Genomic DNA, 288358 nt, shown 5'->3' on the forward strand with positions numbered 1-288358 from the left:
ATAATAGTACTAAAATTGATATAGGTAACTCTGCTTTGGAATCTCCTATACATGCTAAAACTAATTCAGATGAAGAAAAGGTAGGAATAATTTATTTGAAATCAATACTATACAGCTCTTTATAAATTTTTAAAAAATCCAGCCCCAGTCAAAAATCAAAAGGTGTTTTATAAATATCTCCACAAGCTCATTAAGTAAAAAAATTGGATTATTTAAATTTAAATAAGTCAAAGGAAAATATTGGGAATTAGCATGTAATGCTCTCATCATTATTGTTTTGACATCTTGGTTGGAAAATTCTCCCCAAAATAGCTATTTTCTATTCAACATAGTACTGGAAGTGCTAGCCAGAGCAATCAGACAAGAGAAAGAAAGAAAAAAAAGGCATCTACATAGGAAAAGAATTCAAACTATCTCTCTTCAAGGATAATATGACCCTATACATAGAAAACCCTACAGACTCTGCCAAAAGGGTCCTGGAATTGATAAACAACTTTGGTAAAGTTTCAGGATACAAAATCAATGTACAAAAAATCAGTAACATTTCTATACACCAACAACATTCAAGCTAAGAGCCAAATTGAGAATGCAATCCAATGTACAATAGCCACATACACAAAGACATACACAAAAACTCCTAGGAATATATCTAACCAAGGAGGTGAAAGATCTCTATAAGGAGAACTATAAAACACCACCAAAAGAAATCAGACAACATAAACAAATGGAAAAACATTCCATGTTCATGGGGTGGAAGAATCAATATTGTTAAAATAGTCATACTGCCCAAAGCAATCTACAGATTCAATGCTATTCCTATCAAACTACTAACATCATTTTTCACAGAACTAGAAAAACTATTCTAAAATTCATGTGGAAGTAAAAAAGAGCCCGAATAGCCAGAACAATCTTAATCAAAAAGGAAAAAGCCAGTGGCAACACATTACCAGACTTCAAACTATACTGTAAAGCTACAGTAATCAAAACAGCATGGTACTGGCACAAAAACAGACACATAGACCAATGGAACAGAATAAAGAACCCAGGGAAAAAAAGCCACATACCTACAGCCATCTGATCTTCAACAAAGTCAACAAAAATAGGCAATAAGGAAAGGACTCCCTATTCAACAAATGGTGCTGGAATAGCTGGCTAGCCATATACAGAAGGATGAAACTGGACCCCTACCTTTCACCATATGCAAAAATTACCTCAAGATGAATTAAAGATTTAAATGTAAGCCCTCAAACTATAAGAATCCTAGAAGAAAACCTAGGAAACACTTTTTTTTTTTTTTTTGAGACAGGGTTTCATTCAGTTGCCTAGCCTGAAGGGTAGTGGCATGATCACAGCTCACTGCAGCCTTGACTTGCCAGGCTCAAGTGATCCTCCCACCTCAGCCTCCCAAGCAGCTGAGACCATAGGCATGCACCACCATGCCTGGCTAATTTTTTACTTTTTGTAGAGATGGCAGTCTCACTATGTTGCCCAGGCTGGTCTCAAACTCCTGGGCTCAAGCAATCCTCATGCCTTGGCCTTCCAAAGTGTTGGGATTACAGGCATGAACTACTAGGTCTGGCCCCTGGAAACACCATTCTGGATGTTGGCCTTGCAAAAGAATTTATGAGTAAGTCTCAAAAGCAATTGCAACCAAAACAAACTGACAAATGGGACCTAATTAAAGAGCTTATGCACAGCAAAAGAAACTAGCGACGGAGTAAACAGAAAACCTACAGAATGGGAGAAAATATCCATGAACTATGCATCTGACAAAGGTCTAATATCCAGAAACTATAAGAAACTGAAACAACTCAGCAAGCAAAAAATAACCCCATTTAAAAAAATGGGCAAAAGACACGAACAGACACTTATCAAAAGAAGACATACAAGTGGCCAAGAAACATGAAAAAAATGCTCTACATCACTAATCATCAGAGAAATGCAAATCAAAACCACCATAAGATATCATCTAACACCAGTCTGAATGGCTATTATTGAAAAGTCAAAAAGCAACAGATGCTGGTGAGACTGTGGAGAAAAGGGAACACTTAGACACTGTTGGTGGGAATGTGAATTAGTTCAGCCACTGTGGAAAGCAGTCTGAAGATTTCTTAAAGAACTTAAAACTACCATTTGACCCAGCAATCTTATTACTGGGTATATATCCAAAAAAACACAAATCTTTCTACTAAAAAGACAGATGCACTTGCATGTTCATCGCAGCACTATTCACAATAGTAAAGACACAGAATCAGCCTAGGTGCCCATCAACAGTGGACTGAATAAGGAAAATGTGCTACATACACACCAGCAGTTCCCAACCCTTTTGACACCAAGGGCTGGTTTCATGGAAAACAATTTTTCCACGGACTGTATTTTGGGGAGGGGATGGTTTTGGGATGAAACTGTTTCAGATTAATCATTAGTTAAATTCTCATCTGGCATTAGAGTCTCATAAGGAGTATGCAACCTAGATCCTCCACATGCACAATTCACAAGAGTTCGTGCTCCTGTGAGGATTTAATGCTGCTGCTGATCTGACAGGAGGTGGAGTTCAGGTGGTAATGCTTGCTCACCTGCAGCTCACCTCCTGCTGGGCAGCCCAATTCCTAACAGGCCATGGATGGGTAACAGTCCACGGCCAGAGGCTGGGGACTCCTGATACACACCATGGAATACTACACAGTCATAAAAGAAATGAAATCATGTCCTTTGTAACAATATGGATGCAGCTGGAGGCCATTTTCCTATGCAAATTAACACAGAAGCAGGAAACCAAATACTGCATGTTCTCGCTTACAAGTGATAGCCAAACACTGGGTACTCATGGACATAAAGACAGCAACAATAGACACTGGGGACCACTAGAGGGTGGAGGAAGAAAGGAAAGCAAACATTGACAAATAACTGTCAGCTACTATGCTCAGTCCCTGGGTGATGGGATTATTTGTGCCCCAAATCTCAGCATTATACAATATACCAGGATAGCAAACCTGCACAGGTACCCCCGAATCTAAAATAAAAATTGAAATAAATAACGATGAAGAAAAAATAAAATCCTTATCTCTCACTGTAAAAAAGTAAAAATAAAAAGACCAAGGTGAAGTCAGCTTGAGGAGAGTTGGAAGAAGTTTCATTCAGTTTGAGAGATGAAGCCACACTAAACCAGCAGAGTGGGTCCCAATCTTTTCTGCACAATTTCCTGGGGGAGGCTTAAAGAAATACATGTGAGATCACAATCCTGGGGGTGGTGCACATGTCTGAGTATTTTACTTTTAGCTCTTCCGGTGAGTCTGACACACAGCCAAGGTTGAGGACCCATGTAAGCAGGCGGGCCAGAGTGCTTTTTGTCCGAGGCATGTCCTATTCTCTGGTCCAGCCGCACCTGCAGCACTGAAACCCAATGTCTCCAAGCAGCCGACCTCTAAAGGGTCCAATTCTTCTTTTAAGAGGAGGCTGTTTGAAGAGATGTGAATAGAACATGAATAAGGACAGCGAAGGTACAAATATGCTAATAAAGCAGATATTCCAACCAGTTTATTGTATTTTTACACACACACACACACATATACACAAAAATAAATAAATAAAAGTAAGCTCTATACCCAGTGATAGCACTAGTGATGATGCACTTTTGTATTTTTAGGATCATATTTTTGAGAAAGATCAAATAATATTTCATTAACATTTATCTACTAATTAATATTAAAATGTTAATGTATATTTAACATTTTTACAACAACTTTACTGAGGTATAAATCACAAAACATACAATTAACCCACTTAGAGTATACAATAGTTTTCATTAGTTTCACAGAGTTGTGCAACTGTCACTGCAATCAATTTTAGAACATTTTCATCACCCAAAAAAAGAATCCTGTACCTATTAGCAGTCATTCTCCATCACCAACCTTCCCCCAACCCTCAGCAACTATTGATCTATTTTCTGTCTCTATGGATTTGCCTATTTGGGACATTTCATATAAATGGAATTATGCAATATATGGTCTTTTGTTATTCCATTATTTCACTTAGGATAATGTTTCCAAGGTTTACCCATGTTGTAGCCTATATCAGCATTTCATTCCTTTCTACTGCCAAATAATATCCATTGTTGGAATATACTACATTTTATTTACCCAATCATCAGCTGATGAACATTTGAGTTGTTTCGACTTCTTGACTATTTGAATAATGGTGCCACAAACCTTCCTGTACATGTTTTTACGTGGACGTAGGTTTCCATTTTTCTTGGGCATATACCGAAGAGACTTGCTGTGTCATATAGTAACTCTATGTTTAACCTTTTGAGGAACTGACAGTTTTCCAAAGTGGCTGTATCACTTTATATCCCCACCAGCAACATATGAGGGTTCCAGGTTTTTCACACTCATGTCAATACTCATGATCTGTCTTTTTTATTATGGCAATATTTGTTTTTAAAAATGGTATGTCTTGATATTTTGTAATACATTTAGATATCTTAAGTTTTTTAATATATATTGTTTTACTGATGGTTTTGCTTTATGAATTCTGAACTTTCCAATGAAAGAAAACAACTACTGAAGTCAATACATATTTGAGTATCAAAGACCCTAAACTGTCATTTTTGCTGTGATTATTGCAACAAATAATTAGATTTTTTTTTCTTTTTCTTTGAGAAAGGGTCTTACTCTGTTGCCCATGCTGGAGTGCAGTGGCTCATTGCAGCCTCAACCTCCTGGCCTGGCTCAAGTGATCCTCCCACCTCAGCCTTCTGAGTACTAGGCTACAGGCACATGTCACCACAACTGGTTAATTTTTGTATTTTTTGTAGAGATGGGGTTTTGCCATGTTGCTCAGGCTGGTCTGGAACTCCTGAGCTCAAGCAATTCACCCGCCTCACCCTCCCAAAGTGACAGGCGGTGTGAGCCACCATGTCCAGCCAGTAATTGCATTTTCTTTATGACAAAATTATTTTCAGAGCTTAGAACTGGATAAAACTTTTTCTCTACTTGTATATTCCTTCTACAAAGGAAAGCAGTCATTGCTTCTTTGCACTGACTGGTAGAAAGCTTAAAACTAAAACTTTTCTTGGTTGGAAATTCTTGCTAAATTTTAGTTTTTATTTTCGTCTTTTATCTTGTAGGTATTTTTTGATACCTCTATATTAGTAAAAGCTAATTCACATCCCTTCTAGTGGGAAAGAGACTGTAAAGAAGTAAAGAAATAAATATGTGGTAAGTACCCTTGATCTGCATAGCAATCTCAAGGCAGTAATTATAAAGGATAAAACTGAGGATATGAAAAGTTATTTACCAAAGTCAGAAGCTTATAAGTGGCAAAACTGGCATTAGAATACAGATCTTGGAGTCCCTCATTTCAGTTCTTTATACTCTCTCAACATTCCATCATTCTGTTTAATACAGACATTTTATGGTATCTGAAAAGTATCCCAAAGTAGCTCCTGCAGAACCAACACTTAAATGTAATAGAGTTCCTGTGATAAGATGTTCAACTGATATTTTATCCCAGTGATTGAGATAACTTTAAATGTTCCTCAACAGTCCCCACAATAGCTTAGATCTGTAAGGAAAAAATGTGTTTATTTTTCATTGATAATTATAATTATTATAATAATTTTTTTTTTTTTTGAGACAGAGTCTTGCTCTGTCTCCCAAGCTGGAGTGCAGTGGCATGATCTCAGTTCACTGCAACCTCTGCCTCCCGGGTTCAACTGATTCTCGTGCCTCAGCCTCCTGAGTAGCTGGGATTACAGGCATGCACAACCACTCCAGGCTAACTGTATTTTTTGTATTTTTAGTAGAGACAAGTTTTGCCATGTTGGCCAGGCTGGTCTCAAACTCCTGGACTCAAGTGATCTGCCTGCCTTGGCCTCCCAAAGTACTAGGATTACAGGTGTGAGCCACCACACCTGGCCTATAATTATTATTTAAATTATTAATTTTCTACTAATGCTGAGAAAGATGGTACAAGACATAAAAATCTAATGTTTGTCTAATGATGTGGGTCAAGGCACCTAATATTAATAGTTAGCTAAAGAATAGGGGAAAATATTTACAAATAATTCCAATGTAGAATGATTTATAGAAAGTTACTTTATATTTTTCCACATTACATTTTAAAGTAACTTAAAATATTTTTGGTTACATGAAATTTATATATTCTTCCTTAAAGAAAGAAAATAAACTTTTATAGAAGAAGTTACAGAAATGCACTTGGTATTCATTACTGGTGATACAGAATAGAATTTAGGTTTAGTGCCAGATATAGGGTGAGAACACCATTAGCTGGAAACTATACTTACCTCTAGGTGATTTCTATAAATCTGAAGTCCAATGATTTCACTTATTAAAGTGGACAAATAAGTTATATGTTCCGGACCCAGGTGACAGTTACAAAAACTATCTAAAAGACAAAAACAGTCTAACCATGAATGAGAGGATTCAATACATTTTATAAATGCCTCAAAAGAACTCTTTTCTTATCCTCATTCTATCTCCACATCTGGACTTGAGTATTGTGAACAATTGCAGTTTGGTCTAAAGAATTAGTCCATCACTATGAATTACCACACGTCACAAAATGACTTAAATCACCAGTGTTAAGTAAGTGGTAGGAACTTATGATTGAATAAATATTAGTTTTCTAGAATTGTAAAAACCTCAGAAAGTGTACAGTTTTGCCTCAATCATTTTACAGGTGTGGGAAATAAACATGAGGTGAAGGGACTTGCCCAAGATCTCCTAAGTTCATGGCAGAGTGGAGACTACAAACAAGTTTATTTATGATTGAAGGTTGTTCTACGATACCATAATATTTCAAGTCAAAACTTAAAATGGACTTGATTTTCGGCTTTGTTTAAACCTGCAATTTAAAAAACTGAGCAAGTTCCAGCCCAAAATGGCAAAAAGGTTTTATGAATACACACTTTTTGCTAACAGTCAACTAGAAACCAAACAGAATAGCAATGTTACTATCAGAGCAGATCATGGGTATATTATTGAAAGCAAGTGTAATGATGCCAGCCTTCAGATTCCCTAGGATATTTTAAAACTCTCAAGCACTTCTATTACATAGTTTAGGGTCACTGGAGAAAATTACTTTTATGCAGACAAAGGAACACACGTTTGGAAAAGGAGCTAAAGAAAAATTTGGCAGTTCTTATCTATTTTATTCCCTGAAGAAATGTGCTGACCATTAACTTCATAACTTGAATATTATAAATGAAAAAAAAAGGAAGAAATAGAAATCCATCCAGTTCTGGAATCATGGATGGAGTTCTGGAAGATGGTTTGGTCTTGTAATCTTTTTTACTGGTCCTCTCTTGGCACTCACTGTCTTCTGCTTAGCTGGATTATATCTTCCACTGAAATAAATAAGTGTTAATCATAATTTTTCAGTCACCATTATGTACAACAAAAACATTATAGGCCACACAGGGAGAAATATATATTGCACCTTGTTCCCCCCAACAGACCTTCACATGGAAACCTTCCTGTGAATAGTTTCTGCTTACAGTGCAAATCTTAGGCAGCCTTCTGTTATAGCACATCATCTCCACAGCTACAGAGGCATATAGCTTAAGGGCAGATAATTCAAAGGCTGGAAGCAGCATGTCAGGTGCCCTAATGTGGAAAGTTCTGTCTAATGAGGATAAGACAGATCCGTGAATTCCTTTTCTTAGATTTCCATGAGATCCTTTTTCCATTAATGACTTATGTGGCATTAAAAAGCCAACCTTCCTTACACTCTGACTTGAGAGAGTAAAAGGCCACTTCAATTTCCTAAAAACTTTCTTAGGGGGTGATGGCAGCAAAATGACAGAGTCATTTAAAGTCTTTCTCTATTAAGTCTAACATCTGGACTTCCTCAGGGAAAGTGTTTATTTGTTGCTTTTTTTCTTGTATAAGAGCCATGTTTTCTTGTCTCTTCTCATATATTGTAATTTTTTTTTGAAAACTGGATGTTTTAAAATATGTAACATGTAAGAACTTGTCATTTTCTCCTCATTAAAATGAAGGATAAAATTCTCTCCTCCATAAAAGTGATGACAAATTGGCAAATATGGTTAGAAGCAACTTTATCAAAACCCTGGAAATTAACAGAAGTGTTGCAACAATCCTGGAGAATTTATAAAATAACAACAACAGCAACAAACGGCTGAAACTTCGAACACTGAGCTTTGTAGCATTTTAACTTGCCCTATGCCTATCCACTGTTCCCCTGACTTTCATCCCCAGCTCCATGGTAGCCTTGAAAACCAACAGCGCACAATTGCAGTGAAAACTCAGTAGCCTGGTGGACACCATAAGAGGCGGAATAGGGTTGGAGCTCCTTTAACACCTATTTCATTCCAAGAGGAATTTCATTATTTAAACAGTCTGGTGATTACTTGAAGGACCTCTTACAAAGCTATCTTTATTTGACCTGACATGGAGATGGTCCAGTGTAAATAGCCTTTTCCCTAGGGGCATTTGCTGGAACAATAAGAAACCACTGTTTAATTTCAGAGCTGCCAGAGGTAGTAGATAACAGTTGAGGCAAAAAATAGGCTAAACAGGAAGCTTAAAAGGAAAAGCTGAGAGGCCAGGCTCAGTGGCTCTCACCTGTAATCCCAGCACTTTGGGAGGCTAAGGGAGGCAGGTGGATCACTTGAGGCCAGGAGTTTGAGACCAGCCTGGCCAGTATGATGAAACCCCACTTGTACTAAGAATACAAAAAAAGAAAAAAAAATTAGCTAGGCATGGTGCTGCATGCCTATAATCTCAGCTAGTTGGGAGGCTGAGACATGAGAATCACTTGAGCCTGAGGCAGAGGTTGCAGTGAGCCGAGATCAGCCTAGGCAACAGAGTGAGACTCTGTCTCTAAAAAAAAGGAAAAGCTGAGAAATGAGTGTTAATAAGCTCCATTATATTTCTTGGAATCTAGAAGCCCATACACATGTGTAACTGTGGGTATGCATAGGACTGTGTGCATACTCAGGAAAGGCCTGAAAAGGCCCTAAGCTCTTGCCTCTGGCTGACCTTGAGGCTCTGCACAAGCAGGAAGTAAAGAATAAGGTAGAGTTGTAATTTGCCTGGCCGACTGTTGAAGGCATGCTCCAACACACACACACAGAGCCCATCAACAAAGGCTAGGAGATTTATTGATGCTAGGCATTTAAATAAATCTGTTCAATCATTAGCTGACCCCTAAGCTAACTCAGCAGAGACTTCAGTGTCTACCCCAACAAAGAATACAGATTTTACATAATTATTTTAGAAAAGTCACTAAACAAGCAGCTGCAAAAACAGTGACAACAACAAACCCTGGGGAGGGGAAAGAAACTAATATACAGAGTGGCCATGTTACATATTTTAAAACATCCAGTTTTCAAAAACAAATTACAACATATGAGAAGAGACAAGAAAACATGGCTCTTATACAAGAAAAAAAGCAACAAATAAACACTTTCCCTGAGGAAGTCCAGATGTTAGACCTAATAGAGAAAGACTTTAAATCTACTATTTTAAATACTTTTAAAGAACTAAAGGAAATCATATCTATAGAGGAAATTATGAGAATGATGTCTCACCAAATCAAGAATACTAATAAGAGATAGAAATTATTTAAAAAGAACCAAATAGGCATTCTGGAGTTGAAAAAGAATATAAATGCAATGAAGAATTCACTAGAAGAGCTCAACAGCAGCTTGGAGCAGACACAAGAGTCAATGAAGTTAAAGATTTGTCAATTAAGATCGTCTGGTTTGAGCAAGAGATAACAAAGAATAAAGTGAAGGAAATTAAAATATTTTCCCCCAAAATATATTTCTTTGACATATTTTAAAATGTTAGTCTCTTGGCCAGCAGGCAGAAATGGCCTTACAAAGCTGTCTTAAGTGGGGAAAGTTTGCATTAATGTGGAGAATCTCCACTAATGCAGCTGTGCCACCTCCCCTTTCTATGCTTTTCCCCAGATCTAGGAGAGACTGAAAGTCTGATACATTTAAAAGTCTGAGAAGAAACATTTACCATCTATTCTCTCTGAGGGTGGCTTCATCTACATAAAAAGTCCACCTTTGTTAGCCAAACCTTTTCTCCCTGCTCCCAAAACCTTTTTTAAAATCAGAATCTAAGCCCCCACTCTTTCTGTAACCTCAAAATGGTATATAAGTTTCTATAACTCATTGGGAAGTTGGGTCTTCATTCTGAAGACTCCCATGTATACATAATATTAAATAAATCTGTGTGCCTTTTCTCCTATTAATAAATCTGATTCACGTCTGTGATTTTTAGCAAACTTCAGGGGCGAAGAGCCTATGGCGGCCCCCACTAAAGAAAACTGAACAGTCTCAGAGACCTGTAAAACACTATCAACTATACCAACATTATGTATAACGAGTGTCCCAGAAGGAGAGGGGAAAGAAAAGGACAGATAGAATATTTGAAAAATAACAGCTAAAAATTTCCCAAAATTCATTAAAAATATTGATCTACAAATTCAAGAAGCCTAACAAATTCCAAGATGAATATCCAGACACATCATAATCAAACTATCAAAAGCCAATACAAACAGGGAATCTTGAAAGCAGCTAGAATGAAGCAACTCACTCTGTAAAAGGGATCTTCAATAGGAGTAACAACTGATTTCTCATCAGAAACTATGAAGGCCTGAAGACAGGGAGATGAAATATTTAAAGTGCTATAAGGAAAAAGACTTTCAACTAAGAATTCTATATGCAACAAAACTATCCTTCTAAAATAAAAGAAAAATTAAACATTTCCAGATAAGCAAAAACAGAAGGAATTAATCATCAGCAAACCTGCCCTATAAAAAAATAGTAGAGACTTTTGTGTTGAAATAAAAGGACATTTGATAGAAGTGTAAATTCACATGAAGAAATAAAGAAAACTGGCAAAGATAACTACATAGGTAAACATAAAAATAGGATAAATGTAGTTTTTGTTTGTAATTCTTCTTTTTAAATCTCCTAACTGATTAAGAAAATAACTGCATGAGCAATAATTGTAAATCTGTTGATGGAAACAAAATGTATAAACTTGTAATTTGTATGACAATAACAGCACAAAGAACGTGAAGGGAATGGAGCTACATAGGAAAGAACTTTTGGTACACTATTGAAATTAAGTTGTTTTGAACCTAAAGTAGATTGTTATAAATTAATATCTTAATTGTAATTCCCAGGCAACCACTGAGACCAAGACCAGATGGCTTCGCTGGTAAATTCTACCACATATTAAATCATACATATATAAAACCAATCCTTCACACGCACTTCATAAAAATGAAATAGGAGAGAACACCTTCCAACTTATTTTATGAGGCAAATATTACTCTTATTTTCTTCTTTCTGCTTATTTGGGGTTTAGTTTGCTCCTCTTTTTCAAGTTTCTTAAGGTAAAAGATTTGATTTTTTATTTGAAATGATTTATTTAAAAATATATTTACAGCCATAAATTTCTCTCTAAGCACTAAACCTGATAAAGAAAATCTATGAACAAAATTTACAGCTAACATTATATTTAATGTAAAAACCAAAAGCTTTCTCTCTAAGATAAGGAACAAGTTAAGGATGTTCACTATTACCACTTCTATTCAACATTGTATAGGAGGTTCCAGCCAGGGCAATTAGGCAAGAAAAATAGATAAAAGGCATCCAAATTAGAAGAAAAAAAAAAGAAGTAAAACAATCTCTATTTAGGTGACATGTTCTTATATATAGAAAATACTAAGGCATACACATACACATACAGACACAGACACATACATGCATTTATGAGATCTAATAAGTTCCTCAGGGTTTCTGGATTTAAGATCAATATGCAAAAATCAACTGTATTTCTAGACACCAGCAATATACAGTCCTAAAATGAAATTTAAAACTTAATTCTGTTTCAAACTGCATCAAAAAGAATACAGTATTAGGAATAAATTTAGCCAAAGAATTGCAAGATTTGTACACTAAAATCTATAAAATATCTATGAAAGAAATTAAAGAAGATCTAAATGAATAGAAAGAAATTCATGTTCTTGGATTAGAAGACTTAATATTGTTAAGATGGCAACACTACCCAAAGTGATCTACAGATTCAACATACTTTCTCCATCAAAACACCAGCTATATTTTGTGAAGAAATTGACAAGTGGATCCTAAATCCACATGGAAATAAAAGGGACTCTGAATAACCAAAACAATCTTGAAAAAGAACAATAAAATTGGAGTACTCACACTTCTTGATTTTAAACTCACTAAAAAGTTAGTCATCCAGACAGTATGGTATTGGCATAAGGATAGAGTTATAGATCAGTGAAATACAACTGGGAGTCTAAGAGTAAACCCATATGTTACGGTCGATTGTTTTTTTACAAGAGTGCCAAGAGCATTTAATTGGCAAAGGATAGTGTCTTCAACCTATGGTGTTAGGACAACTGAATAAATACAGGCAAAAGAGTGAAATTGGACGCCAACCTCACATGATATACAAAAATGAACTCAAAATGGGTGAAAAGGGAGCTAAAACTATAAAACTCTTAGAAGAAAACATAGGTTAGGCAATGACTTCTTATGTATGACACCTAACACACAAGCAAGCAAGAAAAAGTAGATGATGGTCTTTATCAAAATTGAGAACTTTTGTGTTTCTAAAGATATCATCAAGAAAATAAAAATACCATCCATAGAATGGGAAAAAATTATAAATCTTTTATCTGATAAGGTCTCATACTCAGAATATAAAATGCTCTCAATGCAACATAATAGAGACAAATAAACCAATTTAATAATAGGCAAAGGACTTGAATAGACATTTCTCCAAAGAAGATACAATTGTCCCTCTACATCCAAGGGTGATTGGTTCCAGGACCCCCATGGATACCAAAATTCACAGATGCTCAAGTCCCTTACATAAAATGGTGTCATATTTCCATATAATGTACACACATAATCCAGTATACTTTAAATCATCTCTAGATTACTTAACATTAGATTACATTAACACAAAAGTAAATGCTACATAAATAGATGTCATACTTTGTTGGGTTTTTAAAAATTATTTATTATTGTATTATTATTATTATTATTTTCCCCAATTTTTTTTGATCCACAGTTGGTTGAATTCATGGATGCAGAATTTGTGGATATGGAAGGCTATCTGTATAGAAATGGCCAACAAGTACAAGAAAAGATGTTCAACATCATTAGTCATTAGGAAAGTGCAAATCAAAACCACAGTAAGATATCACTTCACATCCACTAGGATGGTTAAATTTTTTTAAATAAAGGACAACATGTGTTGATAAGGATGTGGAGAAATTGGAACCCTGATACACAGCTAATGGGAATATAAAATGGTACAGCCACTATAGAAAATAGCTTGGCAGTTCCTCAAAAAGATAAACAAAATGGAATTAACCCAGCAATTCCACTTCTAGGCATGCACCAAAGAGAATTAAAAATATTTGCACACAAAACTTGTACAGGGATGTTCATAGTAGCATTATTCATAATAGTGAAGAGGTGTAAACATGTAAATGTTCATCAGCTGATGATTCGGTAAATAAAATGTGGCATATCCAAAAACTGGAATATTACTCCGTCACAGAAAGGAATAAGGAATTCGTATATGTTCCAACATGGATGAACCATGAAAATGTTATATTAAGCAGCAGAAGGTAAACACCCAAGTTCACATATTGTATGCTCCCACTTACAGTTGGAAATGTGCCACATAACATTTCAGTCAGCAATGGACTGCATATATGACAGTATTCCTGTAAGATTATAATACTGTATTTGTACTGTACCTTTTCTATGTTTAGATACACAAATACTTACCATTGTGTTACAATTGTCAGAGTGTTCCCTACAGTAATATGCTGTACAGGTTTGTAACTTAGGAGCAAGAGGCTATACCATATAGCTAGGTATATGGTATACCTAGCTATACCATCTAGGCTCTAGGCATCTAGGCATCTAGGTGAAGTAGGCTCTACCATCTAGGTTTTTGTAAGCACACTCTATGATGTTTGCACAATGACAAAATTGCCTTATGACATACTTCTCACAAGATGTCCCCATCATTAAGGGACACATGACTGACTGTATATGAAATAACAAGACCAGAGAAAACCATAAAGACAGAAAGCAGATTAGTAATTGCCAGGAGTTTAGTGGAAGGGGGTTTGGGAACTAACTGCTCATTCATATAGGCTTTCTTTTTGGGGTGATTAAAATGTTCTGGAATCAGCTGGTGGTGATGCTTGCATGACCCCATGAACATACGAAAAATCATTGAGTTGTACACTTTATTATTTTTATTTTAAAAAAGTTTTTAAATGGGGTCTGGCTCTGTTGCCCAAGCTGCAATGCAGTGGCACGAACATAGCTCACTGCAGCCTTCAACTCCTGGGCTCAAGTGATTGTCCTGCCTTGGCCTTCCAAAGTGCTAAGGATACAGAGCTGTAGGCTAAAAGGATAATTTTTTTGGTATGTGAATAATATCTCAATTAAAAAATTTTTTTAAATGTGCTTTGGGAATAATCCACTTCCTGTTAAAATTTTCTTTAGTTTATTAATCATGTTTAAAAATGATTTCTTCTGGTGAAATATGGAATTAACCACAATCATTCAATTATTATGTCTAATTAATATAGCTCATTATAGATATTTATTATTTATAGTACTAAATGATTTTCTATTACATTAAGGATGTTTTGAGTAGCTTCCAAAATATGGCCCATTTCTAAAAGATCTAACTAACATGATGACACACATGTCTGAATAATAACTAACTAATGACCCTAATGATGAAGCTGAGGTACTTCACTGGTAAAAGATATTTAATCACTGTCTTTTAGAGCAGTGTTTTCCAAACTGCAGAATGCAACTCATTAGTGGATTGATTTACTGAATTACAATAGCAATATAAAAATAACAGAAAAGGAAACAGAACAGAAGAGGAAAAAGAACATATATTAATAAAAAGAACAGAAAAGGGGCCAGGTGCAGTGATTCATGCCTGTAATCCCAGCACTTTAGCAGGCCAAGGTGGGAGATTGCTTGAGCCCAGGAGATTAATACCAGCCTGAAAAAACATGGCAAGACCCTGTCCATATTCTCTACAGAAAATCAAAAAATTAGCTGGACATGGTGGCTCATGCCTATAGTCCTAGCTACTCAGGAAGCTGAGGCAGGGGGATCTCTTGAGCCTGGGAGTTTAGGGTTACAGTGAGCAATCATTGTACCACTGCATTCTAGCTGGGGCAACAGCACAAGACCTGTCTCTTTAAAAAAAAGAAAAAAAAACAGAAAAAGAAGTATCAATATGCATCACACATAGTAAGAGAAAATATTCTTTCATAAACTGTAAAATATGTAAATATATATGTGGGTATAGGGATCACAATATGGTGTCAGTCATGGTCAACAAAGTTTGGAAACCATTCTATGCTCCTGAGTATTATGATTTTTAAATAAATAATAGTGGTTAAGCCTCCTGCAAGTTTATGTTATTAATAGCAAAACAGTCACTTGCAGTTCCAAATTATTGTCATACGTATTTTTCTGTCCTCACAAATCAATACATTGTTACTCTGCTGATTCTTTATATTCAGCAAAGCACTATAGTAATGATAATAGTTAATGTTTATTGAATTAGGGATTTTTTTTAAATAATCTCTAATTTTCATATCAATCATTCATTTTGGGTTTCATCTCTTCATCTTATGGGGGAGAAAATGGAATCTGAGAGTGGCTACTTATATAAAGTCACATTAAATAATAAGAAATAGAGGCAAAAATTGATTGGTCTATCTGCTCCAAAGTCAGTGCCGATTTTCATTTACACTTGTCCCCCCTTTATCCATGGTTTTACTTTCCACAGTTTCAGTTTCCTGTGGTCAGCCATGGTCCCAAAATAGTTGATTACGGTACAATAAGCTATTTTGAGAGAGAGAGAGACCACATTCATATAACTTTTATTACAGTATGCTGTTATAATTAAGTTGTATTATTAGTTACTGCTAATCTCTTCCTATGCCTAAATTGTAAATTTAATTTTATCATAGATATCTATGTATGCAAAAAAACTTAGCATACACAGGGTGCAGTACTATCCATGGTTTTGGTATCCACTGGTGGTCTTTGGAATGTATCTCTCTTGGGTAAGAGAGGACTACTGTACCACCTTGCTTCTCACTATATTTTTAAACACAGTACCGTATTAGTTATACAGTATTTATACTGCTATTATGACTTAAGAATTTCCATAGTCTATCTGGACTATCTCTTGACTTTTCTCTTTTAATATAAAATTATTTAAAATGATTATAAAGTATACATATTCTTATATAAAACCTAAGAGGCATAAATATAAATCATCCACAATTTCACTAACCTATTTTGTACTATAATTTTTGTTTACTATTATAGGTAAGCGTTTTTCTATGTCAGCTATGTACTCTCCCAGAATGTAATTTTTGCAACTTCCTAATATCAACAGAGTTATTGACTTACTCTTTTAATGTTGGATATTTTGGTTGTGTTATCTCTACTGTAGCTGCTTTTTTAAAAAATCAGAATCAGAAGGATGCGCCCCTAACAATCTGTCTCTTACCAAGTCCTAGTATCAATTTCCCTCAGGTTCTTTTGCTCCAGGGTACCAATGGCTCCTTGGTTATTTTCTTCCTTTAGGGCTTTTAGTCACTTTAAAACTGTTCATAAGCAGAAAAAAATGAGGTTTCACACTAAAGAAAAAAATAAACTTTAGTTTTCTATTTTTAGGAACTATTCCTGTGGTATCAGTTTTGAGCTCCTTGCTTTCGGGAATATGATTTTTCATAGTTAATACACACCATGGGCGACAGTCAATAAAGTTACCTATTGACTTGTCTAGACTTTTTTGGCAACTTACAAAACTTATACTAAAAAGACTGTTTCTCCTATTTAATCTTAAAGAGACTTTTGTCCAATTGATATATGTAAAGATCTCTAGAATACATCCTTCAACAGCAGTATAGATATCTTGTTCATTTGTGGTCATAATACATAGTATTATGTCTACACAGTAGGACTATAATAGCTAATATTAAATCTACATAGTCTACATAGTAGGACTATAATAGTTAATATTAAATCAGGCACTATCCCTTTCTGCTAGATTTTTAAAAGAGAATTACACATTCATATGGGTATTTTCTAATGTTCTGATTTGTTCTGAATGTTAGGAAAAATGGGTAAGTCAATATTTTAATATTAGTACATATGAGAATATCAACCAAAGCAAACATTAAAAGCCATGGAGACTTGATTAAAAGTTCACAAATCATAAATGTACCAATCCATAAATTATAATAAAGCAAATACTGATGTAACCACCACTTAGGTCAAGCACTAGAATATTATCATCATACTGGAAGATGCCATCATGTCGCTCACAATTATTATTCACTTCTTCCTTTCCATTGGTATTAATAATTACTAGCCTGTGTTCTGACATCACAGTTTACTTTTGTCTGTCTTTGAACTTTAAATGAATGGGATCACATTGTACATATTCTTTTATTTCTGACCTACTTCACTCAATACTGAGAATTATCCATAATGTTGTATGAGTTATAGTTTGTTTTTATTGCTGTTATTTTCATATATGTATATATAATTTTCATCCATTCCATTACTGATGGACATTTAAGCTGTATTCAGTTTTGAACTGTCAAGAATAAAGCTGCTACGAACATTCTTGTTCTTTTGGTGTAAATGTATGCACCATTCTATTTGATATATTACTGGAATTGTTGGGTTATAGAGAAGGTATATGATCAGCTAAATATAGAAAATAATGCTAAAATGTATTTGATATGGTTTGGCCCTTTGTCCCCAACCCAAATCTCATGTTGAATTGTAATCCCTGGTGCTGGGGGAGTGACCCAGTGGGAGATAATTTGATCCTGGGGGCGGACCTCCCCCTTAGTGTCCTGGTGATAGTGGGTTCTCATGAAATCTGGTTGTTTGAAAATGTGGAGCACTTCCCCATTCACTCTTTCTTCTGCTCTGCCATGTGAAGAAGGCGCTTGCTTCCCCTTCGCCCTTCCACCATGGTTGTAAGTTTCCTGAGGCCTCCCCAAACATGTTTCCTACACAGCTTGCGGGACTGTGATTCAATTAAACTTCTTTTCTTCATAAATTACCCAGTCTCAGGTAGCTCTTTATAGCAGTGTGAAAACAAACTAACACAATATTCCAAAGTGGTTATATAAATGTATACTCCTACTAGCAATGTATGAGAATCCCCTATTCCTCCACATCCTTGACAACACTTGGAATCATCAATCTTCAAAATTTGTGGCTGCATCTTGTAATTTTAATTTGCATTCTGCTGATGAGTAATGGTGTTGAGTCTCTCTTCACATGTCCTTTGGCCATTTGGATATCCCATTCTGTGAGGTGCCTAATACCGTGACTTCCTTTAAAGACTCAAATTTGAGTCATCAACAAAAGGAGGATACTAACTTCCAGAGTTAAGCCAGTAAGAAAAACAATATTTTGAGGTAGTACCAATTATATATACCTAATCTGGATGATTAGAGAGATATTTCTATGTTTCTATTAGATGAGTGATTTGCATTGTTTATAGTTTCAGAGAGTGAATGGGGATTTTTTTTCCATTTGACCATTTATTTAGTCATAAATTCATTCAAAAATTATTAAACACCAATTTATGCCAGGCACTCTATTCAACATTAAGTTTCATCAGAGATGGAAGTGATTGATCTGGGATTAAGCACAAGCAGTGCTGGAGGGCACAAAGCAGCTGAATGGGCAGGTATACCAGACCATGCCACCCACCTTGATGCACCAGCACCTTAAGCTCAGTTCAGACCTGTGGTGTGGAGGGCCTCACAGACAACCTGATCTCAGCCTGATTCATAGCTGCTGCTACATAAGGGGGTGGGGAGGAATGAGTTTGGCACCCAGGTGATCTACTTGGCTGTCCTTTGGTAGTAACTTGCCCAATTCTGACAGTAAGTGGACAAGTATCTTAGCCATGACTTGGAAAGGACATGATAAACAGAAGTTCAGATTCCCCAGAGATAAGAGTCTGGGTCATCCTGCAAGAGGAAGAAAAGGCCCATACTTGAGTCATGGATAAATCAGCTTGGTACATGAGACTGCAGCTGCGCTATAGCCCTACTCCCTCTGCCCAAACCTGGTTCCTAGCCTTCCCCCACAGGTGTTGATCCTAAGAACCCTCGCTAATAAACTTCCTGGCCAGGTGCAGTGGCTCATGCCTGTAATCTCAGCACCTTGGGAGGCCAAGGCGGGAGGATCTTTTGAGGTCAGGAGTTCGAGACCAGCCTGGCCAACATGGTGAAACCCTGTCTCTACTAAAAGTACAAAAATTAGCCAGGAATGGTGGCACACACCTGTAATCTCAGCTATTTGGGAGGCTGAGGCAGAATAATAATTTGAATCCAGGAGGCAGAAGTTGCAGTGAGCAGAGATTGCACCACTGCACTTCAACCTGGGTGACAGAGCAAGACTCCATCTCAAAATAAATACATAAATACATAAGGACAGGCGCGGTGGCCCATGCCTGTAATCCCAGCACCTTGGGAGGCCAAGGCAGGCAGATCACCTGAGGTCGGAAGTTCGAGACCAGCCTGACCAACATGAAGAAACCCCGTCTCTACTAAAAATACAAAATTAGCCGGGCACGGTGGCATGTGTCTGTAATCCCAGCTACTTGGGAGGCTGAGGCAGGAGAATCACTTGAACCCAGGAGGCAGAGGTTGCAGTGAGCCAAGATCGTGCCATGGCACTACAGCCTGGGCAACAAGAGCTAAACTCCATCTTAATAAATAAATAAATAAGTAAAATAAACTTCCTACATGCTGATTCCTATTTCAGAGTCTACTCCCTGAGAGATCAACTCCCAGTAATATTCAATGGAAAACCAAACTGCCCTCGTAGACCTACATTCTGGTGACATACATATGTGTATGTGCTAACATATGATTAGAATAAAGAAGTTTAACTTTCATTTTCGAAATATTCCCCTCTTCACTATTTAAGCAAATTTGAATAACAGAGGTAATATATTTTTAGAACAGATATGAATTGGAAAATAAACCTGAACTGCAAGATATTAATAAAAATATTTAGGGTGGTTGTGCAGAAAAGTCAACATAGCAGGCTTTAGGCTACTGTCTTTGGAAAAGCCCGCTTGCGAGGTTGGCCCTTGGCTGGTATCTGGAAACTTACTGGTAAACAGTTCCCTACACAGATATAAACCTTTTCCCAAATGAAAAGAATGATTCACTGTGCCTATGCTGTTTGTACAAACAATGTGGTTTATATTGAACACCTGTTTTCCTTCTGGGAGTCTGGAATTTTGGTGCATGCCAGGCAGAAGAAGCCTATGTGATCTGCTCCCAATAGAAACATTAGATGCTAAGTATCTAATGAGCTTCTCTGGTAGATAAAACTTCATGTACTGTCATACCTGTTGTTGCAATTTTTTGCTGGAGGAATTAAGTATTTCTTATGTGACCTTAATTTGGAGAAAACTTTCGGAAGCTTGAGCCTAGTTTTCTGAGAATTCATCCCATGTGCCTTATGCCTTTGTTGATTTTGCTTTGTATTCCTTAGCTATAAATTCCCTGTGAGGCACATGGATTAGAGAAAGAAAGAAAAAAAGAAAGAGAGAGAGAGAGAGGAAGGAAAGAAGGAAGGAAGGAAGGGAGGAAGGAAATATATATTAGCCATAAGTACAAATATATGCCAATCCTTATGAATTCTTCTAGTGCATCATTGAATATGGCAGTGGTCTTGGGGACTCTGACAGTATAGAATTCTTCTAGTGAACCACTGAATATGGATGGGAGTGGTCTTGGGGACTCTGACACAGTCGCGTAATAGTTTTTCCAGGGAAGTCCTTTGTCAGAATTTATTTTAATACTTAAACTACATTATATTTCCAATAATGAAAATGTATAAAGATAATAAATAATAATTTAAAGATTTTGACTATTCAAGAAAGAATATACTTTATCTAGCCAAATATTGGACAAAATGTTGCTACCTCATTAATCTCCACCAAGGAAATTTGCTATACTTGAGTGGCTCTTACCTTGACCTATATTTAAAAAGGATGCTGACTTATAGCTGATTCACATGTTGGCTTAATTTTTTATAGGGTTAAGTTATATATTAATGTTTTTCCCTACATGGGATAAAGTTACTCAGACAAGGATTACCTGAGTAATTCTTCTGTATTTAGTACAGGACCAGGGAAAATTGTGTGTAGACATAACCTTGTAAACTCACAAAACATTCCTGTGTTTTTGGCTTTTTTTTTCTTAAGAGACAGTGTCTTGCTCTGCTGACCAGGCTGGATTGCAGTGGTGCAATCGTGGCTCACTGCAGCCTTGAACTCCTGGGCTCAGGTGATCCTCCTGTCTCAGCCTCCCAAGCAGCTGGGACTACAGTGCACACCATCACACCCAGTCAATTTTTCTAATTTTTTGTAGAGACAGAGTCTTGCCATGTTTCCCAAGTTGGTCTTGAACTTGAGGCCTCAAGCAATCCTCCCACCTCAGCCTCCCAAAATGTTGTATGATAGGCATGAGCCACTGCAACAGGCCCTCTATTCTTTATCTATCTTAAATTGGTTTTATTTACATAGAAAAAACAGTTTAAACTGCACTGTCACCTACGTTTATTTTAGTGTCCACTCCAGTGAACATATTTCCTGACTAAAAAGGGTAGGGCTGATGCTGTAATTATTCAGGCATACCTTGTCTTATTATGCTTCACTTTATTGTGCTTCAAAGATACTGCATTTTTTACAAATTGAAGATTTGTGGCAACCCTGTGTTAGGCAAGTCTATCAGCACTATTTTTCCAATAGCATATGTTCATTTCCTATCTGCATCATATTTTGGTAATTCTCACAATATTTCAAACTTTTAAATTATTACTATATCTGTTAATGGTGATCAGTGATCTTTGATGTTACTACTGTAATTGTTTTGGGGAGCCATAAACCATGCCCATATAAAACAGCAAACTGTTTAATAAAGGTATGTTTGTTCTGACTGCTCTACCAACCAGCCATTCCTGGGTCTCTCTCCCTCTCTTTGGGCTTCTCTATTCATTGAGACACAACACTATTGAAATTAGGCCAATTAATAACCCTACTACGGTGTTGAAGTAGAAGGAAGAGTTGCACATCTCTCACTTTAATTTGGCTAGAAATGATAAGCTTAGTCATTTAGTGAGGAAGGTATGTTGAAAGCTGAGGTAGGCTGAAAGCCAGGCCTCTTGTGCCAAACAGTTAAGCCAAGGCGTAAATGCAAAGGGAAGATTCTTAAAAGAAATTAAAAGCACCACTCTAGTGAACACACAAATGATAAGGAAGCAAAACAGCTTTCTTGCTGATATGGAAAAAGTGTGAGTGGTCTGGATAGAAGACCGAAGAAACCACAATATTCTCTTAAGCCAAAACCTAATCAAGAGTAAGACCCTAAATCCTTTCAATTCTATGAAGGCTGAGAGAAGTGAGAAAGCTGCAGAAGAAAAGCTGGAAGCCAGCAGAGGATGGTTCATGAGGTTTAAGGAAAGAAGCCCCTTCATAACATAAAAATGCCAAGTGAAGCAGCAAGTGCTGATGTCACACCTGTTGCTGCAATTTTTTGCTGGAGGAATTAAATATGTCTTATGTGTTGCAGCAAGTTACCCAGAACTAGCTAAGATCATTGATGAAGGCGATTACACTAACCAACAGATTTTCAATGTACACAAAACAGCCTTCTGTTGGAAAAAGATGCCAGCTGAGAAAAGTGGGAAATCTGGCCTTCTCCATTATTATCAAGCCTCTAAAGATTCTGGAGATACCCCTATCTCAGCCCCACAGTCCATGTGACTTTTAAAAAAATATATATGGAGGAAACTGTGAAAGCCATATCACCCAGACATTCCTAGCTAGAGAGGAGAAGACAATGCCTGGCTTCAAAGCATCAAAAAACAGGTTGACTTGTCTAATGCAGCCAGTGACTTTATGTTGAAGCTAATGCTCAATTACCATTCTGAAAATCCTAGGAATTATGCTAAACCTACTCTTCCTGTACTCTATACAAGAAACAACAAAGCCCAGATGACAGCACAAGAGTTTAGAGTTTACAGCATGGTTTACTGAATATTTTAAGCCCAGTGTTGAGACCTACTGCTCAGAAAATAAGATTCCTTTCAAAATATTACTACTCTTTGAGAATGTACCTGGTTACATCCAAGAACTCTGTGGGAGATACACAAGAAGATAAATGCTGTTTAAATGCCTGCTAACATAACATCTATTCTGCTGCCCATGGATCAAGGAGTAATTTTAGCTTTCAAGTCTTATTATTTAAGAAATACATTTCATAAGTTTATACCTGCCATAGATAGTGATTCCTCCGATGGGTCTGGAAGAAAACCTTCTGGAAAGGATTCATCATTCTAGATGCCACTAAGAACATTTGTGATTTATGGGAAGAGGTAGAAAAATGTCAACATTAAAAGAAGTTTGGAAGAAGTTGATTCCAACCCTCACAGATGACTATGAGGGGTGCAAGACTTCAGTGGAGGAAGTACTGTAGATGTTTTGGAAACAGCAAGAGAACTAGAATTAGAAGTAGAGCCTGAAGAGGTGACTGACTTGCTGCAATCTCATGTTAAAATTTGAATGGATGAGGAGTTGCTTCTTACAGATGAGCAAAGAAAGTGGTCTTTTAGATGAAATCTGCTCCTGGTAAAGATGCTGTGATGTCATTTTTGAAATGACAGCAAAGGATTTAGAATATTCTATGGACTTGGTTGATAAATCAGCAGCAGAGTTTGAAAGGACTATGCCAATTTTGAAAGAATTTCTACTGTGGGTAAAATGCTATCAAACCACAACACATATGACAGAGACATCTTTCATAAAAGAGTCAATCGGTGCAGCAAACTTCGTTGTTGCCCTATTTTCAAAATTTGCCACAGGCACTTCAGCTTTCAGCAACCACCACCCTGATCCATCAGGAGCCATCAACATCGAGGCAAGACCCTCCACCAGCAAAAAGATTATAACTCACTGAAGGCTCAAATGATCAATAGCATTTTTCAGCATAAAATCTTTTAAAATTAAGGTATTTACATTGTTTTTAGACATAATGCTATTGCATACTTAATAGACTACAGTAATGGTATAAAAAAAACTTTTATATATACTAAGAAACCCCAAAATTTGTGTAACTCACTTCATTGTGATACTTGCTTCATTACAGTGATCCGGAACCAAACCCATAATATCTCCAAGGTATGCCTGTGTTTATGTCGTTGTTAATGGTGTAGTTTTAAGTTCTCCTAGGTACATATTATTTTAGTTTAAAAAATAATATAATAATATATTATCGTGCTTGAGGACCAAAAATGTATCTGGGACCTAAAAAAAATGTGTATAAATAGTGGAACAGATCACAACTTCTTTAAGTTCTCTTACCATATGCAATTTTATATTGTTGCTATAAAACCTAGAAGTTCAACTTCCAAAATATAGTGGACACCTGTTTTGTCAGTGGCATTTATGTGCAAATGTAACTAATTAGAAAGAAAATATATAGCTAGACTTACGTTTTCACTAGATTCTCTTGCATCCTAGGCAGTTGATCCATCTGTTGCCTTTTAGAAACTTGATGTAAACCAGAACCCTGAAATACAAAAATTTGAGTGTTTATCCTCTTGGTTCATAATTGATTTCAGAAATAAGAGAGATAGTCAATTCTCAATTAACTCTCCCATAACCAGGTTCTTTTGCAGCATGTGTAAGAGAAGCTGAGAAAAATGGGAAATTCTGGCCTTCTCCATTATTATCAAGCCTCTAAAGATTCTGGAAATCCCCCTATCTCAGCCCCACAGTCCATGTGACTTAAAAAAAAAAATACAGAGGAAACTGTGAAAACCATATCACCTATGTGGTATAGATCATTAAAACTTCATGTAGTAGACGCTAAATATAGATAATGCACGCACCCTGCCGTTACACTAGATAAGACAATAGAAGCTGTAGTATTTTGAGGCAGAAATAGAAAGACAAGATAATATTTTCATTTTTGCCTATCTTGAAATTCCTCTAGGATATAAAAGTGGAGATTTCTAGTGGTCAGTGTAAATGTAATCTGCAGTTCAGAAACAATTGAGAATGATGATCTTAGAGATGGCAAATGAAGCCAAGAGTGAATGAGATCATTCATTGAGGGTACACAGAGAAGTAAGAGAATCAATAATACAAACTTGAGAAAGCAACTTTTAAAGGATAGGACAATTACCAAAGATAGACAGGCCATCATTTAAACAATAAGAAAACCTAGGAAAAAATACCATCATGGAAGTCAAGTCAGGGAGGGTGGGGAGTATTCAAAGAAGTGAGCATGGTTGGCAGTGTAAAATGCCTCACAGATGCTTCGCCAAATTTGAAGAGGAGTTGCTGTATTTGGCTATTAAGAGATAAACTAGGCGAAAGCATGATGGCGGGGTCACAAGAGAAATGAAAAGAGATAGAGGACTAAAAAGCAATGGCAATGAGTATATTCATTTATTCATGAAGTTTGGCTGAGAAAAAGAAAGCTAAGGTGGTAGTTTTATGAGGACAGTTAATCGTAAAGTAAAAGTTTGTTTTTATTTTGTTTTGGTGGAAGAGTTGAGCATGTCACAAGCAAAGGATAAGCCAAAGGCAGTAAAAGAGAGATTAAAAATATGCGAAGGGATATTATTAAGTAAGTCCTAGAGACAGCAGATAAGACTGGGGAAGAGGTTTGGGATCATTTTCCTTTAAGACAGGAAGAACAGGATAGTAAATTTGAAAATAAAAAGGAGGAAAATTGGGTTTCACACCTGATAGATTCTCTTTTGGGTGTGAGCTAAGATATTAGATCATTTGATATGAGTGACAGGTTTGGGTATATTGGAACAGAAAATAGAATTCATTCATTCATTCAGCTAATGTTACTGAGCATCTACTATATGCCGCCACTACATTAAGCACTCAGGTACAAAGACAAATGGGTTATGGTTCTATCGGGGAAACAGCAAAATAAATAGGTGATTACAATTAAGTGCCTTGATGGAGATGTGCACAGGTGCTTTGCAAGCATACAGGAGATGTAGCTAATTGAGGGTATGGGGGACTCCACATGGAAGAGCAGCCAATTAAGAACTAAGGAAAGGATATTCTAGGTAAAAGTAACAGTAAGGACCTTAGGTATAAAGCAGCAGATATATCCAGGAATAGCACATAGTATTTGGTCTAATGGCAGTCTAGGATATTAGCAGGGATAAGGCTGCAGAGACAGGAACAGCCAAGTTGAAGAGGACCCTGCGGAGACCACACCAAAAGAGCTTTGCTGTGATCCTCTGGGTAATGCAAACTGAAGGTTTTTAACAGGAAAGAACACTATTGTATCTGTATTTCAGAATGATAGGCAGCAGAGAAGAAAAATGGGTGTGGCAGAGTTAGTTAAGACTTTGGTAACTATGCTGTTGACATTATATCTAAAGTACTAAATTTAAACCTAAGTACTACATTTAAACCTAGGCAGCCACATTTTTAAATGAACAATAACAGAATTGTCCAAAAAGGCAGCTGAAATACCTGGGCAGTCTGGAACCTATGTTATGAGGAATGGCTAATGTAACTTAATATTTTAGCTTAGAAAACAAAACAAAACAAAAAACTATGGGAAGACTGAGAGTCATTTACAAATCTTTGAAAAACTATCTTGCAGGAGTGTAGACTTGTTCATATTCATCAGAGGATGTAACTAAAACCAGTGGATTTTAAGGAAGTTTCAGGAAAAGAGAATAAGAGGCATCATATGATGTTTTAACAATTTTAGCAATTAGAACTTCCCGATAATGAAACAGAAAAGCCTCAGATTCCTTATCTGTGAGCTAAAAGCATTATATTCCTCAATCTCTCAGAGCCATTGCTAAAATCCTATGTTTACGAAGATAGAAGCTAAAACTTAAGTTTATTATGTGCTGCAAAAAGCTCTAATCGGTCTTTCTGCCTGACTTTTAAGTAATGCAACGTACCTATGTATTAAAAAGCAATGTCCGTATTGTACTTATGTTGTGCATATCAGAAGACTCCCAAGAGGGGGAAACTCAGTTTCATTCAAAACAGTGAATCAAGAGTGAGACAAAGCTACAGAGAGGACAGCAGCAGAAGGATAAACAGCACACTCAGCAAATAGCTCTAGTTATCTACCAATGAATCAATTATTTATGTATTCAGCATGGGAAGAACTGCAAATCATCCATTAACCTTTCCAATTACCGTAGTATCCACATGGTTAGAACTGTCCTTCACTATAAAGATTAACAATTCACTCTAGAGTGAAAATCTTTATTAACATTTATACTGGGGACAGGATTAACATCTTCCTGGGAAGCTGTTAAAATAGGCTTTTATCATATGTTCAGTGATCCTGCGGAGTCAGAGTAGCATTATTTCACATAAGTGAATTTTTCATATAAACAAAGGTAAATGAATGCTTTGGGGACAAAAGACTTTACTTTTAACCTTAAAAAAATCCTCCAACAATGTTTTATATATCACCTTTTTCTTAATAACTTGGGCTTATGATTATGAACATACATTTCCATTTTATGTTCAGTTCAGTAAATAATTTTGCATATTTGCTTTTTGCCACTCTTTGTGAAAGGGAATAGAAAGCATGAGTCACCCTGACTGACCTCAGGGAGGAACCTACAGCTGAGTGAAGCAAACAGATATATCAGCAATAAGGGACCAAGAGGAAGGCTAAGGCAAGTAGAAATTCTGGTGCCCCTGTCACAGACAGGGGCTAGGAAAATCAGAAAAGAAACACAGGAAAGTGATATTCACCATTTACTGGAATTTAAAACCTATTATGTGTCAGACACTTCACCCAGCACTTCGCATATATTATTTCTCTACATACTCACAAAACCCCTGCAAGATACTGATATTTCCTTTTCACAGGTGAGGAAGGAAATTAAGGCCCAGAAAGGTCACACGGTAGTAAGTGCAGAGCTGGGATTCAAATTCAGATTTGCAATGCCATTACAGTCTGGTCTTTTCATCATGTCATGGCCCCATAAAGAGGTAGTGTTTGTGCTAGACCTTGAAGGATGTGGAATTGGCATGTATGAGAAGGAGCACATTCCAAGCACATAGTCTGAGGAAAGGCATAAAGATGCCTGTGATCTAGGAGGAATCAGTGCCTTCAGCCCAGTATCAAGGAACATGAAGTTTGAGCTAATCATCCATTTACAGACAAGAGACTGCAAGAACTTATCCTATCTTGTCTCAATTTCTTACTTACCTTAGTCAACACTACAACACATACTTCCCTTTACCAACAATAGAACTGACTTTCTCAAAATTTTCTAAATGTCCCCCATTAGCTCTAAGCCCCAAACCTAATGCCCTTCCTCTCAATCCTTTCATTATCCCTCTAGATATTCTGGATCAGTGACTAGCAGATTATTCTGCATGCCACTCCCATCCTCAAAATCCTCTACCTCCTTGTCTGACCTAGCTACGTCTTCAGGACTCCAACCCTCTTTTCCGCTCTTCTTCCCTTGACTGTCACTGTTGAACTTCTTCAGAGCAATATCCTAGACTATTTTTTCTTTTCCCACTGTATATTCTCCCCAAAGCATTTCATTCATTCAATGACTTCACTTTTTATATAATAATTTTGAAATTTTATATAATAATTTGAAATTAATAATTTTCAAATCTTTATTTGTTTCCTGAGAGTCATATATCCAACTGCTCTTTGGACACTTCCATTTGGATAACACATATTGAAAACTGAGTTTACATCCTAATCTTAAAACATATGCCAAAATAAGATTAATATTGATTAAATATTTAAATGTCAGATATTATGCTATACAAATACTAAAATATGTGGTGAATGCTATGAAACATTGAGATGGTCTTTTTAACTGTAACATTAGAAATCATAAATAAAAGATAGCTCTGACAACCTCAAAACAAAAACTCTACAATACCAACAATATCATAAATAAAACTGAAAGGCAAATGAATAGCTTGAAAATAGATGCAACACCTTTCATAATTTACTGATCACCTCTTTGTCCTGTATTTATAAGTACGCACTTCTACCAACAGCAGTTCCATCTCTCGAGATCTTACCATGCATAATTATAAAGTGAAGTGCCTTGAATTTCATGATAGCCCAGAGATAGCAGCTACCTGTTTGAATTCTAGTGATTAGGGGTGAAACTAAAAGGATAATTAAGGAAGCAAATACAAAAAATAACCTCTTAATTTGGAAAACTGTTATGTCCTTTTTACTTTTTTTTTTTTCTGAGATGGAGTCTTGCTCTATCAGCCAGGCTGGAGTGCAGTGGTGTGATCTTGGCTCACTGCAACCTCTGCCTTCCGGGTTCAAGCTATTCTCCTGCCTCACCTCTGAGTAGTTGGGACTACAGGCGCCCACCACCACGCCCAGCTAATTTTTGTATTTCTAGTAGAGACAGGGTTTCGCTATGTTGACCAGGCTGGTCCCAAACGCCTGACCTGGTGATCCGACCACCTCAGCCTCCCAAAGTGCTGGGATTACAGGCTTGAGCCACAGTGCCCAGCCCTTTTTATTTTTTATACAAGTTGTATATTTTCCTGTCTACCCTCCATATTTAGAAACTTAATTCCAACATCTGCTTCTCTCCCAAACCAAAAACAAAACCTAGAAAAGTGAAAAACATAATTTATAGTAAGAAGAAACACTTAGAATTTGGAAATAAAAAAGAGTTACCTGAGACATTTCAGCTAGGTATGTACAGCGTTCATTGTTGATCTTCTGGTAAGCCTGTGTGAAGATACAAAAGCAAAGGGTCCAACATATGAGAAGATTAGCAATACTAGCAAGACTAAGTTAAGGTGTATGTCTCTATAGTGTAGGAAATAGTTTTGTAAGCATTTTGTGATAATTATAGAGTAGGTTTGTAGATAACATTAGAAATAATGGCAGTTTCAAAGGAATTGCTAAGTATAGAGTAAAAACAAACCTTTGATTCTTGTTCCAGTTTAAGTGCATAGTATTTCACTTGACTTTCAAGAGTCCTCTTTTCTTTTTCTAGCTGTTTAAGTAATGTGTTTAAGGATTCCTAAAAATATAAACAGTAAAATTTTATATGTACTCATGTTCTAAACAAAATAAGAAATGACCATCAATTTCTTCACTAGTAAATGCCTTGTATACCTAATATTTTGTGATTTCACAATTCTATGATGTGTACTTTTTTTTTTTTTTTTTTAGACAGAGTCTCACTCTGTCACCCAGACTGGAGTGCAATGGCATGATCTTGGCTCACTGCAACCTCCGCCTCCCAGGTCAATGCGATTCCCCTGCCTCAGGCTCCCAAGTAGCTGGGATTACAGGCACCTGCAATCATGCCAGGCTAATTTTTTGTGTTTTTAGTAGAGACGTGGTTTCACTATGTTGGCCAGGCTGGTCTCAAACTCCTGACCTCAGGTGATCCACCCACCTCAGCCCCCCAAAGTGCTGGGATTACAGGCGTGAGCCACTGCACCGGGCTGATGTGTACTTTTTAAGTAATAGTAATAATCACAATATTTATTGAACCCTAACAATATGTCATGTATTGTACTAAGTGTTTTTCTTTTTTTCATATTAAACTATCTTTATTTGAAAAACGGTATCGTACAAACCTAACACTCTCTATCAAACTTCAATAAGGGCAATTTCCACATTGACTAATGAATAGTAGCTAAACTAACAAGAGATCTATCAAAAGTGCTTTCAAAGGAGCAGCACTGGCTGATGTTCTGCTGAGGCTGTGGGCATTCAGGACCTGGCTACAGGGAAAACAGAATCAAACCAGCTGGTGCTTTGGACCCAAGCCCTCACACCGTGACCTGCCTCCCTCCTGGGGGCCCTGGCACTTCTGGGTTCCTTTGGCACTTCCTGGCCCCTGTGGGAGCAGGAACTTGGCCTCACAGTTAGCTGGCTTCTGCCTGTTGTGGTCATTTTTTTTTCCAGAGTGCCCAGAGTGCTCTCTCAGTGGACATGGCGGTCATCCAGCTTTCCTGAGGTGTTTTCTCAAGGAAGAGGGTCTTGCTATGAAAACTGGAAGTGTCTTTCTTCAATTCTTGGGCCAGTTCTTGGAACAACTTGTAGCAGTCTGATACAAGCAGTTCAAGTTTTCATGCACCTTGTGAAGTCTCTGGTCGGGGTCCAGGCAGTAGGTGTCCTCCTCCATGGACTGCTGCTGAGACCCCATCATGCGTTCTCCATGCAGTTCAGATACAGTGGGGAGGGTCAGCTACAGCTTCAGGAACTCTCCCACAGGCTGTGCCCTTGCACCCTGCAGAAAGCCCTGCTCCCTGGCGTGGTGGCTCACACCTGTAATCCCAGCACTTTGAGAGGCCGAGGCGGGTAGATCACTTGAGCTCAGGAGTTCGACACCAGCCTGGCCAACATGGCGAACCCTGTCTGCACTAAAAATACAAAAATTAGCTGGCATGGTGGCGCATGCCTGTAATCCCAGCTACTCGGGAGGCTGAGGAAGGAGAATCGCTTGGACAGAGGTTGCAGTGAGCCGAGATTGTGCCACTGCACTCCAAGCTGAGTGACAGAGCAAGGCTCCATTGAAAAAAAAAAAAAAAAAAAAAAAAGAAGAGGCCTGCTTGCCGATCAGGCTTTGGACTTGTCCTGTGAGTTCTTTCCTTCTTTGGATTTCTTCCCATAATTGCATTCTGCTTCTCCAACTTCCCCTCAAGAAATAAGAAGGATGCACCTAAGCTACCATTGTCATCCACAGTCTTCAGAGGAACTTGTGGCCGGGACGCTGAAGAGGACCCACTATGTCCTGCTTCCCCAATCCCCATTCACTGCCAAGTCCCCGTCCTCCACGTAGTCTCTTACCACCCTTGAGCAGATGCAGGGCGCTCAGCACGGTGTGGGCCAGGGAGGTCAGTTGTCCCATTCCAATATTCATGTGGGCTGTTTCATTCCTGTCTTGGCCTGCTCCAGCCTTTCCTTCTCCTTCTTTGCCTGCAAGCGTTGCTTCCATCTTGCAATTTCTTGGCTGGGCAGCTGTGCAGGTTGCTGATGGTCAGTGCTGTCATTCAGATCATCTGCAGTTTGCCCCTGAAGATCTCCAGCATGCTGTGAAGTGTGAGGGACGTGATTTGCATCAGTCACTTAGGGAAGTTCAGGAGGCCTGTTTTTTCACGCTTTTCTCAGAAGCTCACTGTTTTAGTTTGTTCTCATGCTGCTATGAAGAAATACCCGACACTAGGTAATTTATAAAGAAAAGAGGTTTAACTGACTCATGGTTCTGCATGGCTGGGGAGGCCTCAGGAAACTTACAATCATGGTGGAAGGCACCTCTTCACAGGACGGCAGGAGAGAAAATGAGAGCAAGCAGGTGAAATGCCAGACACTTATAAAGCCATCAGATCTTGTGAGAACTCACTATCACAAGAACAGCATGGAGGAAACAGCCCCCATAATCAATGACCTCCACCTGGTCTTGCCCTTGACGTGTGGGAATTATTACAATTCAAGATGAGATTTGGGTGGGAACACAGAGCCAAACCATATCACTCAGTCACATCTGAAGGGAAGGCCTACTCATTTCATTTAGAACCCCTCAAGCAGAGGTTTTCGAGTGATCAAGGACTGACCTCCAGCATGGGTGATATGAGGCCCCCACGGGCCTGGGGTGCTGGCCACATCTTGGCCCTGGCCTCTCTGTGGACCTCACCCTGGGCTGAACCCCTCTGGGCTGTCTCTTCCCTTCTTCTCACTGCATGTCATCTCCTGATCATAAAGGCCACCACAGCAGCACATGTCTGATCACCGAGAGTGTCCATAGGTTCCCTGGCACTAGTCCCAGGATTCTGCACATCACTAATTACTACTGCCCACAGGTGGGCCAGCAGCAGCTGGGTAGGCACTGTGTGGCAGGCAGAGGTGCTCTCTGGCTCCTGAGGGCTCTGCAGCTTTGCTTCCATTTGCCAGTGGCCTGGGGGCCACAGCTGACCACTAGTGTTCTGTCTTTAACACAAACAAGGGCCTAACGACCAGGTAGACCACCCATTGAGCTGGGGATAGGGGAGGTACCCGGTGTTATAGAAAACTGTGCTCTTGATTTGGCTGTACAAATAGAAAGTGACATTACTTATGCAATGCCTTGGGGGAGTGGAAAGAGCTCATGGCAGCCCCTAGCTCAGGCGATTTCAGGCCCCATCTAGCCCTACAGCACAGCTAGAAGGTCAAAGCAGGGCTATCTCATAGCCCTGTGTCCACACATAATCCTCTCAGGGCACTGTGGTGGCCCATCCCTGGTGAGGTTCATTACCCTAATTTCAAGTTTCCTTCTGCTTCAGGGAAGCCTGGTCCTGCCTACAAAGAGTCTGTCTACTGGCTGGGTGTGGTGGCTCATGCCTGTAATCCTAGCAATTTGGGAGGCCGAGGCAGGCAGATCACGAGGTCAAGAGATCGAGACCATCCTGGCCAACATGGTGAAACCCCGTCTCTACTAAAAACACAAAAATTAGCTGGGTGTGGTGGCAAACGCCTGTAGTCCCAGCTACTCGAGAGACTGAGGCAAGTGAGTCGCTTGAACCCGGGAGGCGGGGGTTGTAGTGAGCCAAGATCACACCACTGTACTCCACCCTGGCAACAGAGCAAGACTCCAACTAAAAAAAAAAAAAAAAAAGGAAAAAATCTTTCTACCTTACTAGATTGAGCTCCTTGTAAAAGGGACTATGTTTTCTTTATCTCCATATCCCCAGTAGCTAGCCAGTGACCAGTATACACTAACGGCTCAGTCATTGTCTTATTTTGTTGTCTACTCTGACTTTGGACATGTCACTTCCCCTCTTGACCTCCATATTCAGATCTGTGAATGAGTAAGTGGGTAAAGTCCCTCTAGCTTTAAAACCCCTCCAATATAGACAGAACTCAGAAACCAGAACCAGAAGCTGAGGAATGGCGAATGGAACATTTTCCCTGGTGTGATGGATGAGACCGCAGATCTGGCTACTAGGGTGATTTTTTTGCCACTTGAAAGCCTGTGCAGAATTTGACCCTAGTTTTCAAATCAGACTCTAGAATGATCTTCAGTGATGGTGGTTTTGCTTTTGAGACTGTTATTGACACAACAGTTTCTGGAAATCTTTTTCAAGGAGAGTATGGGGGCTTCTTTGGCCAAATTGGGTGGGTGCAGGCTCCATCAGCTCGGCAGCTGCTGTCTGGGCCACAGCCTGTCTGCTGAGTCCTGCTCCCCTACAGAGGTTTTTGTCAGAGGCATTTGAAACAGAGCAACTCCATCTTGAATAGAGGCTAGGTAAAATAAGGCTGAGACCCACTGGGCTGCATTCCCAGGAAGTTAGACATTCTTAATCACAGGATGAAATAGGAGGTTGGCACAAGGTACAGGTCAATAAAAGGATGCAGTAAAGAAATGGGGCAAAACCCACCAAAACCCTAGATGGCGACAAAAGTAACCTCTGGTTATCCTCACTGCTCATTATATGCTAATTATAATGTATTAGCATACTAAAAGACACTTCTATCAGCACCATGACAGTTTACAAATGCCATGGCAACATCAGGAAGTTACCTGTCTAAAAAGGGAAGGAACCCTCATTTCCAGGAGCTGCCCACCCCTTTCATGGAAAACTCATGAATAATCCACTCCTTTAGCATATAATCAAGAAATAAGCACAAAAATAGCCAACCAGCACCCCTGGGGGCTGCTCTGCTGATGGAGTGGCCATTCTTTTATTCCTTTACTTTCTTAATAAACTTGCTTTCACTTTACACTACGGATTTGCCTCTAATTCTTTTTTGTGCAAGATCCAAGAACCCTCTCTTGGAGTCTGGATCCGGACCCCTTTCCACTAACAATTTCTCCAGACATTACAGTGTGACTGGCCATGTCATCTGTCACAGGTGTGAAAACAATCAAAACCAAGAGCCTGAAGCTGCCGGGATGAGTGCCTGCAGAGGAATCCTGCTCCCTGCAGGCACATCTAAAATGTGTTCCTGTGCTGGGGCCCTGCTCTTTCCAAGAAGGCAGGCTCCAGGTACTCCCAGGATCCTGCTCCCTCGGATACTACAGTCTATGTAGGCAGCAGGACTAAAGTGATGAGAGCCGCCATGATAGTGAGGGCCGAGAGCAGGATGGCGGAATTAGAAGGCAGCGTCCTGCCCCCTGGCGATGAGCTGAGTCAATTGGTCCCTGTCTCCTCCTAAGAGCCACCATCTTGTCGTGGCTTCCCTCAGGAACATTATGAGCTCTCCCCCAGGAAGCGCTTCTTGGTTTCCCATTGTTACCGGATGGAAAGTCTTGACTGCCAGTTGTCCAGGTTCTTGGTGTATTGAACAAAGACTTGAACAAAATGCTCAAACAAGGCAATGGACGACAGCGACATACATTTGTTGAAGCAAAAGGACACTCCACAGAGTGAAGCAGGATTAAGTAAGTGGCTCAAGAGGTCTAAGTATGTTCCCTGGGGTTATTAACTAAAAGAACTTGATAACACCCTTTAGAGGTTTCCAATTGGTTACACACTATGCAAATGAAGACAGCCCACGACCAACCAGAGGCTGAAGACATGGCCTGCAATCAATCAGAGGCTGAAGTGGAGTTACACTCTATGCAAATGAAGGATAGGCTCACGACCAATCAGAGGCTGAAGTGAAGACTTGGCCCACGACCAATCAGAGGCTGAAGTGAAGACTTGGCTCGTGACCAGTCAAACGTTGAAGTTTTCCTTTAGGTTTAATTCCAAGAAGTCAGAGGCAGGTTGGCCTTAGGCTCCCTGTCTCCAGACCCTATTCTCCTGCCTCATCTTCTCCAGACTCCTACCAGGTGGTGGCCTCTCTGGCCCTGCCAGGGACTGGGCGCAGGGAGGGGAGGGGTGGCTGACAGGCCTGCCTGAGGCAGGTGGGCAGTTTGTGGCCTTCGGGCATGGCCTGCTCCAATGGAGATGCCTCCTTGGCCTGCCCCAGCTCAGTCCCTCTCCATGCCTCTGGGAGCCCTGGGCCTAAATGCTTTTCATAGGTTATTTCATTTAATCCTTATTACAGTTGAAATGGCTAATATATTTCTATTTAACTGTTGAGAAGATTGCAGCTTATAGAGATTACATAACTGGCTCAAAGACACGCAGCTAATAATGGTAGAGCTGGAATGTGAACCCAGGTAAAATGACTCCAAAGGCCACAGAGGGTAAACAATTATTATATGCATGTTCATTTTATTGTTACCATTGTAACAAAAGAGGTACAGGCAAAGACATTTAAAGAGGATGTCCTACTGTTAACTGTATACTCTAAGTCAATTTTTACTTCCTGGTGAAAACTAACTTAGAAATCTACAAAAACAGGATCAAACAGGCACCCAAATATAGGAAAAAGTGTATGGCACCTTTTTTATAAAAAGATGGAATGTAGTGAATTATCTTGATCCACATCAATAATACCATACACATACATGATTATAAATTGTTAGAGAAATATACAATTAAAATGTATAATTTTTATCTTCCAATATGAGTTAGACTAGTTTCCTGGTATTAGTGAAACAAATGTATGGAAACCCTTACGTAAAAAACTCCAGCTACTTGTGATGAGGAGTATCTAGGTTAAGGTCTTACAACTGGTCTACTCTGTAATATCCTCACAATTCTCCTTTAGTGCCTATTCTACCACTCTACTTCTTCCACTTCTTTGGCTTGATAAATAATCTCCTTTTCGTGATCATATTGTTTTTCGTTTTTTGTGTCAGTGCATCCCTCACAAACTCTAGAACTTTCTTTTCTGAATGCTACTTTTCATAAGAGCCTCCTACCCCCATCTGTTTTAGCTTTTCAGAGAGGACCTAGAAGTACACGGTTTCCTGAGTATCACATATAGAAATGTAGAAAAGCTTTCAAGAATCTAATAATCCTTCTACCTGGCCAACATTCACTGAGGGCAGAAATCTGTACTGACTTGATGACTGGGGATGAGGAAATCTGGGAAAGAGGTATGTGGATGGTCCTATAAAAGTGGGAACAGAGGGTGAAATCCCTGTATTGCACAGTAATTTTCACCAGAGAGCACCCACTATGTAAGAGGCATTAAACCATGTGGACCAAAGGCTTAACCAGGAGATAGCATCTGGTTTCTGTTCTTGGTCACCCCAGTGGGTGGACAATGAGCTCATGAACAGTAACCACAGTGGCTGAGATGGCGACTTTGCGTTGGCTCAACAGCATAGGTCCCTTCCCACCAAGACTAATCTAGTACTGCTGCTGCTCAATGTCTAGCCTGCCAACAAGAGACGACAACATAAGCCCCTGTTACTGTGCCATCCTTCAAGATCAATCAGCTGCTTGGTGGCAAGCTGATTATACAAGATGCCTTCCAACCTCAAAAGAGCAACAATTCATCCTGACAAGTGTTCCTGATAGTTTTACCTTTCCTACCACAGTGCCTCAGCCAGCAACATAATTTGGCAATCTATCAGTTCTGAGAAGGAAGTTTGTTTTTTCACTCAAAAGGGCTCCTTTAGGCCAAAAAAACAATCTTACCATCCTTTTCAGGTGGGACTGGCTGGACACTCAACTGGTTGATATCCAAGACTGGCAGCCTAGCATAATTAGGGGCTCAAAGCATATGAGTTGAAGGCAGAATGCTAGGCATAGAGCTAATTCATAGCAAAGAAAACCCACACTACCACTAGAAGGTAACATGTGCCTGTTCTGTAGGAAAGCTGTATTCTTTATGATTAGACTTGCTTCCAGAGCCTGCCCTGTGATCACAGAACTGAACATCAGAAACATGCCACTGGGAACTTGCTGGGTGGAATTTACTGCAGTGCATTTGTGAGTTCAGGTAAATTCGTCAGCTGATTTTAGCCCAATAGACCCAGATGCCAATTTACTCTAAATCTGCTTAGGTCTGGGTTGTTTAATCATCCCACACTTTTTAGTTTTGTCTTATACTCTGGGAAAACCATTAAGAGGTGCCCCTGCTGAGAGACTGTCACATGTCAGAAACTTTTTCAGGAAGTTCATATAGAGGAATAACTGTCTACCCCTCTAGTGCTGCCCAGAAATGCTTGGCCCCACCCAACTTGAATCTACCACCCAGAAATGACTTATGTTAACAATTAAACCTCGTCTGCCAACACTTCAGCACATAGTGTTCAGATTACCAAATACACAGCCCTTGGGGAGGTATGTGAGCTCATCCTTAGACAACAAGGAGATGAGTGGAAATAATTTTCTAAGGCCAGCCTGACCAACTCTCACATAATGCTATTTGAACTGTACCAGCATGACTGTGCCAGCACCTGATCAATGATGAACACCTCCATCTCCTTCTGGGTGTGAAAGTACATTATATATTGATTTACTGCTAGATCTAGTCTCCTACTGGCCCTGTCCTGGTAGTCTTGGACTCCTAACATGTGCCACAAAGATTAGTTCTAATACCTAAATAAATAGAAGTACTACTAGCTTTGAACTATACCTAGGAATTCAAGTCATGCTTCAAATATGCTTTTAATTGTGGCTCAAGCCTTCAATCATGAAAACCTGAAGATCCCCTGCCCCAACTGAAAGGATAAAGGTGGCTGGAGGGGTGAAGATTGGTATATACTGGATAGCCCAACATAGCATCTTTAAAGAATGATTTTTACCTAGGAAGTATGTTCTGGGCTCTGCTCTGTGCATAAAAGGGCCATCTAACTATAGGTCCAGAGCTAGTGGCCTTGCTTTCTTTAACTATGTCTCTGTGCCCAGCTCTGGATCAGTGATGGGGGTATCTCTTTTCTAAGAGATACTGTGGTTGGCCAGTCTATGTAAGGTCTCCACCTCTAGACTAATGAGCTCTGGGGACATATAAAGCAGTGAAAACTCTTTTGGTATAAAACATATGACTGAAAGAAGGAGAAAATACAATTTGCAGAAGGAGGTGAGTTCTGTCCTAGAAGAAGCCAAAGGGAATGCTGGTCAAACCAAACCAAAATGCCCTCTACAAAGGAGATGTTAAAGCCCAGGGTTTGGCCATGGTATCTGGGTTGCTGAAAAGGAGTAGGAGAGGAAGGGATTAATAGAATTAAGCAGTTCGAGGAATTGCAAGGCTATAGTATGCGTTGAATTTACAATCAAGTTCCCCAAAACATTGGTACGAAAGTAGAGAAAAAAAGGGTCAGATAGAGGTCAGAGCAATAATACACTCATTTGGTTTAAAATTTAATCCCCAACTGATAACTGATCATTTTCAGTAACTCCAATTAGTTCTCACATTCTTGCAAATTAAAGGGAAAAAATCTTCAAGTCAAATTCTCTCAATTATATTGGTCATGATCTAGGTCACTAAATCTATTAAAAGAATCATTCAAAGGAAAATGGAAGCAGCTGATTTAAATCTCCACAAAGCAAAACTGCAAAATATTTTAGAGCTCATACCTTCCTGAAACACAGCTACTTCTCTAAACACTTTATTCTCTCTTAGATACTTCTTAACAATTATTAGAATTTTAAAAATTATATTAAGAGAATAATTAGGTGAAACAGGACAAGTTCCAGTCTCTGAAAATAATTCTAGTGATAAAACAAGTCCCTCAGAAATGGCACATCCTCACTATATATGTTTGACTAACATCCCTGTTAAAACATAATTGGGTGATATTTCTCAGGTAGGTATTATTGTTCTTCAAAAATTAATTACACACTAGTATCATGAATGGTTTCCAGTTCCCTTCCCCCAAATACAAATTTGCTCCAGAAGAAAATCAATAAAAGGTAAACATATGCAAGAAGCTAAACTGAATCATTTTATAGAAAATTAAAGCCCTATGAAATAAACTGCTCAATATGAAGAGCTTTTGAAGGGATAATCAGGGGGTGAGGGAGGTAGTTCAAAATTCTGCCACATGGATGCTTGCTCCAAGAATTCCAAGTTTAGGCTACCATAGTAACATAGATCAGTTACATAATTTGTTAAATACATTTATAGATGTAAAATGAATCCAACCCTTTTAGTATAGTTTTAATGGAAAATGTATTCTAAGTTCTAAAAGAAGTTAGCTTACAAATAACTTTCTGGAACACAAATTATTTTGGCATTAAAGATGACCTGAATTAGATGGGATTCAAAACTTTAGAAATTCATACCCAAAAAAAGTACATTCAAAATAGCAGTTAAAAATACAGGCAATATATGATTAAAAGCCAAAATCTGAAACATACACAATAAATACTTCAGAAATTTTTAAAAGAAGTTGATCAACATGGGCTACAGAGTCCCTAAAATGAGAAGGATTTAGATGGAAAAAGTGAGATGAAAGAGCTATATACTGGTCACAGGCTTGAATCAGAAATGATTATTTAATGGGAGTGATACAGCTGAAGCAAAATATTTGAGCAATAAATAAAAAACAAAGTAGGATACCTAGGGAAGGACCTGGATAAAGAAAGCTTAACATGTTAGGCTCAGGAGTCTAAGAACTGGGAGCTATTCCAAGTTATTAAAGAAGAGACATGATGAAAATAGGGACTTCAGAATATTAGTCAAGTGGCAGTCTCTACGACAGAGGATGTTTTGTTACTTTCAGGTGTGAATTTGCAATTCTAACTCTCGAGGCTTAAAAATTTTTAATATACCTGTACTTCCTTTGTGACTTAGACTATATCTTGCTGCTATTCCCAACCTGACTAGATTCCTTGTCTCGTAGCCTAATTTTACAATTCATTCATTTATTCAAATACTACCAATGAAGCACCTCTTATGTGTCAGGCATTGTGCTAGGGATAGCACACTAAAAATTACAAACCCCGACCCTGTCCTCATGAAGCTGAGAATCTAATAGGGGATTCAGAATGTGGTCTATCTTGATGAATGTTACATGTGAGCTTGAGAAGAATCTGTGTTCTGGTGGTGTTGATTGGAATATTCAATAAATGTCAGTTAGATCAAGTTGATTGGTAGCACTGTTCAGGTCAAATGCCTGCTTGATTTATCAATCACTGACAGTGGGATGTTGAAGTCTCCAACTTTCATAATGGATTTGTCTATTCTTCCTCCAGTAATTTATCAAAATTACCATTTAGGTGCACCTACCAGTTTACAATTCTAGCAGCTCTCATTTTAGGTAAACAGATCTCAATTGTGACTGTCCACTTTTGTCTGTTTATCCAGATTTCAGGGTAGGAGTTTGCCCTGCAAATTCAATTTTCTAATGGGTCCAAGAAAAGTCATTGATTTTCAGTTTGATCACCATTTTCTTGTTGTGACAAGATTGACAACTTTCAAGATATATACATGTTCTAGTTGAAACAAGGAGTCACAAACTGATCACCTTTTCTAACTGAAATGAAAAGAATGTATTCTCCAAATCAAGGGCTGCACAGCCTGTAACTGAAACCTTATTAATCTACTCTGGCAGTGATATCACATCAGGCAAAGTAGCTGCAATTGAGGCTACTAATTGTTTAAGTCTGCAGTAGCCTACAGTTTTTCCCCATGAGACATCCAGTTTCTGCAGCCATTAGGCTGGCAAATTAAAGAGAGCTATGTTAGGCAGCAGTATATTTGCATCTTTTAGGTCTTTAATTATGGCACTAATCCCTACTGTCTTCTCTGGGATAAGAGATGTTTTTGATTTACAATTTTGATCTGATGAAGGGAGCAGTTTCAGAAGTTTTTATTTGGTCTTTTCCTTACCATGATAGCTTTTACTTCAGAAATTAGGGGCCCATAAGGGGGTAACTTTCAACTGTCAAGTATATCTATTTCAATTATGTACTTGGTGATGGAGATAGTTATCACTGCAGGTGTAGGGGAGTCTGTGGGCACATTGAGCCCACTGTGATTTGGAATTTGGTCATAGATTTCCACTCTAGGAATCAACGTCAACTCAGACCCTATGCTCAATCATCCTTGAGAGATCTAGTTATTTCCGTTTCCTCAGTGTACAGTCACCTGTGTTAATGGCCAGAGGTCCCTTTTGGGAGGACTGTGGATACTGTCATAATATAAACTTTGACTAGTATTGCAGGGCCCTTCTTAGGAATCCAGCCACTTCTTTGGTCAGTAGTTTCTGGTTCTGGAAATTAGTTCAGGTCTGGGAAATGAGTAAAGAATTATGCTTTCCACTGGGCTGACTGTCTTCAGCCTCCTGCTCCTCTGTTCTTGCTTTTCTTTCTTTAATTAGAGATGCTGAACAGCACCATTCTTAATTGGCTTGGCAACCAGGGGAGGAGGTGGGTACAGCTCCTGAGGGGGAAACCAGTTGTCTTGTTGGGAAGAGGCCTCCGCAGCATCTTCCAGGACAGTGGGTACTCTTCTAGCCCTTATTAGGGAAGGGTGGGCCACCTCTGCACACCCAGAGGGTTCAGGTAGACTTGTAGACTCCAGATCCTTAGGGGCACCTATCCAGATGTCCTGTCAGAGTTTTCAGGATCCCTGGTCATCCCTATCAGGGCCCTGTCCTTCACATAACAGACCTACCTGGGCTGAGCATTCAGATGCCTCTGGAGCTCTGCAACTCTCACAATTAGGTCTTTAGCCTGTTGTTTTACCCTGTCCACCCTTCCACTACTGGTATAGAGGGCCTCTTATGAGGCTACCACCAAGGCTTTCTCGTTTCACATACTTGTTAACAGTTCTCAGCCTCTCATTATCCTTATGTAGGGTGTCAATACAACTTAGCAGCAAATGCTTGCATCATGGCTTCTTCCACAGTATTCCACTCCAACAGGACATTTTCCAAGATCATCATCAGTGCAATCTTTATGAAGTGAACTGCCACATTGGGCCAGGATCTATTGCTGTCACACCTACCAATCAGAACAGATCCTGCTACATGGTGAGTGAGCCAGTTACAAATTACCTCCTATTTTCTCGTATCACTATCCATACTCCTAGTTTTAGACCTGGTCTTCTGAGAAGCAGACACTAAGATGGGATTACATGTACAAGGATCATGTTATCAGACATGCCCATGTAAAAGGAAATAGAGAGGGAGCAGGAGGAGGCCAGGAGAGCAGTCTGACAGTAATGCAAGTCTTAGCCCTAGTAAAGGACAGTGAGAGAAGGTTGGCTGAAAGCAAAAGCATCCTAGGCTGTAATGTAGTCTAGGAAAAGTTTGGCAAAGCCAACCAAGAGTACTCACTTCTGCAGCACATATACTAAAATTAGAATGACACAGAGAAGATTAGCATAGTCCCTGTGCAAGAATGACACACAAATTCATGAAGAATTTCATATTTTGAAAAGATAAGAGTCCTATCTTCAGCCTCCTTAAACAGAATAACTCTCAGCCAATAATTTTGTATCCAGCAAAACTAAGTTTCATAAATGAAGGAGAAATAAAGTCATTTTCAGACAAACAAATGCTGAGGGAATTTGTCACTACCAAACCAGCACTATAAGAAATGCTAAAAGGAGTTCTAGACCTTGAAACAAAAGCCCCATATGTACCAAAACAGAACCTCTTGAAACCTTAAAACTCACAGGGACTATAAACCAATAACACAATGAAAAAAAACTATCTAGGTAACAATTAATATGATGAAGAGAACAGTGCCTCATATCTCAATATTAACACTGAATGTAAATGGTCTAAATGCTCTGCTTAAAAAATACAGAATGAATTTTAAAAATCACAAACCAAATATCTGCTGTCTTCAAGAGACTCACCTAACATGGAAGTATTCATATAAACTCAAGGTAAAAGGGTGCAAAAAGATATTCCATGCAAATAGAAACCAAAAGCGAGCAGTAGTAGCTATTCTTATATCAGAAAAAACAGACTTCAAAGCAATAACACATTAAAAAAAAGCAAAGATGGTCACTATATAATGACAAAAGGATCAATTCAACAAGAAGATATTTCAATTCTAAATTTATATGCACCTAACACTGGAGATCCCAGATTTATAAAACATTTTGAAATGTTTAAATTTTAAAAATTACTACTAGATCTAAGAAATGAGACAGCAACACAATAATGGTGAAAGACTTCAATACACCACTGACAGCACTAGACAGATCTTTGAGACAGAAAGTCAACAAACAATAAACTTAAATGACACTCCAGAACAAATGCACTTAACAGATATTTACAGAACATTCTTCCCAACAACTGCAGAGTATACATTCTTCTCATGAGCACATGGAACATTCTCCAAGACAGACCATATGATAGGCCACAAAATAAATTTCAATAAATTTTTTAAAATTGAAATCATATCAAGTATATTCTCAGACAACAGAGGAATAAAACTAGAAATCAACTCCAAAAGGAACCCTCAGAACTATACAAATACATGCAAATTAAATAATCTGCTCCTGAATATCTGGGTTAACAATGAAATAAAGATGGAAATTTAGAAATTCTTTGAATTGAATGATAATAATGACACAAGCTATCAAAACCTCTAGTATACAGCAAAAGCAGTGCTAAGAGGAAAGTTAATAGCACTAAATGCCTGTATCAAAAAAGGTGAAAGAGTACAAATTGACAACCTAATGTCATACCTCAAGGAGCTAGAGAAACAACAACAAACCAAACCCAAAGCTACAAGAAGAAAAGAAATAACAAGATCAGAGTAGAACTAAATGAAATTCAAACAAAAAAACCCCAAAAGATCAATGATACAAAAATCTGGCTCTTTGAAAAAATAAGCAAAATAGAACATTAGTTAGATTAACCAAGAAAAGAAGAGAGAAGATCCAAATAAGCTCAATTAGAAATGATCCTGGAAACATTACAACCAACACCACAGAAATAACAAAAGATCATTCAAGCCAGGCATGGTGGCTCATGCCTGTAATCCCAGCACTTTGGGAGGCTGAAGTGGGCAGATCATTTGAGGTCAGGAGTTCAAGATCAGCCCGGCCAGCATGGTGAAACCCCATCTCTACTAAAAATACAAAAATTAGCTGGGCTTGGTGGTGAATGCCTATAATCCCAGCTACTCGGGAGGCTGAGGCAGGAGAATCACTTGAACCATCAGGTGGAGGTTGCAGTAAACTGAGATTGTGCCACTGCACACCAGCCGGGGTGAGAGAGCAAGACTCCAACTCAAATAAAAAAGAAAATCATTTGAGGCTGCTATGAATACCTTTATGTGCAGAAACTAGAAAACCTAGAGGAAATGGATAAGTTCTTGGAAACATACAACCCTCCTAAGTTAAATCAGGAAGAAATAGAAACCCTCAACAGATCAATAATAAGCAATGAGATTGAATCAGTAATTTAAAAGTTGCCAACAACAATAAGAACACCCAGGACCAGATGGATTCACAGCTAAATTCTACCAGGCATTCAAAGAATTGGTATCAATCCTACTGAAACTATTTCAAAAGACTGAGAAAGAGGGAATCCTCCCTAAATCATTCTATGAAGCTAGTATCACCCTGATACTAATATCTGGAAAGGATACAACAAAAAAAGAAAACTACAGACCAATTTCCCTGATGAACATAGAGGCAGAAATCCTCAACAAAATACTAGCTAACTGAATCCAACAGCACATCAAAAAGATAAGGTACCTTGATCAAGTGGGATTCATTCCAGGGATGCAGGGATGATTTAACATATGCAAGTTAATAAATGTGATATATCACAAAAAACAGAATTAAAAACAAAAACCATATGATCATCTCAACAGATGCAGAAAAAGCACTGGACAAAATCCAGCATCACTTTGTGATAAAAACTCTCAACAAACTAGACATAGAAGGGACTTACTTCAAAATAATAAAAACCACACATGACAAACCCACAGCCAACATCATACTGAACGGGGAGAAGTTGAAAGCATTCTCCCTGAGAACAGGAACAAGACAAGGCTGCCTACCTGCACCACTCCTATTGAATATAGTTCTGGAAGTCCTAGCCAGAGCATTCGGGCAAGAGAAAGAAATAAAGGGCATCCAAATTGGAAAAGAGGAATCCGAACTATTGCTGTTTTCAGACGACATGATCGTATACCTAGAAAATCCTAAAGACTCCTCCCAAAAGACTCCTAGATTTGATAAACAAATTGAGTAAAGTCTCAGGTTACAAAATCAATGTACACAAATCAGTAGCACTGTTGCACAACAAAATGACCAAGCTGAGAATCAAATCAAGAACTCAATCTCTTTTACAACAGCTGCAAAAACAAAACAACAACTAGGAATATACTTAACAAAGCAGGTGAAAGATCTCTACAAGGAGAACTACAAACCACTGCTGAAAGAAATCACCGATGAAACACACAAAAAAAGAAACAACATCCCATGCTCATGAATTGGAAGAATCATTGTGAAAAGGACCATATTGCCCAAAGCAATGTATACATTCAATGCAATTCCCATCAAAATACCAACATCATTTTTCACAGAATTAGAAAAAAAAATCCTAAAATTCATATTGAACCAAAAAAGAGCCCAAATAGCCAAAGCAATCCTAATCAAAAAGAACAACTCTGGAGGCATCATATTACCAGATTTCAAATTATACTACAACGATATAGTTACCAAAACAGCATGGTACTGGTATAAAAAACAGGCACATAGATTAATGGAACAGAATAGAGAACCCAGAAATAAAACCAAATACTTACAGCCAGCTGATCTTCGACAAAGCATACAAAAACATGACTTAGGGAATGGACCCTCTTTTTAATAAATGGTGCAGGGAAAACTAGCAATCCACATGTAGAAGAATAAAACTGGATCCCTATCTCTTACCTTCTATAAAAATCAACTCAAGATGGATCAAAGACTTACATATAAGATCTGAAAGTATAAAAATTCTAGAAGACAAGGTTGGAAAAATTCTCATAGACATTGGCCTAGGCAAAGAATTCATGACTAAGATGCAAAAAGCAAATGCAACAAAAACAAAAATAAATACATAAGACCTAATTAAACTAAAAAGCTTCTGCACAGCAAAAGACATAATAATCACAGCAAGCACACAACCCACAGAACGGGAGGAATTATTTGCAAACCACACATCTGATAAAGAATCTAGAATCTACAAGGAACTCAAACAAATCAGCAAGAAATAAACAATCTCATCAAAAAGTGGGCAAAGGACATGAGTAGATATTTCTCAAATGAAGATACACAAATGGCCAACAAACATGGAAAAATGCTCAACATCACTAATCCTCAGGGAAATGTAAACTAAAACCACAAAGATGCTACCTTACTTCTGCAAGAATGGCTATTAAAAAGTAAAAAAAAAAATAGATGTTGGCATGGATGTGGGGAAAAGGGAATGCTTACACACTGCTGATGGGAATGTAAATTAGTACAACCTCTATAGAAAACAGTATGGAGATTCCTTAAAGAGCTAAAAGTAGATCTACCATGTGATCCAGCAATCACACTGCTGGATATCTACCCAAAGAAAAAGAAGTCATTATACAAAAAAGACACTTGCACACATATGTTTATAGGAGCACAATTCATAATTGCAAAGATGTGGAACCAACCTAAGTGCCCATCAGCTAACAAGTAGATAAAGAAAATGTGGTTATATATACACCATGGAATACTACTCAGGCATTAAAAGGAATGAAATAATGTCTTTTGCAGTAACTTGGATGGAATAGAAGGGTAATATTCTAAGTGAAGTAACACAGGAGTAGAAAACCAAACACCGTATGTTCTGACTTATAAGTGGGAGCTTTACTGAGTATGCAGAAGCATACAGAGTGATATAACGAACTTTAGAGACCCAGAAGGGGGTGGCTGGGAGGGAAGGAAGGGATAAAAAAACTACACATTAGTGGCCGGGCATGGTGGCTCATACCTATAATCCCAGCACTTTGGGAGGCCAAAGCGGGCGGATCACGAGTTCAGGAGTTCGAGACCAACCTGACCAACATGGTGAAACCCCATCTCTACTAAAAATACAAAAAAATTAGCCTGGAGTGGCGGTGCATGTCTGTAATCCCAGCTACTCAGGAGGCTGAGGCAGAAGAATCGCCTGAACTCAGGAGGCAGAGGTTGCAGTGAGCCGAGACTGCACCACTGCACTCACGCCCAGGTGACAGAGTGAGACTCCGTCTCAAAAAAAAAAAAAAAAACTAAAAAAAAATAAAATTAAATTAAAAAAATAAAACTACACATTAGGGACAATGTACACTACTTGGGTGATGGGTGCACTAAAATCTGAGAATTCACCACTGTATAATTCATCCATGTGACAAAAAAAAAAATTTGCACCCCAAAATGTATTGAAATAAAAAATTTTTGAAAAAAGACATGAGGGAACTTTAAGTTGAAGTCGGCTAACAATGGAGTCCCATGTTTCGCAGGAATGGGTCTGCTTTAGTAGCTCCACTGCACTTAATCATAGGCAGAGAACAGCCCTTAGGAAGTATAAACCTGATACAAAAGTAGTAACACATGTAAAAATTTTTTGAAGCCCAGCACCTAGGGTCCTCAATTAACCTTCCCGTCCTGGGAAGTCTGTGAGGTTCATTGTTGGGTCACCACACTAACTTTTCTATTTTTTTAAATTATTTTTTCTCTCATTTCTTCTTCCTATTTCTTCCCAATCAACACACTAACTTTTCTAAAGGGCATTTCAGGTTTTTTGCTGAAGAATCCTCCAATCTCCTACCCCATAAGGTTTAATCCTAGCTGCTGGTTTATGGAGTAGGGCAGGAGAAGACAGCTGAGAGTTCCATTATTCAAACTGCATATTTTCATTTGATCCCATCATTCTTAGACCTCTATCTCACTCACACGTCTCTGTGTCTGAAACTCCAAAGTACAAGAGCTATTGCAGTTTAATTTATCCAGAAAATAGACTCCTAACTGAAGGAGAGTATCCCAGCTGTGTGGGATGGCAGAGGGGTCCCAGTGACCAACTGTTCCATGTGTTCATCTTCAACTGTCTCCCAGTTTTCAGCTCCTTTCTCACCCCCACCTTCTTCCATACCTGCCAAGTTCTAAAGCACTAAGCAGGTCAGAAGAGTAAATGCATTATTTTCACTGATATTCTTCTCTGCAGGCACTCTGTTGTTGTTTCCTCAACTTCTATCAAGTCAATTTGTATTCTTCCAGCTATGAGCCTTCCAAAATTTGTTTAAATCACTCACCTGCTGAGATTTCTTCTTATCCATTAATTTCAATGATCAGCTATCATGTCTTGTCTAATAAATATCATATCCAAATGTAAAAGTAGGCCCCTGGGTGCCTATTCTTAACATTTTCTTCACAATTCAAACTCAACTTCACCAAAATAAAAATTATGATTTTACTTACACCAATTATACCCACAGTTTTCAAATTTTACATTTGTTATTGGATTTTGTCAGGTGGGAGTACTTTAGGAGTTTTATACATGGGAAGAATATGGGTTTGTGAGATAGGAGCATGTAAGAATGAACACACCAAATGATGTAATAGTTATAAAAAAAAATCCTGAGGCCCCACACACATACTGCCTTACTTACTAGTTTCACAAGCAAAAAATGTTTTGACTAAAATGGGGAACATTCTAATTATGCGCATGTGCATTTTTTAAAGCACAATAATACTACGCTTCAATAATATTTCTACTATTCTACAAGATTTAAAAATAATAATTTTATACTCAAAAACTGTGAATTCTAAAATAGATCACATTTGAGATTGTTAACAACCCACCCTGGTATTTGAGTTAGAAATTCCATCAATGTTTTTATTTAAAATTTTTTTGTAATGTACTAATTTCTAAAGCTTTATAAGCACCATGTGGAAAATGTATTAAGAAGCAGCTTCATAGCAGTTGTGGTCTTTGTGCCTTGTCCTTCGTTCTTTCTTCACTATTATCTTTAAGCTTTAACACCTTGGTTTCTTCTTCCAGCCTCTAACACATGACTTTGTCTCCCAGCTCTGTGCGTGTTCATTCTCTCCAGGCTCAACAGAGAGACACAAAGTATTTTCTCTTCTGCAGTTAGCCTCAACATTGCCCCCACACACAGTTACAGCTGGTGTGGCCCACAATTCCCAGAATAACCCACTTCACTCTCCTTCTCTATACCTGCTTCCTATGAGTTGTGATTTAGGCATACTATGCTTTGAAATTATACTATAACTCAGGAAGTTAGGATGTTTCATTGTGGCAATCTCATGGGAATAAGGCCAGCATAAAAATAAATTATCCTGGGGAGACGACAAAAACACATTATAGATTTTGCAAAAACGACAGCAATCATGAAGTAACCTGGACCATTAACAAGAAGATATTTGTAATTATCCACTTATAAATATACATACCAGAGATCCCTGAAAAGTATAAAATTGTACTACAATAACTTTAAGGTTCCCTCTTATTTTACTGACTCCAAAATGAACTAGATATCTTTAAAACAGAAGAACGGATTCTCCCATTCCATCACTTCCAACTCACTGGACTACTCATAACTTAATGTTCTTGATCTTCCCAAGGAGCTGCTTTTATCTGATTATATAAATCAATGGTAATATACTAGAAAACTGCAGCCTAGAAAGACAAAGCAACGCCACAGTTAAACTGAAAATTCTACTAGATATTAACAACAACGAAAATCACATACATAAAGCTAATTCTATTATCATAAAAGAGTTGTTTTGTTTTGTTTCTGACACTAATAACTTCTTAGCATTCCAAGCAATAACATATTTCACCTACGATCTTGTTTTAATTTGCTTTTTAAAGGTCATTTTCCAAGAGTAGATTGAAACAACAGGGTAAGAATAAGAAATTTCAAGATACTGTTTACACATCTGAAATAAAGTATACTTAGGTTTTTAAAAAAGTCCCTCACCTCTATCCAAAGCAGAGAGAAAATTCCATTAGCTGCATTTTTTTTTTTTTGAGACAAAGTCTCCCTGTCGCCCAGGCTGGAGTGCAGTGGCGCCATCTCTGCTCACTGCAGGCTCCGCCCGCCAGGTTCACACCATTCTCCTGCCTCAGCCTCCCGAGCAGCTGGGACTACAGGCGCCCACCATCACGCCCGGCTAATTTTTTGTATTTTTAGTAGAGACGGGGTTTCACCGTGTTAGCCAGGATGGTCTCGATCTATGACCTCGTGATCCGCCCGCCTCGGCCTCCCAAAGTGCTGGGATTACAGGCGTGAGCCACCGCGCTCGGCCTGCATATTATTTTTAAACCAATGATTGCTAACAAACACACACAAAAAAAAAAAGTAAAAAAAAAAATCACTCCACTGAACGCTTACAAAAGAAAAAACAGGAGAATACAATGTAGTTAAGTACAGCTCCTATATATATAGTACTTTTCAATATAGGCAACTGCAACAGTGAAAGAACACAGCCTTCTACATACTTAAATACCAAATGCCCCCTTGTGGACAGCACTGTTACTAGATTTGCATATAAAATCTGTTTAAACTAACTTTTCTCTCTGTGATTTGAAGCTATGTACCTATCAATTGACCATTCTGATCTTGGAGAGAACACAAACCCAGTGAGGGCTGTCCACAGAACACCTCAGGAGGCAGTCTCAGAGATTACAGCATTTTAATAACCTCAATACTTTAAAAATATATACTTACATGTGTCAATAGTGCTCTAGTGTCACTAATTTTAATGACTGGTTATCAGGCATTAAAAACAACATTTCTAAGAATTTTCAAAAGGCATAAACTACCACAGTGAGCCCAGTGGGAGCATGACTAATTGGGTGTACAGTGAGGTAATGGGTCCCAGGAAGACCCAAATAGGGCTGGATGTCCATCAGGCAGCACAGCTAAAAGAAGAATCTGAATCATGGTAAAGAAATTAGTATCACAGTCAGGAAAATGGTGTGGGGCATCAGGATGAAGAAAAGATAAGTAGGTCAATGAGTAATAAGACTGGAAGTCAGAGAGTGGGACATGACATGGACCACAACAGAGAATAATAGAGGGGAGAGTCTTGCTTCTCTGAAGAGCCAGGTGTGTGATAAAACAATGGCCCGATGGTTTAAAAGAACTAAGACTTAAAACCATCTCTTTCTTCAGGCTTCTCTTGCTTTTGTAATATGTTCTTCTCCTGCTTGTCCTATGGCAAGCTGAAACATATGTCTGAAGGGAATATAGACAAACAGGCAAAGATTAATATTTCAAAGAGCCAATTCATCAAAGGATTAATTTGCAGGGAGACCAATCTACCTACGATTCCAAATTTACTAAAAATTCGCTTTAAGGAAAATCATTCATATATGTGAACTTATAACCTGAAATATACTCTTTTTCTAAGAATATTTTCAATAATAATACTAAATGCTAAATGATTTCCGTAAGTTTTGGGTTTTCAACAAACATTTCTTAAAATGTTACTAAATAAAATTATATTCATTAGAACATATTCAAGGATTTGGATTTCGGCAAATTGGCTTCCTGTGAATTGGTTTTCTACAAATTGATCAAGAGTCTTCCAGAGAATGTTTGAGATGAGATTAAGTATTTTCCTAAATAATGTTTCTCTGTTTCTACACCTTCTCCCCCATTCTTTTCACCACCAGCTAGTCTTGTTAGCTTTAGGAACAGGATCCATCTGACTGACAAAGCATATGCACTGGTGAGAGATTTCCCTGAAGGATCCAAGCTGCCTGGGTGTAGTGGAGGACAAGGGGGAGGGTATTGATAGTAAAACTAGAGAAAGAGAAAAATAGGGGTCATCACTTTTATGACTCTGAATGAGTCAAGGAATAGGACTTCCACTTTGCAATACAATTGACTACAGGGATATGGTGGGGCTTGCTGATAAGAGCCATTACAGTAACTTATCACAAGCAAGGCTGTATTCCACATCTTTCCCTGAGGGATATACATCCCCTATATCTGTTGATCTTAAGTTGTGCTCTGTAATAGAGCCTATTGTGATGTCTGCCAAAAAAATACAAATGTCCAGGCCTTATTCCAGACCTACCAAATTTCTGGGGAAATCCTCAGAACGTATACTTTTAATATACATTAGTATACATACATAATGTATACAAAAGTATACATTAAGCAGCACTATTCACAATAGCAAAGACATGGAATCAACCCAAATGCCCATCAATGATAGATTGGATAAAGGAAATGTGGTACATATACACCATGGAATAATATGCAGCCACAAAAAGGAAAGAGATCATATCCTTTGCAGGGATATGGATGGAGCTGAAAGCCATTTCCCTCAGTAAACTAATGCAGGAACAGAAAACCAAACACCCCATGTTCTCACTTATAAGTGGGGCCTGAACATTGAGAACACATGGACACAGAGAGGGGAACAACACACACTGGGGCCTGTCAGGGGGTAGGGTGGGGGAGTGGAGAGCATTAGGGAAAATAGGTAATGCATGCTGGACTTAATACCTAGGTGATGGGTTGATAGGTGCAGCAAACCACCATGGCACATGTTTACCTATGTAACAAATCTGCACATCCTGCACATGTACCCCAGAACTTAAACATTAAAATTAAAAAAGAATATACCTTTAATATATATCAATATGGCTACAGGTCTTTGCTGAACATACCTGGAAATTCTTGGAAGGAATTTCAGGTAGGCACTAAGTCCTGTTTTGGGGAATGCACATGTTAGAGACTAGAAAATGTACACCCAACTAGCTCAAGGGAAGTAAAGGTTCTGCACTTTTTATTAAGAGGGTTAAATATCAGCTGGGTGAGGTGGCTCACGCCTGTAATGGGAGGCTGAGGCAGGCGGATCACCTGAGGTCAGGAGTTCAGCCTGGCCAACATGGCAAAACCCCATCTCTACTAAAAATACAAAAATTGGCTGAGCGTGGTGGCAGGCACCTGTAATCCCAGCTACTCGGGAGGCTGAGGCAGGAGAATCGCTTGAACCCGGGAGGCGGAGGTTGCAGTGACCCAAGATCGTGCCATTGCACTCCAGCCTGGGCAACAGAGCAAGACTCTTGTCTCAAAAAAAAAAAAAAAAAAAGATGTTAAATATCTAATGAATTCTATTATAGTTTTGAGAAGGTACCAAAAGATTCAGAAGATTCACAACTTATATAACAGCACAGCTTAATAAGTGAAAACAGATTGCACATCTTTGGGCCTTATGCTTATCCCTTCCAAGTTGATTGGGGTTAATTTCACAACAGACTTGTTTTAATAAAATAGTACTTTTCCTTTATCAAGGGAAACTAGAACAGGAACTAACAGAGCTTACTATGTCAGGCACTATATTATTTGTTTTATCTATCTCTAATAATCTTCACAGTAACCCTGCATGACAGTTTAATTAACTCAATTTCACAGATGAGGAAGTTAAGCCTCAGAGAGATGAAATAACTTCCTCAGTGTCCCATAGTCTGAATTTGAGCCATGATGGTCTGATTCCAAAACCTACGTTTCTAGGGAAAATAGGTTATACTTAGTACATTTTCTCACCCCTACTCTTCCACTACACACCACATCACATTTTCTCCTAATGTCCTAGCCTCTAATTGGCACTTCTTTCTTCGCTTTTGAATAATTTGCCTGAACTCTGGACAACGTGTTTTATCCTCTCCTACAGCAGAAGTTTCTAGAACATTCTTTTCCTGAACATTCATAAAGCCTTCCCCTTCTTGACTTCTGTGATACCATTCTTCCAGTTGTCCCCCCATCCTTTCTCAATATTTTTTCTTCTCAGTAATATTCCCTAAATTGCCTCCTAACACTTTAAATGTCAGCATTCCCCAGGGTTTCAACCTCAATTCTATTTTTCAGACTGCATATTTTTCCTGAGCAATCCCTTGTAGTTTCATGACTTCATGTGACACTTATGACTTGGTGATCTCTGTTTTCAGAGAAGCAACTTTCCATAATCCAAAACTATTTTCAGTTGCTTCCAAACCACTATCACCTGTGTAATACACACAAACAAAACTAAACTTACCATTTCCTAACATTCTAACTAGTTTCAATTTCTATTATCCTGTTCATTGTAATCCATGAAGTTATTCAAGCCAAAACTCTCAATTGTCATTAAATTCTCTTGCAGTCTTACCCAATATCTAAGTATTCATGAAATCCTCATTCCTAAATAGATCTTTAATCTGTCTCCTCTGCTCCATCCCCATATAATACTGCCCAAGCTAAAAAAAAAAAAAACCCACCTTCCCTTACCTAGACTACGACAAAAGCATCCTAGCTGGTTTCTCTGATTCAATTCTAACCCACCCTGAGGAATCCTTTCTTCATGGTGGTTGGGGTGGGGGTGGGAGGATCTTTCAACCTCTATATAAAATATTTCAATAGCTTCTTATCATATATAAAAAAAATTCACACTCCCTAACATGAATACCAAACCCTTTATTATTTAGCCCCTGCATATTATTTCCAGCTTCATCGCTCATCATCCCTCTTATTTATTCCAGACATACTGAACTAACTGTAGAACTGGGGTGTCTTTAGACAGACTGACCCAGAAATACTTTATAATAATTTGAAAATCTACCTATCTTATGATTTTAAAATTCCACTTCTAAGAACATGTATACTTGAAGCAGTGGTTCTCAAACTTTTTTATTAGAATTACCTGAAGAGTTAATAAAAATATAGAGGTGGCAAGTAGGTTGAAGGACAGGACTTGGCCTTTGTATTTTTATGAAGTGCCCTAGGTGATTCCATAACCTACCAAAGTTTATGGATCACTGCCTTAAAGCAGGGGCTGGCAAACTATAACCTAAAGATCAAATTCAGCTTCTGCCTGTTTTTGTAAACCAAGATTTTTTAGAATACAGCCCACCAATTAGGTGTTGTCTATGGCTCCCTTTATACTACAGTAGCAGGGTTGAATAGCTACAACAAAGATCAGAGATCATACAGCTGCAATGCTGAAAATATTTACTATTTATCCATCTACAGAAAAGTTTGCTAAGCCTAGAGGAACACTTTGCACTGAAAGACACATATAAAGACATTCACTGTGGCAATGCTTGTCATAGTGAGATTTTGAAACATTCATGATGTACGTAAATAGGCTAATTTACGTAATTCATGATGTACGTAAATATACTAAGGATATACACATATAATGAAATACTACACAACTGATAAAATTTACTAGATCTTTATTAACATGAATGGAATTAAATAATGAGTAAAAGAATGATATGCACAGTATGATACCTTTTATATGCATTTTTATACATACAACATGTAGAGAGATATTAAAAATAAACTGAAATAATATATACCAAATTCATGGTAGTCCTTGCCTACGAAAAGGAAACAAAAAGAAGACAGGGAGGAGAATAAAAGGGATCTCAACTCTATAAATTGTTTTCATTAAAACATTTAAAGTCAAAAAGGGACACAGATCTGAAGATTTATAAATACTAGAATATGGAGTTGTTTGCCATAATACACTCTGTGGGTTTTAACTCAAAATTAAAACCAGAAACAACCTAAAATACCCAGTTATAGGGAAAAGTAATTGAACATTCACATTCCAACACAATGGAACATAATATATCCTTGAAAAATGCACATGAAGAGAACATAACATATGAAATAATTGACTTAATTACCCTGATTAGCATAGGATTCAAAACTGTCCATGCGGTAAGGTTATAATTATATTTTAAACAACAATAAAAACTAGCTGTAATGCTTTTTCACTTTGTTTGTTGGCTGACTTATTTATTTGGTTGTTCTTTTTAATCAATATGTATGCATACAAAAATTACTAAAAACAGAACTGTCTACAGTGGATATGTTTGATTTTATGATATTCTTTTTCTATACCTTTTATTTTCCAAATAATATCAGCTGAATACATGTTGAATGAATATGTATGAATGAATTGAATGAATACATAAAATGAAATGCCTTCACTTTAAATGACTTTGTGTGTGGCAGATACAGCCAACTGTACACTCACAATCCACTCTTCCCTTCTTCCTGTATATTCAGTAAAACACTATATTTCCTAGCCTGTCATGCAAATGAAGGTGCCCATATGATACAGTTCTAACTCCCAATGAAATGTCAAGGGGAATTACTGGGTGCAGCATCTTAGAAAGCTCTTTGAAGGGGAGTAGACCTGACTGGCTTTCACCTTTACCATTTCTCCTTCACCTACTTCTTTTTTTGAATGATAACGTGAAGCAGCTGAGAAGGTGAAGCAGCCATCTTTAAACACGAGGACAAAAGCCACTCACAGATGGATGGCAGAGTAGAAATTTAGGGGAAGCCTGGATTCCTGAAGGCATTATACAGCCACTGCACCACCCCTGGACTGCAAACCTCATACTTTCTGTCACATGAGGAAAAAAAGAAAAGAGAAAAAAAAAACTTTACTTGTTTAAACCTTCCTCTTATATTCTGCCAAATGCAACCCTTGATACATCATGCTAAAATAAAATTTTAATAAATTACCCCACTGAAAGACACTTAGAAGATAATATAATGTATCTTACCTTCAGAGGAGAAAAGTGAACCTCAAGAAAAAAAAAAGTTGGAGGCACCAACCTAATATCAGAACAAAGACTAAAGCTTCACTCTCACTTATGTGAATAATTTTTTCTAAAATATTAAAATCACACTGAACTTTACATTTCAAAATGGCTGAAACAGGCAGGGTGTGGTGACTTATACCTGTCATCCCAGCACTTTGGGAGGCGAGGCAGGTGGATTGCTTGAGCTCAGGAGTTCGAGACCAGCCTGGGACACATGGTGAAACCTCGTCTCTACTAAAAATGCAATAATTAGCCAGGCATGGTGGCATGAGCCTGTAGTCCCAGCTATTCAGGAGGCTGAGGTGAGAGGACTGCTTGAGCTCAGCAGGCAAAGGCTGTAGTGAGCCAAGATTGAACCACTACACTCCAGCCTGGGTGACAGAGTGAGACCCTCCCTCAAAAAAAAAAGAAATGCTGAATGGTAAATTTTAAGTTATGTATATTTACCACAATAAAAGAGAGATAAAATTATATTAAAATGAAGTCCACTTTAATGATCTAGTTTAAAGATAACATTTTATACATTTTTGTCAAATAACACATAAAATATTACACATATACTAGTCAACAACGAGTGCCTATCCTTTTGCTACTCATAAGCAAATCTGTAGTTTGAAATTATTCAAAATTAGTATTCAAACTAACACATCAATTTCATAAGTATGTCTGTACAGATTACTCCTAAACACTAAACAATCCACAACAAGGATAAAGAATCAGGAAATTTACAGATGGTGTTTGAATTCATACTCTATCCCACAAAAGCAACTAATTTAAGCCCTTTTCCCTAATTGTCAATTTAACAGGAAGCCAAAAATATGTCTGCATTACACAATTATATGTCTGAATTTCACAAATATTATTCTTTATATCAAAGAATAAGACTTAGTATATCTTTTGTCCTTAGCTAAGAGGGTCTCTTGACTGGATATAGGATTGTTGGATCCCAATGCTTTTTACTTAGTATTTGGACACTTCTATCGCTGACTCCTTGGTTAGATTTCTAATCTCTGCTGCTCAGACACACCCCTCTTGGATTCATGAGTACCAAACACTCATGAAAGCACCTGTCCAGAGAATAGAGAGGACCAGTTCTGTTTATACTGAACTTTCATTCTCTTTCCTTTCTGCTTGGTCTGTGGTCCCACTCTTCGTTGTGCTAATATTTCTTCAGTCCTTTACTGTGGAGAAATATAATTCTCTGTCTCTGGATCTAAATTATTAAATCTCTTAGAGAACCACATTTTCTTCAAAAATAACACAAATACATCAAGGAAAATAAATGTATTTTTTCCAACATGAATATGTTCCAGAGTCTCAGGTAGTAGTTAGAAAACCAATTAAATGCTCCTTAGATATGCCCTAAGGTATTTTACCAAGTCATACCAGCACTTGTTGCTACTCTCCACAAGGGTAGTGATACCCACTCTGTTGAGCTAGGACTGAGCCTCAGTTATCAAGAAGCAGGTAGATAGAATATTTTATGTCCAGTAGGTAGTAATAAAATTCTACCTGCAATTAAGAAAAGGCACTAAGCTTAACATAGCCCTAGCAACTATTTCTAAATGCCACAAGAGGGCGATATAACTCTATGACAGCACATGGGAAAACAATTTTTCGAATTAGAAAAATTCCTGACTTTCCAAGATATGGAAATAAAGGCATGTCTGGGTTGAAAATAACAAGCGTGCAAAAAGACTTATTTCTCCTCAATTCATTATTAGCAAAAACACAGTATTTGTCTATATCTTTCTCTGAAGGTTGGCGGTGATTCAAAAAGCAATATCCATACATGCTCTGCTCTTCAGGACACCTGTGAATATAGCTGGCAACTTACTGCTCCACCTATAGCTACTCAAAAATTATTTGTTGTTACTTCAAACAGGTCCCTTGAACAAAATAGTTTATTTGGACCTTGCGCTAGTCTTCAAACTTCTCTTTGAAATACGTCTGGAAAAAATAGACATAATTTCCTTCAATTATTCTTTGTGTTTAATCACATTTCTACTCACCACTGGCATTCGTTCATAGACACGAATAGAAGATAGTCTATCTACAATAAATCAAATATGAGCACTTAATGTTTTATCAGTTTTAACTCAAATTATAAAATGTACATATGATTGGTTTTGTACCTGAAGAGTTTCCACGGATTTTTTCCACCATCTTCTTGAGATAAACAATTTGCTTTCCTAGTTGATCATTTAATTCAAGTTGTGTCTCATAACGGGTTTTCCATTCACTACCTGAGTAAAAACAGGGAGAAACAATCAAGATCACCCCACCACCTCTCATTTATTCATTAAAATAACATTATGAGCTTGATCTTACTCTATTACTATATTTGACTTTATTGGCAATACAGATCAACTAGAAGGAAATAATTATTAAGTCTGTATTTCTGTTAGTAAGATTTTCCAGATTGCAAGAATTAGACTCACACTCAAGCTACCAAACAGCCAAACCTTATCACAACTACTGCAATTCCTCTTCTTCCCTACTTCCCACCCCCTTTTTTCTTTTACTTCTTGTGCATCCTTACAATGAATTCAATTAGAGGGAATATCATGACGTGTTTCTTTCCTTGGAACTTGAAATACCCATATATATAATATCCATATATTTCATATATGATATTTCATATACATATCCATAAATATATATATTTCAAGTTCCAAGGAAACTTGAAATACATATTTATATATTTATATATTTTATATATGTTTATGTGTATATAAAATATCCTAAACATTACTAACCTATCCAATGTCATGTTCATTTTTTTCCTTTGAAAGCAATTCTGAAGTCTGCTTAATAACTATCACTTATGTGTCTGCCGTGTGTAAAGCACACAATGCTTTACATACATTAAGTAATTTAATCCTCATTTTAGAAATGTAGTCACCTATTTTACAAAGATGAGGAAACCAAGGCTCAAAGATGTCAATGTCAAATAACATTCTTAAGATGACAGAGCTAATAAATAAGGGAACCGGGTTTTTAATCCAGTTTTATCTGCCTTTGAAATCATATCCTCTTAACTCCTAAGCTGAAGGAACAATGTACATTTAGCTATCTTCTCAGGCATTTTCTCTTAACCTTAAGCAGTTTTCTTTCACTAAACCCTTTTAGCTATTAAAGTCAAAGCATTTTTCTTATGTCTGGGGAAAAAAAAGAATACAGCCTAAAATTAAAAGGTCTTTGTTCAGATTCAAAGCCCAAAGCTAACTTTTTCGAGTCTTTAAAGTCAGGCTTTGTAGAGGGCAAAAAGATGGCTTCTTTTTCAAATTTAAATGCTCTTCACAGGTCTGAAATAACTGCTGCTACATAACAGTTAGTGGAAGAGTTAAGGAGAAAGAGTATTAGCACATACCACTACCAACCTCCTCAGCCCTGACACAGGTCTCCCTTACATCCTCATCTCTATGCAAATGCGGTCTACCAAAGGGGATGGAACACCCTCCCATACTGAAACTGAAAGTCATTAACCCAAAAGCTTTGGAAAGGTACAAGAAGAAAGGAGAAGCCCTGAAAGACTAAACATTTACCCAAAAGATACAGTAGAGCTCAACTGTATGGAATCATCTTTATAACTTGCTACCTAAAGTCTCCCTTTGTCATGGTATCCCCTTTCCTACCATGGTAACAGATTCTTCAGAGCAAGATGAGAATGGTTACCAAAAACTTAAAAATGCAATTTATTTTTGGCACATCTGAGTACAGTTTATAAATTTTGACACCATTTTATTTAAAAATATTATTGACTTTTAAGTCAATCATCAAATTTAATTATCAAATATAGACAAGCCAGCCAGGCACGGTGGCTCACACCTGTAATCCCACCATTTTGGGAGGCTGAGGCTGGCGGATCACTTGAGGTCAGGAGTTCAAGACTAGCCTGGCCAATGTGGTGAAACCCCGTCTCTACTAAAGAATACAAAAATTAGCTAGGCATGGTGGCAGGTGCCTGTAATCCCAGCTACTCAGGAGGCTGAGGCAGGAGAATTGCTTGAACCCGGGAGGCAGAGGTTGCAGTGAGCTGAGATTGCACCACTGCACTCTAACCTGGGTGACTTAGCGAGTCTGCATCTCAAAAAAATAAAAATTTTTCTCAAAAAAATAAAAATTTTTCTCAAAAAAATAAAATAAAATAAGATAGATAGATAGATAGATAGATAGATAGATAGATAGACTGACCTATTAGTATACAATCGTAACTAAATGGAATCCGGCTGCTTGCCACTTACAGAGTCCAATTAATAAGAGCAAGGTCTGGCATAAAGTGACTTTATTAACCCCAACATCAACATGGGACAACACAAAAGACCCAAGATAGACACCAAAACAAGACACACAGACCTTGTAACCAGCACAACTCCTGCATGCCTCCCATATTGTTTCCCTTTGAAAGCCCCCTGCCTTTTCCCTAGAAATTGGACATGGTTATTTTGGATGGGAATCTGGCCACTTGTCCATTATTAGTTTTGGTCAATGAAGTCACTTTCTCTCTACTGGACCTCGCTTTTGTTAATTGAACTATGCAATCAGCACTTACAATTGCTGGTTACAATTTTAGTGTCCCGTATGGTGAGTGCTGTATGCTCCAGGGCCTGAGCCTGCCAGTCTGGTTTCTATCAGATGGGGCATAGGGCCACCTGTGAATACTAGTTGCTGATGGCTAGCTGACCCATGGCTAGGATATTAGGGAATTTCCCAGCAGCTGCCAAGAATCTTTTGTCTTACGGATCCTCTCTTTTCTTCCTGCTATGGTGTCTGCTACCTTCAATGCTTCACTGGTGCAAAGAAAGTGACCTCTGGAGAAGCTGACAAACTATGGAACTAGGTGCATTAGTCAGAGTGTACCCAACCACCTTCTGCCTCTTTTGGGGTGTCACTGGGGCTCTGCTTTATTTAGACTTGGCTGCCAGTGACACTATATGAGCATTTTATGCATTGGTTTTGTTTGTATTTGCTGCACCCTTGGGCCTTTGCTCAGTTCTGACTCAGTCGCCTGGGGGAGCCATTTGAAACTGAAATGAGGGATTTCGGAGTCTACACAGCCCCTTAACCAGGGATTTGTTTGGAGGCACACCACCTGTTTGTCTGTGTGTGAGATCTTTGTGCACCCTGATCTCTTTCTCTCTCTTTCTCTCTCTCTTTCCCCTTTTTTCCAACTTCATCATCCTGATTATCTCAGAAGCCATCTACAGCCCTACTCTTCTCAGCCAAAACCACCCTTCTCTCCCTCTGGCTGGAAACAGTTTACCTTGACTGGTGACTTGAGGAAATGGGAGGGATTCATCCCACACCCTTCAGTTCTAGGGTGCTGAGGCTCTCCCTAAGAGGAGATAAACAAGAGAGGTAGGGGTACTGTGCAGTGGCTGGAAGGCTCATAAACCTCCCTTCCTTCTTTTCTCTTTCCTCTTCCTGCCCATAAAACCTGATCTCCTTTCTCCTCTCCACTCCTTTCTTTTTCTCTTTTCCTGTTCAAACCAGGAAACCAGTACTGAAGAGAAAAAACAATTTTCAACATCCTGGCCCCTGATTTTGTCATCCTCTTTGGGACTGCAGCTGATTACATATGGTGCATTTTTGTGTACATTTTAAACTGACGGGCAAATTACAGCAAGAAAAATTTAGAGCTCAAATAGTTAACCTGAAGCTATAGAGTTAAGTAGAGTCTTCTAAAGCTATCTTCCCCTCTTTTCTGCCTGCTTTAAATCTGCTGTTACTAAGCTGCTGGTGCTAGGACTCATTTATGATCTAACTAGAATGTAAACACTGGAAAGTTGTTTGAAACTGAAAATAAAAAAAACAAGGGTAAAAGCGGTTTAAAAAAACTGCCATAGAAACTCCTTTACCCAAAATTTTGGTTCACAAATTTCCTTGGATTATCTATTAGGGCAAATGAAGTTTGGCCATATGAACAGGTTCCAATTTTATCAGAAAAAGAACTTGAAGCCAGCTATCTTTTGTAGGTCTGTGAGTTTGTAATGCTGTCTCATGGCTGGAGTTCCAAGGTAAAAGCTACTGGTTATTTCTTTGTGCATGTATGTATACATGTTTAGATATATTTATGTAATATTCATGTATTATGTTCTGCGTTGTGTCTAGCATGTTATCAAACTGGCTTATAAGTAAATGAGTACTCAAAAATTAAGTCCAAATGCTTTTCAAGTGCATGTGAATTTTTAATAAATAAAAGTGGTTTTAAAATTATTGATAAAAATAGAAAGGTCTTCAGAATTGTCCCCATATATTTTTGTCTAAGTGGTTTTATATTTGTATTGGTGTGTATACAAAGGTGTCAAGGGTTGACATAAAGGTTCTAAGACTTTAAACTCAACCAAAAACAGAATAATCTTTGTGTTTTTTTTTTTTTGACAAATAAGACTAACTTGTTAGTTCAATGAAACAGCTAAATCTTCAGAGTCATAAGCAAATACATTTAATTTTAAGGTTCTTAATTAGGTGCTCACCATTTAGTGTTCAGATTTTAAAAATGGTTAATAGGGAAATAACTTTATTATTTATTTTTAATTTTTTTTTTTTTTTGAGATGGAGTCTCGCTCTGTCGCCCAGGCTGGAGTGCAGTGGCGCAATCTTGGCTCACTGCAAGCTCCACCTCCCTGATTCACGCCATTCTTCTGCCTCAGCCTCCCGAGTAGCTGGGACTACAGGCGCCCATCACCATGCCTGGCTAATTTTTCTGTATTTTTTTAGTAGAGACAGGGTTTCACCATGTTAGCCACCAGGATGGTCTCGATCTTCTGACCTCATTATCCGCCTGCCGCGGCCTCCCAAAGTGCTGGGATTACAGGCGTGAGCCACCGCGCCTGGCCCGGAAATAACTTTAAATAATGATTAGTTTTGTGTAATATCTCAGTTTTCAGAAGTAATCTAGATAAACTATTAAGAAATGGAAAAGGTGAATACATGTAAATGAGATAAATGCTTGTAAGTGGACTTTTTGTGTAATTTAAAATCTTAAAATTATTTTGACTTAAATAATAGATGCTCCAATCCAATAGATAATAATTTGATTTCTGGGACATTTCCAATTAAGAAAAGATTATGATATGGGAAAACATATTTCTAAAATTGTAGAATGGTTTCATCCAGAAAATGCTAACATCTGATAAACAGTTCAGGATTTCTTGCTTCCTAAGTTTTCACTAAAATTTAAGGTTACTAAGAAGTCTAATATATAATTCTGCAAGTTGTGTTCTCATTTTTTAAGAAAGAGTAATTTAAGTAATTCAAAGGTTATTTAAAAGTTATTTCTAAAAGAAGGTAAAAAAGAATCAGTGAGTAGGGGAGAGAGATATAAAGAAAGTTGTGGATACAAAAATGTATTTATAATAAAAAAGTTATAAAACAAGCAAATAATTTTACATGAGAAAGATTTTATATAGTAAATTCTTATCCTAAAATAAAATAGCTAGTTATTCAGAAAACAGAAAATTTTAGGACAAGTCAGAAAGTCCAAGCATGTAATAAATGGTCTATGTAAGTTATGATAAGGTTCATAAAAGGAAAATTACAAAAGCTATTTTATATATTAAGTTGGCTATAATTAGAAGAGAATTATTTTTAATAGTCTTTCTAAGATTGATCCCCTATCTTAAAACAAGGTTTTCTTAAGGTATTACTTTTCTCTTAATAAAATTACAAGAGATTTTTAAAATTTTAGAACCTGTTTCTTTTAAAAACTTCTCAGAATCATATCTCAGAAGTTCAACTATTGCTGTCTCACTGCTTTCAGCTTTTTCTCCCCCTGAGAAGGTCTGAGATGACAGCTCTCTCCTTCAGCTTTTAAATTAGCTTCTGTAACTTTTTTCCTCTGGTTCCATTGTTGTGGCCTGATGCTCAAATGTTTTATCTTAAAGGTCTAGAAAAGCAATATTTTCCTTCAGTATAATTTGATTCTGTACTCTTGGCTTTCTTGATAGATGTAAATTTTTCAATGTAATCAAGAAACTTCTCATGCAGTTACTAAGAACTATGTATTCCTCTGCTATACTCATAACCCTGAACACATTCTTCCTGTGTCTGATTAAATTCAATAATATTTTTCATCAGGTTTAACTTCCAGGTTGTCTAAATAGGCTTCCTATAAGGAAAAGTAGTCACACTGCAGGTTTTTCTTTGCCTTTCTGGTAACTGGCGTAAGAAACAACATTTTACTTTTTATCAAAATAATTCATATGTTGTCTTCATTAGATTTTTAACTGCTTAGAAAAACTGAGACCTAAAAGGCTGAAAGTTGTTATATGCATGTAACCTTCTGTATTGCCTTTAAGTCTTTCAATGATCATTTTGGTTAAATTAGTAACTATTGGTTTACAATGCCCTGTGGATCTGTTTTAATCAAATGTTTTGAGCCCTTTAACATTTTTGAGAAACATCTTCAAAACTGAAACAAAAATTAAGTCTCTGGCTTATTGCTGGTGTTTATCAAAGCTATAAAAGTTAATCACTGCAAGGTTATAGAATCTTTTTACAGCTTCCAGTCAAATCATGGACTCCAGTGTCACCACCTCCAGCCCCTTAAAAAAAAGGTCCTTATCAGGTGTTATTAACTAATCCTTGTGCTATGAAGTTACAGGGCTTTGACTCCTGGGTACACATATCTCATCTAAAGAACGCAGTGACTCCTGCCAGTATCTGACAGCAAATCTAAGTTAACCAAAGCCCCATTTTTAGATCTGGGCAAAGATGACAATCATAGTAAACTACTTTCATGAGACACAGGGACACACCTGTACCACAAAAAAATTAAGATTCTCTTAATAATTTTGCCTCTATCTAAAATAATATAATTTATTCTGTGCCTAAATAAATAGATACTAAATAATTTAAATGTTTAAATTTAGTGCCTAAATTGATACTAAATAATTTAAATGTTTAGCTACCTATAAGTTTCCTTTCCTGTAACTGTCAGAACTAGGCAGGGCTTATGACCTTTTTGTTTGAAACACTGCTAATACTTTACATTTCTTTTTACCTCCAGAATTTGAAACTATTCAATCCCTCCAGGCCCAGGGGCTATCGCAGAAGTGTATCATTGTAAGGGCCAGATTTTGAGGGATAAAATTAATTAAGACCCTCCAAATCAGGACAGACACACAGATGCCTAAACAGCTGAACAATATGCTTGTGTTTTGTACAGCTAATTGCTACAAGTCAAGATTACAGTATCTCAATGCAGAGAATTTATAGATAACTCAACTTTATAATCTTATTTTTTGACTTTTGGTTTTTGGCTCTTATGTTACCTAAAAGGGGTTTTAAAGATTACTGAATACCTGCTCACCTCCACTCCCATCTGGCCTAAAACGTTTAATTGGATTTAAGTCTTTGACTCTAAGTTCCTTGGCAATAGGGGTCCCACTGAGAGGCACAATGGACCAGGGGCAAGTAGCCACACCATCCCAGAACTTAAGTTAATAAAAGCTTAGCTATGGATACTACCTCTGCATACCTTGACCAAAAAAGGGGGAATATAAACTAAAAAAAAAAAAAATCCTAAGCCCCCTCAACAGACTGAATGTATCCACCTCTTGGCCAAAGGGAATCCCAAAGAAACCTGAAAAACTAGTTCAGGCCATTATGAGAAGTGGAGGGTTGGACATGCCACACTATACCTTCCCCCAATTTGGAGTTTAGGCACAAATGACCAGCATTAACATTAAAATAGAGATCACATAAGACTGACAAGACAGACTCTGTAGCAATAAGATACACACTGTTATGTTTCACTTACTAACAAAGTCTCTCAGAAGCTCAGCAAACATGTGTTAATGCTGCAAAGCTTTCCCAAATTCATTTTATTCTAGAGTTTCCTGTATGAAATCTCTTATGTTAAATAAGTAAGAATTTGGACTCAACAGTTATGCCCTTATAGTTATAGTCTTCTGTTATCTCTTCATACAGGTCCTCATATTTCTGGTCAGGAATATTGTCAGATCTTTTATGGTTTCGGTTGGAATTGTGGGTGGGATCATTTAAAAACCCTATTTTCTAACTGGTTATTGCTGGCATTTGTTTTTTTAAATAAATATTTATTTCATTATTGTATCCAACTATTTTCTAATTCTTTATTAATATACTAATCTTTATAATTGTATCACTTCCTCTCTAATAGCTATAACTCTTATTTCTATTTCATATTTTATTGCTTAATTAGAACTTTCAAAAACTATATTGCATTTTAATAATGGCAGCAGGCAGCTTTGGTATTTTTTCCCCCAAGAATGGAAATGCCTCTACTATTTCATTGTTAAGTATTATGCTAGTTTGAGATAAATAGAAGTATTCTTTTCCTTGTTTTGAAAAACAAATGGAATTTTATTTTTAAAATTTTAGCATTTACTGAGGTGATTTAAAAAAACATATTGGATTTATTAATATATTACCCACTAGCCAAAGGTATTTGGGCATAGAAACCAGCCTATAAAAGACTCAAAGGAGAAATCCAGGATGAAGATGTAAACTTGTGTGTTGTCAATAAGTCTTCTTTTTTTTTTTTTTTGGATGGAGTCTCGTTCTTGTCATCCAGGCTGGAGTGCAATGGTGCAATCTTTGCTCACTGCAACCTCCACCTCCCAGTTCAATCGATTCTCCTGCCTCAGCCTCCAGAGTAGCTGGGATTACAGGCACCCACCACCACACCTAATTTTTCTTTTGTTATTTTTAGTACAGACACAGTTTCACCATGTTGGCCAGGCTGGTCTCGAACTCCTGACCTCAGGTGATCTGCCTGCCTTGGCCTCCCAAAGTGCTGGGATTACAGGTGTGAACTGCCGCACCCGGCCTCCATTTTTCAATCTATAAAACGGAGGTAATGATATTATTTTCAAAGGGTAGTTGTGAGGTTTCAATTTTTTTAAAAAACGTACTTAAAGCCCTACACAAACACTAATTCTTCTTGCTTAAAAAAAAAAGTCACCTGAACATTTTCTTTACCATTTTCTTATTACTAAACTTTGTTGTGAAGTTCAAATTAAAACATAAAACCAAATTTTCTACATACAGTTTCCTATGAATCCTAAAAGGCTTCAAGAGGTGACTTTGAGAATATAAAGCTCTTTGGAGTTGGCTGTGTTTACCACCTGCCTAAAAATTAATCCAGTGACAAGCAAGATCAAACAATAAGCAGATGAGAAAGTAGAAATAAAAACTACTCTTTTGAAGGCTTTTGCTGTAAATGGGGCAGGGACAGGGGGTGCTAGCTGAAGGGGAAAAGTGGGGCCAAAAGAAGCCTATCATTTGTTGTTTAGATAAAATAAATTCAGCATGTTGGTCTGCTGTTGGGAATGATCCAGTAGAGCAGGGAAAACAGACAGTGTAGGGAAGAGAGGGCCATCACTACAGTGATATCCTTAAGTAGGTGCGAGTAGGTAGGATCTACTGCACAAAGGGAGGAGATAACCTGAGACAAGAATAAGGACAGATCATTCATAGAAACAAGAGGGAAGAGGATGTGCAAGGGTGCAGGTAGATGGGTAGCTCTGTTGGTAGAGACACGTAGAAGTCCTCTTCTGATTGCTTCTCTTTTTTCTTTGAAAGAAGAGGGTAAGCTCATTACCTGAGAGTGTGATTGAGTGGAGAGGTGGTAGAGGTTTGAGAAGAAAGCAGAAAGGGTGAAAAAATTATCTGAACAGTGAATGTACCCCTATTTGTCACATGTGCGCATATTTCCAATAATAAATTCCTTTTAAAACACCTTTAATATTGCCCCACTGCCTTCAGGATAAACGTAAATTCACTAGCATCATGCAATCTTCTTGATTTATCTCCTTCATAAACTTTAACCTCATCTCCTAACGCATTCTCATTATGACCTATGTTCCATTTTTATCAATTACTTAGCATATTCCCCAAATGGCTTTATGTTTAATGCTCCTGTGGCAGACTGTATTTTCCAAAGATGACTGCCAATAATATATCCCATCCCATGTGTTGCTCTGTAATGTGACCTTAAAAGCAGTCTACCTCTCCAGTCCCTTGAATCTGTGACTATTATGACCAACAGAATACAGTGGATATACCCCTGTGCCAGTTCTGGGAGTAGCCCTTGACTGGCCTGGCAGTCTCTACTTATGTCTTTTGGAATGCTTGCTCTTGGGATACATCCTCTTGGAACCTAACCACCATGCTGTGAGAAGAAAAAGGTACAAGAGGCATTTCTGACAGGCAGCCCTAGCTGAGCTTCCAGTCAAAAGCCAGTGTCAGATGTTAGCCATGTGAATGAGTCATCACGGAATGACCAGCTCACTTGAATCTTCAGTATACCTGACTGCAACCAAACAAGAGACCCCAATCAAGAACCATCCAGGTGAACCAACCCAGTTAATCCACAGAATTATAAGAGATAGTTTGTTGTTTTAAGCTCCTAAATTATAGGGTGATTTGCTATGTAGTAAAAGACAAGCAGAAGTGTTTTGAGTGTGATGTGGTAGATGGCAGTTGTATTATCATTTACTGAAGGCATGGTAAATAGATGATCTAGGATCAAGTCATGGCTCTGCCACTACCTGGCTATATTACCTTAGAAGTTATTTGAATTCCTGAATTTCATTCTTCCATATATGGGGATAATAATAACTACCTCACCTGACACAGTCCCTGGCTTTAAAGGAGTAAATGTTTCTGCCCTTTACCTTAGGCCTTAATTTTGGCCCACTAAGGAAAGAACTTTCTCTCCTATCATTCTGACGTTTTCTCTTTATACCCACATACTAGCTCCTTCTTTTGAGAACTGCTACAACTTGTTGAGCCACATTTTACTACTGGGCATAGTTATTGCATGTGTACCTGTGAGCATGCCTTCTGTTTTTCCTGTAACTGGGTACATGAGGAAGTTCCAGTCACCCTGCCAACGCAGCTACTTGATAAGTACACTTAGAGCCTGCCCCCAGAGACTGAGGTTATATCTAAGATATAGATATGGAGATAGAGGAAGCTACTTCAGCCTTGGGACAAAGTAGTATTCTGCAACCAAGCTTTAACAAAGCACTGGGTACTTACAGAAAGTGGCATTTTATTTCCCATATGGCCACTAATCCTTTTTGTTCATGGTTCCCCAATTGAGGAAGAGTATAAATGTAGCAGGACGAGACACAGATAAAACCCCTCAGACACCAAGTTAAAGAAGGTAAGGCTTTATTCGGCCGGGAGCATCAGCAAGACTCACATCTCAAAAAACTGAGCTCCCCGAGTAAGCAATTCTTGTCCCTCTTAAGGGCTTAGAACTCTAAGGGGGTCTGCATGAGAGGGTTGAGATTGATTGAGCAAGCAGGGGGTACATGACTGGGGGCTCCATGCACCGGTAATTAGAATGGAACAGAACAGGACAGGGATTTTCACAGTGCTTTTCCATACAATGTCTGTAATCTATAGATAACATAACCGATTAGGTTGGGGGTCAATCTTTAACTACCAGGCCCAGGGTGTGGTGCTGGGCTGTCTGCCTGTGGATTTCATTTCTGCCTTTTAGTTTTTATTTCTTCTTTCTCTGGAGGCAGAAATTGGGCATAAGACAATGTGAGGGGTGGTCTCCTCCCTTATAAATGCCCACCCTGATAATCCTAATAAACTCCTCCTGTTCTTTAGCATTCAGTTCAAGCAATGCCTGTTCTGGAAAGCCTGTCTTTATTAACTCACCCGAATTCTGTTAGGTTTCCCTTCCCTAAGTTTTCATTTATCCTTACATAGAACTTATATGACTTCTCATATCCATATTCCGGTTTGATACTTTCTCCCAATAGTCAATGAACCTCTTTAGAACAGGGAAAACAAAGGTCTTCCATTTAAAGTGTTGACATATGGCAGGGTCATATCTTGTATACATTACAAATTTTAAGGATATGAGTGTGTAGGTACACAACATCCTCTACACCAAACACACATTCTTCCAACAACAATAGCTAAAACCTAGATATGGACTTTAAACATATCCCAAATCTAGAAGTTAAGATATAAAGAGTGTAACGTGAGGTGAATAGAAAACTGGTGATATTTATTTAATAAAGAAATAATATATTGATGTCATGTAACAAAGGTTTTGCTAATTAATGAACATTTTGAACTTGAAAGGTAGAAAAATAATTAAATAGTAATAGGTTTGATATTCTGAAGTATCAGTTTTAAAGCCTCTATCATAAACTATCATTAATGTGGCCAAAAAGCAATACTGAAATGTTGGTACTATTATTCAATATATGGAATTTAATGCACCATAGATATCCTGGTAAAATAAACAATAATTATACAGGAGTCACGAATATAAGTATTTACTTATATACCTTCATTGTCAGTATTGAGTTTGGCTTCCAGTTCCGTAATCTTGTGTCTTAGTTCAAATATTGAGAGTTGCACTGCATCCCTGTTATTTAAAATATTTTTGTTGATTATAATTCAATTAAAAATAACATCAGAAAAATAATACATAGTAACCCACTACTACTTCAGGAACAATTTACTATGACACATTATTTACTGAAGGACTGGTTAAGAAATAAGACTCAGGCAAAGGAAGGCTTCCAATTAGTCAGTTCCAGGACTCAAATATGCACTAAAGCTCAAAGACCCCCAGGCAACCATTGGAAATCTTTTATCTATTTTTATTTTTTTTTTGAGACAGAATCTCGCTCTGTCGCCCAGGCTGGAGTGCAGTGGTGCAAACTTGGCTCACTGCAACCTCCGCCTCCCAGGTTCAAGCAATTCTCCTGCCTCAGCCTCCTGAGTAGCTGGAATTACAGGCATGCGCCACCAAGCCCTGCTAATTTTTTTGCATTTTTAGAAGAGACGGGGTTTCACCATATTGGCCAGGCTGGTCTCGAACTCCTAACCTTGTGATCCGCCCAGCCTCGGCCTCCCAAAGTGCTGGGATTACAGGCGTGAGCCACCAGGCCCGGCCCTTGGAAATCCTTTATTTTTAACTTAAATATCATCCTAAAGAAGTTAGTTATCTGGTTTTTCAGAACCAAGCAAATTAGGCACTGCACATTATTACAGAAAGGCATACCTAGGGCAATACATAACAGCTGACAAACTGAAACAAAGAGAAAAAAACAAACACTAATTTAAAAGGTTAGCTATTTAGGGCATCAGTAAATAGAATATTATCATATGACAGGGCCGTTTATTCAATAAATATTTTTGAGTGCCTTTTATGTTCAAGGCATTGTATTAAATACGGAAGAATTCAGTGAACAGTGAACAGAAAAATAGCAATAGCGGCAGCAAAGTTGCACTGGATGCGTATTACAAGCCAATGCTAAGTTCTTTATAGTGCATTTCATTCCAACCTGGGAACAACTGCAGGAGGTATGAGATGACTATTCGTATACCAGTCTTAGAGCTGAGAAAACTGAGGATTAAAGAGGTTAATTAACTTGTCTAAGATTGCATAATTACTGAGTGACAAGAGATGGGGTTTGCATTTAGGCAGGACTGTCCTCAAGTACTTGCTCTTGTTCTCTACTTCCTCAGAATACACAGAACCTGTCCTCAGAACGCGTGTAGTTTGGTAGCAAAACAAGAAATAGACAGGCAATTAAAATACTGTGACTGGAGCTACAATGGAGGAAAACCCAGAACCCTATCTAGGCACAAAGGAGAGTCCAATTCTCAAGGGACTTGTGGATGGAGTTGGGAGTATGTCCAAAAAATACTTTAAATGTTTCAAAAATTTAACACGAAGTAAGAATACTGTTTTTAAAAAGCATAAAGGAGGAGTAACAGTTTTACTAAATGTCATTTTATGAAGTTCCCCTTAAAGGGATGAAAGAAAAAAAAAACCCGTATAACTAAATAAAATCTTTGGAATTTTAAGCAGAAACCCTGGATTTATGGAGACATCAAAACCAAACACAACTTTTGGCATTACAGTATATGGGCAAAATACACGCCATATGATTGGATCCTTAAGGGCAGCACATCCTACCCCGAAAGCTGCCTACTTACAATACCAAAGGCTTACTCAAAGAGGCACGTGAATCTCTCGCATGGAACACTTTTGGAACCCAGACCGAAGTGCCCAGGGGTTAATCACGGCGCCGGTCTTACAGCACCCTCAGCGGCTTCAGCCCTGAGACTCCGCAGGTGAAGGCTCGGGGGGGTGTGGACGGGACCCCACACCGCGCCACCCCCCGACTCACTTCTTGCGGATTTCTTCCAGCAACTGCTGTTTCAGGCGGTTGGTGCTCACACCGTCGAAGTTGTAGTTTCTCTCTTCCTTCATAGTGTCAGGCCAGAGACCTCCCGCGTCTTTCCCCTCAGCACCTTAGAGCACAAGACATTAAGGGCCACCCAGAAACCAGCACGGCACGAGGCGCTGAACCCCAACCGCCCCCCCGTCGCACCTCCCGCGCCTGCCCGCAGAGGCACGTGGTGACGTCATAAAGCGATGCCCGCAGGCGGCAGGGGGTGGGGCGAGGGCAGCCGGGGAGACTGGAGAAACCTACTCTGTGCGGTGGAGCGACCCTGGATAACAGCTTGAGGGACACTCCTTGCTCAAGACGCTGGGGTTAGACGTGCTCCGGCTACACAGTGGAGTGTCAGGGGGCCAAGAATATCCCTCTCCTTTTTCTTCCCTCTTGCTGGCTTTGGTTGCTTTCCTAAACATTGCCCCGGGCGGCAAAGTCGGCTTCACTCTTAGCCCTTGCTAGGGAAATGCTGGATCCAAGAGTAGCTGCGCCCTTCTTTGCTTCAGTTGAACAAGCACCAGAGTCGCTGATTTGGCAGTGTCGGGGCGGGAGGAACTGGTCTTAAAAAGGTACCTCCTGAACTCGGGAAGACTGCTAACCCTCCAGATTATTGTTTTGCATCTGTGTGCTGTTCATGAACATACCTCAGAGCTGCTCACTGCAACTTGAAATTTCATTATATTTTTAATCACAAAGTTTGCATCCTACCCTTGATACATCTGTGTTTCCCTGACAAAAAGAGACAAACTCTGTAAAATATTTGAAGAGATTTATTCTGAGCCAAATGAGTGACCAATGGCTGGTGACAGCCCTCAGGAGATTCTGAGAACACGTGCCCAAGGTGGTCAGGGTACAGCTTAGTTCTATACATTTTAGGGAGACATGGGACATCAATCAAATGCATGTTAAGATATACACTGGTTCCATCGGGAAAGGCAGGGCAATTGGAAGGGATGGGGGACAGGGGGTGGCTTCCAGGTCACAGCTAGATTCAAAGATTTTCTGATTGGCAATTGGTTGAAAAGTTACTGACTGAAGACTTAGGAATGTCTTTAGAAAATAAAGGGGTTGTGGAGACCAAGGTTTTAGTGAGAATGGGATAATTGGTGTGGAAAACACAATTTGGTGTCAGAAGTGTTGTGAATACATAAATAGTTTTCCAATTGAGTTTCTGGATGAGATTAACATTTCAATTGGTAGACTGAGTATATAGTACATTGTCTTCCCCAATGTGGGTGGGCCTCAGCCAATCGACTAAAGACAGAATAGAACAAAAAGGCTGACCTCCCAGGAGTAAGAGGGAGCTCCTACAGCCAAACAGCTTGAGCTGGAACACTTTTCCAGCCTTGGGCTCAGACTGGGACTGCATATCAGTTTGCCTGCATCTCCAGCTTGTCAACTGCAGATCCTGAGACTTCTCAGCCTTCATAATTGTATGGGCAAATTCCTTATAATAAATCTTTTATACACACACTCCCTATTGGTTCTGTTTCTGTGAATTACCCTAATATAGGAGGTATGCTTATCAAAATTTTGTCTAGCTGTTAAGTCTGAAAGGGCAACTCACAACCAAGTAAACAGAATAGAATGAAGTGAAAAGGACTAGATTATCTGTTGACAAATCCAAATGTACAGAGGATTTCTTTTTTGAGACGGAGTCTCATCTGTCTCCCAGGCTGGAGTGCAGTGGCACAATCTCAGTTTACTGCAAACTCCACCTCCTGTGTTAAAGCGATTCTCCTGCCTCAGCCTCCCAAAGTAGCTGGGACTACAGGCACGCACCACCATGCCTGGCTAAATTTTTTTGTGTATTTTTAGTAGAGATGGGGTTTCACCATATTGCTCAGGCTGGTCTTGAACTGACCTCGTGATCCACCCACCTCTGCCTCCCAAAGTGCTGGGATTATAGGCATGAGCCACTGCACCTGACCCAGAGGATTTCTTAAAAAGATCTGTTAGCAGGATCTCACTGTGGGAAATTAAGAGCAAAGGCAAGCAGAAAACAGGTTTGTCAACAACTACAGAAACCACAGATTTGTGTTTCTGGCAGAGATAAAGGACCTGAATTTACCCTCCTGCCTGAAACAACTAAAAAACTAAGAGGAACAAAAAAAGAACATTGAACATCAGGCAATAAGGGACAACGATCACCAAGAGATGAGACACAAATGAGGCAAGCTCCCAAATTGGCCTGGGCCTGCCAGGGTACAAAGCAGAAGGGGAGAAAACAGGCAGAGGCTGGTGGTTGCCCTAAGTTGAGGAAACTGAGTTTCTCTAAGAGTCTAGAGAGAACAAGGCAGCTAGACTTTGCAGGGCAGATATTGGAGGGGAGAGCTGCGCAGGGTGTTCCCAGACCAAACTGAGGGTTGGGCTGCTATTTCTTGTGACCCAGTAAGAACATGTAGATGAACTGGGGAGGAAAAGAGTTTTTATTTCTGGAACCAGTTACAGGGAGAAGGCCTGGAAATTATAACCAGACCAACTCAAAATTACAGTTTTCCAGAACTTCTAAGCTATATGTCTATGTGTAAGTGTGCATTCATCTATAGACATAAGTGGTTAACTTCTTATAGTCTACAACTAAGGTCTTGAGTCCTGAAGACCTTCCTCTGGAGCCTCAGTAAAGTTACTTAATCTAAATGGGTCCAGGTGCTAGGGTGATTACCCTTGTCTCCTGCTAAATCAGGGAGGTTTGGGGATTCCTTCAGATCCCCGAAAAACTTGTTTAATCCTAAATGGGTCCAGCCAAGAATTCCTTTTTTTTGTCATGCTTTAAGACCTAGTTCTTGGTGGGCTTTTGTTACATTCCAGCTTTTGTATAAGGGCTTTGGTTTTTTTAGCTTTTAGTATTTAACTTAGCCACTCAAGTCAGTACTGAAACAGTTGTTATGGAGGCCTGTGTTAATGAGACCTGGCCTGCCACAAGGTACACTCTGCAGCAGAATACTGATGAATGCACACACATGGTGGGGCAAGTACTCAGGCTGGGGAAAGAACCATCACAAAGGATTAGAGGGGAAATCCTTACAGTTTACAGAGGTAGGAATAATACCTGCTACCACCCACCAGAATGGAAAACCTCTGAATTCACAGGGCATCAGGTACACAGAGGATTTTGATTTAGCAGTCGGAAAAAACACTAGCCTTAACAAGTTGAAAAGAAAGATCCAAAAGTATCCAACTGGTTCTAAGTAACTTAATCCCCTCCCAAGACAAAACTCGAGAATATTTATAGGAACACAAAACATCCAGTACCCAATAAGGTAAAATTCACAATGTCCAACAATATCTTTAGTCTCGTTATGTTGCCCAGGCTGGTCTCAAACTCCTGGACTCGAGAGATCCACCCAACCTCAGCCTCCCAAAGTGTTGGGATTACAGGTGTGCACCTCTGCACCCAAGGTAACATTATTTTCTTAGGGTATGTTAGAACTCACCTGTAAGTCCATCTGGGGCTGATGTTTCTTTGTGGGAAGATTTTAAACTCCTTATGGAACTTGTTTAATCAGCCAAAATACTCTTAAAGGATTTGGTCGAGGGAATTGAGCCTCTTGCCCTAACAATCAGTAGGGCTTACTAATTTACAATGATGACAGTGTGGGACTGGCACAGGAACAAAAGAAATGACAGATGGAACAAACGTCTGAGCCCAGAAACACTCATACTTGATATATAGAGAAAGATCTGTGGGAAATTACTGAAGAAAAGAACTATTCAATAAATGGGGGTTAAATAACTGATTATCTATGGGGTGGGGGAGGAGGGGAGGAATTAGATACATCTTGCACACATATACACAATTCTCAGTAAACACCTAAACATGAGAAGCAAAATTGTCAGCAGTGACAACAGGCAAATTTTACAGTAGAGGGAAATGAATGGCAAATGAACATGAAAAATTACTGATCTAAGGTCAGGAAAGGAGGTCAAGAAAACACAAAATTATGAGATACTTTTTTATATATGCTACATTAACAATAAAAACATTGCAAAGGGAAGTACTACTCAAGAGAATATCATCATTTTGGAAAATGGCATTATTTTGCAAAACTTGACAAGCCAACAACTCCACTCTTACGTATAAAGTCTCTTGCATATGTGTTCCAGAGGACAGTCAAGGATGTTTTGAGTGTACTGTTTCTACCAACAAAAACTAAAAACAAATGTCAACTGATAGGAAAATGAACACTTAAATTGTGGTATACTCACACAGAATACTATAGAGCAAGTAAACCATCCATGCATATAAGCGCAAGAATGAATTTTAAACATAAACTCAAAAAAGCAAGTTGAGTAAGACTTCACATTCAGACACTATATGTAGAAAGCTTCAAAAAATGAAACAGTATGTTTGGAGAACATACACGTGTGATTAAAAAACGGCAAGGAACAATAAAAAATGACGTGGGGAAAGAGGTAAGAAAATAGGAAGAACATACATATATGTAATTGGCAGCTTTCCATGTCTTTAGGTGTGATGAGTTTTTAAGTGTTGTTATTCATCATACCTTACAAGTAATATATAATTTTATCTATGTATCAATCATTACACAATATAAAAAAAATCTTTAGAAGATGCCTATCTCCTAATGATTCAGTGAATGGTGGGAAAAGTCCATTTTCTATAGTCTAAGGCAGCACACTTTTTCTGCAAAGGGCCAGAGAGTGAATAAGTTAGGCTTGTGGACCATATACTCTCTGATGCAACTATTCAACTCTCACGTTGAACTAGACAGCAGCCATAGCCAATATGTAAACAAATGGGTAACAGCTATGCTCCAATAAAACTTTATTTATGAAAACAGGTGGACATCTGGATTTAGCCCATGGAGGATATTTGCTGACCTCTGGTCAAAGCTAACTGTTTAAAGTTTACGTTCCATTATTTGCCATTCCATTTCTTTTTAAATTTTTATGGGTACATGGTAGGTGTATATATTTATGGGATACATGAGATATTTTGATACAGGTATGCGATTTGTAATAATTACATCAGGGTGTATCTACTGCTTCAAGCATTCATTTGTGTTACAAACATCCCAATTACACTCTTTTATTTTTAAATGTATAAAAAGTTATTGTTGACTGTAGTCACCCTGTTGGGCTATCAAATACTACAACTAATTCGTTCTAACTAACTATATTTTCGTACCCATTAATCAACCTCACTTCCCTCCCCATCCCTTCAATGCCTCCCAGCCTCTGGTAACCATCATTCTACTCTCTATCTCAAGTTCGATTATTGTAATTTTTAGCTCCCACAAATGAGAATATATGAAGTGCCATTCCATTTCTTAAACTTAAACAAAGCATAGACTGTCTGTAAGCTATTTACCACTTCATTTTTTATTTTTATTTCCATTTTAACAACTAGTACATTATCCTTGCCCTTAGGAAAAGCCTCCATCAGTTCTATGTGTTCCCAAAATATAAGCTCATGTGATAACGAGGTCAGGCAATTCAGAGTTTTTTAATTCATAAAGTGCATTCTTCAGACAGCTTCAAATAATGTCTAATTAAGTAGCCACTAGAAGATCAGAAATTATTAGAATGGACTACAGCTATGAAAACTAATACCAATCTCTTAAATTCAATAAACAAAAATTAAATACCATTAGGTATTTAGTTACATAGTTTTTTAGCCTATGTAAGTAAATAGGGCTGTGAATAGTCTGCCTTCTGCCAAAGTGGAAACCATAATGCCTATCCACCATAGATTACGTCTAAGGTTTTCATATTCTTTACCCTGATTACGAATAGAACCTTTCCTTTTTAATAACTTGTCTTTTAATATAAATTCCAATGACCGAATCCCAGAATAAAAATGTTTACCATTAGTAAACTCAATTGTTTATATATATTTTTTTTTTACAAGTTTTAACCTTTTGGAAAAACAGAAGCAGATATGATAAAATAATTTCTTGAAGTACTTTTTTAATCCAATTAAGCTGATAATAATCACTTCGAATTTTAATACAATACAATCATGTTCCCAAATTTCCTAGGCTCATAACAATACAGTCTCAATACAAAAGACGTAATAATCTATTTTTATTCATTTTAAATCAAAGAGACCATTCCATTTCCTAACAAACAGGTAAGTTACAAAAGTAGTCCATTTTACTTTTCATCAGTCTTTCCCTGTTTTGAACAAGTCTTTTTGAGAATTCTTAGTTTTAGTTTTTGTTTAGCTTACACACTGAAAATTTTGAGAAGCATCTAAAAAAATCCACAATTAGTGCAAAAAGAGGGGACAATACTTTAAGTCATTCCTTCTATAAAAAGAATTAAGGTTACTAAATGCCAATTTTTAAGCAAATATATAGTTTCCTATTTGCCTTCTGAAAGACAGCAGATATAAAAATAGTTCAATATTAGGTTTAACAAGGTTTGAACAACACATGTACTATTAGCTTTATTTTACCTGCAAAAATATTTTAGCTACACTTGGAAAAAAATAAACTTGAGAATATAACTTCACATTTCTAAGGCCAGATGCAAGAATACTTATTCTTTTCCTTTTAAATAGAAGACATGCCATAAAATTTATGAAAGTTAATTTGTAGGAATGAATACATTTAAAAAATACTGGTTAATCTGTGAGGAATTCCACATTTGCCTATTTAACAAAATTTCATCCATTTCATAAGGCTTTGGTATAGGTGATTCCCAGCACTTCATCATTTATCTTTCTTCTTTGCCTCCTTTACTTCCTTCGTCTGCTCATCCTTCTCCCCTCTCACGTTGACATTTGCTGCTCCTTCTTGATTTTCCCGCTGAGAATTATCAACTAACTGATAGTCCTCAAGGAGAGTGTGTCCTGTTTGTGTTGCAGTTTTCTTCACCATTGCTTTGATACCAATGTTGTTAATATTGTAGGCAGTTACGCCAACATTGACCGCAGAATCCACCGCATGGTGGGTAGCTTCTCCTGCATTATATCCGTATCTTTAAACGAAAGATTAGAGGACATACAATGAAACGATAAATATAAAATAAGGTCTTCTGAATTAGTATTAAATAAGTCAAATGATTACTGTGTTACCCCTGAAAGCAAAATTAAAGCTTAGGTTTCAATTTAATTAATAACTTAAAACACAGTAGAGAATGAAATCACACTCTGTGACAAAGCAGTATTTTCTCCTTTAGTAAAAACAGTGTGTGAAAATAAACTCAGACTAGCTGAGAATGATGTAATAAAGACTGTCAAGTAAAAATAAAAGTGTAAATTATAATACAGGTCATTAATCAGTCATTATTTCTTTTTTTAATCCTCCCTTTCTAGAAATATGAGGGAAAATATTCACAGAAGCAACTAATCTAGAGTCACGTAAGTAGTTTCAAGTTCTACCTTAACCAGACTTTGGCTACGTCTTTTAATTATGGGAATTTGAGTTAATCTTTAAACAGAGATTCTATGGCATTCTCCCCTGCATCCCACTCTACTGCACACTCACTGGCCTCCTTGCTGTTCCTTGAGCCCACCAAGCACTCAAAGGCCTTAGGACCTTTGTACTGGCTGCTCTCTGCTTGGACTTCCCAGAGCTCTCTGCCTCACCTTCTTCAAGTTGGCTCAACTATAATCTCATTATCTAACCTGTTTAAATTGCCTTTTTCCACACGCCCACCTCCACCTCTTGACAATCGATTCTCCTTTACACTCCTTTTTTTCTCCCATAACTTACCACTTTCTACATACTATAGAACTTATTAATTATCACTGTTCATGTCTTGCTTCTCTCACTAGAATGTAAACCCTATTGGAGAGGAGAATCTTAGCTTTGTCCTTTAACATATCCTAAACATTGAGAATAGTGCCTGATATTCAATGAATATTCACTGAATGAATGAAATCAGTAATTCCTGCCCTATCTGCCTCAGAGTTTTTTGAGCATCAAATGCATAGCAAGTGCTTGGGAAATTATAAAGCATATACAAAAGAAGTTATTATTGATAATAATAATATCTGCATTTAATACTATTTCTATGATAAAATACAATTTGAGGTCCTATATAAGCACACCAAAACACATTTCCCTACTGTTTTGTTTTACTCTTTACCCCATTTTGGTAACAGGCTTTTAAAGCTTTTCTTGTCCACAGATTTCCCCAAATAGAGGACTGTTTAAACAACAAACAAAACAGAGAGGCAAAAGTTTACATTTTCTCCAGGACACAGTGAAGTTTCCTAGATGCTTTATGACCTATATCTGGACATCTTATATAACACTAGGTCTGCCTTTTGAATTAACAAGTCCTCTATTACTAAATAGCCTGGCCTAGAACAGTGGTTTGTGATCCCACCGGCTTGTTTGTGCTTGGCTTTTTTAACCCCAGTGTGAAATAATCTTACAGTGCCCCTAAATGATGATTCTATTCTGTCCTTTGCCTAATGTTAATAATTATATTAGAGCTAGCACACAGCAGAGCCTAGTCTGTCAAACCTTCCAAGTCTGTACTACTCTTAATTGGGGGCCTTCTCACCAGTCAACAGACAGAAAAGCTTCCTACAACTGCTTCGGACAGTCCCTGTTATGCAACCCCTCAGCATTCCACAGGATTTGCTGATGGTGCAGGAGATGCACCATTGCTGATGGTGCCTTCTCATTGTCAACCAAGCCCCAGTAACAAATACTACTGTCAGGTGGTAATGGCTGTGTCTATACAAAAAGAAAGGTATCAGCAGTTTCAGCACTGAAAAACAGTGACCGTAACTCTTGGTGGAGCCGGTTTCCCTGAGGGCTTATTTTTCCAGAACCATGTGAGCTACAATGAAGTGACACCATAACTCAACATAACTCACAACATAACTCACAGTCATGTTTTCAAGTATAGGAAATCCTCCATATTCACAAACTTCCACTTCTGAGAATTTGGAATGTTCCCTATTCCACTGATACAGTTTGGTACCTCCAACTGCACTAATATTTCTGTATGTAACACAGTTCTAAAAACTACACTGTCTTTAATAATGTACTAAAAAGGAATTTGTTTTGGCACCTTGTTAATTTTGTCTGTTTTTCTATGCTATCTCCAGTGTCAGTAGCAATTCCTATTAATTTGGGAAAAAAAAACAGAATATTCAGAAAACTAGATTCTAATGCCAACTATGCCAGTAACTAGCCATATGACCTTGGTCAAGTTTCTACGTCTTTACATATCATCAACTTTCTCTTCTTTATCTCAAAAAAACGATGTATATGTGTGAAAGCAGTTTTAAAATTCTAAAATACTAAACATGTATTTTTAAATATACTATAAAATGGCTTTTCATCAGTTGTATTTATTTTTTAATATATCCTCAACTATCACTCCTGCTTTCCAATATGTCTTAGAACTAGTTTTCCTAATAGGCATCTATTCTTTTCTTCATAAGTAACTGTTTAGTCCTTTTCTTCAGATTCAAACTATACTGCTATAAACTCCTAGAAAGCATATGTCTGGGAGGAAGTTAAATTTATTTTTGATCTCTTATTTTTAAACAAATTTACTTTAATTAGAGCTCATTAAGTCGGATTTTATATACTAACACTACCAATTGAAAAATAATAAAAAATGAATGTGAAGTAGGCCTAAATAAGTCAATGAAATTCAAAACTACAATTGAACCAGATTTTTCTGAAATTTCTCCAATGTGTTCAGTTATACAAAACTGGTTTTGGGTAATATGACACCTGTCATTGAAGTTACCCCTTCATCCAGTGCAAATTTAGGAGGAATTTTAATTAAATTTCACTAAACAAACCAATAAATCAGCTACACTTAATTATAGCATAGTACCAAAAACCATAAAACAGTAAATTTTCTACAGGAAAAAAAGTCTATTATTAAGCTTATGTTCCACAAATATATATTCAAAGAAAATATTGCTGGGGAAAATAAAAATAGATCTAACTATCAAAGCTATATTATTATTCTTTAAATACTTCAAAGTGGAATAAAAGAAGCTTAAAGGTGAAACTTAAGCTTCATATGTAGAAGAATGATGAATTATTGAATAGGTACTATACCGCAATTAAGTGTAGCAGGTTTAAAGTTACTTATTGTTTTTCATTATTCCTGTATGTCTTCACATCCCCAAATATAAGACAAAAGTATTAACGTAACTGACAAAAATAAACTGAATCTTAATGAATAGTTTTTATGCATTTAGCTAAAAATTTTAAGAGTATAGTTATTTAATCCTCTGTACTGGCTTATCCACCTGAAATCAGATAAGGAAGTTTATATAATACATTTGGTTTTCTCCCAAGCATAAAATTAAAGGACATTTAAAATAACTATTTTGGAGAGCAATCGCTTATCACAGGCAATTAAGAACACAAATTTCCCTTATTATACTACCATCAGTTCGATTTGAGTAATCCACAAATGGTCATTCTATCAAATACTTTTTGATAGTAAATTTAAATACAGAAGAGTGTAAATAAACCTAAGTGTATGTAAACAAATAAGAACAAAATTAAACAAAGGTACAACAAGCTTTTCCATTTCTTCAGTTCTATCACTAAGTTATTACTGGTTCAATACTTTTAGTTTCTTCTCTTAAAAGACATTTTCTACTTTGGGCCAGATTAGCTCCAAAGGTGAGAAACAGTATTACTTAGATAAAATCTTTTATTCCCTACTGCCTCTCCCATCCTTCTAAATTTCTAATAGCAAAAACTAAATTACTGCTAAGACTGAATCATCCTCATAGTTAGAAATACAATGCTACTTAACCAAATTCTCACTTACCTGGTTTTTATTTAAATTCCATGAATCTTTGGAAGAAAGGATAAAAAGAATAGCAATAATACCATAATAGAAATAAATGAGCTGAGAATCACTGTTAAAAATATGCTATTTATCATATTAAGTGTTCATTAACGACCAGAAGTACAAAATCTATATTAAAATCCAGTATTTCCTAGTTATGTGAATCCCAAACTTTTAATAAGCTAATTGTAGTTAGGTAAGTATTTTTTTTTTCATTAGAGTAGGCCATAAAACAAACCCAACAAAGCACTTCCTATTTTCTAATATGATAATCTAAAAATAATTCACTTTTGGCCTGAAAGGCATTTCTGAATTTCTCCTGTTCTTGCTACAAATAAAGAACTATTTTTCTAATTATGACTGATCCAAAGTAACCTCAGGGTCATAAAACAATGAATGAATATTAGAGTTCAGTGCCACAGGTGACAAGAAGTGAGTTGGAAGACTTGAGTTTCATATTTCTATCAGAAGAATTTGAGATCTATTGTATGTTTTATCTCTCAACTCTTGGTAAAACTGATACTCTGGCCAGGTGTGGTGGCTCACGCCTGTAATCCCAGCACTTTGGGAGGCCGAGGTGGGCAGATCACGAAATCAGGAGATCAAGACCATCCTGGCTAACACAGTGAAACCCCGTCTGTACTGAAAATACAAAAAATTAGCCGGTCATGGTGGCGGACACCTGTAGTCCCAGCTACTAGTGAGGCTGAGGCAGGAGAATGGTGTGAACCTAGGAGGCGGAGCTTGCAGTGAGCCAAGATTGCACCACTGCACTCCAGCCTGGGTGACAGAGCGAGACTCCGTCTCAAAAAAAAAACAAAACTGACACTCCAAAATGATATGCCACATTGCTTTGATTTGATTCAAAGGTATGTATGTCCCAGAATGTAAACTAGTTCAGCCACTTTTGGGAGATATCTCAAAAAAACTTAAAATGGAATTACCATTTGATACCCAAAAGAAAATAAATTGTTCTATCAAAAAGACACATGCACTCACATGTTCACTGCACTATTCATAACAGCAAAGACATGGGATCAACCTAGGTGCCCATCAACAGTGGACAGCACAAAGAAAACATGCTAATATATACACCATGGAATACTACACAGCCCTAAAAAAATGAAATCATATCCTTTGCAGCAACATGGATGCAGCTGGAGGCCAGTATTCTAAGCGAATTAATGCAGGAACAGAAAACCACATGTTCTCACTTATAAATGGGAAATAAACACTGGATACTCATGGACATAAAGATGACAACAATAGACACTGGGGATTACTAGGCGGGGGAGGGAGGAGGGGAGTGTGAGCTAAAAGACCATCTATTGGGTACTATGCTTACTACCTGAGTGATGGGATCATTTGTACCCCAAACCTCAGCATCACACAACAAATTCTATGTAACAAGCCTGCACATGTACCCTTTAATCTATAATAATAGTTGAAATTATAAAAAAAGTAAAAATAAAGCAATTCCTATTTCCTATCTTAAAACAAACAAACAAATGTATACATGCCCCAGAGCGAGCAGATCAAACCAATTAAGGATGGAAATTAAATTAGCACTGTAGAGCACAGGTTCTGATGACAGAAACACTTGGTTTATATCCCAGCTCTACTACTCACTAGGAGAGTAATCTTTAACAAGGTATTTAACTTTACATTTCGGTTTCCTCATCTGCAAAATGGAGATAACAGTGTTGAAAATTAATTAATACATAGGAAAAGCAATGATCACAGTGCCTAATACAAAAGTATGAACTCAACTAACTGCTGTCAATAAGTGGATAATTAACATAAATAACCACGAGTTATGAATACTATCAATATTGCTCTTCTTTTTTCTTTCTAAATAAATAGTAAGATCCAAACTAATTCAAGGCTAAGAAAGCAACTCAGGTCCTTCATACTAGATTTATTTTTTAGACCTTGATTCTTCTAGTATTGTATAAAGAAAGTAGAGTCAGGTAGAAAGAATAAGGAGCTAAAAGCAGAAGACCCTGCTTTACTCTCACCTTCAATACCACTTGTATAAATTTGTTATATAGTTGCTGCTTCAGCATTTATTTTTAGGCCTGACATAAGTTGCTTGAAACCTAGTTGCATCCCACCACCTTGGGCCTAGTTAAAACTTCCCCCTTCCCCATGTGGTTGTCTGCAATACAGTATACTTGTTTCTCATCTCACTGACTCAAAACCCAACACACCCCCAAAAGCTGCTGACCACGAGAAAATCCAATGGTCAACACTAGAGTCATGTAAAACTAGAGCCATGTAAATGTTCCCCTGTTCACACTTGTTTTCTTTAAACTAGTCAATCCACAGGCCCCACTGGAAAGCCAAAGGAAGAACACCCATAGACTTTCGTGAAGGCAGTCACACAAATCACCTCTCCCTTGCTCATGCTCCCTGTTCACCCACCCTCGCCCCACCCACTGGTTGAGCACTCTGCTATCTCCAGACTTCCTGTTGGCCCTCGTGCATACCCCTCTTCTCTCAAGGGTCTGTGAGTAATAAAAAGTTTCTGTTATTTCGTGTGTTTGGTTGTGCTGCCATCTGTGTGTGTCACCTGACCAACACACCCAAACCTCGCTCTCCTCCTAGTCAGGGTCTCCTAGAGAGTAGCTATCTTACTAGGAATAAACTGGACACAGGTCAGAAAAGAGCCACAAGGGCATCTGCCATAAACAAGTTCCCTGAGAGAGGGACACCTGGTCATGGGTGTGCCAGGATAAAGAATTATCCTGTGAAAGGCACACTGAAAACATTCACGAGATTTTTTCCTCTTGAGCCACAACACAGCAGGATTAGAATTTATAGCCACTCTCCAGAGACAGACCTTAAGGCCAAATAAGAAAGCAATCATAACACTAATCAGGTGAGTTTGTGCAAATCATTCATTTCTGTTTGTCCATTTCTTAATATATGAAATTGAAGATATACCATCTACCCATTCCAATACAAATGTACAGTGGTAATCAGAGTCAAGTAAGATGTGACATAATTTTTAACAGTCTGTATACTGAGTGGGCTAATATTAACATGGGGTATAAGAGTTTAATTATAATTCAAGTTTTTTCAGGCAGATATCACCCATCAAAAACATGTAGTCAGTTAATAAGGTATACAGAAATTCCAGGCTTTTAAAAAAAAAAACCTTATTCTTCACAGTAATGATGAACAAATGTTTATAATGATTAGTAACATAAAGCAAAGTGACAAGAATTCTGTTATTATACTAGAAATACTATTCTTCTCCCTATTTAAGAAAAGCAGTGAGTGAAAAAAATTATTTTATCAGATACTTAATAAAAATATCTTTACCGTCATGGATTTTTACAAATGCTACAAGAGATTTAGTCGGCCAGGCATGGTGGCTTACGCCTGTAATCCCAGCACTTTGGGAGGCTGAGGCAGGCAGATCACCTGAGGTCGGGAGTTCGAGACCAGCCTGGCTAATGTGGTGAAACCCCATTTCTACTAAAAAAAAAAATTAGCCAGGCAAGGTGGCGTGTGCCCGCAATCCCAGCTACTCGGGAGGCTGAGACAGGAGAAATGCCTGAACCTGGGAGGCAGAGGTTGCAGTGAGCTGAGATCGCGCCATTGCACTCCAGCTTGGGCAACAAGAGAAACTCCCTCTCAGAAAAACAACAACAACAACAAAACAGAGATTTAGTCATTAAAATAAAATTCAACTTACTTGTATCTGACAGTTTGTACAGTTTCTGCTGAAACATTGTTAACGATGCATTTAGCTGCACATTCCAATCCTTGCCAGACAGTTGAAAATCCTGTAAAAATAATATTTAAAACGATGTAAATCTAGTCCAAAGCAAACGGACCTTCATAGTTAAAATTCTGGGCCCTTTGTTACCTTGAACACTACTCGCTGCTACAACCATAGCACCGTCCAGAGGAGATTTCCCATCTTTGTCTTTTTTAAGAGATTCTGGAACAAGTTTGCTTCCATGCTTCTTGACATGTGGAGCTAGTTCTTTTCCAACGCAATTTGCTACAGTGCAAACTCCATCAACTAATATGACCATAAAAAAAGAAAACTTAGGAAAAATATATTATTCCCTTGATTTTTACCACTCATCTTGCAACATTCTTAAATGAACATCTAAATTGTTTTACTATATAATGTTACAATTTCTTCTTAAGGATATGAAGCTTAGAGAGGAGGTCTCACTATGTTGCCCAGGCTGGCCTTGACTTGTACTCCTGGGCTCAAGTGATCCTCCTGCCTCTGCCTCCTGAGTAGCTGGGACTACAGGCATGAAGCATAGACTGGTTATTTTTTAAATGAAAGCTTTTGTTTGCTTTAAAGCTGTGCTTGCAGAGCCTACTGATGTTTATAACCTTGCCTCTCAGATATACATGTTCTTGCACTTCTGCTTGAGAAAACCAGCCACCTTTTCTATCTGACTGTTGCAATGCAAGATTGGTTGGTACTTTTAGCTTATTCCAGCTTAGTGTATTCATATTTTTCTATTGATAAATATCTCAGTTATCTCGGTGAAATAAGAGTAAAGTGTTTAATTCTATAAAAGTAAACAATCCAAAATCTGATTCAAAAAATACTAAATACCAAAAAAGATAATTTTACTAAATTTAATGGTAATCCATTAAGGTCCTATCTACCCACCTCAAAACACCAAATTTCAGTGCTGTGATTCTCTAAGAGCAAGGAGTTAGAAGTACATTGCTTGGGAAGGTTGGCACCAGAATCACTAAGTCAGCTTTTCTCAAACAACAGATCCCTCCCTCTTGACCCTCAACTGCTAAGCAGTAAACTGCTCTCCTTGAAAGAATGTGTCATATCCCTTAGAAGGATTCAAGGATTCACATCCAGTCATGCTGCATAATGATGTTTTGGTCATTTCAGACATTTCATGGTCCCATAAGATTATAATGGAGCTGATTAAGTCCCACTGCCTAGTAACATCACAGCCGCCATAACATCATAGTGCAATTACTTTGTTTTTAAAATAAATTTAGTGTGGCCCAAGTGTACAGTGTTAAAAAGTCTACAATAGTGTATAGTAATGTCCTAGGCCTTCACATTCACTCACCACTCACTCAGTGACTCACTCAGAGCAACTTCCAGTCCTGCAAGTGACACTTCTGGTAAGTGCTCTCTACAGTTTTTATGCCATTTTTTATCTTTTATATACTGCACTCCTGCTGCACCTTTTCTATGTTTAGATGTGTTTAAATACACAAATACTTACCGTTGTGTTACAATTTCCTATAGTATTCAGTACAGTCCCATGGTGTACAGGTTTGTACTTAGGAGCAATAGGCTATATCATATAGCCTAGGTGTGGAGTGGCAACGTTTAGGTTTGTGTGAGTACATGCTATGATGTTCACACAATGATGAAATCACCTAATGACACATTTCTTAGAACTTACCTCCTGCGTTAAACAATACATGACTTTACATTCAGAACTCTTTTTCAAAGATACACACATTCTCCTCTCCAATACATCAAAACAACCCTTTAACCAGTTTCTCAAACTTTAATGTGCAAATAAGAATCACCTAGGGATCTTGTGAAAATGCAGATTCTGAATCAGTAGGTGTGTCTGTCCCTAAAATTCTGCATTTCTAAGGATTCCAGATAGGACGATGTGATGTTGCTGGTCCGCAGGTCTCACTATGAATAACAAAGAGAAACTGCTTTGTCCTAATTCTTTATTCTTGAGATTAAACCATCTAAATGAACATGCAGATTAACCCTGGATTAAGACATTATTTTAAATGTAACTTTAAAGAAGTAAAGTTATCTAGAATTACTTTACCCAGGAACTGACTGACTTTTGCTGCTCCTCCTGTAGCTTGCTTCGCTATATAAAGTCCCTTGGTGACAGCTGGACTAACTTCCACGGGTTTTTCTTCTGGTTGAATCCGCTCTCGGAGTTTAGAAGCACCTTTCTGGATTGCTTTACCAGTAAACTCAGCACCTTTGACTAAACCCCAACTCACCCAGGAAGCACCTTTTTAAAAGAAAATTTAAAATTGCACAATATTAGGGCTGATTATGCTTTTGAACACTTTAGTAAATAACATCAACCAGAAAAAAATAAAAGGAGTTTGATATTCAGATGCTAAATGTGCCATGTCATAAACTTTCAAGCTAACTTTATACCTGCAGTTTTCTTCCTGAATACTTAGTGACACAGTTCTGCGTTACTCTATGCTGCCACTACCTAGTACCTAGGAGGCCTGAGATTTAGTGGCAGCTGATAATTTCTGAAGATGACCACAAACAGTATCTCTATATGTTACTTACCACAGTATATTACTGTTAGGTATTAATTTTTAGTTTTGGTGCCATTAAGATAGAATTTGGCCAAAGAACCCAGATATTCTTGTTATTTTTGCCTTAGGCCAGGCACCACTTTTCCCCATGAAATCTTGAGGGAGAAAGACAGAAACATCACAAAATGGAAACCAAAGAAACTGCCTCTCAAACACCAAGGCAGAACTCTTACTTTCTTTAGGCTAAAAGCTTTAGTCAGGGGGTCCTGTTCCTTCCTGAATCCTAAACCCAAACTCTTGGATCTCAGCACCGTTTAGCTTGCTACACATACCTGAATGACAAAAACATGAGAACACTCAAATGCATGAGAAGAGAAAATCTAAAAGAAGAAGAGTGAGGCCCAGATAATTTGGCCATTTCTCATGACAGTGGGCCCTAGCCCTTTGCTTTGCTTATGTTCTCGCAGCTTGAATGACAGAAGTGCTCACCAGAGGAACAGAGGGATGGAAGGGCCTTCTCTAGTGAGGACAAAAGGTCCTCAGCCAGTGGAAATGTGGGGAAAGGAGTGGGAGAGGGATGGGAAAAGAAAAAACATGTAAGAACAGTGTCCCCTAAGATGGAAAAAGTATTACCCTACTCTGCAGAGACTTTCAATTTAAAATATTTCTTTTTTGGCTAACACTTAACAATGAGCTTTTAAAGCTGAACATATGAAATACTTAATTATGTTCTCTCAAGGTCTGTGGCATGGTTTTACATGATTACGCCAGCCCAGGAATAAGCATCCAGCAATCATGTGAAAACCACAGCAGTTTATTTTAAAATGTTAACAATGAAAAGTGACATGTAATAAATAATTAGAAATTTTATGTTTCTCTTCCTGTTTTAGTCAACATCTCTACCTCCAGCTCCAATCCTACCCCCACTGTCCTACCTGACAATCAACTTCTGGGGAAGTGCAGGATTCAAACCCAAGCAAACAGGCTTCCATAAACAACAAAGGCTTGAAGATGCCCATTTAAAAAAATTATCTTTTTAGATTAACTTATAGGTTGAAAAGTTTTAAGAAGAAACCAGCTGAACATGAAGACTGAGAAATCATAAAATAAATGACAGTGAAACAAAGGAGACTATAATCCTATAATGAAATTATAAAAAATAATAGGGATGAAGTCAAATGATGACTGAGAAAAATAAATGGAAATGAGACAAAAAGTCACAGCACTAATAAAGAGAAATACTAGATGCAAATAATCACATATCACCATGGAAGTACACAGTATACATAAATATGTGAAAACTGTAAACACTGCAACAGAAGATAAGGAAATGCAATATTTCATCGGTAGCTATGTAGATATTTTAAATGGCATGTACAATGCCAGATATAGATTGATTCTGTTCATGTTTGCCTCCTATGCACTGTATTAATGCTGCCATATGGCAGACCATGAACGTATGCTGAATAAATGAGACATTGGCAGATATTAAAATTCCCTAACTGAAACCTAACTACTACAGCTTGTGGGACACTGTCCACTTTTACTGAACTAAAGAAAGCTACCATTTACAGTTGTTATTAAAAAGAGAAGTCACTGACCAGGTGCAGTGGCTCACGCCTGTAATCACAGTGTCAGGCCTCTGAGCCCAAGCCAAGCCATCGCATCCCCTGTGACTTGCACATATACACCCAGATGGCCTGAAGTAACTGAAGAATCACAAAAGAAGTGAATATGCCCTGCCCCACCTTAACTGATGACATTCCACCACAAAAGAAGTGTAAATGGCCAGTCCTTGCCTTAAGTGATGACATTACCTTGTGAAAGTCCTTTTCCTAGCTCATCCTAGCTCAAAAAGCACCCTCACTGAGCACCTTGTGACCCCCACTCCTGCCCACCAGAGAACAAACCCCCTTTGACTGTAATTTTCCTTTACCTACCCAAATCCTATAAAACGGCCCCACTCTTGTCTCCCTTCGCTGACTCTCTTTTCAGACTCAGCCCGCCTGTACCCAGGTGAAATAAACGGCCATGTTGCTCACACAAAGCCCGTTTGGTGGTCTCTTCACACAGACGCGCATGAAATTTGGAGCTGTGACTCGGATCAGGGGACCTCCCTTAGGAGATCAATCCCCTGTCCTGTTCTTTGCTCTGTGAGAAAGATCCACCTACAACCTCAGGTCCTCAGACCGACCAGCCCAAGAAACATCTCACCAATTTCAAATCCGGTAAGCGGCCTCTTTTTACTCTCTTCTCCAACCTCCCTCACTATCCCTCGACCTCTTTCTCCTTTCAATCTTGGTGCCACACTTCAATCTCTCCCTTCTCTTAATTTCAATTCCTTTCATTTTCTGGGAGAGACAAAGGAGACACGTTTTATCCGTGGACCCAAAACTCCGGCGCCAGTCACGGACTGGGAAGGCAGCCTTCCCTTGACGTTTAATCATTGCAGGGATGCCTCTCTGATTATTCACCCACGTTTCAAAGGTGTCAGACTACGCAGGGACACCTGTCTTGGTCCTTCACCCTTAGCAGCAAGTCCCGCTTTTCTGGGGAAGGGACAAGTACCCCAACCCCTTCTCTCCTTGTCTCTACCCCTTCTCTGCTTTTCTGGGGGAGGGGCAAGTACCCCTCAACCCCTTCTCCTTCACTCTTAGTGGCAAGTCCTGCTTTTCTAGAGGAGGGGCAAGTACCCCAACCTCGTATCTCTGCGCCCCAATCCCTTATTTCCATGCCCCAACCTCTTATATCTCTGCGCCCCAATCCCTTATTTCTGTGCCCCGACATATCTCTGCGCCCCAATCCCTTATTTCCTTGCCCCGACCCCTTATTTCTGTGCCCCTACCCCTTATTTCCGTGCCCCGACCCCTTATTTCTGCACCCCATCCCTTATTTCCATGCCCCGACCTCTTATCTCTGTGCCCCAACCCCTTTTCTGGAAGGTAAGAACCCCCGAACCCCTTCCCTCCATTTCTCTGCTCTTTTCTCTAGGCTTGCTTCCTTCACTATAGGCAACCTTCCACCCTCCATTCCTCCTTCTACTCCCTTGGCCTGTGTTCTCAAAAACTTAAAACCTCTTCAACTCACACCTGACCTAAAACCTAAATGCCGTATTTTCTTCTGCAATGCCACTTGACCCCAATACAAACTCTACAGTAGTTCCAAATAGCCAGAAAATGGCACTTTGAATTTTTCCATCCTACAAGATCTAAATAATTCTTGTTGTAAAATAGGCAAATGGTCTGAGGTGCCTGATGTCCAGGCATTCTTTTACACATCAGTCCCTTCCTAGTCTGTGCCCAGTGCAACTCGTCCCAAATCTTCCTTCTTTCCCTCCCGCCTGTCCCCTCAGTCCCAACACCAAGCGTCGCTGAGTCTTTCTAATCTTCCTTTTCTACAGACCCATCTGACCTCTCCCCTCCTCCCCAGGCTACTCCTTGCCAGGCCGAGCTAGGTCCCAATTCTTCCTCAGCCTCTGCTCCTCCACCCTATAATCTTTTTATCACCTCCCCTCCTCACACCTGGTCTGGCTTACAGTTTAGTTCTGTGACTAGCCCTCCCCCTCCTGCCCAGCAATTTACTCTTAAAAAGGTGGCTGGAGCTAAAGGCATAGTCAAGGTTAATGCTCCTTTTTCTTTATCCCAAATCAGATAGCGTTTAGGCTCTTTTTCATCAAATATAAAATTCCAGCCCAGTTCATGACTTGTTTGGCAGCAACCCTGAGACACTTTACAGCCCTAGACCCTAAAAGGTCAAAAGGCCGTCTTATTCTCAAAATACATTTTATTACCCAATCTGCTCCCGACATTAAATAAAACTCCAAAAATTAAATTCCGGTCCTCAAACCCCACAACAGGATTTAATTAACCTCGCCTTCAAGGTGTACCATAATAGAAAAAAGTTGCAATTCCTTGCATCCACTGTGAGACAAACCCCAGCCACATCTCCAGCACACAAGAACTTCCAAACGCCTGAACTGCAGCAGCCAGGCGTTCCTCCAGAACCTCCTCCCCCAGGAGCTTGCTACACGTGCCGGAAATCTGGCCACTGGGCCAAGGAATGCCCGCAGCCTGGGATTCCTCCTAAGCCCCATCCCATCTGTGTGGGACCCCACTGAAAATCGGACTGTTCAACTCACCTGGCAGCCACTCCCAGAGCCCCTGGAACTCTGGCCCAAGGCTCTCTGACTCCTTCCCAGATCTTCTCGGCTTAGCGGCTGAAGACTGACACTGCCCGATCGCCTCGGAAGCCCCCTAGACCATCACGGATGCCGAGCTTCAGGTAACTCTCACAGTGGAAGGTAAGCCCGTCCCCTTCTTAATCAATACGGAGACTACCCACTCCACATTACCTTCTTTTCAAGGGCCTGTTTCCCTTGCCTCCATAACTGTTGTGGGTATTGACGGCCAGGCTTCTAAACCTCTTAAAACTCCCCAACTCTGGTGCCAACTTAGACAATACTCTTTTAAGCACTCCTTTTTAGTTATCCCCACCTGCCCAGTTCCCTTATTAGGCTGAGACACTAACTAAATTATCTGCTTCCCTGACTATTCCTGGACTACAGCTGTATCTCATTGCCGCCCTTCTTCCCAATCCAAAGCCTCCTTTGCGTCCTCCTCTTGTATCCCCCCACCTTAACCCACAAGTATAAGATACCTCTACTCCCTCCTTGGCAACCGATCATGCACCCCTTACCATCTCATTAAAACCTAATCACCCTTACCCCACTCAACGACAATATCCCATCCCGCAGCATGCTTTAAAAAGATTAAAGCCTGTTATCACTCACCTGCTACAGCATGGCCTTTTAAAGCCTATAAACTCTCCTTACAATTCCCCCATTTTACCAGTCCTGAAACCAGACAAGCCTTACAAGTTAGTTCAGGATCTGCATCTTATCAACCAAATTGTTTTGCCTATCCACCCCGTGGTGCCAAACCCATATACTCTCCTATCCTCAATACCTGCCTCTACAACCCATTATTCTGTTCTAGATCTCAAACATGCTTTCTTTACTATCCCTTTGCACCCTTCATCCCAGCCTCTCTTCGCTTTCACTTGGACTGACCCTGACACCCATCAAGCTCAGCAAATTACCTAGGCTGTACTGCCGCAAAGCTTCACAGACAGCCCCCATTACTTCAATCAAGCCTAAATTTCTTCCTCATCTGTTACCTATCTCGGCATAATTCTCATAAAAACACACGTGCTCTCCCTGCCAATCTGTCTGACTGATCTCTCAAACCCAAGCACCTTCTACAAAACAACAACTCCTTTCCTTCCTAGGCACAGTTAGTGCGGTCAGAATTCTTACACAAGAGCCAGGACCACACCCTGTAGCCCTTCTGTCCAGACAACTTGACCTTACTGTTTTAGCCTAGCCCTCATGTCTGCGTGCAGCAGCTGCTGCTGCTTTAATACTTTTAGAGGCCCTCAAAATCACAAACTATGCTCAACTCACTCTCTACAGTTCTCATAACTTCCAAAATCCATTTTCTTCCTCATACCTGACGCATATACTTTCTGCTTCCCGGTGCCTTCAGCTATACTCACTCTTTGTTGAGTCTCCCACAGTTACCGTTGTTCCTGGCCCAGACTCCAATCCGGCCCCTCGCATTATTCTGGATACCACACCTGACCCCCATGACTGTATCTCTCTGATCCACCTGACACTCACCCCATTTCCCCAAATTTCCTTCTTTCCTGTTCCTCACCCTGATCATGCTTGATTTATTGATGGCAGTTCCACCAGGCCTAATCGCCACACAAAGGCAGGCTATGCTATACTACAAGCCACTAGCCTGCCTCTTAGAACCTCTCATTTCCTTTCCATCGTGGAAATCTATCCTCAAGGAAATAAATTCTCAGTGTTCCATCTGCTATTCTACTACTCCTCAGAGATTATTCAAGCCCCCTCCCTTCCCTACACATCAAGCTCGAGGATTTGCTCCCACCCAGGACTGGCAAATTAGCTTTACTCAACATGCCCCAAGTCAGATAACTAAAATACCTCTTAGTCTAGGTAGACAATTTCACTGGATAGGTAGAGTCCTTTCCTACAGGGTCTGAGAAAGCCACTGCAGTCATTTCTTCCCTTCTGTCAGACATAATTCCTCAGTTTAGCCTTCCCACCTCAATACAGTCTGACAACAGACAAGCCTTTATTAGTCAAATCAGCCAGCAGTTTTTCAGGCTCTTAGTATTCAGTGAAACCTTTATATCCCTTACGGTCCTCCATCTTCAAGAAAAGTAGAATAGACTAAAGGTCTTTTAAAAACACACCTCACCAAGCTCAGCCACCAACTTAAAAAGGACTGGACAATACTTTTACCAGTTTCCTTTCTCAGAATTCAGGCCTGTCCTCGGAATGCTACAGGGTACAGCCCATTTAAGCTCCTGTACAGACGCTCCTTATTAGGCCCCAGTCTCATTCGAGACACCAGACCAACTTAGACTGTGCCCCAAAAAACCTGTCATCCCTACTATCTTCTGTCTAGTCATACTCCTATTCACCGTTCTCAACTACTCATACATGCCCTGCTCTTGTTTACACTGCCGGTTTACACTGTTTTTCCAAGCCATCACAGCTGATATCTCCTGGTGCTGTCCCCAAACTGCCACTCTTAACTCTTGAAGTAAATAAATAATCTTTGCTGGCAGGACTATGTTGAATCTCCTCAGGCACTCTCTAATCAGATATCCTGAGTCGTCCCAATTCTTAGATCTTTTATACCTGTTTTTCTCCTTCTGTTATTCCATTTAGTTTCTCAATTCATCCAAAACCGTATCTAGGCCATCACCAATTATTCTACACGACAAATGTTTCTTCTAACAACCCCACAATATCACTCCTTACCACAAGACCTCCCTTCAGCTTAATCTCTCCCACTCTAGGTTCCCACGCCGCCCCTAATCCCGCTTGAAGCAGCCCTGAGAAACATCGCCCATTCTCTCTCCATACCACCCCCCAAAAATTTTCACCGCCCCAACACTTCAACACTATTTTGTTTTATTTTTATTAATATAAGAAGTCAGGAATGTCAGGCCTCTGAGCCCAAGCCAAGCCATCACATCCCCTGTGACTTGCACATATACGCCCAGATGGCCTGAAGTAACTGAAGAATCACAAAAGAAGTGAATATGCCTTGCCCCACCTTAACTGATGACATTCCACCACAAAAGAAGTGTAAATGGCTGGTCCTTGCCTTAAGTGATGACATTACCTTGTGAAAGTCCTTTTCCTAGCTCATCCTGGCTCAAAAAGCACCCCCACTGAGCACCTTGTGACCCCCACTCCTGCCCGCCCGAGAACAAACCCCCTTTGACTGTAATTTTCCTTTACCTACCCAAATCCTATAAAATGGCCCCACCCTTATCTCCCTTTGCTGATTCTCTTTTTGGACTCAGCCCACCTGCACCCAGGTGAAATAAACAGCCATGTTGCTCACACAAAGCCCGTTTGGTGGTCTCTTCACACGGACGCGCATGAAACTCAGCACTTTGGAAGGCCAAGTTGGGTGGATCACCTGAGGTCAGGAGCTCGAGATCAGCCTGGCCAATATGGTGAAACCTTGCCTTTACTAAAAATACAAAAATTAGCTGGGTGTGGTGGTGTGCACCTGTAGTCCCAGCTACTCAGGAAGCTGAGGCAGGAGAGTCACTTAAACCCTGAAGGCAGAGTTTGCAGTGAGCCGAGATAGCGTCACCGCACTCCGACTTGGGTAACAGAGCGAGACTCTGTCTCAAAAAACAAAACAAAACAAAACAAAACACAAAAACACAGAAGTCCCAAATCACAGCTTTCTCTCCTGGTAAAAAGCTAGCTGAACCCTAAGATTATATAGAACCCAACTTTTCTGGTAAGTTTTAATAATTTTTATCATGAGAAATATGAGTTTAAAACACTGATCACTGATCTTTTTATTTTCAGCTTTTGATATTCTTTATTTCTGGCTAAGAGGGGGAAAATTGGCAGAAAATTGGCTAGCACATGGCTACTACTGAAATTTCCAATCATATGACATGTATCTTATGTTTGACGTAGTCCTCTAAAAACCTAGAAATGATTTGTCTTAGCACTTAACCACCCTATACCCATCAAAGTATAAATTGAATATATGATTGCTCTTTGATGTTTTGTTCATTCTATATAATTTATGCCAGAATAAAGGTCTTTGTGGATCTGACAGCTGGAAGACTGTACTAGGCCAATGGAGTCCCAGAAATAATCTACTGAAGAACAGGAGGACTTGTTTGTCTATTCTTTAACAGACTGAATTAACCAAAATGGAAAAGTTTTTGCTAGGGCCTAGAAGCACAAAATGGTAGCAAAAAATGCATAATCTTGGAGAAACCTTATGGAGGCATCATAGTTGCCTCCGTTCTGCTCACTCTCAACCCTAGGATGATATGTTGGAATAGGTAGGCAGAAAGTGATCATTCCGTCTCACTCCATGTCAACTGTTTGCCTAGCATTCCAGAGTCCATCTGTAAATTAAATTGAGAAAGACTAGGGAGTTGAGAGGGGACATTCAAATACCCTTGATGATGTTTTGCTATCTCACAACCACTAAAGTGTTTCAGAATGGTTGAAGGTAGATTGCTCCAAAGGTGGGCTCCATCAGTTTATTGTCAGCAACCCTCTACCTCCTCCCAAATTAGCTTACTAGGCTCTACTCCATTGATACTGCATAGCCGCTGCCTTCTTAAAGTGTTAAGTCTAGGTTTCTCAAGCCTATACAGGTAAACTTTCAGCATGGTTGTTTTACTTTTTTTACCTTTTACATTAGGAAAACCTCAGACTAGCTTTTAGTGATCTTTACTTATTCTTTGACAGTGGACAGGCACCAATTATGGGCTAAGATGAATGAGCTCAATTTATATCCCTGGTTACTCATTTTGTACATAGACTGAGTTAGTCAGGTAACAATAGTCTCTTGATAGATCAGATAATTTTCCCTGGAGTAAATCTTTATTAATTTTCTGCCCCCCTTTGTTTTACTTGTACCATAAACATTTGACGAACTATTCGTTCTACCTATTAAAAAGCTCATAAAGAGACATATACTCTGATAGGCAGTTAAATAGTTTACAGTTACCAACTATGAGGACATTACTAGAACCCCAGCCCTGAAGGTATAGAATAAAAAGGAAAAGAGGTATTGGCATGAAGAAACTGAGGTCTTAAGTAATAAAGAAGGCCTCTGAGTGTTACCAGAACACAGTTTTTGCTTGTTTTAAAATTATGCACTGCTGAAAGTTATTTTGAAATCTCCAAAGAGACCTCTTCCCAGGATTTACTGCCTGTACTGCTTCTGGTAGCACCATGGTGTGGTATCTATAGTACCTAGGAGGCCTGAGATTTAGTGGCAGCTGATGAAAAAATTTCTGAAGATGACCACAAACAGTGCCTGCTATTCTGAATGTTAATCTTTCCACAAGATCTTGACATTCTTCCCAGAGGGAAGTGGGGTCTATGTCACATTCCTTGCATCTGGGCTGGCTTGTTGTTTGCTTTTAACCAAATGATGTTGGAAATTTCCAAGAGTATGTCAGAAATGGTAATGCAGCTTCTGTCTGTTTGCTGGATGATTCACATTTGAAGCCCCAAGTCACTATGTAGAAGCCAGACTAGCCTAAGGCCACCATGCTGGGTGGAAGTCCAGCCACAAGAGGCCATGTGTAGGCACTCTATTTGGCAGTCCTAGACTTTGACCTCTCCCAGCCTAGATGCCAGAGGTGTTAGTAATGATTCCAGTCTTCAGCTTATTGTCAAGTCACTAGCTAGTCTTTGAGTCTTCCCAGATGAAGCCCTTAGATACCATGAAAGAGATATAAGCCACTCCTGCTGTGACCTTTCCAAATACCTGGCCCACTGAATTCCACAGAAACAAATGTTTGTTGTTTTGTGCCTTTGGGTTTGGGGCAGTTTGTTACATAGCAGTAGTAAATGGAACAAACTTGTAACAGTATTTTCACTTGCGTCCATGTGAAGAGACCACCAAACAGGCTTTGTGTGAGCAACAAGGCTGTTTATTTCACCTGGGTGCAAGCGGGCTGAGACCAAAAAGAGTCAGCGAAGGGAGATAAGGGTGGGGCCGTTTTATAGGATTTGGGTAGATAAAGGAAAATTACAGTCAAAGGGGATTTGTTCTCTGGCGGGCAGGAGTGGGGGTCGCAAGGTGCTCAGTGGGGGAGCTTTTTGAGCCAGGATGAGCCAGGAAAAGGACTTTCACAAGGTAATGTCATCACTTAAGGCAAGGACCAGCCATTTTCACTTCTTTTGTGGTGGAATGTCATCAGTTAAGGCAGAGGAGGGCATATTCACTTCTTTTGTGATTCTTCAGTTACTTCAGGCCATCTGGGCATATACGTGCAAGTCACCACGGATGTGATGGCTTGGCTTGGGCTCAGAGGCCTGACAAGTATAAATTCCAAAAACTTGGGAAAATGACCTTTGAATTTAGTGTGTTGGGGTAACAAGCAAGTTTTCTGAATGATGGCCTCCTAATAATAATGCTTAGCAGCCTATAAAGTTGGGGGGTAGGGTGGTAAAAATGAAAAGGTTTTTCATTGCAGTTTCTTTGTAAATCTCTTTCAAGTCAATTTTAACTATCGCAACTACATTTTAAAATTTGGCTCTATCTTTTTTTCTTGTCTCAAGCATAGTTCTTTGGCACTAGGAAAAGTATTTTATTAGTTCCTAGCTAGCTAATTATTTTAGCTTGTTGGTTTTTTATGTTGAAGATTTCCTCTGCTTTAGACATCTTTTAAAATGGATTTTAGTGGACATGGAAACCTGAATTGACAGTCGTTTAAATGAGTCAAGACCCATTTAATGGGGTTATGAATTTGACACACTGAATGGTGATTGGCAATATTTTTTAAAAAACAAAATAAAAGGTATAAATCAGAGAGTTACTACAGCTAAAAAGCTATGTGAAATGTTAACCAATTAAAGTAGAAAGATGTGTCACTAATGATCATTCTGGCTTCAGAATAATTGATCTGAAGCCCTTTATAACCATAATTAAATGGCAGAGACTACTTCTCAAAGAGCTTGGCTATAACCCTCAGATGTTCTCATGTCTGCATTGCTGTATAGTTTATACAGTGCTGCTTTGCTTCCAAAGATGGATGAACATGTTCTCATTTTTTGGTGGGTATCTGAGTCCATTTGTGCTGCTATAACAAAATATCATAAACTAGTAGCTTATTAACAACAAAAATTTATTTCTCACAATTCTAGAGGCTGGGAAGTACAAGACTAAGGTGCTGGCAGATTTGGTCTCTGGTGAGGGGCCCACTTCCTGGTTCATAGAATGACACCTTCTTACTGCTTCCTCACATAGTGAAAGGGACAAGGCAGCTCTTTGGGATCTCTTTTATAAGGGACTAATCCCATTGATGAGGGCTCCTCCCTCATGACCTAATCACCTTCCAAAGGCCCCACCTCCTAAAACCATCACCTCAGGGGTTAGGATTTCAATATATGAATTTTGAAGGGACACATTCAGACCACAGCTGAGGGATAGGGGTAGGGGGAGGTTAAGAGGGAGCTTCAAAGGGGAAACGAACATAACTAATTTTAGATTCAGAACTATTAAGAGTTTGAAGATTCCTGAAGCTTTTCACTATCCATTTTCCCAATAGTAAAACAGAATAATAGGCCAGGAAGAATTTATACTTATATGACAATATCTGATGTTTCAAAAGACTAGTTCCTTCTACATTTATTTCTAAATTGATCATTTAAAACCAAAATACAAAATATTATCTTTCTCAGTATTCCCTAATAAACAATATCTTTATTTGGTTCCAAAGGCTTAATGTCATACAGGGAAAAAAATTAACATTACTGTAATACCTGACAAAATGTTGTGAGCCACTTTTTCACTCCATTCAGGTAATTCTTTTGGCTTTTCTTCTGGAACTGGCTCACATGGTACAATGTGACTCAGGTTAACTTCTTCACTTGAAGTATCTTTAGCCTAAACAGTAAAAATGTTTCAAAATGTGAAGAGTTAGTACTAAGAGGGGGAAAACTGTAAGCATTACGTAACAAATATGAAGCCAACAAATACTAGATAAAATTAATGAAAAATATCTCCAGCCAACCTAGTTACCAGTATGGTCTTATAAAGTACAATACCAGAACTGCCATGAAGTTGAAAACTGTTCTGGTCCATATAAATCTTGACTGGTAAGATTTAAATACCAATATAAGTCCAATATGGCATTTAACAAATCATTTAAATTGACTTTTTTCTTTTCTGGACTAGACTGATTTCCTTCAAACAGATATCATCCCTAGATATTAGTGTGCACATGGTACTCAGTAAGATTAAAAGATTTTTGTTAAATGACTCAATCAGTAAGCAAAGATGAATTCATAAACTGGTTTTGACAGAGATCAAACAAATGTCTAATTTGAAACAAGAAGGAATATATAAACACAGAATAATCTGCTATTCCATTTAAGAGGAAATGGAGAACATATATCTATACTTTGCTACCTGAACAGCTGTGATGAGAGCCTGGGCCAACACCCAAACTCTTAAAGCTAAATGAACTCATTCTAAGAAGAGGCAGGCTAACTGAGGTCTGAGTTAATAGGTCTGAGTTCAAGTTATAATAAAATAACTTGAAAATCAAAGTGGCCAGTAACACAAAGAATGTCACATAAAATATAAAAACAACATTAAACAAAACAACTTCTACATGGGATAAAAGTCACCCATAAGTAAAATCTAAAGCTTTTCACTGCATATACTTTTTAATATCATTTGATTTTTTTAGAACAAGAAATTAAATTTTAAAACACGAAGTTCTAAATTATATGGAAGAATTTCCAAATATACTGTTAAGTAAAAAAGCAAGGAGCAAAACATTATGTTTTACATGCCACCATTTATGTTAAATATTATATATGTCTCTGTGTGTGTGTATTTATGCATAAAATATATCTAGAAGGACAATAGAAGTTAATAATTATGTGTCTGAGGCCAGGCATGCTGGCTCATGCCTGTAATCCCAGCACTTTGGGAGGCCGAGGTGGGTGGACCACCTGAGGTCAGGAGTTCGAGATTAGCCTGGCCAACATGGTGAAACTGAAACCCCATCTCTACTAAAAATACAAACATTAGCCGGGCATGATGGCAGGCACCTATAATCCCAGCTGCTCATGAGGTTGAGACACGAGAATTGCTTGAACCCGGGAGGCGGAGGTTGCAGTCAGCTGAGATCGCACCACTGCACTCCAGCCTGGGCGACAGAGTGAGACTACATCTGCGGGGGTGAGGAGACAGGGGAAGATTATGTGTCTGGACAGGGGAGCTAGGTGGTTGGTGGACAGTAATAGGGCCCAGACTTATTTTTTACCATATACTCTTTTGTACCCTTTAACTTTGGTTTCTTGTGATTAATTTTAAAACAACGTTTTTAAGTAAAATATATATCTTGGAACCATTTTGGACTCCCAGTATCCTCATATAGCTGGTCTAAGATGTTCAACATAAACCACAGTGACACTTTGCAAATAAATGTAGAATATTCACGTGATATTCATCAATTCCAAAGATAATTATTGAGCATTTACCATTTGGAATATAGCAATGAACAATACTAAACTGCCTACGATACTCAAGACAATGCTGTTTTATTCATATACTTGCTTATATTACCACTTCTGCCTAGAATCCCCTTAAATTTGCTATTCATAAGGCCAACTCTTCTTTATCCTTGAAGACTCATTTTAGTCATAATGTCCTGTAGGAGGGGGCTCCTCACTGCTTCCCATACCACTCATCCACCCACACTTATCTCTTAGGCTAGGCTGCATCTTCTATCTAATAGCCACATTGGATAGAAATGATCTCTTTGCTAATCTGTTCTTTCCATTAGACAGTAAATTCATTGAGACAAGAAATTTAAACTTTTTCCACTATGTAGGCCTAACATTCTAGCTCTCAATAAATATTTCCTGAACTCTAATCCAAATTTACCAGTTAGAATATATTACATACTCAGAGCCTATGAAATGAAAGAAGAAACCACTCAGTATATTTTTTAAAATCAAATCTCTGTCCTGTTGCCCATCCATAAAAAAACAGGAAACTGAATAAAAATGGCAGTGTAAGAAAAAAAAAGACAGTAGCATATCTAGCCCCCAAGCTCTTAGTGAATATAGGAAGGCAGAGAATAACACAAAACAAATAAGAAAGTATGTGCATCACTAATGCAAATATAAAAATATTTTGGCCAGGTATGGTGGCTCATGTCTGTAATGCTGGCTACTCGTGGAGGGTGAGGCAGGAGGATCACATGAGCCTGGGAGGTCAAGGCTGCAGTGAGCCATGTTTGCACCACTGCACTCCAGCCTGGGCGACAAGGCAGGATCCTGTCTCAAAAAAAATAAAATCTCTCAAACAGTCGGGAAAAAAATCTATCCCCCAAACACAGAGTATCTTTTAAAATAGTTTAAGTAACACACACTTTAAAAGGGAAATACTACAACTGATTCTAATTGTTTTTGCCAGTGATCACTTTGTTGACTAATGCACAAGTTGCTTTGCTTTAGTATATGGGAATATGATCATATAAATACATGAAACTGGAGAAAGGTACCATTAGAAGACAACACACACACTTATTACTCTTTTATTTACCCTTTTTCCACGTTTTCCTTTATGACGTACATCCTTATTGCCTTGGTCCAACTGTTTCACATCAGTGCCAGAGGCTTCTTTTAGTTGGTCAGAGGAGGATCTAGTTCTTCCAGGGATTTGGAATTCATTTTCTTCTTCTGCTCTGTTCCAGTTGGCCTAGAGAATAAAGGTTTAAGCTTAACTCTAATCAGAATTTTTCTTAGATGACTTTCTGCCAGCTATATTACACCATGCTCAAATGACATACTTGTTTGAATGTCAGTTTGGCAGTCTATCGGTAACAACTACTTTTGCTTTTTTCTCTATGCTTCTCTTTTGTTTCATCACCAAACCCCAAACCTCTGAGTTCTTTGGTTCATAGCATATGCCTAAGTAAGTTTCAAAAGACAAAGTATAAAAGACAACTTATAGCAGTTGTTGGTATAAGTTATCTTTGAATCAGATGCAGCTACATTTAAATTTAATTAATGAATAAATTTCAGTTAACATATACAAGAGAAAATGAATTTAAAGGCAATTAACAAAACTCATGTCCACTTCATTATGCATTATTGGAAGGTTTATTTTTTAATTTTCTGCATAATATACACTTTGCTGAATGAATGCTTAAGAGTAAAAACCAGTCAAAATTATAGCTAGTAACTAGCTTATGTTTACAGTTGAAGTTCTGGGACAGTAAAGCAAGCTAAAAATAACATACAAATACCAAAAAATTAAATTGAAGACAGAAAATAAACATACAACCTAAAAGTCTGCTTAGTTTCTTTCCTAAAGCCCAGTAGTACAGGTCCAGTTAACGTAGGGGTGAAGGGAGAAATAGTTCCACATTAGGTCTGTGAATACTCAAGAGCATCATTTCACTCAGTAAACAGTGAAGTGAAGATGAACTCCTTCATTTGACCATATTCCTGCCTTTGTGAATTCCTCCTCACAAGTACAATGAGGCTACACACTTCTGTATGCTGATCATGTATTTTGTTAAATAATTGCTGCTATGCTAATGTACTGGTTTGTTGACCACCAGGTAGGTCATTCTCCGGTGAACAGGGGCTGATTTTATATTTTTATACACACACACACACATCCCCCACACCTTCGTGGTCTCCTGTTCTCATACTTTGCCCATCCCACCACTTAACACAGTAACTAGTTAAATAATGAATTCCAAGTATCTGCTGATTGAAGGAGAGAATAAAAGATTATACTATTATAATGCCCACCTCATTCAACCCGATGACTGTCAATATTCATAATCAAAAATACTTTTTCCCTCTTGCTACAACAATATATAAAGAAAGTCTCTCCATAATACTCTATTCAAGTTCCCTGTTAAACACAAATACTGTATTTCTACAGGTACGCATGTGGGCAGAGGAAACATGCCAAATAAGGAAAGTTCCAGGATGATCATATTTTAAATCATATTTTCTTTTTATTTTTTTATTTGGCCTTCATTTACCACAAGAACAAAGATAATTATCTCAACCAAAGCCTGTTTCTTCCTCAGAATGCCAACCATACCCCTTAAAATGTCCAACATAACCTATCTACTAAAGCTAAAATTGTCTTCATGTCACTATTTAGACCCATTAGTACCCTTTTCCAGCTGAGCAGTAAAACAGTGGTGAAAACAATAGCTAACATTCACAGAGCATAACTACTCGCTCTAAGTGCTTAATGTATTAATTTTTAATTTTCACCACAGCCCAATGAAGTGGACACTGTTATTATCCCCATTTTATAAGTAAATAAAAGTATAGAGAAGATCAGGAACAGCTGAGCTAAACGGTCATTAAGTGGAAGAGTTTGAATTCATATACAGGCAATTTGACTCTAGAGCTCACAATCTTAACCACTATTATGGCAAATTCCAAGCATGTAGCTGTGAACACACAAACAAATGATGAACTGTCAGTCTCCTAACCTTGATTACAGTAGAGGTTATCACAATTTCTCTAAAAGCTGAAGTGCTTATGTTAAAGTAGATTTTTTTCACCCTAAAGATGATCACACAAGTTACCTGGAGCCGAAGGTCAGACATTTGCCTTAACAGATCCTCAAAGAGCTCTCTATCATCCTCTGGTAATTCAGAGGACAGGACGACCCCCACAAAGCATCCTGCTGCTTGTAGCATTGTATCAGGAAACATGTAGGCTCCCGCAGTACATTTCAGAACCGGAGATCTATCAGGAACTAGAGGATATAACCAGTCACAAACCTGAAAGGATTCATTAGAAGAAAAAAAAATACATATAAATAAATGAAACTAGATTTTCACTTATGTTTTAATAAAATTGTTATACTAGAAAATAAACACTTCAAAGTTGGAAACATATTTTAAAAGGCTTTAAGAACCATCAACATCAACAAATCCCCAAGAAAATTAATCATTTGCTAGTCTGATCTTTCTGCAGTAAGGACTGTGCTAAATGTGCCATGGCTCCACTAATTATACAATCTTAAAGCTGATGGCCTTAACTAGCCTAGTGTTAACCAATAATGACTCCAGCTTTAAATAAATAATAATCAAAGTAAGTTACGGTTTTCGTTATTGAAATCAGATATTCCTTTTGTGGTAAATAAATAATTTTCAGGTATTATTTACTTGAAATATTTACTGAAATAATAGTATTTACTGATTTAATCCTCCTAACAATCCTATGAAATCAGTTACTATTATTGTCATTTTATGTACAAGAAAATTGAGGCACAGAGAGGTCAATTAAGTCGCTCAGAACCAACAACTAAAAAGTGGAGCTTGGATTTTAACACATGTAGTCTGGACCAGAGAAGCTGAACAAGTATTTTAATTAGAAACCCAGCACTCACAGGCCGGGCACAGTGGCTCACACCTATAATCCCAACACTCTGGGAGGCCAAGGAGAGGCGGGGGGATTATTTGAGGTCAGGAGTTCAAGACCTGCCTGGACAACATGGTGAAACCCCCGTCTCTACTAAAACTACAAAAATTAGCTGGGTGTGGTAGTGCATGCCTGTAATCCTAGCTCCAGCTCCTTGGGAGGCTGAGGCAGAGGAATCACCTGAACCTGGGAGGTGGAAGTTGCAGTGAGCCAAGATTGTGCCACTGCACTCCAGCCTGGGCAACACAGCAAGACTCTGTCTCAAAGAAAAAATAAATAAATAAATAAGAAATTCAGCACTCACAACATGGAATAATTTTTTGTACTAAACCCAAGAGAACCTGACATAACAGAATAGATTAAGTTAATGTTTATGGATTATCTATCTATTGTGAAATTAAAAGCAAAATAACAAAAGCTCTCCTGCAATGTCATCTGGGGAGGTCAGCTTGCCAGTACATACACAGACTTAAGCTCACATCCTGGCTGCCTAATTTATTTCTAATGCAATACATTCTTTGAGAAACCAAAATATAACTGCTCAACATCAAAACAGTCTTACCCACAAACTTTTAACATTTGAGTAGTTATTTAATATGTATGAGAAAAATACATATTTCCCTTAATTTCAGTTATTATTAAGATAAAGCTGACAAGTGGGACAATTTAGTAAAAATATAAAGCAAGTAATAGCAGAGGTATAGAGTTGACAAAAAAATTGTAAAAGTTATTCTAAAATAAAACTTAGGAAAGTTTTCTTTTTTTTTTTTTTTTTTTTTTTTAACTATTCCACGGTTTCTTTCAGATTATCTATATCCCGGTCACCTTAATTGAACTGGAATATCACCAAATTGTCTTTAAAAAAACCAACACTTTATAGACCTTTCCTAGGACAAGATATTACAGATAAGTGAGTCATCCACCATAGGCTGATTTTTCCCAGTTTCATTTTCAGAGGGCAATCTCATGTCCAGTTTCTGTAATTATAGATTTAACAGGTTTAAAAAGTATTTGGTATTAAAACTAAAACCAAAAGAAAAATCTTTTTTTGAAGTTCCAGAATTCTATCTACCTAAAACCAAAAAAACTTAATTTCCTATTTAGACCAATAGTGATTTTAACAGTGATTTTTAGCATAGGAAATATCTAACTTCTAGTATTTAGTTGGATTATTATTGTTTTTTTTTTTTTTTGGATAAAAACATTCAGTAAACACATATGTTAACTCCTTTTAAGGACACTCTGCTACAAATACCTGAATACAAGCAAATGAGAACCTCTTAAAGAGACTCAAATTAAATTTTGGGTGCAATTTTACTTTTCGTTTAGGACAAAAAATACACATGAGAAAGATTAAAAACAAAATTAAATGCACTAAGGACAAATTTGTATTAAATTACAAGTCATTTCAATGGATGAGTGAATGTAAACACGGTACAGTATTTCTGCCATTCACTACCCCATCTCCAGTTGCTAAGGACCCAGAGATTTTTTATTCCATCATTACAGTGCAACACTATTAGTCGAAATTGTTATAGCTTTCATCACCCGCCACTACAAACCCCAATCAATAAGCCCACTCTTTGTAACCTTAAGGCTCCTTCCTTAAAATAATCTACAGGATTCACAATATTCTTTCTGTCCAGTATCAAATATTTCCTTTCAATAATGCCCTCAAAGTATCTCCCTCACACATCCCTAGCAAGCCTCGAATTGTCTTTAAACAACTTTCAAGTTGACTTCATATAAAAACTACATAAGAATCAACAGGAGAGAATACCAAAAGAGAAAATGAATAGAGATACACTGTGCTATTACTAAACCACATTATTTGGACTGTGGGCAAAACATCTGTTTTGCTTAAATAGTGATCTTTCTTCAATGCTAACTCCTTTGTTATACTCAACGTATACTGAGTCCTCATTTCAAGAACTCATCTTCCTATACCTACATCCAATCTTTTAAAACGAGACTGTCACTGGACCACTCTCTTCAGAATACCTCACTAAATCCATAGCAATGCCCTGACATCAATCTTTATGTAGCACTCTTTACTCTTAGACCAAGTGCATTCTGGTAAATTTCTCTGCTTGGACTGTTGGAATTACATCTTAAACTATCACCACAGTCTCGACTTCCAAACCAGGGTCTCTCAACCTTGGCATAGTTGAGATTTTGGGCAGGAAAATTTTTTTTTGTTCATGAGGGCTGTCCTGTGAAAATGTGTGGCAGCATCCGTGGCCTCTATCCACTATGCCAGTAGCAATCAACTTCCAGTATGACAACCAAAAATGCCTCCAGACATTGTCAAACGTTCTCTGGGGAGGCAAAACTACCCTGGGTTGAGAACAACTGTTCTGGACCATGGGCTCGGTCCCTCCCAGTTCGGACCCTCAGCTGAGTCTTGACAACATTTGTGAATATTTACAGCTATACATCCACAGGAATTACATAAATCCCTTTTGAAATTAAACTTATTAGGTTCTTCTTCAGATAAAGAATTAAAAATGTAAGGATGACCACTCTTCTCAAGTTTTATCATCACAAACTTAATACCAAAATAAAACTATTAATATATCTTTTTTAAAAAAGAAAAAGACAAACACAAACAGATGTTCAAGGCTCATAATTTCATGGAATATATTTAAAAACAAAGTTGAATTTATCGTTATCTTTTTGCACTTATACTGGACACATAAACATTAACAAATAAAAATGATGTAGTCTACACGTATTTCAAATTATGCTTTCATTTTTCTTTGGCTTACCTGAAGAAACCCGGGAGGACGGTTTAGAACCGTATCGAGAGAATTATCCAAAAACCTCACAATTCGAAGGTACCCAGGATACGAAGGTGCACTAACCTCCCCTGCAGGATTTACAAAAAAAATCTGTACTCCATTTGGTATCAAAATCAATTCATCTGCATCCAGCCCTAAGGTCTCAAGAGGCGGCGGCTGAGAATGATTCCTATAAAACTCCTCTCCAACTGATGAAAACTCCCCAGAATCTGTTCCATAGGATACAGTGTAGTGACCTTCAGCAGCTTGAGGAGTATAAGCAGGAGGAGCTTCTGCTGGACAACTTTGTGATGGTAAAGAGAGAGAAGCAGGTGCAGCAACTGCCCCTGCACTTGGAGTTGAGGTGTTTTCATTTACTTCAGCATGCTGAGAAGCTGAACTAAAAGACTGAGGCTCTGGTAATTTTTCACACATGTCTTTAGGTGGAAATTCTGGATATAACTTGGGCACCTCCTGAAGATCATTCTGCAGAGAAGTGGCAAGACCCTTCTCTAGAATTTCCAGCCTGGTGCGTACATTCTGTAGAGTTTCTTTCATTTTCTGTTGCATCTGTCTAGCAGATTCCCACCCAGGACCTGTGTGTTCAGACTCTTTTGATGAAATGCTGATCCCTCTGAGCAGGTGTCCTATTCCTTGCTTATAGTAGTTCTTTGCTTCTTCCTTCTGACCTAATTCATCTGTATTCAGACCTTTGTTAACAAATAAAAAGGCCTTCTTATATGCTTCTCTGATGATCTTAATTTCAGCAGGTTCTCCATTTTGTGGCTCTTGCTCCATTTCTGCAAAATTGGAGACATATTTAATTATCTTGCTTAGCTATTGTTTACTTATGATTCATATCTCCTACCTGAATATATTTTAAGAGGACAAGTGCCTCGCTTATCTCTGTTTTGTTCACTATTATACTATCCTTTAAGCCTACTATTAGGTCTGTCATAAAGAAAGCACTTAACATGTATTTGATGAATGGATAAATAAATAAAAACTCTTGGTCCAAAATACCTTAATTTAAAAACATAAGAGAATAAATCAGAACACATCTATTAAATAATTTTCTTGTTCTGGTTTCTTATAATAGTTTCCTATCATACATCCTTATGGTTGAAACAAGAGTCTCATTCTAAAATTCATTATAATATAAATCCAGATTATATCCAGCCAATAAAAAATGAATTGAATCATACACTGGGGAAAATAGAAATGAGAAAAAAAATGTGAATGAAACTTTGTTACCTGATTTCCACTTAAAGGTGGCAGGTTACCCCACACAGCCCTGTTGCTTCCCCAAATCCCACTAAGATGACTCTGGAAAGATTATGAAAAAGGAACAACCATTTTTCTTAGTGAGAAAAATACATGAATAGGCACTTCACAGAAGAAAATCTTTAAAAAGCATCTGAAAAGGTGTTCAACATACTATTCCCTCAGAAAAGTGAAACTAAAATCGAGTGATACCAACTAGGCACTTAACAGATGGCTAAAATTTAAAAGACTGATTAGTGCTAAGTGAAGACAAGTGGAACTCTTCTACCTTGCTGATGAAAGCTGAAAAATGATACAACATTTTGGAAAACTGGCAGTTTCTACTAAAGCTAAACACCCACTCAATGACCCAACAATTCCACTTGCAGGTATATAACCAAGAGAAATGGATGCATGTGCATGCCAAAAACATGTATAGCAATATTCACAGCAACTATATTCACAAAAAGCAAATCCTTAAAACAACCCAAATGCTCACTCATTCATACAATGCAATAATACACAGAAAAAAAATTTTAAACCTGATTGCCTGCAACATCAATGAATCTCACCAATTCTTTGAGGAAAAGCCAAATACAAAAGACTTCATATTGAGACCACATACTATGATTCTACATGAATGAATTAAATGGGAAAAACTGGTCTATGATATGACATAAATCAAAATAGTGCTTATAGGTAGAGGCTATAGACTTCACAGGTACAGGAGGGAATCTCATGGCCTTTGAAAATGTTCTCTGTTGATCTGAGTGATGACTACAAGGGTGTACAGTGGTCCCCCCTTATGTATAGTTTCATTTTCTGTGGTTTCAGTTACCTGCAGTCAACCATGATCTGAAAATATTAATATTAAATGGAAAATTACAGAGATAAATAATTCATAAATTTTAAATTGCACATTCTCAGTATCATGATTAAATCTCCTGTTGTCTCTCTCTGTGCCCCCTGGGGCATGAATCATCCTTTTGTCCAGGGCATCCATGCTGTCTATGCTCCCCTCCCATGATCACTTAGTAGCTGATATGGTTTGGCGATGTCCCCACCCAGATCTCACCTTGAATTGTAATACCCATAATCCCCAGGTGTCAAGAGAGGGACCCCGTGGGAGATGACTGGATCATGGAGGGCAGTTTGCCCCATGCTGTTCTCCTGATAGTGAGTTCTCACAACATCTGATGGTTTTATAAGGCAGTTTTTCCAGCTTTTGCTAGCTCTCTCTTTCCTGCCATCATGTGAAGAAGGTCTTTGCTTCCCCTTCATCTTCCGCCATGACTGTAAGTTTCCTGAGGCCTCCCCAGCCACACAGAACTGAGTCAATTAAACCTCTTTTCTTTATAAAGTACCCAGTCTTGGGCAGTTCTTTACAGCAGTGTGAAAACGGACTAATACAGTAGCCATCTTGGTTATCAGATCAACTGTTCCAATATTGTGGTGGTTGGATTCAACTAATTCTTTTTACTTAATAATGGCCCCAAAGTGCAATAGTAGTGATGCTGGCAATTTTGATACACTGAAAAGCTGTGAAGTGCTTCCTTCAAGTGAAAAGGTTAAAGTTTTCAACTTAACAAGAAAAAAAATCATACGCTGAGGTTGCTAAGATCTACCATTAATAACATATTTTCTAGTCCTGAAATTGTGAAGAAGGAAAAAGAAATTAGTGCCAGTTTTGCTGTTGTCCCTCAAACCGCAAAACTTATGGTCAAAGCATGTGATAAGTGTTTAGTCAAGATGGAAAAGGCTGAGATATGAACAGAAACATGTTCCAATTGAAAGCAATTGGGTGCCACACTATCCATGGTTTCAGGTATCCACTAGGGGTCTTGCAACTTATCTCCCTTGGATAAGGGGTTAGGGGGGACTACTGTATATATACATAAAAATCATTAAACTATACATGTAAGATCAGGGTACTATATGCATTTTATGTGATTCCTCAATAAAACAGATAAATAATAAAGCCATAACTCACAAGGACAAATAGGGAAGATGAAAAGTCAACAGTACTTGGTGTCAAAAAAAGGAGGCAGACAAGTGAAAACTCCCAAAACACACTTGAGAAAACACACTTGAGAAAACAGATGCTTTAAACTGTCAGTGGGAAAATCAGAGACGCAGCTGCACTTACATCACATCAAGAACCTCCAAAGGCATAAGAATTGATGGAATTCAATCTTCCTATGGAAAGGAAGTAGACATAGAGCTGAAAAAAGAGGACTGGTTGAAAGCCTATTTACAAATTAGCACCCTCAGATCTTTCCTACACCAAGCACTCAGGACACTGTTTCTCTACAGCCCTGAAAGACTGAGTGCTTTGATCTAGAAGAATGTAAAATAAAGTGAGGATAAGAAACTATCAGGCATGATTAAGGGTAAAAACCAAAAGCAGGGGGATTAAGTGAAATGTTACACATTGATTATTGAGACCCACCACCTTCTTCCCCACAACTTGGTAATTAGAGTTCCAGCTGCCAGGCACCCCTCAAGAAAGGAGATTGGAAGTTATCTTCTTGAGGAATCTGATCACCACCAAGAAGAAAGACACAAAGAATAGTGACAGTGAGAGTTCCCTAAGGAAAACTGTCCAAGCAATTCACTGTTCAGAAGCCATAGTTGATAGATTCCACCCATAGAATCTCAGATCAGCTTTCTAGTGCTTCACTCACACGCACACACTCACACACAGACACATACAGCCCAGGATCACAAAACATGGGGCAAACATCCAGTATAAAGGATTAAAAGAAGAGCAATGTAATTTGGTTGAAATGGACAATGTGCAGGAAACGTAAAAAAAAAAAAAAAAAAAAAAAAAAAAAACCCTATCATTTATATCAACATAAAGAAAAAGAAAATATCGCATCCATAAAATAAAAAGTGGGATGCGTGCACACTGAAAAAAGGATATTCGAGTGACAAAAGGAACTCCGGGAAATTAAATATTTAAAAAGCAGGAAGGAAAAACTCAAGAAGGATGAGGTCATACAATTATAGAAAATGCCCAGAAAGCAGAGCAAAAACACAGAGATGAAAAATAGGCAAGAATAAATAAGAAAATTAGGACCCAGTCTATAAGGCATATCATTTGAATAATAAAACTTCTAGAAATATGGGAGGCTGAGGCGGGCAGATAACCTGAGGTCAGGAGCTCAAGACCAGCCTGACCAATATGGTGAAACCCCGTCTAAAAATACAAAAAAATTTCCAGGGCATCATGGCATGCACCTGTATCCCAGCTACTCAGGAAGCTGAGACAGGAGAATTGCTTGAACCCGGAAGGCAGAGGTTGCATTGAGCTGAGATAGTGCCACTGCACTCCAGCCTGTTCACAGAGCGCGACTCCATCAAAAAAACAACAACAAAAAAAACAAAAAAAAACCAACAAACAAACAAAAAACCTCCTAGAAATAGAGAATAGAGAAAAAATAAGGGATGAAAGAATTAAAGAAATAATTCATAGAATTTCCTAGAATTGGAAAACATGAATTTCCTAATTTAAAAAGACCAACAGGTTGGGCACAGTGGCTGACACCTGTAATCCCAGCACTTTAGGAGGCTGAGACAGGAGGATCGCTTGAGTCCAGGAGTTTGAGATCAGCCTGGGCAACATAGTGAGACCATCTCTACAAAGAAAACATTAAAAAATTAGCCAGACGTGCTGGCGCGTGCCTGTAGTTCCAGCTACTCAGGAAGTGAGGCAGGAGAATCACTTGAGCGCAGGAATTCAAGGCTGCAGTGAGCTATGATCACACCACTGTACTCCAGCCTGGGTTGAAAGAGCAAGACCCCATCTCTAACAAATAAAAGTAAATAAAAAAACCAATGGGCAAAAAATAAGAAAAAAAGGGGAGGCTGAGGTGGGCAGATCACAAGGTCAGGAGATTGAGACCATCCTGGCTAACAAGGTGAAACCCCGTCTCTACTAAAAATACAAAAATATTAGCCAGGCGTGGTGGCAGGCGCCTGTAGTCCCAGCTACTCAGGAGGCTGAGATAGGAGAATTGCTTGAACCCGGGAGGCAGACCTTGCAGTGAGCCGAGATCACACCACTGCACTCCAGCCTCGGCGACAGAGCAAGACTCTGTTTCAAAAAAATAAAAATAAATAAGAAAAAAAGATTTCACACCAAGAAACATACCATGACATTTTAGAACACTAGGCTCAAAAGGATCATCTTTAAAATACTTACACAAAAAAAAAGAGAGAGAAGTAAGAGTGCTAAGGAACTTCTTAAAGGCAACAATAGAAGAAGGAAATTATACATTTAATTCATAATTCTGAGTAAAAATAGCTTCTAAACCCAGCCAAGTGATTGCTCAGTTATTACATCTTGTTTGCTGGGTACCATGTTTGATGAAAGGAATACCAAGACTGATGATGAGTTTCCAAGATAACAATTAGGCAAACACTCCAGGGTGGAGTAGGAGACAACAGAAAAGAATTTTTTAAGAAAGTAAAACTGATAGAATACCTAATGTGATTGTAAGCTCTGAAAAAAGATCTACACAACCGTGAGAGTATTCAGGGTTCCATTAGTAATAATTAAAAACTAAGGATTAACTCTAGGGAAAACGATGTTGAGCAAGAAATAAAAAGTAATCATAATGTACTAAATGTTTCAGTTTTGATTGGTGTCATAATATACACAATGAATCTCAATATAAACAAAATTATGGTACAACCATATTGAAAAGATGGGAAGATGGATGGATAAAAAGTTTATGTGCATGCGACAAAGGATGAAAGAGATAAAACTTCATCTTTCCCACTGAGAAGTTAATGGACAGTGCCTAAAACTGAAAAAGTGCCAATATATTCGCACTGTTTAGAGTACAAAAAAGACCAAAAGAATTGGGTAAGAAAAATGATACAAGCTGACTTTGGGAGGAAGGGGTAAGATTTTTCTTAAATCTATGTGTATGATAGAAAATTTAATTACTATTAAAAAAGTAAATGGAAGCTTTAGAGCAACTATGTCGAACAGAACTGTAATGCAAGCCACATATGTAATTTATAATTTTCTAATAACATTAAAAAGGTAAAAAACAGGGGAAGTTAATTTCAATGATAGTATCTTATTTATCCAAATATATCAAAAATATTATTTCAATATGCAGTTAATATAAAAACTTTCAGTTAAATATTTTAGCTTTCTTTTTTTGGTATGAAGTCTTCAAAACTCAGTATGTGTTTTACACTGAAAAGATATTTCAATTCCAACTAACCCCATTGCAAGTGCTCAATATCCACATGTACCTAGTGGCTACTGTTATTAGATGTGGCAATTCTTTTCCTGTGATCTCATGAAAACTTACGATAGAAGAATTTCACTGATATGAAACTATTTTAGCAGCAATCTACACTATGAAAGCACAGAAGCATCACAGAAAGCATTCATTAAAATTGGTCTAGCTTCCGATTAATAATATAACTATACTTTCTAACCTGAAGAGCCACTAGTTGGCCTTATCATGCAACAACTTCATGGTAGTCAACAGAATATATTCAGTACACAATTTAGACAATGCCATATACAATTGACCATATACAGACCCACCTATTTGCTCTACCCCACAACCCCTATCAAAATTAACAATCTCTTCTCCTGGAATACTATCCTGTTGTGTCATAAGATTGCCACATCTTTCCAAAGAAACCACAAGACAGGCATTTTGTATTTTACCTTCCTCAGGATACAAGGAGGCCCAGACTAAGACAGCAGAAAGACAGCAGAGGTTAAATAGGCTTCTGTGAGTTGATTGGGAGCTTCACCAGCATCATTAAATTTGTCCAAATGACTTGAACAGGGTCTTGAACAACACTGTGACTTGGCACCCACTTTTGTGCTACATACGATAGGACACCACTATCCCCATGCATCGTTTAGAGTACTTAACATACACTGGACAGTATGCTAGGTGTTTATCTCAATCCTTACAAACAATTCTTGATGCAATATTACTATTAGTACTACTTTGCAGAGAAGAAAATTGAAGTTTGCAAGCATTAATTGCCTTAGATCACCTGTTTTCTGAAAGACCCTGGAATTAAGAATTACTTTTACATTTTGTAAAGGTTATAAAAACAAAGAAGAATGTGCAACAGAGATCACACACGGCCCCAAAAGCCTAAAATATTTACTATCTGGCACTTAACAAAAAAAGTTTACTGACCCTGCACTAGTTTACAGAATTAAATAGTCTGATTCCAAAACAAATCCTCTAAATCAGGGTTTCTCAATCTTGGCATGGTTGACATTTTGGGTTGGATAATTCTTTGTTAGCAGCATCCCTGATCTCTGTCCACTGGATGCCCATAGCAGCACCACCCCCTCATCCCAGTTGTGACAACCAAAAATGTCTCCAGACATTGCCAAATGTACTTTGGGCAGCAAAATCGTCCCCCACTGAGAATTACCACTCTAAATGGTCTTCAAACTGGGGGATGTGTGCCCCCCAGGACAAATGAAGTCTTCCATGGGACATACACCAACAACGTGTAATTTTAAGAAAAAGGCTTCCAGATCCTTTACTCCCATGAGTACTTCTCACTGAACTGATCTGCCTGAGAATATGCCCATTGTCCTGTTATAATGCTGGTTTTTATTCCCCAAGATCCTTTCACAATCTTCCACTTTACAAAATAAAGGCATACTTCTCACCCACTCCTATTCTTACTATGGTACACTGCCCCAGGATGGAAAAGCCTCCCTATCAACAAACAATAAGTCGAAGGGCTCAAAGACCCTCCTTTAATTTAGGCACAACTCCCACTATCCATTCCATTAGGACACAGATTTCCAGTAAACTTCTACTCTTAATAATTATTATTCATTAAAATCCATCAAGTTTTTATGCTATTCTAATCAACTATTTATAATAACTCAACCCAAAAGAAAAATTACAACTTACAGAATTAGTTATAGGAAATTTTTAAACTTAGCTTCAATTTATATAACTATTGTTATTAAAGCCATGTATCACAGAGATTAATAAAAAGCTTTCAAGCATAAAAATGCATTACCTTAAGATAATATTCTATGGGGTGGGGGTGATAAAAAAGTAAAATTTTTTTAAAAAGGAAGTGTGTAAAATATAATGTATTTTAAAAATTGATGGTGATGGATATAAAACTACAAAGATATGATGCCCCACTGAATACAGCTGACAGAATGATGTACCAATATTAAAATGTTAATATCAATACCATGTGGGAAATTGCATCCTTTTCAACTAACGCATGATGTAAAACGCTGTAAGTTAACCAAAAGTGTGCAAGAGGGACAGTTTTACAAAAATTATTTGGGGGTTCACAAGCAAATTAAAAGTACTGCTTTAAAAATCACTCACTACTATAATATATAGCAAAGATATAATGGACATGGTCTGTCTCTGGCCCTCAGAAGCACCAAAATTTACTATCTTTTGTTAAGCTCTCTATATGTGTCTGGCACCCTTCTAAGGTTATCCAATCCTCACTCTTGCAGGTTGATATCTGATTTTAAAAATGTTTTACAAATATTGAGCAGCTTGCCCAAGAAGAGAGCTAGTAAATGATAGATTCAAATCAGTTCATGGATCAGAAGATTATCTGTCAAGAAAATTAAATGAGCTCTCGCCTGTAATCCCAGCTACTGCACAGGCTGAGGCCGGAGGATAGCTTGGGCCCAGAAGTTCAAGGTTGCAGTGAGCTATGACTGCACCACTGCACTCCAACCAGCCTGGGTGACAGAGCAAGACTCTCTTAAAAAAAAAAAAAAAAGAAAGAAAAGAAAAATGAAAATGAAAATTAGATGAGATGTGTTTGATTCCAAATCTAAAAGTCCTACTATGTTTACAAGTCAGCAGAGTGAGGGAGGGGTGAAGAAAACCCAGAGTGTCCCGTCGTAGAAAGTCATGTGGCTTAAATCTTCAATAGGTAGCTTTTGAAAGTAGAAGCGAGGCATAATGAAGGAATATAGCTAGAAGCAATATTCACCTTGGGTATACCTTTATTTCTAAGCTTATTTTACATACAGTGTGATGAAAGATTTCCTAAATAATGTGTCAATGGAGGGAACAAGATGGCTACTGAGAAAGAAGAGTGTGCCTGTGTGTAGGGGTGGAGTGGGAGGGCTAATTCCACAGGATTGCTTAATAACCTTCCTTGCTACATCTCCATCTTAAAGAGAAAAAAAGGATACACGAGAGAAGAGCCTGGGTATCTAGACGTTATATATAAGTTGAATGGTCAATTTCAGTCTAATCTCTGGGGAATCTCAACACAGAAAGAAAAAGGTTTATATTAAAATATCACATTTTTATTTTGTGACTGGGATTTGCTATATCCTCAGCGGTCTCAGAAAATACATTTTACAGAAATAAGGATTGGAGGATGGTGACTTAAAAAAAAGCCTATTCTATTCCTAAGCACAATTAAGTGTCAATCAAGTGTCCTGAAAAGATAAAAACCATTATCACATTATTTCATATTATTTAATTTTCAAAGTTAAGAAGACAAAGTCTTTGAAATGATAATCTGATGTATTAAACAGTACCTACACCAGTGTACAGTCTTCAACAACCAAAATCTGTTCCGATACCAGTAGTTCACCTAAATTCTAATTTTTAATGTTCTAATAAAACACATTTATTCCAACATAACTACATGTATGTCTGTGTATGTCTTAAAAAATACCCGAGAAAAGGTAAAATTCTGCATTAAAATACCTAGCAATTTAGTTCGATTCCATAAACACTGAAAGAAGTAACACTCTCACTTAACAGTCAACATTACAAGCAGTCTTTAATAATACCGCATTTATCTCCTTAGAGCTAGCACAAGTTGATCTAATGCCTATTTGGCCCTTTACCAAAAAAGCGGAGGGGGCTTTGTCTAATACCTGTATACACCTCCCTCCGTAGCATCCCGCTCATTCTAGCTTCTTAGGGAAACCATAGACAACGACGTTTCAGAGAGTGCCAGAGGTGAAGCCTACCCGAAACCACATTACAGAAAGGCTTCCTGTTTCAAACAGGTCCAATAAAGCCACCAAATTAAGTCTACGATTATAAAGAACTGCGAATCAGAAAATAATTCCATATAGGCGCAGTCTTCTATTACTTTTTTCCCCACTTTCGGAAATTTCAAAGAAAAATTGATACATTCTTAAATATGAGGCCATTATTTCAAAGGCTGTAACAACCTGGAAGGCAAATTCGTTAAATTATGATACAATAAGGCCAACCTCGAGGATCCTCGGTGGACTACTAGTGCACTTCCTTACAATTAGAAAGTGAAAAACTGGGTCAGCCCTACAGTCACGCAATAATGCCGCGTCACGAAACTGCGCATTCCAAGAGAAACTTTTCTCAGGCCCAGAATTAAGTCGGAGGGATCCTCCGCGCAGTTCAATCCCTAGGAAGCATGAAAGAATGTATCGTAAAGAGTAAAATCACGCGCAATCCATCCCAATATAACTGCAGTTGTTCGTGGGCCTTCTTGCAGAGAAAGGCTGCCCAACCTTGACGGGGCCGTGGGCGCTGCGGGAGGGCAAAAGACCACAGAGATCTGCGAAGCCAAAGTAAACAACGGGGTTGGGGCCGCGAGAATGATCAATAGCGATGCTCCGAAAGGACTCCGCGATACGAAGCGAGCGGGAAGGATTCCCTCCATCCTAACAGTCCATGGGTTAAGAGGCCGAAGCTTCCCTAAATACCACACTCCCGCGAGGGAAGGGACTGAGAACAACTTCTCAAACTATTCTCTCTCGAAATCGCTCCCTTCCTCGAAAGTTCCATCTCTGAGACTCGGATGAGGCCCCCACCCCCTCCGCCCTTGTCCCGTGACCGTCGCCCGCTCAGCCTCCCAGCCGAGTCCGCGGGGCCTGGGACGCCCACCCCGCCCACCCAGGGGACCGCGCAGGGGTGAACTCCCCCGCGCCCGACCTGCGCCTTCCAGACCTCGGGCGCCCCGGCGTCGCCTCGAGAGCTCCCTGCGCGGCCGCCGCGGCACGGGCCAGCTCCCACTCCCTTACACTGGTCGCCGCTGCGCTCGCCGGGGGCCGGTCCCGAGGTTCCCAAGGCCTCGCGCGCGCGCTCGCCGTGGCAACCAAGACGTTCCAAGACGCGCGCTCTCGAACGCTTCGCGTCACGCGGCCGCGCGGCCCCGCCCGTCGGCCTCGCTCCCGCCACAGAGCCCGCAGCACGCCGCCGCCTCAGCCTAGGTCACGCGAGTGCCCACGCGCGCGTCTTGCCAGCGGATTCATCGCTGGCCTGCTCAGACTAGGTTCTGCCCACTCTGACCTTCTAAATGGTACGTGGGAGGACGTCCGTCCCTTTCGGACCCAAGAGTCACCGTAACACTCTAGAAGGGGAGAAAAGGAGCTAGGGCGGCAGGCGACAGAGAACCTCGCGAGTCAGCGGCTCCGCGCAGACCCCCCCAGGCACGGTCCCCTGCGGCCACGTCGGCTGCTCCGCGCCTGCGCAATCTCTTTCTCTCCAGCGAAAACGAGGCCTCCGGAGAGACTGGAAGAGAGTGTGGGCAGTGAGCGCTTGTAGCCGCTAGAGGGAGCGCTGGGCACAGTGCACGAGAGACAATAAAGGCTGATTATCCCCTCAGTGTCTCTGCAGCCTGAGCTTTGTGACTTCTGTATCCAGAGCACAGTTAATTTCCAAAAGCCCGCCTGCACCACGTGTTTTAAGTCTTGGTGTGTGTGTAAAGTCTATATCACTATCATAAAACTGTTAGTTCCTGATTCCAGGATACAAAGAGTAAAATCAAGATGAACATACTTTACCCTTCTTGACAAGTGTTTTTAAATTAGTAAAATATTGTAGATGACAGACTCTTCAATAGGGCTGCCTTAGGGAAAAAAACAGAAAAAAGAAAAAGCAGTATGTACTTGCCCGGAGCATTTAGAACCAGTTTTGTTGTTGTTGTGTTTTTGTTTTGTTTTGAGACAGAGTCTTACTATGTTGCCCAGGCTGGAGTGCAGTGGCATGATCTCGGCTCACTGCAACCTCTGCTTCCCAGGTTCAAGCGATTCTCATGCCTCAGCCTCCAGAGAAGCTGGAATTACAGCTGTGCACCACCACTCCCGTCTAATTTTTTGTATTTTTAGTAGAGATGGGGTTTCGCCATATTGGCCAAGCTGGTCTTAAAAGCTTGACCTCAAGTTAGCCAGGCTGGTCTCGAATTCCTGACCTCAAGCGATCCACCTGCCTCAGTTTCCCGGAGTGCTGGGATTACAGGCGTGAGTCACCGCGCCTGGCCTTAGGACCAGTTAAGTGACTCCCTCAAATCTCAGAAAGGTAGCAGTCAGTCATCCCCAAAAGCAAAACCTATTAGGAATATATTAATACAGTGGTTTCAAAATGATTTTGCTCTTATACCCCCAAAGGAGTCCCCAAAGACTATGACTGTATTCTCACTTCCACGTTTTTGGATTGACCATCACAATTTCTCATCTGACTTAAATAGTTACAAAAGAAGCAACTTCTGTTTTATTGTAAATTAACATTTTAAAATAAAAGTTATATAACTTTTAAATGTAGCCAGTGGAATCTAAATACCAATTTAATATCTAAAATCATCAATTTTTAAAACTACATGAACAAGCTTTTAACAGAAGGAAATTTTACATCATTTCTTTTCTTCTTGAACTCATATTTCCATTCCATATTGTGAAATTGTATGTCAGTATTTCTTTAGTCTTGCAAATATTGGCCAGGCTTGGTGGCTCATGCCTGTAGTCCCAGCTACTCCAGAGGCCGAGGCAAGAGAATCGCTTGAGCCCAGGAGTTCGAGACCAGCCTGGGCAACATGACGAAACCCATCCCTACAAAAAAACACAAAAATTAGCTGGGCGTGGTGGTACACATCTGTAGTCCCAGTTACTCCAGAGGCTGAGGCAGGAAGATCGCCTGAGCTGGGGAGGCAGAGGCTGCAGTGACTGAGATTGTGCCACTGCACCCCAGCCTGGGCAATAGAGCCAGACCCTGTACCCCCTGGCCCCCACCAAAGAAAGAAAGGAAATCTTTTATTGGTCATCTACTCTACTTCTTTACATTTAAAAAGTACATACATTTAAATAGAATTTTTAAAATTTCCAACAGCCATAAAGATGAATGTGTTTAAAACATGTAGAATTTCTATACACAAAATTGTTGTATATAGAAAACCCTAAAGAATTTACTACAACACTGTTAGAACTAATAAATGAGTTCATCAAGGATTCAGGACAACAGGTCAACATACAGAAATCAATAGTATTTCTATACACTAGCAATGAACATTTCAAAAATGAAATTAATTCCATTCATAATATTATCAAGAAGAATAAAATACTTAGAAATAAATGTAATAAGTGCAAGACTTGTATGCTGAAGACCATACAACATTGCTGAAAGAACTTAAAGACCTAAATAAATGGAAAGACATCCCATGTTAAAGGGTTGAAAGACTTCATATTGGGAAGATGGCAGTACTTCTCAAGTGGACCTCCAGATGCAACACAATCCGTGTCAAGATCCCAAATGACTTTTTTGCAGAATTTTGCAAGCTGATCCTAAAATTCATACAATCCAGGGAAATATAAGGACCCAGAATAGCCACATGCGCACACACACACAGATCTTGAAAAAGAAGAATGAAGTTGGAGGACTGACACATTCCAATTTCAAAACTTACTACAAAGCTGCAGGCCAGGCATGGTGGCTCATACCTGTAATCCCAGCACTTTGGGAGGCCGAGGCAGGCGGATCACCTGAGGTCAGGAGTTTGAGACCAGCCCGACCAACATGAAGAAACCCGGTCTCTACTAAAAATACAAAATTACCTGGGCGTGGTGGTGCATGCCTGTAATCCCAGCTACCCAGGAGGCTGAGGCAGGAGACTCGTGAACCCGGGAGGTGGAGGTCACCATGAGCCAAGATTGTGCCATTGACTCCAGACTGGGCAACAAGAGCAAAACTCTATCTCAAACAAACAAAAAACTGCAGTAAGTCAGTGTGGTTAATTTTTGTTTTATGAGGTACGTTTATGTTCACAGAAGCTTCCACGTATGGTTAAGTTACTGCTAGCCATAGTAGTCTAGTGCTGACTTCTAGGAATATTCGTACTACTGACTGCAGAATTACCTGGCATCCAAACAGAAAGACACTGGCCAGGCACCATATTGCTTTCTGTTTGGGTCCTACAGTGCCCAGTACCAGAAGGATGTGGTAGAAGGAACAAGTAAAGTGAACAGGGCCAGAAGCTCATCTGTAGAAAAGTGTAAGCAAAGGATTTGGTTTGCTCCTCAGTACCTGGTCAAAACCTATATTAGTGGTCCTTCCAAATTCGATAATTGTGAAATTCTGTGACACTCTTAATACTGAATTATGAAGCTGAACTAAGCTTTCCTAAATTATATTAAAGAGCTAATCTTGATAAACTATGCTAGAGGAAAAACTGAATTATCTGTTATCTCTGTGGAATATGTTGCAAAATCATTTTCATATGAAGAAGCAATCAGCATAGAGCCAAGAAAGGTGGGGGAAAGTATTATGGGCTGTGCCGAGCACCTGAATAATAGAACGATGTTATTTTTCTGGATTTTGTGCTATCTGTAGTATTCGTCAGCTTTTTTAAATTAGTAATTTTTTGATTCACTTTTATTCTTTTCCTACAGAAGGCCATTCAAACTGTGAAAGCTGCAAGCATCACAAAACTTGGATCTGCTTAGGCCAAAGGGGTGCTTGAGATTAGCAGAACATAATTGCGTATATTTGGAAACATGTAAAAAGCCATTTTTAACATTTAATATATCTTATTGAGGTAAAACAAGGCTTGGATTGTTAAATCAGACTGACAAGATTCAGAGCTTTCTTTTACCCAGTCACAAGAAAATAATGGCAGTATCCAAAACCACTAACCCAGGTCCCCAGGGCTTCCCCGAATTCCTTAGAACACATTCTGGCTGAGATCTCACAGGTGAGGTCTCTGAGTAAGCTATGCCGGTGAACACTTACACAGATGGAGCTCTTTCAGTCGGGAACTATCTCCGTTTTATACTGAAATAATTATATGGTGGACACTGACATTTTCCACTGGGCCATTCCATGTATTAATATATCGATCAATTCCAGGTTTATTTACATTAGGCCATCTAGACAGACCAGGTGTACCCTGCTAAAAAGCATTTCATAGGCAAGGACTCCCCATTCTCTTTCCACCAGAATATACCTTGCATGTTTACAAGGAGATTTGATTTGGTCATTTCCACCTGGCCATCTCAGGATAGGAATAATTGACTAAAAACCAGCTGCTGTCACTTAACTTCTAACTTTTCTCCCCTGTCTTTTTTTCTCACCAGATCCTTCTAAAAAAAATAATTCTCTAAAACTAGTGAATAATTGTGGCTGAGGTCTTTAAATGAAAATTACCATCATACCATTATAGAAGAGAACAATATTTTGAAATCGTGGCACTTTTGGGGCTTTTACCCCTGGGTGATGCACCAGAGTAAGATTTAGGGAGCTGTGTATTTCTTGCATAAAGTGGGAGAAGTTTTAGTGTGAAAGGAGGAGTAGGAAAAAAGATACTAGGAAATAGCACGTAAAAAATTAAAATCTGGATATTGATTATCTTATCTTATATCCCTGTAAATTTTCTGCATACCTCCAGTGGTATACATACCCCGGTCAAATATTTTTACATCACATACTTGTAACAGAGAGTCTGGGACCACTAGTTCTAGAATCCAAGAACCCGAGTTTGAAGCCACCTTCATCTCACAGTTGTTGCCACTTAAACACTCTGACCTGTTTTCTCATCTGTAATATGGGGATGTGATAATAGAATCTGCCTCACGGGCTGGTTACCTAAATTAACTGAAGTAACTCATTTAAAGTTGGCACTCAAGCCAGGTGCAGCAGCTCACACCTGTAATCCCAGTACTTTAGGAGGCTGAGGCAGAAGGATCACTTGAGACCAGGAGTTCAAGACCACCCTGGGCAACAAACAAGACCTCATCTCTAATTTTGAAAAAAAAAAAGTTTGCACTCAATAAATATTGGTAGTAATACATGAATTTCTTCTCTTTCTGCTGACATTCTTTAATGATTAGCAAAGAGCAATTTGGTTCTAAGCAAATCTGTATGTTTTTTAAAGTCTGTCTTCCTTAAGACTGATGAAGTTGTTTTCTCTTGGCAAAGAATTTATTTCACTGTACAAAAAAATGGTAAATATGAACACTATTGTAACCCTGTCACAGTGCCATTAATAAAACAGTAGTATTATACATAGCATTATTTCAATAACGTAAATGTTCTTGGAAGAAAAATCTACTTGTTAATGGACTTTAGGAATGATATATGCCTGTTTGGGTTTTAGGCATGCAGTATCCATTATACTTACAAATCCTGGGTGATTATGCTAAAGACTTTTGTGTAGAAGCCTGTAGTTTAGTTAGATGAATATGCTAAAAGTTTCATCATAAATTATGCTAGATTCAATTTCATTCAGGTTGTATTTCTTTTATTCACATGCTGAAAATATAGTATTTTTTCTTTTCATCTATTATATAATATTGTCAGTGGGTATTAGAAAACCGAGAGAGTATATCACATAATGATGAATATCATTAAAATGAGAAATTTCCAAATTACTTTAGCCATGAATTGAGTTAGATGTCAGGGTATCCATCTCATGAAGTGAACTTAGGTTATCACTAATGATATAACCAAATTGCTCCAAGCTCATGTTGAAGTCAGTGGGATGACTCGGTGTAAACTAAAACTCCTTGTGAGTACATTATGTTGAGGGTTAATGTTTTAATAATGTTCTAAAAGTTGTACATGAGGTAAGGTTTCTGACCTGTGATCTCATTACTTTTTTCTTTCTTGAACTCTACATTATATGAAAAGCATGCATTTGACAAAAGATCAGTAATTGTGATGTTCTTAGTAAAGTATAACTTTCCTCTTACAGACCAAATATAGTGGATGATGGGCAATTTATTGATTAAAAATGGAAAACAATTTCTTTAACATTTCTTACTAACCTAATTTGACTTTGTACTAGCTGAATTGTACTTTTTATATTATGTTATAAATAGGCTAATGGGTTGGCTATCTTATTTTCTATTATATGTGTAACAGAGCGGTGGAGTGGGATTTAAAACCAGACACCAAAATTCTTCTAATAACTGCATTCCTTTAGGAAAATACATTGGTAAGCCACCTAGATTCAAGACAAGTCACCAAGGACACAGGCAAAATCAGATAAATGAGAGAATACTTACACAGCATTTTGTAATACTGTCACTACATTACAAATGAGCAAAGATTTGCACAAGTGGAGTAGGGAATGAGAAGCAGTGAAAACTGAGAAGAGGCCAGGTGTGGTAGCCTCACGCCTATAATCCCAACACGTTGGGAGGCTGAGGTGGGAGGATCAATTGAGCCCAGAAGTTCAAGACCAGACCAGCCTGGGCAACACAGGGAGATCCCGTTTCCAAAAAAAAAAAAAAAATGAAAATTAGCCAGGCATGGTGGCAGACACCTGTAGCTCCAGCTACTTGGGAGGCTGAGGTGGGAGAATCTCTCAAGCCTGGGAGGTCGAGGCTACAGTGAGCCATGTTCACGTCTCTGCACTCCAGCCTGAGTGACAGAACCAGAACCTGTCTCAAAAATAGAAAATTTAAAAATTGAGAAGAGAGGAAAAGCCAAGTAACATGATAGATTGACAAAAGACTCAGAACGAAATTTCCAAATTTTGCATTTGAGGTTGCTTTTGCTGTTGTGATGTATGAAGCCTACATTTTCTGAATACTTTAGAGCAGTTTGCCAAAAAATGCTGTGTTTTGTCTTGTTTTGTTTTATTTTGCTTTGTCTAGAAATGTAGGAAAAAGGCTCACCATTCATCTTGTTTACATGGTACAGAGCAAGACAAATATGTAAAGAATGAGACGAAGAATGATTCTGAGAGAACCCATGAACTGAGCTCCTTAGGGAAAGGAAAGGCTCAGAGCCAAAGATGTCCTCGAGACTGTAAGCCTCTGGGGAGACCCTTGGACATTTTGAAGAAGGCATTAGATTTTCTGAGAGGTGGGAATGGAAGCTCAAAGCAAATGTCAATGCCCTCCAGCCAAATACAACCAAGAATACACTGGAGGTTTTTAGCAAACTGGGTTTATTACTTATTGAAGTGAGGGAGAATACACACCATGGGGAGTTAGGAGACATCTTGGTAAAAGGGTGTTAGAAAGGCCCTATTATAGCATTTGGGCTTGTGTTAGGTGATTTTGGTTTGGTATAAGGAACTGGGCTTTGCTTTGGGTTGGGCGCTATCAGGAATCAGGAATAATTCTATGATTGGGGATTTTAAACCTTATCTAGGAGGGAAGATGAGAGCCACACCAAAACTGTAATTAGGAAAGAAGCAGCAGTCACTCATATTAGCCAAGACAGGCAGATGTTTGGCCATTTTTTGTGGTTTCGACAACATTCAAATACTCTGTTCAGACATGATTTCAGAGTGGTTGTGTTTTTGTCTTGATCCTTCAGTAGTCACAGAGTGGTCTTGTCTGACATGCATGTTCTGTGAATTGTTTATGTTCCGTTAGGTAACTCCAAGACCTAGACAGAGGTAATAGGCCAACTCCTGGAAACACCTGGAAAGCTAGGCCTATTCAAATGTCAAAGGATGCTTTCTTTCTTTCTCACAGACTTTATGAAGTAGAGTAACCTTAGATGACACTGGGTTAGATCTATTTTATCAGATTGAGGGCTGGTTGATTAAATTCTATTCCCCCCTTTAAACCATGTCATTAAAAAGAAAACCTATGTCATGTTTTCATCAGCCGATTAGTTGATTAACAATAGCTATTTGATGTCCTTTGTAGGTAGAGGACTATAACAAAAGAAGCATAAAGGAGGTTTTTTTCTACATCATAAGATGTTCTACCATGACCATCCCTTCCTTAAAAAAGTAATCTCACTCTGTGCAGGAAAAGGTGAATAACTTAGCAGACCTTGATTGCTTAGACCCTGCACTGTCCCAAGAAAGGCCTGGTCTTCAGGGCTGTCCTCTGCACTTGAGGAATATTCTGTTCTGATAAGAATGGTTTTTTTATGCCTTTTGCCTGTGGGAGCTGGATTCTGAGTTGCAGAGGTCAACCCTACAGGCACTGCATGCCTATAAGGTTGATCCCCAATAAAAATCCTGGACACCAAGGCTCAGGTGAACATCCCTGATTAATAACATTTTGCACATGTTGTCATGCATCATTGCTAAAAGAATTAAGCATGCCTGTGCAACTCCACTGAGAGAGGATATGTTGGAGCTTGCGCCTGTTTTCTCCTGGACTTTGCCTCTGTGCACCTTTTCCCATTGCTAATTTTAATGTATATTCTTTTGCTGTAATAAACCAGAACTGTGGGTATAATTGCTTTCCTAAGTCCTGTGAGTCCTCCTAGTGAACTGTCAGTTCTAAGCATGGTCTTAGAGACCCATGATTAATTCTCCAACTGTATGTGTTCTTTACAGCCAATTCTACTCTATGTGGATTTACTTCTTTAATCTTTTTTCACAAGAAAATAAATTTCAGTTTTGGCATACTTTTAATAATAGCTGAAGAGGAAACTAGACCTAGAAACAGAAAATGTAAGTAAAGAAGACAAGGTAAAAGTAGAAATGTTTACAACAAAAATCTTGAGAGAGATAAAGTAAGTCTGCTCTTTAGGATTGTATTGATTCATTCATTCATTCAAACAATATTTATTAAGCACCTGCTTTGTATCAGGCAATTGCTTGATAATGGAGTCGCAGTGATTTTTAGAACAGATGTAGGTATGTGGGTTCACAACACATACTTTATGTTTTTGTTGTTGGTTTTCTTTTTTGAGTCAGCACCTTGCTTTGTTGCCAGGCTGGAGTGCAGTGGAACTATCATAGCTCACTAAGGCTTTAAACTCCTGGGCTTAAGTGATCCTCCCGCCTCAGCCTCCTGAGTAACTGGGATTACAGGCATGCACCACCATGCCTAGCTCTACAACATGTATTTTGTATTAAGTTATCATGGCAGAGCTAACTCTATACAATTCTGAGTGCCAGAAAGGAAATGTGGGAAACACCCAAGAGGTCATATCTGTTTTCAATATCCACATAACATAATCTTGCTCTGAAATCAGTGAGGCCTGGAAAGGGACAGCTATTTTCAGTCAAAAAAATAAAGGTTTGGAATATTGGAACAGCACAGAAAATGACATGCCGACGTATCTCCTACTATATATGTTACTTGCAACAAAGCAAAGTAAATTTATAAACATCTCATAAAACTGTGGAAGTGTAAAATCATGAGAAGTTTCTAGTAAGTGTAAACCAAAAATAAAATTCTAAGGTTCCCCCCAACCATCTGAATGGACTTCCTTCTCAGCCAGGGCTCTTTTAAAATTTAACCTGAGAGACTGTTTCAGGCCATGATGGGAAGTGGGGGTCGAAACATGACTCATTATATTAGGTTGGTGCAAAGGTAATTGCAGTTTTTCTCATTAAAGTAATGGCAAAAAAAAAAAAAAACCCACAATTACCTTTGCACTAACGTAATAGCTCCTTGGCATTAACATCAACACAGACTTTAAGTCTGATAATGTGGGGGTTCAGTCAGGCTGGTGGGAAAAAGTTATAGAGAATATACACAAATCCTTTGGGAAGGCCTGAGGGTTTTTACATATAGTACTTAGCTGAAGGCAGCCTTGTCCCCCTAGTTAAATAAATTAGAGTAGAAACAAAGGAATGTGGAGAGTTTACCTAACTAGCTTGTTTACTCATGTGGTCCTAAGACTAACTTTTGATCTACTATGGGTGCTTAATTGCCTTCTACTCCGGAGTCCACAATATCAATTACCCCCTAGTGGTGTTGACTCAAGCCTTTGTCAATTAATCTTTACTGAATAAATACGACAAGTCTCGCTAGCTGGTCGAGGCTGTGCTTTACAGCACTCTGCTTGGAGTCTGTAAGCAGCCTGGACGCTCAGCTGGATTGGCAAAGCAGAATAGCTGTATGTCAGTGTACTTTATTCATCCGTCATTGGGTCAGGGTCTGTGGGACAGACCCCCACATGATAAACATTTTACAACCTATTCTCTCTGAAGTCTACCACCTGAAGCCTTCCTTTGCAAATAAGAACTTGGGTCTCCAAAATCCTTTGTCTTAATCCAGACAGCCTGCCCTTTCTGTTGATCCCAGGTCTTTAGACAAACTCAACCAACTGTCGACCAGAAAATGTTTAAATTTACCAATAGCCTGGAAGCCCTCCTACTTAAAGTTGTCCCCCCTTTCTGGACCGAACCAATGTATTTCTTAAATGTATTTAATTGATGTCTCATGCCTCCCTAAAATGTATAAAACCAAGCTGCACCTCGACCCCCTTGGGCACATGTTCTCAGGACCTCCTGAAGGCTGTGTCACAGACCATGATCACTCATATTTGGCTCAGAATAAATCTCTTCAAATATCTTACAGAGTTTGACTCTTTTTGTCAACATAAGTAAGGGAGGATACATGGAAGTTAGTGTGCATGATTTACTAAATTGAAATTTGTAAAATATTTCATATGTTATTATTCTGTGTATTAAAAGTGCTTTATTTTATTTCAAGAAATGTAAAGATAAGCGCTTTTAAAGACAGTTTTAATCATTATCCCTCAAACCTATTTTCCCCACCAATATGTGAATGTCTTAATGTAGACATTCTTCCTCCACTTGAGAAAGGCAACTGTCCCTTTCCTCATAAAGGCTGCACTTCCTAGGTTCTCAGGGTTGTGGTTGCCGTGGGGGTCCAGGTAACCATCAACTAAGAACCCTCCTTGGAGTGAGGCAGAGCGTGGATGCTCCCGCTCTTACAACCATGGATACCTAATCAGTTTTTTTCAAGGGTGGATGGTTGGCTTTATCTGGGACCTGCTTCCTGAGGAGGCAAGTGCATGAGTGAAACTTTTGTAATTCAAGCTCCTTGCACATTGATGGCCATCACCCATGGGATAGTTTTCTGGGAGTGCAGATTAGACCTGACCAGTCACAAGTCATCTTTGCTGGTACAGAGGTAAGTTGTTGGAAACATTCATTTTCTTAGAAGAATGTGAAGGTATGGCCTCCTTGGAAAAAGCCCCTGAAGCCCCTGGTAAGGATTCTGCTGAAATTCAGGATTCAGGGGAGAAGAGGAATGTCCTACGCTGTGCAGCCTGCAGCAAGTCACACCCACAGAACTTCTGTTTAAACACTGCTTGTCTTTTTATAAAAGGAACCTATAAGTGGAATGTGAAAGAACCCTTTGGCAAAACAGCAAAGTGGTTAAGAATTATGCATTATTAAAATAATCACTGGTTATGTTCAGGTATTCTCTGTATACTTATAAAAGGTTTTTAAATTCTGTGTAATTGTGGATTACAAGAATAAAGAGACTATCTTTAGTGCTGGTTCACTGTATCATCAGTCAGACACTAGCCCTTCATGAATAGATTATTTATGGGGGCAGCCAAGAAGAAAAATGTGTAATGAATTACTGGCAAAATCCACTGAACACCAGGAATTCATTGTTGAACATCCTTGATTGTCTTGGGAGAATTCCCATTCCAGAACAGCTAACACTTTTCTGGCAATATGCAGGTTTTGGATGGAAAGATCGAGGCCCAGAAATTCCAGCTCCAGGACTCTCAGTTCTTGGAGCTGGTCCATCCGAGCCTGATTGCCCAAATGAACTGATATTATAGCTGATTACCAGGAACACAATACTAAACAGATTTAAATGCGTCAGTTCATAAAATGTTCATAAGCAAAGTCACTATTCATAGAAAAAAAAAGAAAAACCTGCTATTTTATGAAATTTGGCAAAAATACGCCAACATTTATATTTTTACAGTTAAAATTTTCAAACGATTCTTCCCAGAAACTCTTGTTTTTTTGTTATTCAATCATATTCATTTTATGAATGGTCTTTATTTCTTAGTCTTTTTTGCATGTTTGGATTTCTAATTGCTGCTGTGTCTTTAAAAAATAAAGCTCTTTTTCGTAAAGCAATACTAACTTGAAAAATCATCATCTCCCTGACACAGCTGCAAAGACTTATTGCTGTCATGACTAATATATGAGGAGGAGAAATGAAAGTTGGATTTACCTATTTTTTTCTCATAGTCCCAGTTTGGCTCGAACAATTGGTACTGTATTACTATTACTGACAAAAAGAAGCTATTGGCCATTTTTAAAACTCTCATTCAGGACACAAGTAGGTCTTGAGAATCCTTGTTTCTTTTAAAAGAGTCAGTTCTGCAATCCAAAATATTTCCTTAGTTTAACTTATATATAGAGAAGTCCCCGTAGTGTCAGATCACAGCATAGCTGAGCATCACTGAACTATATTTAGTCACAAGGTTTGATTATAACAGCAGGGCACTTCTTAAGCAGTCCTGGAGACGTGGAAATTAAAATGCTAAGAAAATCCTATTTTAAGTAGCCCACACAAACTACATATATATTAAGCCTACTTGCCAAGTCTTTAAGTTACTCCATCAGAATAAGTTAAAGGACTTTTGGAATTTGATTAACTTTTTTAGATAAAAAGAGTTCCCATTAACTTTTCTGCAAAATTAAATTGGGGATAAGACTAATAAATATTATTTTGGGGGGCCAAGTGGAAGGTCTTCTTCTGACTGTTTTTTATTCATCATTCTATCTCACCACCTCCCACCCCCAATGAACAAATAAGGTGGCTATGCTTAGATGAAGAAGTAGAAGCTCAGAAAGTTTATGTAATATGTTCCAAACCACAGCAAGTACCGGACAAAGCCAAGGTTCTCAAAGGTTGTTTTCAGAACTGTTATTTTATTGAAATTAACATTTTGTTGAATACCGTATGCTCAGCATGATTAGTTTCCCTATATTGCCTTTAAACTCCTCCCCCACAAAATTATATGGAGTGGGGTTTATTGACATTACATAACACGGTCAAGGTCTTGTGACTAGTAAGTGGTAAAACTGTAATTTAAATTGGAGTCTTTGACTTTAAAACCTTAGCATGTTTTTCTTATACCACAGTGTCTTATTGTTTATCCAATTCCCAAGAGGTAATATACTTTGGAAAAATCTGAAACACCTTAGAAAAAAGAGTAATTTGCCAAGGCTAGAGATGGCCTCTTCAGGTTAGCTCTAAATATAGACATATACTTAATGCCGTGGACCATCACATGCAGCTGTTTGAGTCCTAAGAGTCTTACCTACCACCTACATGAACTTAGGCAAGTCACTTACCCTCAAAGCTTGTTTCCAGCTTGGCTTGTTGAGAAAGCAGTAACAACTTCATAGGATTGTATTTGGGATTAAATAAAATAACGTATGCAAAGCTCTGTACTCCACAAGAGACAGCAGATTGCAGTAGTCAAGAGCACAGATCCTGAAGCCAGCTGTTCAAATTCAGAGTCCAAATTCTGGATCTGCCACTGGCCAGCTTGGTGACCTTGGGCAAGTTTGCTGTATTCATCTGTGTCATCTGTGTCCTCACTGCTAAAACAGGGTAATGATAGTAACTGCTTCATGAGCCAGTATGTATAGGGCATTTAGGATAGTGCCTAGAACACTAAACACTATGTAAGAGGTTGTTAATTAAAAAAAAAAAAAAAACACCACCTCTTTGAACATAGTAGATGCTGAATTTTATTCTGCAATCACCCAGGTGGATTAAAAATAAATTTTTAGGCCGGGCGCGGTGGCTCATGCCTGTAATCCCGGCACTTTGGGAGGCTGAGGTGGGCAGATCACGAGGTCAGGAGATCGAGAACATCCTGGCTAATACAGTGAAACCCCATCTCTACTAAAAATACAAAAAATTAGCCAGGCATGGTGGCACACGCCTGTAGTCCCAGCTACACGGGAGGCTGAGGCAGGAGAATCGCTTGAACCTGGGAGGTGGAGGTTGCAGTGAGCCAAGATTGCGCCACTGCACTCCAGCCTGGGTGACAGAGCGAGACTCCATCTCAAAAATAAATAAATAAATAAATAAATAAATAAATAAATTTTTAAACTTAAATTTTTGATTTTTGGAGAAAATTCCTGCATTGCCATTAGGGAAACATGTCAAATGAAATCAGCAGTTCTAGAATGATGAATGTTAGAGCTACCCTAGTAAGTTCACTGGATTTGGGGGTAGGAAGATGAGGCAGAGAGGAAGGTGTTAAGAATGTCTTTCAGATTTGGGGATTAGGTAACTAATCCCCAGATGACACTAGGAGCTATTTCATACTGAGATGGGGAAGAGAAGAATTATGCGTATCGGAACAGTAAGAAGTAAAAGAACTAGCATTTGTACCGTCTCCCAAGTACCGGGCATTGTGCTAGGCACTTTGTATACAGAGTAACTCATTTGATTCTCATAACTACCTTTCGGGTTTTACTCTCTCTGTTTTTAGAGATCTGTGAAAATCTTTAAAGGCGTGTGTTTTGCCATATATGCAAGTGAATCAACTCGCCAGATAAAAGTTTGCTGCATAAATATGGTAAGAATTCTTCTTCTCTTGCCCCCTTCCCCCACTAAGCTCTGAATTTTCACATCAATATTTATATTGCTATGTTAGAGTAGGCACTACTTTCACCAGAAAGTGACCCTTTTCTATTCTTGGTAGTTAGTCCTTTAATACCTCCGTAGACAAAGAACCTTTTGAGATGCCATGCAGGCTCTAAAGTTCTGTAATAACTTGGAAATCTGTGATGGTTAGACAACTCTGTCCAGAAATGTCTTGGGAGCTGTCATATTTCTCCAATACTCACATTAGACACAGACATACTATCATGGAGCTAAAATTCATGGTGTAACGATATTGCACATTAACCTCATAATGCTGTCTGTATCAATTTCAACATTAATATAATGTAACTGTTTCCAGGTGGAAGCAAACCAACTTATATACATGTTTTTATTGCAATCTTCTGAAAAATGCATGCCATCTGTATTACCTCAAACTTTTGGGAACAAAATACATTAAACTAAGCAGAACCTCAAATAGTCAAAAGAATCTGTCTTTTTCAGGGAATTTCTGAACTCTCTAAAAGAAAACAAGTTTTGAATTATGGAATACATAAATTTTTCAAACACAAGCACCACCAGAGGGAACATTAATATAATTTTTTTCAATCGCTTTGCATCATTCTTTTTTGTTGTTTTTGTTGTTGTTGTTTTTGAGACAGAGTTTCCCTCTTGTTGCCCAGACTGGAGTGAAATGGCGTGCTCTCGGCTGACTGCAACCTCTGCCTCCTGGGTTCAAGAAATTGTCCCGCCTCAGCCTCCTGAGTAGCTGGGATTACCGGTGCCCACCACCACGCCCAGCTAATTTTGTATTTTTAGTTGAGACTGGGTTTCGCCATGTTAGCCAGGCTAGCCTCAAACTCCTGACCTCAGGTGATCCATCTGCATCAGACCCCCAAAGTGCTTACACCACGCCTGGCCCCTTTGCATCACCCTAAAACCGTCTTTTCATTCTGATGGATAATTGAAACTGAAAACTTTCTAAACTTTACTAATCATTTATTGCTACTATTTACATTTTTAATTATACTACAACATTCTTATAGTAAGAAAGCTATTACTGATGACTATTGTAATCTCTATTGATATTTACAATTGATATTTTTGCTCTTTGGTTTTAAGACAAATTCTTGACTGCATGAATATCAATAATAAAAAGATTTTATGCCTGTGTGATGTTTCAAGGTTGTCAGCATGCTGTGCAAAAATTACCTTGAGCAATGCCTAGGACGCTCCATTGTAGGCAGGCATTATTATCACTCCAGTCCTTGTACTAGACCCCAGGCAAACAATACCCATGTCAGCCGGGTGTAATCCCAGCATTTTGGAAGGCTGAGATGGGCGGATCACCTGAGGTCAGGAGTTCGAGACCAGCCTGGGCAACATGGCAAAAGCCCGTCTCTACTACAAGTACAAAAATTAGCCGGGCATGGTGGCGCACGCCTGTAATCCCAGCTATTCAGGAGGCTGAGGCAGGAGAATCACCTGACCCCAGGAGGTGGAGGTTGCAGTGAGCTGCAATTACGCCACTGCACTCCAGCCTAGGCGACAGAGCAAGACTTCCATCTCAAAAAAAAAAAAAATATATATATATATATACCCATGTTATGGAAGAAGAAACAGAGGCTCAGGAGGTGACCAGCTGTGAAGGGGTGTGGCTATACCCAGATCTAATGAGTCACAGCTGACTACATGTATTCACTACAACTTTGTTAAGCAACTTGTCCAGTAGTGACTCAGTTATTGAAAAAAGTGCATTTCAATATCATGCTCTGAATGAGACATTGCTCTCAGGATGCAGAATCCCTAGTTTCTTTCTCCCCTGTGTGCTCTGCATGAGTCCAGATCTTCTCAGGTGGCCTCTGCACCACACTGAAGACGAAGCTTATGGCCTCGGCCAAGTGTGGGCCCTACTCCTCCACCAGGCTAACCCTCAGGGCTTGCTTGGTGCCTAAGATAGCCCACAGCTTGCTGCGCCTCAGCTGCTAGCCCAAAACCAACAGCAAGAAAGCAGACTGTAATGTGGAGGATACTTTTTTTTTTTTAATGAGATTTTGTTCCTAGGAGACTCTAAAAATTAATACCTTATTCCACTGTTCTTTTTGGTTATGTAAGATTATTTTCCAAAATGCTGGCAGTAATTGTCCTCTGTATTAACTAATTTTCTGCTGGTGATTATCAACATGGTGAAAGGCAGGACTGCTAAATCAGGGCTTCCCACTCTTTAACATGCATACACATCCTCTGAATATTAAAAAAAAAAAAGACAGATTCTGATTCAATAGGTCTAGGATGGCACCTGAGAGGCTGCATTTCTGGAAAGCCCCAAGGGACTGGTCCACAGACCACACTTTGAGTGGCATGGAACGAAAGTATTTTAAACAGTCCTTGTATTTGCCTGACGATCTGTGAGAACAGGATCAGTCTAAAGATTAATAATGATTCTTTTTTCTGAAAACAATAACAACCAAAATGATTTCTAGTTGATTTTATTTTTCCCTATTTACTTTTTCTAGGAGAGTATGGGAATTAAATGGAATTCTCTTTCCTAGTGTTTGGGAATAAATCAGGTGTTGAGTTAAATAAGCATCTCTCTCTCTCTCTCTCTCTCTGTCCCTCTTTTTGTCTGTCTCTCTTTCTTTCTCTCTCTCTCTCTCTGAACTCTAGAGAAATGCTGAGCTGCTGCCTTTTGGTCCTCCCCCTTCTCTGAATTTTCCCATCTACTCTTCTCTGCCTTTGCTTGATCCTTTTTCCCCTATGAAGATTTGGGGTTTTTATTGACCGGAGGCAGATTTTGGCAAGAATGTCCCAGTTATTTTAGCTTGTGCAGTTGGTCACATTCTTGTGAAATTAGCCTGAAATTAGATTACTGCTCAAGATAGCCATGAAATAATATCAGCACTCAGTATTTAATTCTGAATTATCTGGCAACACTGAATCAGCTCTGCCAAAATGGACATGCCTCAGCGTCTCAGCAGTGATTGTGTTGCAGCCTGTTGGTTTTTTTGTTGTTGTTGTTTTTTGTTTTTATTTTTACTTTTTATTTTGAGACAAATACTATAATAAGATGCACAAATAATAGTTTTAAGTGTACGTCATCCAGCTTTCCTCAAAGATAACACCTTACATAACCATAGTACATTATGAAAATCAGGAAACTAGCATTGGTATGTATTATTAACTAAACTACAGGCCTTATTTTGATTTTACCAGTTTTTACATGCACTCTTTTTTTGGGCTGAGGGACGGTATGCAGTAGTATAAAGTTTTACATATCTGTTTATAGATTCATGGAACCACCATCACAATCTTCCTGACTGCTAAAAGTTGGTGTTCTCCAGGATTCTGTCCTGAACGCTATTCCGTTTTCATTCTCCACATTATCCCTGGACCCTCTTATCAGTAATGGTGACTGTAACTATCTTTTCTATTTGGATAATTCTCGAATGTATAACGTTAACCTCTCTTGAGCTCTATACCTCACCATTTCCTGGCCTACTTCTGGACACCCACTGACTATTTTATCTGTACCATGAGCTCCAACATAGCCAAAATTGAACCTGTATTCCTTCATTTTTAAACTAAATAATCTCTATTTGAGGGATTAACACCTTGTGGCCCAAGTCAGAATTCCCAGGGATCGTCTTAGAAGCATCCAGTCTCCCTAATCCACCTCCACATAATAAAAACAGCCAACACTGCTAGAGCAGGTACTGTGTGCCGGATACTGTCCCACACCCGCTTGAGGGATCAGCTCACGTTGTTCTGATGGCAATCCCACGCTTTGTCAGAAATGGATCCAAGTTTCATGAAGCCTGAAACTTGTATAGTTTCAGGTCCCATTAAAGAAAAAGAACAGAAGATTACAAATATTAGAATTAGGATTTGTCAAGGGAAATATTTGGGCCAGTGCAAGTGAGGGGCCCTAAAAATTGACCTTCACTAAGTTCATAATCTATCTGTCTTTGAGATCAATGCTATTCTTCTTGCCATTTTACAGTGAGACAATCAAGGAACAGAAAGTTTGCAAAAGTTGACTTGACCAAGGTCCTCCTGCCACAGGGGCCTCATTACCTCTTGCTGTGTTTTAACAGAGGCCTCCTATGTGACCTCTCTGCTGTCAATCAGCCCCCTTCATCCATTCTCCACACTGACCCCAGAGGGATCTGCACACGGGGCCATGTCTCTCTCCTGATCCAAAGCTGTCACTGGTTCCTGGTCCCTTTTAGGATAAGAACTAAACTGTTTTGCATGACTCCTTCGCTGTCTCCTCTGACACTGGATGTTGCATGATGCTGAACTGCTAGGGGCTACCACCAATGCCCCACACTTCCACTTCCTACTCCTTTCCACGTGTCCTGCTGCTGCCAGGACTGCTCTCCTCCCATCTCCTCTACACACTGCACTCTTTATCATTTTATCCAAAGTAGAAAATGCATTATTGGTTATTTTTAGCTTATAGGAGCAACAGATGGTTAAAGTAAAAAAAAATTATACAGTGCAAAGAATTAAGTAAAAACTACCACATCTGTGGCCCCATTTTTTGGGATGAACCACTATTAAGTGTATGGTGTACATACTTTTCATTTTTCCTACTCTGTGTGTATGTGTATGTGCGTTCTAGCCTATAAAATTGGGATATGTTACTATGTTATTATTATTCTTTTTCATTTTTATTAATCTTCCAGACTTTTCTCCAAAACGTTTTTCATTTTGTTTGTTTTTGCAAATATCTTAGATTACTAGGAAAGCCAAGTCTCTCTTCCTGGATTTCTTCTCCTATAAACCGCCTATTGATACCTACCCACTTCTCTATGGAGCACAGATGAAGGATATTGGTCATGTATGTTGAAATATTTGTCCAACTTTATCCCTAGTTTTTTGACTTTGTAAGGATGAGGAATTTTAATTTGTATATACTTGTAGATGCCTTTAGAACAATGACCATATCTTTTTTTATCTCCATAGCTCCAGCATCTAGCACAACGTCTGCAATGGAACAGGCGAGCTGTGAATATTTGTGGAATGCATGGGTGGACTAAAGACCTATCACCTCACTCTAGAATGCCCAGCGTGTTGGAGGTAAGAGCTCATCTTCTGGCCTCTTTACCCCTTCTCATACAGAGCCAATCACCAAATCCTGCAAATTCAACCCTCAAAATGTCTTTACACATCCCACAGCCACCACCGCTCTGTCAGACTTATCATTTCTCACCTGGATTCCTGCAGTAGCTTCCTCTCTCTGGTCTCTCTAAGCTAATGCTTTCTCTATGTGTGACCAGGGTTTTCTAAAACACAATCTGTTCATTTCACTGTCCTGCTTAAAAACCTTGAATGACTCCATAGTGCCTGGAAAAACAATCTAAATACTTTAGAAAGGAGTTCAAGGCCCTCCATAAAATCTGGTCTGACTTCTCTACTCAGCGCTGCCTCTCTTTCTTCACATCTTCTATTCTCCAGCTGTGCCACACTTTATTCAGCTGTTCTGGAACAGACCTTATATTTCACAACTCTGCTTATTAGATTCATCTCAAATGTCAGACATTCCATGGAATCTCATCCTGTCTGTCTATCAAAATTATCACACTACTATTACCACCATCAGCACCACATCCCTTACCTGGTATACCTCCCTGTATCCTCTACACTTCCTCATTAATTCAAAGATAACTTTATATTTCTCTCCCTATTTCAACTTCCTGCCTCCATAGAAACAGTTTTCTGGTTCAGCAGTTTCAATGAATCAATCAAATATTTGCACATCTGTTATGTGCAAAGTACTGATGCCATTTCTGATACTCAACTCACTTTTCAGTTGAAATTTTGAGTGCAGCTGGGTTCTGAAAAATTATTAGTTTGTAAAAGTCTGAAAATACATGCATTTATAAAAATCTTGGGGGACCTCCTCTTTCGGCTTGGAATACCCCTCGCTCTGTCTCTGTACAGGGGAACTTCTTCCTTCTGTCTTCGCCCTTCCTTCTTGCCTATTAAACTCTCCACTCCTTAAAACCACCCTACGTGTATCTGTGTCGTTTTATTTAAACCGGCATGAGGACCAAGAACCATGGTGTTCCTCCACTCATCAGAGCCGTATCATTTTGATGCATGCGCCGAGAAAGAAAATTCAATCATCAGACTGAAGCAATCAAACTCCAAATGGTGCTGTAAACTGAACCACACATGGACACGCCATTCTTCTAAGGACCCTTAGATCCACCCCAGGAGGAGCGCTAGCTGCTGTTCCCCATTCGATGCCCCTTTTCAGCAGGAAGTAGCCGGTAAGAGTCGCCGCCCAAAATCCCCTAACAGCAGTTAGTGTGGCATCTCCACAGCAGGGAGCGTTATAGGAAAAGGGGTCCTTGGGAAGTTTTCGGTTTTTAAAGCATCTCCGGAGAAGTTTCTTGTAAAGCCCTGGCTCTTAGAGCCAGGCCAGCAACCTTTGATATGCAAATATTGGCTATCAGCAACTGGGTCCACCCAAACATGGAGGCCTTCTTGCCCTTTCCCCACATGTTCCTGGCAACATGGCTGCCCCCACATATCCCCACATGTGTAGAAAATCATGGCACCCTGCACTTGCATATTAAAAGGGTAGGGTGGGAGGGCCAGCTTTTTCGCGGTTTACGTGAATGACATGCCTAGTCAAACCAATCTCCTGAGCCCTATGCAAATCAAACACCGCCTCCTCCAGCCTCTGCATATATACCTGGCTGGTATCTGTGGCAAGGTGGGGACCTCCTCTTTTGGCTTTGGAGACCCATCCCTCTGTCTGTGTACAGGGGAGCTTCTTCCTTCTGTCTTCCCCTTTCCTTCTTGCCTATTAAACTCTCCGCTCCTTAAAACCATAAAAAAAAAAAAACTTAAAATAATTAAATTGGGATGAAAAAACCCTTGTAAGCTTCTCTTGAAACAGAAGATCTGAAGCAAACAGGGAGGTAGATGGCAGTGTATTCCCGGTCTTGTTAGCTAAGCAACTGAGCGGGAAGCAGGGCTTCTATTCACAGGTGGTATCTCCTCACTCACTATGCGATGATTCAGTCATCTGGCACAGCGTCCTCTAGTTCAATTAAAATATGTCTGAGTTTTTGGCCTAAATATAGTAATAGACACAAATATTAAACTCATTTTTCCTAAGCTTTTAAAAAATTATATATTCTCAGGATACGACGGATAATCATTTGCCTCTGCAAATTTAAGGCACACAGTTTATTTGTGTGTTCTCTATTCTCACTGCAATATGTTTTAGGGCTAAATATAATCAAAAAAAGGATTCAATATACATACATTAATATTAGTAAACCTTTGCCCCTAGTAAAATGATCATGGCTCTAAAACTTTAAGGCTTATCACTTTTCTTTCAAGGAAAGAGTCGGGCATATTTTAAACATGTCAACAAAAAATAAATTCTTTCATTTGCTCATTCCTTTCTCCCTTCCAGCATGTTAAGCACTATATGAGCTGCTGAGGATACAGGAATAAACAACAACACAGGTGTGTCCTCTGCCCAAACCAGGCATAAATGAGCTTCCAAATGAACACAAACAAATCTGGAAGGCTTTTGAGGAAGAAGGACCATTAAAAAAGGTACAGAAAGAATGTATTGAGATCATGTTTATCCATCACTGAAATAAAATACTCTCCACAATTTCAATGATTCTCCAGCCAATATATTATTACCCCTCCTTATTAAAAAAAAAATGAAAAAAACCTGCCAATAGAAAGCTGCCTTTCCTAGTAGATTGCATGCAAGTCATACTGTTAGCTAGAACTTAAGATACCTTGTTGATTTAATCAGTAGGTTACTATATGTAATAATTCAATATTAAGAGAAGTGAGGCTCTCAATATTATAGGTATATTTTACATTTTTCCAATCAGTCATTACTAAAGCTAACATTAAAAATCTTAATATATTACACTCTACGTTTTTGGAGCACAAATATAACAATTTAAAAAATAAATTGGCTGGGCGCAGTGGCTCACGCCTGTAATCCCAGCACTTTGGGAGGCTGAGGTGGGCTGTTCACGATCTGGAGATCGAGACCATCTGGCCAACATGGTGAAACCCCGTCTCTACTAAAAATACAAAAATTAGCTGGGTGTGGTAGCGCTTGCCTGTAATCCCAGCTACTCGGGAGGCTGAGGCATGAGAATCGCTTGAATCCAGGAGGCGGAGGTTGCAGTGAGCGGAGATCGTGCCACTGCACTCCAGCCTGGTGACAGAGCAAGGTTCTGTCTCAAAAAATAAAAAATAAAAATAAATTTAAAAATTGCAGAACATTTTCTTTAAATAATGCTATTTTTCTCAAAAATTAAATCAGCTATCGATTTTCTTCCAAGGTCATTTGCCTCCCGTCTTTCTTCCAAGTGTCATCATCTTATGTATTTCACTTTTTATAAAACTTTAAACAGCAAGAGGCCATACAAAATGAAAAACCATAACTTGTATTAATTCATTTAGTCCTTTAAAAGCTGTATCAGAAGCTGTTGTTGAAAAAATAGTAGAGTTATTAAGAGTGTTGCAATGTACTCCTAGATGTCCTATAACTGATATGTTAGTCTTATACTCTTCATAATCGTATATAGCGATCTTAGTACTAGCAGACATCTAAGGTCTATGATGGCATTTAACACAATTTTGTCTCCAAATTCTGCTGTGGTTTCATCAATGCCTTTTTGTTAGCTCTGAGTTTAAATTTTAATCTGGAACCATAACTGATTTATCCCAGCTGCTGACAACTGCCTGGAATCTGGTTTGGAGCATCTCCAAAGCCAACGTACCTTCCCCCAAGAAAATACAGGAAGATCTCTCTGCCCAGGCTTGGAAATACATAAGGATCACGTTTGCCATCCTCTACTTTAGGGTGACTTTAACATGATTCAACGCCCGCTGACTGCCTTTCTCCTACAGGTAAAGTAACAAACAAAGGAGTCAACTCTCAGGAGCTCTCTCTTTCATCTGCTTTATGTTGCCATTTTCCCTCATTGCCCTCTCACATTCACTCAGTAATTCACCAAATATTTATAGAGCCTTCCTGGTGTGCAAGGCAGTGAACTCCACACTGTAGGAAGAGTGAAGCCATGGAGATCGCAGGCCTGGCTCTTCATACCTTTGGCTTTCTGTTGAATTGAACTTTCTGTTAAGTTTAAAATACACAATAGAACTTTGACGACATTGTGGCCTGGTCAGGGATGGGACAGATAACCAGCCCTTAAAAATAAAGCTCCTCCGGCCCCACCCAATACCTTCTGAAAGAAGGAGGGTTATTATAGAGCATAAATAAAACAGTAGTGATTAATAATGATAATAAAGTTTATCTCTTTACTCACTCAAGAGCAATCCTTTTGGGGCAAATCACTTACGATTTCCTTCCAGGATTGAAGAAAACATGCACAGACAGAAGGTGGGGGCTGGTACTGGTGCTGAGCCTGGCATGGGGAGAGAGGAAACAAGAGTGAAAAGACTCTTTCATTCTCCTGGCAAAGGCAGCCTTGCAGCTGGGGCCAGGGTCTGTGGTGCTGATCCATCTGCTGGGCCGTCACCTCCCGAGAGAGCGTGTGTTCCTCCAACCACGCGTGTCTTAGCACCAGTCTCTGGCAGGAGCCAGGAGATGGGGAAGACAATTTAAATGATTCACATAACTTCAAAAAATGTGGATAAGCACTTTATTTTTCTCCCAAACCAAGAATATCTACTCAATTTAAACTTTTACCTGCGATCTCTCTTCCTCAGACCCCGGGTCACGAACTTGCCGTCTAACTTGGCAGGTCAGTAAAACCTTACCCCGATCAGGTCCTCATCTGTAAGATGAGAAGGTGGCAGCAGAGGTTCCGAAGGCTCCTTCCAAATGAAAACAAATACGATTTTTACATCAGTAGAAATTCAAGGGGCTCACACTTGACTATATGAAAGAGAAAATAAAAAATTATTTGTTTATTTTTCTGTTGGCCTTTTCCTATCATTTTAGCTTACTTATTTCTTTTTATTGACCCCATTTTTGTGTTTCTTATTTCTTCTATTAACACCACTGGATTAAAGCAAGCAAAAATTTAAAGATTAATATCCTTTTAAAAAATTTCAGACATATAACACACACACACACACACACACACACACACCCTGCATGTAGACGAAGCAGCTAGAAATGAAAGCCTAACTGAAACATAATTCCAGTGGTTCTCAAACTTTAGCAGGCATTAGAATCACCTGAAAGGTTTGTTAAAATGCATGTTGCTGGACATCAACCCAGAATTTTTAATTTGCTAGGTAAGGTGGAGTCCCAAAATTAACATTTCTTACAGGTTCCAAGTAATACGGATGTTGTTGGTCTGAGATCACACTTTGAAAACCACTGCTTTGTAGCACAGCTTCCAAGGAGACTCCAGTGTGTGTTCTGTGTGTACCTTCTCTATGTATGTATGTTCTGTATATATATATGTACAGTACACGTATCTCCAATGTATGTTCTCGTCTAATCCCTTAAAGTCATGATGTGCCTCAGGCCATCGTTTCTTCCCTTTACTGTTTGTCAGTTGTCACCAAATTGAGGTGGCAGTGGTGGTTTTCTTTATGTCAAAGCACTTTCCATCTATTCCTAATTGATTGCCTACTGATTTCTTGGTTTCCTTGACTATTTTGTTGAAAGGATCTCAAGCTGCTGTAAAACTTGCATTTTAACATCTAGCATGACATTCTCCCTCTGTTTAGTGTCATTTTTGTGGCAGATTAAGATCTCCCACCAGCACACTTTCCCATTTAATCCCCCAGCCATTGTGGTTCAAAACTCTTTGCCAGAAATCCTGCATGCCCAGAACACACACACGTACACACACACACACAAACACACACACACACACACAATGAAAGGCCACTCAAGTCAGGGTAACAAGGTGGAGCCTTTGCAGTGCATTTAGCTAATGCTAATAGAGATGCAGTGTAAATAGTTGTACCAAGTTTCCATCTTTGCCTTAAGCAGGATGTAAGCATGAGATTGTAGAAGAAAGGATTCTGTAAACAGATTTATTTCGTGATATTTGGGTAGACAGTTCTTGTTAACATAGAACAACTTTATACTAACTATAGAAAATGCTTTTCAATAAATCCTCCTTGACAATCAGTGTATTCTCAGGTTCTTGTCTTCTGGGAGAGATCTACAGAATAAATTATTCTGGGAAGTGTATGGTATGGCACATAAAGAGGAAGGAGTGGTTATTTGTATGAAATAAAAATGGTAACTGATTTTTAAAAGATACTTACATGACTTAATCTCTGTTAGAGTACCAACATTAAAACTAACTAACAATTATGAGGGCTTATTAGCAGTCCTCTCCAAGGTGAGGAAACAAGATCTGTACTTCAACACTGCCTTCTGCTACCTGCCTGCTCCTTCCTACCTCCCTTTCTGCCCACACAGAGGGTCTTGTCCTTTGGCAGGAAGAAAAATGAATCAGGAGCCCTGAAGCAGAGGGCTGCTGCTGTTGCTGGTGATTGATGGGCCTGGGTAATTTCACCTCTGGTGTCAAAAAGATTTAAGTTTCACTTGCAAACTACTTCCTGAAGCCAGCCACCTATCTCAGCCCTACCAAGTTTAGCCTACTCATTGCCGTTACAGGCATTAGGCATTTCTTTCCCATTCACAGTTATCTATGACTTATTTTTTAGTTGCACATATGTTTGTAGCATGTGGTATGTTTCTGCATGTATGTGTATGTGTGTGTATCTGGAGTGAAGATGACTGAGCTTCAGGTCTCACTAGCCTAGATAGAACTTCAAGCCTCCCTTTAAAATGGCCTATGTCAAATAATTTTTTTAAAAAGCTACTTACTTAATGATTTTAACACTTCAGATTTCTATACATATCTATAATATCTTACTGAATATGATTTGGCTGTGTCCCCACCCAAATCTCGTCTTAAATTCCCACATGTTGTGGGAGGCACCTGATGCGAGGTAATTGAATCATGGGGGCAGGTCTTTCCCATGCTGTTCTCATGATAGTGAATAAGTCTCACAAGATCTGATGCTTTCATAAGGGGGAGTTTCCCTGCACAAACTCTCCCTTTTTGTCTGCTGCCATCCATGTAAGACGTGACTTGCTCCTCCTTGCCTTCCACCATGATTGTGAGGCCTCCCCAACCACATGGAACTGTAAGTACATTAAACCCTTTTTCCTGTATAAATTACCCAGTCTTGGGTATATCTTTATCAGCATTGTGAAAATGAACTAATACACTTACTAAAGAGATTCTACTGTCCCACAAAACTTATTTGACACATTGCCTTGACTGTAGAAGCTGTGTTGTGAATTATGACTGTGGGCAGGAGTTATGGTGTTACTCTGCGACTTCTATTAGTATAGATTGGTGGAGACCAGAATATGAATTTTTGTAGATTTCTTATGTTTTATTATTTACTTATTTATTTGTTTCTTTATTTTTTAAGACAGGATCTTACTCTGTCACCCAGGCTGGAATGTAGTGGGAACTCACCACAGCATTGACCTCCTGAGCTCAGGTGCTGGGCTCACCACAGCAGTGACCTCCTGAGCTCCCATGTCAGCCTCCTGAGTAGCTAGAACTATAGTGCTCACCACCACACCCAGCTAATTTTTGTATTTTTTGTAGAGATGGGATTTTGCCATGTTGCCTTGGCTCAAGTGATCCACCCACCTCGGCCTCCCAAAGTGCTAGGATTACAGGTGTGAGCCACTGTGACTGGCCATGTTTAATTTTTTAATTAGATGGAGGCATGGGAGTGGCCATTCCTTTTGTATGTGTGAATATCTGATTTATTTCTATTGCCATTTATAATGCAAAGATAGATACTTCCTAATTATTTACTCTGGCCAGGGATATTATTTATTTATGGAGCTGATGACAGTATGTGGCTTTTGTGAACTGATCTGCTTCTTGGTTTTGTTTTTATTCTAAATTTAGCTTTTCACATAGTTGTAACCTTGAGCTAATACAGAGATTTGATTGTTTGATTGTTTTCAGCTTTTTGATGGGTAGTCAAGAAGATAACAGCTTTTCTTTTTTATGAAGTCTCGCTCTGTCGCTAGGCTGGAGTGCAGCAGTGCGATCTTGGCTCACTGCAACCTCTGCCTCCCAGGTTCAAGTGATTCTCCTGCCTCAGCCTCCCAAGTAGCTGGGACTACAGGCATGCGCCACCACGCTCAGATAATTTTTGTATTTTCAGTAGAGATGGGGTTTTGCCATGTTGGCCAGGATGGTCTCCATCTCTTGACCTCGTGATCTGCCCACCTTGGTCTCCCAAAGTACTGGGATTACAGGTGTGAGCCACCGTGCCCGGCCGATAACAGCTTTTAAACAGTTAAAGCTGTTGAAAAATACAACTCCTCTGGGAAGCTACTAAGAATTGGATCCATTCAAAGCTGAAACTGCTTTGAATGGATAACTGTTCTTATCTGTTTGGTAACTGTTCTTATCTGTTTGGTAAATAAAAAGATAACTGTTCTCATCTGTTTGGTAAATCTAGATTAAACTTTTTGCAATTTGTGATGTAATTGTGTACACTTACCATGGAATTGCTGAGACAATTAACATTAAGGATTGACCCCTTATGGTATGATATACCCCTAGAGAGGGCAAGGGAGGTAGCCTAGGGAGAGAATAGCTGTCAAGTCCTTTCTTGCCTTTACTGCTTATGATATAATAGGATTCTCCAGAAGTACCCTCTCTCCCCAGAGATTGAGTGAGCCCCACCACCATTAAGTTCAGACACATACTAAGTTTTCCGGAGAGAGGATGCCTAATGACCAACACACTTCATCCAGCTGGAGACCCTGGCACTTAAGACCAGAGAAGGAACTTAACTCTTTTGAAAGGTGCCAGGCCATGTAAACCAGAGCAGTTTTTCTAAATAGTAAAATGTTATTAGCCACGAAGATGATTTTACCACTTCATCCTGTAGCATCAAACCTCCTGGGCTCAGGTGCTGGGCTCCAAATATATGAATAAATACTGATAATAATAACAATGATCATGATAATGCAACTCTTATACATCTAGGGATCACCTGCTTATTTTCAGAGCAAAGTCATGTTCCAGCGGCAGAATTCAGCAGCTACAGAAATTTTAAAAAGTGACTACATTCTTTATTTTTAGTTGATGAAGAACGTTAGAGGGATATGATTCCGACCCTGGGGCAAAACCTTTTAAAAACCCCTCTCTCACGCTCCAGTTTTCTTGTATGCTCCAGAACTTCTCTCATATGTCAACACTAAAACTGTCCCTTGAGGCCCTACCTTATGTGGAACTTGCTCTCTTCTTTCCTGCTCTTTCTGTGGCAGATACCTTGGTTTCTATGCAAGCAATCAAAAAATGTCCTCGTTAAGAGGGAGAGACACAGGAACACCTGAGTAGGCATGGTGCTTATTGGAGTACTGCATTGTGTTTTGGAAGGAAAGAATCAGGGAAGGATCTGAACATCCTACTTAATAGTTCTTGCTGCAGCAAAATAGCCGCCCTTCATTATGCCACGGCCACAATGCAACCACGTATTAGATGCTCTGTTTTGTATTTTCTCATTTAAGACTTGTTAGCCCCATTCTAAAGAAGAGGCATCTGAGCTTCCGAGGGGATGTATTCTCATGGGCCCATTGCCTCAAAGTGGCAAAGTCAGGATCTGAAGTCAAATCTTTCTTCCTCCAAAGCCTTTACATCTGCCACTAGTCAGTCACCATGCCTGTTATTTTAAATAATTAATTCAAAGGGAAACAAATAGTTTCTATTCATTTTCTTTTTTTCTTTTTTTTTTTTTTTGAGACAGGGTTTCACTCCTGTTGCCCAGCCAGAATGCAATGGCATGATCATGGCTCACTGCAACCTCTGCCTCCCAGATCGCTCAAGCAAACCTCTCACCTCAGCCTGCCGAGTAGCTGGGATTGCAGGCGTGTGCCACCACACCCAGCTAATTTTTTTTTTTTTTTTGTATTTTTCGGTAGAGATGGGTTTTGCCATGTTGCCCAGGCTGGTCTCAAATTCCTGGGCTCAAGCGATCTGCCCACATTGTCCTCCCAAAGTGTTGGGATTACAGGTGTGAGCCAGCACATCCGGCCCGATACATCATTTTTACTGATAAAAGCTCCAAAGCTAAAAGCTCCAAAGTATAAAAATATAAAGATGATTAACTCAATTATTATCCAGTAACTTCATAGACTTTTATGCAATCATTTCATTTAAAATAATAAGGAAGCTGTGTATTTTATGTAAAGAAGCATACAAGATAATGATTGATTAAAAATTAAATGAAGTTTAGTATATAGTAGGCATATACAGAGTTAAAAATCAGAAAAGTCATAAATATGCAAATTACGTCTAGTAAGTCGAAGAAGACTTCTATTTTTTGCTAAAGTTATTTACATTTTAAATGACTGTTGTGTGTCTTTGAAAGAAAGATTGTCAGTCTTGGGTGGTACTGATCTACTGACTGCAAGCTTCACAAACCCAAGTTCAAACTGGAGAAAATTAAACTCTCATTAATTGCTAGATTGAGACAATTCATATTCTTCACCTTCTTATCCTATTTTTATCAAAATAGTACTGTTCCTCAGTGGAACAGCCTGAAACAAAATCAACCTAAAGGCCTGCTCTCCTGCCCTGCGTGGGGTACCGTGGTCTTGTTTAAATCAAAGACAAAGTGGTAAATTAGCAGTCTGATGCCGAGAATGTTCAGGCTCATTCCTCTACCAGCAGACACTGAGCATTTCTTTCTTTCTTTCTTTCTTTTTTTGAGACGGAATTTCACTCTTGTTGCCCAGGCTGGAGTGTTATGGTGCGATCTTGGCTCACCGCAACCTTTGCCTCCTGGGTTCAAGTGATTCTCCTGCCTCAGCCTCCCGAGTAGCTGGGATTACAGGCATATGCCACCACACCCGGCTATTTTTTTTTTTTTAAGGACAGACGCGGTTTCTCCATGTTGGTCAGACTGGGCTTGAACTCCCTACCTCAGGTGATCCGCCCTCCTTGGCCTCCCAAAGTGCTGGGATTACAGGCGTGAGCCACTGCGCCCCGCCAACACAGAGCATTTCTTACTCTCCCCTTCCTTGCTCCACATGAAGCCTTTAGTAGTCATTAAAGTGTAAAAGACTGGTGTCATTTTAAGAGTGGCTTCTCTTGGGGAGATTTGTGTCAGATCTCTAAGCCTTGCTCTCTAAAGGAAATGGAGACTCTAAGCGAAAGAGAATTTGAGGAGTTGTTGAGAAGACAGGTAAGAGACACTGAAAGCCGACCTCACTCTGTGACTCAAGGTCACCTTTATGCTGGGGGAAAGACTGCCTTCCTGAGGGGCTGTATCCTCAGAGGAAAATGTTCTTCATTTTATATCATTAAAATAACACTTCTGGTGTTTATGACTCTCATGAAAGAGTGAATTTTGGAAAGGAGACCTTACTATGCCTATAGAAGATAGTTTTCTGTACTTATATGTTAGTTCATGCGTTTTCTCTGAAGAAGGACTTCTTTGTCCTGAAGGTATCCGTGGGTTTTCTCTTATAGAAAACAGGTGTGAAAGTTCAGTGTTCAACAGCTCTACCATTCTCTTTAACAGATTTATTTTATCTTGTTTTATTTTATTTATTTTTTGAGGCTCCTGCTCTATCACTGGGCTGGAGTGCAGGGGCATGATCCCAGCTCACTGCCGCTTACACCTCCCAGGCTCAAGCAATCCTCTCACCTCAGCCTCCTGAGTAGCTGGGACTGCAGGCGTGTGCCACCACACCCAGCTAAGTTTTGTATTTTTTTCATAGAGATGGGGTTTCAACACGTTACCCAGGCTGACCTCGAACTCCTGGGCTTAAGTGATCCGCCCACCTTGGCTTCCCAGTGTTGGGATTACAGGCATGAGCCACTGTGCCCAGCAAGCAGATTTATTATAAATTTCATTTTGTTTTTCATAATTCATCGTAAGATGCCTCACTTTGCTCTAAGTATCAAGCTTTGTTTCATTCTCTGAGCTCCTAGAAGGCAAGACTTTCTGTGTACCAGTGAGGGGTTGTAGTTGATAGCTGTGATTTGAGAAGGTATTTCACAAGCAAAATCATTTTATCTGTGCCACCCTCTGTGTATTTCTATTGCATTTTTATGCTCATTGTATTTAAAAAGGTACCTAACAACAAAGAGCCAACAATTTCACCCTCCCATTCCATTGCTTATACCTTCTGCTTCATTTCATGTGTCTGACCTACATACAGAGTCTGTGTCATGGTCCTGGGTCTATACTGTAGCCCAGATAATAGCTTAGAGATATTTTTCTTAATGAAGAACACTGGTTTATAGTCCAGTATACTGGAATATACATATGGAATTTAAATTGGGTGACACTGAACTCATATAAAGCTGGAGGGTAATGCAAACCATATTTTTCTCTTTGTACTCTCCTGGTTCCTGATAGGCTGCTGTGGCCTAGAAAGAGCTCTTCTCTGGGTTTCTGGAGAAACAGAATAGAACTCCCATCTGGAATTCATTAGCTTATCAGGATCTTGTGCAATTTCTCTTAATCATTCTGAGTCTCATATGGAATGTAATAATAATAATGGCTATGTTGCAAGGTGCTATAAAGATTATCAGAAGTAATGTGCATAGAAATCTTTTTTACTTTGTCAACTACAGATATTCAGTTATTTTTCCACCCCAAGACTGTCCTGGCCTCATTTTGGGGGTCACCTGAAGACTAAGGACACTCAGGGTGTTCTTCAGCTCTTCCTCTCACCCCTATGTCTGTGTCTATAGACTCCACCCCTTTCTTTCCTCTACTGCTACACTCATTTTCAGGTACCCATCACCATTCCAGCAGCCTCCCGACTCTTTGTCTAGACCTCCTGGGAATCACCAAAGTCAAACTTTCCTGAGATTTCCAAAGTGTTAAACTTTTTAAGCCTTACCTTTTATCTACGTATTCTATATTTTTCTTTTCTTTTCTTTTCTTTTCTTTTCTACGGAGTCTTCCTCTGTCGCCAGGCTGGAGTGCAGTGCTGTGATCTTTGCTCACTGCAACCTCTGCCTCCTGGGCTCAAGCGATTCTCCTGTGTCAGCCTCCCAAGTAGCTGGGATTACAGGTGCCCACCACCACACCTGGCTAATTTTTGTATTTTTAGTGGAGATGGGGTTTCACCATGTTGGCCAGGTTGATTTCAAACTCCTGACCTCAAGTGATCTGCCCACCTTGTCCTCGCAAAGTGCTGGGATTATAGGCATGAGTCACGGTGCCTGGCATCCTATTTTCTATGTATTTCTTACTTAGAAATAAACACCAATGTTCTTTAGGCTCTAACATGCTCTTGGCTTCGAAAGAAAATCCTCTTGGCTTCACTTCTTTCATCCTATGTTTCAGATTGTCAATAGCCTTCTTCCTAAAACCCATTTCTAATTATTCTGTGCCTCTGCCTAAGAACCTTCTTTGAATTCTCACTGCCTAAAGATCTGCCTAAGAACCTTCTTTGAATTCTCACTGCCTAAAGATCAAAGTCCAAATCGCTTAACGTGTCCTACAAGGCTCTTTGCATCTAGTCCCAGCCAAGCTTGTTTCAATGCACTACACTCTCTGCACCCACTGACTAGCCACATGGAACTGAATGCACTTCCCTATGTAGGTCATGCGTTTCCAACTCTCTTTACTCTTGCTCCTTCTCTTTCTTTAGTCTGGAGTTTCTGTATCCCTCTTACAAGCCTGATAGATTCAACACTGCTCTTTCAGGACCCAGTTTGGAAATGTCACCTTCTCTGTGACACCTCACTCAATTCTTCCTGACAGATTTTGTCCGTCTTCTCAGTTCCCGTTCCATGGCTGGCATTTATTCAGTGCTTACTATGGCTCAATGTGTTCTGACTGGTATTTCTAGGCCCACTAAAACAAGCAGCTGTGTCAGGACTGCATACACCTAATCATTTTGCCTTTCTCACACCATCTTGAATATGTTTTTATTATACTGAATTGCAGCTATTTGTTCCCATGTCTTTCTTTTCCAATCTAAGCTCCTAGACTTTTTAATCTCTATGCCCCTCCCTTGGCCTAGTAACTGGCAACCAGTAGACTCTCAGGAATTTTTCACTGAAATTAAAAGCAGTACCACATGAAATTAAACTCCATCCAGAATCCTCCTAGACATCAGAGCCCTTATTAGTGGTCTCATCACTAATATAACCAGTTATTTTGCTTATCTAACTCAACTCTTTAGCACAATTGACACAATCCATCACTCTCTCTTTAAAACACTTTCATTCCTTCATTTCCATGGCAGCAGTCGCATCACCTTCCTCCTCTCTCTGCTTTCTCAGTTTTTTTTGTCGATGTTTTTGTCACTACTCAATTTATAAATACAGTGGTGCTCCAGGGCTCTTCCCTGGGTGCTATTCTCTTCTCTAGCAACACATGGTCTTGAAGTAACCTCACTAAGACCTATGGCTTTACATACCACCCATGCTGATGAACAGACCTCCATGTTCATATATTCTGCTGCCTGGCGGATGTGTCTACATGGCGTCTCACTATCACAACATGACTGTGATGGGACTTAATGGAACTCTTGATGTCTACTGCCAAACTCACTGCTCCTTCACTCATCCCCATCTCAGTGAATACCACCCAGCTACTCAAGCCAAAAATCTAGAAGTCATCACTGACTCCTCTCTTTCCCCTATATCCTACATTTAATTCAACAGCAGATTCTGTTGCTGCTGCCTCTAAACATGTCTTGGCTCTCTCCCTTCCCCGCTGTCAGTACTGTTCCAACCTTGCCTAAGTCATCACATGTCTTTCCTAGGCTACTACACTGGTCTTCACATGGGGATCCTCGCTTCTATTCATGCCTCTTACCTTCTCCAAAGCGTCTCAATTGATCTTCTTAAAATGCATTATAGGGTTGGAGTGTGGTGACTCACACTTGTAATCCCAGCACTTTGGGAGGCTGATGGGTGCATCACTTGAGGTCAGGAGTTCGAGACCAGCCTGGCCAACATGGTGAAACCCCATCTCTACTAAAGATACAAAAGTTAGCAGGGTGTTGTGGTGTGCACCTGTAATCCCAACTACTCGGGAGACTGAGGCAGGTGAATCACTGGAACCGAGGAGGCGGAGGTTACAGTGAGCCAAGATTGTGCCACTGCACTCCAGCCTGGGCAACAGAACAAGACTCTGTCTCAAAAACCAAACAAACAAACAAACAAAAAACCCCAAGTATTATAAATCAGATCAAGCCCATTCCTTGCTTAAAATCTTCAACTAGCTTCCTGTTATATTCAGAGTAAAATCTGAATTCTCAGCAGAGCTTTCAAAGCTTCCATGACCGGCTTCTGTCTACTTTACTGATTTCATCTTAAGCCATTTCCCTCTTGCTTACTATGACATAGACAAGCTGTCTTTTTGTTTGTTCGTTTGTTTGTTTCTTGAACTTGCCACTTCATTTCTTAGGGCTTTTGTACTAACTCTTCCTCTTCCTGGAAAGCTGTTGCTCCTGATCCTTTTATGGCTGGCTACTCTCTGTCACTCAACCTAAATGTCACATCCTTATAGGACCCTTCCTCACTTACCACCCAATCCACAGTACTTACCTCTCACTCTCTTTTCATACTACTCTATTTTTTCTTTATATGAAATGTATTAAATCTCATTTTTGACTTTTTAAAATCAATTTTATATCTTCCTAATGAAATAGACACTCCACATGAGAGCAGCCACTTTGCTTTTTGTGTACATTCCCAGTGTTTCTTGCCTCTAAGACATATGTCTTAGAGATTTGTTGAATGACTGAATTTGTCCAGTTCAGTCCAGTCCAGGATTCCTCAGCCACTTGTGAGCCCGAAGAATAATAATAAGTTCAACTTCTTAACTCATCAGATTAGAGGACCAAGCTCCTAATTATTACTTAAATGTATACATCCTTGAAATATAACTGAAATTTAGATATGGGTCACAAATGCTCTTAACTTTTAACAGCATTTCTTCCTTTCTTTCCTTTTTTTTTTTTTTTTGAGATGGAGTCTTGCTCTGTCACCCAGGTTGGAGTGCAGTGGTGCAAACTTGGCTCACTGCAACTTCCACCTCCTGGGTTCAAGCAATTCTCCTGCCTCAGCCTCCTGAGCAGCTGGGGCTACAGATGCACACCACTACGGCCAGCTAATTTTTGTGTTTTTAGTAGAGACAGGGTTTCATCATGTTGGCCAGGATGGTCTCCATCTCTTGACCTCATGATCTGCCAGCCTCAGCCTCTCAAAGTGCTGGGATTATAGGTGTGAGCCACCATGCCGGGCCAGCATTTCTTTTTTAAGATACAAAAAGGAAATAAAATGAAGCATTCTATATAGTCCTCAAAAGTATTTGTTACGTATTATCACCCAGTGAAAAATTGCTTTGATCACTTTCATAGTTAGCATGCTTCAATACCACTGACTCATCACTCATTCACTCTGCTTTTCTTGTTTGAATCATTATCCAGATGACAGGTGTATCAAGCACAAGCACAGATCACTGCCTTCTTAGGTAGTGCATTCTTGGGTGAAATAATTTTTCCTAAGGTTAAATAAAATCTTTCAGACATGAGTAGATTGCAACGAAACCATTCTGCTCTCTGGTATAGACCTGAAGTTAGCACAAATGTTCAGATCCAAATGTTATCTTTTAACTGTTCACAAGCTCTGATGGTCAAGTTCAAGTATTCAGTTTTTAATTCAGTCAAACAATTCTCCACTTATTTATGCCAACATAAGTAAGAGGGGCCAGCTCCTCAAATAAACCCATTTTGAGAGCATCTAATTCAGACTTTAAGAAAAATGATTTTTTCATCTTTAATTATACCTGAAGCAAAAATTTTTCTTGCATTCTCAATGTGTTATGTTCTATAAAAACACTGGGAAGGGCCAGGCACGGTGGCTCATGCCTGTAATCCCAGCACTTTGGGAAGCCAAGGCAAGTGGATCACCTGAGGTTGGGAGTTTGAGACCACCCTGGCCAACATGGCGAAACCTTGTCTCTACTAAAAATACAACAATTAGGTGGGTATGAGGGGTGGACACCTGTAGTCCCAGCTACTTGGGAGGCTGAGGCAGGAGAATCACTTGAACCCGGGAGGCAGAGGTTGCTGTAAGCCGAGATTGCGCCACTGTACTCCAGTCTGGATGACAGAGTGAGACTATCTCAAAAACAAAACAAACAAAAAACACTCATAAATATAAGTAAGAAAGACATGGAAAATGATGTAAGGCTATATTACATTTTATAAACAGCATCTTTTAAACTTTCTCTTTTTTGAGTGATCTTTACTTTTTTCCTTTAAGAAACAGTGTTGTTCAAAAGGGAGACTTTCTAGTATAGATAGCATCTATTTAGATATCATTCCTAGCAGCAGCAGGATTTTCTCTGATGATACAGAGCTGTTAGCTAGAGATTGGTGTAGTCACTCATGGACCACTGAGTTTCGGGTGCAGACATTATTATATCCAGTGTACACATTCCACACAGTTAAGATGGATTTGTTTACCCTCAGTTTTCTCCAGAGTCTCTAAAAGGTAAAACTGGTAAAAACTAACACAACAGAGATGAAGTAAGCCATTTGGAGAAACAATTCACTCTACCATTTATGGTTTTTTGGTTGCAAGAAACAGAAACTGACTTTAACTTTAGAAAAATTGTTTGGGAGAATGATGTTGGAGGCTGTCAGCATCAATTAGTGACTATGACATTGGGCTTAGGGATGGGCAAAGACCAAGGTCATTCCAGAGGCAAGGAAGCTGGAAACGCAATCATGTCATAGCAGGGATAGACCAGTCAGTGTGGAATAGGATGAAACTCTGACATTTTTCAGTCTCCCTCTGCTCAAGAGTCAGATTCTTAGAAAAGAGCATCTGCTTGGTGAACTGCTTGGCGAGGGGAGGGTGGAGCCCTTGATTACCTATCTAATGGGGAGGAAGTCCTAGCGAAACTGGATGGTGGGCAGCCAATAGCAGCATCTACCATAGCTGCCCTAAAAAATAGTAACCTTATTTATTTATTTTTTGAGACAGCGTCTCACTCTGTCACCCAGGCTGGAGTGCAGCGGTGTAATCATAACTTACTGCAGCCTAGACCTCCTGGGCTCAAGCAACCTTCCCACCTTGGCTTCTCTAGTAACTTAGACTATAAGCATGCACCACCATGCCTGGCTAATTTTAAAAATTTTTTGTGGAGATGGGGTCTCCCTTAGCACTTCATTTTTTTAAAAAATAATTTAATATAGAGCCAAGGTCTTGCTGTGTTGCCCAGGTTGGTCTTGAACTCCTGGCCTCAAATGAACCTCCCACTTTGGCCCCCCAAAGTGTGGGATTGCAGACATGAGCCACCATGCCTCACCAATAGTACATTTACTGATCATGAAGACTGGGGAACTGCCCATGTTCAGTAGAGTTAACTAGGTTGAATACCTCGGATTGAAAATATAAAGAAATCGGTAAGAACTTTGTTTTATTCCATCAGTGGACAGCAGTCTGCATGGAACCTCAAAATGGAATTGGGAGTAAGGCCAAATTTGCTACCTCTGTATTACTGTCCAGAAGGGAACATTCTCAATAAAGAATCCTTCTGGCTAGTGTCTTTGAGCTACAATGCGCTACATGGGTTTGTATCCGGCATAGTTGCTGGGGAAAGCATACATGCCAGCTTAGTTGATGCTTTCAACTTGCTTAACATTTGTAATATTCCCAGCCAATATTTAAATCAGAAATAATCAAATTTGGGGTTTTAAATTAGTCTTATACGAGTTTGTATGAAATCTTATATGAAGCAATTCCTGACCTGGTTTGTAAATTCTAGAAGGCTAAAAAACTGAATTCTTCAGTCTACAGAGCTAAGAAAGAAATATGGGGTTGTAGTGACTCCACCGACTTACTGTCTGCATTGTGATCCTTCTTAAGACACTATGTCTCCCTCTGTGCCATCCCTTCTTTTAAAGCTCAATACAATATGTCAGGGAATAAATGAAAAAATAAAATTAGAAAGAACTTTTTAAAAAAGGTACAAGTATATGCAGGCAAGGGGCAGACTGATCAGGAGAAAGGTATGAAAGAACTGTATTGATGTAAGCCAAAATACACACAGGACACTGTAGCAGATGATAGTTATAATGAACAGTGGATTATTTATTGTAGAGAGGAATAGTATAAAATAGATGTTATAGATGTTAATTTACAACCCCAACTAAAAGACGTAGTGGGTACAAATGTGAACTCTAATTTGTAGTATAAACCTCCAGCACCCGGATGCTTTCACCAATCTGTCTTTCTCACTATAAATGATGGGACAAGGACTTTGGGAATTTTTTTCTTAATTACAGAGTTACTTATATAACAGTTACATAAAGGGTATGTAGACTCACTTTTCATTTTGCCCACACATAAAAGATAGTTTTTTAAATTGGTAGTAGAAATGATACTGTGTGCTTCCATGATCATACAAAATTGACTAAAGGTCAGCAGTTCATGTAATCTTACCAAAATATACAAGGTCCTTTAAAAGTAGGGAATGGTATCGATATCTTGTGGCTTCTCAAACTTAAAAAAAACCTCTTGCCTAGTGTAATTCATTGTAAATAGTCTGATTAAGTTATTTTGTAAAAAGGAAAATAATTATAAAAATATTATTCAGTAATGCAGAAATATTTGTAGCCCATTTCCCAACTTTTAGCTTTATAACTGCTCAGAAACCTTTGAAGGACTTCCCTCTTTGGGTTTAAGATGGGTTGACTTATGACTTCTGAATTGCATTAGTAGATTAGTTACTACTTATGAACCAAAGAATATTGGTCAACATTTTCCACAAGGCAGTGCATTTGTATATGTTTTTGATTTATGTTAGAAAAATCAGAGCCTCCACTTGAACTTGGCATGAGTCATAGTCACTAGTCATAAGCGGCTGATGAATCCCACCTCAATCTGGAAAGTGGCAGACACTAGCCATCTGGAGATCACCTGGACCGAATGAGGAGGGAACATAAAAGCCAAGCCATGCCAGCCCCTCCCCTCGGGTCAGTGCAGTGGAAGGAGCATAAGAACAGCTGGGAGCATGAAGTATGGAGGCAGATCCATCCAGATTTGAATCCTGGCTGCCTTTCCTACTAACCATCGGAACTTGGACTAGTTACCTAGCCTCTCTTAGCCTTATCTGTAAAGAAAGAATAAAATGATCTATTTCATAGATTTACTGTGAGGATTAATGAGTAATAAACATATAAAGTGCTTAGCACAGTACCTGATACAGAGCAAACCTCCAGTGAAATCTATCTCTAAAAAATTACAAAACCAAAATATGCAAATTCAATGAGACACTATTTCATACCTATTAGAATGGCTATTGTTTTAAAAATAGGGAGGGCAGGCATGGTGGCTCACACCTGTAATCCCAGCACTTTGGGAGGCCAAGGTAGGTGGATCACTTGAGGCCAGGAGTTAGAGACCAGTCTGGCCAACATGGTGAAACCCTGTCTCTACTAAATACACAAAACTTAGCCAGGTGTGGTGGCATGCACTTGTTATCCCAGCTACTTGGGAAGCTGAAGCACGAGAATCGCTTGAACCTGGGAGGCGGAGGTTGCAGTGAGCCGAGATCACACCACTGCACTCCAGCCTGGGTGACAAACTGAGACTCTTGCCTCAAAAAAAAAAAAAGGGGGGAAAATAACAAATATTAGTGAGGGTGTGGAGAAATTGGAACACTTGCACATTGGTGGTGGGAATGTAAAATGTTGCAGCTTCTGTGAAAAAGTCTGGTGCTTCCTTAAAAACTTAAATAAACAGTTAAATTACATGTGATCCAGCAATTCCACTCCTAGGAATACATACAAAAGAATTGAAAGAAGGAGCATAATACTTTTCCACCAATGTCATAGCAGCATTATTCACGGTAACCAAAATATGGAAACAACCCAAGTGTCCATCAATAGACAAATTAGATAAAAAATATTGGAATATAATCCAATGGAATAGTAGCCAGCCATAAAAAGAAATGAAAGTCTGATACATGCTACAGTGTTCATGCTACATATGAAAACATTATGCTAAGTGAAATAAGTCAGCTACAAAAGGATAAATATTGCGTGATTCCACGTATATGGGATACCGATAACTGGCAAACTCATAGACAGAAAGTAGAATAGAGCTTTCCAGGAGCTGGAGGTAAGGGGAAAAGGGAAGTTATTGTTTAATGAATACAGAGTTTCTGTGTGTTATGAAAAAGTTCTGGAAATCACTAGTCTACTCTCTACTTCTAGGAGACGAACTTTTCTAGATTCCACATGTGAGATCATGCACTATATGTCTTTCTGTGCTTTTGCATATTTCACTTAGCATGTCCTTTAGGTTCATCTATGTTATGGAACGTCACACTGTACCCCATAAATACATAGAGTTATGTATCAATTAAAAACAAAATAAAGCATAAAAAAGGTTTTTTAAAAATTCTGGAAATGCATAGTGGTGATGGTGTACAACACTGTGAATATACTTAATGTCACTTAATTGTATACTTAAAATAGTTAAAATAATAAATTTTATGTTAGGTGTATTTTCCCATGATAAAAAACATTTGCAAGGCCAGGCGCGGTGGCTCACGCCTGTAATCCCAGCACTTTGGGAGGCCAAGGCGGGCGGATCACGAGGTCAGGAGATCGAGACCACAGTGAAACCCCGTCTCTACTAAAAATACAAAAGTTAGCCAGGTGTGGTGGTGGACGCCTGTAGTCCCAGCTACTCGGGAGGCTGAGGCAGGAGAATGATGTGAACCCGGGAGGCGGAGCTTGCAGTGAGCAGAGATCATGCCACTGCACTCCAGCCTGGGCAACAGAGCGAGACTCCGTCTCAAAAAAAAAAAAAAAAAATTTGCAAAACACGACCAACGTTGACTATGTCCGCCTGTGGACCAGCATGCCATTTCTACACCTAAAATATCCTTTCTGATATTTCTTCTTTGCCAATTTCCGTGCCTCTGACTTGAACTCTACGTGCCCACTCCTGACCATGCATGTGCCAGAATCACGCTCAAGCCCATAACCACCTGGCCAGTCAGGCGCCTTCACTCTTCACCTGCGTTCTCCTTTCTCCCCGGGAGTTCCCCTTGCCTGATGCTTCCACCCTCCTTTTATGTCCCTAACTGTCCCTCTGCCTGTGATGAGGGAATTGTCTAGCATGCTCTACTCTCACCCTCTGGCTTAGGTCCCCTTCCTGTAGGGGCTTTGCTGCCCTGTTTGTCAACACCTGCATTGAGTGAGGGCGTGTGTGATGCACCTTCTCTGCCTGTTACCATCCCCAGGTGCCCAGCACACATATATCATATCACAACGGTGGAAGTCAGGCTGAGGGCACTGTTGAAATCACATTCTCTTCTTTTCAATAGATTCCAACTTTCGTGAAAAAAAAATGATACTTAAATTTGGGAGGAAGTGATAAATTTACCATATTCTTCATTTGTAGCAAATGCTAATAAAAAATTGCAACACATGTATGGTGAAGAATACTGCATGATGTATACTGGTTGGAGATAACTGTGTCCTGGTGACTTGTCTGTATTTCAGGGATAGAAATTGTTGGGTCCATGTGCTCTGCCCACTCCCTCCAATACAAGTGAGTCTTCAAAGCAGCTTCAAAAATAATTAGTTGTTACAAAACATATTGAACCATAATATGATTCTTCATTACTAAAGAACAACAAACTGTAATAGGCTCCACTAGAGAAGGCATTACCTTCAGGGGAAAATCTTTTAATATAATAAATGCATTTGCTTGGTAATGTGTCCTGTACATCCTGACATCTCAAATATTCATTTAGCATAATAGTGATTCCACTAAGAGCAAAGAAGCCTAGTGCTATTTAGACATATCAGCTATCAGAAAAATATTCAGGGAAGCAAATTCTTTTTTTTTTTTTTTTTTTTGAGATGGAGTCTCGCTCTGTTGCCCAGGCTGGAGTGCAGTGGTGCGATCTCGGCTCACTGCAAGCTCCACCTCCTGCGTTCACGCCGTTCTTCTTCTGCCTCAGCCTCCTGAGTAGCTGGGACTACAGGCACCCACCACCACACCCGGCTAATTTTTTGTATTTTTAGTAGAGATGGGGTTTCACTGTGTTAGCCAGGATGGTCTCAATCTCCTGACCTCGTGATCTACCTGCCTTGGCCTCCCAAAGTGCTGGGATTAGCAAATTCTTTTATGCATGCACGTGTGAACCCAAAAGTATCTGAAATAAGTCTCAATCAAATTAGAAAGTTTATTTTGCCAAGGTTAAGGACATACCCATGACACAGCCTCAGGATGACATGTGCCCACAGTGGTTGGGGTACAGCTTGCTTTTGTATCATTTGGGGAGACATAATACCACATCAATACATGTAAGATTTACATTGGTTTGATCTGGAAGGGTGGTTGAAGTGGGGGCTTCTAGGTCATAGGTAGATTTAAAAATTTTCTGATTAACAATTGGTTGAAAGAGTTATCAATAGAAAGGAATGTCTGAGTGATGATAAGGGGTTGTGGAAACCAAGGTTTTATCATGTGGACGAAGCCTCCATGTGGCAGGCTTCAGAGAGAATAGATTATAAATGTTTCTTATCAAGCTTAAGGTCTGCGTTGATGTTAATGCTGATTGGTTTTTCCTGAATTCCAAAAAGGAGTAAGTTATAACCCCCTTCTGCATCATAGTCTGAACTAGTTTTTCAGGTTAACTTTGGAATGCCTTTGCCCAAGAAGAGGGGTACATTCAGATGGTTGGGGGGGCTTAGAATTTTATTTTTTGGTTCACACATGCATTCCACAAATATTAACAATATTAACAAGTATTGAGTACTATGTGTCAAGAATTGTTCTAGGTACTAGGGTTACAAGGTTAAAGAAATGTGGGTGGTTATTAGGGTTTTTCTTTCCTTTCTATTCTTTAAGCTTATATTTGTTTTTTTATCTGAAGTATTATTGACCCAAGGCCCTCTTAAACTCTAATTTTCAAGTTTTTCAAGGGTGGCCAACAAGGCCATACACTATAGGGATACATATCCTATCATTTGTCCAGACAGTCCTACTTCTCTTTCTTAGGAAGTTTCTCTGATTCTTTGATACAGTTTTCCACGTCTACCTCAAACAATGTGCATAGATAAAACTGTAGAAAAAAATAATCTTTATTAAACTGTAATACAATTTGTCTATCCAAAATAGAATTGACTGCTCTTCTTTTCTCTTTATAAAGCTTTATCAGGAAACCTAACTAATCACTAGAATTCTGAAATTTGAATATGTATAATCTGTTAACTTTGGCTTATGTGAATTATAGGGCATTAGGGAAATTAGCTTTACAATCTTACTTGCAGAAGAATATTCAATTTTCTTTCAGTCTCAGCTGTATCCATTGGAAATTGGCTGTAGGGATTTCAACAAAAAGGAAATCTATTTCCTTTTTTGGAAATCCTTATTTCCTAAGGATTATTGCATTAGGATTTATTAGAGGCAAAAAATGAGCCTATTAGTTAGGAACTACAACGTAAGTTGTATTTTGGCTGTTTATACTATAAAGCAGCTGTGGAAAACAAGACTATCCCTGGTCCCTGGTAGAAACAGGATTTTAGAATAGCAAGATAGTTTCAGAGTCCATTGCATCCATCCCATTTGAAGTCTCCAAAGTTTTTTTCTTTTAAATGACACCCTAGCCATCCTTAAATACAAGAATGCTAATTGGTTAAGGAGTAATTAAAAATTTGTCAAAGCACAATGAGGTTGACTATATAGGCAACTAAAAAAACTCGACATTTCTTTTTGTAGCTGTGAATTTGGAAAGAAAATTTCTAATCCATATACTTTTGCAGACTTCTTGCCTTATCTTTATAAAAGGCCTGGGATTCGCTATAAGACCTACCTCATGATGTGAAGATTTTGGAAGCTTTCAGCAAGAAAATAACACAAGCTCTATGGGTGCTCAATAGCAGCACATCAACCCTACTCAGGCAATGAAAACACTGAATAGGAGCATTTCCTGGGCACATTAGTTATCCTTTGGCCACTATAACAAATGACCACAAATGTAGTAGCTTAAAACAGCACACATTTATTCTCTTCACAGTTCTGGAGTTCCAAAGCCCAGGATAGGTCTTTTAGGACTCCAACATCAAGGCATCCATAGGGCTGGTTCCTTCTGGATCCCCCGGGAAGAATCTGCTCCTTGCTTCTTCCAGCTTTAGAGGGTGGCCACATTCCTTGGCCCATCACCACTTCCTCCTATCACTTCAATCTCTTGCTTTCATACTCAACATTTCCTATTGTTCTTTCTTACAAGGTTATTCCTGTGATTACATTGAGCCCACCCATATAGCATCCCCAACTCAAGATCCTTAATTAATCACATCAACCAAGTCTTTTAACATGTAAGGTAACATTCCTTACAGGTACCAGGGATTAGGGTGTGGGCACTTTTGGGGTGCCATTATTCAGCCTACCACACTAGGCAATTTCAGGCCAGTCACTTAACTATTGCAAACTTCTCAAATGAAGAAAAAAAAATGAAAGAAGACATTTTGTATAACTCTGGATGGATGATACAACATTAGCAGCTAATGCCACCTAGTTCTGTGGATCCATGAAAACATTACCCCAATCAGAAGAATCTGCATCACTCCTTACACCAGTCTGTTCTCTCCCGAATATAAACTCAGGAAGGCATACCACCCCACTTATAAGTAGTTGTTGAATAAAGTCAAGCAGAAAAAGCAATCGTTGCTACATACTATTGCATCCTCTCCTCTTATTTTGTGGATTAAATACATCAACAATATCTTTCTGGTATATTCTTTGGCACAATATTTCATTAACACGCAATTATAGTTTGTTCCGTATTTAGGGCCACATACCTGACCTACCAATCCAAACTGTCATTGTGTAATTCTTCCTAAATATCCTGACATCCCTCTTTATTCAAGGAACCATAAAGCACAACACAAAGTACGGCCATAACCTGCTACCATTATTAATCTTTACTATACAGCTTTGCTCTTTGACCTCTACCTATTTTGATCTGCAATTAACCCATACAAGGCCTGAGAAGAGTTGAGAGACAGATCCTCAGGCTGTCCAGCCTCCACCCCATCTCTGCCCTTATGGTTTTTTTTCTATGTTCTATTCTAGAAGATTTATAGTATTAGCTCCCATATTTGGATCTGTGACTCATTTTGAGATAGGTTTTGTTTATGGCATAAGGTGAGGGTCAATATTTTTTCCATGTGGGTATCCAATTATCGCAGAACCATTTGTTGACATGCCTGTGCTTTTCCCATTGAATGTCTTGGTAGCTTCATGGAAAAACAATCGAACATAAATGTAAGGGTTGATTTCTGGACTCTCAGTTCCAATTCATTGATCTATATGTTTATCCTTAAACCATGATTTTTCTTCTCTTTTTCTTTTTTTGAGACCGAGTCTCACTCTGTCACCCAGGCTGGAGTGCAGTGGCACAATCTCAGCCCACTGCAACCTCCCTCCTGGGTTCAAGCAATTCTCCTTCCTCAGCCTCCTGAATAGCTGGGATTACAGGTGCCTGCCACCGTGCCCAGCTAATTTTTATATTTTTAATAGACATGGGGTTTCACCATGTTGGCCAGGCTGGCCTCGAACTCCTGACCTCAGGTGATCCACCTGCCTCAGCTTCCCAAAGTGCTGGGATTACAGGCGTGAATCACTGCACCCTGCCTTTGCACCATAATTTTTAATTTAAGCTTTTTATTATTTCATTCTTTCTGCTTGCTTTTGTTTTAATTCGCTTTTATTTTCCTAGTTTTAGTTTAAGTAGAGGTTTAGGCTGTTGAATTTGAGATCTTTCACCTTTTGTGATATAGGTGTTTAAGGCTGTAAATTTACCTTTAAGCACAGCTTTAGCCAAATCGTATACATTTTGGAATTTAGTATTTTTGTTTTAATTCAGCCAAAATATTTTCTAATTTCCTTTGTGATTTCTTCTTTGACCCATGGATTATTTAGGAAATGTGTTTGTTATATAGATAAATTACATGTCATGGGGGTTTTGTGTACAAATTTTGTCACCCAGGTAATAAGCATAGTACACAATAGATAGTTTTTTGATGCTCACCGTCCTCCACCCTCTACCCTCAAATAGGTCCCAGTGTCTATTGTTCCCTTCTTTGTGTCCATGTGTACTTAATGTATAGCTCACACATATAAGTGAGAACATGTGGTGTTTGTTTTTCTGTTCCTGTGTTGATTCACTTAGGATAATGGCCTCTAGCTCCATCCATGTTGTTGCAAAGGATATGATTTCATTCTTTTTTATGACTATGTAGTATTCCATGGTGTATTTGTACCCTTTTCTTTATCCAGTCTACTGCTGATGGCATCTAGGTTGATTCTGTGTCTTTGCTATTGTGAATAGTGCTGTGATAAACATATATGTGTGTGTGTATTTATGGTAGAATAATTTATATTCCTTTGGGTATATACCCAATAATAGAATTGCTGGGTAAAATGGTAGTTCTAAGTTCTTTGAGAAGTCACCAAACTGCTTTCCGCAGTGGCTGAACTAATTTACATTCCCACTAGCAGTGTATAAGCATTTCTTTTTCTCTGCAATCTCACTAGCATCTGTTATTTTTGGACTTTTTAATAATAGCCACTCTGACTGATGTAAGATGGTCTCATTGTGGCTTTGATTTGCATTTCTTTAATGATTATTAGTGATGTTGAACATTTTTTCATATGCTTGTTGGCCTTGTATAAGTGTTCTTTTGAAAAGTGTCTGTTAATATCCTTTACCCACTTGTAAATGGGGTTGTTTGCTTTTTGCTTGTTAATTTGTTTAAGTTCCTTATAGATTCTGGATATTAGACCTTTGTCAGGTGTGTTTGCAAATATTTTCTCCCATTCTGCAGGCTGTCTGTTTACTCTATTGATAGCTTCTTTTGCTGTGCAGAAGCTCCTTGGTTTAATTAGGTCCCATTTATTGACTTTTGTTTTTATTGCAATTGCTTTTGGCATCTTTGTCATGAAATCTTTGCCAGGGCCTATGTCTAGAATGATGTTTCTTAGGGTTTTTTTTTTTCAGAGTTTTTATAGTTTCAGATTTTACATTTAAGACTTTAATCCATCTTGAGTTGATTTTTGTATATGGTGTCAGAAAGGAGTCCAGTTTCCATCTTCTGCATATGGCTATCCAGATGATGTGTATGATAAGTACCTGGGGAGCTAGCACCTTTGGCTACTCTTTTTTTTTTTTTTTTTGCTGTCTATGTAAGTAGTAAAATGAATCTGGAAGTGACTTGTTGTGTCTACCAGCCAAATCAGTCAAGCCTTGGCATTGGCATTGGCCTTAGCTTGCTTTGCTGTTTGTATGTGACACACCTGTGTAAGGCCTTTTATGCAACAAGGGATACGTCAATAGCTAAGACCTCCCTGGTCCCTTTTAAGCATCCATGAGGTCTCTGCAGTGCAGAGCCTTCCAGGCCATCAGGGATATATGGAGACTTTTCAAGTCCTGCTGTGGTTGTCTCATGCCCTTGATCTCTCTGTTAAATTTCTGGCTGCAAGCCTACTGATCTGCTATTTGCCCCCACCAGGATGGCAACCTGAGGCTAGCTGCAACTAGGCCTTACTCACTGTTTTGCTTCCAAGCTCACTACAGTTTCCAACAATGCCCAAGGGCATGGGGATTTTCTGTGCTCTGCTTCACATAAAGTCAGCCCTCTTTGGCAAAGTATATTTTCACAGCCTGCCCTATCCTGGTAACGTTAAGGGCTGATGGAGCTGGGGCACAGGGCAGATGGGATGAGAGCAGCCCTGGGCTGAAATGTTATAGACTCTCACTGTTCAGCAGTTTTTCTTAAATAAATGATTCCCAATTTTTATGTGCTTTTGGTTAATTCCCAGTACCCTGAAATGGTTTTATTGAAAAATTTATTCAGTTTTATTTGTTACCATTTGAGGAAGGTATTTGTTGAGCTCCTCATTTCTCCGGTCTGGAAGATTTACCTCTTTAATACCATTTATTTTGTCTGATAATTGTATCATACATATATTGTTGAATGTTGACATATGTATAATATGTAAAATATATACTTTTCTTTCTTTCTTTGTTTTTTTTTTTTTGTGTGTTTTTTTTTTGAGACGTTGTTTTGCTCTTGTTGCCCAGGCTGGAGTGCAATGGCACCATCTCGGCTCACTTCCACCTCCACCTCTCGGGTTCAAGCAATTCTCCTGCCTCAGCCTCCTGAGTAGCTGGGATTACAGGCATGCGCCACCACACTCAGCTAATTTTGTATTCTTAGTAGAGATAGGGTTTCTCCATTTTGGTCAGGCTGGTCTCGAACTCCTGACCTCTGCCTGCCAAAGTGCTGGGATTACAGGTGTAAGCCACCGTGCCCAGCCCAAAAATATATACTCTTCAAAGTCAGAACTGATTTCCCTGTTTCTCTCAAAGCCTAAAATATCATTTGTTATGGTTTCTCAAATAATTTTCCATGGAAAACTCAGAATAATTTTGATAAACATTTCATAGAAAAAAATATGATTAAATGTGTTTCAGAAATAAAGTTAAGCAGATTTCTTTGCTGCAGGAATTAAGAGAACTTTGAAAGGCTTATATGTGATCTGAATGTTTAAGAAAAGAGGTATGATACATTTCTTAACTATGGAATCTGCCTTTTCTTGTGAGAGTCTCAGGAGGCACGCTTAGGAAATAGGGTAGACAGTAAACATGTACTGGGTAATAACTCTATTGCCCTCTAGTGATAATTTGCTTGACTTCAGCCCTTCCTTGATTTCTTTGCAGAACTATTTTAATAGCCTTTTTGCAGTTTCCTCTTCCTTCAGCTCTATTCAAGCCATGCTTCCTGGTGACTTTATTTACGTTCTTCAAATACAGATATGGTTATTTCTTCTCCGCTCAAAGGATTTTTCTTTTCTTTTCTTTTTCTTGGAGATAGGGTCTTGTGCTGTCACCCAGGCTAGAGGGCAGTGGTACAATCATGGCTCACTGGAGCCTCCACCTCCTACGCTCAAGCAATCCTCTCACCTCAGCCTCCTGAGTAGCTGGGACAAGAGGCATGCACCACCATGCCTGGCTAACTTTTTATTTTTTGTAGAGACAGGGTTTTGCCGTGTTGCCCAGGCTGGTCTCAAACTCCTGAGCTCAAGTGATCCCTAACACCTCTCAGCCTCCCAAAGTGTTGGAATTACAGGCATGGGCTACTGTGCCCAGGCTCAAAACATTTTTATGGTCTCATCATAATAAAAGACTCAGTTATCTCAAGAAGGAAAATGACAAGTATTGCTTGAATAGCAGTTCTTTCCTAGCTGGATAGTCTCCCAAAGCTCTCATTAGTCATTACCAAGGATGGAGAGTGTCTATGCTTGATCTTAAAGAGAGAGGCTTGCACCTCTTTGCCCACAATGCCAGGACAAGCTGCACAGAGAGTGGAGTTCAATAAATGTTTGGAGTTGAGTGGAATTTCATGCCACTCATGATGATACCATCTCTGACTTCCCCACAACCAGGCTCTGTCCCATGAGGGAGAAAAGGTATCAGGAGCAAGTGAGAAATCACTGGGGTTATAAGATGTTATGGGAGCAGGAAAAATCCTCTACCTTCTACTTAAACCTTAACATGATCATATGTCCTAGAATAATGCGATTGCATTTCACCATTGCAATATGTCAATAGTTGTAAAATCAGCAGCAGTTGATCCAGTTTGGAAATATGAGGGTGGATGTAACACAGTGGAATAAAGAGACATGTAGGTAAGGCAGAGGGTGTTGAAAATGGTGTGTGGGTTGGGAAAGGAGTTAAAGGACAGTGAAGTACCGACCAACTACGCAGCTGGTATTTGCTAATTAATACTAAAGCTGTGAAATAAGAAAGAAAGAAATGTGATAGCATCTTGGCGATTATTTTGGGATGAAAAACTTTTTAATACAATTTTTTGTTTTAAACTGGTTTTTACAGAATATCATGCTTATTAACAACTTTAAAAAGTGACAAGATTAATGTACCATCTGAAGCTGATAATTAACTGGTATCATAAAGGTCTTGTAATATAACTAAGGAGAATTGTTGAGATTTAGCCATTGAAATGTAATTACACACAAAGGTTGCAGCTTCTTTGGGAAGGTTGACTGATGGGGTTTGAAATGCCTTGAATTATTTTAAAAATCTACTTTTTGATACAAAGTGACAAATTTGAGGATATTTAAAAGTAAATGTTAAAATTTTTGAAATGTGGGCCAATGGAAATTTTAAAACTGCTTCATGAACATTTTATTAAAATCTGCAGGAGGCTACTATACAGTATCCCCGACCATGAATAATAAACAGAAATTGTCAAGATGACTATGGTTCTGACTTATTTTAAAGCCATCAGATGTAAAGCCCATAGATCCAAAATATGCACCTGTAAAATTCTCCCAGTGAGTTATAAAATGTAGCCTTTGATTGGTTGGGTAAAAGGCAATTAACTATTCAACCAAGCAAAATTTGAATACAGTGCTTCAGGAATAGAACTTCAGAGACCTAACACTGAATGCTTTTCTTCATGCTACAGAGTTGGATATAGCCTGGAGGCTCTCATAGTAGGATGGTTTATTCTTAGGACGTTTAGATAATAACACCAGTGCCAAGGAGAAACTTGCTGGCAGGTAAGCATCATCTTGGATGAAATCACAAGGTGAGATTTGGTTCTCAGCTTTGTTAGACTCAGGAAAATAAATATTTCAAGTTCATTTGAAGTTAATGAAATCCTGAGGGGGAGGCCAGGCTCACACATGTAATCCTAGCACTTTGGGAGGCCAAGGCAGGAGGATCGCCTGAACCCAGGAGTTCGAGACCAGCCTGGGCAACATAGCTAGACCATCTCTTCAAAAAAAAATTAGCATCGTGAGTGGCATGAAATTAGCATGTGGTGTCATGTGCCTGTAGTTCCAGCTACTCAGGAGGCTGAGGCCAGAGGATCGTTTGAGCCCAAGATGTCGAGGCTACAGTGAGCAGCCTGGGGTGACAGTGCAAGATCCCATTCATCTCCAAAAAAAAAAAGAAAGAAAGAAATCCTGGGGAGTCAATTTATTCAAACCAAAAGGGAGACTAATTCATAAACCTGAAGACCAAGTTTTTAATTTATAATGGGAGCACTGACAGGATAATGTGAGACCTACCATTTGTCGTTTGCTCAGGGCACGCTTTCCTGGAATCCTCCCAGAAGACTGAATCAGAGGCTGAGCATAGAGGTAGAATAAAGGGAGTAAGATGCTGATCAGTGACTAATGTTCTTCACAACTCTGGAAACACAAATTCAAATACTGAATCCTCTTCATTAACCTGTTGTTTTCTTAGATAGTTGAAGGACCTATTTGGTCTCCTTGATATATCCATTAAATTTCTTTATTAAGATTGTTTAATTAAAAAAAAGTGTGTACTTTGAGATTGGTTGATCTCATCAGAATTTTGGGAATTTTCTACATTTTCAATGTTATATGGTCAGATTTTCTGGCCTTATCCCCCAAATCTGAGATGCTTTCTTGTATGATTCAATATTTTTGCTATATATCTAGTTTTCAATTGCCAATACAGTCTCACGTTTCACTGACCACAATAATGGCAGGTGATAAAAAAGTCAAATCTAATGATGTAACTTCCCAGCTTAAAAACCTTCCAGTGATTTCCTGTCCATGTACTTACTACAGCCTAAACTTTTTAGCACAGAAAACCAAATGTCTCATGAGCTGACCCTTGTTTTCTCTCCAGCCATCTCTTTAGCTGTGGCCCCAGTTCCTCTGTTCTCATGCTAAGGCCATGTGAAACTTTCTTGAGATTCCTCTCACATCACGTGATTTCACACTCAGCCTCCACACGTACATGCATCCTTCTGCCTGGAATGCCGTTGATTTTCCTTGCAGGCCTTGAAGTACCTTTTCTATTGAAGTCTTTTTCAATATCACCATCCCACAAATAAGTGAGAACATGAGACATTTGTCTTTTCGTGCCTGACTTATTTCACTTACCATAATGATCTCCAGTTCCATCCACATTGTTGCAAATGCAGAATCTCATTCTTCTCTTTATAGCTGAATAGTACTCCCTTGTGTATATGTACCAATTTTCTTTATCCATTCGTCTGTTGATGGACACTTAGGTTGCTTCCAAGTCTTGGCTATTGTGAACAGTGCTGGAACAAATGTGGGGATGGAGGTATGTCTTCAATATACTGATTTCCTTTCTTTTGAGTATATACCCAGCAGTGGAATTGCTGGATAATATGGTAGCTCAATTTTTAGTTCTTTTGCAGAACCTCCAAACTGTTCTCCATAGTAGTTGTACTAATTTACATTACCACCAATAGTGGTCAAGGGTTCCCTTTTTTCCACATCCTCACCAGCATTTGTTATCGCCTGTCTTTTGGATATAAGCCATTTTAACTGGGGTGAGAAGATATCTCATTGTAGTTTTGATTTGCATTTCTCTGATGAGCAATGAGGTTGAGCACCTTTTCATATGCCTGTTTGCCATTTGTGTGTCTCCTTTTGAGAAATGTCTATTCAAATCTTTTGCCCATTTTTTGATCAGATTATTAGATTTTATTTTTCCTACAGAGTTGTTTGAGCTCCTTATGTGTTCTGGTTTTTAATCCCTTGTTAGATGGTAGTTTGCAGATGTTTTCTTCCATTCTGTGGGTTGCCTCTTCACTTCATTGATTGTATCCTTTGCTGTGCAGAAGCTTTTTCACTTGATGTGATTCCATTTGTCCAGTTTTGCTTTGTTTTTTGTTTGTTTGTTTTTTGTCTGTGCCAGTCAGGTATTGCTCAAGAAAGCTTTACAAATGTCCTGGAGATTTTCCTCAACATGCTCTTGTACTAGTTTTCTAGTTTGAGGGGTCTTATATTTAAGTCTTTAATCCATTTTGATTTGATTTTTGTATATGGCCAGAGATAGTGGTCTAGTTTCACTCTTCTGCATGTAGATATCCAGTTTTCCCAGTACCATTTATTGAAGAGACCGTCTTTTTCCCCAGTATATGTTCTTGACATCTTTGTCAAAAATTACTTCACTGTAGGTGTGTGGATTTGTTTCCAGGTTCTCTATTCTGTTTAATTGGTCCATGTATTTGTTTTTATGCCAGTACCATACTGTTTTGGTTACTATAGCTCTGTGGTATAACTTGAAGTCAGGTAATGTGATTCCTCTAGTTTTTTGTTTTTTGTTTTTTTTTGGCTTAGGATAGCTTTGGCTATTATGGGTCTTTGGGGGTTCCATATACATTTTGGGATTGTTCTTTCTATCTCTGTAAAGAATGTCATTGGTATTTTGATAGGGATTGCATTGAATCTGTAGATTGCTTTGGGTAGTATGGACTTTTTACCAATATTGATTCTTACAATCCATAAACCTGGAATATTTTTATATTTTTTGGTGTCCTCTTCAATTTCTTTCATCAGTGTTTTACAGTTTTCATTATTGAGATCTTTCATCCCTTCATTAAGTTTATTCTTAGGTATTTAATTTTATGTGTAGCTACTGTAAATGAGATTACTTTTTAATTTCTTTTTCACATGGTTCACTGTTAGCATACAGAAATGCTACTGATTTTCATATGTTGATTTTGTATCCTGCAACTTTACTGAATTTGTTTATCACTTCTCACAGTTTTTTTGGTGCAGTCTTTAGCATTTTTTCAAATAAGATCATATCATCCGCAAACAAGGATAATTTGACTTCTTCCATTCCAACTTGAATGCCCTTTATTTCTTTCTCGTCTGATTTTTCTAGCCATACTTCCTGTACTATATTGAATAACAGTGGTGGAAGTGGGCATCCTTGTTGTGTTCCAGATCTTAGAGGAAAGGCTTTCAGCTTTTCCCCATTCAGTATGATACTAGCTGTGAGTCTGTCATATATGGCTTTTATGTTGAGGTATATTCCTTGTATCCCCAGTTTTTTGAGGGTTTTTAATCGTGAAGGGATGTTGAATTTTATCAAAAGCTTTTTCAGTATCAATTGAAATGATCATATGGTTTTTGTCCTTTATTCTGTTGATATGATGTATCATGTTGATTGATTTGAGTATGTTGAACCATCCTTGCATCCCAGAGACAAATCCCACTTGGTCATGATGAATGATCTTTCTAATGCACTGTTGAATTATGTTTGCTGGTATTTTGTTGAGGATTTTTTTCATCAATATTAATCAGAGATATTGACCTATACTTTTCTTTTTTTGAGGCATCTTTGTCTGGTTTTGGTATCAGGGTTTTTGTCATTTACTCTGTTGTTATAATGTATCACAGTGATTGATTTCAGCATGTCGAACTATCCTTGCATCCCGGGGATGAATCACACTTGGTCATGGTGAATGATCTTTCTAATGTATTGTTGAATTAGGTTTGCTAGTATTTTGTTAAGGATTTTTGCACCAATATTCATCAGAGATATTGGCCTGTAGTTTTTCTTTTTTGATGTGTCTTTTCCTGGTTTTGGTATCAGGGTAATACTGGCCTCATAGAAAGAGTTTGACAGTATTTCCTTCTCTTGTGTTTTTCAAAATAGTTTGAGTAGGATTAGTATTAGTTCTTCTTTAAATGTTTGGTAGAATTTGGCAGTGAAGCCATCAGGTCCTCGGCTTTTCTTTACTGGGAGACTTTTTATTATGGCTTCAAGCTCATTGCTTGTTCTTGACCTGTTCAGGTTTTATCTTTATTCCCGGTTCAATCTTGGTAGGTTGTATGTGTCTAGAAATTTGTCAGTTTCTTCCAGATATTTCAGTTTATTGGCATATAGTTGCTCACAGTAGCCACTAATGATCCTTTGAATTTCTACAGTATCAGTTGTAATGTCTTTTTTTCCATCTCTGATTTTATTTATTTGGATCTTCTCTCTCTATTTTTCTTAGTCTGGTTAAAGGTTTGTAAATTTTGTTTAACTTTTCAAAAAAACAACTTTTTGTTTCATTGATCTTTTGTATTTTTTCATTTCAATTTAATTTATTTCTGCTCTGATATTTATTATTTATTTTCTTTTATTAATTTGGGATTTAGTTTTCTCTTGCTTTTCCAATTCTTTAAGATGCATTGTTAGATTGTTTGAAGTTTTTCCTCTTTTTTGATATAAGCACTTAGAGCTATAAACTTCTCTCTGAGTACTGCTTGGCATGTAGTGTTTCCATTGTCATTTGTTTCAAGAAATTTTTCAGTTTCCTTCTTAATTTCCTCATTGACTCACTAGTCATTCAGGAGCATATTTTTTAATTTCCATGTGTTTGTGTAGTTTCCAAAATTCCTCTTGTGATTGATTTCTAGTTTATTTCATTGTAGTCAGAGAAGATGCTTGACACTATTTCAATATTTTTTAATGTTTTGAGACCTGTTTTGTTACCTAACAAATGGTTTATCCTTAGGAATGATCTATACACTGTGGAAAGGAATATGTATTCTGCAGCTCTTGTGTGTAATGTTCTGTAAATATCTGTTAGATCCAATTGGTTTATAGTGCAGATTAAGCCCGATGTTTCTTTGTTGATTTTCTGTCTGGAAGATCTGTCCAATGCTGAAAGTTGGGGGTTGAAGTCTCCAGCTATTATTGTATTGGGGGGCTATCTCTCTCTTTAGCTATAATAATATTTGTTCTACGTATTTAGGTGTTACCTATTTATATATCTGGGTGTTATATGTATTTAAAATTGTTGTATCCTCTTGCTAAATTGACCCCTTTGTCATTTATAGTGACTTTCTTGGTCTCTTCTTATAGTTTTTGTCTTGAAATCTGTTTTGTCTGTTATAAGCATAGCGATTCCTGCTCTTTTTTTGGTTTCCATTGGCATGGAATATCTTTTTCCATCCCCTTATTTTCAGTCTTTGTGTGTCTTTATAGGTGAAGTGTGTTTCTTGTAGGCAAAAGATCAATGGATCTTGTTGTTTCATCTATTCAGCCAGTTTATGTCTTTTGATTGGAGCGTTAGGTCCATTGATATTCAATGTTATTATTGATAAGTAAGGACTTATTCCTGCCATTTTTGTTATTTGTTTTTTGGGTGTTTTGTGGCCTTCTTTTCCTTCTTTCTTTCCTTCCTGTCTTCCCCTATGAAGGTGATTTTCTCTGGTGTTATGAGTTTCTTGCTTTTTATTTTTTGTATATCCATTGTATGATTTTTGGTTTGAGGTTACCATAAGGCTTTCAAATACTACCTTATAACTCATTATTTTGACTTGATAACAACTTAACACTATTTGCATACACAAAGAAGAAAAAAGGAAACTAAAAAAACTGTATACTTTACCTTTGTCCTCCTGCTTTTTAACTTTTTGTTGTTTCTATTTATATCTTATTGTACTGATATGTCTTGAAAAGCTGTGGTTATTATTTTTGATTGGTTCATCATTTAGTCTTTTTACTTAGGATAAGAGTAGTTTACACACCACAGTTAGAGTGTTATAATGTTCTGTTTTGGAAGGGGAACATCACACACAGGGGCCTGTTGTGAGGTTGGGGATGGGGGGATAGTATTAGCAGATATACCTAATGTTAAATGACCAGTTAATGGGTGCAGCACACCAACATGGCACATGTATACATAAGTAACAAACCTGCACATTGTGTACATGTTCCCTAAAACTTAAAGTATAATAAAAATAAAAATAAAAAAATAATATTCTTTGTTTTTGTGTGTACTTACTATTACCAGTGATTACACCTTCAAGTGATTATTTATTGCTTACTAATGTCCTTTTCTTTCTGATTGAAGTACTTCATTTAGCATTTATTGTAGGACTGGTCTGGTATTGATGAAATCCCTCAACTTTTGTTTGTTTTGTCAGGGAAAGTCTTTATTTATCCTTCATGTTTGAAGTATCTTTTCTCCAGATACACTATTCTAGGGTAAAAGTTTTTTTTTTTTTTTTCCTTTAGCACTTTAAATATGTCATGCCACTCTCTCTTGGCCTGTAAGGTTTCCAGTGAAAAGTCTGCTGCCAAATGTATTGGAGTTTCATTGTGTGTTATTTGTGCTTCTTTCTCTTACTGCTTTTAGGATTCTTTCTTTATTCTTGAGCTTTGGGAGTTTGACTAGTAAATGCCTTGAGGTAGTCTTCTTTGGGTTAAATCTGCTTGGTTTTCTATAACCTTCTTGTACTTGGATATTGATATCTTTCTGTAGGTTTGGGAAGTTCTCTGTTGTTATCCCTTTGAATAAACATTCTACCTCTTTGTCTACTACCTCTTTAAGCCACGAAAGGGCAAATCTAAGAGTTATTGGCCTTAAAGAGGCCTATAGGCATGCTTCATTGTTTTTTATTTTTTCTTTTGTCTTCTGTGACTGTGTATTTTCAAATAGCCTGTCTTCAAGCTCACTAATTCTTTATTCCGTTTGATCCATTCTGCTATTTAAGGGTTCTGATACATCCTTCAGTATGCCAATTGCATTGTTCAGCTCCAGAATTTCTGTTTGATTGTTCTTAATTATTTCAATCTCTTTGTTAAATTTATCTGATGGAATTCTGAATTCTTTCTTCGTGATATCCTGAATTTATTTGAGTTTCCTCAAAGTAGCTATTTTGAATTATCTGTCTGAAAGGTCACATATCTCTGTTTCTCCAGGATTGGTCCCTGGTGTCTTATTTAGCTCATTTGGTGAAGTCATGTTTTCCTGGATGGTGTTGATGCTAGTAGATGTTCTTTGGTGTCTAAGCATTGAAGAGTTAGGTATTTATTGTTGTCTTCAGTGTCTAGGCTTATTTGTAGCCATCATTTTGGGAAGGCTTTCCAGATATTTGAAAGGACCTGGGTGTTGTGATCTAAGGTGTATCTACTTTAGGGGGCTCCCCAAGCCCAGTAACAATGTGGTTCTTATAGGATCATAGAGGTACCACCTTGATGGTCTTGGACAAGATCCGGGATAATTCTTGGGATTACCAGGCAGAGACTCTTGTTCTCATTCCTTACTTTCTCCCAAACAAACAGAGTTTCTCTCTCTCTCTCTCTCTCTCTGTTCTGCGCCACCTAAAGCTGGGGGTGGAGTGACTGACACAAGTAACCCTGTGGCCACCCCCACTATGACTGCACTGGGTCAGACCTGAAGCTGTGTCTCACCCAAGGCCTGCTGTAACGACTCCCTGGCTACTGCCTATGTTCACTGGAGGCTCTGGGGCTCTACAATCAGCAGGTAACAAAGCCAGCGGCCTTTGTCCTTCCCTTCAGGGCAGTGAGGACTCTTGGCCCCATGTGGGTCCAGAGGTATCATCCAGGAGTCAGGGATTAGAGTCAAAAACCTTAGAAGTCTACTTGCTGCAGTATTGTATTGTGGTTGAGCTGGCACTCAAACCACAAGACATAGTCCTTCCCACTTTTCCTTCCCTTTTTCCAAAGGCAGAGTAGCCCCACTCAGTAGCCACCACCACCACAGACCGTGAGGAGTACTGTTAGACTACCAACAAATGTTTCCATAAGGCCCAAGGGCTTTTAAGTCAACTTGTGGTGAATGCTGCCTGGCCTGGGACTTACCCTTCAGGGCAATGGGCTACCCTTTTGCCCAGGGCAGGTCCAGAAGTACCTTCCAAGAATCAAGTCCTGGAATTGGGGACCCCAAGAGCCCACTTGGTCTCTTCCCTGCTGTGACCATGGTGGTGCCTGAAGCCACCAAGTCTCAGAGGCTCACCCAAGGCCCTTGATGTAGTATCTGGGTATTGTTGCTGGTTATTCAGGGACCAAGGACTCTTCAGCTAGCAGGTGATGAATGCTGCCAGGACTGGCTCCTTCCCTTCAAGACAACAAGTTCCTTTGAGGCCCAAGTTGTGTCTAGAAATGTTGTCTGGGAGCTAGGGCCTGGAACGAGGGCCTCACGACTCTGTCTGGTGCCCTACCCTGCGGTGGCTCGGCTGGTATCCAAGATGTAAGACAAAGTCCACCCCAATTTTCCTCTCCTCTCCTCAAGCAAAGAAAGGGGTCTCTCTTGGAGCTGCACTAGGGTGAGGGGAAGGGTGATGCGAGCACTCCCTTGGCTGCCCCAGCTGTTGTAGTACATTTCTTTTTATTCATCCTACTTGGAATTTGCTGTGCTTCCTGAATCTCAAGAATGGATGCCTTTAATCCATCCTGGAAATTCACATAACATAAAATTCCCTATTGTAAATTAATTCAGTGGCTTAACTTATATTTTGAGATATTGTCTCTTCCCTATTCTATTCATGCTCTCTTTCAGGAACTCCAAGTTATATTAGATTTTCTTATTCGATCCTTAGTGATTCTTAATCTCTCTTTCATGGTTTCTGTCTTTTTGCCTGTTTGTGCTATAATATGTATAATTTCTTCAGTTCTGTCTTTAAGTTCAATAAACTGCACTTCAACTGTGTCTATTCTGTTGTTTAGCCAATCTATTGAATTGCTTTCAGTGATAATATTTTAATTTTTAGAAGTTACTCATTTGATTCTTTTCTGAAACCTTCTGGTCATTGCCTATGCTCTCTTCATATTTTTGATACCTTTGGAGGAACCATGTTGAAATGGACACCTGGCTTCTTTAACATTTATTTTCTATTTATTTGAAAATTTCAAATCCAAAATCTTTTGGTGTCTTAACCAGGTACTCCAAGATACTACCAATCAGGTACACTTTTAAATGTTTAGGGTTTCCTGGATGCTGCAGGTAGAGTAATTTGAACCACAAATCCAAGTGATAGGGCGTTATTATTAAAGATCCTGGTCTGGCGCCGTGGCTTACGCCTGTAATCCCAGCACTTTGGGAGGCCAAGGCGGGTGGATCACCTGAGGTCAGGAGTTTGAGACCAGCCTGGTCAACATGGAGAAACCTTGTCTCTACTAAAAATACAAAAATTAGCCAGGCGTGGTGGCGCATGCCTGTAATCCCAGCTACTCAGGGGGCTGAGGCAGGAGAATTGCTTGAACCCCAGAGGTGGAGGTTGCAGTGAGCAGAGATTGTACCACTGCACTCCAGCCTGGGTAACAGTGTGAGACTCTGTCTCTAAATAAATAAATAAATAAAGATTCTCAGGTGAGAGTTTTCAGTTTTTATCTTTCTTTTCTACCCAGAGCAAAAGAGTATAGTCCTTCGAGTGTACTAATGTGTTTTGGGGCCTGGAATCTAACTCAGCTTTGTTCAGGCCAAAGGTCTTTCCTTTTTGCTCCAGAACAGTCATTAAAATTCAAGGCTCTTTTTACTGTATTTGAGGTGTTTTTGTGTAGGAATAGTTTTTCAGTGCGTGCCATATCACTAAAAGGAACTAAAGTCTTTGACAGTGGAATAACTCCTGGACAATTTTATGTTAAATATACAAATAAATCAGGAGTTGTGATTTTAAAACCACATGAAGTCAGGTTGTATTTTCTTAGCACTTTCGGGTAAAGAACAAAAATAAAAACAATTTCATGTGTGATAAAAGTAATTGGGAAGAGGTGTATTTTAGGATAATATGGATATGATAGCCATAAGAAAAATCATATGGTTTTATCCTTACTAATAAATATCATTGCTTAAAGGGTTAGCACCCTAAAAAATTTATCTTCTTGTGTATTGTTAAAGGAATTTGGCTCTGATGCATGAGTATGAACATCTATTAACACAATGAAATTAGTCCACAGCAGAACTGTTAGTTTAAGCCATGTTTGGCCAACACATATCTTCCTTGAAAAAGAATTAGACTAAAAGAGATGATTATTCCTTAAAAGCCATTTAGCACAACCCACATCTCATACCTTAATTTGTAATTTTTCATACAAATTCAGTTCTTTTCAGTAGTTTGGTGAATGGTATGTCACTTTTGAGATGGCAGCACTTATTTTTGAAGATCGCTATTAAGTAGAAGAAAACTGGCTACTTTCTATGTAAATATTTTGTTAAATATTTATAGCTCTCTCTAGGAGTTCTCCATCCGTTTCCATGACAGAGTCTAGCAGTAGATGTACCCAAAAAATCTCCCGGGAATATCTTGTTTAGACTTATTTTGGGGAACCACTAACTCATCCTTATGGGTCCAGAGGGAAGCTATGGGCAGAGTCCCATGAGCCAGCTTCTGCACTTGAGAGTATGTAGAACTCCTGGGGGAGTGGAGGGGGATCCTAATATAAGGGAGAAAAGCCCTCCTTGTATGTAAACATGAAAAGTGAAACAAATGTTGACTTTCAGGGTGCTTAGTGATAAATCAGTTCAGAAGAAGAAGAAAGAGGAGAAGGAGAAGGAGGGGAAGGGGAAGGGGAAGAAGAAGAGGAAGAAGAAGAGGAAGAAGAAGGAGGAGGAGGAGAAGAAGAAGAAAGAAGAAGAACAAGAAGAAGAAGAAGAAGAAGAGGAAGAAGAAGGAGGAGGAGGAGAAGAAGAAGAAAGAAGAAGAACAAGAAGAAGAAGAAGAAGAAGAGGAAGAAGAAGAAGAAGAAGAACAAGAAGAAGAAGAACAAGAAGAAGAAGAGGAAGAAGAAGAGTTGAAGAAACAAAGCTCTAGCTTTTGCTGATCAAACACCTTGAGGTCAGTGGAGGCTTCAGAGCTAGACTAGCTCTTTAATCCCGTCTTCATGTAAGATCCCTAGGTATTCTCTTACCCTTGTATGATCCCTGCTACACACTTAAAATGACTTTTGTGAAATTTATCTAAGTGTTTGGTTTCAGGAGAGTTTAAAAACAAAACAAAAACCAAAACGTGAATGCTCTATTGCCAGAGGCAGACTATCTTAGCCATCTTGTATCCCTTATTCTGAATATTTAGTAGGTAACCATGATGTTTTTTGTTAAATTCAATAACAAGCACATTAATCTAATCATTGTTAAAAAACCAGAAGTGAGAAAGATACTATCAGCTTTATTTTTGAGCAGTGGTTTATCCCAAATACATGTGTTTTATCAGCTACCCTTTCTGTTTATAATCTGGCTTTGGAATTCCAGAAGACCATATAATTAAGAGAAATAATAATCAAAACAGCACCACATACCCTTTTTATTTTCTTTCCAAAGCAAATTTAGATAATATATTACTTTTTGTAACTTGGTACCTTTTCCAGAATGTTTTTCTTTGCCCCAGCAGCAAATAACAACAAAATCCCTGAAGCCTCCAAATATTTGAAACTATTTTTCTTGGAGTTTCCATGGTATCTCCTTAATGTAAGTGGATCTGAAAAGGCTTTGCAGATAAATATGTGAAAATAAATTTTATATCGCTTCTAAAATCTGGCATTCATCTCATTGACTTGGCAGTTTTATTAAACTTTAATCACCATTTAAATATTTTCATTATTGAAGAGTGCATGTTCCCTTAAGGTAAAGATTCAGCTACCCAGAGCTTGAAGGATAAATATATAAGTTCCACAAAGGTCTTATAATCCTTAGACACAGTTGAGTAATAATGCATAATTAAATGGTGCTGTCAGCACTGAATCTATCAGTGAGACCAACGAGAGTCAAAGTGGGTGACATATTTCAACAAATGGTATCAGTAGAATATTATAAGAATCAGGATAGCTCAGAAGACTAAGCTTCATATCTAATTAATCCTGAAACATTATTTAATTGCCCAAATTAAATAATACTATTTCATATTCCTAATTTCATAGGGGAAGGAGACCAATTCTAAAGAGATCTTAGTCTGGCCTTTTAAAAAGTCATCCTCATTCAGGACAGTTATTCAATCTCAATTTAATTCTTCATTTCAAAGAGGAATAATTATGTCTACTTATTTTGAATAATAAGTTATTGTATAATGTGTTCTAAGTGAAAATTAATTAGTAAGTCACCAGTCACATTTAGTGAAAATAGAAAACATACTTCCCTTTGTTTTCAGAAATAAGTAATTGCTTTTGTCAGTCCACAGAAAGCTGCTGACCATCTGCTATTCCTAATACTTTGAACACTGTGGAAAAAGTGTCAGAAGTAGAATAAAAGTGCATTTATGATTGTTCTGGGAAACAAGAAACCAAGAATTGGACAAATTGTCTGGGTGCAGTGGCTCATGCCTGTAATCCCAGCACTTTGGGAGACCAAGGAAGGAGGATTACCTGAGGTCAGGAGTTTGATACCATCCTGGCCAACATGGTGAAACCCTGTCTCTACTAAAAATACAAAAAAGAAAATTAGCTGGGTGTGGTGGTGCATGCCTATAATCCCAGCTATTCGGGAGGCTGAGGCAGGAGAATTGCTTGAATCTGGAAGGTGGAAGTTTCAGTGAGCCAAAATAATATCACTACACTCCAGCCTGGGTGACAGAGTGAGACTCCATCTCAAAAAAAAAAAAAAAAAAAAAAAAGGAATTGGACAAATGAAATATGTAGACATAGTCACTGCCTATGAGCCAAAATACAAATTTTTCTTTTAAATGTTAACATTACGTTGAAAAAGAAAAGAAACTGTATTTTCCTTAGTTTCATTATGATAGAGATATAAAAATATTTTAATTAAAATGTATAAAAAGAATAATAATCTAATTCAGGGTAAAAATGCTAATGTACACAGAGAGCTTATGGTGTGACCTGAGTTTGCACAGGTGAGTGAGCTGTAGTTCTTTTCCAACAGAAGACCGTGTGCGGATCTGGACCTTTCCAGGTAGCAGTTCTGACCATGGCCTTCTAGCATGCACTCTCCTGGCTCTCACCACCCCACAGATTGAGAAGAAAGCTTTCTCTGCCAATGATCCCATCATTTCTTTGTGATACATATTAAGTAAGACTCACTGAATTACTTCAGTGAAATCTTTGTTAAATGGGCCTTTGTGTATATGGTACTGTGTTGGGTTGCTTGTATTCAGAAATTAATCACATTGATAATGCGTCTGCTCCATGAAAATCTGTATTACTGTATTAGTTCTCACGCAATAATACAAAGGGAAAAGAAACCAATTTAGTAAAAACACAGACTATGTTATTCATAGATTTGAACTGAAGGATAATTACTGAAAGCTAATCTTTTTAAATAATATATATGCTGATTAAAAGGCAACCCTAAATATGAGCTGGTTCTCTGTTTTCATAATGGAAAAATACAAAAAGCTTTTTGGTCAACATGAATATATGAACACAATGGATGTTAACAAAATAGTCAATGTTTACTTGAGCTAGTTAATATGAATCTGCTTATACAATTATATTTGAAATAATATTATAAAAAAGTGCCAATTTTGAAATATTTCTTCTCATTTCAGAAATAATTTTACTCAAATTTTCTTCAAATTCTTGAAGACAAGAGTTCATTATCAGAAGAGCCACTGTTTGAGCCATCTAATTTTTTCCAATTTTAAGTATCTTGGGATAAAGCAACTTTTAAGATAAAATACCTTTGGATTGGCATATGATACTATAATTGTAAGTTTTATTCCAAAACAAAGTAGCCAATTGTGAAACAGTAGAACAATTGTTTTTCATTGTCCTATAAGACATACATTTGTTATCTCCGCAAAGCAAAGGTGAGTTGCTTTATAAAAAACTGATCTTAATAATCTTGTTTATATCCATATCCCAGCACTACAATTTGAAGGTCCTGCCTGGAAGAATAATTACCAAATCTGTACTAAAAGGCTTTGTCTCTTTTATTAGCTCAGTTAGATGACCTTTTAAGATTCCCCATATAGCTCTAATTGACATCTTTTCAGGCTAATTTGTCTTTCCTAAATAATTTGTAATTAAAATAGAATAATTGGAAGAATACTTCCATCAAACAAGAATCTTGGAGAGGGCTTGGATATTAAGTGTCTTAGTTCATTTGGGCTGCCACAGCAGAATACCATAGAGTGAGTACCTTATAAACAACAAATATTTATTTCTCACAGTTCTGGAAATTGGGAACTCCAATATCAAGGTGCCTGTAGATTCAGTGTCTGGTGAGGACCTGCTTCCTCATTCATAGTGGCAGTCTTCTCATTCTGTCTTCACAGAGAAGAAGGGGAGAGGGAGATCTCTGGGGTCTCTTTTATGAAGACACTAATCCCATTCATGAGGTTTCCTCCCTCATGACCTAATCAACTCCTAAAGACTCAGTCTCCTAATGCCATCACCTTGGAAGTTAGGATTTCAACATATGAATTTGAGGGGACATAAACATTTAGTCTATAGCATTAAGTAACTCTTTTTCTCTGAGGACTAATTTGGTAAAACACAAAAACAAACAACATTCTTCAAATAACCTGGTCTATATTTTGGCTTAACAGTTATTCACATTTTGTTGTAGTTTTGTCTTTGGTATTATTGTTCTTTAGGGTAAAGTTTTTCAATCATTGAAGCCACAGAAAATCTTTAAGGTATTTACCATATTCATGTTTAACCATTTACACACTGCTATAAAGAAATGCCTGAGACTGGGTAATTTATAAACGAAAGAGGTTTAATTGACTTGAAGTTCTGCATGGCTGGGGAGGCCTCAGAAAACTTAGAATTGTTGCAGAAGGTGAAGGGAAAGCAGGCACCTTCTTCACAAGGCAGCAGGAGGGAGGAGAGGAGGGAAAACTGCCATTTATAAAGCCATTAGATCTCATGAGAATTCACTTGCTATCATGAAAACAACATAGGGGAAATCACCCTATGATCCAATCATCTCCCACCAGGACCCTCCCTCAACATGTGGGGATTATGGGAATTACAATTTGAGCTGAGATTTGGGTGGGGACACAGAACCAAACTATATCAACATGGCATGGTGGTTTTAACCATGCCTACAAGTTCTTTGACACTACTCCTATAAAAAGATAGAACCCAGTTCCGCTTCTCTTGAATATAAGCCAACCTAAGTGACTCAAGTTTAACAAATGAAATGTTCTGAAAGTGACATTGTGTGAGTTCTGAGGCTAGGTTGGAAAAGGCAAGATAGTGTCTGCCTGGTGATCTTTTTATGTTTCTGTCTATCTCTGTCTCTGAACCAGTGCCATGTTTTGAGGAAACCCAGGCTCCATGGAGAGGCCAATAGCCAAGACTAAGGTCTCAGCCAGAAGCAAGCATCACCTGCCAGATATGTAAGTGAATGAGCCATCAGATGATTCCCATGGCTAGTCTTTGAGCTGCCTCAGCTAACGTCAAGTAGAACTCTGACCATCTTGTAGATTTGTGAGCAAAATACATACTGTTGTTATTTTAAGTTACTAAGTTTTTGGGGTGGTTTGTTATGCAACAGAAGATAACCAAAACACACAGATCATAGGACTACAGAACAGTATGTGTCTTACAGAGTAAATGCTTAATAAAGAATTCCCAAATGAATAAACACATGAATATGATTATAGTAAATCAAAGTGAATATAATTTCCATTTTCCAATGGCAACACTGATACATTTTTTTCTGACATCATTATTCCCAAAATGCTATTACGGACTTAACTGTGCCTCCCTCCCAAATTCCTGTGTTGAAGCCCAAACCCCCGGTGTGACTGTATTTGGAGATAGGGCCTTTAAAGTGGTAATTAAGGGTAAATGACATCATAAGGATGGGGCCCTAGTCCAACGGAACTGTGTGTGGCCTTATAAGAAAAGGAAGAGACACCAGGGATGTATGCACAGAGAAAAAGCCATGTGAGGACGGGGTAAGAAGACAGCCATTTGCAAACCAAGGAGAGAAGCCTCAGGAGAAACCAAACCTGCTGAATCCTTGATCTTGGACAGCCAGCCTCCTGAACTGTGTGTGAGACAATACATTTCTATCATTTAAGTCACCCAGTCTGTGGTGTTTTGTTATGGCAGCCGGAGCAGACTAATATACATGTCAAACATGTTCCCTTCTCAGGGCCTTATACTTGCTGGCCCTTTTCCCTGGAGCTCTCTGCTCCCAGATAGCCACAGGGTTTGTTCCCTTACTTTATTCAAATCTCTGCTCAGATGGTACTTCAACAGAGGCCTTCCCAGGCCACCTTATAAAGGGCAGGTTCTGCCTCAACTGACTCCTTATCCTCTTACCTGCTTTAGATTGTCTTTGTAGTGCTTATCACTACTTTTCATGGTATTATACATTTGTCTGTGTTTTTCTGTTTTCCCCAAAGGGAAGTAAAGTCCTTGAGGGCAAGAACTGTGCCTAATTTAGATTACTGTGCTATCCCAGTTCCTGCAACACTGCCAGGCACAAAGTAGGAGCTCAATAATGTTGAATGGGTTTTTTAAAAATGCACGCTTTTAGGTTAACAAAGAATAAAGGACCTGGGCCAGGTGTGGTGGCTCACGCCTGTAATCCCAGTACTTTGGGAGGCCTAGGCGGGTGGATCATCTGAGGTCAGGAGTTCAAGACCACCCTGGCCAACATGGTGAAACCCCATCTCTACTAAAAATGCAAAAATTAGCCAGGTGTGGTGGCTCACGCCTTTAATCCCAGTACTTTGGGAGGCCTAGGCAGGTGGATCATCTGAGGTCAGGAGTTCAAGACCACCCTGGCCAACATGGTGAAACCCCATCTCTACTAAAAATGCAAAAATTGGCCAGGTGAGGTGGTGTGCACCTGTAATCCCAACTACTTGGGAGGCTGAGGCAGGAGAATCGCTTGAACCAGGGAGGTGGAGGTTGCAGTGAGCTGAGATCACACCATTGCACTCCAGCCTGGGTGACAGAGCGAGACTCTGTCTCAAAAAAAAAAAAAAAAAAAAAGGACCTGGTTTCAAAAACAACATCCTCACAAATTAAAGTTAACAAATCCCCATATTTTGTGATGTTGCCACAAAGACCAGTTTTATCACAAAAGGATTCTAAGAACCATAGGAAGATTAGGTCTCAGGCAGCAGAAGGCAGAGCCCACAGCTACTGGGGGAGGCAAGGAGACGAGAGGTGGGGAGTCCTGGAAAAGAAGAGTCTTAGAGGGTCCGGTTCTCACCGAGGACGTGGTTGCACTAACCTTCCAGGTTACAGTGCTTGCATTGGGCTGTGCTATTACATTTTTAAAGATTCTTGGCTAATTTGGGCCAGAGAGATCTTCAGTTCAGACTAGAGATTGTTTCCTACATGATAGGGGCATCAAGGAGGGGACCTGTGGAGGTGGCTGGTGAGTGGGTAATGCTCTCTGGAAGAGAACTCAGACTGGGGATCTTGCAGCGCTCTATCCAGTCACAAGAATTGCCAGGATGCTCAGGGTCTTGGGAACTAGACAGCTCCAGAGGGATCAGCTCAGGTACCTGCGCAAGAACAAAAGTTATTTTAAAATAACTCATTGCTTTAAATCTATAGTTTAATATGGAACTTAAAACAATCTGTAAGGTTGATTCACAGCTGCTATAGGAAAGGTAGGGGTTAGATTGTAAATTATGTGAGAAGAGGAACCATGTCTCCCTTGTTTACTGTTATAGTCCCAATATCTAAGGAAGTGCCTAGCACATAGTAGGTGCCCATTTGCAGAAAATGACATGATGAACACACAAGTAGAAAGAGACAATGAAACTGATTAGCTTTGTGTAGTTCTGATTCCCATCCCAGAACTTGTCCTGGGCCCAAACTCTACTCTACTTGCAGCTTAACAAGAGGAGAGAGGTCTAAGAATCTGTTAGCAAGAAAATGGCAATTCTTATTTCACTTTTGTTTTACTTATATTTAAAATAAATATTATATGAATACCCCAGCATAGATAAATATCGGGTTATTTCTTTAAAATTCAGATATAATAATATAAACCAAAGTGTTTGGTAATACTGTTTTCTGAAACATCCTAAGAGCTACAAGAAAATAATAAATTTACAAATGACATTTCAAACTTATTATGGTAAGGTATTATATGAAAGAAAACAGCAAATATTCTTCAAACTTTTTTTGAAGCTCTACAAATAAGTTAAACAAATCAAAGCCAGTATTAGGGGCCAGATTTTGTAGTATTTTAGAAGCATATGTAGAAAGCCATTAGGAAAATCAGAATTTGAGGGGATTTTATACTTATTTCTGTTCTGAAAAAAAGTTAGTGTTTAATAATATTAAAACATTTTCTATTAATTACATATAAAGAACTTAACAAATTTTAATTTTTAAAGTAGAAGATTTCCAAATATATCATGCAGTGTACAATTTTTTTTCTAAAAGAATGTAACAATGTTCAGAAAAAAAAAATTGCTCCTGGTGAGTGAATGTGTGAATCTGGGAAACCACACTTGTCCCATGGAGCTTTGCAACCCTTGGATCAGGAGATCCCCTCATGAATCCACTCCACTGGGGCCTTGGGTCTGACACACAGGGCTGCGCGGAGTCTCGGCAGAGCAGCTGCTCAGGCACACACAGAGACCCAGGAACTTTACATACTCAGGCCCCAAGATCCTCAACAAAGGGGACTGCAACTCAGGTGAGACCAGAGGTCCGTACATACCCCTAGGAAGAGGGCTGAATCCAGGGGACCAAGCAGCCTGGGTTGGCAGGCCCCACTTCCACAGTACCTTACAAGATAAGACCCACTGGCTTGGAATTCCAGCCAGCCACTGGCAACAGGGTGGAGCTGCCTGAGATGGGACAGAGCCTCCTGGAGGAGGGGAGGGCTACACAACTCAGTCTTTCCAGCCTGTGGGCTTTGGAGAATCCAAAGAGTTTTGACAAAGAAGGGATCCCCCAGCACAGCGCAGCTACTTTACCAAAACACGGCCAGCCTGCTTCTTTAAGTGGGACCCCGATCCAATCCTCCTCACTGGGCAGGACCTCTCACCGGGGCCTCCAGCCACCCCTGCCTACCCTCTCACTACAGAGAGAGCTCTGATCTTTCCCTGGGATAGAGTGCCCCGGGGAGGAAAGGGATGCCACCTTTGTTATTTGGATAACTCAGCCATTCCAGCCTGCAAGCTTTGTAGAGTCCAAACAGTCCTGACTAGGAAGGAACCCCCCAGCAGAGCACAGCTGCTTTACCAGCACATGGCCAGGCTGTTTCTTGAAGCAGGACCCTGATCCATTCCTCCTCACTGTGCGGGACCGCCAAGCCAGAGCCTCTAGCCACTCCCACCCTTATTCCACAGACAGAGCTCTGATCTTTCACTGGGATGGAGTGCCTGTGGGGAGGGGCAGGCTGCCACCTTTGTTTGGATGACCCAGCCATTCCAGCCTTCAGGCTTTGGAGAGTACAAGCTGACTGGGGCAGAAGTGCTTCCCCAGTGCCGCACAGCTGTTTTGCTGAGGCGTGGTCAGACTGCTTTTTTAAAAGAGACCCTAATCCATTCCTCCTCACTGAGCAGGCCTACCAGCTGGGGCCTCCAGCTACCCCCGCCCATGTTCTATGGCTGACAGAGTTCTAATTTCTCCCTAGGACAGAGTGCCTGAGGATTGGGGCCGCCTGCCACCATTGCTGTTTGTGCATCTCAGCTGGACCAGCCTGCGGGCCTTGGAGAGCCCAAACCCACCGCGGGTTGAAGGGATCCCCAACACAGCACGGCTGCTCTGCCAAAATACAGCCAGTCTGCTTCTTTAAGCAGGTCCCTGATCCTGTTCCTCCTAACTGGGTGAGACCTCCCAATCGGGGTATCAAGCCATTTCCTACAGGCGTATTTGGGCCGGAACAAGTCAGTACCCTACTGGAACAGAGCTTCCAGGGGAAGGGGCAGGCTGCCATCTTTGCTGTTTTGCAGCCTTCACTGGTGATACCTCCTGGTTATGAAAAAATCGAGGCAACTAGGGTTTGGAGCAGACCCCCAGCAAACTGCAGCAGCCCTATGGAAGAGTGGCCAGACTCTTAAAAGAAAACAAATAAACAACAAAAACTCCATAGAAACCCCATCTAAAGGAAAGGTCAGCAATCTCAAAGATCAAAGGTAGATAAGCCCACAAAGACGAGAAAGAATCAGCGCAAGAATGCTAAAAACTCAAAAAGCCAGAATGCCACCTTTCCTCCAAATGACTGCATCACCTCTCCAGCAAGGGTTCAGAACTGGGCTGAGGCTGAGATGGCTGCAATGACAGAAGTAGGCTTTAGAATGTGAATAAAAACAAACTTTGCTGAGCTGAAGGAGCACATTGTAACCCAATGCAAAGAAGCTAAGAATCATAATACAATATAGGAGCTGATGGACAAAATAGCCAGTTCAGACAGGAACACAACTAACCTGATAGAGCTGAAAAACACACTACAAGAACTTCAAAATGCAATCACAAACAGTAGCAGAATAGACTAAGCAGAGGAAAGAATCTCAGAGCTTGAAGACTGTCTTTCAAATGAAATAAGACAGGCAGATGAGATTAGAGAGAAAAGAATGAAAAGGAATGAATAAAACCCCCAAGAAATATGGGATTATGTAAGAAGAGTGAACCTATGACTCATTGGGGTATCTGAAAGAGACAAGGAGAAAGGAATCAAGTTAGAAAACATGCTTCAGGATATCATCCAGTAGAACTTCCCCAACCAAGCAAGACAGACCAACATTCAAATTCAGGAAATCTAGAGAATGCCAGTAAGATACTCCACAAGAAGCTCAACCTCAAGACCCATAATCTTCAGATTCTCCAAGATTTCAATGAAAGAAAAAATGTTAAGGGCAACCAGAGAGAAAGGCCAGGACACCTAACAAAGGGGAGCCCATTAGACTAACAGTGGATCTCTCAGTGGAAACTCTACAAGCCAGAAGAGATTGGGGGCCAATATTCAACATTCATAAAGAAAAGAATTTCCAACCCAGAATTTCATATTTGGCCAAACTAAGCTTCATAAGCGCAGGAGAAATAAGATCCTTTTCAGACAAACAAATGCTGATGGAATTCGTCACCACCAAGTCTGCCTTTAGAGCTCCTGGGGGAAGTACTAAACATGGAAAGGAAAAACTGTTACCAGCCACTACAAAAGCACACTAAAGTACACAGACCAGTGACACTATAAAGCAGCCACATAAACAAGTCTGCAAAATAACCAGGTAGCATCATGATGACAGGATCAAATTCACATATAGCAGTATTAACCTCAAATGTAAATGGGGTAAATGCTCCAATTAAAAGACACAGAATGGCAAGCTGGATAAAGAGTCAAGACCTATCAGTGTGCTACATTCAAGAGACCCATCTCACGTACAAAGACACATATAGGCTCAAAATAAAGGGATGGAAGAAAATTTGCCAAACAAATGGAAAACAGAAAAAGAAGAAGTTAGAATCCTAGTTTCTGACAAAACAGACTTTACACCAACAAAGATCAAAAGACAAAGAAGGGCATTACATAATAGTAAAGAATTCAATTCAACAAGAAGAACTAACTATCCTAAATATATATACACCCAATATGGGAGCCAGATTCATAAAGCAAGTTCTTAGAGACCTGCAAAGAGACTTAGACTCCCACACAATAGTAGTGGGAGACTTTAACACCCCACTGACAATATTAGACAGATCATTGAGACAGAAAATTAAGAAAGATATTCAGGACCTGAACTCAGCTCTGAATCAAGTGGACTTCATAGATGTCTACAGAACTCTCCACCCAAAAACAACAGAATATATATTCTTCTCATTGCCACATGATACTCTAATATTGATCACATAATCAGAAGTAAAACACTCTTCAGCAAATGCAAAAGAAACAAATCATGACAAATGGTCTCTTGGACAACAGCACAATCACATTAGAACTCAAGATTAAGAAATTCACTCAAAACCATAAAACTACATGGAAATTGAACAACCTTCTCCTGAATGACTTTTGGGCAAATTACAAAATTAAGGTAGAAATCAAAAAGTTATTTGAAACTAATGAGAACAAAGATACAATATACCAGAATATCTGGGATTCAACTAAAGCAGTGCTAAGAGAGAAATTTACAGCACTACATGCCCACATCAAAAAGCTAGAAAGAGCTCAGGTTAACAACCTAAAATCACAATTAGAAGAACTAGAGAACCAAGAGCAAACAAACTCCAAAGCTAGCAGAAGGCAAGAAATACCCAAGATCAGAGCTGAACTGAAGGAGATAGAGACATGAAAAAACCCTCAAAGATCAATGAATCCAGAAGCTGGTTCTTTGAAAAAATTAATAAAATAGATAGACCTCTTGCTAGACTAATAAAGAAGAAAAGAGAGAAGATTCAAATAAGCACAATCAAAATGATAAAAAGGATATTACCACTGACTCCACAGAAATATAAACAACCATCAGAGACATTATAAATACTTCTGTGCACATGAACTAGAAAATCTAGAAGAAACTGATAAATTCCTGCACATATACACACTCTGAAGACTAAACCAGGAAGAAGTTGAATCCCTGAATATACCAATAACAAGTTCTGAAATTGAGGCAGTAATAAATAGCCCACGAACCCCCCCCCCAAAAAAAAAAAAAACAACCACCCAGGACTTACAGCTGAATTCCACTAGAAGTACAAAGAAGAGCTGGTAGCAGTCCAGCTGAAACTATTCCAAACAACTGAAAAGGAGGGACCCCTCCCTAACTCATTCTAGGAGGTCAGCATCATCCTGATACCAAAACCTGGCAGAGATACAACAAAAAAAGAAAACTTCAGGCCAATATCCTTGATGATCATCAATGCAAAAATTTTCCACAAAATGCTGGCAAACCATTGAATCCAGCAGCACATCAAAAAGCTTATCCACCACAAGCAAGTAGACTTCATCCCCAGGATGCAAGGTTGATTCAATATATGCAAATCAATAAATGTGATTCATCACATAAACAAAACTAAAGACAAAAACTACATGATTTTCTCACCAGATGCAGAAAAATCCTTCAATAAAATTCAACATCCCTTTATATTAACTCTCAATAAACTAGGTATTGAAGGAACATACCTCAAAATAATAAGAGCCATATATGACAAACCCATAGCCAATATCATACTGAATGGACAAAAGCTGGAAGCATTCCCCTTGAAAACCAGCACAAGACAGACAAACATGCCCTCTCTCACCACTCCTATTCAACATAGTATTGGAAGGTCTGGCCAGGACAATTAGGCAAGATAAAGATATAAAGTGTATTCAGATAGGAAGAGAGGAAGTGAAACTATCTTTGTTTGCAGATAACAGGATTCTATTTTTAGAAAACCCCATTGTCTCAACCCAAAAGCTTCTTAATCTGATAAGCAACTTAAGCAAAGTCTCAGAATATGAAATCAGTGTGAAAACATCACTAGCATTCTTATACACCAACAACAGGCAAGCTGAGAGCCAAATTACAAATGAACTCCCATTCACAATTTCAACAAAAAGAATAAAATACTTAGGAATGTAGCTAACAAGGGAAGTGAAGGAGCTCTTCAGGGAGAACTACAAACCACTCCTCTAAGAAATCAGAGATGACACAAACAAATAGAAAACATTCCATGCTAATGGCTAGGAAGAATCAATAACATGAAAATGGCCATATTGCCCAAAGCAGTTGATAGATTCAATGCTATTCCCATTAATCTACCATTAACGTTCTTCACAGAATTAGAAAAAACTGTTTTAAAATTCATATGGAACCAAAAAAGAGCCCAAATAGCCAAGGCAATCCTAAGCAAAAAGAACAAAGCTGGAGACATCATGTTACCTGACTTCAAACTATACTACAAGGCTACAGTAACCAAAACAGCATGGTACTGGTACAAGAACAGATAGAGAGACCAATGGAACAGAATAAAGAACTCAGAAATAAGACTGCAACCTACAACCATCTGATCTTCAACAAACCTGGTGAAAACAAGCAAAGGGGAAAGGATACCCTATTTAACAAATGGTGCTGGGAGAACTGGCCAGCCATATGCAGAAAATTGAAACTGGATCCCTTCCTTACTTCATATACAAAAATAAACTCAAGATGGATTAAACACTTAAATGTAAAATCTAAAACTATAAAAACCCTAGAAGAAAATCTAGGCAATACCATTCAGGACATAGGCACAGGCAAAGATTTCATGATGAAGACACCAAAAGCAATTGCAACAAAAGCAAAAATTGACAAATGGGATCTAATTAAACTAAAAAGCTTCTGCACAGCAAAAGAAACTATCAACAGAGTAAACAGACAACCTACAGAGTGGGAGAAAATTTTTGCAGTCTATCCATCTGACAAAGATCTAATATCCAGCATCTATAAGGAATTTAAACAAATTCACAGAAGAAAAATAACCCCATTGAAAACTGGGCAAAGAACATGAACAGACACTTTTCAAAAGAAGACATACATTCAACCAACAAACATATAAAAGAAAGCTTAACATCACTGATCATTAGAGAAATGCAAATCAAAGCCACAGTAAGATATCATCTCACACCTGTCAAAATGCCTATTATTAAAAAGTCAAAAAAACAAGAGATACTGATGAGGTTGTGGAGAAAAAGGAATGCTTTTATGCTGTTGGTGGGAGTGTAAATAGTTCAACCACTGTGGAAGACTGTGGCAATTCCTCAAAGACCTAGAAGCAGAAATACCATCTGACCCAGCAATCCCATTACTGAGTATATACCCCCAAAATATAAATCATTCTGTTATAAAGATACATGCATGTGTATGTTCATTGCAGCACTAATCACAATAGCAAAGACATGGAATTAACCTAAATGCCCTTCAATGATAGACTGGATAAAGAAAATGTGGTACACATATACCATGCAATACTATGCAGTCATAAAAAGGAAGAAGATCATGTCCCTTGCAAGGACATGGATGGAGCTGGAGGCCATTATCCTTAGCAAACTAATGCAAGAACAGAAAACCAAATACTGCACATTCTCACATATAAGTGGGAGCTGAAGGATGAGAGCATGTGGACATGGAGGGGAATAACATGCATTGGGCCTGTCAGAGAGCGTGGGGTGGGAGGAGGGAGAGGATCAGGAAGAATAGCTAGTGGATGCTGGGCTTAATACTTGGTTAGTGGGATGATCTGTGCAGCAAACCACCATGGCACATGTTTATCTATGTAACAAACCTACACATCCTGCACATGTACCCCTGAACTTAAAAGTTGGAAGTTTAAAAAAATGCTGTACAACTTTGTTTTTATACAATTCAGATCCCCATCTTTTCTCAAAAGTGCAGTTTTGAAGTGGAAAATGAAGAGAGGGATGAGATATGGCTTGTAGGAAAAAATATTAATAAAGTCTTTCTGATTAATGATCTAAGACAAAATTTAAATGGATATGTTTAAAATCAGTTCCACCCTGAATTGCCCTTGAAATACATTGCTACAGATTATTAAATCACTCATATGAGTTAGAAATTGCATTTTACTTATCACACAGAAACCATTGCTGTTGTTGAACCGACAGATGATTAACCTCCAACAAATTCCACTTTATTAATATTAGAGGGAGGACAGAGCACTGCACCTCAACACATGTGAGAGGACATGCCCAGCCCTGTCTATCCCAGTCTAAGAAAGTTTTCCCTTTTGTTTCTTTTGGTGGCCTTCAATTATTCTGGAGTGTTTCCCCCTCACTATTGTTGTGGTCTTAGCTTGTAATCAATAGTTAATCAGAATTTCAGAAGTTTCTATGTTGGTTATACCTCTTGACTTATCAAAAAAGCAAATTTCTATCTTGTTTTTATGTACTTCTTCAGGAAAAGGATCAAAGGCCAGCTTCCTATAACACAAAGACAGCTTAAACATGATTCAATATCTGCTTCTGGTGGGGTAAAATATTGATTGTAGATTCAAAGCAAGTAAATAGAAACAAAGAAAATATTTGTTATATTGATCATCTCGAATGTTGCTTAGAGTATGCCATTATTTCCAAATCCCACTTATAAAGTACACAGTATTTTATCATTATTTAGTTGAATTTATTTTCACTGACTGGGTAAATAATCTTTCAGATTATTCTCCTAAAGGATTGGTATAGCAACAAGCTGTTAAACTGACCTCTCTATTTCGCTGGCTTCCTTTGGTTCCCTCCAGCCTGAATTGCAAACTCTATTTCTCTTCCTCTTTTAGTAACTGTGCCTGCTAGCTTCAGAAAAAAATTCTAATTTGTTATAAATAATCTTGGACTTGAAAGCCAAAAAAGTCATAGTTCTAGCTGTATATCTTCCATATTCATTGTAATTGTGAGGATTTCTCCCAGAAAATTTCTACTTGAAAAACTTACCATCTTAATACTTAATGTTATTCTCATCACTACTCCAGAATTTTTCATCACAATACAGTATGCTTGCTTTATTAGACAAATAATTATATAAAGGAAAGCACTCTGGAATCTATCTATTGAAAAGTAAGTCTACTCAATTAAGTAAACTAGTAATAGAAATTTTTTGTTTCTAAAAGTGAAACTGTCCCTATAAATTTTATAAAATTACTCAGGAAAGAAGGGAGGTGGAGAAACAAAACAAAAATAAACCAAGCTTTCAGCATAGTCACATTAATCATTAGGTCAGCTTGCTCTTTGACCAGCTTCCTTATAATTGTTTGCTGCTTAACGTTCCAGAATCACTGGAACTTGTCATAAGACTATCGTTTTTCTTAACTGCTCTATAGATAACAGAAGCATTGTGAAATATTGAGTTTTCAATTTGAGATATGATTTCAGTTCCCCTGTACCAGTAAAGCTACTAACACCAGCTGCTCTGAAGGATACGACAAAGAGCTGACTCACCAAAGAATGCAGTTTCCACATCCTGATGATTTCATGCCCCTTACCCTAACCAATCAATGACTCCAATTTTCCAGCCCTTTACTCTCCATAATCCCGTTAAAAACTTCAGCCCAGAACACCTCAGGGAGACGGAGTTAAGAGTCTCCTCCCATCTTACCACTCGTCTGCCTCGTAATCATTAAACTTTCTCTGCTGTCTCAGTGTATTGGTCTGAGAGCAGGCACATGAACCTGTTAGTCTAATAACAATAGTATCAAAACGCAGAACTGTGAGCACACTGCTGCGTAAATGATCTATTTCATATTTTCCAGAAAGCAGATAGGCAGCTCATTGTATTCCAATAAGGCTTATTTACACAAATAATGGGTCTGTTAAGTCACGAAGCAATAAACAAAGCAATATATCTCAAATAAGGATTTATCTTGGGTGCTGATGAAGCGTTGTCTGAGGAATGAAGATATCACAAGTCTGAATGTCAATCTGAGAGGCAAATTCTTAAATTATGGAAGGAGGGTATGAATTTGGTCACAAAATTTAACATAACAACTTTAGTAACAAAAATGAAGCTTAAGCAACAATTTACACTACTATTATATAAGTAAGTCTAGCATTCAGCATATTTAAGTAGGTAGTATATCTATAAAGTTAAAAGATAAAAGTTGGGTTAATTTGCCAGGTTAACAGAATCCAGATTGATCTTTTAGCTGTTCTTGTTCTACCTCTGGACTATTGCATGATCTTGGAAAAGAATGAACAGTTTTTTAACAAGGAAGATGTAATTTCTGGACGAACTCTCCTTGTTCATTTATAAATGGATCTTCCTTATAAATCACATGATGAAGTAGTTGTTTCTCAAAAAACCCTCTACATAGATGGTTTCATGTCATCATTTATTGGTACACTTTATCCTAAATTATGGTATAATAACTTAGGGGGAAGCTAGTCAAGAAAAACATACACATTTGCATACACAGTAGCAGATCTAGACTAATTATGATGACTCTTAATGCGCTATGACTGTTCTCAACTACCACCTAGTCTATCCTGCATTAACCAATATGGTAGCCACTAGCTGCCTGTGACTACGTAAATTAAAGATTCAGTTATTCAGTTGCAATGGCTTCATTTCCAATGCTCAGTAGCCACATGGCATAGGAAATGTAGGTATACAGACCATTTTCATCATTGCAGAAAGTTTTTTATTGTTTTTGTTTTTGAGACAGAGTCTCACTTTGTCACCCAGGCTGGAGTACAGTGGGGGCAATCTCTGCTCACTGCAGCCTCCACCTGCTGGGTTCAAGTGATTCTCGTGCCTCAGCCTCCCGAGTAGCTGGAATTACAGACGTGCACCACCATGCCTGGCGAATTTTTGTATTTTTACTAGAGACGGGGTTTCACCATGTTGGCCAGGCTGGTCTCAAACTCCTGACCTCAAGTGATCCAGCTGCCTCAGCCTCCCACAGTGTTGGGATTACAGGCGTGGGCCACCGTGCCCAGCCAGAAAGTTCTATTGGATAACACATTTAGCTTGAACTTGCAGCTTGCCATGATAATTGACTTCTTTAATAATTTAATTATTCAGCAATTAATATTTTTATTATAGGAAATTTAGAAACTACAGATAAACCAAATGAATTCAATTAGGATCAGCTAATCCTACGATGCAAACAGAAAACTACTTAATATTTCATATTTATTTTTGGTGCTTCTTCCAAGCATATAAAAATTTTAAGTGAAAATCCAACATACTAAACTTACTGTTTTTATACTTTATCTCATAAAATATATTATGAACATTTCTGTATGTCACTTTTTCTCTACATAATTTCACATGACTCTATAATAGTTTTTCAGAATACTGCTGCATAGTTGTCACTATAGACTACTACTGCCCTATACTTCATTTAACAAATCCCTTCATCTGAAACATACAGATGATTTTTAATTTCTCTATTATAAAAAGCTCTATGGGTGAACCTATTTATGATTAGTTTCTTAGTATAAATCCTAGAATTAGAATTCTTTAGTGTTAATTTACTTCTGAAACATCACTTTTAGAAATTTAATTTGATGGAGATAGGTCTGAACCAAGGTTTTCTCACCTACATAAGACAGGGATTAATGAAATGATCTCCAAGTACCCTCCTAGCTTTTCAGATCTAAGAATTTTTTCAGTGAGTGACAAAATATGAAATTCCTGAGAAGGAAGAAAGAAAAAAACACATAGGTTTGAAAAAGCAATTTAATACATCAGATTTCCTCCCTCATACACGTACAATAATGTCATGAAAGCAGAATTTCGGGGCTGGTAGGGGAAAGATATGACCACCAGGTAGCAGCAGTACACAAAGTGCTTTGTGTGGTGCTTGGACAGGCTGGCATGTAGGAGTGTAGGTGGGGGTGAAGCCTAGGGCTCTTGGAGACCTTCCAGAGACAATGGCGTGGGGCCACCACACAAAGGGGAAGGGAGCAAGGGAACTCCCTGGGGAGTGGAAAATCAGAGAAAGGAGGTTACCTGGCTAGGTGATGTCCCTCAGCCTCACGATGTGGGAGGCTCTGGGTCAGAGAGTTAGGAAGAACAGCACGGACTTGGGTCTTCTATAGCCTCAGGGTCTGGCATATCTAAGGCTAACAGATGTCGGTGGAGTTTCCGGGGTAAGCAAAGCAGGCAGGCTCTGAATGACTGAAAAATATGCTTTCTTGGGCCATATTTAAAACAATTGGCTGTACAAGAATTTGAGTTTGCTGCCGGCAGGCTTTTGAGCCAATGGTCTTGGTCAGTAATGAAGAAGTAAGCCACATAAAACCAATATAGAGAGGCCATCTTTTTCTCATTTTTGGAACAAGCATAACTTGCATCTTATTGTTCAATCACTTAATCAACAAACATTTATGAAGTGCCTACTATGTTCTGAGCACTATGCCAGGAAAAGAGCTTGCAAAGTTGAGGAAGATGTCATCCATGACGCTAAGGGACTCACGATTTTGGAAGAGGGCCTTTTGAATGGGAGAGTGGGACCCTGAAATGGTAGACAGGAAGTTGTTGCTCTTTCCCTCTTCATGGGTTTTCCTAGAATAGCTGTCTAACTACTAATAATTATTTTACAGTGGGGGTACATTGTATCAAATGTATTACAATCAATCTACTTTTATCTCCAACTCCATAATCAATCTCTGTTAATAAGGAGAATTCATTATTATCAAAACTCATACATACGTAGAGATGGAGGTGGAGGGAAATGTGGCAGTTCTGGGCAATTATTAGAAAAGACTTTATGATTAAGATGTCTGAAATCAAACTTGCTCTTCACTTTCTTTTTCCTCAGAACTTAGCTAATCTTCTGGCTCCACTATCCTGTCATCAACCTGACCTAGAAATTGCAAAATATGTTTGTCTCCATCTTCTCCTTCAAAGCCAGCATACAGTCAGTTGCTAAGTCATCTAGATTCTGTGGTCAGAGTGACTTCACTGAACCTCCTGCTCTTTCTGTGTTCAGGGCATGATCCTGTTCAGGTCGTCATTTCCTCTAGCAAGTGTTTCCTGAAGCATCTCCTACTCCCAAATCCCGGGCTACTCATTGCTCTCAGATGGTTCTTCTATAAACATAGTTCTAACTTCATCATTCCTCTGTTCAAAAGTGCCACAGCAAACTCCTTATTCTAGCATTCAAAAATACTACAGGACATTATCCCAATGTTCCTGATTGTAAAGTGTATCCTTTACTATAATCTCAGGTGTTATAGGACATCAGCATAATCCAAAACATGTTTTATAATCATCTTCTCAGAGCCTTTACTTATGCAGAACTCTTTTCCTAAAATAGGTTCCCCAAACCCTGCAGATCAAAACCAGATCCAGATTTCAAGGCTGAACACAAAATCACCATTTTCAAGAAACTGTTCCTCATTTCTGTAATTAACTGAAAACATATGTGGCTTTTAACCAGAACTTTCTCTGGACTTCTTAGAAAATTTTTACTTCACTGTAATTACCTTGTGGCTAATTGTGTATTTGACTAAATAAGACTAAAGTCCCTAAAAGACTAAACTTTGCATAAGACTCTTTGTTACTCATTTATGCAACTTCTGTGTCTATTATTAGAATAAATTAAAATGTGCTGTGCTTTTCATGTACACAGAGAACACTGTACTTCAGGTGGACTTTTTTCACTGTTGATCAGGCAACGTGTTCAGTAATGGAAACTGAAGGATGAAAAAAGATATTCTTTGTCAATAAAAACCAAAAACAATAATAAATAATTCTGATATCATGGATAGAGCCACCAAGCTGCCTCATTCAGTCAGAAAAAACATTAATTGCCAAAAAAGAACACATATTCATGCACACAATTTTATGACTTATCATTATTATTAAAAAGTTACATGTGTTTGTGATTTCTTCTTTCCAAACAGAATTTTCACAACTGAAAACTATACAGATTCTTTAGGCTTTTTTTTTTTTTTTTTTTTTTTTGAGATGGAGTCTTGCTCTGTCACCTAGGCTAGAGTGCAATGGTGCGATCTCAGCTCATTGCAACCTTCGCCTGCCGGGTTCAAGCAATTCTCCTGCCTCAGCCTTCTGAGTAGCTAGGACTATAGGCATGCCACCACTCCTGGCTGATTCTTTTTATTTTTAGTAGAGACAGGGTTTCGCCATGTTGGCCAGGCTGTTCTTGAACTCCTGACATCAGGTGATCTGCCTGCCTCAGCCTCCCAAAGTGCTGGGATTACAGGTGTGAGCCACTGCGCCTGGCCAGAGGACATAATAATTTTAAATGTACATGCACCCAACACTGGAGAACCCAGATATATAAAACAAATATTATTAGAGCTAAAGAGAGAGATAGTCCCCAGTACAGTAATATCTGGAGACTTCAATAGTCCACTTTCAGTATTGGACAGATCTCCCATACAGACGATCAACAAAGAAACACTGGATTTAATCTGCACTACAGACCAAATGGATTTAATAGATATTTACAGAACATTTAATCCAATGGCTGCAGAATACACATTCTTTTCTTCAGCGCATGGATGATTCTCAAGGATAAACCATATGTTAAGCCACAGAACAACTCCTAAAGATTAAAAAAATTGAAATAATATCAAGCATCTTCTCTGACCACAATGGAATAAAACTAGAAATCAATACATGGAAATTAAACAATATGCTCCTGAATGACAAATGGGTCAATGAAGAAATTAAGAAAGAAATTGAAAAATTTCTTGAAAACATGATAATGTCAAAACAACATACTAAACAGCAAAAGCAGTACTCAGAGAAGCTGATAGCTCTAAATGCCTATGTCAAAAAAGAAGAAAAAATTCAAATAAACAATCTAATGATGCATCTTAAGGAATTAGAAAAGCGAGACCAAACCAAACCCTAAATTAGTACAAGAAAAGAAATAATAAAGATCAGAGCAGAAATAAATGGGACTGAAATGAAGAAAATGCAAAAGATCAATGAAACAAACAGTTGGTTTTTTGAAAAGTTAAACTAAACAAACCTTTAGCCAGAGTAACTAAGAAAAAAAGAGAAAAGGTCCAAATAAATAAAATCAGAGATGAAAAAAGGAGGCATTACAACTGATAGTGCAGAAATTCAAAGGCTCATTAGTGGCTACTTTGAGCAACCATATGCCAATAAATTGGAAAATCTAGAAGAAATGGACAAACAACTAGACATACACAAACTACCAAGACTGGACCAGAAAAAAAAAAAAAACAACACAAAACCTGAACAGACCAATAACAAGTAACGGGATCAAAGCCGTAATAAAAAGTCTCCTAGTAAAAAGAAGCCTGGTACACGATGGCTTCAATGCCAAATTCTACCAAACATTTAAAGAACTAATACCAACCCTACTCAAACTATTCTGAAAAATAGAGGAAGGAACACTGCTAAACTCCTTCTATGAGGCCGGTCTTACCCTGATACCCAAACCAGACAAAGACACATCAAAAAAAGAAAACTACAAGCCAGACTGGGCGCGGTGGCTCACACCTGTAATCCCACACTTTTGAAGACCGAGGCGGGTGGATCACCTGAAGTCAGGAGTTCGAGACCAGCCTGGCCAATATGGGGAAATCCCATCTCTACTAAAAATACAAAAATTAGCCAGGCATGGTGGCAGGCACCTACAATCCCAGCTACTCAGGAGGCTGAGGCAGGAGAATCACTTGTACCTGGGAGATGGAGGCTGCAGTGAGCTGAGACTGTGTCATTGCACTCCAGCCTGGGCAACAAGAGTGAAACCCCATCTCAAAAAAAAAAAAAAAGAGGAAACCATAGGCCAATATCTCTGATGAATATTGATGCAAAATTTTATCCTCAGCAAAATACTAGCAAACCTAATTCAACAATATATTAGAAAGATCATTCATCATGACCAAGTGGGATTTGTCTCTGGCATGCGGGGATGGTTCAACATACACAAGTCAATCATTATAATACATCATATCAACAGAATAAAGGATAAAAACCATATGATCATTTCATATGGTTTTTTATTGATGTTGAAAAAGCATTTGATGAAATTCAACATCCCTTCATGATTAAAAACCCTAAAAAAACTGGGGATACAAGGAATATACCACAACATAATAAAAGCCATATATGACAGACCCACAGCTAGTATCATACTGAATGGGGGAAACGCTGAAAGCCTTTCCTCTAAGATCTGGAACACAACAAGGATGCCCAATTTCACCACTGTTATTCCACATAGTGTGGGAAGTATGGTTAGAGCAATCAGACAAGAAAAATAAATAAAGGGCATCCAGATTGGAATGGAAGAAGTCAAATTATTCTTGTTTGCAGATGATATGATCTTATATTTGAAAAAAACCTAAAGATTGCACCAAAAAACTATTAGAACTGATAAATTCAGTAAAGTTGCAGGATACAAAATCAACATATAAAAATCAATAGCATTTCTATATGACAACAGTGAACAATCTGAAAAAGTAATAAAAACATAATCTCATTTACAAGAACCACACATAAAATTAAATACCTAGGAATTAACCAAAGATGTGAAAGATATCTATAATGAAAATTAGAAAACACTTATGGAAGAAATGGGAAAATATTCTTTGTTGTTGGATTGGAAGAATCAGTATTGTTCAACTGTCCATACTACCCAAAGCAATCTACAGATTCAGTGCAATCCCTATCAAAATACTAATGACATTCTTCACATAAACAGAAAAAACAATCCCCAAATGTATATGGAACCCCCAAAGACCCACAATAGCCAAAGTTTTCCTAAGCAAAAAGAATAAAACTAGAGGAATCACATTACCTGATTTCAAATTATACTACAGAGCTACAGTAACCAAAACAGCATGGTACTGGCATAAACACAGACACATAGACCAATGTAACAGAATAGAGAACCTGGAAACAGATCCATACACCTACAGCGAACTCATTTTCGACAAGGATGCCAAGAACATATACTAGGGAAAAAACAGTCTCTTCAATAACTGGTACTGGGAAAACTGGATATCCCCATGCAGAAGAATGAAACTAGACCCCTGTCCCTGGCCAGATACAAAAATCAAATAAAAATGAATTAAAGACTTAAATATAAGACTTCTCAAACTATGAAACTACTGCAAGAAAACATTAGGGAAAATCTCCAGGACATAGGTTGGGGCAAATATTTCTTGAGCAATAAATACCCCACAGGAACAGACAACCAAAGTAAACATGGACAAATTGCATCACATCAAATTTAAAAAGCTCCTGCACACTGCTTCTTGGGCTTTTGGCTAAGATCAAGTGTAAAAAAGCGCCTGCACAGCAAAGGATACAATCAACAAAGTGAAGAGACAACTCACAGAATGGGAGAAAATATTTGCAAACTACTCATCTGACAACAGATTACTAACCAGAATATATAAGGAGCTCAAACAACTCCAAGGGAAAAAATTGGATAATTGGATCAAAAAATGGGCAATAGGTCTGCTTAGACATTTCTTAAATGAAGATATACAAATGGCAAACAGGCATATGAAAAGGTGCTCAACCTCATTGATCATCAGAGAAACGCAAATCAAAACTACAATGAAATACCATCTCACCCCAGCTAAAATGGCTTATATCCAAAAGACAGGCAATAACAAATGTTGGGAGGATGTGGAGAAAAGGGAACCCTTGTACACTGTTGGTGGGAATGTAAATTAGTACAAATACTCTGAAGAACAGTTTGGAGGTTCCTCAAAAAACTAAAAATTGAGCTACCACGGGATGCAGCAATCCCACTGCTGGGTATATACCCAAAAGAAAGGAAATCAATACATTGAAGAGCTATCTGCATTCCCATGTTTGTTGCAGCACTGTTCAGGATAGTCAAGATTTGGAAGCAACCTAAGTGTCTATGAATAGGTGAATGGGTAAAGAAAATGTGGTACATATACACAATGGAATACTATTCAGCTATAAAAAAGAATGAGATCCTGTCATTTGCAACAGGATGGATGGAACTGGAGATCATTATGGTGAGTGAAATAAACCAGGCAAAGAAAAACAAACGTCTCATGTTCTCACTTATTTTTGGGATCTAATAATCAAAACAATTGAACTCATTGACATACAGAGTAGAAGGATAGTTACCAGAGGCTGAGAAAGATAATTGGGGGCTTGGGGAAGTGGCCATGGGTACAAAAAAATAGAAAAGATGAATAATACCCACCGTTTGATAGCACAACATGGACACTGTAGTCAATAATTTCATTGTACATTTTAAAATCACAAAAAGAGTACAATTGGATTGTTTGTAACACAAAGAATAAATGATTGAGGGAAGGATGCCCTATTTCCCATGATGTGATTAGTATGCATTGCATGCCTGTATCAAGACATCTCATGTACTCCATAAATATATACACCTATTATGTATCCACAGAAATTAAAAATAACTTTCCCAATTATTTGTAATGGAAAATGGCTGTATTGTCCCACTGAAATTATTTTTTCCTTGGTGCAGAATCTGGGAAAGGCCTCAACTGTGCATCATGGGAAATTGATTTTTAATAATACATCTCTAGTTGTGCACATGATTAGGGACTAACTCATGGTAAGTAAAGTCAGCAGAAACTTCTTCCTCTCACCAGGTTCCTGGGAGGTTGGCTTCTTGATGAGTTAATTGCTCATGGAGTCTGTACCTGAGCCAGTAGAGACAGTCGTGAAGGGTATTTTTGGACATCACAATTTAGAGCTTTCCCTTGGAAGGTGCTGGATAAGCACCGCTGAAAATTGCTGTTCTTTGGGTGCCCCGTTTCTAGGATATATGTAGACTATACTTCCTGCCCTGTCTTTTTTTTTTTTTTTTATGTTGAGACGGAATCTTGCTCTGTCACCCAGGCTGGCGTCCAGTGGCACGATCTCGGCTCACTGCAACCGCCGCCTCCTGGGTTCAAGCAATTCTCCTGTCTCAGGATCCCATGTAGCTGGGATTACAGGTGCTCACCACCACACATGGCTAATTTTTGTATTTTTAGTAGGGACGGGGTTTCACCATGTTGGCCAGGCTGGTCTCGAACTCCTGACCTCAATTGATTTGCCTGCCTCAGCTTCCCAAAGTGTTGGGATTACAGGCGTGAGCCACCATGCCAGGCCCTCACTCTGTCTTTAAGACCTTAATCATCTGGATACTGCCTCCAAGTCTTCCCAGCAACATACCTTGTTCCTTTTCTCTTAAGCTCCAACTGCTCCCCCTTTATACATCTGTATTCCTTATGGTAAAATAAACACTAATTATGCTGCACCATGACTATCTGCTATTTTTCCTTGCCTGGAAGAACAGCTCCTTGAGGGCAGGGATCATTTTTTATTATCGTACTCATACCCAGCTACTGCCTGGCATACAATGGATGCTCAAAAAACTTTGCGAAATGAATGAATGAACAGTAGACTTTGTCTAATCTCACGTATGTATTCATACCATTTTCACTTGGAGAAGGTGACTTCTTACAAGTCTTAATGAAAACTTACTTCACCCATTATGTACTAAGGGATCCACGTTTCACTACCTGATGAAATATGCTTCTTAAGGTGTGTACAGTTTTGGCTGCTTTTCAAGCTGGAGTTGCTCAATCCTTTAGTCATCTTCCCTGGAGCTAAGTGCTAAAATGTCACAAATTGCAGCTGGTTCCTTGTTTCTTTCCAACATCTATCTCTCATTTTACTGTTCAAACTATGTTCTTAGTTAAATGTATACCTGAGAATGACAGAGGCATGTTATGAAGAGGCAACATATGTCCCTAAATGGACCTCTGTCCCTAAATAAACTTGGCGGGTTTTTTTTTTAAATCTTTCTTTCAGCCTCATCCTGAAAAACAACCTGATTTCATACTAATTAATAAAAACTGAAATGTTTCAACAGGAGGTTAATTGCTAGCTAGGATGAACAAATGCAATAGAATAACTGCCTCTGAAATACCGGGTAATTGCTGACAAACTGAAAGGACTGTCTGAATTGTAATTTGGAGAAGGGAATTGATTTTAATAGGACTTTTGGGTTTTAAAAATTCCTAGTAAAGGGCCGGGCACGGTGGCTCACGCCTGTAATCCGAGCACTTTGAGAGGCCGAGGCAGGCAGATCACGAGGTCAGGAAATCGAGACCATCCTGTCTAACATGGTGAAACCCCGTTTCTACTAAAAATACAAAAAAAAAAAAAAAAAAAAATTAGTCGGGCCTGGTGGCGGACGCCTGTAGTCCCAGCTACTCGGGAGGCTGAGGCAGGAGAACGGCGTGAACCCGGAAGGCGGAGCTTGCAGTGAGCCGAGATCACACCACTGCACTCCAGCCTGGGGGAGAGTGAGACTCCGTCTCAACAACAACAACAACAAAATTCCTAGTAAAGAATTCAGCTGTCATCCTTATTTTGAAAATTAATCCTAGAGTTAAAGCTAGTTGAGCATTCACTGCCAGGTTGGAAGTGCCGACCAATGAACTTTTTAAGTTAAAAAAAAAAGGGGTTATATTAGTATTTAAGTTATGCCAAATATTTTAGATATTAAAGAAAGTTGTATTTACAAGTATATTGTTTAATTCTCAATATATTACCAAATATATAGTTTATTTAAAGATGGGAAAAATTAAAATCTACTTATGTTTGAGTTCTAATCCTGTTTTGCTATGCAAATCTAATCCCGATTTGCATAGCAAAATCAAGATTAGATTATAATGTTGCATTTAGCAACATTATAATTATGCATTCCACTAAAACTGTGCAATTTGTGAGAAAGTCCTTTCTACTCTCTCTACTCCTTTTGTTCTTAATTCTAAGGCCAAGTTTTTAGTTTAAATTTTTAAAGTAAAAATGGAACACCTATTCAGTTAAATTTGTTTTTATGTCATAAATCATTACTCGTTGGAACACAATATTCAGTGAAGACTTTTTTTTTTTGTTTTGTTTTTTTGATATGGAGTCTTGCTCTGTCACCAGGCTGGAGTGCAGTGGCATGATCTGGGCTCACTGCAACCTCCGCCTCCCGGGTTCAAGCTACTCCCCTGCCTCAGCCTCCTGAGTAGCTGGAACTACAGGCACGCACCACCACGCCCAGCTACTTTTTGTATTTTTAGCAGAGACAGGGTTTCACCATGTTGGCCAGAATGGTCTCGATCTCTTGATCTCGTGATTCGCCTGCCTCGGATTCCCAAAGTGCTGGGATTACAGGCGTACGCCACCGTGCCCTGCCTCAGTGTAGATATTTTTTAAAGCCAAGAAAGCCATAAGTATTGCACAAGTTATACACGTATCTGAATTTACATGCACACATAGATATCAGTTCATCGGACTCACTCTCCTGTTTAAGATATGACCAGAGGCTTGTAACGACAATGTAGAATTCTAAGACAGCACAATAAAACAATCATAAACTAACCATTTCCCTTTGCCAAGTTTAGCAAAGTGGATGGAACAGGAAAAAAGATGTTCATGATAATCCTATTTCATATAGATTAAGGCTGGATTAAGGTGCAGCCATTCAGATAAGAGGAGGGGTATTAAATTATCCGAAGGTCTCATTTGGTTACTGTTATTTCTTAAGGCTTTTTTAAGGCTAAAGACGGCTGAAAGTCACTGGACACCTTTGTAGCCTTGTCATCTGGTCCTGGCCAGATCTGAGTTGAGGAAAACCAGCCTCAGATCGGCCTCTGCAGGAGTTGGGCGCTCCCCACTCCCTGCACGCCCCGACTCCAACACTGGCTTCAGCTTCAATCCCAGAAAAGAGGATCAAAACGACAGGTTCCACGAACAAACACTGCGCCGGCGCCTCTACTTTGGAGAAAAGGAAAAGGGCGTGAGGTTTCGGTCATTTTTGTCCAAGGAAATCAGATGAAAAGGGGTGTACAAGGGACCAGGTCTCGTGAGCGCAGCCAATCTTGTCCGCTCCCAAGCGACTCAGGCTCTTGGCAGGACTTGCTGTAGAGTCCCAGACGGAGTTAGCCACTGAGTCCTTCAGCGACCCAGGAAATAACAACACTGTTGGCAGGTGGGGGAGGGCTCCCGGGAAGATATCCAATAGTGGCGTCAGGCAAGAGGAGAGAAATGCTCCTTTCATTCACCTTGCGAAGCAGAGCATTTGGTCCCCGTTGGCCTCTGACTCTCTGTTGCGGCAATCTAGATGTTACCAGAGTTCCCGTTTCCTTCATATTCAAAGGCACAGGAAATCTGGAGTGTAAGCGGACTGCTGTCTCTCAAGGAATAGAAGTCTGTGACAAACGTATAGAAATGAGTTTCATGTTGAACAAGATCCGTTTCTGCGTTCCTCCCTCATCCAGCCTTGATTCTCCAGATGCTTACCAACTTCTTAATATTTGCCTCAACTGCAAGGCTTTCAACCCGCGCTTTTGTTAGAATACTACTATCTTCCCATTAAAGCAATGCCCACACTCAGTTTGCTTGGTGAAAATGTTAATAACGCACACTTAGAAAAACGGTGATAACCGTTGCTTGCATAAAGTGGCCATTTGAATAGACTTTGGGTCTGACTTAGAGATTTAGGGATGGATGTTTTAAAAAAAGCAAAAGTAGTAACAGACTATAGCATTGGTAATGTGTGTGTGCATATATACATATTATTTTTTAAAAAATAAAGTTCGATTATTTCACCTGGCTTGTCAGTCACCTATGCAGGCGTCTGAGCCCCCGGGTTTCCAGAAGCCCCCCGTATAAGGACCCCAGGGACTCCTCTCCCCACGCGGCCGGGCCGCCCGCCCGGCCCCCAGCCCGGAGCGCTGCCACCGACCCCCTCAACGTCCCAAGCCCCAGCTCTGTCGCCCGCGTTCCTTCCTCTTCCTGGGCCACAATCTTGGCTTTCCCGGGCCGGCTTCACGCAGTTGCGCAGGAGCCCGCGGGGGAAGACCTCTCGTGGGGACCTCGAGCACCACGTGCGACCCTAAATCCCCACATCTCCTCTGCCGCCTCGCAGGCCACATGCACCGGGAGCCGGGAGGGGCAGGCGAGGCCCGCAAGGACCCCCGCGATGGAGACGCAACACTGCCGCGACTGCACTTGGGGCAGCCCCGCCGCGTCCCAGCCGCCTCCCGGCAGGAAGCGTAGGTGTGTGAGCCGACCCGGAGCGAGCCGCGCCCTCGGGCCAGCGTGGGCAGGGCGCCGCAGCCTGCGCAGCCCCGAGGACCCCGCGTCGCTCTCCCGAGCCAGGGTTCTCAGGAGCGGGCCGCGCAGGAGACGTTAGAGGGGGTTGTTGGCGGCTGTTGGGAGAACGGGTCACGGAAACAGTCCCTTCCAAAGCCGGGGCCATCGTGGGGTGGGCGAGTCCGCCCTCCCAGGACGTGTGCAGACGGCCGCGGCCAGCCCCACCTGGCCCGGGCGGAGACGCACAGCTGGAGCTGGAGGGCCGTCGCCCATTGGGCCCTCAGGGGCCTGAACGCCCAGGGGTCGCGGCGAGTCCACCCGGAGCGAGTCAGGTGAGCAGGTCGCCATGGCGATGCGGCCCCGGACAGCGGACGCCTGCCTCGGTCGGCATGGAAACGCTCCCGCTAGGTCCGGGGGCGCCGCTGATTGGCCGATTCAACAGACGCGAGTGTGCAGCTCAGCCGCAGCGCTAAGCCCGGCCGCCTCCCAGGCTGGAATCCCTCGACACTTGGTCCTTCCCGCCCCGCCCTTCCGTGCCCTGCCCTGCCCTGCCCTGCCCTGCCCCGCCCTGCCCCGCCCTGCCCCGCCCGGCCCGGCCCGGCCCGGCCCTGCCCAACCCTGCCCCGCCCAGCCGGCCACCTCTTAACCGCGATCCTCCAGTGCACTTGCCAGTTGTCCCGGACACATAGAAAGATAACGACGGGAAGAGCGGGGCCCGCTTTGGGGTCCAGGCAGGTTTTGGGGCCTCCTGTCTGGTGGGAGGAGGCCGCAGCGCAGCACCCTGCTCGTCACTTGGGATGGAGACAGGCTTTCCCGCAATCATATACCCTGGATCTTTTACTGGGGGCTGGGGAGAAGAGTATCTCAGCTGGGAAAGACCGGGGCTCCCAGATTTCATCTTCCAGGTAACGTGGGTTTAGTATCCCGACTTGGAGGCTTGTCAGAATGTTTCTCTCCTTCCAGCCCAACACGAAGTCTTGGGATAAAAAGCCTCCCTCAGGGATTCAAATAACTTTTGATTCAGAGCAACTTTGATCGCCTGTGCGGTCGCACCTGCCCTTTCAGCCCCAATAATTGCTGGGAAGATCAGCAATTGGTGTTAGTCCCATTGCTTGGTGCTCTCCCTCCTAGAGGTTCGCTGTGTCCTTGGAGCCCGGGGTGGACGGGATCGACTAACCAGCTTGTCTGTTTCTCTTTCCCTGGTAGCAGCAGCCCGTGGAGTCTGAAGCAATGCACTGCAGCAACCCCAAGAGTGGAGTTGTGCTGGCTACAGTGGCCCGAGGTCCCGATGCTTGTCAGATACTCACCAGAGCCCCGCTGGGCCAGGATCCCCCGCAGAGGACAGTGCTAGGGCTGCTAACTGCAAATGGGCAGTACAGGAGGACCTGTGGCCAGGTAATGACTCAGACGCATTGAGAATGATGCTTGTGGAGAACGGCTCTCCTGCTTTGGTGCCAGGTGCTTTTCTCTTGCCCTTGTACCTACAACTCCCCTTGAGTATTACAACCCTGGAATCTGGTCTACAGGGAAGTTGATTTATTTCTTTTCTTTCTTTCTTTCTTTCTTTCTTTCTTTCTTTCTTTCTTTCTTTCTTTCCTTTCTTTCCTTCTTTCTTTCTTTTTCTTTGTTTATCTTCCTTCCTCCTTTCCTTTTCCTTTCCTTTCCTTTCCTTCTTTTTTTTTTTTGAGACGGAGTTTCACCCTTGTCGCCAGGCTGGAGTGCAGTGACGCGATCTCTGCTCACTGCAACCTCCACCTCCCGGGTTCAAGCGATTCTCCTGCCTCAGCCTCCCGAGTAGCTGGGATTTCAGGCACCCACCACCACGCCCGGCTAATTTTTGTATTTTTAGTAGAGATGGGATTTCACCATGTTGGCCAGGCTGGTCACCAACTCCTGACCTCAGGTGACCCGCCCACCTCGGCCTCCCAAAGTGTTGGGATTACAGGCGTCAGCCACGGTGGCAGGCCAGTTGATTTCTTAAGATCACCTTGAGGGGTTCGGTTTTCAGCTAGAAATAGTGATTAGTTTTATTTGTTATTTTTTCCACTATCAAGGAAATAGGTCTAGGAACTCTTTGGGTTATGTATATTAAAGTAATTTAAGGGCTGGGCTAAAAGGAAATGTGAATGCTTCCAAATAAACTGTGGAACTGGGTTTCCTCCAGGTTAGAGCAGTGTTCACATTGATGCAGGCTGTGCCTAAAGCAAACTGGATAATCTTGGCTGTGTTCATTGCGGATAGTGTTAAAATCAGGATTAGATCAGGCTAGATTAGATTACTCCAAAATGCGTGCTTTGAAGGCAGACATCTTCCCAGTACTGACTAAGCAGCTATGCTAACAGGTAATGGTCCCTCAGATATTAGTTGTGTGAACTTAACTGGTCATAGATACCTTAACCAGACTGAAAACTATACCTTTCCTATTTCATAAGTGAGAAAATCTGAAAGGTTTAAGCCTCTGCCAAAATAAAGCTATGGTAGAAACTAGATTAGAAGCCCCTCATCTACTGACTCTTCACATGCTCTGTTCAAAGCTTTGGAGAAAATTGAGTGGAAGTGGTTTTAACAAATTTTAATTTGCTTAGCAATGTTTGCTTTTTAAAACTTAAAGCCTGAGACTTGGTTCTTATGAATTGTCAGTTGTGCCTGTGTTGAATGGTCGCATTTTAAATTCCCAGTTGCTAACCTCTTATGTTACCTGGTGCCACTTCTGCATTTCCCTGTACCTGTCCTCTACAACCTGCTTAGAAATCTATTTTGTACCTTCCCTTCTCTGTTTAATCCTCAGTAACCTCCTCCTTCATGCCCACTCTCAGCTGATCACTTTGTATCTTATTTTCCTAAAAATATAGAAGCAAGCAGAAGAGAATCTCCACATGTCCCCGTGTGCCATATAATCTGCCATCTACATCCTGTTATGTGACTGCTATGTCCCTGCTCTCATGCGAGGTGCCCCCCTGCCCCCCGCCATGCGTACAATATACTTATGTCTTCTTGCTTCTTCAAGGATGTTACTCTAGCCACTTTTCTTTCTCTCATTAGTTTTTTCTTTTCTACTGGGCCAAATCTGTAAGCATACAAATATATTGCCATTTTCCCATCTTAAAAACCTTTCAACTAAACGCTCCCTCTGAGTATTACAACCCTGGAATCTGGACCACAGGGAAGAAGCTGATTTTGTAAAATCACCTTGACCTGTCCCTTTTTCAGCTAGAAATGGCGACGAATTTTCTTTGTTAGTTTTCCAGTATCAAGGAAATAGGTCTAGGAACTGTTTGCATTATGTCGATTAAAGTAATTTAAGTGCTTAAAGAAATTTAAGTAATGGGACAGAAGCTATCCCATTTAAAGCCACATATCTTGAGAGTTTGTCGTATCTTGACATATATAATGTTGCCTTTCCCACTAACATGTAAGCTCCATCCGGGTGTTGATTTAGGTTGTCATGTTCACTGTTGTGTGTCCATTACTTTGAACAGACCTGGGCCTGGCCAGGATGGCACACATTGTTTGTTGGATGAATGTTCTCTGTCTCTAGTTCTTTTCCTGCTCTATTTGGACTCAATTCATAGTCTTTTCCTTCCTCGACTGATCAGCATTATTTGACATGGTTGATCATTATTTTTTCCTTGAAATAATTTCTTCTCATTCAGCTTGTAGAACACCACTCTCCAAGTTTTCTACCTAGCTCATTGGCCACTGTTTGATATTCTAATTGTTACTTATATATATAGTCTCTACAAGTTAGAGTGCCCTAGGACCTAGTCTTTGATCTAAATCTTGCACTCACTCCCTTAGTAGCCTCTTAGTCTCCTAGCATTAAACACTCTCTGTTTGGTGATGACTGATATTTCTATCTCTGGCCTGGGCCTCTGAGCTTTATTGCAGGCTCACATATTCAGGAGCCTACTTGGCATCTCCACTTAGGTCATATAATAAGCAACGTATAAAATGAAACACCCATCCTTTTCCCTACTCACAGACTGCTCTTCCCAAGTCTTCCTTATCTCAGTAAATGGAGTAGCCATCCTTTCTGTTATTTAGGCTCCAAACCTTTGTCTTCCTCAATTCTTATTTTTCTCTCACCCCACATCTAATCTTATGAGAAAATATTATTAACTCTACTTTTTAAATGTCTAGAACTATTTTGCTCTTCATGGTTTACAATTACTTCCCTGGTTCAAATCCCTATTGTGTCTCACTTAGAATTTTCAAGTTTTGTAATTGATTGGCTTACTTACTCTCCACCTATGCACAGCCAGAATCATCCTTTTAAGAAATAAAAAGATTATGCCACTCCTTTGCCCAAAATTCCAGTGGCTCCTGTCTCTGAATAAAAGCCAATTCTTAGATCAGCCTTGGCAAGTGAACAAAAACAAAATAATAGTAATGAAAACTAATCCTTAATTGGCCTATGGTAAGTCCTTCATGATTGGCCTCTTTTTTCTTTCTGTCCTCATGGCCTATATGACTGTCTCACTCTGCTCTGTTTGCTCCTACTGTGTCTTTTCTAGTTTGTTTCATTCTTCTCCCACAGACTAGAATATAAACTCCATCAGGGTAGTTCTTTTTAAACATTTTGTTCACTGCTAAATTCTGGGCACGAGAAAAGCTTCTAGCACATAGTAGATACTCAGTAAATATTTGTTTATTAAATATATGTCCCAGTCTATGGACACAGTATCTATGTAGCAAGAGTCAAACCTGGCAGTAACTTGGAGCTGTGGTTGTAGCAAGAGTCAAACTTCGCAGTAACTTGGTTATCTGGTTACAGTAACTTCTGATTGTGACTCTTTGTTGTCTTTGTGATTTCCCCCCAATTACTACCATAAGTGTTCGTTTTCTTACAGACATAAGTCACCTATTTAACTTGATAAATAAAAGGGAAAGTTATGGAACCACCTACTAACTTAGAAGTAGCCTTCAACAGTACACACCAAGATACATTATAAACAAAATGTTAATGTGGTAGACAGAGCTGGCATTTGCATAAATATAGCTCAGGTTCATAGAGCTGCCCACCTGCCCTGATTCAGCTGACATTCATGCCATCTGGCATGGCTCACCTTAATACGCAACAGTGTTTGATGCATTATGCTTGTTCACTGTGGTGGCACCACAGTTGTTCCCATTGTTCATGTTATAAGAATAGAGAAAAAGGAGAAGTGATTAAGAAATTTCCCCAAGAGTAAATGCATTAGGTCATACGTAAAAGTTCTGTGGCTTGTAAGAGAATTTAGCAGCATCAGTTTCCAAAATCGTGTTTCTTAATAAGTGGATATAAAATGGAAACATTATAGGGGTCTTCTGGCTAAAAAGTTATTTATTTAAGGAGGGGAATTGTAGGAACTCAGTCACTGCATCAAGAGTTATGCTGACTACTTATAAAATCTCATGATGCTATAAATATAAAAGCCAATTTACAGTTTTCCCTTTATATGTGGTACCCATTTCATTTTGGAAGAGAGCTATAGGTTTTCTTTTTTCTACAATCTTGAGTTTCCTTTGATACATATGTGAGGTAGATTAAAATTTTAGGTAGCTCTTTCTCCAAATATCAAATGTAGACAAAGATAAGGGGGGAAAAATTACACTTTTGAAGACCTTTTTTTTTTGGAATTAAATTGCCGACATAGATTTTTCAGTTTAGAATTTATCTTACCTTCCCAGGCTGTTGGTTTGAGTCATGCAGGTTCATATTGCCTCTGTGGTCTTTCACGTGGCCTCTAACAAAAGATTTAAACATTTTTTAGGGGATCACAAGAATCAGGTGTTATTCTGGATCAGAAAATGCCTTCCCTCCAGCTGGAAAGAAAGCACTCCCTGACTGTGGGGTCCAAGAGCCCCCCAAGCAAGGCTTTGACATCTACATGGATGAACTAGAGCAGGGGGACGGAGACAGCTCCTCGGTCAGAGAGGGGATGGCGTTGGAGGATGTGTATGAAGTAGACATCGGCACACTCAAGTCAGGCCTGCACTTCCTGCTGGATTTCAACACAGGTAACTGACTTGCCTATGGTTGATGGCTGATGGTACCCTGTATTTATAACTGCCTGCAGCATTCAATAGCTAGTAACTAGCAAGAGAAAAACAGCAAGTAATAACTGTATTCACAACTGCCTGTGGAGGGTTAGTGGATTGAACAAATGTTTAAATTAAATGAGTTATCTGACAATATTGAACTCTTGCAGTTTCCCCTATGCTGGTAGATTCATCTCTCCTCTGCCAGTCTGAAGATATATCCAGTCTTGGCACAGATGTGATAAATGTGACTGAATATGCTGAAGAAATTTATCAGTACCTTAGGGAAGCTGAAGTAAGTTTTCCCACCTTCTACTTCAATCTTCAGGACCCAAGCTCTTATTACTAAGATAAATTATAAACTCTTGGTCCATAACCACTAGTGAATGGCACTCTTATGCCAGCTAAACATAAGAATATCTATGAAAAATAATAGTTGTGATGGCAAGTCGCAATTGCTTGGACTATTTCTACATGATTCAAAGGGTTTATATGTTAAATATTTCACTCTTAGGAATAATTCATATTGCCATTCTCCCCTGCCCCCCCAACCCCAGGTTAATTTGCTAACCAATTACTTTACAGAACCAGAAATTTACACTTTCTTCCTTGTTATGATAAAGATTTATTTGGCTCTGATCAGAATCTTTCCAACCTTTGCTTGTGAGATTTTTAAATAGCAACTATATTGTGGAATGATCTTTCTGAAATTGCAACTACTAAATATCAAAACCTTTTCCCAATCAGATAAGGCACAGACCCAAAGCACACTACATGAAGAAGCAGCCAGACATCACGGAAGGCATGCGCACAATTCTGGTGGACTGGCTGGTGGAGGTTGGGGAAGAATATAAACTTCGAGCAGAGACCCTGTATCTGGCTGTCAACTTCCTGGACAGGTTCCTTTCATGTATGTCTGTTCTGAGAGGGAAACTGCAGCTCGTAGGAACAGCAGCTATGCTTTTGGCTTCGTAAGTGTTCTTTCAGCTTGCATAATATGAAACTATCACTTGTCAAAACATGGAATTTTTGTCCTCTATTTCTTATTGAAGAAATGCAATGCTTGATAATTAAAACTACTCATGTGTCCTTTGATAAAAGATCATCCTCTTCACAGGATTTACTGAGAAACTGAAACTTACCACATGTTTACTCTTCAATCACCTGGTTATGATTTATAGCAACAAGTTCAGTGTCATGACTAAGGCAGCCATCATCTCAAATTCAGGATCTAATTTAACTATTTTGCAGTGTAGTCTTTTTGCTATTTCCTATCTATTAAGTCCTATTTAAAGACAGTGTGGTTACAAAAAGCTATCTTCGTGGTCTAGCAAATGACCCATAATAACAGGTTTATTTGGTTACAGTGAATAAACTACTTCAACTGGTTCCTGTTACTATCATTCATTCATGACAGTACCTAATTGTGTGGGAAAAGAGAGCTGGGTTGTGGCTGAGCTACCTTTAAGTGACCTGTTGCTGAGTGGTAGTTTCTTTTCTGTTCTTCTGGTCTCAAACATTCTATTGTTAATGCAGAAAAACTTGCCAAAATTCACCTAAAGAAAGTAGAAACAAAGGCAGAAGGAAAGAATTGATCATAGTGAAATTATATCATTATGTCTCTTGGCTATAAGCATCATTTGCTAATTCAGTGGACAAAGTTGAACAGCATCTTTTTAAAAACTAGAGGCCTGTGGAGTTTGTTTCTATCATTGTGTTGATCATAACACTTTTTTCTATGAAGTGATTTGAGGTCTGTAGAATGTGTAGGAATTTACCTGTAGTGTGTGTCATTCAGAATCTTTCAGTGTATCACAGGCCCAAACCTAAAATTCTTGGTTGGAAATTGTTTCTGTTACTACTCCTAGCAGTAAATATAACCTATCCTTGTGATAATCATGTTCTTGGTCCAGAAACAAGCTTCTAATACTTTCATAGCCCTGAGTCATTTAGTGGTATTTAAGTGGATATGTGGCTGCAAAGTAAGTCTGCAAGGGCCATGCGGAGAGGCGTGGCTTATGGTAGCACAGGAGTAGAGCCATAGGTTTCAAGTTTTACTTCTAAAAACTCTTCCTTTCCCAGGAAATATGAAGAGATATATCCTCCTGAAGTAGACGAGTTTGTCTATGTCACCGATGATACATACACAAAACGACAACTGTTAAAAATGGAACACTTGCTTCTGAAAGTTCTAGCTTTTGATCTGACAGTACCAACCACCAACCAGTTTCTCCTTCAGTACTTGAGGCGACAAGGAGTGTGCGTCAGGACTGAGAACCTGGCTAAGGTGTGTATGCCGCATGATTTCTAGGAACTTCCAGTGCCAAGGAGCGTAAAAATCAACCTTTCCCAATCATCCTTCAGTTCTTTTTTCCTTTTCAGTTTTCTTCCCACAGGCCCAGAAAAACTGTTCCAGTGCTGAAAAAGAGCTAATTTTAAGAACCCAGCTTTTGGTTATAAGGCATTACTATTGACTATGTTTGGCAGGCACGGGTTGTCTAATCACCCAACTATTTAAAAATTTAAGCTTGGAAACTGTTCCCTTATTGGATACAGACCACATACAAGCAAAACCTCCTAGGTTTATAGAGTGGGAACAAAGTAAATCTAGTTTAATAAGGTTTTAGTCTCATCCTAATATATTAAGTAATGAGCATTGTTTGGTTGGTTGGAGTTACAGAACTTTAGTTGAAGGCATTGAAGTATTGGTTTGGTCAACTGGGTTTCCAGTGACCATAATCTAGGATATCTGGTATTTATGTGCTGTGCAAAGAGTAATAAGGATGTCCACATGTTTTACTATGTTTCTTCTAATATGAGATATTCCCACTGGTGCTGTCCTAGTCTCTGAACTTCCTGATAGATTAATAGCTTTAATATTTTTATCTTTTGGCTAAAATCTCTGTTCCAATTCCAGCTGCCAGAGCAGTACCACTTTATCTCAGCATAAACCTAAACTATTAGCATAAGAAAAGTAACCTATCACCTATACTTTGAGCAGGCCAAATACTTTTGTATTGACATTTTACCAAAACATAAATGTTACTGTTGTTATAGACAGGCATACCAATTACTAACCCAGTAAATAATTTTGAGCATCTATTTTTGTAGATGCCGACTGAACAAAGATAAGATACCATTTATTTCCTTGCCATTTCCAGGCTTACTTATGACCTTAGTCACATTTCTAATTCCAATGTGTTTTCTTCTCTTGTGCTTAGTATGTAGCAGAGCTGAGTCTACTTGAAGCAGATCCATTCTTGAAATATCTTCCTTCGCTGATAGCTGCAGCAGCTTTTTGCCTGGCAAACTATACTGTGAACAAGCACTTTTGGGTAAGATTCTAACTTCTTTCTAGATGAAATTCAAGGTCTATCTAGAATGGGCTTGCCTCTTATGAGGGCAAGTTAGTTTAATAAGGATCTGGTCAACTTGACAGCAGATCACAACATGCCACTGAGTCTTCCAGGTCAGTCATCATGGCTTTGACTCAATGGCTTCACTCTATGAGGACTGAGATTGCAGGAAGTCAAGGAGATAGCATCACACGCTCCTTCAACAGAAGCAGGCCTGGAAACCTCAGTGCCCACTGTTATTCAGGGAGGGCCCTTGAGGTACAATCATTGACTGCTTCAAGCAAAAGTTGTTGACTTTTACCTTCTATATTAAAAACAAAAACCTAGGTCCAATTAGGATGGCCAGAAGATTGCACCTCAGGCTTTCAAGACAACAGGGCAGTAAAGTGTTGCCTCTTGCCCAAGAAGGTGGCAACATCAGAAATGGACCCCTAGGTTTGGTTCTGAAGGCTCACTGTTGTACTAAAAGAAGTGGGGTGTCTACCCTTATTTTCATGAATGCTTATGTTTTTTTCTGCTGCATTTTCTTTTTTTAAAAATTTTCTTTTACTTTTTTTTAAGCAATTCTTATTCCAGCACTGCAGTGTTTTGACTAAAAATTTTTCATGTTGTGTACAAATAGAATGGTCAGGCAAGCAGGGCTCTATAAGGACCAGTAAAAATTTCACTCATGAGGGAACAAGGAAAAAGTGATCCAGCCCCAAATTGAGCATTATAAATTTATAATATGAGAAAATTTAGAGCCCTGGCTGTTCTTTCTGATATTTTACATCTAAAATCTCTGAAGGGGGTTCTGGTCTCTTTCGAGATGAATGTGAATATTTACTAAGGGACTAATTTCCTTTATTTCAAATTGGTTATCTTCAGATATCTAATATAAAGTTATGTGAAGCAATTTTTTTCTTTTGTCTTGATTAGCCAGAAACCCTTGCTGCATTTACAGGGTATTCATTAAGTGAAATTGTGCCTTGCCTGAGTGAGCTTCATAAAGCGTACCTTGATATACCCCATCGACCTCAGCAAGCAATCAGGGAGAAGTACAAGGCTTCAAAGTAAGTCACTGACATTTTCATATCTTAGCTCTCTATTTAAAGCTTAATGGGTTATAGTAATGGTTACTAGATTAAAAATAGATTAAATTGTGTATCTGGTGCCAGGTTGGAAAAGTAAGGTTACGTGTACAAATTTACAAATAAATTTGAAAAGACCTAGATTTATAATTTGTCAGCTTTTAATACTTGTAGTCAGCCAGCTTCCTTCCATTCTGTTAAAACTACTGGAAAGTTTTCTGTGACCTGAGATTTTATCAAACCAAAGTCCTTGGCTTGTGCTGACCTTGCTTTGGGTCTTGTTTCAGGTACCTGTGTGTGTCCCTCATGGAGCCACCTGCAGTTCTTCTTCTACAATAAGTTTCTGAATGGAAGCACGTCCAGAACTTCACCTCCATATCAGAAGTGCCATTAATCGTCATAGGCTTCTGCACGTTGGATCAACTAATGTTGTTTACAATATAGATGACATTTTAAAAATGTAAATGAATTTAGGTTCCCTTAGACTTTAGTAGTTTGTAATATAGTCCAACATTTTTTAAACAATAAACTGCTTGTCTTATGACCATGTGTTAGACTTATTTACTAATTATCATGGCTGACATATTCGTCTGGAATGTTTGTTGAGAGTATTAAAAGTGTTATGTCTATTTCAAATATTCTTCAAAACTGGTTTTGTAAACGTGGCATGCTATTAGGATTAAGTATTCCAAGGCATCCAGGGATATTCATGTTTGGTAAATGGCTGCTTTGAGGCTTTTTTCCTTCCTGTCTCTTTATTCCCCAGGTAGCTCGCCATAGATTAGTAAAGGAAGGAAGGGACAGCGTAGACAGATGGGTGAAGGGATTTGAATAAGCGCTGCCTGCTCTAGCTTCACTCTACCATCCTAGTCAGTAAGACAGGGGTTGAGGCCTAAATGTAGTCACATAGCTCTTAGAGGTCACTGACATTTAATTCTAATCCAAGGATAGCATGCTCATTTGTACAGGGCTGCTATTATGTCTATGATCAGGTTTGATTTAGGCACCCATTAAGCATATATTTCTGTCTTAGAAGATGCTTTGGGAGGTAGAAAAAGCAAATTTCACCTTCGGAAGGAACATCAGAATAATGAACCCAACCCACCAACTGTGTCTCTTGGGAGACCTCTACCCTAAGCTTTGGTATGGCTTGAATTATTCATGATCTTTCATGATCTACAGTTTACTTCACTAATCTATATATGTTTTCTCTTCTCTTCTCTTCTCTCCTCTCCTCTACTCTACTCTCCTCTCCTCTCCTCTTTTCTGATGAAGTTTCAGTCTTGTCACCATGGCTGGAGTGCAGTGGCATGATCTTGGCTCCCTGCAACCTCCGCCCCCCGGGTTCAAGAGATTCTCCTGCCTCAGCTTCCCGAGTAGCTGAGATTACAGGTGTCCACCACCACACTCAGCTATTTTTTTGTATTTTTAGTAGAGATAGTTTCGCCATGTTGTTCAGGCAGGTCTTGAACTCCTGACCTCAACTGTTCCACCTGCCTCAGCCTCCCAAAGTGCTGGGATTACAGCTGTGAGCTACCACGCCTGGCACACCTGGCTAATTTTTTGTATTTTTTTTTTTTTTTTGTAGAGGTGGGTTTTTTTTGCCATATTGTCCAGGCAGGTCTTGAACTCCTGGGCTCAAACCCTTGGGCTCAAGTGATCCACCCACCCACCTTGACCTCTCAAAGTGCTGGAATTACAGGCGTGAGCCAATGTGTCCGCCCAGCACTTATGTAGGCTACAAGATGGGTAAAATGGAAAACAAAACAATTGTTTAGAATTTCTTCTAAAGATTGGAAGGAAAGATGAGTAGATTTGGCCTTGAGGGTGGGTGGTGCTTTTTGGGGATTAAATGTGAATTTGCACTGTGCTCTTGTTATCACCAAAATTAGTTGCCCTGGACCAGTAGTTCTTGAGCTCTCTGGGCTATGTGTGCCTCTGCAGAGGGGCCTCTGGAGAGGGGACTCCATGGGGCGGTCCCGAAGACATGATTTGCTTTTTCTACCTCCAAAACCTCTCAAGGAGATAAGAAATCCATGTCTTCTAGATTCCTTTACATAGAAGAGATTACACTCAGGCACGTTTTGGTGAAATGGGTATAGATGAAATTCACTGCAGATTTTGTTTCTTTCAAGCTCTAATGAAATTATAAACATAAAAATACAGCCACATTTTATGAAGTCTTTAAAAAATTTTTAAGTACCCACAAGTTCTTAAAAGATTTTAGCATTCCCTCCACCCCGCTTTTTTTTCCCAGCAGATAAACATTCTCAAGGTGTCTTCATTTCTGGGTCCAGTGAAGAAATTATTTCCCTAAATGTTTTGACATTTATTGCACACAGTTCACAAAGGGGATACAGGACCTGTATTAATACTGAATTCTGTTTTTATGTTATATGATTAATAACTCGTTATTTCATATTCTAATATATGACTGTGTATGTTTCCGTTCACTGCATGAACAAGCTGAACTTTCCAACTATCCTTTTGTACTTCAAAAGGATGACGGACAAATTGCTTCCTCCCAAGTGGGGAGTGGGAGAGGGCAGTTCTGTTTTTTGTTGTTGTTGTTTGTTTATTGTTTTGTTTCTGAGGCGGAGTCTCCCTCTGTTGCTCAGGCTGGAGTGCAGTGGGACAATCGTGGCTCACTACAGTCTCGACCACCCAGGCTCAAGTGATTCTCCCACATCAGCCTCCCAAGTAGCTGGGACTAAGGTGTGTGCCACCCATGTCCAGCTTGAGGGCAATTCTGGGTAAGGTTTTGGTGGTAGAAGTGCTGTGTTTGTCCCTTTCAAGCCTTAAGGCTTTGGACTTGGCTAGGGAAGCTTCCTCTCATCCTTTACACACTTGTATTGGCTGATCACTTTCCTGTGATATGTGTGTTTGTTTTGAAGTGGACCCAGACACAATAACATTTCCTTTCACTAGTAATATTCTTACTTTACAATGTTTTGTGTCAGCTAGAGGGGACCTTGTAGAAATAGGTTCTCCACTGTGAATTATTTTACAAAGGAGCTTTTGTTTCTAAAACCAAATGCAAAATTTAGACTCAATTACAAAAACATATTATAGGACTGAACACATAACTTTTATGTTCTTTGCTGATGGTGGTTTGCCCAAACCCCGTTCCATCCCACAACACACACACCCACTGATTGCGAAGGCCTGACCCTCATCTTAGACTTCCCTTTCTTAGTGCTTTTTTATGTCTCTGAAATACTTTATCTAAAAATAGAAATATAACCATCACCTGTGTATCTCCTGCCCAGTTTCAGAGGGAATAGCAGCCTGCGTGTGCCTTCTTTTCATTCTTTTTCTTCCCTGAATTTGGTGTTGATCAAATCCGTGCATCATTTTCATACAATCTTGTGCCATATAATGATGTTTTGGTCAACAATGATTTGTGTATATGATGTGGCCCCATAAGATTATAATACTGTGTATTTTCACTGTACCTTACCTATATTTAGATATGTTTAGATACATAAATACTTGCCATTGTGTTAGAGCTGCCTACTGTATTCAGTACACTAACATGCTGTAGAGGTGTGTAGCCTAGGAGCCAGAGGCCATACCACACAACCTAGGTGTGGAGCAGGCTATCCCACCAAGGTTTGTGTGAGTACACTCTATGATGTTAACACAATGATGAAATTGCCTAATAATGCATTTCTCAGAACATATCCCCATTATGAAGCGATGCATGACTATACTTCATAAGAATGTGTCCATAAACAATAATGTTTGTTTTTAAAATGTAATGGTTATTGACCCTTTCTCACATCCGTCAGTGATAGGGATCTTAGGTGGCACTGTTTTTTGAGATTATATGAATAAGTAGAATCCTAGTTATACTATCGTATTGTCTTATATGACTACACCATGATTATCTGTTCTGTTGATTTTCCCACATCTTCCTACCCCACTCCTTGTCAGCCAGCAATGGAAATTGGTTCAGACAGGGCTGTGGGTGTGGGAGTGCCATACCTGTCTGCCTCTGCAGGCTTTTTAACCTGTGACTTCAGACAGATCCAGGCCTTTCTGAGGAACTCATGCATGATCATGAATGTAGGGGCTCTTGTTGAAGTGAGCCATGAGAGAGAACTATAGGAAAAGCATTTGCCAACCCTTTATCAGGAGCAAAAGCCCTAGAAATTATATGGATATATTCAAACTGTTCAGTTTCTGTTTTCCCAGTATGTTTTTGCCACCAGAGTTAAAATATCTAGACATTTTACCACTAAAACTTGGAAACGCACGTGTATACCCTTTGCTGAGAGTGCCCTTGCCGGTGCCACAGCCAGGCTTTATGTTCCGTGTGTCTGGACTGTGGGGATGGGGCCCGAGGCGGGGGAGGTGCTCCTCAGAGCTCATGCCTTTGGTCCCACTGGCATCCTGGCTCCAGGGCAAGGCCCATGTGCAAGACCCAGGTCTCCTAGGATGGTTTTGTTACCCCAGGGAGGATGTCCCATTCATCACAGGATGAATAGAAACTGACTTTAGGCAGCAAATTGTTTAATATGTCTTTCATCAGTGATTCCTGGACGTGATCGTGAGTTTTGAAAAACTAAATGGTCAGTGCTCAGTGAGCCAGAGTAATGAGGGAGAAGGCCTGAGGGGAGAAGCATGAGGACAAAGGACCTGGGAAGGAGGCCATGGGTAACTGAGTCAAAGCAGGGTCTGTGGATGGAATGTTCTTGAAGAAGATGAAGTTTTCTGAGGCAGGTAATTTGACTGACTGAGCTGATGGGCCCATTCACTTGACCAGAGTAGGTGTTTGCCCAGGCCGATTGGTACTCGCTTCTCCTTAGTTGTCTCCTCCCTTTCACTCTGGCTGGATATCCTGCTGAGCATCTCTGTGTGTTTGCTCACATCAATCAAGACACAATTATTTGCATCAGCTTGTTGCTACCTGTGAAATTTGACTAGCTAACTGGTAAAAGGGAGAGCTATTCCCACTTTGCAACAAACACACAAGGGAATGGTGGATAGTTATGCAGTTTCAGCCCACTCACGGCAAGTGCATAAATGTTCTCAACTGATTTATACTTATATTAACTTTTTATCCTAAATATCCTTCCCCCTTTCCCCGGGTTTGACCCTTGACATTGATTGCTCTTTCCCTGCAATATCAAGTGTTACCTGTAGGACAGGGACTTACATCCATTGCAGACATCCCATCTTTATGATCAGGGTATCGGCTATCACATTCAAAAACAAAACCACTTTTTCTCCCTCTGGTTTGTAAGCAAAGGGAGAAAGAGAATACCAAAAGCTACAATCCCAGCAGGAAATCTGCTGTTGGGCTGCCGTAGAACAAATGGAATTCCCTTTAATTACATAGACTGTTGCAAAGTTGCACAGTACCCAAGGCTGGGAGAGCAGCCAATCCTGGCCCTTCATCAAGCACAGACTCAGCTAATGGAGACGGTGCATCAGGACACTTACTTACATTGAAGCTCAGAGTGGAAGCTTGGGCTCTGCACCTACAAGCTGCTGGGCTGTGCCTATGTGTCGCCTCGCTTCTGCGAGCAGCTCGGGATCGAGTTAGACCCAAGCATGACAGGAAAGTACTACCAGGATGCTTTCTGTGCTCCGCTGCCCTAGCCTCAAACTGACATTGGATAGATGTCTGGGTCAGGTGCTGAGGGGAGAGAATGGGGTCAACTTGGGTTCATCTGATTAAGCTCAACCCTACTGGAAAGGTTTTTCTCTCCTTGCTTCAGTCTGCAATGGAAATAATAACATCCAGTTATCAACTTGTGGAGATGAGTATCTCATTGTCACAGTACTGACTTTAAACTTGTGTCATCTAAAACGTTCTTTCTGCAATTTGGGTGCTTCTCAGCATCTCATTCTTTTAAGAGAATTGAAACTGAGAATGAAAGGAAAGTACTGGCTTTCTCCTTTCACCCAGGAATTTATCCTTAACAAAGACCCTTAGGCAGGACACCTGGGTCCTAATTCCAGCTTGGCTGTTACTTGTGTGATGCTGGTTGCATTTAGGTAAGCTAATTACTTTAGCCATCCCCAAATCTCTGTGGTCCACCACCTTAAAGACTTATCTCTTGTCACTCTCCAGTGTGTGTTGGGGAAAGAGAGCTTTTGCCTCCACATGGCCATCCTTCCCTAGGAGTCCCCGCTGGTATTGTTGTATTTGGCAGGTGAGGAAAGAGAAAGAACACGACGGGGCTGGGGGGTTGGGGGACACACACATTCTGACTGCAGGGGGCTGGGAGACATGATTTAGCTGCAGGCTTGGGAGGAAAGGTGGTATGGTTTGGCTCTGTGTCTGCAAAATATCATCTCAAATTATAAGCCCCATAATCCCCATATGTCAAGGGAGGGACCTTGTGGTAGGTGATTGGGTTATGGGCAGTTTCCCCCATCCTCTTCTCCTGATAGTGGGTGAGTTCTCACGAGACCTGATGGTTTTATAAGCCCCTTCACATGCTCTTTCTCTCTCTTCTGTCTTGTGAAGGTGCTTGCTTCCCCTTTGCCTTCCACCATGATTGTAAGTTTCCTGAGGCCTCCCCAGCCATATGGAACTGTGAGTCAATTAAACCTTCTTTCTTTATAAATTACCCAGTCTCAGGTAAAAAAAAATGGACCAGTACAAAAGGGGAATTTAGTGTTGATAAACAGCCTGTGTTCGCCACAGTGGGCATCTCACTTAGTGTCCCAAACTTCTGTCTCTTCGTGAATGATAAATTTGATTGGGTCAGTATTTTTCAGTTTTGAGCTACTGATCCATTTTTACTATTTCTTCCTTATCTAGATGTCACCTTTAAAATGACTTACTTTAACTTGGGCTGGGCACAGTGGCTCAAGCCTGTAATCCCAGCACTTTGGGAGGCCGAGGCAGGCGGATCACGAGGTCAGGAGATCGAGACCATCCTGGCTAACACGGTGAAACCCTGTCTCTACTAAAAATACACAAAATTAGTGGGCATGGTGGCGGGCGCCTGTAGTCCCAGCTACTCAGAAGGCTGAGGCAGGCGAATGGCGTGATCCTGGGAGGCGGAGCTTGCAGTGAGCAGAGATCACGCCACCGCACTCCAGCCTGGGTGACAGAGGGAGACTCCATCTCAAAAAAAAAAAAAAAAAAAAACCCAAAAAAGACTTACTTTAACTTAACATCTTCTTAGCAGTAATATTCCTGAAATAATGGATGTGATATGCCAGTTACATGTTTTCTAACACATATTAGAATATACAACTAGTGAATGTGTGTCAATTGAATGTATGCTCTTTCAGATACATATATCAGCCCATGGGAATTCAGTGATCTGAGATTCTGTTCGATTGTTTGGAAAATTTTTTTCTTTTGAGACAAGGTCTTGCTTTGTCACCCAGGCTGGAGTATAGTGGCATGATCAAGGCTCACTGCAAACTCAACCTCTCAGGCTCAAGCAATCTTCCCATATCAGTCTCCCTAGAACTAGGACTACAGATATGTGCCACCATGCCTGGTTAATATTTTTGATATTTTGTTGAGACGGGATCTCACCATGTGGTCCAGGCTGGTCTTGAACTCCTCAGCTCAAGCGATCCTCAGCCTCAGCCTCCCAAAGTGCTAGGATTACACAGTGAGCCACAGTAACTGGCTGGAAAATCTTTAATGCTTAAGAAAGAAAACGTCAGCAAGAATTCACTTTGTTATATGTCTTAAATCTGACAGTACTTGGGCAAGAAGTTTGACTGCTGGTCACAAACAGCATACTCTCTTGAGAATAGCACTATTTTAGAATGATTAAGGACAACAGAAAGGGGTCGTAGGGATTTAGGCCTTTAAATAATAGCACAGCATCTCATTTCTGCCTTATTTCTCCTCCCTCTCCTTCCCCCTCAAGCACTAAAAGCAAGAGCTGGGGAAGTGGGAAGATTGACACACTGTGTTTTGGGGATGGACAATTTGGTATGACAGTTCTGACATTTAGGGCAAGAGCTGGGCTGGAGAAGGTGCTTAAAGGTGAGACGAAACGTCAAATTAGAATTTCTCCTTGAAATAAAGCATAACAGGAGTTATGTCCCCGGGGCCTGAATCCATCTCTGTCTGCACCTCCTGCTGTCCCTGCCCGTCATTTCTCATCTGTATCAATCCCTGTAGCAGCCATCTCACCACCCTTTGGTTTTCTCTTCACTGTTTCCAGTGTTTCTGAAATGAAATTGATGATATCTTTTTCCTGCATCAAATTCTTCAATGTCTTATCATCATTGGGATAAAATACGGGGTGCACAGGCCCTTCCCACACCAGACCCTGCCCACCCAAGTAGCACCCACTTTAGTTAACCTGTGGTTCCCTGGGTGGGCCACACTCTTCATCCCCTGGGTCTCTCCCACACATTTTTCTCTTTTTGAAAAATGGCTGCCACTTCCCTTTACCACTTGGCTACCTCTGAGGTGATTCTTCAGAGCTAATCTTTGGCTTCGGCTCCCCTGGCAGCTTCAGGATAGTATCCCTCAGTATGGCTGGCTGCCACTTGCCTGCCTCCCCTCCTAGAGCACAGGGAGACGCATTTCACCCCTGGACTCCCAGCATCTGGCTTTAAGTTAGAGAGTCAATCACATTTGGTTGAATGAATGGAAGGATTATGCTTTTTCTAGACAATCGCTAGCTCTTGATCCAATCAATTATAAAGTACTATATCTGGGAAGTATAAAGCTTTTCAAAATACATTTCAATAAAATGAAGTTAAAAGAAAAAAATCGCAATTGAAGGTTAAGAGTATATGATATCAATGTAACATTAAAAAGTTCATTCTCTTCATAATTAGCACATTTATTGTTGTATAAGAAGTTGGGAGATAAAGCAAAACTTTGGTTAGAGTCTTGACACAAAAGGAGTTTCTTAGATGAAGACTGGGAGTCCAATGGCTTTTTGAGGACAAGTCCAGGGTTTTACTGTCTTTTTTTGCCTTTATGTGTTTATCTGCTTTAGAGAGAAAATTTTTGCCTTCAAAAGAGAACTCTTTCTGAGCTGCCATTTAATAAGCAACAACTTCATTTTGCATGTAATCTGATGTATCATAAATCATACTTGCTTTTGAAGTCCATAAACAAAAGCCCCCTCACTTTTTGTTGAGATGAGGTTTCCCTTTGTTGCCCAGGCTGCAGTGCAGCAGCACGATCTTGGCTCACTGCAACCTCTGCCTGCCGGGCTCAAGTGATCCTCCCACCTCAGCCTCTGGAGTGGCTAGAACCACAGGTGTGCGCCACCATGCCCGGTTAATTCAGAAGCCCTTTTAATAAAATGATTTATTCTTCAATTCCTGAAAAATAAAACCCGCTTCATGGTGACATAAAGGCCCAAAGCTTTGGCTTTGTGGCAGAATGGTAGGGAGACACAGCTTCATCAAAGCCCCCAGAAATAGAATAACTAATGCAAGGAAATTTGGGGTTATAGAGCAGTTAAGCCACAAAAGCCACCTCGAAATCCTAGGCTTAAGTAATCCTCCCACCTCAGCCTCCCAAGTAGTTGAGATTACAAGCATGCAACACCATGCATGTGTGCTCTTTCACTTTCTTTCTTTCTTTCTCTTTCTCTTTCTTCCTTCCTTTCTTTCTTCCTTTCTTTCTTTGTTTCCTTCCTTCCTTCCTTCCTTCCTTCCTTCCTTCCTTCCTTCCTCCCTTCCTTCCTTCCTCCCTTCCTTCCATCCTTCTTTCCTTCCTTCCTCCCTCCCTCCGTCCCTTCCTTCCTTCCATTCATTCGTAACGACAGGGCCTCAAACAAGCCAATCTCAAACTCCTGGGCTCAAGTGATCCTCCCACCTCAGCCTCCCAAAGTGCTAGGATTACAGGTATTATCCACCGAGCCTGGCCCTCTATATTATTTATAATTTGATTTTTACGGGTATGTATAAATTACCTGTTAGTAAATTTTCTATAATCCTTTCAAAGTTTTATCCAGCTCTTTATTTTAAATAGAAGAATTTAAAATAATTCTTGGCCAAGCATGGTGGCTCATATCTGTAATCCTGGCAGTTTGGGAGGCTGAGGTGGGAGGATTGCTTGAGCCCAGGAGTTAGAGACCAGCCTGGGCAACATAGTGAGACCCCCATCTCTACAACAATACAAAAATTAGCTGGACATGGTGGCACATGCCTGCAGTCCCAGCTACTTGGTAGGGTGAGGCAGGCAGACTGCTTTAGCCCAGGAGGTCGAGGCTGTAGCGAGCCATGATTCCACCACGGCACTCCAGCCTGGGAAACAGAGTGAGACCCTGTCTCAAAAAAAAAAGAAGAAGAATTCTTCAGCTGCTGTTAAGGAAGATTCCTAGCTTCTTAGACCTGTTGGCATTATAGTCATTGCCCTTGTGTCCAGATGAGGCATCAGGAAAGCTGCAGCCTCTTCCTCAAATCCCCTGGGGTTAAATTGTTGAATGCTGCTAATGCAAATCACCAGGTTAGTGATGGGCTCTGTATTAAATATTGACACAAGATAAATTACTGGAATACTTTTAAATGTCTCGTATTATTAAGCACTTAGTGATTTTATTATATTTTCACTTTCAGGAAAAACTAAAGTTTGGGTTACTAACATCTGACAGTGTAGAATTCTGAAACTTGTAACTCCATAACATCAGCTTAAAAAAATTGATTCCACAAGACACATACAAATACTCCTTGTAGGAGAATTATTTTGGCTCTGTATATTGAGAGTTATTCAAAGATCCTTAAAATTATCTGGAAAGCTTCAGACTGATACTTTCAAGCAAATATTAGTAGTCAATCTTGTGGCAAAATACAAGCTCCTTAAGAGCAGAACCACTCTTTTCTTTATTTCCTCTACAGCCTTGCTGCTCAAAGTGTGGTCCATGGATCAGCAACATCAGCATTGTCTGGAAGTCTTTTAGAAATGTACAACCTTGGCCCCAACCTAGATTTACTGAATTTGAAACCTGTGCTTCAGTAAGATAGAAGATTTGTGTGCACACTCAAGTTTGAGAAGCACTGGCCTATAGCACCCAACTCAGTGCTGGAAATGTAAGAGCTTAATAAAGTTTGGCTGGTGTTTCAGACTAGAACCTTCAAGAATTGATCATCAGTTTCAACTTCTTTGTTCCAAGGGTTGCTTTGGACTCTAGACTTCACCGTTACACGTCTGCTAGAAATAAACAGCAAGGCAAAATTTAAATAATGGGATTTTTTTAAAAGTCCCATTCTATTTGATTATCTATCCTGCACTCAAACAAACTGAATTTGGAGAGAAAGAGCCATCTCTGTCACTCTCCTGCTTCCTTTTAACCACACAGTGTCCTCTATGTGGCAGTATAACTCTGAGAAATGTGCAGAAAGTCAGCATTTAGTCTTTAGTTACCATCTCTCTGCTCAGAGCTGTCTGTCCCACAATGACAGACGGATAAGAGAGTCCACGAGTTAGGCCTTGCTTGCAGTTGGGAGGCCCTCAGAGGTTTTCTCTCCTTCTTTCTCTATTCCGTTAAACTCAGAGGCCAAACGTCTCAGATCTGGCCATATCACAGTACTGTAAACTCAACTGCCCCCTCTACCTTAATTTAGGAAGCTTAACTAGAAAGGAACTCCAGAAACCATGGAAAAACCAAGTTCAAGATCATAACTCCTCAACACCTGGGCTTAGGTTGGAGGGAGCTGGTGCATGAACAGGCCTCAGATGGAATCCTCCAGATGGAATCCTTAAGCACTACGCTAATGACGTAGTGTTTCCTGTGACTAACATGAGCTTCAGGTATCACATTTGCAGTGTTGGGAGTGGGAGCATCTAGGCAAGAATGGTTTTCATCCCGGGGTGTGTGTCCTATGGGTGGTGAAGCCAACAATTAGTATATCCTCTGGGCATTAAGCACATGACATGACCACAAAGAACTTTTGTAGCTCTGGGCTGGGGAGTATAGTTATGGCACCTGTTGATGAAGCAACAGTGCAAAGTCATTCAATGCTACAGTGGCTAGAAAAAGAATTAAGGTCTTGTATTTTTCTGGGATATACATTTTTCAGTGCACTTTCAACTACATTATTACATTTGATCCTTACAAGATTATGTGAGACTAGGACAGACATTGTTAGTCTCATTTTATATCTAAGAAAACTAACCAAATTCTTGGCAAGTTTAGAGTTTGCAGTGGTGGTTCGTGGCAGTGGCTCAAATCCACTTATTTTACTCATTCCTTGACTCAAGTAACTTAACATCTCTGTAATGCAGTTTCCGTAGCAGTAAATGGAGATGAAAATAATTGGGCTTTATTCATATGGTAGTTAATACACACAAAGATTTTAGCATAGTGCTTGCCTATAAACAGTAGGAGGTGATAACTGTTAGCTTCAATGATTACTGCTGGAGATCACAAAGCTAATGAGTAGTAGACCCAGGACTTGAACCATGATCTCTGGTTCTAAGTCCAATGATCTTTTCATTATGCATCAGTGTGAGTGATTCTGGACACATCTCAGGCATCGTCTCCTTCAGGAAGCATTTTCTGATCTCACCCCGTTCCTGGCCAAGTGCTGATGTGAATTTTGACAGGAAGCAACCTCCTGTTCAGTCTTTGCAGCTGAGACCACATCGTATCCCTCTACCTGTGATTCTTTATTTAGTTTGACCCCCTTTTGTCTTTTATCCTTTCTCCTGGAGGTGTATTTATTATCTATGCCTATAATTCTCCAATTCTCTTGCAGAGTCTGAATAAAATCACAGTTTAGCTCCAGCTGTGTAGCTTTCCACAGCCCCACATGAAGCTCCTGCTTGCTGCTGAGAAGACACACAGATGTGATTTATAATCAGATTGCAGGGGAATGTGGCACGTTGTCAAGGTTTCATTTCTGGCCAAACAGGAGGGAGGAACTAAAAATGGGGCTGCCAGAACAAGAAGAAAATGTTAGGTGCTTGAAGGAAAGTGTAAAACTCAGACTCTAATCAGTTGGATGATGATACAATACCTTTTTTGGGGGGTTTTGTCTAATTCAGTAAAACTGAATTATGCTTGAGGAAAACAAACTCATTTCAGATTATATAGATATGAATGCATATGTGTAAGCATAGAAAGATATAGATACATATATGGATATACATGTACATATGTCTTCATTTTATTCCTGGAATTAGAAATGTTTATCCTATGTAGTCAAGCCTCAGTATACAAGCCCATCTTCTCACTTAATAATCAGTGTTATTAATATAAATAAACCATTCAAAATTTGTGTGATAATATAATAAAAGTCATAATCATATTCTATTCCCAAACATTAGCTACTGCTATTTATACAACACATTGAATGATGTGACTGTTGGCCATGAACAATTTGTAACTTTACTAAAATGGATCTCCATTCTAATAAGCAGCTTTAAGGAGGACTTTTATAACCTTAGGGGAGTGTTTTGGGGCAACAATTAATTTACTAAATATAAGCAATCTATTTTTTTTTCTTACATAATAGGAATCTTGTCACTTTAGGCAACCTGTTGGAAAAACAAGTTTTACTATTTTTGCAAGTCATCCATGAGGAGGAAAAGACAGATTGCTTAATCTGAAACTTTCAAAAGGATGAAATATAATAGTTAGAGCTACCTTAATACATGAAATATGAATAAGGGATCTCTGGGTTGGTACAAACTATTTTTAAGTCATTCTATACCTACAAGAATAACAACCTTGCTTAATTTAAAACATTACACCCCCTGTTTTTCCTTGGTTTGAGAAAACATAAGCAGATTTGACTTCACATTTTTTCGACAAGAACATAGTTAGCTGATGGAAGGTGGGATGTGACATGTTAGTCAATGATGGGCCCAAAGCTAACTGTGAGATCATCAGTGTAGTTTTAAAATCAATTGGCAACACAGTCCCATGGTGAAGTCGTGTGATAATTTTCTCAGACACCTAATGTTTCAAAAAACGTCACGCTATGAATTTTGATTATGGTTGTAATCTAAACTGGCTCTCCAGTTTTAAAATGATTACATAAAAGCATTGATTTGGTGCCTAAAACACATTTTTGCTCAGGAAGCACATTTGGGTGAAATGAACAGTTTCTAAATGAGCAGCATACATTTCCTTCACTTTAGAAAATAATCAGTTAATATATTCTTCTCTTACGATGCTACCAATTCAAAGCTTTTATGCATTTGTATTTACATAAATATATCATCACCTAATTATTAATGCTGAATTAGCTGTGCTAGTACATTTTCTGTGAGTGACCCCAATAATCTTAGCCTTAACAAATTTAGGGAGGAAGGAATGACTAAGGCATTAACATCCAAGTTCTGCAAGGAGGCCTCCAGCATGCCCTTCTGTCTGTGTTGTTAGAGACTTTCAGTGAGAACAAGGAGTGCTTGTAATCCTTTCAGTTGTCTCTTACTTAATGTTCACCCAGAGGCTGGGTTTAATTTGGGCGAGGGCTCCTGGGGTCTCAGTTTGTGTAACTTTTTTGAGGCAAGGGCAGCAAGGAAGAAGCATTCTACTAGACAGGTTTAGATGATGTCCAAGCTTGTAAGTCACCTGGGGGACTATCAAAAGATTTTTATGATTCAGGGGTGCCAGCAGGCAAGATTCCAGGCCAATTTGGAGAAATGAGAATAAGAAAAGAAAAAAAGAAACCCAGATGAAAATAATTCAAGCCAAAACTCATGAGAAGTCACGGGCACAGTTCAGGAATTCTGTTAAGATTGAATAATAGGTTGTTATTAAGCCTAATCTTAAGAAAAAGACTCGCGGAGGGATCCTGGTCTAATCTTCATTTTCAACTCATTCAGTCCCTAGACTTGTTGTCATCCAGTCCCTGAATTGTTGTCATTGTAGAATACCAGAATGATACTGCTGTAGAGGAAATGGTCACCAACTCCCTGAATCAACTGGGATTTTTCCATTTCCCAGGGGAGGTAAGAATGCAAAAAGGTGAGGAAAGGATCTGAGCCAGCAATATGTTACTAAATATTTAACAACTGGGCCAGGCATGGTGGCTCATGCCTGTAATCCCAGCACTTTGGGAGGCTGAGGCGGGCAGATCACCTGAGGTCAGGAGTTCGAGACCAGCCTGGCCAACATGGCAAAACCCCATCTCTACTAAAAAATACAAAAATTAGCTGGGCATGGTGGCAGGCTCGAGTAATCCCAGGTACTAGCGTGCCGAGGCATGAGAATCACTTGAACCTGGGAGGTGGAGGTTGCAGTGAGCCGAGATCATGCCACTGCACTCCAGCCTGGGTGACAGAGTGAGACTCCGTATCAAAAACAAAAAACAAACAAAAATTAACAACTGGCTCTCTGGGGGAAAAAAAAGTATGCCTATGTACATGTACATATGCTTATGAATTGTACTCATGTAAAGAATATGTAGCATACAACTTATAAATAGTAAAAATATAATATTCATATAGCTAATTGATTCTTACAGAACACTTCTGCTAATTTTTGCTGAAATTTTAAAATCTATAGCCAATCTACAGTTGCCATTGAGAAACAAATGTAGTTCTCACATGAATGTTAGTGGATATTTTGATTTAAGGCAATGAATGAGACTAAGTAAAATATCAAAGATGTATGTGGGAAATCACTTTTTGGTCATTGACTGGAATGCTGGAAGAAAATTTCCTCAATTTTTTAACACTATTCACAATGCAATGGCCAGAGACATAACATATTTAAGAAGTTTAATCTGCATTATTTACATTTTATCCATCACTTTCTTAAGTTTAAACAAGGAACTGGAAAACTTTTCCTGTAAAGGGCCAGATAGTAAATATTTTAGGCTCTGCAGGCCATATGGTCTCTATCTCAACTATCTCTGTCTATACAATTCTGCCTCTGTAGCACACAAGCAACCCACAGACAGTATGTAAACCAATGAGTGTGACTGTATTCCAACAAAACTTTATTTATGAACACTGAAATTTGAATTTCATATAGTTTTCATAAAATATTATTCTTCTTTGAATTTTTTTCAACAATTAAAAAATATAAAAGCCACTTTAGCTCATAAGCCATACAAAAATGGGCAATGGGCTAGATTTGTTTTATGTGTTACAGTTTGCCATTTTCTGGTCTAATCAATCAACAAAACAATAAATAAATTCATAGCAGTTATCAACTTCTGTGATATAAATATTCTCACCATGGCTGATTTCAAGCTCTCAATGTGACATCATTGAATGCTGTGGAGAGATGTGGAGTAGCACGTCATTATACAGTATTTCCACCCTATGGATATAATAGATAAGAATAACCTCAAGAACATAGATAATATTAAAATGTAGTAAAAATAATTAAAATTATGAGTGTTGAGCATTTATTACCTTATTTCTAGTATAACTTAATTATTTGTAAGCTTATACAATTTTTTTTGTTATTTCTATTTTTTATTTATTTTTGAGACAGAGTCTCCCTCTGTCGCCCAGGCTGGAGTGCAGTGGCGAGATCTCGGCTCATTGCAACCTCCATCTCCCAGGTTCTAAGCGATTCTCCTGCCTCAGCCTCCAGAGTAGCTGGGATTACAGGAGCACACCACCACGCCCAGCTAATTTTGTATTTTTAGTAGAGATGGCGTTTCACCATATTGGCCAGGCTGGTCTCGAACTCCTGACCTCAGGTGATCCACCCACCTTGGCCTCTCAAAGTGCTGGGATTACAGGTGTGAGCCAATGCACCCGGCCTACAATTTTATTTTTAATAATGGCTGTGTTCAACAACTGGCTGGCAAAATTCTCAGACGTTTAACAATTGACTCCTGAGAGTTAGTACACGTTGTCTCCACCAAATCACAAAACTTTGCACTTTTCTAGAGCATATTGCAGCACTTGACTCTGAGATTCCCACAGCAACACTAACTCTTCATCCATAGACATAGAATTGCCCTTTGGAGCTACCCACAAAGAGTTCCAGGGATCTTAGACCCTAAGTCATCTCAGAAGCTTTTGCTATCTCTGTCTTCCACACAAAAGTGGGAGGAGAAGGAGACCTTTATTGCCACAGGAACAAATAACAGTGGCAATATCTAGCATTTCTGGAGTGTTTACTCTGGGCCAGGTACTGTTTTAATCTTTTACTTATACCAGCTCATTTGATTGTGATTCATCCCTAAGAGTAACTTTCCATCATCATCATTTTACATTTAAGGATATTGAGAAACAGAGATGTGAGGCTGCTTGTCCACTCACACATGTAAACAGTAGAGTTCCAACCTCCCTAAACGCTAGGTTGTGCGTACTTGAGGAGATAAGTACCTCTATTTTATTATTTACTTATTTATGTACCCAATAACAGATTATCAACTAAATTCAATATATCCCAAACTGGGCCATCATCTTTCCTCCCAAACCTCCTTTTCCTCTGTTTTTTGTTTTGTTTTGTTTTGTTTTGTTTGTTTGCTCTTGTTAATGACACCAGTACTATACTAGACACCCTGGGATCTTGGACTCTTTCCTTGTCTTTATTCCAAGCAGTTGCCAATACCATTAATTCAACTTTTAATACTTCTTTTCACTGTACCTTTTGTTTATATACACAAATAGGTACAATAAAATTGTGTTGCAAGTTGCTAACAGTATTCAGTATAGTAACATGTTGAACAGAATGTTCAAAAAATGAGGCTGGGGCCGGGCGCAGTGGCTCACGTCTGTAATCCCAGCACTTTGGGAGGCTAAGGCGGGTGGATCACCTGAGGTCAGGAGATCGACACCAACCTGGCCAACATGGGGAAACCCCGTCTCTATTAAAAATACAAAAAAAAAATTAGCCAGGTGTGGTGGCAGGCGCCTGTAGTCCCAGCTACTTGGGAGGCTGAGGCAGGAGAATGGCGTAAACCCGGGAGGCAGAGCTTGCAGTGAGCAGAGATCACGACACCGCACTCCAGCCTGGGCAACAGAGAGAGACTCCGTCTCAAAAAAGAAAAAAAAAAAATTAGGCCGTGCATGGTGTCTCACATCTCTAATTCTAGCACTTTGGGAGGCCGAAGCGGGTGGATCACTTGAGGTCAGGAGTTCGAGACCAGCCTGGCCAGCATGGTGAAACCCCATCTCTACTAAAAATACAAAAATTAGCCGCGCATGGTGATGCATGCCTGTAGTCCCAGCTACCTGGGAGGCCGACGCACAAGAACAGCTTGAGCCCAGGAGGCGGAGTTTGCAGTGAGCCAAGATTGCACCATTGCACTCCAGCCTGGGCGACAGAGCAAGACTAAGTCTCCAAAAAAAAAAAGAAATCAACTGATGATGCATTTCTTAGCACACATCCTTACTGTTAAGTGATGCATGATTGCATATACAACACTTTTGAAATCTATTCATCCATAAGTTGACAGACACTTAGGTTGACTCCATATCTTGGCTATTGTGAATAATGCTGCAAGGAACGTGGGAATGCAAATATCTCTTCCACACACTGATTTCATTTCCTTAGAATATATATCCAGTAGTGGGATTGCTGGGTCATATGGTAGTTCTATTTTTAATTTTTTGAAGAATCTCCATACTATCATTCATAATGACTGAACTAATTTACAATCTTACCAACAGTGTACAAGGGTTCCCTCTTCTCCACATCTCTACCAAAACTTATCTTCTGTCTTTTTGATGATAGCCATTCTAACAGGTGTGAGGTAACAGCTCATTGTGGTTTTAATTTGCATTTCTTTGATTAGTAATATTGAGCATTTTATCATATACATGTTAGCAATTTGTGTATCTTCTTTTGAGAAATGTCTGTTCAGGTACTTTGCCATTTTAAAATTGTATTTGTTTTCTTCCTATTGAGTTGAGTTCCTTATATACTTTGGACATTAATCCCTTATAAAATGTGTGGTTTGTAAATATTTTCTTCTATTTCATAGGTTGTCTCTTCACTCCATGGATTATTTCCTTTGCTGTGCAAAAACTTTCTAGCTTGATGTAGTATCACTTGTCTATATTCATTTTTGTTGCCTGTGTTTTTGAAGTTATATCCAAAAAATAATTGTCCAGAATAATATCACAGAGCTTTTCAACTATGTTTTCCTCTAGCAGTTGTTTAGACTAAGGTCTTATGTTTAAGTCTTTAATCTATTTTGAGTTGATTTAAGTATATCGTGTGAGATAAGAAACATTTTAACTTTCACCATTTAGTATGATGTTATCTATGGGGTTGTCATGTATAGCCTTTATTATGTTGAGATACATTCCTTCTATATCTAATTGTTGAGAAGGTTTTTTTTTCTTTTAAAATCATGAAAGTAGGCTGGATTTTGGCAAATGATTTTTCTACATCTACTGAGATGATGTTACAGTTTCTTTTTTTGTTCTTCATTCTGTTAATGTGGTGAATCACATTTGTGGATTTGCATATATTGTACCATCCTTGCATCTTTGGGAAAAATTCCACTTGATCATAGTGAACCATCTTTTAAATGTGCAGTTGAATTTGGTTTGGTAGTATTTTGTTGAGGATTTTTGCATCTATGTTCATTAGTGATATTGGCCTGTAATTTTCTTTTTTCTTGTAAATTTCTTTTCTTGTAATTTTCTTTTCTTTTCAAAGTCCTTGTCTGGCTTTGGTATCGGGGTAATGCTGGTCGCATAAAGTTGGTATGGAAGTATTCCTTCTTCTTCAATTTTTGAGAAGAGTTTGTGACAGATTGGTATTAATTCTTTAAATGTTTAGTACAATTAAGGAGTGAAGCCATTCAGTTTTCGGCTTTTCTTTGATGGGAGACTTTATTACTGAATCTCCTTCCTCATTATTCTTTTTTTATTTTTGAATTTTTCTTTGAGACAGAGTCTCCCTCTGTCTCCCAGGCTGGAGTACAGTGGCACAATCTCAGCTCACTGCAGCCTCTGCCTCCCGGGTTCAAGCAATTCTCATGCCCCAGCCTCCCAAGTAGCTGGCATTACAGGCGCATGCCACCACTCCTGGCTGATTTTTGTATTTTTAGTAGAGAAGGGGTTTCACCATGTTAGCCAGGCTGGTCTTGAACTCCTGACCTCAGGTGATCCACCCGCCTTAGCCTCCCAAAGTGCTGGGATTACAGACGTGAGCCACCATGCCCGGTCTCTCCTTTTTCATTATTGATCTCTTCAGATTTTCTATTTCTACATGATTGAGTCTTGTTAGATTTCAGGTGTCTAGGAATGTACCCATTTCTTCAAGGTTTCCAATTTGTTGGCATATGGTTGTAGATAATAGTCACTTATGATTTTTTTAATCTCTGTGGTATCAGTTGTAATCGCTCTGCTTTCATTTCTGATTTTATTTATTTGAGTCTTCTCTCTTTTTTGGTCTAATTAAAGGTTTGTCAATTTTGTTTATCTTTTCAAAACACCTTCTATTCATCTTTTCTTTGTTTTTCTACTATCTATTTCATGTATTTCTGCTCTGATCTTTATTATTCCCTTTCTCTACTAACTTCGGGCTTAGTTTGTTATTCTTTTTCTAGCTTCTTGAGGTGTAATGTTAGGTTGTCTATTGGAGATCTTTCTTCTTTTTTTGACATAGGCATTTATTGCTATAAATTTTCCTTTAGAATTGCTTTTGCTGCATCTCATAAGTTTTGGTATGTTATCTGTCCATTTTCGTTTGTCTCAAGATATTTTTAAATTTAACTTTTAATGTATTCTTTGACCCATTGTTTGTTCAGAAGAAGGTTGTTTATTTCCATGTACATGTAAATTTCCCAAAATTCCCCGTTACTTGATTTCTAGCTTCATACCATTGTGGTTGTAAGAAATACCTGATCTGATTTTAATCTGAAATTTATTGAGACTTGTTTTGTTTCCTAACATATGATCTATTCTGGAGACTGTTCCACGTGTGTATCCTGTTGCTGTTGGATAAAATGTTCTGTATGTTTGTTAAGTCCGTTTGGTCTAAAGAGTGGTTTATGTCCAATGTTTCCTTCTTTATTTTCTATCTGGATGATCTGTACATTGCTAAAAGTGGTGTATCGATGTCCTTACTATTATTGTATTACAGTCTATCTCTTCCTTCAGATCTATTAATATTTGCTTTATATATTTATGAACTTTGATGTTCAGTGCATATATATCTGCAATTGTTATATGCTCTAGAAAAATGGACTCCTTTATCATTACATATTGACCTTTTTTGTCTCATCTTAGCATTTTTGACTTAAGGTTTATTTTATCTGATGTAAGTATAGCTACTTGTGCTCTCTTTTGGTTTCCATTTGCACAGAATATCTTCTCTTATCCCTTTGCTTTCAGTCTACATGTGTCCTTAAAAGAGACATGGGTCTCTTGTGGGCAGCATAGTTGTATTGGGTTTAAAACTCATTTAACCACTCTATGTCTTTTGATTGGAGAATTTAATCAATTTACACTCAGGGTAATCATTGACAGGTACGAACTTGCTACTGCCATTACTTTTTTTTTTTTTTTTTGCTGTTTGGTAGATCCTTTAGTAGATCTTATATTCCTTTCCTCCTGTCTTGCTATTTTCCTATGTAATTAGTAATTTTCTTTAGTGGTATGCTTTGGTTTCTTACTTTTTATCTGGTTTTTATCTAGCATGCGACTTTTGCTTTGTGGTTACCATGAGGTTTACATAAAATGTCAACAGTCTATTCTAAGCTGGTAACGACTTAACTTTATTTTTTTTTGTTGTGTAGGAGAAACTCATCTTAAACTTAACTTGAGTGACAATATGAAGTTGTGCAAAGAGCTCTGAGAACTTGTGCCAATTCCTTAAGCTTTTTGAGTCTCAGTTTCTTCAACTTTAAAACAGAAATAATTGTGCTTTCCTTACAGTGTTGTTCTGAGCACTTAATGAGATAATATACATTAAGCTGTCTGACACATAGTCAGTGTTTGGTAAGTGCTGGTTTCTTTGCCTTCTTAAGCAAGCACAAACTTACATTGCATCCATCAGTCCCACTTGTCATTGCCAGTATATTAATATCACTGCGCTGACCAGTACTAATCAATTTTCTAGGACAGCTCTATATTTCTTCCTAGTATCCGTTACTGTTGCACTAAGTCTGGCAAACCTAATCATAATACATGAAAAAATGCAATTGTTAACCTGAAAAAAGTGAAAATCCAGACTCTTTATCCTGCATACATTTTCAGGATCTGGTTTTAAATCCCAGGTAAGTAGCTTGAAGCTCACATCCCTGAAGAAAAGAGACGTCTACCTCTGCCACGTTGCCCAACTTGAGGGGTGCAATTCACATTGTATAGTATCCTATGCTGTACACCAGAGATACAAGGTAAATGGTGACACTGGAGTTGTGCAGTGCTGCAATGTTGGACAACTTGCTGCTGTTCTCATTTTTACATGATTGATTGGGAAGTAGGATATGGAAGGAGGGAGCGATTAAGTTACACTTTGTTCTCCATTTTAGGCAAGACCAACATCCTAGGTTTCGAGGTCTTTAAATATTGCAGAGAAATTATCAAAGAAGTAAAAGATTGTAAGTGCTATAGATAATTGCCAAAATTATTTTCAGAACAGATGTTTTCATTATAATATAGCAATCATAATACTAACCAAGGATTTCTGAACAAATTCCTATCAATGGGAGGATAGAGTTGTCATTGCCATCATGCTCTATGGGGTAATCACAGAGCATGACAGCAATCTACTTGTCTTTCCCACAAAAGGGCTTATATATCCAGAGAAGGCGAGCTCTTCAGTATGGGAAGTTGAGGGTTGTGAATCTTAACTACTCAATGTAGTGCAAGTAATTTTAGATCCCAAGATAACCTAACTATAAAGTGATGGTGGTGTTTATTATCTTAATCTGTTGGTGTGTGAATATTATTATTCATAAACTTAATACTGATATCTTGGGACTGCAGCAGGGTTCCAGGACCTCATTTCTTAATGTCTTCTTTACTGCTATAAATCTCAAAACAAATACAATAATCACAAGGAAGCATCAGCCGCTGGGATAGTTAAACACTACTTACCTTCACTATATAGAAAAGATAAGTGCTCTTCATTGCCAAAGAATCCTTTACGGGTAAATGTTTTGTGGTAGAAATGTTCTTTCTGAAAAAATTCGCTCTTTTGGAACATTTTTACATAATATATGTACACATTTTTGGGGTACATGTGATAATTTAATACATTCATATAATGTGTAGAGATCAAGTTAGACTAGTTGCTCTTAAATTTTTGTCTTTTCTTTACACTAGAATTTGAATTATTCTTCTGTTTGAAATGTACAACAGGTTGTTGTAAACTATAGTCACCTTACTGATCTATCGAACACTAGGCCTTATTTATTCTATCTGACTGTATATTTGTAACCCTTAATCAACCTCTCTTCACCCCCATCCACCTCCCCTACACTTCCTGTCCTCTAGTAAGCACCAGTCTACTCTCTATCTTCATGAGATGTACTTTTTTTTAGCTCCCACATGTGACAACATGCAATATTTGTCATTCTGTGCTCAGCTTATTTCACTTGACACCAGGACCCCCAGATCCATCCATATGGTTGCAGATGAAAGGATTTTATTCTTTTTATGGCAGAATAATATTCAATTGTGTATAAATACCACTTTTCCTTTATGCATTCACCCACTGATGGACACATAAGTTGATTCTGTATCTTGGCTGTTGTGAATGGTGCTGTAATAAACATGAAAGTGCAGATATTTCTTCAATATACTGATTTTCTTCCTCTGGGATATATACCCAGCAGTGGAATTACTGGATCATATGGTAGTTCTATTTTTAGTTTTGGAAGGAACCTCCATACAGTTTTCTGTAGTGGTTGTACTACTTTACATTCTCACCAAGTGGTTGCCTTGCTCTGCATTCTCATAGCATTTGTTATTTTCTGTCTTTTTGATAATAGCCATTTTAACTGGAGTGAGATAATATCTCACTGTAGTTTTGATTTGCATCTCCCTGATGAATAGCAATATTGAACTTTTTTCATATACCTATTGTCCATTTATATGTCTTCTTTTGAGAAATGTCTATTCAGATCTTTGCCCATTTAAAAATAAAATTATTATTTTTGCTATTGAATTGTTTGAGTGCCTTATGTATTCTGGTTATTAATCCCTCACCAGTTAAATAGTTTGCAAATATGTTCTTCCATTCTGTAAGCTGTCTCTTCACTTTGTTGTTTCCTTGACCGTTCAGAAGCTTATTAACTTGATGTAATCCCGTTTGTTCATTTTTGCTTTGGTTGCTTGTGCTTTAGAGGTATTACTCAAGAAATCTTTGCCCCAGCCATTGTCCTGAGGTGTTTCCCAAAGATTTATCCTAATAGTTTTAGAGTTTCTGGTCTTAGATTTAAGTTGTTAATCCATTTTGATTTGATTTTTGTATACGGTTAGAGATAGGGGTATAGTTTCATTCTTCTGCCTATGGATATCCAATATTCCCAGCACCATTTATTGAAGAAACTGTCTTTTCCCCATTGTAGGTTCTGGACACCTTTGTCCCAAATGAGTTGGCTATAAATGTGTGGATTTATATAAGGATCTCTATTCCGTTCCATTTGTCTGTATGTCTGTTTTTATGCCAGTACCATGCTGTTTTGGCTACTACAGCTTTGTAGTATAATTTGAAGTCAGGTAATGTGATGTCTTCAGCTCGGAGCTTTTCCTCAAGAAGGCTTTGCCTGTCCTGAGTCTTTTGTGGTTCCATATTTCCAAATTTTAGAATTTTTTTGTGTGTGAGTATGAAGAATGTCATTTGTATTTTGATAGAGATTGCACTGAGACTGTTGGTTGCTTTGGGTAGCACGAACACTTTGCCAATATTGACTTTTCTAGTCCACAAACATAGAATACTCTTCCAATTTTTTGTGTCCTCTTCAATTTGTTTCATCAATGTATTATATTTGACATTGTAGAGATCTTTCACTTGTTTGGTTAGTTTTATTCCTAAGTATTTTTTGTAGCTATTGTAAATGAAATAACTTTCTTTTTTTCAGATTTTTTTTTGTTGTCATGTAGAGATGCTGTAGCTTTTTGTATGTTGATTTTGTATCCTGTAACTTTACTGAATTTGTTAAACAGTTTTAACAGGTTTTTTTTTTTTCGGTAGAGTCTTTAAGTTTTTCTAAATATAAGATTATATTGTCTGCAAACAAGGAACATTTGACTTCTTTCCAACTTGGATGCCTTTTATTTCTTTCTCGTGTCTAATTGGTCTAGCTAGGATTTACAGTACTATGTTAAATAAAAATAGTGAAAGCAGACATCCTTGTCTTGTTCCAGATTTTAGAAAAAAGACTTTTCATTTTCCCCCATGCAGTATGATGCTAGGTGTGGGCTTGCCATATATTGCCTTCATTGTATTGAGATAAGTTCTTTTTATGTCCAGTTTCTTGATGGTTTTTATCATGAAGGGATGTTGAATTTTATGGAATGCTTTTTCAGCATCTATTGAAATGATCATACAGTTTTTGCCCTTGGTTTTATTGATGTGATATATAACATTTATTTATTTGCATGTTTTGAACCATCCTTGCATCCCTGGGATGAATCCTACTTGATCATAATGAGTAATTTTTAAATGTGTTGTTTAATTCAGTTTGCTAGTGTTTTGTTGAGAATTTTTTATCTATGTTCCTCAGTGCTTTTGTCCTGTAGTATTCTTTGTTTCTTTTTTGTTATGTCTTTGTCTGGTTTTGATAGAAGGCAATGCTGGCCTCATAGAATAAGTTTGGAAGTATTCCCTCTTCTTTAACTTTTTGAAGAGTTTCAGTAGAATTGGTATCAGTTCTTTAAATGTTTGGTAGAATTCAGCAATGAAGAAAGTATGTCCCGGCCTTTTTAAAAAACCTTTTATTTAGCAGACTTTAGTTCTGTTAGGCCTGGGCTTTTCTTTGATGGGAGAGTTTTTATTACTATCTCATTACTTATTATGAGTATGTTCTGGTTTTCTATTTCTTTATTTTTTCTTTAACAAAATTTTTTTAAATTATACTTTAAGTCCTAGTGTACATGTGCACAACGTGCAGGTTTGTCACACATGTATACATGTGCCATGTTGGTGTGCTGCACCCACCAACTCGTCATCTACATTAGGTATATCTCCTAATGCTATCCTTCCCCCCTCCCCCCACCCCACCACAGGCCCTGGTGTGTGATGTTCCCCTTCCTGTGTCCAAGTGTTCTCATTGTTCAATTTCCACCTATGAGTGAGAACATGCAGTGTTTGGTTTTTTGTTCTTGTGATAGTTTGCTGAGAATGATGGTTTCCAGCTTCATCCATGTCCCTACAAAGGACATGAACTCATCATTTTTTATGGCTGCATAGTATTCCATGGTGTATATGTGCCACATTTTCTTAATCCAGTCTATCATTGATGGACATTTGGGTTGATTCCAAGTCTTTGCTATTGTGAATAGTGCTGCAATAAACTATGTGTGCATGTGCCTTTATAGCAGCATGATTTATAGTCCTTTGGGTATATACCCAGTAATGGGATGGCTGGGTCAAATGGTATTTCTAGTTCTAGATCCCTGAGGAATCGCCACACTGACTTCCACAATGGTTGAACTAGTTTACACTCCCACCAACAGTGTAAAAGTGTTCCTATTTCTCCACATCCTCTCCAGCACCTGTTGTTTCCTGACTTTTTAATGATCGCCATTCTAACTGGTGTGAGATGGTATCTCATTGTGGTTTTGATTTGCATTTCTTTGATGGCCAGTGATGACGAGCATTTTTTCATGTGTCTGTTGGCTGCATAAATGTCTTCTTTTGAGTAGTGTCTGTTCATATCCTTTGCCCACTTGGTGATGGGGTTGTTTGTTTTTTTCTTGTAAATTTGTTTGAGTTCATTGTAGATTCTGGATATTAGCCCTTTGTCAGATGAGTAGATTGCAAAAATTTTCTCCCATTCTGTAGGTTACCTGTTCACTCTGATGGTAGTTTCTTTTGCTGTGCAGAAGCTCTTTAGTTTAGTTAGATCTCATTTATCAATTTTGGCTTCTGTTGCCATTGCTTTTGGTGTTTTAGACATGAAGTCCTTGCCCATGCCTATGTCCTGAATGGTATTGCCTAGGTTTTCTTCTAGGGTTTTTATGGTTTTAGGTCTAACATTTAAGTCTTTAATCCATCTTGAATTAGTTTTTGTATAAGGTGTAAGGAAGGGATCCAGTTTCAGCTTTCTACATATGGCTAGTCAGTTTTCCCAGCGCCATTTATTAAATAGGGAATCATTTCCCCATTTCTTGTTTTTGTCAGGTTTGTCAAAGATCAGATGGTTGTAGATGTGTAGTATTATTTCTGAGGGCTCTGTTCTATTCCATTTGTCTATATCTCTGTTTTGGTACCAATACCATGCTGTTTTGTTTACTGTAGCCTTGTAGTATAGTTTGAAGTCAGATAGCATGATGCCTCCAGCTTTGTTCCTTTGGCTTAGGATTGACTTGGCAATGTGGGCTCTTTTTTGGTTCCATGTGAGCTTTAAAGTAGTTTTTTCCAATTCTGTGAAGGAAGTCATTGGTAGCTTGATGGAGATGGCATTTAATCTATAAATTATCTTGGGCAGTATGGCTATTTTCACGATATTGATTCTTCCTATCCATGAGCATGGAATGTTCTTCCATTTGTTTGTATCCTCTTTTCTTTCGTTGAGCATTGGTTTGTAGTTCTCCTTGAAGAGGTCCTTCACATCCCTTGTAAGTTGGATTCCTAGGTATTTTATTCTCTTTGAAGCAATTGTGAATGGAGTTCACTCATGATTTGGCTCTCTGTTTGTCTGTTATTGGTGTATAAGGATGCTTGTGATTTTTGCACATTGATTTTGTATCCTGAGACTTTGCTGAAGTTGCTTATCAGCTTAAGGAGATTTTGGGCTGAGACAATGGGGTTTCCTAAATATACAATCATGTAATCTGCAAATAGGGACAATTTGACTTCCTCTTTTCCCAATCGAATGCCCTTTATTTCCTTCTCCTGCCTGATTGTCCTGGCCAGAACTTCCAACACTATGTTGAATAGGAGTGGTGAGAGAGGGCATCCCTGTCTTGTGCCAGTTTTCAAAGGGAATGCTTCCAGTTTTTGCCCATTCAGTATGATATTGGCTGTGGGTTTGTCATAAATAGCTCTTATTATTTTGAGATATGTCCCATCAGTACCTAATTTATTGAGAGTTTTTAGCATGAAGTCCTGTTGAATTTCATCAAAGGCTTTTTCTATATCTATTGAGATAATCATGTGGTTTTTGTCTTTGGTTCTGTTTATATGCTGGATTATGTTTATTGATTTGCATATTTTGAACCAGCCTTGCATCCCAGGGATGAAGCCCACTTGATCATGGTGGATAAGCTTTTTGATGTGCTGCTGGATTCAGTTTGCCAGTATTTTACTGAGGATTTTTGCATCGATGTTCATCAGGGATATTGGTCTGAAATTCTCTTTTTTTTGTTGTGTCTCTGCCAGGCTTTGGTATCAGGATGATGCTGGCCTCATAAAATGAGTTAGGGAGGATTCCCTCTTTTTCTCTAGATTGGAATGGTTTCAGAAGGAATGGTACCAGCTCCTCCTTCTGCCTCTGGTAGAATTCAGCTATGAATCCATCTGGTCCTGGACTTTTTTTGGTTGGTAGGCTATTAATTATTACCTCAATTTCAGAGCCTGTTATTGGTCTATTCAGGAATTCAACTTCTTCCTGGTTTAGTCTTGGGAGAGTGTATGTGTCCAGGAATTTATCCATTTCTTCTAGATTTTCTAGTTCATTTGCATAGAGGTGTTTATAGTATTCTCTGACGGTAGTTTGTATTTCTGTGGGATTGGTGGTGATATCCCCTTTATTATTTTTTATTGCATCTATTTGATTCTTCTCTCTTTTCTTCTTTATTAGTCTTGCTAGCGGTCTATCAATTTTGTTGATCGTTTCAAAAAACCAGCTCCTGGATTCATTGATGTTTTGAAGGGTTTTTTGTGTCTCTATCTCTTTCAGTTCTTCTCTGATCTTAGTTATTTCTTGCCTTCTGCTAGCTTTTGAATGTGCTCTTGCTTCTCTAGTTGTTTTAATTGTAATGTTAGGGTGTCAGTTTTAGACCTTTCCTGCTTTCTCTTGTGGGCATTTAGTGCTATAAATTTCCCTCTACACACTGCTTTGAAAGTGTCCCAGAGATTCTAGTATGTTGTGTCTTTGTTCTCATTGGTTTCAAAGAACATTTTTATTTCTGCCTTCATTTTGTTATGTACCCAGTAGTCATTCAGGAGCAGGTTGTTCAGTTTCCATGTAGTTGAGAGATTTTGAGTTTCTTAATCCTGAGTTCTAGTTTGATTGCTCTGTGGTCCGAGAGACAGTTTGTTATAATTTCTGTTCTTTTACATTTGCTGAGGAGTGCTTTACTTCCAACTATGTGGTCAATTTTGGACTAAGTGTGATGTGGTGCTGAGAAGAATGTATATTCTGTTGATTTGGGGTGGAGAGTTCTGTAGATGTCTATTAGGTCTGCTTGGTTCAGAGCTGAGTTCAATTCCTGTATATCCTTGTTAACTTTCTGTCTCGTTGATCTGTCTAATGTTGACAGTGGGGTGTTAAAATCTCCCATTATTATTGTGTGGGAGTCTAAGTCTCTTTGTAGATCTCTAAGGACTTGCTTTATGAATCTGGGTGCTCCTGTATTGGGTGCATATATATTTAAGACAGTTAGTTCTTCTTGTTGAATTGATCCCTTTACCATTATTTAATGGCTTTCTTTGTCTCTTTTGATCTTTGTTGGTTTAAAGTCTGTTTTATCAGAGACTTGGATTGCAACCCCTCCCTTTTCTTGTTTTCCATTTGCTTGGTAGATCTTCCTCCATCCCTTTATTTTGAGCCTATGTGTGACTCTGCACGTGAGATGGGTCTCCTGAATGCAGCACACTGATGGGTCTTGACTCTTTATCCAATTTTCCTGTCTGTGTCTTTTAATCGGGGCATTTAGCTCATTTACATTTAAGGTTAATATTGTTATGTGTGAATTTGATCCTGTCATTATGATGTTAGCTGGTTATTTTGCTTGTTAGTTGACGCAGTTTATTCCTAGCATCGATGGTCTTTACAATTTGTCATGTTTTTGCAGTGGCTGGTACCGGTTGTTCCTTTCCATGTTCAGTGCTTCCTTCAGGAGCTCTTTTAGGACAGGCTTGCTGGTGACAAAATCTCTCAGCATTTGCTTGTCTGTAAAGTATTTTATTTCTCCTTCACTTATGAAGCTTAGTTTGGCTGGATATGAAATTCTGGGTTGAAAATTCTTTCCTTTAAGAATGTTGAATATCGGCCCCCACTCTCTTCTGGCTTGTATACTTTCTGCGGAGATATCAGCTGTTAGTCCAATGGGATTCCCTTTGTGGGTAACCCGACCTTTCTCTCTGGCTACCCTTAACATTTTTTCCTTCATTTCAACTTTGGTGAATCTGACAATTATGTGTCTTGGAGTTGCTCTTCTCTAGGACTATCTTTTTGGCGTTCTCTGTATTTCCTGAATTTGAATGTTGGCCTGCCTTGCTAGATTGGGGAATTTCTCCTGGATAATATCCTGCAGAGTGTTTTCCAACTTGGTTCCATTCTCCCCGTCACTTTCAGGTACACCAGTCAGACATAGATTTTGTCTTTTCACATAGTCCCATATTTCTTGGAGGCTTTGTTCATCTCTTTTTACTCTTTTTTCTCTAAACTTCTCTTCTCACTTCATTTCATTCATTTGATCTTCCATCACTGATACCCTTTCTTCCAGTTGATTGAATTGGCTACTGAAGTTTGTGCATTCATCAGGTAGTTCTTGTGACATGGTTTTCAGCTCCATCAGGTCATTTAAAGACTTCTCTACGCTGGTTATTCAGTTAGCCATTCATCTAATCTTTTTTCAAGGTTTTTAGCTTCTTTGTGGTGGGCTCGAACTTCCTCCTTTAGCTGGGAGAAGTTTGATCATCAGAAGCCTTCTTCTCTCAACTTATCAAAGTCATTCTCCATCCAGCTTTGTTCCATTGCTAGCAAGGAGCTGCGTTCCTTTGGAGGGGAGAGGTGCTCTGATTTTTAGAATTTTCAGCTTTTCTGCTCTGTTTTTTCCCCATCTTTGTAGTTGTATCTACCATTGGTCTTTGATGGTGGTGACATACAAATGGGGTTTTGGTGTGGATGTCCTTTCTGTTTGTTAGTTTTCCTTCTAACAGTTAGGACCCTCAGCTGCAGATCTTTTGGAGTTTGCTGGAGGTCCACTCTAGACCCTGTTTGCCTGGGTATCAGCAGCAGAGGCTGCAGAACAGTGAATATTGCTGAACAGCGAATATTGCTGAACAGCAAATGTTGCTGCCTGATCATTCCTCTGGAAGCTTCATCTCAGAGGGGTACCCGGCCGTGTGAGGTGTCAGTCTACCCCTACTGGGGGTGCCTTCCAGTTAGGCTACTCGGGGTTCAGAGACCCACTTGAGGAGGCAGTCTGTCTGTTCTCAGATCTCAAACTCCGTGCTGGGAGAACCACTACTCTCTTCAAACATGTCAGACAGGGACATTTAAGTCTGCAAAGGTTTCTGCTGGCTTTTGTTTGGCTATGCCCTGCCCCTAGAGGTGGAGTCTACAGAGGCAGGTAGGCCTCCTTTAGCTGCAGTGGGTTCCACCCAGTTTGAGCTTCCCGGCCGCTTTGTTTACCTACTCAAGCCTCAGCAATTGTGGGCACCCCTCCCCCAGCCTCGCTGCTGCCTTGCAGTTCGAGCTCAGACTGCTGTGCTAGCAATGAGTGAGGCTCCGTGGGTGTGGGACCCTCCAAGCCAGGCATGGGATATAATCTCCTGGTATGCCATTTGCTAAGACCTTTGGAAAAGTGCAGTATTAGGGTGGGAGTGACCTGATTTTCCAGGTGCCATCTGTCACAGCTTTGTTTGGCTAGGAAAGGGAATTCCCTGACCCCTTGTGCTTCCCAGGTGAGGTGATGCCTCGCCCTGCTTTGACTCACACTCAATGGACTGCACCCACTATCCTGCCTCCACTGTCTCACGAGCCCCTGTGAGATGCACCTAGTACCTCAGTTGGAAATGCAGAAATCACCCATCTTCTGCGTCGCTCACGCTGGGAACTGTAGACTGGAGCTGTTCCTATTTGGCCATCTTGGAACCGCCCCCTTCTGTTTCTTTATGGTTTAATTTTGGTACATTGTTTACGTGTCTAGAAATTTATCTACTTTTTTCTACATTCATCTCTGATCTTATTTATTTGAGTCTTCCCTCTTTCTTGTTAGTCTAGCTAAAGTTTTGTCTGTTTATATTAAAAAATTTTTTTTGTTTTGTTGCTCTTTTGTATTTTTTCAGTCTCAATTTTATTTAGTTTTGCTCTGGTCTTTATTATTTCTTTTCTTCTCTTAAGTTTGGGTTTGGCTTTTTCTTGCTTGTCTAGTTCCTTGAGGTGCATCAGTAAGTATTTATTTGAAGTCTTTTCACTTTTTTGATGTATCTATTGTTATAAACTTCCCTGTTAGTAATACTTTTGCTGTATTCCATAGGTTTTTTAATGTTACATTTCCATCTTTATTTGCTTCAAGAAATTTTTTAATGTTCTTCTTAATTTTTTCCTAACTGATTGGTTGTTAAGGAGCATGATGTTTAATTTCCAACTATACATATATAGTTTCCAATGTTCCTCTTGTTATTTATTTCTAGTTTTATTCCAGTGTTGTCGGAAAAGACACTTGATGTGATTTCTACTTTTTTTTCAGTTTGTTTTTATTAGTTGTATGGCCTAAGATGTGGTTTATCTTGGAGAATGCTACATGTGCTGATGAGAAGAATGTGTATTCTGAACCTGTTGAATGTAATGTTCTGTAATTGTCTATTAGTCTATTAAATACATTTGGTCTACAGTGCAGATTAAGTCCAATGTTTCCTTGCTGATTTCTGTCTAGATAATCTGTGTAATGCTGAAAGTGGTGTGCTCAAGTCCACCTATTACTGTATTGGGGTTCACTTTGTCTCTTTAGCTCTAATAATACTTGCTTTATGTATCTGGGTGCTGTGGTGCTGGGTGCATGTATATTTACAATTGTTATAAACTGTTGAAGAATTAGCCCCTTTATCATTATATAGTGACCTTCTTTATCTCCTTTATAAAAAAAAACAAAAAAGGGAGGGAAGAGAGCAAGTGACTTTGCCTAGGAACCCAGGAAATTATCCCTTATCTTCCCCAGGTCCAGCAAGGGCTCTGTATCCAGTAGTCTGCAAGATTTGCAGCATACCTGGGCTTAGGGCAACCCCTAGTGCTCAAAGTGCTGCAGTAGCCACAGGTTTAGATAACACTCAATCCCCTTTGAATTTTTAGAAAGCCCTCTCAAGAAGAATGGGTACAAACAAGGCCAGACTCTGAAGACTAGAATACTTATCTAACTTTCCAATACCCAGACATTAATGAATGTCCACAAGCATCACGAACATCCATTCATACCTTAAAACACTAAAAGATAACTATATCAAAAATAATAAATACAAGAAGAGATAAACAATATCAAAAGACATAAAAAGAGGCAATACTTATAGTAGGTGAAATAGACCACAAGTCAAAAACTATAACTGAGTGGCACATTAAGACCACAGCTCCTGAGACCAGCACGGCACCAGGGCTCACTCAAAAATTGCAGTCACTATGGCCTGGCTGACACTCAAATTTATTTGGGGCCCTAGGCCACTTTAATCAGCCAGTGGTGAAGCGGGTTGGAATTCAGACTTTTCCTGTTGGGGAATTCCCTTCTGGCCCAGGGCTGCTCTAAATATTCCCCTTGTGGGTACCCATAGAATCGTGCCAATTTTGTGCTCCACTGTGACAGGGCAGCATTAAGCTCTAATGCAAAGTCCACTCTCACTTTGCTCTCCCTCCCACAAAGCACACAGATTCTGTCTCTTGGCTGCCCTGTATGGAGTTGGGGGATGGGTAGTACAGGTAATGCAAGACTATCTTTTCTACCCTTTTCAATGTGTTTTTCCTTGTTGTTATGCTAAAAGTAGGTATTGTGATTGCTCATCTGTTGTTCTTTTTTTATTATTATTTATTTATTTATTTTTATTTTTTGAGACAGAGTCTTGCTCTTTCACCCAGGCTGGAGTGAAATGGCAGGGTCTCGGCTCACTGCAACCTCCACCCCCAGGGTTGAAGCGATTCTCCTACCTCAGCCTCCTGAGTAGCTGGGATTACAGGCACCCACCACCACGCCTGGTTAATTTTTATATTTTTAGTAGAGACGGGGTTTCTCCATATTGGCCAGGCTGGTCTCCAACTGCTGACCTCAGGTGATCTACCCGCCTTGGCCTCCCAAAGTGCTAGGATTACAGGCATGAGCCACCGTGCCTGGCCTGTTGTTGTTCTTATGAAGGCGTTTTCTTGCATAGATAGTTGTTCAATTTGGTGTTCCTGTGGGGGGATGAATAATAGCTTTTTTATTTGGCCATCTTGCTCTGCCTCAATCAGAAACCACATCTTAGTTGAGATTTGAAGGATGAATAGGGGTTATCCAGGCCAGGAATGTGGGATTAGAGGAAGCGTACCTAGGTGGCACAAATAATTTGGATGCCAAGCCTACTTGGCTAAGTTTAAGAACCTTAAAGTTGTTCTGTTTGGCTGGAGAAGAGAGGCAAGAATTAAGGCCACTGATCTAGGCAGATGCCAAATGGAAAAATATTTTGAATTTATGTTAAAGAATTTGGACTTTATCTTGAGGACTGTGCATAATTTTAAACTGGATATTGACATGATTGCATTTGTCTAGAAACTTCATCCAGGCTACAGAATGGATTGGGTGGTCTGGGACCCAATAAAGCTGACATTACTTACTGTAGCATTTTCATACACAAAATGAGAAAGGAGAAAAATGAAAAATATGTAAAGTTTGGTCTCCTCTGTCAGTGACTATTGTCTGTAATCTTGACCCAAGATTATGAAATTTATTCTTATGAGCATGGGATTCTGATTCTCAATGTCCACAGGAAGGTTTAAAAATATTCTACCTGGATATAAAGTAAATGGCTGCTCAAATTTCTGTCTGCTCATTATCCTACCCTGGAGCTTGAAAGGAAGCCACTTTCTAACACACGTAACAATTGTATAATTCAGTACCAAGAACTGTGGAGAAAAAACACCAGAGAATTATAGTGATTCAATTTAAAATCTACTGAAAGCTTTGGTTAAGGCTTATGTGGCTGTACAGAGAAATTGCATGAGGTAAGAAAGCCGTTGTCATGGCCACAGGGCAGTTGGTATTTTGATAAAATTAAAATGCCCTCTCAGGAAGGTTCTACCATTCTCTGGAATAACTTTTTAGAGCTTGAGGTAAAGGAAAGGCAAGACATATGTGTGATAAGGCATTACGTCCAGGTGATACGCAGAGTCTAGCTTGTGTTCCAGGAGCTTCAAATTCTTGTTTGCTTTTCTTTTTTCACCACAGGCAGCATCAGAGTAAAATTGATCTAATTTCACAAACTGCACTTCTGGTAAATTTTAAAAGAACTTAAAACATCATCGTTGAAAATGATACAATAAAAGGGGACATCTGCACATACCTTTTGTTCTAAGAATCTGAAATAGTAAGCAATCCAGTAGCATTCCAGGTAATAGAATCTATGTGGGATTGCAGTTGTTCAATATGCATAATTAATTAAATGCTAATTCTAATCATCATACTGCCAGATATAAATACCATCTGGGAAGGGTTGTCTTATGATAAGACTAACAGTGCAAACATTGTAACACTATTCAAAGGCAGAAGAAGCCATTCTGTAGTTTTGCTAAAAATAGGGTGCTTATAGTGTAAAAGGAAATTAGACGTGCATGTTCTGTCCACCAAAGGTGACCATTCGTTCCATTCCAAATAGGAACACTCACTGCCAAACCACCCCTTTAACATAAAAGGAGCTTGAATTGAGGAAGTATAAGAAATTGATAGGTTTTCTGTTATTTGTACAAATGATTCTTCTTTTCTTTCATGCAGTTGTACGAATCTAATTAAATAAGAAACTAGTGAAATAAACTTTAACAGAAGGTCTAAACATAAGCAAATGTTGCATTCTGCAATATTTAATACATGCTTCTTAAAGCTGATATATGTACACATACATATGCACACACACACACACACTTAATCTTTCTCAAGAAACAGGTTGTTTTCAGTTGCATTTTGAGAAGTGTATTATTGCTTTGCTCCATTACTTTTAGTTTCTTATTCTGTGTAGAACTATTTAAATAGGAAGAAATATACTCTTCAAGTCATTCTGGTTTAAAAATTGTGGCTTAGAAGCAAGCTGGCTTCACTTCCCCCACAGAAAATGAATATATATATATATACCCAGTATTGAGATCATCACTAGCAATATCCCAGAACTCAAGTCTAAAGATGAGATAGCTCCCGGGTCCACAATGAAGTTAAAAAACTTTAATTCGACAGTAAGAGAATTGGACTTCCCATATCTGTAACACCACTCCCCCATCCCCAATCTGCCCAGCATCAAGTATGTGGAAATTTTCCCCGACTCAAGATTTTGACACTTTGAAAAGTGAAAGCGAGGTGGACGATCAGCTTCCCCACCATCTTGGGTTCCCTGGCAGGAAACCTGTCTCTGCTTCAATCCATAGGAAATATTATGAGTGCCTAAAAGGAGAAGTATTCCTGAAGACAGGCAGAGTCAAAAGGAGGAGGCAAGACTCCCATCCCCAGCCCTGGAAATTCTCCTCTGTAACTCAACCAAAAGAGACACCAAATCAGAGTAGCTGTTCAGTAGCCATGCTGTAAAAGGTATGTTCCACAGTTCCTCTGGACACAAACCCTTAACTAGCCATCCCACACTACTGGAATATCCGTTTAAGCTATCCCCCATGTGAGGTGGGCAGTGCTCCAATCATTTACTAGAACTGAGTCAAATCACTAAGTTGCTGTCTCCGTTTTAGCAACGACTGCAGCAGCAGCATCATTTTTCCTTACTTACTGGAGGAAAATATTTAACAGGTAAATTATAAAGAATCTCTGAGCAAACAGACCCAACGAAAATGAAAGCAAGCAAGACAGAGAAAACTGGAATAAATAACTAAAACTTCAATGCAAAAATATAAAAGTATGTACGCAAGAACCAAAAGCAAACAAAATCATGACCTCACAAAGCAAGAAACCAGTGATTGACTGTGACAAGATGATGCTACATGAGTTCTCTGACCAAGAATTCATAATAACAATTTTAAAGGAAACTCAGTGATCAAGATAACATGAAAAGGCAATTCATAAATTTATTACATATTAGCATTATAAATTTAACAAAGAGATTGAAGTAATAAAAACAAATCAATAGAAATCATGGATCTGAGAAATACATTTGCCAAACTGAAAAATTTAGTTGAGGCTCTCAACAGCAAAACAGATCAAGCAGAGAAAAGAATAAGTGAGATCAAAGACAAGCTATTTGAAAATACATAGAGAAGAAAAAAGAAAAAAGAATGAGAAGGAATGACAGTTGCTTACACAATATAGAAAATTACTTCAAAAGGTCAAATTTCAGGATTATTAGTGTTTAATAAGGAGTTGAGCAAGAGCAAGGAGTAGAAATCTTATTCAAATAAATAATAACAGAAAACTTTCCAAAACTTGAGGAAGATGTAAATATCCATATAGGAAGGTCAGAGAACTCCAAACAGATCCAACCCAAATAGGACAACCAAGGCATATAATAATCAAGCTTTCAAAAATCAAAGACAAAGACAAAGACAGTATCCTAAAAAAGCAACGGAAAAGAAGCAAATAACATATAAAGGGGCTCCAATTCTTCTGGCAACAGGCTTTACAAAGGAAACCATATTAGTCAGGGGGAATAAGATGCCATTTTGCAAGTGTTGAAAAAGAAAAAAAACCCTGCTATTTAAGAATACTGTATCCAGCAAAACTATTCTTCAAATGTGAAGGAGAGATAAGGTGTTTCCCAGACAAACAAAAGCTGAGATAATTTAATCACCACTACTACCATACCTTTCTTATAAGAAATCCTAAAGGAAGTTCTTCAGTCTGAAAAAAACAACACTAATGTGCAAAAAGAAAACATGTGAAGGTATAAAACCTACTGGTAAAAGTAAACATATGGAGAAACCCAGATTTCTCTAATACTGTAATTGTGACTGCAATCCACTCATAACTTTAGTATGAAGTCTAAAAAACAAATCTATCAAATCTAATGATAGCTATGCAATCTCGTAAGACACAGACAATATAAAAATATGTAAACTGAGATGACAAAAAGTCAAAATGTGGGTAGGATGAATTTAAAATGTAGAGGTTTTTTAGTTTTCTCTTTGTTGGCTTCTGTTCTTTGTGATCTAAGATACGTTGTCATCTCTTTAAAATAACTTGTTATATCTATAAGATTTTTTTGGTAAGCTTCGTGGTAACCACAACACAAAAACCTATAATAGATTCACTAAAAATAAAAAGCAATGAATTAAAACATACTACCAGTGAAAATAAATTAACCACAAAGGAAGGCAGTGAGAAAGAAAGAAAGGAATAGAGGAAGTTACAAGCAACCAGAAAACGGGCAACAAAGTGAGGGTGGTAAGCCCTTATTTATCAGTGTTAACGCTGAATGTAAATGGACTCAATTTTCCAATTAAAAGACACAGAGTGGCTGAATGGAGAATGAAGGAAGGAAGGAAAGAAGGAAGGAAGGAAGGAAGGAAGAAAGGAAAAAAAGAAAGAGAGAGAGGCCACAGCTCCTAATTGCACTTCCTCCAACCTTTCTCCCAATCACAAATCTCATCTCCTTAAATAGCACCAACACCATCCAGCTGCTCAAACAAATTTTAGAAGTCATCCCCAATTCCTCTGCATTTCTTGCACAGTGAGCATGTTCTGCTCATCTCCTCCTGCTTGCCCTTCAAGTCAGCCTGCTCCTCCCCCTAGCCTGTGCTCCCACCACGAGCTCTCATATGAATAACTATAAAATCCTCCAGCATGCTCTATCTGCTTCAACTCTGTCCCCTGAAAGTGTTCAGTTTTGGTTTAACTTTAAACATTAGAAATTTAATATTCCAAAGGATTCTAAAAACGGATTAAATGTGCCAACAAGAAGGAATTTTAATATGCATGCCACACCAGAAATAAATTGCTTTTCAATAAGATATAATCTCCAATAAAGTGCTTTTTCTTATGTCTGGCTAGAAGCCATAGACTCCGTCACTTTCTTCTCTTTTCAGAATCATATCTCTTTTCTGTTTTATATATTTTATTGATACATAATAAATGTACCCACTTTGGTAGGCCGAGGCGGGCGGATCACCTGAGGTCAGGAGTTTGAGACCAGCCTGGCCAACATAGTGAAACCTCGTCTCAACTAAAAATGCAAACATTAGCTGGGTGTGGTGGCAGGCACCTATAGTCCCAGCTACTAGGGAGGCTGAGGCAGAAGACTCGCTTGAACCTGGGCAGCAGAGGTTGCAGTGAGCCGAGATCATGCCACTGCACTCCTGCCTGGGCAACAGAGTGAGATTCGGTCTCAAAAAAAAAAAAAAAAAAAAGAAAGAAAAGTACCAATTTTCAGGTATCTGTGATAATTTAATACATGCATATAATGTGGGAAGATCAATTCAACATAATTGAGCTACTGATCACATTAAATATGTGTATTTTCTTTATGCTAGAAACATTCAAGTTATTCTCTTCTAGCTATTTTGAAATGTACAATTGATTATTGTTAAGTATAGTGACTCTACTGATTTATCGAACACTAGGTTTTATTTCTTCTTCCATTTATTTGTACCCATTAATCAACCTCTCTTCACTCCTCCTTTCTCCCTACTTTTCCTATCCTCTGGTAACCAGCAATCTACTTTCTATCTTCATGAGATAATACTTTCTTAGCTGCTACATATGAGTGAGAACGTGTAATATTTGTATTTCTGTACTTGGCTTATTTCACTTAATGTTGATTCCAGATTCATCCACGTTGCTGCAAATGACAGGACTTTATTCTTTTTATGGCTAAATAGTATCCTGTTTTCTTTATCTGTTCATCCGTTGATGGACAATTAAGTTGATCCTATAACTCTTCAATATATTGATTTCCGTTTTTTGGATATATATCCAGAAGTGGAATGAATGTACCATATGGTAGTCCTTGTTTCTTTCTCATCATTTGATTGATGATGTTTCTCATCATTTCTTTTTTAGCTAGTTTGTTGTTTATGTATAGGAATGCTACCGATTTTTGTATGTCGATTTTGTATACTGTGACTTCACTTATCAGTCCTGAGTTTTTTGGTGGAGTCTTTAGTTTTTTCTGCATATAAGATCAAGTTATCTGAAAACAGGAACAATTTGACTTTCTCTTTTCCAATTTGGAGATCCTTTATTTCTTTCTCTTGTCTAATTGCTCTGGCTAGAACTTCCAGTACTATTTTAAATAAGAGTGGTGAAAGTGAGTGTATTTGTCTCGTTCTAATTATCAGAGTAAAAGCTTCCAACTTTTCCCCATTCAGTATGCTGTCAGTGGTGGGTCTGTCATCTATGGCCTTTATTGTGTTGAGATATACTCCTTCTATACCTAATTTGTTTTGAGTTTTTATCATGAAGAAATGTTGAGTCTTATCAAATGCTGTTTCTGCATCTATTGAGACGATTCTATGGTTTTTATTCTTCGTTTTGTTGATGAAGTAGATCACATTTATTGACTCACATATTTTGAATCATCCTTGCATTTGGGGGATACATCCCTCTTGATCATGGTATATACTTTGATGTGCTCTTGGATTTGGTTTGCTGGCATATGTTTTGAGGATTTTTGCATCTACCTTTATCAGGGATTTTGGCCTGTACTTTTCTTTTTGTTGGTGTGTCTTTGTCTGGTTTTGGTATTAGGGTAATGTTAGCCTCATAGAATGAGTATAAAATCATTCCCTCTCTTTAGCTTTTTGGAATATTTTTAGGAAAATTGGTGTTTGTTCTTCTTTAAATGTTAGAATACAGCATTGAAGCCATCTGGTTCTGGCTTTTCTTTTTTGGAGGGATGTTTTATTACTGCTTCAACCTTGTTACTTGTTATTGGTCTGTTTAGGTTTTCTATTTCTTCCTGGTTCTGTCTTGATGGGTTGCATGTGTCAGCAATCTATTCATTTCCTCTAGGTTTTGTAATTCGTTGGTATGGAGTTTTCCATAATAGTCTCTAATGATCCTTTCTGTGGTATCAGTTGTAATATATTCTTTTTTCTGATTTTATTAATTTGGATCTTTTCTCATTTTTTCTTGGATAGTCTAGCTAAAGTTTTGTTCATTTTTGTTTAACTTTTAAGAAAACAACTTTTCATTTGGTTAATCTCTTGTATTGATTTTTTAGCCTCTATTTTGTTTATTTCTGCTCTGATATATTCTATTTCTTTCCTTCTACTAATTTTGGGTTTGGTTTGTTCTTGCTTTTTTTAGTTTTTTGAGGAGCATTATTAGGTTGTTTTTGGAAATCTTTCTATTTTTTGATGAAGGTGTTTTTTTTTCTATAAATTTCCCTTCCAGTATTGTTTTTGCTGTGTCTCATAGGTTTTGGTATGTTGCATTTTTATTTAATTTGGTTCAAGAAGTGTTTTAGTTTCCTTCTTAATTTCTTCATTGACTTGTGGTCATTCAGGACCATGTTGTTTAATTTCCATGTATTTGTACCGTTTCTAAAGTTTGTCTTGTTATTGATTTCTAGTTTTATTTCATTGTGGTCAGAAAAGAGACTTGATATGATTTCAGTTTTTAAAAATTTGTTGAAACTTGGTTTTTTGGCCTAACATATGGTGTATTCTAGAGAATGTTCCATGTGCTGATGAGAAGAATGTGTATTCTGCAGGTGTTGGATGGCATGTTCTATAAATGTCTGTTAGGTCCATTTGGTCTATAGTGCAGTCTAAATCGAGTGCTTCTTTTTTGATTTTCTGTCTAGATGACCTGTCCAATGCTGTGAGTAGTGTATGAAAGTCTCCAGCTATGATTGTATTGAAGTCTATCTCCCCCTACATATATATATATATACACACATATATATGTGCTTTACTGTTACGTGAGTATATATTTACAATTGCTTTATCCTCTTGCTGAGTTGATCTCTTTATTATTACATAATGACCTTCTCTGTCTTTTTAAAAATATAGTTTTAGACTTAAAATCCATTTTATTTGATATAAGTGTAGCTACTTCTGCTCATTTTTGGTTTCCGCCTTGTGGAATGCCTATTTTCATGCCTTCATTTTCTTTCTTTTCTTTTTCTTTTTTTCAGACAGGGTCATGCTCTGTTGCCCAGGCTAAAGTGCAGTGGCATAATCATAGCTCACTGCAGCCTTGAGCTCCTGGGTTCAAGCAATCTTCCCACCTCAGCCTCCCTTTTAGCTGGGACTGTAGGAATGTTCCACCATGACTGGCTTTATCCCTTATCCTTTCAGACAAAGAAAATATGTGTGTCATAGGTGAAGTGAGTTTCTTATAGTTAGCATATAGTTGGATCTGTGTCTTTTATTCATTCAGCCAATCTATATTTTTAAACTTGGGAATTTAATCCATTTACATTCAAAGTTATTATTGATAGGTGAGGACTTACATTTGTTAATTGTTTTCTGGTTATTTTATATACCTTTGTTCTTTTCTTTCTTGCTTGTTATTTATCTTCGGAGTTTGATGGTTTTCTGTAGTGATAATGTTTGATTATGTTATCTTTCTTATTTGTGTATCTGTTCAAAGATACATAATTTTATACTTTTGAGCTTTATACTTTTGTATGTTGTCATTACTGTAGTTATTGTCCTTGTGCTTCCACATACAGTGCTCCCTTAAGCATTTCTTGTAAGGCTGGTCAAGTGGTGATGAATTATCTGTTTTTGCTTATTCATGAAAGATTTTACTTCTATTTCATTTCTGCGTGATAGCTTTGTTGGGTATATGATATGATTTGGCTGTGTCCCCACCCAAAATCTCATCTTAAATTGTAATCTGAATTATAATCCCCACATGTTGGGGGAGGGCTCTCATGGGAGGTGATTAGATCATGGGGGCAGTTCCCCCACACTGTTCTCATGGTAGTGAATGAGTGCTCATAAGATCTGATGGTTTTATAAGGGACTTTTCCCCTCTTAGTTCTGCACTACTCTCTCTTGCCACCATATGAAGAGGAACGTGTTTACTTTCCCTTCCGTCATGATTGTAAGTTTCCTAAGGCTTCCCCAGTCATGCAAAACTGTGAGTTAATTAAACCTCTTTCCTTTATAAATTACCCAGCCTCAGGCAGTTCTTTATAGCAGCATGAAAATGGACAAATACAGTTTATTTCTTTCAATACATTGAATATATCATCCCATTCTCTCCTGGCCTGTATGCTTTTGTTGAGAAATTTGCTGTTCATCTAATGAGGATTCCCTGATATGTGACCAGATACTTTCTCTTACTATTTTAAAACTTCTTTGTCTTTGCCTTTTGAAAGTTTGAGTATAATGTGCCTCAAAGAGGACATTTTTGGTTGAATATATTTGGGGATTTTTGAGATTTCTGGGTCTGGATACCCATATCTCTCCCAAGACTTGGGGAGTTTTCAGCTATTACTAGATTAAATAGATTTCGTATGCCCTTTTCACCTTTATTTCTTCTGAAATTCTGGTAATATGATCATTTATTCTCTTAATGATGTCCCATAAGTCCTGTAGCCTTTTTTTTTCTTTTTTATTCTTTTTTTCTTTAACTGGTTTATTTCAAAAGACCTTTTTTTTTAAGGTGGCTCTGCAAAGAGCCTTTGGTTTATAAGGCAGTGTTATTATTATTATTATTATATTTTATTATTATTATACTTTAAGTTTTAGGGTACATGTGCACAACGTGCAGGTTTGTTACATATGTATACATGTGCCATGCTGGTGTGCTGCACCCACTAACTGGTCATTTAGCATTAGGTATATCTCCTAATGCTATCCCTCCCCTCTCCCGCCACCCCACAACAGTCCCCAGAGTGTGATGTTCCCCTTCCTGTGTCCATGTGTTCTCATTGTTCAATTCCCACCTATGAGTGAGAACATGTGGTGTTTGGTTTTTTGTCCTTGCGATAGTTTACTGAGAATGATGATTTCCAATTTCATCCATGTCCCTACAAAGAACATGAGCTCTTCATTTCTTATGGCTGCATAGTATTCCATGGTGTATATGTGCCACATTTTCTTAATCCAGTCTATCATTGTCAGACATTTGGGTTGGTTCCAAGTCTTTGCTATTGTGAATAGTGCCGCAATAAACATACGTGTGCATGTGTCTTTGTAGCAGCATGATTTATAGTCCTTTGGGTATATACCCAGTAATGGGACGGCTGGGTCAAATGGTATTTCTAGTTCTAGATCCTTGAGGAATCACCACACTGACTTCCACAATGGTTGAACTAGTTTACAGTCCCATCAACAGTGTAAAAGTGTTCCTATTTCTCCACATCCTCTCCAGCACCTGTTGTTTCCTGACTTTTTAATGATTGCCATTCTAACTGGTGTGAGATGGTATCTCATTGTGGTTTTGATTTGCATTTCTCTGATGGCCAGTGATGGTGAGCATTTTTTCATGTGTTTTTTGGCTGCATAAATGTCTTCTTTTGAGAAGTGTCTGTTCATGTCCTTCACCCACTTTTTGATGGTGTTATTTGTTTTTTTCTTGTAAATTTGTTTGAGTTCATTGTAGATTCTGGATATTAGCCCTTTGTCAGATGAGTAGGTTGCGAAAATTTTCTCCCATTTTGTAGGTTGCCTCTTCACTCTGATGGTAGTTTCTTTTGCTGTGCAGAAGCTCTTTAGTTTAATTAGATCCCATTTGTCAATTTTGGCTTCTGTTGCCATTGCTTTTGGTGTTTTAGACATGAAGTCCTTGCCCATGCCCATGTCCTGAATGGTAATGCCTAGGTTTTCTTCTAGGGTTTTTATGGTTTTAGGTCTAACATTTAAGTCTTTAATCCATCTTGAATTAATTTTTGTATAAGGTGTAAGGAAGGGATCCAGTTTCAGCTTTCTACATATGGCTAGTCAGTTTTCCCAGCACCATTTATTAAACAGGGAATCCTTTCCCCATTGCTTTTTTTTCTCAGGTTTGTCAAAGATTAGATAGTTGTAGATATGTGGCATTATTTCTGAGGGCTCTGTTCTGTTCCATTTATCTATATCTCTGTTTTGGTACCAGTATCATGCTGTTTTGTTTACTGTAGCCTTGTAGTATAGTTTGAAGTCAGGTAGTGTGATACCTCCAGCTTTGTTCTTTTGGCTTAGGATTGACTTTGTGATGCATGCTCTTTTTTGGTTCCATATGAACTTTAAAGTAGTTTTTTCCAATTCTGTGAAGAAAGTCATTGGTAACTTGATGGGGATGGCATTGAATCTATAAATTACCTTGGGCAGTATGGCCATTTTCATGATATTGATTCTTCCTACCCATGAGCATGGAATGTTCTTCCATTTGTTTGTATCCTCTTTTATTTCATTGACCAGTGGTTTGTAGTTCTCCTTGAAGAGGTTCTTCACGTCCCTTGTAAGTTGGATTCCTAGGTATTTTATTCTCTTTGAAGCAATTGTGAATGGAGTTCACTCATGATTTGGCTCTCTGTTTGTCTGTTATTGGTGTATAAGAATGCTTGTGATTTTTGCACATTGATTTTGTATCCTGAGACTTTGCTGAAGTTGCTTATCAGCTTAAGGAGATTTTGGGCTGAGACACTGGGGTTTTCTAGATATACAATCATGTAATCTGCAAACAGGGACAATTTGACTTCCTCTTTTCCTAATTGAATACACTTTATTTCCTTCTCCTGCCTAATTGCCCTGGCCAGAACTTCCAACACTATGTCGAATAGGAGTGGTGAGAGAGGGCATCCCTGTCTTGTGCCAGTTTTCAAAGGGAATGCTTCCAGTTTTTGCCCATTCAGTATGATATTGGCTGTGGATTTGTCATAGATAGCTCTTATTATTTTGAGATATGTCCCATCAATACCTAATTTATTGAGAGTTTTTAGCATGAAATGTTGTTGAATTTTGTCAAAGGCCTTTGCTGCATCTATTGAGATAATCATGTGGTTTTTGTCTTTGGTTCTGTTTATATGCTGGATTACATTTATTGATTTGTGTATATTGAAGAAGCCTTGCATCCCAGGGATGAAGCCCACTCGATCATGGTGGATAAGCTTTTTGATGTGCTGCTGGGTTCGGTTTGCCAGTATTTTATTGAGGATTTTTGCATCAATATTCATCAAGGATATTGGTCTAAAATTCTCTTTTTTGTTGTGTCTCTGCCCGGCTTTGGTATCAGGATGATGCTGGCCTCATAAAATGAGTTAGGGAGGATTCCCTCTTTTTCTATTGATTGGAATAGTTTCAGAAGGAATGGTACCAGCTCCTCCTTCTGCCTCTGGTAGAATTCAGCTGTGAATGCATCTGGTCCTGGACTCTTTTAAGTTGGTAAGCTATTGATTATTGCCACAATTTCAGAGCCTGTTATTGGTCTATTCAGAGATTCAACTTCTTCCTGGTTTAGTCTTGGGAGGGTGTATGTGTCGAGGAATTTATCCATTTCTTCTAGATTTTCTAGTTTATTTGCGTAGAGGTGTTTGTAGTATTCTCTGATGGTAGTTTGTATTTCTGTGGGATCGGTGGTGATATCCCCTTTATCATTTTTTATTGCATCTATTTTATTCTTCTCTCTTTTCTTCTTTATTAGTCTTGCTAGCGGTCTATCAATTTTGTTGATCGTTTCAAAAAACCAGCTCCTGGATTCATTAATTTTTTGAAAGGTTTTTTTGTGTCCGTATTTCCTTCAGTTCTGCTCTGATTTTAGTTATTTCTTGCCCTCTGCTAGCTTTTGAATGTGTTTGCTCTTGCTTTTCTAATTCTTTTAATTGTTATGTTAGAGTGTCAATTTTGGATCTTTCCTGCTTTCTCTTGTGGGCATTTAGTGCTATAAATTTCCCTCTACACACTGCTTTGAATGTGTCCCAGAGATTCTGGTATGTTGTGTCTTTGTTCTCATTGGTTTCAAAGAACATCTTTATTTCTGCCTTCATTTCGTTATGTACCCAGTAGTCATTCAGGAGCAGGTTGTTCAGTTTCCATGTAGTTGAGCGGTTTTGAGTGAGTTTCTTAATCCTGAGTTCTAGTTTGATTGCACTGTGGTCCGAGAGACAGTTTGTTATAATTTCTGTTCTTTTACATTTGCTGAGGAGAGCTTTACTTCCAAGTATGTGGTCAATTTTGGAATAGGTGTGGTGTGGTGCTGAAAAAAATGTATATTCTGTTGATTTGGGGTGGAGAGTCCTGTAGATGTCTATTAGATCCGCTTGGTGCAGAGCTGAGTTCAATTCCTGGGTATCCTTGTTAACTTTCTGTCTCTTTGATCTGTCTAATGTTGACAGTGGGGTGTTAAAATCTCCCGTTATTATTGTGTGGGAGTCTAAGTCTCTTTGTAGATCACTCAGGACTTGCTTTCTGAATCTGGGTGCTCCTGTATTGGGTGCATATATATTTAGGATAGTTAGCTCTTCTTGTTGAATTGATCCCTTTACCATTATGTAATGGCCTTCTTTGTCTCCTTTGATCTTTGTTGGTTTAAAGTCTGTTTAATCAGAGACTAGGATTGCAACCCCAAGGCAGTGTTATTATTAATACTTTACTTTTCCTTTACCTTGAGGTGACTCTCACTCTTCTTGGGCAGCATGATGGCCTGGATGTTGGGCAAGACAGTCACCTGTGTGATAATGACTTTACCCAGCAACTTGTTGAGGTCTTCATTATTGCAACTGGCCAGCTGCAGGTGGTGCAGGATGATACAAGTCTTCTTGTTGTCACAGGTCCCATTGCCTGCCAACTCCAGAATCTGAGTAGTCAGGCACTCCATCACCACTACTAAGCACACTGGCATATCAGCCCTTACTTTCTCATAGTAATTGCCCTTGAAGAGCAGGAGGTGCACACAACCTCTCAAGAACTGGAGACTAACCCAGGAGGGCTGGATCTTGGCCTCAGTGCAAGCCTTGTTGCTCTGCTTGCCACATCCAGACATAGTGGAGGGGAGTAATTGTCAGCATGAGTATAGCCTAAACATAAACTTAACTAAACAAATGATCAAAGTTAAAATACGGCAAAATGTAAAACAAACTCAAATTGAAGGATATTCTACAAAATGACCTGCCTACAACTTTAAAACTCATGAAAATGAGGAAAGACTGATGAATAGTTCCACACTGAAAGAGACTAGAGAGATGAGGCAACTGGGTTCAAAGGATCCTGGATTGGATCCTTTAGCTATGAAAGACATTATTGAAATATTGGGGGAAATCTGAGTGGGATTTTGGAGTGTAGGGTATTCAGTTCTTTATACTCTTCATTATACTATTCTTTAAGTTGACATTGTTTACAATTTTAAAGAAAAAGAAAAACTTATGTCTTAAGAGAGTATGTTTGAGGTAGGCACATAATAGGTAAGAAATGTTTTCTATTCAATGACATAGCAGAATCAAAAAAGGTTGATTTGGAGTGCTCTAAATCATTCAAGCTTCCTAAAAACATTGACTGTGGCAAAATCTGACCTGAGCTGGTTTATCTTTTTGAGAATGGGGATAGATTGTGACAAAGAGATTTACCTTTGCAGCCAAGACCAATGAGAATAGAATTGACCTGAAATTCTAGTATAGGAATTTTTCTATATAGAAAACCAAGAGAAGCTCAATTTTCTAGTAAAAACAAGAAGATGAAAATATGATCATGTTATAAAACTTAACAAACAATGTGTTATAATTGCTTTGCAAATTTAGAGAAGACTTGGTTCTCTACTGTGTAAGCTGTTCAATAAATTTGTATAATATGGTCATTAAAACTGTGGCTTATAAAATCCAACATAACTTTAAAAAATGTTTATGAAAATATTGTATAACTCTAATCATTAATAAAAGGAAATAAGGACAGCTCTCATAACCAGCTTCCACAAAGCTGACTCACTGGATTAAATGGTCCCCTCCATTCCCCTTGTAACTCACACTAGTTGATGCTCTTGGAGGACTGACATGCTGGTCATTCATGAGCGGAAACAGAGCCTTTAAAAAAACGCAGTTGAACTTGATGGCAGATTCATGAGATGGTTCTTAAAGCTTCCACCCAGCAGCAGCACATGTTCCTTACTCTCACATTTTATTAGCCAAAGCAAGTTACAAGAAAGTCACATGTCAGTATAAGGGGTGATAGTATGATCCTTCCATAGACAAGGGCAGGGCAGGGCAAGGAGTGGGACATAGAATGGCACCCCAGTTTCCAGGGGAATCTCTGGAAAATCCTGAAGACCCCTGATACAAACCTTTCTTTCTTAATCTGATCTGTCCAGAGACTCTAGGGCTGACATTCATGCCCTGGAAGAGGACAAAGCTGCATTTTTCCCAGGGCCTAAGAGGATGGGCTCAGTAAGGAAGGGCAGCAACGATGTTAGAAAATAGTGTAATTAAATAGTGTAATTAAAATTAAATAGTGTAATAAAATAGCGTAATTAAAATAGTGTAATATAAATTGAGAACAAGTTGCCTCTTTCCAGCTTAAAAATTAATATGCTTTCCACTACATCATTTTCCTGCCATCCTTCAGTTGGGTTCAAAGTAAAAACTATATATATATATATATATAGTGTATATACACACACAAGGTTTCCATTAAAATGCAATTCTTATTCAGAAGAGGAGACTTTCTAGGCCAATAGCAGCCAAGGGTTTAATTTAATTTACTGCTTTGCAAAGTTTCAGAAATATACCACCATTGGAACATAAGATAATTTTAGTAGTACATCGACTATTTTTTATTTTAATAGTCTTAATACACATTAAAATAAACAACATATCAAACCTATAATTTCACAGATATTGATTGGAATTAAAAAGCAATTATTTACATTTAAAAAGTGAGTCAATTTAAATAAAAATATTAGGTCAACAATGCAAGTGGTGGTTTATGAATACAGTGAAAATTAAGAAGATGGCTGAAAAACAACAAAAGTTCAGGAGACGCCAGTTTTGTTTCTCAGATTAACTAGTTATTTGCCCACTGAAAGAGAAGTTATGTGGGAAAAAACATGTCTGAGTGGTAGTAGGGGTGAAGTTGGGAGACTTTGGGATCATGGAGATGTTGAGTCTGGGGGTTCCTGAGGGCCGGAAAATCATAGCACAGAGATCATGATAATAGGGGAATAGAAGGCAAGAAGGGCCATAGAAATGTGACAAACAGGAAAAGATTGTTGTTTCTTCATAGAGTTATGCAGGGCTGACCTGGCTCATGTGAGATGCGTTTTTCTTCATGGTGGCAAATGGCAGGGTTATGAAGGAAGAAAAAGGTCTTCATAGATATTTTTGCAATTATGCAGATACTCATTAAATTGGGATGTTTAGGTACCTGCCTATTACAAAGGCTACCCAGGCATTCCTTAAAGACATCATGGCTGTGACAAACTTACTGATGAGAATTCAATGATAATCAGTGTAGGGGATCTCCAGGAAGCTTATTTTTCTGTAATAACGGCTTGAGATTTAGCAGACAGTAGCATTTCTCTGGCTACCATTTTATTTTACAAGTATTCATAACATCTTTGGGAAAGGATGCCCCAAGTCTGTAAAGGCAGCTTGCCCATGCTGCAAGCAGCAGCAAAGAATGCTTTTGAAGCTATGTGTTTTCCAGTACCTTATGATTCAGAGTTGCATGCAAACAAAAGCTTGCAGGAAGTTCTCCCAAACCTCCCTGGAGCTGTCCTTAATACTTGGTGTGCTAACAATAATCTCAGCTTGGGAAGCAGTCTTCTATTTCTCACCCCCAAGGTTCAGCAGGCTGAGGCAGGAATTGCCTCAGGTGCAACTGCTTCTGAGCTCCAGGCAGAGAAGAGGGACTTTTGACCTCCCAATGCAATGTTCTGAAGTGTGGATTTAATAAAGGAAAAAAGAGTGTTCGTGACTTGACTGCTTTAGGCCAGGTGGTTATAAAGTCCAGACGTTTCCCCCTGATAACAAGATCTGAAAATCAAAATTGCTCACTTGTAAATTAACTGCTGAAATTTGGCTAATGTATCGAACGCCCTTTAGAGGAATGGCATTTTATAGCTCAAGGTCAGAAAAACTGCATAGAGTTGTAGTTTTGTGAATATACCAATAACTTCCAGGCTGGGTCAGGTATATCCAGTAACTAGCTATGGGCCCTAGTTGGATAGGACCTTCTTGGGACTTTGTTTTTATCATCTTAAAGTTAGAAGTTTCAACCAGATAACTGAGAGCTGCCCTTCCACTCTAACAAGCTGTATGCCAACACCTTTCCAAAGGTGACCATTAATTTGTTCTGGTGTGTCAGGCGGGGGAAACTGGGGCTTAGGAAAGAAAATGGAGAAGACATTTATTTTTCACACATAGAGTGGAAGGCTTTATGCACATCTGGCAGTAACAGTCCGAGGTCAATCCTTTACAAAGTCATCTAATATAGCAAGCAATTCCTTGTAAGCAATGAATGACTGTTAGCAAGATGGAAGAACAACTTTGGGCATAGAAATGGCCTCTGACAATGGCACAAGTGTGTAATTGCCTCTTATTACACAAGACATTATCCACAATGGTAAACTTAAAGCTTTTTTGTTTTGTTTTGTTTCTTAAAGCTTCTTTAATCTGTCCTTGTATCCGGGAAGACTCGATCATTACTTGCCTTTTTACCCCAAGTAAATTTGTACCCCAAGGAAATATGAGTTTTGTGCTCATTCTGCTTGAACACATTGACATTTTGTTAACTGACTGCCCATTCTCATGAGGGGTCAACACAGATGGCAGCCTTTGAGGTCTCAGATGCAAACCCTCCTTCCTTGAAGGAGGTTGGAGCCTGAATAAGAAACATAAATATCTGTTTCAATGAGATTTTCTTACAATTTCAAGAACTAAATCCCCCTACAGCTTATTATTTTGGAATTTTAATTCTCTGCTCTTAGGTCTTCAAAGACTATATATTTATCCATCTATCCATTCATTTGTAAATAATTAAATTCAAGTTTGGTGCCAGCCACTATGAAACACCAGGGATACAGAGGTGACTTTGACACAGTTCTTGACTCTGAGAATTCACAACTGTGTTTGGAAGACAGCCATGTAATCAGCTCATTAAAGAATTGTATTCATTATTAAATTTGGTTTGTTCATGACAAAAACTCAACTTCATACGGCTAAGGTATGTAAGGAGTTTTATTAGATCAAAAAGAAAAAAGTGCAGTCAGCACTTGGGCTTTTTTTAACATAAAAGTCTGAACTTTAGGGTATCTTTCTTTGGAAAAAAAAAAAAGAGGATATTCTAGAAAGACTGGCATGCATTCCTGGAAATGCATGAGGAAGCTAACTAAACTATGAGGTATAGCTGAGGAGTGGGTGCCTCCTAAATATGGTGCAAGTGCTTTCTTGTTCCTCTCAATCCACTATTTGCACTGTGTTTATATATGTAATTACACTCAGCCCTGGCCACTCATTTGTGCTTCTTGTTTCTTCTCCTTAAGCATTTGAATTATTAGATTCTTGGATCAGAAGAAGGTCACGCTGGAGGTGGGAAGACCAGTTGGTAAGTTATCACAGCAGTGTCTGCAAGAAAAGGTGCTGGCAATGCAGATGGAGAGTCAGGAATAGTGGCAAGATATTTTGGTCATGGTGACAGAACTTGGTCACTGGAGGATTACATATTTTTACTTCTCCAGAGATATTTTTGGAATCTTTTGGATTTGTTTCCTCTATGCATTTATTTCAACCTGATTATGGAAATCTTTCAGACATTACGTATTATTTTTTTTCCTCTCAAGGAACAAACTAGAGCCCTAGAGAAAATAGGCCAGGGGTGTTGAGGAGGGGGCCTGGCTAAGCATTCTTCAAAGTAAGCTGGTCTAAGCCCAGGTTGAGTCCAGGGAGAACCACTAAGCAAGGTTCAGGGAGCTATTCTTAGGGAAGCAAATCATGATCAGACACTCAGAAGTCAGGCACAGTGTCAGGAACCCAGGTAAAGACAGAAGCAACAAGAATCAGAGGCCTTGGCTTTGAGGCCAGCAACAGGTTAGAGCCCATCCAAGAGTCTGGGTAACAGTCACGGGATGAAAAGTGTATGTGTGTGTGCACGTGTGTGTGTGCATGTGTGTGTGCACACACATGTGTGCGTTTGTGTGTGTGTATGTGTTTGTGTGTGTGTGTGTGTATAATGTGGATGAAGCTGAGCCTCCAGGTGGAGGAAGTAGGTAGAAGTGAGGATTTAGGGGCCAAGAAGCAAGGCAGTTCCTGATAGTCCAGGGAATTCACACTCAGAAGAGTGCTCCTGGCTTCCTACGTGTGCTACTTCTCTTGTTATTCCCAGGGCATATTACCTGGTGGTCTGCAGAGTGAGCATTCTGGTCCGATTCTCCCAAAGACAAGGGGAAGAGAGGAAACCAGCCTTCAATGAGTGCCTTCATTAGGTCAAGTATCTTCTTGTTTAGGGTTCACAACAATACTAGGAAGGCATTATTCTCAGAGTAACCTGACTGAGATCACAGGACAAAGCAGTGGCCAAGCCGGGATTTGGACATGAATCTGCCCATCTCCAAAGCCCACTCTCTTCCACTCATTCCACATGGATGCTATAGCAGGGACCACTCAGTGTCACGTTTGCTCTTGGATTCTGGAATCAAGTGCTTATCTTCCAAAAAGTATTGTTTTTAATCTCATGTATGGTGTTCATTACATTTAACTTTTAACAAAGTCACTAATGATCTTTAAAAAAATATTCCAGAGTGTGAGCTTCTGAAAAAGCGAATACTATGTCTTATTGTCTTATCTCTGTAATCCCCACAGTGCTAGCATGACGCCTTCATAGATGCAAGGATTGTGTGTGCATGTGCGTGTGTGTGTGTGTGAAATGAATGGACATTCTTTCTTCACTTATCCCTGCTCCCTGTGACCCTATGTAGGTTCTTTGGCTCCTGCTCCTACAACTTCTGCACTTCTTCTGGAGCTATTTAATACATAGACTTCAGTCCCTCTATTTAGCTTCCAGAGACTATTTTATCTTGATTTCTCTATACTTGCTGGATTTGGGATTCATAGAGTCCTTTTTTCTTGCACTTACTCTGTTTTCCCCTAGTACATTGTCTCCTGGGATCTTGGCTGGGTCTTGGACCCAGAAGCTTCCTATACCTGGATGCAAAGACTGCCTTGAGGGGATGGAAAAGACTTTACATAGGTTGAGGTGACACATGAAGCAGACTTTGAAGATGAGAGGGAATTTTCAAGTGGAAATGAAAGTAGAGAAAAGGTATCTTAAGGAAAGGAAAAGGTATGTGTGATGGTTTATTTGAAGATCTGTGAGAAATTTAATGTCACTGGAGCCTATAGTGAGCAGTGGAAGATGAGGTCAAATTAACTTTTTAGTAGGATAGTTTTTCTTTTTCTACTTGTTTCTCAGCGTGAGGCAATGGAATGCAAAAACGACTCTTCCGAGTTAATGTCCATGGCCCTTGGAAGAGCATTGCAGCCCTGGGAGAGAATGTCTCGGTTCTGGAACCACTAGACAGAAGAGTTTGTGTTTCTCCTGAAGAGCTTCAGGGATAGAGGGAGCTCCCCAAGATTATAATTCTTCCCACCAGTTTTCTAATACTTGCTGGTCAGAAATGTCTGCTTTCCAACTAACATCTGATTTTTAAAAACCGTTTTAGGTAGAATAGATGAAGTTTCCAAAAATCTTATGCTGTCCCTTAAGGATTTAAATGTTTTAAGCTTATTTTAAATGTAGCTATTTATTAGAAAACATTGGGAAATTATTAATCATTTCATCATTTAAATAAACTTATTAATGTTGTAGAGTGTTTTTTTGATATGCACGATATTTTTTCTGAACTAAATTGAAATCACTTTTTCTATGCAATGTTTTTATCACTTGCAGCCTTAAAATTTTAATTATGAATAATGTAAATATCTGAGAAGAAAACTTTGATTCTGTTAGGCATTTTCCTCAGGTTGAGAAAAAAGTACTTGGCCTTTTAAAGTTGGAGATTTCTACTTCAGAAAAGTCCTGTAAAACAGTGTGATGGTCTAAGTGGATTAGAATAAAATATACCTAATGATTAATTTTAATTTTTGTCGATTTTGAATTTTTAGGAAAGCTTAAGTAGCACAAATACAGTGCAATAATTTTATCTATAGACAAAATGTATATGTTAAATCTTCTCCATCAATCTCTATTTCCAGGAGTTTAATTCATCCTGGCCCTTCCACTCACTCTCTGTGTGATTTTGGGCAAGTCATTTCTGTGCCTCAATTTCCTCATTTTTGAAATGGAGATAATAATAATAAGAACAATTACTGTAAGGATTAAAATGAATTAATATTTATAAAGTTCTTAGAACAATGCCTGGCACTTAGTAAGCATTCAACAAATGTTAGTTAAACTTAAAAAAAATTTTGCCAGCCTGGCATGGTGGCTCACACCTGTAATCCCAGCACTTTGGGAGGCCGAGGCGGGCAGATCATGAGGTCAGGAGATCGAGACCATCCTGGTTAACACAGTGAAGCCCCGTCACTACTAAAAAATACAAAAATTAGCCAGGTGTGGTGGTGGGCACCTGTTGTCCCAGCTGCTTGGGAGGCTGAGGCAGGAGAATGGCGTGAACCTGGGAGGCAGAGCCTGCAGTGAGCCAAGATTGCGCCACTGCACTCCGGCCTGGGCAACAGAGTGAGACTCCATCTCAAAAAAAAAAAAAAAGAAAAATATTTTGTTTTACCTAAGATACCTCAGCAATTATTACATGTTTGCTGCTATTGTAGCAAAGTCACAGAGGAAAAATTTGGGTCTATTTTTCCAATATAATGAGATTCAGAAAAACTCTGAACATTAAAATTTTAAATAATTTTGTTACAAATATAGGTCTTCTAATGTCTTTCCATTTGGGAAAAAACTTACCACAGATGACAGGTTCTCCCTTCAATGTCTAGGGAGACAAGTCTCTCGCATTCTAATAAACTGCAAGGAATATATTCCCATTCTTTCACATTCATATTCCCAGGAAACAAGAAGTAGCAAAATCCAGCACTGCCTCTTCATTAAATTTAGGAACAAAACTCATCCTTTAATTGAATTCTTATCTAATGACTCAGAGCTTGGAGGCAATCTGATACCTTTAATTTGGAAGTTTATTATGTATGTTAATGAAGACAAAATCATGATTATCTAGTTCTCGTTTGCCCTCTGTCACCCTGTCTCTTACATACTACACCACTTCCCACACCCAAATATATTGATTGTTGATTAATGAGAGTAAGCTTTTCTTTTTTTTTTTTTTTTAATAAGAAGCACATATTGGAGCTGGGGGTGTGATTGATCCTTCCTTCTTTCTCCAGGGACTGGTGATTTAGTTCTTGGTTGATGATTGGGTAGAGAGTGGAAGCCACGGTAATGGTGAACAGCAGAAATCCGAGGGATTCTAAAGATACCAGTGTTCAGGGAGAAGGATGACCTCTAAAAGGGAATAAAAAACAAGGACAATGAGTTTACATGGCTGTATACTAATGGGAAAATACACACCTCTCAAACAATAGGTGATGTTATAGTGAAACTTTCCGGAGTGGGTGTAAAGAGAAACAATCCTGACAAGCAGAAGGCAAATGTGCACAAGAGACTGGAGGGAGGAAGCAAATATACATCCAAAGAAGCATGCAGCTCAGAAATCCAGGATTATTAAAATAGCTCATACATCGAAAAGCAGAGCTATTCCTAGTCCTTCTGCATGTCAGTTTGTTGCTAAGTGCCACCTGGCATGTGTACTTTGAAACTGGGAATTTTATTCCTAGGAAAAGTGTGTAAATGTTTTCCTGCTGGCAGACATAAACGGTGCTAATAGCAGCAGTGTTAAGCTGTGTCTTCTAAGACCTATCAATTTGTGGAGCTTAATTCTTTTCTTAGATCTCAAGACCCCATATTCTTCCTGCATCGGTTTTACAATCTCTGAAGTAATTAAGCTTCATCTAATAATTCTTTCTAGCTCCACAGTGGTTGCAGTAGCTGTGCTTTCCGCCACTGAAAAACCAAGAGTTATCCATTATAAATGCTTATTTGTGGGTTCTGAGAAAGTGTACAGGAAACCAGAACTCCTGAAGCTGACTCGCTATAACTCATGTTACTCAGCTGCATCAAGGGATTGACAGCTGGACAACCCTCCATCTGCAGGCATTGGTTTTTCTCCTCTTGGGTGCCTTCCTTACCTTTCTCCAGTCTATGTATTCTCAGAAAGCCTCTTCCCAAAACTCTAGGGCACCACTGTCCATTTTCACTTTTTGTGACTATGAAAATATTCTACATTAGAAATGTCTACTGTGGTAACCACTAGCCACATGTAGCTACTGAACACTTGAATGTGGGTACTGTGGCTGAGAAACTAACTTTAAAAAGTTTTATTGAAGTATAATTGACACACAGCAAGTTGTACATATTTGAAATGTACAATTTGATAAGCTTTGACTATAAATAGACACACGAAAACTACACCCAATTAAGATAATGAACATAGCCATCACCCCGAAGAGTTTCTTCATAACCCTTTTTTAATGCTTCCACTCCACTCCTCCATCCTCAGGCAACAACTGATCTGTTTAATGAAACTAAGGATTAGTTTGCATATTTTAGAATTTTATATAAATGACATAATAAAGTAGTATGCAATCTTTTTTATCTGGCTTCTTTGTTTGTTTGTTTGTTTGTTTGTTTTGAGATGGTGTTTCGCTCTTGTTGCCCAGGCTGGAGTGCAATGGCATGATCTCAGCTCGCCGCAAACTCCGCCTCCCAGGTTCAAGCGATTCTCCTGCCTCACCCTCCTGAGTAGTTGGGATTACAGGCATGTGTCACCATGCCCGGCTAATTTCGTATTTTTCTTAGAGACGGGGTTTCTCCATGTTGGTCAGGCTAGTCTTGAACTCGCGACCTCAGGTGATCTGCCCTCCTTGGCCTCCTAAAGTGCTGGGATTACAGGTGTGAGCCACTGCGCCCGGCCTTGTCTGGCTTCTTTTACACAGCAAAATTATTTTTGGATTCAGTCATGCTGTAACATATATTTAATATATCCATAGTTCATTTCTTTTTATTACAGAGCAGTATTCCATTAGATGGATATACTACAGTTTTTCTATTCAACATGTTGATGGATACTCGGATGTTTTCCAGTGTTTGAAGATTACAGATAAAGCCGTGAACATTCATGTACAAGTTCTTGTATGGACAGATCCGTTCACTTTTTTTTGAGTAAGAACCAACCTAGGATGGGAATGGTGGCATCTTGTAGTGAATGCATGTCTAACTTTCAAAGAACTGTCAACCTGTTTTCCATCTGTAGTTTATGAGAGTTCTAGTTCCTCCACATTCTTACCATAGTTAGTCTGTTTAATCTTTTTAACTTTGATCATTCTAATAGGTTTGTAATAGCATCTTATGTGGTTTTAGTTTACATTTTTCTAAGGAATAATGATGTTGAGCACCTTTTCATGTGCTTGTTTGCCGTTTGCATGTCTTCTTTGGTGAAGTGTCTGTTTGGATCTTCTGCCGATTATTTTTGGGCCGCTTGTTTTCTTATTGAGTTTCGAGAGTTTTAAAAAATATATATCCTGGATACAAGTTCTTTATAAGATATATTGTTTTGAACAATTTTATGCTAGTTTCTTGGATGCCTTTTCATTTCTTAAGTGTCTTTTGAAGAACAGAAATTTCTAATTTGGAAGAAGTCCAATTTATAACTTTTTAATGGATTATGCTGTTACTGTTGTGTCCAAGAAATCTTTGCCTAACATGAGGTCATAAAGATTTTCTCTTATGTATTTTTGTAGCTATTTTAAAGGTTTAGATTTAACATTTAGGTCTGTGACCCACTTTGTGTTCATTTTTGTGTATATTATACACAAGGTATAGATCCAAGTTCTTTTAAAATTTTAATTTGGATATCAAATTTTCTCAGCATCATTTGTTGAAAAGACTATCCTTTCTCTATTACATTGCCTTTGAATCTTTGTCAAAATCAGTTTTCCAAATATGCATGGATTTATTTCTGGGCTGTTTATTCTTCCTTGTTGATCTATTTGTCTATCATCTTGCAAAAACCTTGTTTTTTTGTTTTGTTTTGTTTTGTTTTTTGTTTTTTTTTAGATAGAGTCTCGCTCTGTTGCCCAGGCTGGAGTGCAGTGGTGTGATCTTGGCTCACTGCAACCTCTGCCTCCCAGGTTCAAGTGATTCTCCTGCCTCAGCCTCCTGAATAGCTGGGATTACAGGTGCCTACCACCAGGCCTGGCTTATTTTTGTATTTTTAGTAGAGATGGGGTTTCACCATGTTGGCCAGGCTGGTCTCGAACTACTGGCTTCAAGTGATCTGCCTGCCTCGGCCTCCCAAAGTGCTGGGATTACAGGTGTGAGCCACTGAACCAGTCCCATGTTGTTTTTATTTCTGTAGATTTATAATTCTTGAAATCAGGTAGTGCCAGTTTTCCAACTTTGTTTTTCTTTTTCAACATTATTTGTTTATTCTAGGTAGATTTTATTTCTACATGAATTTTATAAAATTTATCAATTTCTATTTTTAAAAAGCTCCCTGGGATTTTTATTGTAATTGTATTGACTCTATATATCAATTGAAGGAGAACCACATCTTACCAACATTTATCCTCCTGATCCATGAATAGAGTGTATCATTCCATTTATTTAGGTCTTCCTTATGTTTTGCTAGTAATATTCTATAGTTCTCAACACATGGTTCACATCTTTTTCAGATCTATCCCTAATATTCCTTGATGCAATTGTAAAAGCATTTGCATTTTTAATTTTAATTTTGGGTTATTCATTGCTAAAATACAGAAGTACAATTGATTTTTTTTTTTTTTTTGAGACAGTGTCTGACTCTGTCACCCAGGCTGGATTGCAGTGGCATGATCTCAGCTCACTGCAACCTCCACCTCCTGGGCTCAAGCCAACTTCCCAGCTCAGCTTCCCGAGTAGCTGGGACTACAGGTGCATGCACGCCCAGCTAATTTTTGTAGTTTTTGTAGAGACGAGGTCTCACTATGTTGCCCAGGCTGGTCTGAAACTCAAGCAGTCCACCTGCCTTAGCCTCCCAAAGTGCTAGGATTACAGGCATGAGCTACCGCACCAAGCCTGATTTTTGTAAATTGATAATATATTCTGCAAAAGTCCTTGTACTTTCCATTGGATTTTCTACATGTTTTCTGCAAATAAATACAAGTTTGTTTCTTCCTTTCTAATCCAGATGCCTTTTCTTGCATTATTGCAATGACTAGAACCTTCAGTTCAATATTGAATGCAAGTACTGAAAGCAGAATCTTTGTTCCTGCTCTTGGTGGGAAGTGTCCAGCTTTTCTCCAGTAAGTGTGATGTTAGCTGTAGATTTTTCACAGATGCCGTTTATAAGAATGAGGAAGATCCTTTCTATTCTTAATTTCATGAGAGTATTATTAGGAATGGATGTTGGATTTTTGTCAAATGTTTTATATATGTCTATTGAAATTATCATACAACTTTTCTGTTTTAGTTAATTTATATATGAATTACAGTATTTTTTGAAGGTTAAAGTAAACCTCACTTGGTCATAATGTACTAATGGGTTTGATTTGCTAAATTTTGTTTATATTTTTTGCATATATTTTTATAAGGGTTTTTTCCTTTTTCTTTTAATGTCTTTGTCTGGTTTTGGTATCAGGGTAATATTGGCCTGGTCTCATAGAATGAGTTGGAAATTAATTCATCCTCTTCAATTTTTGAAAAATTGTTTGTTTAGAATTGATGTTATTTCTTCCTTAAAGGTTTGGTAGAATTTACCAGAGAAGACATCTAGGCCTGAACTTTTCTCTGTGGAAAGGTTTTAATCTATAAGTTTGATTTCTTCAATAATATAGGACTATTTTAGTTATCTATTTCTTCTTGAATGAATTTTAGAAGTTTCTGTCTTTCCAGGAATTTGTCCATTTCATCTAATTTGTCATTTACTGGCATAAAGTTATGCAAAATATTTCTCTATTATTATTTTAATGTCTGTAGAATCTGTAGTGTGTTCACTTCTCTTATTCATAGGTCAGTAATTTGTGTCTTCTTTATCTCCTGGTTACTTTGGCTAGATATTCATTAATTCTATTGATCTTCTCAAATAATCAGCTTATGTTTTATTGATTTTCTCTTGTTTTACTGTTTTTATTTGTTTCTTTTTCTTTTATGTTTTATTTTATTTATTTATTTATTTTGAGATGGAGTCTTGCTCTGTCACCCAAGTTGGAGTGCAATGGTGCGATCTCAGCTTACTGCAACCTTCGCCTCCCAGGTTCAAGCAATCCTCCTGCCTCAGTCTCCTAAGTAGCTGGGATTACAGGCACCTGTCACCACGCCCGGCTAGTTTTTGTATTTTTTAGTAGAGGCGGGGTTTTACCATGTTGGTCAGGCTGGTCTCAAACTCCTGACCTCAGTTGATCCACCTGCCTCAGCTTCTCAAAGTGCTAGGATTACAGGCATGAGCCACTGCCCCAGCCTATTTTTATTTATTTCTGCTCTGATTTTTATTTTTTTATTCTGCTTACATTGAGTTTAATCTACTTTTTTATTTCTCCAGTTTCTTAAGGCAGAAGCTAAGGACATTAATTTGAGACCTTTCTTGTTTTCTAATATAGGTATTTAGTGATATAAACATCTCCTTAATTATTGTTTTAATGGAATTCTGACACCAACTGGTGTACTGCAATTTAAGGCTAACACTAACTATTGGAGTTAACCTTAGACTCTAAAGTCTCAAGGGCACAGTTGAATGAGACTATGATCAATTCTGTTTCCAGCTATAAATGGGGTCCCAGTCCATCTGCGCTTCTTACCAGATTCAGAGATTCCATGATCCCATTAGGTTTGATAAGTTGCTAGAATGACTCATAGAATTCAGGAAAGCACTATATTTATGATTATAGTATTATCATAAAAGAATTAGGGTCAGCTCCATAGGGCAAAGTTCAGCAGGATCCTGAATGCAGAGCTTCCATGTTCTCTCTCTATAGAATTAGGATGCATTGCCCTCCTGTCGCATCAACATGCTCAATAACCAAAATGCTGAACTGAGCTTCAGTGTCCAGAGTTCTTATTGGGGTTTCATTACATAGGCATGATTGATTGAGTAATTGGCCTATCTCCAGCTTCCCTCCCTTCCTTAGTGGTCAGGCTCGCTCAAAGTCCCACCCCTCTAATCACATAATTGGTCTTTCTGGTGGCCCATACCTATAATCCTGAGTCATCTCATTTTTTAGCATAAACATAGGTGTGATCTGAGAGGCTCATGAATAACAGAGACATTACTATTACTCAATAAATTACAAGGATATCTTATTCTTCCCAGGAACAAGGGACAAAGGGCAGTCAAATTCTGTATTATACAAGTGGAGTGTTCACAAATTTTGATATGTTTAAACTTGGTTTTCATTTAGTTAAAAATACTTTTTAATTTCCCTTTTGATCTCATATTTAACCCATGGGTTATTTAAAACATATTATTTAGTTTCCAAATATTTGGGGGATTTTCCAGAGTTCTCTCTGTTGTTCCTTTCTAAAAACTCCATTGTGGTCAAAAACATACTTTATATAACTTGAATCCCTTGAAACTTATTTGGGGCTGTGTTACAGCCCAGAATATGAACTATCTTTATAAATGTTTGGTGTGCACCTGAGAAGAATGTGTGTTCTGTTGAATTGGGGGATTTTTTCTATAAATATCAATATCTAAAGTTGGTTTGCAATATTATTTCAATATTCTATATCCATATTGATTTTCTGTCTGTTCTATAAATTATTGAGACAGAAGTACAAAAATGTCCACTGTAAGTATGAATTTCAGTTCTCCTTGCAGTTCTATCACTTCATGTATTTTAAAGCTCTGTTATTAGGTATATAAGTGTTGAGGATTTTTATGTCCTCTCAATGAATTGACCTATTTATCTTTGACATCTTTATAAATGACCATCCTTATCTTTGACAGTATTTTTTGTTCTGAAATCTGCTTTGTCTTATGCTAATGTAGCCACTCTAATTTTCTTCTGGTAGTGTTACAGTAATACAGCTTTTTTCATTCTTTTAATCTATTTGTTTCTTTCTATTATATTTATAGTGTTTTTCTTGCAGACAGTATATAATTGGGTCTTACTTTTTTATACATTCTCATAATATTGGTAATTTAATTGGAATGTTCAGACCATTTCCACTGAATGTGATTATTGATTTGGTTAGGTACAACTATCATCTTGCTATTTATTTTCTATTTGTCCTATCTGTTCTTTGTTTCTTTTTTCTCTTTTTCTTTCTTCTTTTGCATTAATTTTCTTTTTTTATTATTTCATTTCTCTTCTGTGTTGTTTTATAAGTGTTAATTCTGTTTTATTGCTATAGCTGTTTGATGATCTATAGTACAATAGTTTACTTGTCATATTCTAGCCTTAAGTGCTATTATATGACTTACCATTAGCAGTAAAAGAACCTTACAATAATATATTTTCTTTACTCTCATCTGTTGTATTGTTGTTTTTACACATATCCATTTTATATATGTGATCATTATAAATCACATATATAAATATAAAGTTATTATACATGTCATTTTAATATATAATATATATTATAAACACCATACTACTTTATTATTATTTTTAGTTAGAAAGTCAATTATATTTAAAAATATTTAAATAATCAAAAAATGTACTTACTCCTGTGGCTACTATTTCTAGTCCTCTTCATTCCTTCGTGTAGACTTATATTTCTATCTGGTATCATTTTCCTTTTACCTGAAGGACTTGCTTTCACATTTCCTCCCTTTACATTTATTTTATTATTTATTTATTTTTCTTTCTTCCCATACTACTCTGATGTAATCCCTTTATATTTCTAATCATGTGTGTGCTGTTAATGAATTCCTCAACTTTTGTAAGTTTGAAGAAGTCTTTATTTTGCCTTTATTTTTTGAAAAAAAATCTTGCTGGTTATAGAATTCTGTGTCAGCCATTATTTTTTCTTTCAGTACTTTAAAGATGTTGTTTCACTGTCTTCTCACTTGAATTGTTTCACACACAATAAATCTCCCAATCT

At 38.9% G+C, this 288358-nt stretch overlaps 3 protein-coding genes and 1 non-coding gene across 40 annotated transcripts; 2 read left to right on the plus strand and 2 right to left on the minus strand.

Moving 5' to 3' along the window:
- Positions 1-3111: 3111 nt before the first annotated feature.
- On the minus strand, positions 3112-73927 carry CCDC169 (coiled-coil domain containing 169). 23 transcript variants are annotated; one of them, XR_010130524.1, is made up of 12 exons: positions 73681-73897; positions 71824-71903; positions 59650-59760; positions 57218-57312; positions 30107-30205; positions 29854-29907; positions 24656-24732; positions 20508-20664; positions 16620-16716; positions 6308-6408; positions 5299-5565; positions 3333-3456 (listed from the first exon to the last, which is right to left on the minus strand). XR_010130524.1 is itself a non-coding variant. In XM_055360650.2 (8 exons), the coding sequence occupies exons 1-8, from the start codon at positions 73761-73763 to the stop codon at positions 3276-3278; spliced, it is 780 nt and encodes a 259-aa protein (XP_055216625.2). In that variant the 5' UTR covers positions 73764-73902; the 3' UTR covers positions 3112-3275. The 23 variants fall into 23 exon arrangements, 9 of the variants coding, with proteins under 9 accessions (XP_055216625.2, XP_004054424.4, XP_055216629.2 ...); XR_010130533.1 differs by lacking the exon at positions 57218-57312 and adding an exon at positions 59527-59567 and having other exon boundaries at positions 73681-73894; XR_010130529.1 differs by lacking the exon at positions 20508-20664 and having other exon boundaries at positions 73681-73902.
- LOC115930513 (U6 spliceosomal RNA) lies at positions 43236-43342 on the plus strand. The gene has a single exon (XR_004067144.1). It is a non-coding gene; the product is annotated as a U6 spliceosomal RNA (small nuclear RNA).
- Positions 73928-79051: 5124 nt separating the features above from the next.
- Positions 79052-146300, minus strand: SPART (spartin). Of its 12 annotated transcripts, none has more exons than XM_019039836.4 (10): positions 122628-122828; positions 112318-112389; positions 111052-111863; positions 107443-107640; positions 105423-105578; positions 102623-102746; positions 90297-90491; positions 88364-88522; positions 88190-88280; positions 79052-80676 (listed from the first exon to the last, which is right to left on the minus strand). In XM_019039836.4, the coding sequence occupies exons 3-10, from the start codon at positions 111859-111861 to the stop codon at positions 80409-80411; spliced, it is 2001 nt and encodes a 666-aa protein (XP_018895381.3). In that variant the 5' UTR covers positions 111862-111863; positions 112318-112389; positions 122628-122828; the 3' UTR covers positions 79052-80408. The 12 variants fall into 12 exon arrangements, with proteins under 12 accessions (XP_018895381.3, XP_055216638.2, XP_004054428.4 ...); XM_055360663.2 differs by having other exon boundaries at positions 122733-122822; XM_004054380.5 differs by having other exon boundaries at positions 122360-122808.
- A 67616-nt stretch (positions 146301-213916) lies between these two features.
- CCNA1 (cyclin A1) lies at positions 213917-224894 on the plus strand. 4 transcript variants are annotated; one of them, XM_004054382.5, is made up of 9 exons: positions 213917-214235; positions 215110-215298; positions 219657-219903; positions 220095-220219; positions 220672-220895; positions 222007-222211; positions 223146-223259; positions 224199-224332; positions 224638-224894. In XM_004054382.5, exons 2-9 carry the CDS (start codon positions 215134-215136, stop codon positions 224687-224689), a joined length of 1266 nt encoding a protein of 421 aa, XP_004054430.5. In that variant the 5' UTR covers positions 213917-214235; positions 215110-215133; the 3' UTR covers positions 224690-224894. The 4 variants fall into 4 exon arrangements, with proteins under 4 accessions (XP_004054430.5, XP_018895027.4, XP_004054429.5 ...); XM_019039482.4 differs by having other exon boundaries at positions 213949-214235; positions 215113-215298; XM_004054381.5 differs by lacking the exon at positions 213917-214235 and adding an exon at positions 214573-214808.
- The last annotated feature ends 63464 nt before the right edge of the window (positions 224895-288358 follow it).

Source organism: Gorilla gorilla, chromosome 14, assembly GCF_029281585.2.
Source record: "Gorilla gorilla gorilla isolate KB3781 chromosome 14, NHGRI_mGorGor1-v2.1_pri, whole genome shotgun sequence".
Classification (NCBI taxonomy): Eukaryota; Metazoa; Chordata; class Mammalia; order Primates; family Hominidae; genus Gorilla; species Gorilla gorilla.

Excerpts from the sequence above, each read along its gene's own strand:
- CCDC169 (XM_055360650.2), bottom strand. The coding sequence starts at position 73,763 with ATGAAGGAAGAGAGAAACTACAACTTCGACGGTGTGAGCACCAACCGC. Across the intron at positions 71,904-73,680 it reads CTGGAAGAAATCCGCAAGAA|GGATGCAGTGCAACTCTCAA; the intron begins GTGAGTCGGGGG and ends TTTAAATAACAG. Across the intron at positions 59,761-71,823 it reads ACTCAATACTGACAATGAAG|GTAGTGAATGGAAAACCCGT; the intron begins GTATATAAGTAA and ends GTTTTTACTCAG.
- SPART (XM_055360661.2), bottom strand. The coding sequence starts at position 111,861 with ATGGAGCAAGAGCCACAAAATGGAGAACCTGCTGAAATTAAGATCATC. Across the intron at positions 90,492-102,622 it reads GGCTCACAACATTTTGTCAG|GTGCTTCCTGGGTGAGTTGG; the intron begins GTATTACAGTAA and ends TCTTTTAAAAAG. Across the intron at positions 88,281-88,363 it reads AGCAGCGAGTAGTGTTCAAG|GATTTTCAACTGTCTGGCAA; the intron begins GTAACAAAGGGC and ends TTATTTTTACAG.
- CCNA1 (XM_004054381.5), top strand. The coding sequence starts at position 214,701 with ATGGAGACAGGCTTTCCCGCAATCATATACCCTGGATCTTTTACTGGG. Across the intron at positions 222,212-223,145 it reads GGACTGAGAACCTGGCTAAG|TATGTAGCAGAGCTGAGTCT; the intron begins GTGTGTATGCCG and ends TCTTGTGCTTAG. Across the intron at positions 223,260-224,198 it reads CTGTGAACAAGCACTTTTGG|CCAGAAACCCTTGCTGCATT; the intron begins GTAAGATTCTAA and ends TGTCTTGATTAG.